Source organism: Bufo gargarizans, chromosome 7, assembly GCF_014858855.1.
Source record: "Bufo gargarizans isolate SCDJY-AF-19 chromosome 7, ASM1485885v1, whole genome shotgun sequence".
Taxonomy (NCBI): domain Eukaryota; kingdom Metazoa; phylum Chordata; class Amphibia; order Anura; family Bufonidae; genus Bufo; species Bufo gargarizans.
This window is the reverse complement of record NC_058086.1, coordinates 37,793,983-38,082,340: the sequence shown is the minus strand read 5'-3', so window position 1 is coordinate 38,082,340 and position 288,358 is coordinate 37,793,983. Positions and strand designations below refer to the sequence as shown.

At 43.8% G+C, this 288,358-nt stretch overlaps 1 protein-coding gene across 1 annotated transcript; it reads right to left on the bottom strand.

Annotated features, from left to right (window-relative positions):
• Nucleotides 1-66,016: 66,016 nt before the first annotated feature.
• On the bottom strand, nucleotides 66,017-203,329 carry ADGRL4 (adhesion G protein-coupled receptor L4). The gene is made up of 16 exons (XM_044302059.1): nucleotides 203,044-203,329; nucleotides 198,381-198,521; nucleotides 143,922-144,074; nucleotides 126,027-126,173; nucleotides 120,149-120,219; nucleotides 116,105-116,284; nucleotides 115,839-116,022; nucleotides 110,543-110,659; nucleotides 103,892-104,094; nucleotides 99,956-100,135; nucleotides 93,753-93,956; nucleotides 80,600-80,820; nucleotides 80,441-80,507; nucleotides 74,943-75,034; nucleotides 72,153-72,321; nucleotides 66,017-67,610 (listed from the first exon to the last, which is right to left on the bottom strand). The coding sequence occupies exons 1-16, from the start codon at nucleotides 203,063-203,065 to the stop codon at nucleotides 67,548-67,550; spliced, it is 2,214 nt and encodes a 737-aa protein (XP_044157994.1). The 5' UTR covers nucleotides 203,066-203,329; the 3' UTR covers nucleotides 66,017-67,547.
• Between the last annotated feature and the right edge of the window lie 85,029 nt (nucleotides 203,330-288,358).

Below are 288,358 nucleotides of genomic sequence, written 5' to 3'. Positions count from 1 at the left end.
ACTATTAGTGAAGTCCTAGTGAAAGTCTATGACAGATAAAAATTGTAACATTGTATCTGTTTGTGCTGAGTTTTGCCACTCCCCCACTAGAAGGTTCTAGTTCAGCAGGAAACTGAATATAAGGAGAACAGTCAGAGCTCCTAGTTGTCTGCAGATAGGGACCAGTGCTTAGAAGAACAGACTGCATGAGAAAGCAGAATAAGACGCTGAGATAGTGATGTTGAGCCACAGACCATGGGTCACCAGCCCTGTGACCAAGGAGCCAGCCGAACTACTGAGCCACAGATCCTGGGTCACCAGTCTTTGGCCAGGGTACCAGCCTTCTGAGGGACAGTTAGCTCAGTCTTTCCTCAGCATAAATCATTAATCTGCCCAGGAGGAGACTGCAGAATCTAGCCCAGTGCCTTGACTGTTTTGTTTTGCACCTAAATTCCTCCAGTAAAGAAGGACATGATTTACTGTAGACCCGACTCTCTGGACTTACTGTATTTCCCATTAGGGTGCACCACATCTTACCATCCTTTCTGGAGAGCAGCAACACGTGGGTGACACCTTGACCATGTCCGGGGGACCCAGCATCGTTTTGGGGCCACCCCAAATCTGGACTCTGCACACGCAGGGAGGAGGGGGGGGGGGGGGGGTTCAATCTGCTACCATATTTTCTCCATTGAGAACCATGTTGAAATTCAATCCTTCTTTATTACAACATGAGCGTGGGGACATCCCCAAACATATAAGGTAGCACGCCAGTATTGTCAAAATTGATGGCCTCATGTGACTTGTAACTTATCTGCTTTAATGTATATTAAGAGTACCTTAATCCTTAAATCACACATATTAAAGGCATTATCACATGATTAATATACAAAAAGAAAATCATATTGTACATGATAATCTCATCTTAGCAATACTAGAACCTGGACCTGACATGGAGCCAGAGATCTCCCCATTCATTGCTTAAAGTGCTCTGCTAGATTTATTTCAAGCTGGCAGATCATAGGCTGTGTCCTTTCTGCTGCATATGTTGCCGTTTGAAGGATGGAACTGAGCATGTGCATCCACCTCAGTGAGGTGGACAGAGCAATTATAAAAAGTGCAAACAAAAGGTGGCACTGTACAGATAGATTTAATTTAATAGCCCGGTGGCTATTCTAAGTTTTTTATATGTAACTATAAGAGTATTCAGAACCAGGTTCTGGTTTGAAAACTGAAGAATATTTTTCATAGGACAGCCCCTTCAAGAGGCTGTCTGGTTTTCCAGACTCCTATTAAGTCATTAAGAGTTATTAGAGTTGGAGGTTCATTATTTGGGACCTCCATCAATAAGCTGAAGAGAGGGTTGCAAACATCTTTCTGTATCTGGAGTTCCCATATCATTCAAGCATTGCATGCATGACCCATTCAATAAAAAGTATGCAATGCTCCATTTGACCAGTGGTGATGCTTTTTTATTAAAGACATTTTGTTAAAAGAGGGGAAAAAAAGTTTGCACACATGAACGAAGCATTGCACAATTCCCATTCATGTCGAAGGACTGTCTATGTAATGTATTGATCAGCAGGGTCTTTCAAAGTAAAATAAGCTTTTTGTAGGTGCTTACGACTATGGAGGGTCTGACAAGGGTAAATCCCCCCCTAATAACTCAGCATTGCTTATCAGAACATTTGAAAATGGGTTTTATGGACTAGACCAGTGATGGGCAAACTGCGGCTCTCCAGCTGTTGTAAAACTACAAATCCCATCATGCTCTGCTGTAGACTGATAGCTGTAGGCAGACTGGGCATACTGGGAGTTATAGTTTTACAACAGCTGGAGAGCCGCAGTTTGCTCATCCCTGGACTAGACAACCATGACCAGGACCATTCATTTACATTGTCGACGTGTAATACTTCACTTTCCCTGTGGAGGTGCTACAGGGAAAAAAACTAACAAACATTTCAAAACATTTTCAATTTGGCGTGACTACAAATTGAGATGGGTTTACCCAAACCAAACCCAGTTTATGCAAGAAGACACTTTCACCATTGGTCATGGTAGACATATATTATCATTATAACTACATACAGTAGATTTGTAGTAAGATTCTGCCACATCACCATAACTGCTGCTCCCTCTGTATGGTCATACTAATTGTTCTATAAATGACAGTAAAAGTTTTATCACTATGTTTGTCTTATATAGAGTGTTTCTATCTAGAGCTCTTCGGGTGAAATATTTGTCCCCGGAAGATATACAATAAAGGTAGTTGGACAGTAGCTTAGTACTGTCAGAAGGTTCCTTTAACAATCTCTTTGAAGTAATATGCTGCGTCAGGATAAACCTAAACTCAGACAGAACACCACACACCTCATCTTGGGCATCACAGAGACAAAGCCTTGGTCATGATGAGGACTTCACAGTTGGAAAAGTCTTAGAATCCCCGATATTTACAAGGGTAGAGTTCTTGAGAGGATGTGATTTGAGACACTTTGATTAAGCTTAGGAAAAAAGTCCTGGAAATAGAGTGAATTTTCTGGCAGCTGAGATTTCCAAATGTAACATGGCTCAAAAGAATAGTTTAGTATCACAAGTAGAAATGATGAATGTGAACAGATAAAGTTTTGTGTTTGCAATGAGATATATTCTGTGCTGTAACATGTAAGAAAACCCAAAAAAACTACAGGAGTATGAAGAACCCCACGGTTTGTGTTGGGCTGACCACCAAAGGAAATTATGAGGGTCCATCGTATATTGACACAGAAGTTTACATGTCCACTTTTAATTGCATTGTATTCTTTGTTGTTATTATTGTAACCACTGGAAAAAAAATGTAAACTATTCTTTAAAGGGGTTGTCTAGGTAGTAAACAATTTCCATTTGGAGAAGACTTTGAAGCGATTTTGAGCAAATTGATTTATTAGAATCAAAATTTAGCCAACAGTTTTCAAAAAATTCTGATTGGGTAGAATGAGAATTTCTTCAAATTCATTTGGGTAGAATTTTTTGAAATAGTGAAAGACAGAGAGAGAGAGAGCTTCTCCTGGCATTTAAAGCACTTTTGTTTTTGGTTGAGTAAATTTTCAACCAAATAGAATTTCTTGACAGATTCAGATGGACCTAAAAAAAATTGGGAAATTCCCTTTATTTCTATTTTATATATTTCTATTTTCTGTTTTTTTCTCTTAAAGTGGTTGTCCATCTAGAAAAAAAAAATGCTTTATATGTTTTTGAAAAAGAAGAGACACAGTTGCCCCGATTCCCTGTCGGTAGACCTGGTCCAACTCCACTTTCAACTTGTGTATTTCCTGGGTCAGTATGTGGCCAGCTCTATGTATGAACAGGGCGCATTTCAGGAGCTAAACCAGCCCCCTCCTCTGTGTTGCCAGAAGTGGAGGTGGGACATGGATCGAGGCTGATATAGAGAGATCAAGGCACTTTTGTTAAGTCAAGTAAATTAGTAAGTAGTGTAGCTTTTATTTCAAGATCATATAAAGATAGTTTATCAAGCTTGACAACTTTTAAGAAACAGACCTTAGCAGAAACTGATTACCTTCAAAGTCTTCTCCAAAATGGAGTTGCCTTTTGAAGGATTTTTGCAGCCTATGATTAAGTCAGAGCCTCTGGTACCTTAGTGAGCCAGTCTCATTGGTTGAAGTGACAAAGCAGTGATGGATTTCATTAGTCTCAATAAGGTACACATAATGATCTCATTCCACTCTGGATGCCAGTGAGTTCATTGGTTAGTATTGGAACTATGGCACAATGGGATCAACAGATGCAAGAAGGTTGCCCATATTTTCATGGACATCTTTCATACCTATTGCCTTGCCCCATATTTCAAAAACATATTGACGTTAGCTGGCTTTCTATAAACTGCCAAAAGAGTTAGTGTTAGCAAGTGCAGATATACATAAGCAAAAAAAAAAAGGAAATCCACATGATCAGCCTAGATAGACATTACCTGTGCCAGAACACAATAAATAATAGTAAATGTGTAGGGCCGTTAAGGACCTGCCAGTTCCCAGCCCTGCTCCAGATCACTTTTTACAAAAGTAGCATTGTAGAAAAAGACAAAAAGTTTCAAATTTGCAAGGCTTGTGCAACAGTTTGCAACTTTTTGATGCCACAGTTGAGGCGCAGTCGGCTTAATAAATTTCCCCCTGGTACAAGACTTGAGGCGGTGGTAAATGTCACAGGGACTCTCTTTTTGGTGTTCTTTAAAGGGGTTTTCTTGGATTCTCATACTTTGAAAAGATGTGCTCATGTGGTTCCTTACCTCATGTACATCTTCCCCATGCTTATTTTTTTTCAATTTGGCTTTCCTAATTCATTTCTCCATGTAACCCAGTCCCTCTGTTTTTTTTCCATCCTGTATGTAGCACTTCCTGTTCCTGTATTCAACCTAAACCCTCTCCCCTATCACTGCCCCTAACAACGCCCCGCTAGTTTATAGCTCCTCCCACCCAAATAGTTACATATACACCCCCCTATCACTGCCCCGCCCATGGACATAACATCACAGGAAATAGAAAAGAGCTGTATGGACATGGTCATGTGACCACAGCCCAGAATGGAAGATAGCAGCAATAAAAGGAAAATAAATATATTGAAAATTTACAGCTACATTTATAAATGATTATCTTAAAGGATGTTATTGCCAATCGGAACACCCCTTTAAAGAAATTTTCTAGGTTTTTCACATTGATGGCCTTTCCCCAGGATAGATCAGTAATATAAGATTGGCAGGGGTTCCCGGGAGCTGTTTGAGGAAGCCACGGTGATTACCAGAGCTTGGGTGAGCACCATGACCTCCTTGCATCTTACCAAGCACAGCGCCATCCATTTGGTAGCTTGGTATAGCAGCTCAGTCTCATTCATTTGAATGGCATTGAGCTGCGCCATGTGACCGATGAACGTGAAGTCACATAGCCTAGGAGCAACTCAAGCAGCGCTGTGACCTCTTCATACACCTGATCATTGGGGTTCTGACTTCTCAGCATAGGCAATCAATATGAAAATCCCAGAAAACCCTTTTAAGTCATGTCCCCACCCCCTCAGGACATGTGCTCAGTTTTGCCTGAAGAGGTCCTTTAAATATTTATCACTGAACAGAGCTTGCCATTATTATTGGATACAGGAATCATCACATATTTGGCATTATGGACAATAGTAGGAATAATATATTCCCGACGAGCTGTGGGTTGCATCCAGTAGATTAGCAGAGGAACGGCATGCGGGCGAGCGGCTACAGCGCATTGTGGCAGCTGAACTTGAAGGCTAAGTCAGGCTAAAATAATGAAGATCGCAGAGCGGACCCACAGGCATGCAGATAATGTCACTCAGGAGCGAGCTCATCCCAATGCTATCTCGAGTCTTAGAAAATAGACCTCGGTGTAGTCATGTCATCCCAGAGAATGCACAAGATAGAAGACTAATCCGCTCGCAATGAGGGGCGAGACGAAAAGCAAATTCTGCTGTGTTTCATTGCTATATTATATCACATAGGGTTGGGGGTCACTAAGACCTCGGATAGAACTTGATGCTGCTGGTCAAAATGCAAACTCAACCCCCCCCACCATGTGCCATTTATATGTTGGTTGCTTCTAGCGGTCTTAGGGCCCCCTTTGGCTCCAGGGCCTGGGAGCGACTGCTGTGGATGCAGCAATTGTCTTCTTTATAGACGGTGCACTGATCTTTTTCAGTACCGCCACTACATTATTTGCAGTGTGCGCTTCTCTAATACTTTACATGTTTATGGAATCCCAAGTATTGTCTGTAAAGATGGCGCCTGCTGCCCCTGCTGCCCTGCAGCCCTTCAGCCCCTACTGCTACACTACTGGAAGTAATAGGCTTTTTGGACTCTTCTTTTGTAGTATTTGGTGTGAGAATCTTTTTATATTTTTCTGACGGTTGTGGGATCTTCATGGTGAGAAAACGCTGGCAGAATAAATAAGATGCAAATAAGATGCCCCCCCCTCCATTCTTCCTGATTGACAAACAAGATGATTATGCAAGAACCTGTGTAGTACCCAAGAGAAGGCACTACCATTTCTTCGCCCTGCTACTGTCTCTAATGGCTAACAATAATGTCATCTATGTATTTATTCCAGGTCCTTTGATCCTGTGCACTGATAGTATTGCTATGAAACTGTTATGTTCATGTATACCAGCAGGTGGCAGTGTATCTGGCTGAGAGATCTTTAGATAGAATGGAACTTCCCATTCTATCATTCTATTCTCCCCCTTTTGGGCAGAAGTTGGCTAGTCCTGCTTCCTACCAAGGGGGAAGGGGGGGGGGGGTTGTAGGAAGCTATAGTCTGTTTAGTCCTTAGTCCAGTCAAGTCTAGAGTTGGAAGCAGAGGAGTCAAGATGGAGCAGTGAGTCTTCCAAAGGAAGCAGCTCATAGAGCACCATGACTCCTTACGGTTTAAGAGAGTATAGAGGGGGTCAACAGTCAAAGGCAACCCACTCCAAGGTACCAGAGCTGTCAGTAAGTTGAGTAAGCCAAAGTCTAGCACAGCAGAGAAAACAAGGTGTCCAAGTTTACCTGCCAGTTTAACCCCAAACCTGCTGGAGCCAAGAGAAAGACCAAATATTGTCTAGATGCAAGTTTATTCAAGTAAAGCTGTTGAACTTTTACTAAGTCTGGACTCTCAATCCACCAACTCTCACTTTCCCTTTTATTGCTACAGAGCCTAACCCTGGGAAATGACAGTATCCCGGTAGGAGCACCGTGACACGCAGATTAACAATGCCGCATCACCAGTCGACAATCCTAGAAGCATTACATGGAGAATGCAAATGGTTACTAATCAGACGGGTCCTCTTTAAGACACTTTTTCCTGTTATTAAGAAATCAAGGTGGCGGCACCTTATGGGCTGTTTGATGACCATTTTGTGAGTTGGTTCATTCAGCGTCAGTCCAGGTGCCCACAACCTGACCTGGTAAATGGGTCTCTTTATTAAGGTGCACAGTTATATGATGTTTTGAGGTTGCTCTCATTTACTTCTATGGGTAGGGCGCTTGGTGATGTCCAGACCAGAGTTCTCCAGCCACCACTTTGTTCTCAATATAGGTGCAGGTCCTAGACTCACATCTATATATGGGGGTATATCCTAGCGATATGCCCCCATTGTCTCAGATGAGAAAACCCCTTTAAATATTGACTGGCAGGTAACATGGTAGTTTAAGGTTGACTGGTATGGAAAGTCTTAAACATCTGCTTATTCCTTAGTCTCCTAAACTTCCAGACCTGTCAGGGACATTTTATAGAACCTCAGTTATGGGAAATATTTCTGTAGAGTTTATCATTAATCCCATTGCTGTGCTTTGCTCACTGCTATTGCCTGCGCTGGAGATTAAGCTGGTATTGCAGCTGGTATCTGGGGGTGATGCAGAAAATGAGTGGATGAGAGAGTGATGAGCGAACCTGAAAAACCTTGAAGTCATATTTGCAGCCAGCAAACACTTACTAGAAGTACACAAATAGTCCCACAACATGGACAGTGATATACCAGAGGGGGATCATTGGCAAAAGTTCCCACAAAAAATATGTATTTTAATCAGGGGCCATTTTTATGCATCTTAAAGGGAAAATCTCAAAAATGTGCCCTGCTGGAGCCTAGAATATTTTTTTTTTCTGCTTGAACATTTGGGCCACAGAATCCTGCTTTGTGCCCGATGAATGCGACGACGGCATGGTGGAAGGTGGAGTGGAGGACAAATGGGAGGAGAGAAGAGAAGGAGAAGAGGCAGGACATGGAGCGCTGGGAGTGTGGCTTTGTGGGTTCTGACAGCATTGCTCCCACTTGGCTCGGTGATGGGAGGCCAGGTGCCTTCTTAAGAGGGTCGTCCCTAGGTGAGTGTTGGGCTTAACGCGACTTATGCGTTGACAGCACAGGCAACACTATTGTCAGCAGCGACACGTTAAAAAAAGCCCACACTGCAAAGCCGAGCGAGCCATCCACCATGCGCCGGATGTGACCGTGCAAGGTGGATGGCTCGCTCCAGATACATTTGCAGTCTGCTTTTTGCCTACTGTGCCCTGCGAGCTCTGCCTGCTTCTCCTCCTTCTCCTCGTTATCTGCTGCTCCGTTTCTCCCTCTGAACTCCCCTCATCTTCCTCTCTTGTGGGCACCCACGTGACGTCCATCGACATGTCAACATCGTCACCTTCACCACCACTGACATTAGAGATCTCGGAGTAGGCAGCACCAGCGGGGACCACCCTCCTTGGGCTGATCTGGGTACTGTCGTCAGACCGCTGGGTGGCAGCCGTTGCTACCTCCTTTTCCTCATCCGATGCCAATATTGGCTGTGAATTGGTAAGGTCTGGGAATGGATTGGAAAATAATTCCTCTGACTTGAGTGGAGGGGCTATGGTGGTGGTGGTCGTCGTGTCTTTGGGGGTGCACGCAGCAGAGAGTGAGGAGGTTGCAGATACTGAGGATGAGGAGGGTGCAGATACTGAGGATGAGGAGGGTGCAGAAGCGGAAAGCCGAGTGAGCCACTCAACCAACTCTGGTGCGTCCTTTGACATAATTGCACGCACCGTCTCCAACTTCCCACTTAGGCTCCGGCCTGGTGCACTTGCCCGACCCGTACCACCCCTGCGGAATGGCCTGCCTCTTCCTTTGCGTGTCATTTTCAAAATGACCCTGTGCCTAAGTCCCTAGAGAAGAGCATTATTTGTGGAAGCTGATATATGGCAGGCCTCAATCAGTTATTAGTTGAAGCTGGTATATTACCCTCAAGCAGTAATTTTGTGGACACAGGTATATGGAAATACCTCTATTACTATTTTGTGGAAGCTGCTATATGGAAGGCCTCACTCAGTATTTTCTGGAAGCATACAAATGCACTATAATATATATCACACCCCTCTGTGTATCACACCTATCGATAGCACAACGTTACCAGTCCTTAAAAGGACTTTTGTGGCCCTATTAGTTAGCGTTTGGTGTCCCTAACAGCCTGTCCCTGCTCCAAACAGCAACCTCTCCCTAAACTGGCAATACACATACGGTAATTTAAAATGGCTGCCAGATCGGGTTCTGTGTTGGGGGGGGTGTCCATGTGCTGAAACCTCTCACCTCTCAATTGGCTGTCCTGTCCCACCTGATGGATGTGTCATGGGTCAAAGTTCGGCGCAATGCAAAAGAATATGATGCGCGCGGACATCGCCATATGTTCGCTTATTCAGAGAAATCGCGAACGTGCAAAGTTCGCCCGTGAACCGACCGCCGGGCGAACTGCAAGGCCATCACTACTGTGGAGACATGAAAAGCAGTCTCTGACAGCTTATTACAGCAAATGTGTAATTAAGGTCTCCATTAAATGATGTTGTGTAAAGACTGAGACATCCTTCACAACTTAATAAACATGTTGGCAAACCGTATAAAGTATAAAAGTGTAAGTATAAAAAGTATGAAATTGCTCTACTTATAAGATTGTGCCATAAAGCAATCTACGGCATTGAGATGCAGAAATTAATTGGTAATTTTATTTAGACTTTTCCTGTAGACAGTGGCGTACATAGAGAAGTGAAGGCCCCATAGCAAGGATCTAACCAGGCCTCCCGCACAGGACAGAAGGGTTTCTGCCTAAACCCCTTTCAAACCCCTTGGGCCATTTTTTCACTGCCTCATTTGCTAAAAGTTTTTCCTTTAGAGGGTAGAGTCCTGACCAAGTTTTTACCTCCAGTAGAAGAGGAGATAATCCGAACTAAGACTGGGCCCCCTCTTGCCCTGGGCCCCATAGCAGTCGCATGGTCTGCCGCTATGGTAGTTACGCTCCTGCCTGTAGGTTGTTTTGCTAACTGACTGGCGTATATGTTTACAAGGGGCAAAGATTGGGGAGGATCGTTCATTCACCCGATCATATGTTGGTGTAAACAGGCCTTAAAGAGCACCTGTCATCAGGACCAATGCTATTAAACCAGACATACTGTCTGGTAGGATTAATCCTGCTGATTAAAATGATACCGGTTTGGTGACAATCGGTGGTGACGTTGCCGAGAAAAATATACTTTTATCCTTTGTGCAAATAAGGGTTTAAGGGTAGTAAAGGGCGGGGCCTAGCCCCTCCTTGAGCCTCAGATGCTCAGCCTTCCAGTGCTGGCCCCGCCCCTTGGTTCACTGAAGTCCTTACTTGCATAAAGAATAAAAGTCAGGGCATAGATTAAATATTTTTGGGACAGCAATATGACATAACTTAGTAGGGTGCAATGCACTACTATAAATCTGTATGTGTAAAATAGCTCCATTACCATTTGTGGTGTGAAGATCCAGATAAAGAGCTTCTTGGTAATCACCATGGAGTTCCGTTGTCATACTTCAAACATACAGGGAGAAACCTCTGTCCAGACCAGGGGTGCACATACAAGAGAGCTCTCTTTACCCTCCGCACGGGTCAGTGAACTGTCAGCTAAACTGCTAGGAACCAGTTGCTGCCTGCAAAATGGGAATGTCGGACCAAGCAGAGGTGATGCCGTATGTTAAAGTGTATTTAAGTAATGTAATAACTGTAGAATTACTAGTGATGCTACAGAATATACTGGCTTATGGGTCTTCTGTGATACACAGACACTCAGTGCTGAGGGACATGACTTCATAGCTTGACCTGGCCAATTGGATTTCTTCCTGTAGAGTCAATTGCCAATCCACCCCTGGTTCTTGACCCATTTCACCTTTCCTTGTAAGCACTGACAGGACTATGGACTTGAGGTTTTGTTCTCCAACCACCAAAAATGTTGGGGCAACCTGAGTTTTCACTCTCTCCCTATGGATCATATAACATTGACCTTTTCGAAACCAGGAAAAGTACCACCAACATCAAATTGGAAGATCCACCTCAACTTGATGTCCATAAGACTCATGTGCTCTAAATGTTGACATTGTGCTATGTGTCGCATGTGAGCAATATTGAATTTATCAAAGGGTGATCTTCTGGCCTTAAAGCCAAGTACACCCAAGCAATCATCCTATTCACTAAAGCTTCAGGAGCCGGGAAATCTCTAATCTCATGTTGACCACTTGTACATCCTAAAGAGATAGTTAACCGACTTACGTCAATGCTGGAACCCAAACATCAGGACCGTTTGCAGTTTGCATATTTTTGAATATATAGTTCAGGTCCAAACCCCCCTCCTAACGTAGATTAACCACATAATTGGTGTGGTTTTCGTCTATCAGCAAAGGAGGATACTGGAAGGAATTTGTTGCTGATCTGATATTCCCCATTGCACACAAGAAACATTTCTGGATTTCTGGATCAAACTAAATTTAGTTTTTTTACGTCTGACGTGGCAAGCCTGTCTGTTCAGGTTAATGATATGCCCCTTGGTGGGTTTTAAGTTCTTGTAGTACATTACAATTGCTTTAAGCACACTGTGTAAACGCCCTCATTAAACTCCTTTACTTCTACTATTCCGTTTTAACCCTACCCGGATATCTCATTTACAGAAGACTATTTATCAGGACCTCATTTCCAAATTCCACTTCATCTAGGCCATAGCATAAGATATAGATAACTTTTTTTTTTTTAAATCTCCCACTGATTTGCAAGAAACTTGAAGATAAAAGGACAGACTTAATAAAACCTTGGAGTTTCTGTGTGTATTTTATGAACATTTTTTTTTCTTTGGGTTTGGGCCGGGGTGGTTTATAAATCTGATTATACTTTTGCTGATTTTTCAAAGAGATAGAGAGCTTAAGTCAATTAGTTGTGACATGGTGATGTCTAGGAGTACTGAAGGAGCCTGGCTGATGTGTTTTGGGTCCGATGAATTCTGACAGTAGGACTTGAAGACCTTGAAACGCACTGACACGATGACAATATTTTCCATGAAGCTGCCGTCTTATTCTACAATCTCCTACAATGTCCATGGCTTAGTTAGAAGAGGGGGGATACAAATAAAGCAATTGATATTTGTATTTTCATTTGGCATTTATTATAACGCCATATGATATTTTTTACATTTCAGTAGTAATGCAAAATAGCAGTAATAGGGGATGGCGATGGCATCAACTAATGTGACTATATCATGAAGGTAAAGTTAATGATTGTTTTACCGGGATGCCACATTTTTCAATCAAAAAATGTCCAAACTTGTGGACCTGGGTGGATGGGGTTAAGGTTGCAAAATACTTTCCATGTCTGCTGTCTCCATGGGTGTGGTTGACATTGGTGCACCTAAAGTGGCTAAAGAGGACTCCATCAATGATAAGCTAGTTCTTACTATGCCTCGATAATAAACACAGTGATGTCACAGTACAGGGGTAATAAACACAGTGATGTCACAGTGTAGAGATAATAAACACAGTGATGTCACAGTACAGAGATAATACACACAGTGATGTCACAGAACAGAGATAATACACACAGTGATGTCACAGTACAGGGATAATAAACACAGTGATGTCACAGTACAGAGATAATACACACAGTGATGTCACAGTACAGGGGTAATAAACACAGTGATGTCACAGTGTAGAGATAATAAACACAGTGATGTCACAGTACAGAGATAATACACACAGTGATGTCACAGTACAGGGATATTAATTACAGTGATGTCACAGTACAGGGATAATACACACAGTAATGTCACAGTACACGGATAATAAATACAGTGATGTCACAGTACAGGGATAATACACACAGCGATGTCACAGTACAGAGATAATAAACACAGTGATGTCACAGTACAGGGATAATAAACACAGTGATGTCACAGTACAGGGATAATAAACACAGTGATGTCACAGTACAGGGATAATAAACACAGTGATGTCACAGTACAGGAATAGCAAACACAGTGATGTCACAGTACAGGAATAGTAAACACAGTGATGTCACAGTACAGGATAATAAACACAGTGATGTCACAGTACAGGGATAATAAACACAGTGATGTCACAGTACAGAGATAATAAACACAGTGATGTCACAGTACAGGGATAATAAACACAGTGATGTCACAGTACAGGAATAATAAACACAGTGATGTCACAGTACAGAGATAATAAACACAGTGATGTCACAGTACACGGATAATAAATACAGTGATGTCACAGCACAGGGATAATAAACACAGTTATGTCACAGTACAGGGATAATAAACACAGTTATGTCACAGTACAGGGATAATAAACACAGTGATGTCACAGTACAGGGATAGTAACAATAGTGATGTCACAGTACAGGGTTAGTAAACACAGTGATGTCACAGTACAGACATAATAAAAGCAGTAATGTCACAGTACAGACATGATAAGAAGCAGTGATGTCACAGTACAGGGATAATAAACACAGTGATGTCACAGTACAGAGATAATAAACACAGTGATGTCACAGTACAGGGATAATAAACACAGTGATGTCACAGTACAGAGATAATAAACACAGTGATGTCACAGTACAGGGATAATACACACAGTGATGTCACAGTACAGGGATAATACACACAGTAATGTCACAGTACAGAGATAATACACACAGTGATGTCACAGTATAGGGATAATAAACACAGTGATGTCACAGTACAGAGATAATAAACACAGTGATGTCACAGTACACGGATAATAAATACAGTGATGTCACAGTACAGGGATAATAAACACAGTGATGTCACAGTACAGGGACAATACACACAGTGATGTCACAGTACAGGGATAATACACACAGCGATGTCACAGTACAGAGATAATAAACACAGTGATGTCACAGTACAGGGATAATATACACAGTGATGTCACAGTACAGGGATAATAAACACAGCGATGTCAGAGTACAGGGATAATAAACACAGTGATGTCACAGTACAGAGATAATAAACACAGTGATGTCACAGTACAGGGATAATACACACAGTGATGTCACAGTACAGGGATAATACACACAGTGATGTCACAGTACAGAGATAATACACACAGTGATGTCACAGTATAGGGATAATAAACACAGTGATGTCACAGTACACAGATAATAAACACAGTGATGTCACAGTACACGGATAATAAATACAGTGATGTCACAGTACAGGGATAATAAACACAGTAATGTCACAGTACAGGGACAATACACACAGTGATGTCACAGTACAGGGATAATACACACAGCGATGTCACAGTACAGAGATAATAAACACAGTGATGTCACAGTACAGGGATAATATACACAGTGATGTCACAGTACAGGGATAATAAACACAGCGATGTCAGAGTACAGGGATAATAAACACAGTGATGTCACAGTACAGGGATAATAAACACAGTGATGTCACAGTACAGGGATAATAAACACAGTGATGTCACAGTACAGGGATAATAAACACAGTGATGTCACAGTACAGGGATAATAAACACAGTGATGTCACAGTACAGAGATAATAAACACAGTGATGTCACAGTACACGGATAATAAATACAGTGATGTCACAGTACAGGGATAATAAACACAGTGATGTCACAGTACAGGGATAATAAACACAGTGATGTCACAGTACAGAGATAATAAACACAGTGATGTCACAGTACAGAGATAATAAACACAGTGATGTCACAGTACACGGATAATAAACACAGTGATGTCACAGTACAGGGATAATAAACACAGTGATGTCACAGTACAGGGATAATAAACACAGTGATGTCACAGTACAGGGATAATAAACACAGTGATGTCACAGTACAGAGATAATACACACAGTGATGTCACAGTACACGGATAATAAACACAGTGATGTCACAGTACAGGGATAATAAACACAGTGATGTCACAGTACAGAGATAATAAACACAGTGATGTCACAGTACAGAGATAATAAATACAGTGATGTCACAGTACAGGCATAATATACTCAGTGATGTCACAGTACAGGGATAACAAACACGGTGATGTCACAGTAATGGGATAATGAACACAGTGATGGGAGGTAGGTAAAAATAAATCAAAAACTGAGATTCCAAAGCGCTCCTAAAGTTGACAAATTCATTAAAACAAAAAAAAGCATTTTGAGAGTGAACCACTCTTTTAATCAGGCACATAAGAAATGAACAAAACCACCAAGACTAATATAGGATTAAAATAGGAAATGACAACACAAGGGTCAACCCATAATAGTATTACAAGCTCCACCCTTGTGTTGTCATTTCCTGTTTTACCCTGCGGAGAAGAGCTGCAACAAGTTAACGTCTAGACTTATTCAGATCTGTACGCTTTCAGTAGAGTTGTGCCGGCTATGCAAACCTTATCTGCTATTTTACGAGCTGGACATCCATTTATGGGTATTCACACTATGTAGCGCTGTGTTACTTTTTCTCAGTAATGACACAGTATGGGGTATCATTGCAGTGAGCCTCCGAGGAACCGATGCAGAGGATAGGAGTGGTAGTGGCCCTGATGAGCCCTGATGAGGTGTTGTGTCACTGTGTACTCCCTCAAGCAGTTGCTCCCTGGGGATCAGTGCAGTGGAAGGTGTTTCGAAGAATCAGGCCAGAAGTGACCATATAAAAGTCTCTCCTTACGTACTGCAGAACATTACTTGTGGTACATCCTGCAATATAAAGTCCAGGTTCTGGCACCAGATGAGGTATGATGGCCAGTTGTGTGGCAACTAAATGGCACTTGTAGGCAATTATGGATATACGTGTCCACTGAGTGATACAGGCTGGAAGTTAGTCTGGCCTGGAAGTTGTTTTAGGTGATTGGTGTCTGAGACGTAGTCCCTCACCTGCAGCAATGTCTGTGAAGCATTGATTTTTCTGATGAACTCTCCTGTCTAGACTTTTGGATACAGTGTTCTTGATTCTGGAATTTTTCCAGAACTGATGGTCTCACAGGAGAACTGAATACGATCCCTTGGAGTAGATGCTCTAGAATGTGCTTCCTATCTCCACACTATCCGGGCTCCAATTCCCCCTCATGGCAGAAAGTAGGACCACCTCACTACTACAAAGAAGGGAGGAACAGGGTAATTAGCCCTGTTCCTGCCAACCATTGCTAACCACACCATGCTCTGCTGGAGCACACAGCCTAATAATGCAAACTATAACAATTTATAATAAAACATTACAGAAATTGAAGACACATCCAGGTCTAGGGCACTGCACCATGAGTTTGGATAACTTGCTCAGCTTTACTGCTGGTGGGTGGGTCCAGGGGTGCACCACCAATGAAGCCAGGTGAGGCAATCGCCTTAGGCAGCACCAGGCAGGGGCAAGAGGGGGGCAGCAGAAGGGCTATGAGCAATGAGCGCTTACATTGTGGCAAAGGGGTGCCGTTTTAGTTTTCGCCTCAGGCAGCAGAAAGGCTAGGTGCACCTCTTGGTGGTTCCTCAGCATTATTTCATCTGATGAAACCAAGAAACCTCAGGTCAACATTGGACCCAATTGCATTTGCTATATTTCAACTCACCAAAGACTCTGGTGACAACACTTTGTATCTTTCTAAGGAAATGGAATATTCATAATCCCTTTATTTGCAAATCTTGTTACATGTATATCTGGCTTCTTTCTTCACCATCAAGATATACATGTGCCCTGCAAAATATGGATTTCAATGCAAAAAATATAACTCTTCATGGAACGATGGAAGTGCAAGCGCTAGGAAAACCAGAAGTCCATCCATCTCTTCTCAGTCACAGGATTTACCCCATATAGATCAATAATATCTATCCATGTAACATATATCTGTGTACGGCTGGCGCCACACAAGGCCATTTGTTGCACTAGATGTAGTCAACTGTGATAGTGATTGCCTTAGGACGTTAGGAAGTTATTGGTGATTGTGATGGATCTAGAAGCAGCTCAACGTGATTGTTCTTTACTTTGAAAAGACTGCACAGCTATTTCCTTCTTGCAGCTTTTTATGTGAATTTTCTTGAAGCAAATTATCAGCTCCGATGAGAAGTACAGTTAGTGGGGAAAATAGATGGAAGCCAAAACTGCATGCAAGGCACATAATGTGAATGACTATGACTTGGGTTGTGCGGGTGGAAATCAGAGATGGACCATTACCTGTACTCTTATATTATCCATAGCCAATGCCAGAATAGTACCAACCACATTTCAAATCAATTGTCCTTGCATCCGGCACCAGTCCACCTTCGAAAGCCATTTTTAGGAAATCCTGAACTGATTGGCGTGGATACAGATATATCTATAGCAAAATTCAAGTAAAGTTATTGAGGAAAATATATTTGGCATAATCCCCTGTCCTATTGGAAGACCCAATAGCATGGACACGGGCATCCCTGTACTGTGACATCACTGTGTATATTATCCCTGTACTGTGACATCACTGTGTTCATTATCTCTACACTGTGACATCACTGTGTTTATTATTGAGGCATAGGAAGAACTAGCTCATCATTGATGGAGTCCTCTTTAGCCACTTTGACATCACTGTGTGCACTATTCCCTGTACTGTGACATCACTGTGTTTATTACCTCTGTACTGTGACATCACTATATTATTATCCCCGTACTGTGACATCACTGTGTTTATTATCTCTGTACTGTGACATCACTGTGTTTATTATCCCTGTACTGTGACATCACTGTGTTTATTATCTCTGTACTGTGACATCACTGTGTTTATTATCTCTGTACTGTGACATCACTGTGTGCACTATTCCCTGTACTGTGACATCACTGTGTTTATTACCTCTGTACTGTGACATCACTATATTATTATCCCTGTACTGTGACATCACTGTGTTTATTATCTCTGTACTGTGACATCACTGTGTTTATTATCTCTGTACTATGTTGTCAGCTCCATTCAGAAATGTCACAATAGGCTTCCACTCTTTTCATATTGTCCGGTGTTCACCTCATTGCTCCTCCTGTGGGTTGTGTCCATGCACCAGTTACAGGCCTCTTAAAGCGTACCTTATCTTTAATGGCTGTGCTATTTTGTACAATCATAACTGTTTGGACTTCCCTAAAGTCTCTTTCAGCCATATTTATTCCCTGTTTCAGCCGCACAGCTAGATGCATTTCTCTCACAAGCAGAGAACATTTTCATTCTGCCAGTACTGTATGCAGGGACCTCACTTGCCTTACTTTCTGCTATGTTTGTTTTCCTCTAGGGATCCCAGAAAGATAGTTCTATCATGCTCAGGATCTCAACTAGCTCTTACTCCCCTCCCCCCCCCCCCCCCATTTCCTATGAGCCATCTTCTGTTGTCCCTGTTAGTAGAGACAGATCTTGTCTGACAACAGGCAGAGGACTGCAACTTACCATAGGTGGAAGTGAGACCCCTAGTGGCCATGACTTTACAGCTATTTTTCAGGTGGATGCAGGCAGTTTTTTTTTTTTTTATGAAGTGATTTAGAAATTTGCTAGTTACACCAATCTCTATTACATGAAATGAAATTGTGTGACAGTACAATGACTCTTTAAAGGATTAGTCCCTGCTAATTGTCCATGACTTAAGCTCATACCCAATTGTCCTTGGCTTCATAAGGGTCCTTCACACTTCACTCTAAGCTTGAGCAATAAGATCCCTGTGGTTTCTGTGTCTGCTATGGTGTGTTCATTTTTACTCCATAAGGTCACGACCCGGCCAGTGTTTTTGACCTCTGGGGTCAATGTCTTGGGGAACCCTCCTGCGAAAGTTTATACTCCCTTTCGAGGGTTATAGGTGAATGGACCACGGTCCCCCTGGTTTAGACCTAAGTCAAATCTTCAGGTGACCAATGGGTTCATGTGTCCGGTTGGCCGCCGTTACAGCAGCTATGTATGTGAATGAAGAACTTGAGACAACACCATGGGTATTTCTAACAGCTACACATGAGGATTGCAACCATGAAAAGTGTAAATATTCTGTAACATGCGAATGTAGTCGACTCAGCCGTGGACTAAACATACAGATTATCACTTCCCCAACATTTGGAAGTAATTAATAATTGTTAGGGCTGGTTCTCCATCTATATTATTAGAGAGACACAAGGGACTGATCCTTCAAGAGAGTCAATTGCTTTATTCACATGCACTTCATGAATGATACAAATAAGCGCAATCCGAGCCTAAGCCCAGTGCCCCAACCATAACCCCAGCCAGACCCCCGAGGGGTCCGCTCATGCCATCAATCACGATGTGAAAGCAACCACTTAGGAGCAGAAAATTCTATGCATTGTCTGCTGTTTATATATTTAGTATGATGCCTGTTGGGAAAGATGTCAGGACTAGCCAGCTTATTTACAGCTTGACATGTGGAACAATCCTTATGATAATGAGAATCTGCTGATTTGGTTCTGCACACCAACATGCTCGACGCCTTCTAATAAACACTGGGAAATAGAAATCATTCCAAGGATCAAAATACGAGAAAACAAGACATGTTTCTCGATGACACCGCAGATTGCCTGGCGCGGATGTCTGAAATGGTGTCAGTCCTACTGCATAACCAGAGCTTACAAATGATGCCGAGCCAGAATAAGGTCACATCTTCACACTAGAAGGGGTGTTGAGCAGGGGCGTAACTATAATTCATAGGACCCCATAGCAAAATAAGATGAGGCCCCCACCACCTAGTGTAAGAAAATGGAAGCAGAAACATAAGTACAGTAGCAACAAATAAAGGTATGTCTAGCCCCATAGCACCGTAGATCAGAAAACTCACCTCATAGCAAAAAGCTAGTGTATTGTTATGCCTCACAAAAAGGTATGCCAATGTTCTAGCACCTGCCGGGGGTCCCCCCAACCTCTGGGTCCCATAGCAATTGCTATGGCTGCTATGGCTATAGCTACGCCCCTTGAGTGGTGGATGAGGATAAGAAACTAAATTAAGAATCTTTTACCTTTTTACCTTTTTACAGTGAAACTGGTCAATTATTTAAATGGAATCTGTCACTGGGAAATTGATCAGGCACAGTTTAGTGCAATGAGGGTGGGTCCAAGCCACTCTGTGCACCCTTGCTCCTCCTGCCTTCTCTGCCAGCCCCCCCTCTTCTTTTTGATCGACAGGGCAGGTGACATGACTATGCAGGGAACTCATCCTGTCAATCAAGGAGTAGGAGAGGCTGGCAGAGGAAGTTGGAGGAGCAAGGGTGCACAGAGTGGCTTGGACCCACCCTCATTGCACTTAAAAGGGTTGTCTTATCTCATTCATTAATGGAATATTGCTAGGATATGCCCTCAATGTCAGACCTCTGGGACCTGCTCGTATCTCAAGAAGAGAACGTATAGCAGCCGCGCAAGTGTGCCCACTGCTCTGTTCACTGCTGTGGGAGTTCTGAAAATAGCAAAGCACCGGCTCAGTTATTTCTGGAAGTCCCATAGCGGTAAATAGAGTGGTGGCCGTGCTTGCAAGGTGTGCTCTGCATTCACCCCTATAGGACTTCCGAAAATAGTCGAGCACGCGCTCTCAACCATTTTTAGAGAGCATGCCACACCGATCGGACATCCTAGCGATATGCCATCAACGTAGGAGAAGAGACAATCCTTTTAAGTGCAACAAGGTTTGGGCCATGCCACTCTGTGCACCCTTGCTCCTCCTAATTCCTCTGCCAGCCCCTCCTACTCCTTGGTTGACAGGACCAGGCCCCTGCATAGTCATCTCACTTGGCCCTGTCAATCAAAAAGAAGAGGAAGGGCCTGGCAGAGCAAACAGGAGGAGCGATATGAGATGAGCCAACCCCTTTAGCTGCTCATTTGCAAATGGATTAAAATGTTGAGTTTTAGAATCAACTTCTCTATGTGAATATTCTATGTAATGTAAGGCACTATACAATGTACGGCGCTGTGCTTGGCATGCTGTGAGGAGGCTGCAGCACTCTCCGGAGCCTCTTCAAACAACTGATCAGCAAGGGTACCCCCACCAATCACATATTGATGAGGTATGAAAATATTTCATGGGACAAGGACAGGATCACTTTATTGATTCATTAAAATGTTGCAGTTTTTCGTACATTGTATCCACTCGTTCCTTACATTTTCACAGGCAGCTTGTGGAGATGTTATAATGACTCACAGGCATAACCACCACAATATAATAGTCCTATATTCTTCCTGCTTGTATTATATATCATTATCTTCAGCGTTATACACCCGCTAAATGCTAATTGAGGTAAGGCGAGCTTGTCACCCAGGTTGCCAGTATTTCTATAAGCAGCTTGGTGGCGAGCCAATGTCTTGTTTTACACGCTAAGCAAAGTGGTCACTAGGTAGAGGAAGGATGCCAATGCCTCCATGTGTCTCTTCTCGCTACTCGCATAGGTTTCCTAAGGCACGACGAGTCAGAGAACCATATGCCGCCTCTCCTGTCCTGCTAAGCCTCCGCCGCCGCCTCTGTCTCTTCTCTTGCTGTCGACGTGGATGTCTTTGGCTCCCGTTCACCTTGAACAGCTCTGCACACAGATAAAAGCCTGAATTTTAATATAACGCAATTAAGTAAACACACCTTTCCCTGCCATTGTCCTGACCACAGCGAAAAAACAGCAAACAATCAGTTTTGGCAGGAGGAGACGAGACAAGGAGACAGGTCAGAGCGGCCTGTGGAAAGTTTGCTTTCAGCAGAGGTTACAGACATGAGTCCCCGAGCATTGATGACCCAGCAGCTCTGATTGATAGGACGCCGAGACAATGAATGGGAAGGCTTGTTGTCTCCGAGAGACGAAGGCTTTTCACGGCGAGGGATAGATTAGGCTCTGTTATTTAGGAGATAGGTGCGCGTTACGCGTTCGCTGTGACTGGTTCATGGCAATGATAAATCTATGGTGATAGTCATTGCAGCAACCTATTTCCAGCGCATGGAAAATTCTGCTCAGCACTGGGTGTAGAGGGGGAGAAAAGACCTAGTATTATACACAGCACATGGTAGGTGAGGGGGGCTCAGATATAGAATTTTCATTAGGGCCCAGGAGCTGTAAAGGGGTTCTCTGGGCTACAGATATAGATCTGGATGGATAGATAGATAGATTATACATGACACATTGTAGGTGTGGGTGGGGGGGACTCAGCTTCAGAATTTGGTCTGGATAAGTCACCAGTATCAGATTGTTGAGGGTCCGACACCCAGTACCCCCGCCGATCAGCTGTTTTGGGCTGTCGTGGCTGCAGGACCTGTACATTGTATGATGCTGAAGGCAGACACCATAGTGGCCACGCAGGCTTCGAGTGAGCTGCATTGTGCTGCCACCAGAAACTACACAGTGGACAGAGACTTTTGCTGCCTCTCCATACACTGTTAATTTCAAGGGCGGCAAAACAGCTGATTGGTGGGGGTGCCAAGTATCAGACCCCCACCAATCTGATATTGGTGACCTATCCTGAGGATATCTGTGGTCTGGAGAACCTCTATCAGTTACACCTCTTTTGCCCAGAAATACCAGTGTGTCTTTCCATTTGCAACACATGGGGCCATGTTGGCATTAACGTGACTGGCGGAATTTTTAACAATGGTCAGGAGGTTGCAAACGCCTTGTTTTCCATAGGGAAACATTGAGTTTGAGTTGCGCCCATGATACAATTTTGCCATGAATTGCGGCCCACCAAAGGCCTCCGAGCAGCCTTAGTTGTGGATCGGTAAAGAGGAGTTATTTCTAGTCCTCAAGCCATACGGGTAGAAAGAGGCAGGGTTTATGAGGATTCGCATTAGAGGGGCTTGTCCCCTATAATTACACATAAAACACCAGTAGAAAAAAGTCTGTAATATACTTACTGTTCCGAAGTTGAGTGGATCGGCCGCTCGGGATCCCGGTCACGTGATGATGTCATATCCTTTACCAGATTTTTATCCTGGACTATGAACGGAGACTTCAATTCCACCATGGGCAGGGCCACAACTATTCCTCTCCCTGGCGCATGCGCAGATGAGGTGGGGCCAGGGGTTTGCACATGCCCCATTGACTCCAGTGTAGCTGGGGTGCAATAACAGGCACAACCCAAAGGCAGGTGTGGCTTTGCGTTTGGAAGAAGGACAGGATCCAAGGCAAGCCCTTTAACATTTGCTTTTGAGGCAATTGAAAGGGGTACTTCAATTTTAGACATTTACAGGATCTATCACAAATATTTGGTAAATGAGGGTCCCACATCTGTCTTCAGAGTGAGGGTCCCTTGACCACTGTACCACCTGGTAATGTGATTGTGTGCATGCATGCCTCTCTGCATTCACTTCCATGTGAGTTGCAAGAACAGCAGAGTATGCGTGTGGGAGTTCTAAAAATGGCAGAGCATGCATGTACCCACTGCATTCACAGCGGCTGTATCAGCTATGGCAGGGATGGGCAAACTGCGGCTCTCCAGCTGTTGTAAAACTACAACTCCCAGTAAGCCTACAGCTAACAGCCTACAGTAGAGCAGGGTGGTAGCTGGAGGGCCGCAGTTTGCCCATCACTGACCTATGGGAATGGACTCTGTCTGGAGATAGCTGCGGGCCCAGACGTGGGAACTGCACCTCTTAGGCATTTAAAGGGGATTGCCACTTGAACAAAATAACTGGCAAACTGATTCTGCCATTGTATTTTATGCTCTGAAGAATGGGCAAATCGGGTGCCTGGGTATTCCCACATATGATGCCGAGCAGGGGCGTAACTAGAAGTGACTGGGCCCCACAGCAAATATTTGTAAGGGCCCCCCTCAGCGCGCTTCGCACCTCCCTCCTCCTGTGTAAACCCCACTCCTTTGGCACAGTGTAGCGGTATACTGTATATTGTGTGGCACAGTATAGAGGTATACTGTATATTGTGTGGCACAGTGTAGAGGTATACTGTATATTGTGTGGCACAGTGTAGAGGTATACTGTATATTGTGTGGCACAGTGTAGAGGTATACTGTATATTGTGTGGCACAGTGTAGAGGTATATTGTATATTGTGTGGCACAGTGTAGAGGTATACTGTATATTGTGTGGCACAGTGTAGAGGTATATTGTGAGGCACAGTGTAGCGGTATACTGTATATTGTGTGGCACAGTGTAGAGGTATATTGTGAGGCACAGTGTAGCGGTATACTGTATATTGTGTGGCACAGTGTTGAGGTATATTGTGAGGCACAGTGTAGCGGTATACTGTATATTGTGTGGCACAGTGTAGCGGTATATTGTGAGGCACAGTGTAGAGGTATACTGTATATTGTGTCGCACAGTGTAGCGGTATACTGTATATTGTGTGGCACAGTGTAGAGGTATACTGTATATTGTGTGGCACAGTAGCAGTATACTGTATATTGTGAGGCACAGTGTAGAGGTATACTGTATATTGTGGGGCACAGTGTAGCGGTATACTGTATATTGTGGGGCACAGTGTAGCAGTATACTGTACATTGTGGGGCACAGTATAGAGGTATACTGTACATTGTGGGGCACAGTGTAGCGGTATACTGTATATTGTGGGGCACAGTGTAGGCTATATGTGCATAACATAAACATACTCCACATGAACACTTACAGTTACTTGGCTCGGCCCTTGGGGATCTCGGACGCCACTTCCACACTTGGCCGGGGGCTCGGCGGAGCTGATGTTGTGTTTTATCCTAATGAGAAAAATTTTATAATAAGGATTTGGAGAAGGGGCAGTGGGATAGCAAAGCAGGGAGAGGCCGGTGCTGCTACTAGGGGGTCATACCATGGGGCAGTAATAAAACCCACCATAATGCCCCCCCCCCCCCAGTAGTAATAATTCTCCTTATAATGTGACAGTGCAAAAAATACACCCTTGTAATACCCCCAGTTGAGCTAATGTCCCCATAGTGCCCCCATAATGTGCCAGTATAAAATACCCCTATATAGTGCCCCCAGTAAATTCCCCCATAGTGTTCCTCTCCCCCCTTCCTGCTAGTGCCCCCCAAAATGTACCAGTATAAAATGCCCCATATATAGTGCCCCAGTAGATGCCCCTCAGTGCCCAGCCTCTGATAGGCTGCCAGCCTAGTGTCCCCCATAATGCCCCCCAATAATGTGCCAGTATCAAGTGCCTCTCCCCCCCCCCACATGTCCCAGTATCATAGTGCCATCTCCCCCCATGTGCCAGTATCAAGTGCCTCTCTCCTTCCCACCCCCCATGTGCCAGTATCAAGTGCCTCTCTCTTCCCCCCATGTGCCAGTATCATAGTGCCATCTCCCCCGCAAAAAAGTGCCAGTATTAAGTGCCTCTCCCCCCATGTGCCAGTATCATAGTGCCAACCCCCCCCCCCACATGCCAGTATCAAGTGCCTCTCTCCTCCCCCCCATGTCCCAGTATCATAGTGCCATCTCCCCCCCCCCACTAAAAAGTGCCAATATCAAGTGCCTCTCTCCCTCCCCCCTCCCCATGTGCCAGTATCAGGTGCCTCCCCCCCCCCATGTGCCAGTATCAAGTGCCAACCCCCCCTCTCCCCTCCAGGTGCCAGTATCAGGTGCCTCCCCCCCCCCCATGTCCCAGTATCATAGTGCCATCTTCCCCCCCACCACCACCACAAAAAAAGTGCCAGTATCAAGTGCCTCTCTCCCTCCCCCCCCCCCATGCCAGTATCAGGTGCCTCTCTCCCCCCCCCCCATGCCAGTATCAGGTGCCAACCCCACTCCCCCCCATGTGCCAGTATCAGGTGCCTTCCGCTCCCCCCATGGCAGTAACAGTGGGTATTAAAAAAAAAATAATAAACACTTCTACTTACCTCCATGTCAGCGATGCGATGCAGCCTCTTCCTGTGTCCCGCCTTGTATTGTGTCCCGCCCTGTATGTCCTTATATGGAGTCAGTGCTTGTATTTCAGAAAAGAGTCTGCTGGGATTCGAACCCACGACCTTCTGCTTCAGAGGCAGAGCAGCTAACCACTAGACCATAGGAGCTGCCTTGATGCTGGCTGAAAAAATATGAGACTTCTACTGTTATAGCTGGCTAAGTGTACATCTATACACATGGCAGCTGCTCATATATAGAGATGTAGCAGAGCTGAATGTGCTGAGACAGCTGTCATATACAGATATAGCAGTATCTCAGATATATCTCTATATGACAGCTGTTCCAGCACACTCAGCTCTGCTATATCTCTATATATGATAGCTGTCATGTGTATAGATGTAGCAGAGCTGGGTGTGTTTAGGCATCTGTCATGTGTATAGATGTAGTAGAGCTGGGTTTGCTGGGGCAACTGTCATATATAGAGATATAGCAGAGCTGAGCGTGCTGGGACAGCTGTCATATAGATATATAGCAGTGCTGGTGTGTTGGGGCAGCTGTCATGTGTATAGATGTAGCAGAGCTGGCTGTGTTTCGGCAGCTGTCATGTGTATAGATGTAGTAGAGCTGGGTGTGTTTGGGCATCTGTCATGTATAGATGTAGTAGAGCTGGGTTTGCTGGGGCAGCTGTCATATATAGAGATATAGCAGAGCTGAGTGTGCTGGTGCAGCTGTCATGTGTATAGATGTAGCAGAGCTGGGTGTGTTTAGGCATCTGTCATGTGTATAGATGTAGTAGAGCTGGGTTTGCTGGGGCAGCTGTCATATATAGAGATATAGCAGCGCTGAGTGTGCTGGGACAGCTGTCATATAGATATATAGCAGTGCTGGTGTGTTGGGGGCAGCTGTCATGTGTATAGATGTAGCAGAGCTGGCTGTGTTTCGGCAGCTGTCATGTGTATAGATGTAGTAGAGCTGGGTTTGCTGGGGCAGCTGTCATATATAGAGATATAGCAGAGCTGAGTGTGCTGGGACAGCTGTCATATAGAGATATAGCAGTGCCTGGTGTGTTGGGGGCAGCTGTCATGTGTATAGATGTAGCAGAGCTGGCTGTGTTTTGGCAGCTGTCATGTGTATAGATGTAGTAGAGCTGGGTTTGCTGGGGCAGCTGTCATATATAGAGATATAGCAGAGCTGAGTGTGCAGGGACAGCTGTCATATACAGATATAGCAGTGCTAGGTGTGTTTGGGCAGCTGTCATGTGTATAGATGTATTTTTATTTTTTTTTTTTAACAGTCAGTTGTAATGCAGCCTTTATGGCTGTGAGGGTAAATGCTTTGCCACTGATTCACTAATAGATTGGAGGTTGTGGGTTCGAATCCCAGACCAGGACACTTTAGCAGACAGTAAAATTAGATCACACTAGCGGCTGCTGTGAAGGGGCCCTGAACACGATATTTAACTAACTTAAAAATAAACTGTCACACACACGCTGCCGGGCCCCCTTGGCAGCCCGGGCCCCGAAGCAGCTGCTTCCCCTGCTTCCCCGGTAGTTACGCCACTGATGCCGAGCCTGCGTTGTCAGGGCATGCTGGCAGCAGTAGTTCGCATCGACAGGAGAGCCACAGGTCGGAGAGCACTTTGTAAACCATTATGTATGGCCATCATATGACCCTATGGCCCTTACATACTGATTGGGTATGCTTCTACATGTAGTTCCCCAGGGATTTCCAAGCTAGCGGACTGTCTGTCATTACCCTCTTCATCTTGAGATGGCAGTTTCCATAAAAACCTACCTGAGCCCATTAAAATACAAGTGCACGAATCCTTCGTCTGCTACGCCGACCCCTTTTTGCAGCTGCCCGGCTATTCCCTGTTTACACGCTTCCTAATTATGGATTTCCCGCGGAGAGATCAGACAAAGGACAAGGCAGATTTACCGTTCCCGGCTCAGTGGGATTTAGCGTTTGTATTCTTTTGAAACAAAAAAAATAAAAAAACATTTTATGTTATCATAAAACTCTTGGAAAAAAGGTTTTCTTGGGTATAAGGTTCATAGATAAAGATTTGACGGATGATATAATGCAGTTGCTGTTCCCCCTGGCCGCCAGTAGATGGCAGTGTGGTGCAATCTATCCCTGATTGATTGGGGGGGGGGGGGGGGGGATATTCAGCAATGCAGTGGAGAGAAAATGTGGATTATCTAAACAATGAAAGGATATGGAGATGGGAGCAGAGTTATTTGGCTGTTTTATTTCTCCCTAATAAAATAAAGGGGTGAAGAAATAAATAACATTAAGAAAAATGAGACTGTTGTTAGGACGGATCAGCTTTTGACATTTATTATAAAAAAGGGTTCTCAATCAGCCCAGACTAGCAGCTTGTTTCCCAGCGGAGGAGGCAGGACCTGACCTTTTATCCATATACAGTACAATGGTAAACCAGGACAAAACATCAGCATGTATACATTCCACCCCATCACATTGTGCTGCACTGCTAAGCATGGAAAATTACTCGCAGGTTGATTTATTGAAGTGTTCTGTATGTTCTCCTGCTATTCAGAGCTGGCTGCTCATTCAGTAGAAAGCAAGCACTTTTTACCCTATGCCTTCCCATTAGGACTCCTGCACACAACCGTATGTATTTTGCGGTCCGCAAAAAAACGGATCCGCCAAAAATACGGATGACATCCATGTGCATTCCGTGTTTTGCGGAACAGAACAGCTGGCCCTTCATAGAACAGTCCTATCCTTGTCCGTAATGCGGACAATAATAGGACATGTTCAATTTTTTTGCAGAACGGAAATACGGACATACAGAAACAGAATGCACCTGGAGTAACTTCCGTTTTTTTTGCGGACCCATTGAAGTGAAAAAAAAAAAACGGAACGAAGACGGAAAGAAAATGCGTTCGTGTGCAAGAGGCCTTATTCATCTTCTTCTACTATCCCCTTTTGCACGTGCTGATTGCATTATTCTGGACTCTTTTAGGCTCCATTCAGACGTCCGTAGAATGGGTCCGCATCCGTTACGCAATTATGCGGAACGGGTGCGGACCCATTCATTCTCTATGGGGCCGGAAGAGATGCGGACAGCACACAGCCCCAATCTTCCGATCCGAAGCTCCATAAAAAAATAGAACATGTCCTATTCTTCTCCGCAATTGCAGGCAAGAATAGGCATTTCTATGGGTGTGCGGATCCGCACTACGGACGTCTGAACGGAGCCTTATGCAGATCTGTATGGTTCACCCACGGTTACCAGGACAGAGGCTTTATGTGGTTTTCTGGTGTAGAAAAAAATAAATAAACATTTTCAAATATACTTTCAGTACAGTTAGGCCCCTCCCACGCGAGCGTGATTTCCGCTCGCATTTCGCCCGCGTGGAATCCGAATCCCATTAATTTCAATGGGGCTGTGTACATGTGCGTTGGTTTTCGCGCATCACTTGTGCGTTGCGTGAAAATCGCAGCATGTTCTAAATTCTGCAATTTTCAAGCAGTCCTGGCCCCATAGAAGTAAATGGAGCTGCGTGAAAATCGCATCCGGAAGCAACTGCGGATGCAATGCGTTTTTTTAACGGATGGTGGCTAAGAAATGTTGTTTGTATACATTCAGTTTTTTATCACACGCGTGCAAAACCATTGCACCTGCGCGAAAAAACTGAACAACTGAACGCGATCGCAGGCAAAACTGAATGACTTTGCCTGCGAAATTGTGCCGTTATCACTGAACGCATCGCAACGCATCCGGACCTAATCCGGACCTAATCCGGACACGCTCGTCTGCAAGGGGCCTTAATAGAGAAATGTTTCCTGCCAGAAGAGAGAGCATTTACAAAGACGTGTGTAATGCTTCATTTCACCTGTGGTGGCGCTGCAGGAGTAAAAAGAAAAGCCTGCTAGGGTTCGCTGAAGATTACAGGTGATTGCTGTAATCTGCTGAATTTAAGAAGTACCGTGTCCTCCAGAGGGCGCCCCTTGTAGTCGCACACGGACTTGGCTGATTTAAAAAATTGTTCTGATAATGAACTATGGGTGAAGAAAGAAACTAAAGCCTCATGCACACATCCGTGGAACACTGTACGGTACTGTACGGTACTACGATAGCATATTAACATGGGTGTTAAAAAAGGATGGGGTCGAGGCCTGAAAAATACACCTATTTGGGTTCAGTATAGCGTTAAGCCTCATGCACACGTCCGTGGAACACAGACCGTGCGATACCGGCCTGGATTTCTTCTGAGAGCAGGAGCGCACGGCGTCATTGGTTGCTATGACGCCACTCGCTTCCTGCTGCCGCCACAGTACAGTAATACACTGGTATGATCTATAGTAGTGTACTGTACTGCGGCGGCAGCAGGAAGCGCACAGCGCTATAGCAACCAATGAGGCAATGCGCTCCTGCACAGTACACTACTATAGATCATACCAGTGTATTACTGTACTGCGGCGGCAGCAGGAAGCGCACAGCGTCATAGCAACCAATGACGCCGTGCGCTCCTGCTCTCAGAAGAAATCCAGGCCGGTATCGCACGGTCTGTGTTCCACGGACGTGTGCATGAGGCTTAACGCTATACTGAACCCAAATAGGTGTATTTTTCAGGCCTCGACCCCATCCTTTTTTAACACCCATGTTAATATGCTATCGTAGTACCGTACAGTACCCTACAGTACACTACAGATACTGCAAATCATGTCCAACAGCACTCAGCTGAATCATGTCCAACAGGGCTCAGATAAATAATACCCTACAGTGCTCAGATAAATAATACCCTACAGTGCTCAGATAAATAATACCCTACAGTGCTCAGATAAATAATACCCTACAGTGCTCAGATAACATACCTTACAGTGCTCAGATAACATACCTTACAGTGCTCAGATAACATACCTTACAGTGCTCAGATAACATACCTTACAGGGCTCAGATAACATACCTTACAGTGCTCAGATAACATACCTTACAGGGCTCAGATAAATAATACCCTACAGTGCTCAGATAAATAATACCCTACAGTGCTCAGATAACATACCTTACAGTGCTCAGATAACATACCTTACAGGGCTCAGATAAATAATACCCTACAGTGCTCAGATAACATACCTTACAGGGCTCAGATAAATAATACCCTACAGTGCTCAGATAAATAATACCCTACAGTGCTCAGATAACATACCTTACAGTGCTCAGATAAATAATACCCTACAGTGCTCAGATAAATAATACCCTACAGTGATAAGATAAATATTACCCTACAGTGCTCAGATAAATAATACCTTACAGTGCTCAGATAAATAATACCCTACAGTGCTCAGATAAATAATACCCTACAGTGATAAGATAAATAATGCCCTACAGTCCTCAGCTAAATACTTTACAGTGCTCATATAAAGTATACCCTACAGTACACAGCTACTGCAATCATATCCAACAGTACTCAAATAAATACTACCTTACAGTGCTTAGATAAATAATGCCCTACAGTGCTCAGATAAATAATACCCTATAATACTCAAATAAATAATACCTTACAGTGCTTAGATAAATAATACCCTACAGTGCTCAGATAAATAATACCCTACAGTGCTCAGATAAATAATACCCTACAGTGCTCAGATAAATAATACCCTACAGTGCTCAGATAAATAATACCCTACAGTGCTCAGATAACATACCTTACAGTGCTCAGATAACATACCTTACAGTGCTCAGATAACATACCTTACAGTGCTCAGATAACATACCTTACAGGGCTCAGATAACATACCTTACAGTGCTCAGATAACATACCTTACAGGGCTCAGATAAATAATACCCTACAGTGCTCAGATAAATAATACCCTACAGTGCTCAGATAACATACCTTACAGTGCTCAGATAACATACCTTACAGGGCTCAGATAAATAATACCCTACAGTGCTCAGATAACATACCTTACAGGGCTCAGATAAATAATACCCTACAGTGCTCAGATAAATAATACCCTACAGTGCTCAGATAACATACCTTACAGTGCTCAGATAAATAATACCCTACAGTGCTCAGATAAATAATACCCTACAGTGATAAGATAAATATTACCCTACAGTGCTCAGATAAATAATACCTTACAGTGCTCAGATAAATAATACCCTACAGTGCTCAGATAAATAATACCCTACAGTGATAAGATAAATAATGCCCTACAGTCCTCAGCTAAATACTTTACAGTGCTCATATAAAGTATACCCTACAGTACACAGCTACTGCAATCATATCCAACAGTACTCAAATAAATACTACCTTACAGTGCTTAGATAAATAATGCCCTACAGTGCTCAGATAAATAATACCCTATAATACTCAAATAAATAATACCTTACAGTGCTTAGATAAATAATACCCTACAGTGCTCAGGTAAATAATACCCTATAATACTCAAATAAATAATGCCTTACAGTGCTCAGATAAATAATACCTTACAGTGCTCAGATAAATAATACCCTATAATACTCAAATAAATACTACCTTACAGTGCTCAGATAAATAATGCCTTACAGTGCTCAGATAAATAATACCCTATAATACTCAAATAAATAATACCTGACTGCTCAGATAAATAATGCCCTACAGTGATGCCGTTATTAGGCTCCTGGCTACCATGGTAACCCATCAGCACCCAGGGATAGCATCACAAGGAGTCAGAAAAGTAACCCCCTCTGTTTGTCAAGCCATTCAGGTTCCGCAGTTGTTATTGGTTGCAGAATTTAAAGGGGTTTGAACCTCCACAGTTTTATGGATTCCGATTTTACGGCGTTCCTTATGTGATAAAACTGACCTGTGCCATACTTACCATACACAGTTTTTCTTGTGTTTTAATACTTTTTGCCTCACCATATTTGGACCCCTATAGCTTTTTTATATTTACATCTATAGAGCTGTGTGGGGGCTCTTTTTTGTGGGGTGATTTGTAGTTTTCAGTGATACCATTTCGGCGTGTTTACTACTTCCTGATTAGCTATTTTTGAGGAGGCAAAGAGATTAAAAAACAGCAAATTGCCCATTTTTTTATTTTTTCATTATGACGTTCACTGTACATAATAAATACATTTATATTTTAATAGTTCAAGTGTTTTGGGATGCAGTGATCCTTGCGATATTTATTTTAATTATTGCTCTTTTTAATTTTTTTATGGTGAAAGTGGGGTGATTTAAATTTTTACATATATATATTTTTTTAATATTTTTAAAACCTTTTTTTCCACTTATATTAAGTCCCATAGACTGCAATGAATAACTATTGGGACATTCAGTACGTTCCTATGGGGCCCTCCCAAAGGTAGCCTCGGATCCTGCAGTGCTTCCAGGGAAAGCCGCCTCAGATGCCGTGGTCACAATTGATTATTGTAGGGGTTAAATGTCTGTGTCTGCTGTGAAAAACAGCAGAACCTGGTGGTTATGGCAACCACTTCCACCATACATGTACAGCGTTGGAATGGGTTAAACCAGGGATGCCCAACCGTCCTCCATCTGTTGTAAAACTACAACTCTCACCATGCCCTGCTGTAGGCTGATAACTGTAGGCTGTCCAAGCATGCTGGGAGTAGTAGTTTTGCAACAGCTGGAGGGCTGCAGGATGGGCATTCCTGGGTTAAGCAGTTAAATTTGGTAACAGGTAACATGCCCCACGCATATCGCTGGAATCATCAGCTTCCTCAGGGGTCTCTTTGGATAAATAATCTTTGAAACCCCTGAGGAATCTGGTGATTCTAGCGATATGCGTGGGGCATGTTACCCGCACACCATGTCTGCCTGGACATTTCTTTGATAGGTATTGTTATCTGATTATTTGATGTCATATGTATCATATGTAGTATATATTTTTTTGTCTTTTTGCAGTATAAATTTGTCTATATTCAGGACCGGGAGTGCACATGGTTGTGCATTGGAATTATTACTTTTGTCCTGCACAAGGACTTTATTGTATACAATGTTTTTCATGTTTTTGTGTGTAGTCCAATAAAATAAGCATTGCTTTTGTGCGGTCTTTCTTTGTTAAGTCGTTCATTTAAATGTTTAATACCATGGCTGGCACTCCAATTATAGCAGAAGTGTGCCCCCAGCCGTCTTTGCAACATGTGTTCTTGCCTGTCAATTGCTGCTAAAAACTGCAAAATTAAAATAACCCTTTAAAGATACACTAGGTATTAGAGTTGATCCTACTGAGTCAAATGACACCTGGATGGTGAAATTCTGGTGTGCCATTCCAAAGATAACAGAGTTTAATTCTATGTGCAAATTACAGCTTCAGATCTCTGAGGGGCGGGCTCTAGCCCCTCAGCTTCCTGTGTTTGCCACGCCCCCTCCCTACCCCTCAAGGTATTGAAGCCTAAACTTGCATATGAAATTAAACTCTGTTTTCTCTGGAACGGTGCGGTGGATTTTTGCCATCAGAGGCATCGTTTTAATCAGCAGATCAACCCCAACAGGCAATATTTTGGGATTAAGAGAGTTGAAACTGCTGACAAGTCCCCTTTAATATGCCTTGTTTCCAATCTGATATGAATATATGCTGTATATGCTATGAACAGATTGCTTGAAACAACACAAGAAACATCCCAAGAACCAAAGCACAAAGTATAAGAATAGACCAAGGTGAAAAAGAAAAGGTGAAATCTAACTCTGTAAGACAAGACACCTGCGCTATAACAGAATCATCTTCACAGGATCCTGCACTCTCCTAAAACAATACATTTTCCAGTTAAAGGTCATACAAATAATTTTTTAGATTTTTTTTTCTCTCAAAAAGGCTGTTTGGATGTGTCACCGGGTACTCAGCCCAGAAAATAATGGCCGGCTAGTACCACATCATTCTATTTTGTGCTTGAAAATGGATGTTAAATTATATGTTATAAGTATAGACACACATTCCCCAAACTGTCGTAGACACATTGCTGGCAAATCACACTTACTCAATGTCCTGCTAGACTTACCATTAATTTCCTTTTTTGTCATAGACGTATTACTGGTTCATCCATTTGCTGCTGAAACACTACGCGACCCGGCAATTCACACATATTAAATGCCATCTCCTGATCAGAGTTGTATCAGTGAAAGAAATACTTAGGACAAGATAATACAAACTTAACTCTGCTATTTCCAGACACTGCGTCACCCAAAAAATGCAGATTTTTTTAAAATCCAAAAATGAACTATTGTTTAAACCCATAAATGGGTTATAGGTCCCATACTGAAATATTACCCCAAATGTTGCATATTTTTTCCCATATACCTGTTTTCAAGGTAGTACTTTCTTTCAACTGTTCTCAGCATAACTGCATCCTGGCAAGATGTTTACAAGCAGAACTTCATGTTTCCATCAGCTTCCTGCTGATTTTACTGAACAAACCCAGCATGCTTTGCTCGAGTTTACTCTGCAGTAGTCATGTTCTGTGAAATGTTACAGAGGAAAGCATGTAGGGTTTGAATGGTAAACCCAGCAGGAAGCTGATATAAAACAGGAAGTTATGTTGGTAAACATCCGGCCAGGATGCAGTGATGTCGAGAAGCGGGAAAGGAAATTGCTGACCTGCTCCCCTCTTCAGGTGAGTTATGCAGAGTAGGCTCTCTGAAACATTACAAAGGAAAGCATGCACGGCTTGGATGGTAAACCCTGCAGGAGGCTGATAAAAACAGAAAGTTCTGCTTGTAAACATCCTTCCAAGATGCAGTGATGCCGAGAACAGGAAAAGGAAATTGCTGACCTGCTCCCCTCTCTAGGTTAGCTATGCAGAGCAAGCGCTCTGAAACATTACAGAGCAAAGCATGCTGGGTTTGGGTGGTAAGCCCAGCAAGAAGCTGATGAAAACAGGAAGTTCTGCTTGTAAACATCCTGCCAGGATGCAGAGATGATGAAAACCTGGAAAGAAAATTGCTGACCTGCTCCCCTCTCCAGGTGAGTTATGCAGAATAGGCCCTCTGAAACATTACAAAGGAAATCATGCACGGTTTGGATGGTAAACCCTGCAGGAGGCTGATGAAAACAGGAAGTTCTGCTTGTAAACATCCTGCCAAGATACAATGATGATGAGAACAGGAAAAAGAAATTGCTGACCTGCTCCCCTCTCTAGGTTAGTTATGCAGAGCAAGCACTCTGAAACATTACAAAGCAAAGCATGCTGGGTTTGGTGGTAAACCCAGCAGGAAGCTGATAAAAACAGGAAGTTCTACTTGTAAACATCCTGCCAGGATACAGTGATGACGAGAATCGGGAAAGGAAATTGCTGACCTGCTTCCTTCTCCAGGTGAGTTATGCAGAGCAAGCAATAAAATATTATGTAAGAGAAGGGCAAAGGGCATCAGTGTTTTAGAAGCAGCCCATGCTGCCACTTTGGTCCCATGGAAAGAGGTCCCTAATGGATCCCATCATGGCTGTAACAAATAGAACAATGTATGGTCTATTTTTCCAAAATAAGCACCACTCTTGTCCACAGGTTGTGCCTGGTACTGCAGCTTAGCTCTATTGCAGTGAACAGGGCTGAGCTGCAATGCTGCACACAGCCCGTGGACAGGTGTGGTGCTGTTTCTGTGAGAATTCAGCCATAAAAAAACTTTTTAAATTTTTACTAGACTCTGAAAACCTTTATGACATATTCAACTTTATTTCAGTTTTTACACAATAGATCAACACAACGGATGTTCAACGGCAATTTGAATTGTTAGAACTTCTTCTTATGATGACAGATGTGATAATGTGAGAAAATGTTAAAAGAAGAGCCTAAAGTTTCAGAACTGGCAAGCTACAGTAGATATGTACAGGTGAAACTCGAAAAATTTGATATTGTGCAAAAGTTCATTTATTTCAGTAGCAACTTAAAATGGGAAACTAATATATAAAATAGACTTATTACATGCAAAGCGGGATATTTCAAGCCTTTATTTGCTATAATTTGGATGATTATGGCTTACAGCTTATGAAAACCCCAAATTCACAATCTCAGAAAATTTGAATATTGTGAAAAGGTTTAATATTCTAGGCTCAAGGTGTCACACTCTAGTCAGCTAAATAATCCATAACACCTGCAAAGGGTTCCTGAGCCTTTAAATTGTCTCTCATTCTGGTTCAGTAGGAATCACAATCATGGGAAAGACTGCTGACCTGATGGTTGTGCAGAAAACAAAAGAAGTTGGATTTTCCCAAAGTGCTGTATCAAAGCACATTAATAGAAAGTTATGTGGAAGGGACAAGTGTGGAAGACAAAGGTGCCCAAGCAGCAGGGATGACCGCAGCCTGGAGAGGATTGTCAGGAAAAGGCCATTCAAAAGTGTTGGGGACTTTCACAAGGAGTGGACTGAGGCTGTAGTTAGTGCATCAAGAGCCACCACACACAGACGGATCCTAGACATGGGCTTCAAATGTCATATTCCTTTTGTCAAGCCTCTCCTGGACAACAAGCAACGTCAGAAGCGTCTTACCTGGGCTAAAGAAAAAAAGAACTGGTCTGTTGTTCAGTGGCCCAAAGTCCTCTTTTCTGATGAGAGCAACTTATGCATCTCATTTGGAAACCAAGGACCCAGAGTCTGGAGGAAGAATGGAGAGGCACACAATGCAAGATGCTTGAAGTCCAGCGTGAAGTTTCCACAGTTTGTGTTGATTTGGGGAGCCATGTCATCTGCTGGTGTTGGTTCACTGTGCTTCATTAAGTCCAGAGTCAACGTAGCCATCTACCAGGAGATTTTGGAGCACTTCATGCTTCCTTCCGCAGACGAGCCTTATGGAGATGGTGACTTCATTTTCCAGCAGGACATGGCACCTGCCCACACTGCCAAAAGTACCAAAACCTGGTTCAATGACCATGGGATCACTGTGCTTGATTGGCTAGCAAACTCATCTGACCTGAACCCCATAGAGAATCTACGGGGGATTGCCAAGAGAAAGATGAGAGACATGAGACCGAACAATGCAGAAGAGCTGAAGGCTGGAAGCATCCTGGTCTTCCATAACACCTCAGCAGTGCCATAGGCTGATGGCATCCATGCCACGCTGCATTGAGGCAGTAATTGATGCAAAATGGGCCCAAACCAAGTACTGAGTACATATGCATGATTATACTTTTCAGAGGTCCTACATTTTTCTATTTAACATCCTTTTTTTATTGATTTCATGTAATATTCAAATTTTCTGAGATTGTGAATTTGGGGTTTTCATAAACTGCAAGCCATAATCATCCAAATTATACCAAATAAAGGCTTGAAATATCTCGCTTTGCCTGTAATGAGTCTCATATATTAGTTTCACCTTTTAAGTTGCATTACTGAAATAAATGAACTTTTGCACGATATTCACATTTTTCTAGTCTCACCTGTATTAATTGCATTTTTAACCCATTCATGATACAGACAATGTTTAATTTTGTATCTGGACATTGTAACTTTCTTTTTATTGGCGATGTAGCCATAGGGGGCCTTTTTTGTGTGTGTGTGTGTGTGGGATGAGCGTCAATTTCTTTAGGGGCCTTCTCAATTTACGCATTTGTGAGCGTGTATTCTTGTTTACTGGTTATATTTTGTGGGAAGTGATCAATTCTAGAAAGATATTCATTATTACAATTAGTTTTTATGATACACATTAATGTATTGTATTAAAGCAGTGATCTCCAGCCTGTGGCTCTCCAGATATTGTAAAACTACGACTCCCATCATGCCCTGATAGCCGCACACCTCCTTGACATCAAAGCCCAGAATGTGCAGGAATATAAATGAATGAAATACCAGTTACACTGAATCTGCTCAGCTCCCAGTGAAGACTGGGTGAAAATTACCTGGGGCACTATAGGCAGAATACTGGGGGCAGTGGAAGGATATAACTGGGGGCAGTGGGGGACATTACTGGGGGCAATGGGGGACTTTACTGGAGTGCAGTATAAGGACATTACAGGGGACAGTGGAAGGACATTACTGGCGGCAGTATAGGGACATTACTGGGAGCAGTGGAAGGACATTACTAGAAGCAGTGGGGAACATTACTGGGAGCATCGAAAGGACATTACTGGAGGCAGTGGAAAGACATTAATGAGGCAGTGGAGGACATTACTGGTGGCAGTATAGGAACATTACTGGGAGCAGTGGAAGGACATTACTAGAAGCAGTGTGGAACATTACTGGGAGCAGTGGAAGGACATTACTGGGGGCAGTGGGAGAACATTAATGCGGCAGAGGAAAGACATTACTGGGGCAGTGAAAGGATATTACTGGGGACAGTATAGAGACATTACTGTGGGAACTATAGGGACATTACTGGTAATGGGGGTATATCACTATTAACAGAGACCGGGGGTGTAACAATCGCGGTCGCAGAGGGTGCGGCTGCAACCGCTGGGAGGTGGGGATGCCCTGATTCAAAGTTTGCCATGGGGCCCATAAAACTCTAGTTACGCCACTAGCTGGCATAGTGAGCTCACATTGTAGCAGGTGAAGCGTCCTTTTACGTTTCATTTATTCATCCCTAACTGCTTTTAAACTGATAGAAATATTTAGCCCTATCAGCCTCTAGTCATCGGAGAAAGGAAATTGTGGTGACATTACACACCACATGTATCTCAGGAGCTCTATGTGAGGGACTCTTTTCTAAGCGGGGGAGGAAAAGGTAACAAGAGCTAACTGCAATGTATCCTGGGAGATGCGGGTGCTTGATGTGCTGCTGTCCACCCCCGAAAAGGGAAGAAAGTTCTCCAGATCATGTGAGTTCAAAAATATGTTTCAAATTTGTCGGACAACCCCTTTTTATGGTGCCATTAGATTATTCACTTAGATCTTGACATAGTAAAGGATTATCACATTCCACTGCGATGATCTTTGTATCCTGAATTGTGGGACATTCGTAAGTCCTGCTGATGAGTTAGATTGTCAATATAGTCCTGCAAAATAACTTTAAAGGGCATCTGTCAGCAGTTTTGTACCTATGACACCGGCTGACCTGTTGCATGTGCGCTTGGCAGCTGAAGGCATCTGTGTTGGTCCCATGTTCATATGTGTCCGCATTGCCGAGAAAAATGATGTTTTAATATATGCAAATTAGTCTCTAGGAGCAATGGGGGCGTTGTCATTACTCCTAGAGGTTCTTCTCTCTCTGCAACTGCCATGCCCCTGCACTTTGATTGACAGAGCCAGGCAGATGTGATGACATTTTTACTGCCTGGTCCTGTCAATCATAGTGTAGAGGGCGTGGCAGTTGCAGAGAGAGCAGAGTCTGTTGGTGTAATGGTAACGCCACAGTTGCTCCTAGAGGATCATTTGCATACATGAAAACTTAATTTTCACAGCAATGAGGGCACATATGAACATGGGTCCAACACAGTTGCCTTCAGCTGCCAAGAGCACATGTAACAGGTCAGCCAATGTCATAGGTACAAAACTGCTGACAGATGCCCTTTAAATACTTTAAAATCTCTCACTTCTTACAGTGCAAATTGATACAAGTAGTATACAGTATTATATATAAGACTATACTCAATACACTATAAAAACAGAAAAGCAATTCCAGCCTTGATGCCCTTGGTAATGCCGTCCTGCAAGGAGAGTAACAAGCGAATTTAAGACAAGAGAATTAAACATGATTAATTTATCAGAACTGGTAGCGAACACCGCGCGCCCTTCCTGCGAAAACAAACAAAATCTCCACTTCTGTCGTTAGTCTCATGATAACCGGTGCTTTAATTGAAAGAATTAATAGCCATGCTAGCAAATTGCCTTTCAGAAGAAAATTGAAGAATTGATAAAGTGGAAAGGGCTTTTGCAATTTGGAGTCAGTGTTTGCTGAAGCAGCAGGGCTGTTTCCTCGCAGCGGGCTCACATTCCGGGGAGTCTTCTACTAACTGCCTGGAACATTCAATGTTTAGCTGACCTCGCGGTGGGCTATTAAGGGCTTCTCGAATAACCGCGGCTCCTTGGCAAAATTTTCCTTACAAATTTTAAGCACGATAAAAAAAATATCAGAAAGTCTTGCTGTGATCTATGTATTATTATTCATATTTCACCCCAAAAAAAGAAATTAGTGAAAAAAAAACTCTTTAACTGATTTCCCACTGCACTCTTTATTTAAAAAATAATAATAATAATGGGTTACAACTAGGGATGAGCGAACTCGAACTGTATAGTTCGGGTTCGTACCGAATTTTGGGGTGTCCGTGACACGGACCCGAACCCGGACATTTTCGTAAAAGTCCGGGTTCGGGTTCGGTGTTCGTCGCTTTCTTGGCGCTTTTGTGACGCTTTCTTGGCGCTTTTTGAAAGGCTGCAAAGCAGCCAATCAACAAGCGTCATACTACTTGCCCCAAGAGGCCATCACAGCCATGCCTACTATTGGCATGGCTGTGATTGGCCAGAGCACCATGTGACCCAGCCTCTATTTAAGCTGGAGTCACATAGCGCCGCCCGTCACTCTGCTCTGATTAGCGTAGGGAGAGGTTGCGGCTGCGACAGTAGGGCGAGATTAGGCAGATTAACTCCTCCAAAGGACTTGATTAACTGATCGATCTGCAGCTGTGGATCATTGAGCTGCTGATCCTCAATTGCTCACTGTTTTTAGGCTGCCCAGACCGTTTGTCAGTCACATTTTTCTGGGGTGATCGGCGGCCATTTTGTGTCTTGTGGTGCGCCAGCACAAGCTGCGACCAAGTGCATTTAACCCTCAATGGTGTGGTTGTTTTTTGGCTAAAGCCTACATCAGGGTGAAGCTGTCACACCAAGTGCATTTAACCAGCAATAGTCTGTTCATTTTTTGGCCATATACAAAATCAGGGGCAAGCTGCGCCTGTCACCAAGTGCATTTAACCCTCAATGGTGTGGTTGTTTTTTGGCTAAAGCCTACATCAGGGTGAAGCTGTCACACCAAGTGCATTTAACCAGCAATAGTCTGTTCATTTTTTGGCCATATACTAAATCAGGGGCAAGCTGCGCCTGTCACCAAGTGCATTTAACCCTCAATGGTGTGGTTGTTTTTTGGCTAAAGCCTACATCAGGGTGAAGCTGTCACACCAAGTGCATTTAACCAGCAATAGTCTGTTCATTTTTTGGCCATATACAAAATCAGGGGCAAGCTGCGCCTGTCACCAAGTGCATTTAACCCTCAATGGTGTGGTTGTTTTTTGGCTAAAGCCTACATCAGGGTGAAGCTGTCACACCAAGTGCATTTAACCAGCAATAGTCTGTTCATTTTTTGGCCATATACAAAATCAGGGGCAAGCTGCGCCTGTCACCAAGTGCATTTAACCCTCAATGGTGTGGTTGTTTTCTGGCTAAAGCCTACATCAGGGTGAAGCTGTCACACCAAGTGCATTTAACCAGCAATAGTCTGTTTATTTTTTGGCCATATACTACATCAGGGGCAAGCTGCGCCCGTCACCAAGTGCATTTAACCCTCAGTAGTGTGGTTGGTCAAGCTGTGACACCAAGTGCATTTAACCAGCAATAGTCTGTTCATTTTTTGGCCATATACTACATCAGGGGCAAGCTGCGCCCGTCACCAAGTGCATTTAACCAGCAATAGTGTGGTTATTTTTTGGCCATATCCCAGTCTAATTCTGTCACTAAATCCATACCGGTCACCCAGCGCCTAAATACTAGGCCTCAAATTTATATCCCGCTAAATCTCTCGTTACCGCTGTCCTGTTGTAGCTGGGAAAGTTATTTAGTGTCCGTCAAAGCACATTTTTTGTTCTGGGTTGAAGTACAATTCCCAATTTAGCAATTTCATAATTTAGTGGTTTCTGCTATATCAGAGCTATTTGAAATCTATCCCTAAAAGGGTATATAATATTCAAGGTGCACATTGGGTCATTCAGAATAACTTCACACACACCCGCTACTGTGTATTTTCAAGTCTAATTCTGTCACTAAACCCATACCTGTCACCCAGCGCCTAAATACTAGGCCTCAAATTTATATCCTGCTAAATCTCTCGTTACCGCTGTACTGTTGTTGCTGGGCAAGATATTTAGTGTCCGTCAAAGCACATTTTTTGTTCTGGGTTGAAATACAATTCCCAATTTAGCAATTTCATAATTTAGTGGTTTCTGCTATATCAGAGCTATTTGAAATCTATCCCTAAAAGGGTATATAATATTCAAGGTGCACATTGGGTCATTCAGAATAACTTCACACACACCCGCTACTGTGTATTTTCAAGTCTAATTCTGTCACTAAACCCATACCTGTCACCCAGCGCCTAAATACTAGGCCTCAAATTTATATCCTGCTAAATCTCTCGTTACCGCTGTACTGTTGTTGCTGGGCAAGATATTTAGTGTCCGTCAAAGCACATTTTTTGTTCTGGGTTGAAATACAATTCCCAATTTAGCAATTTCATAATTTAGTGGTTTCTGCTATATCAGAGCTATTTGAAATCTATCCCTAAAAGGGTATATAATATTCAAGGTGCACATTGGGTCATTCAGAATAACTTCACACACACCCGCTACTGTGTATTTCCAAGTCTAATTCTGTCACTAAACCCATACCTGTCACCCAGCGCCTAAATACTAGGCCTCAAATTTATATCCTGCTAAATCTCTCGTTACCGCTGTACTGTTGTTGCTGGGCAAGATATTTAGTGTCCGTCAAAGCACATTTTTTGTTCTGGGTTGAAATACAATTCCCAATTTAGCAATTTCATAATTTAGTGGTTCCTGCTATATCAGAGCTATTTGAAATCTATCCCAAAAAGGGTATATAATATTCAAGGTGCACATAGGGTCATTCAGAATAACTTCACACACACGCTTCTGTGCATTTCCAAGTCTAATTCTGTCACTAAATCCATACCGGTCACCCAGCGCCTAAATACTAGGCCTCAAATTTATATCCCGCTGAATTTGAATACAATACATTGGGCCAAATAATATATTTGTTGTTGTGGTGAACCATAACAATGAGAAAAACATCTAGTAAGGGACGCGGACGTGGACATGGTCGTGGTGGTGTTAGTGGACCCTCTGGTGCTGGGAGAGGACGTGGCCGTTCTGCCACATCCACACGTCCTAGTGTACCAACTACCTCAGGTCCCAGTAGCCGCCAGAATTTACAGCGATATATGGTGGGGCCCAATGCCGTTCTAAGGATGGTAAGGCCTGAGCAGGTACAGGCATTAGTCAATTGGGTGGCCGACAGTGGATCCAGCACGTTCACATTATCTCCCACCCAGTCTTCTGCAGAAAGCGCACAGATGGCGCCTGAAAACCAACCCCATCAGTCTGTCACATCACCCCCATGCATACCAGGGAAACTGTCTCAGCCTCAAGTTATGCAGCAGTCTCTTATGCTGTTTGAAGACTCCGCTGGCAGGGTTTCCCAAGGGCATCCACCTAGCCCTTCCCCAGCGGTGAAAGACATAGAATGCACTGACGCACAACCACTTATGTTTCCTGATGATGAGGACATGGGAATACCACCTCAGCATGTCTCTGATGATGACGAAACACAGGTGCCAACTGCTGCGTCTTTCTGCAGTGGACAAGCTGACGTTCATAAAAATGAACCAGGCATGGATCCCACAGGACCTGTCCGTCCCTTGTCCAGATTAGACATTAACTACCTCCCCATAACCATATATTATTGGACTCCAGGGCACTTCCTCATTCAATCCTATTTTTATTTTCATTTTACCATTATATTGCAAGGCTACCCAAAGTTGAATGAACCTCTCCTCTGCCTGTGTGCTAGGCCTAAATATATGCCAATGGATTGTTGCAGTGGTGGCTGACGTGAAGCCTCATTCTCTGCTATGACATGCAGACTGATTCTCTGGTGACATGAAGCCAGATTGTCTGTTACGGGACCTCTCTCCTCTGCCTGGGTGCTGGGCCTGAATTTATGACAATGGACTGTTGCAGTGGTGGCTGACGTGAAGCCTGATTCTCTGCTATGACATGCAGACTGATTCTCTGCTGACATGAAGCCAGATCCTCTGTTGCGGGACCTCTCTCCTCTGCCTGGGTGCTGGGCCTAAATTTATGAAAATGGACTGTTGCAGTGGTGGGTGACGTGAAGCCTCATTCTCTGCTATGACATGCAGACTGATTCTCTGCTGACATGAAGCCAGATTGTCTGTTACGGGACCTCTCTCCTCTGCCTGGGTGCTGGGCCTAAATATCTGACAATGGACTGTTGCATTGGTGGCTGACGTGAAGCCTGATTCTCTGCTATGATATGAAGACTGATTCTCTGCTGACATGAAGCCAGATTGTCTGTTACGGGACCTCTCTCCTCTGCCTGTGTGCTAGGCCTAAATATATGCCAATGGATTGTTGCAGTGGTGGCTGACGTGAAGCCTGATTCTCTGCTATGACATGCAGACTAATTCTCTGCTGACATGAAGCCAGATTGTCTGTTACGGGACCTCTCTCCTCTGCCTGGGTGCTGGGCCTAAATTTATGACAATGGACTGTTGCAGTGGTGGCTGACGTGAAGCCTGATTCTCTGCTATGATATGAAGACTGATTCTCTGCTGACATGAAGCCAGATTGTCTGTTACGGGACCTCTCTCCTCTGCCTGGGTGCTGGGCCTAAATTTATGAAAATGGACTCTTACAGTGGTGGGTGACGTGAAGCCTGATTCTCTGCTATGACATGAAGACTGATTCTCTGCTGACATGAAGCCAGATCCTCTGTTGCGGGACCTCTCTCCTCTGCCTGGGTGCTGGGCCTAAATTTATGAAAATGGACTGTTGCAGTGGTGGGTGACGTGAAGCCTCATTCTCTGCTATGACATGCAGACTGATTCTCTGCTGACATGAAGCCAGATTGTCTGTTACGGGACCTCTCTCCTCTGCCTGGGTGCTGGGCCTAAATATCTGACAATGGACTGTTGCATTGGTGGCTGACGTGAAGCCTGATTCTCTGCTATGATATGAAGACTGATTCTCTGCTGACATGAAGCCAGATTGTCTGTTACGGGACCTCTCTCCTCTGCCTGTGTGCTAGGCCTAAATATATGCCAATGGATTGTTGCAGTGGTGGCTGACGTGAAGCCTGATTCTCTGCTATGACATGCAGACTAATTCTCTGCTGACATGAAGCCAGATTGTCTGTTACGGGACCTCTCTCCTCTGCCTGGGTGCTGGGCCTAAATTTATGACAATGGACTGTTGCAGTGGTGGCTGACGTGAAGCCTGATTCTCTGCTATGATATGAAGACTGATTCTCTGCTGACATGAAGCCAGATTGTCTGTTACGGGACCTCTCTCCTCTGCCTGGGTGCTGGGCCTAAATTTATGAAAATGGACTCTTACAGTGGTGGGTGACGTGAAGCCTGATTCTCTGCTATGACATGAAGACTGATTCTCTGCTGACATGAAGCCAGATTGTCTGTTACGGGACCTCTCTCCTCTGCCTGGGTGCCGGGGCCTAAATATCTGAGAATGGACTGTTCCAGTGGTGGGTGACGGGAAGCCAGATTCTCTGCTATGGAACCTCTCTCCAATTGATTTTGGTTAATTTTTATTTATTTAATTTTTATTTTAATTAATTTCCCTATCCACATTTGTTTGCAGGGGATTTACCTACATGTTGCTGCCTTTTGCAGCCCTCTAGCCCTTTCCTGGGCTGTTTTACAGCCGTTTTAGTGCCGAAAAGTTCGGGTCCCCATTGACTTCAATGGGGTTCGGGTTCGGGACGAAGTTCGGATCGGGTTCGGATCCCGAACCCGAACATTTCCGGGATGTTCGGCCGAACTTCTCGAACCCGAACATCCAGGTGTTCGCTCAACTCTAGTTACAACTAAAATTCTCGTCAGCTAATCTGGAAAAATATATAAAAAAAACCACAAAACTCTACAAGAGTCATCAAACTCGTAACAAGTGCATATTTTCTTATTCAAGGGGTTTATGAAACATTTCGGTTTTCTGAGTCAAGCATTTTCAGCGCTCCCGCAGTCTCTGAATTGCAATTGTACGGTGGATTTTGTTAGCTAAATAATATGCTCCGTGGAGTGAAGCATAAGCGTAGAGTCTGCTGGAAAAGTTTTAATAGGAAACTTTTTTTAAAGAGCATCTGTCAGCAGGATCAACCCTATTAAACCAGCCATAATGGCTGGTAGGGTTGATGAGTAAAATGATGGCTCAGTTATGCAGATAACCTGTGCTTTCCCTGAGTAAATTTACTCTTTATAATTATGTGTATTATTAGTGTTGTGCGAATCGAAGCATCTCAAGTGGAATTCAATGCAAATTTCCTTGTGCTTTTTATTTTTTTTCTAAAAGGGCTGCTGCATGTGTTACAAAGTGAAAGTAAGAAGGCTGGGAACACGATATGACCAATAAGGTCATGCAGCCAGCCAATCGGCTGTTAGCCATCTCATTAGGATGTCACAGCCCTAGAAAAGCCTGGACACAGCAGGGACAGTGCAAGGACAGTGCGGGGACGATGCAGGGACAATGCACTGTACGGAGAACACAGGCAGACCGCAGGGACAGTGCAGGTTGAGTGTAATCGCCATGTGCATCTTGTTGAACTGCTGCCACATTCCCAATTATTCTGTTACATTATATATAGAATTACTGTGCTTCAGTATTGAAAGGCGGCCTAATATATCGCTGTCTGCATCTTGTTGAACTGCTGCCACATTCCCAGTAAATTTGTTACTTTAAACATAGAATTACTGTGCCTCAGTATTAAAGGGCAGTCTAATATATCGCTGTGCGCATCTTCTTGAACTTCTGCCACATTCCCAGGTAATCTGTTACTTTAAATATAGAATAAATGTGCCCCAGTATTAAAGGGTGGCCTAATATATCGCTGTGCATATGTTGTTGAACTGCTGCCACATATCCCAAGTAATCTTGGAGGCTCTTGGAGGTAGCTACAGTAAGTCAACTTTTTTTTATGTGAGACCCTTTTAATACATAGCACCTAAAAACAGGACTGGATGCCCATGTGTCATGTCATGACTCATTAAATTCCAACTTGCCTATGCTTGTTTCATAGATGAGGTCCAGTCAGTGGTTATGAATGTTTTTCATTAATTCTTTTTGAAGTTGTGCATAAGTGACCGTAAACCAGTGGTCTTCTTTTTCTGCAGCATTCTCCCATATGGATCTCTAGGGCATCCTGTCGTGGTTTGGGTTAAATGAAGCATGCTCATTAGAGAGTTGCCATGATAATTGGCTTAGCAAAAACGTTGGCTCTTTGAATAACACTATTTCTCTAAGTAACTCAATCCAGATGAAGAGATTACAGGAGAAGATTAAGGTTTTATAGTTGTCACAAATGTAATTCTTCGAACCCTGCCGAGAAAAGACGTGGTGTTAACATTCGAATATGAAAGCAAAATATAATTTCATTGAGAAAATGCAAATCTGTTCAAAATAATATTGGCTGCAGGTACAGATTCCTTAATTTCCATCTCAAAGTTTTCCAGTGCTTTTTTTAAACCAAAACTAAAATTTACACTGTGGAGGGTCTCATAGAAAAATCTAAAATATTCCCACCCTAGCCCAGGAGCTTCCTAAATCTTACAACCCTCACATAAAGTGCACATTCATCCTGTAGAAAACATACTCTATCCTAGAGATGATTACTACCATCAAGGCAGTACAGTTAGCACTGTTGTCAGGGGCCCAAACATAAAAGGACCCAAACTCACCTGTAAGCTGACACCCACCCACTACAGTACCAACCAGTTGCTACTTGGGAGAGACAGTTTGACTTATATTAGTGATCCTTTTAAATAGGTAATGATGGGCAAACCTGGTTCTCAAGATGGTGCCCTGAATTTAAGTGCAGGCCTGAATTAACGTAATCTTCCCCTCCAACTTGTACATACTAAATATATAAGGTGGGTCTAATGGGCTGCATAGAAACTGTAACATTCTGCTTCATTTCAAAATAATTTGGTTGCATTGAGAAGTATAACAGACTTCCACAGGTACCCATAAAATGTATGCAATAAATCCAAGATGGTGGCCTTGTTGCTCATTAGCCAAAAAACTCCTCATGCAAGAAACTATTCCAAAATTTGGCAGCTTGAACATAGCTTCTATATGGTTTGACCAACTTGCCACCTCCAGGGCCTCATAAATAGTCACAACTTACCAACAGAACTGTACACCATTGGCCAAATCAGGATGTGGGCCTGGTGTCGGGGTCCATCAATGGGTCCTGGGTTGTCTGTTTATTAAAGGTGTAGAGATCCTGTCTTTTTTTTTTCAATGAGATCCTTAGGAGTTTTGGCAGGCGGAAGGGTACCAGGCAGGGTCACAAGTAAGAAAAGGAAACTTCACAACTACCCCACCAAATCTCAGCAGAGTCATGTTAGGGTGCTGTAGGCTCCTGGTCATCTGATTGATTCTAGTACCAGACTATTACAGATGTATGTGCACACTCTCTATAGACACCCATATTTAAAGTATAACGTACAAGCGTATATTCACTGTTTGAGGACACTTAGACACAGGCTCGGACTGGCCCACCAGGGAGGTGGAGGATTCCTCGGTAGGCCCTCAGTTTCCTGCGCCTGGAGATAAGACGGAGGAATATTTATTTTTCTTGTTTCTCAGAAGAGATAATTATTGTAGCCACTAGGTAGCAGTATCGCACAGTGATGCAGCCTCCAACTGGTGTAAATTGTACAGGAGGCACCGTAGTATCTTCTAAACTTCCCGGGCTGCTGGCAGTGAAGGAGGAGAGAACATGTCTGGCCATCCTCCTGCCCTCCCTGCTGTCAGAAAATTGTGGTTGCTGGAGAGAAGGATTCCTCTGTGGTGCTTGGCTGATTTCTTGGGTGTGTGACAGTAGTGAGCTGTCAGAGACTGTAAGGGGGAAATAGGGGATTTTTTTATAGTAGACTCAGATCTGTGTATGTGTGCTGCTCAAGATGCCCCCCAATGCCCCCACTCTAAATGCACCCCTAATATTGCGTCTTCTCCAGTTGCCCCCCTAATACCTCTGCTCCAGGATCACCACTATTAGCCTGCCTCAGGTAACCCTAATGCCTCTGCTTTAGGTGCACCCCCATAAATGCGCCAGCTCCAGATGCCTCCACTCTAAATGCACCGCTAATATTGCCTCTTCTCCAGCTACCCCTGCTCCAGGATCTCCACTATTACCCTGCCTCAGGTGACCCTAATGCCTCTGCTTCAGTTATGACCCTCCGTTTGTGCCCTTTGCTCACGTTACTCCTTTAGCACCTTTGCTTGGGGTTTGTTAAAGGTTGTAACCTGCAAAGGGGGTTGGACTTATGACTGAACAATTCTGCACAGTGCGTCACATTCTCCAGTATTGACACGTATGGTTTACATGGCGGTAGTGATGATATTCCGTATTTACAGGCATCACTGCTGCCATGTAAAGACATACTGGTGGTGGAATGGTGGAGGATTTAAAGGAGTTGTCCAGGTTTCCAAGTTATCCTCTCCACACCCTAAGGCATAACTATATGATTAGTGGGGTCCGATTCTGCGACCCCCACTGATCCCAGGAACGGGTCCCCCTTTTTGATGGTGTGGCAGGCCACACATATGCCCTGTTGCTCCATTTATTCTCTTTGGGACCACTGGAAATAGCCAGCTTTGTTCTCTGCCATCTCTAGCGAGCCCATAGAGAACGGATGAAGAGGCACGGCATATGCTCCACCTGCCACTCAATCAAGAAGGGGGATCAGTGGGGGCTCCAGCGTTCAGACCTCCACGGATCACTTAGTTATCCCCGATCCAGTGGATACAGGATAACTAGAAAAGTGGACACAGGCCCTTTAACAGGTGAGCATTTCTATTTTAGTTTGACACATATTTTGGGCCAGATTTATATTTTATTTTTATTTATTTTTATTTTTTACACCCAAAGAAAACCTTTAAGGATAGAGAATGTGAAAAGGTCCAAAAGCTATGACACGACAGGTGATAAGTGTCTGATTGGTGGGGGTCTGACTGCTGGGACCCCCATAATCAAGGGAGCGTGGTCTTAAGACCCTTGTGTACATAGATTGGCGGTAATGGAATGGAATGTCTCAGGACCCCTTTTTTCATGATCAGTGGGTGTTCCAGCAGTCAGACCCCAGCAATCTGATATTTATAACCTATCCTGTAGATGGGCGAGAGGTCATTATGGTAGGACAACCCTTTTACTATAATGTAGATTATGTGTAATCTGAGGAGGTTACGATTTGGTAAATTTCATGCCAGACATCTATGCTTAAAGAGTTTGTCTCACTTCAGTAAATGGCATTTATCATGCAGTTAATACAAGGAACTTACTAATGTATTGTGATTCTCCATATTGCCTCCTTTCCATCACTTTATACACAGCACGTATCCGTGGTTATTACCACCGTGTAATCCAGCAGCGGTGGCCGTGATTACACACTATAGGGAAAGGCTGGAAGTGATCATAGGCCAACACCTTTACCTATAGTGTGCAAGCACGGCCACCGCTGCTGGATTACACAGTGGTAATAACCATGGATAAGTGCTGTGTATAATGTGATGGAAAGGAGGCAATATGGAGAATCACAATACATTAGTAAGTGCCTTGTATTACTTTTCGCTATATGATAAATGCCAATTGCTGAAGTAAGAGGACCCCTTTAAGTGTGCTACACTTAATAGGGTTAGGCATAAATGTCTTGGTGTGTGCATTTCATGTTTTCTATGTGTGATTGGTGTGTGCTATATATGTTCTATGTATCAGTGGTGTATGTGCAGCATGTGACATATGCATCAGTGGCATGTGAGCCACGTATAAGTGTCTTGTTGTGTGCCACGTGTCCAATGAGTGATTGGTGTGCGCTGCATCTGTCTTGTTTCTGACTGACTTAAGTGCAGGATATCCCTATAAGTGTAACTTCTGCCACATGGATGTTTGTGCATTTTGCTGTGACTGTCCGCCATCATACTTCATCTGTAATATTTCTGTTATCACTGTAAGGGCTCATGAACACGACCGTTGGATGTTTTGCAGCCCGCAAATGGTGGATCCGGTATGGGTGTGTGCATTCCACATTATGAGGAACACAACAGCCGGCCTATAATAGAACCGTGCTATCTTTGTCTGTAATGTGGACAATAATACGACATGTTCTATCATTTTGCAGAACGGCCATGCGGACAGACAGACGCAGAATGCACAGGGTGTCATTTATTTATTTTTTATTGCGTCCCCATGGAAGTGAACGGTACAGATATGGAAAAAAAATAAGTTAGTGTGCAGAAGCCCTAAGGTGGGCCCCCAGAATCAGTTACACTGGTGGGCCCTAAGTACCCCAGTCCGACACTGACTACACACAGATATCATGTATGCATTTTGAATATTATACATGTATGCAGCACATACAATTACTACATACATTCATACAGTATATACACACTCTCTCTACATATATTAATACGGAATATGCATACACTCACCACATACAGTATATACTGTATATACACACTCACTTCATACAGTATATACTGTATGCACTCTCTTTACATTCTTTTATATATATACAGTACTCTAACTAGACTCAACACATGCAGTAGATGCACACATTCACTGTATATACACATTCATACAGTATATATGCACTCTCTAATTACATTTATACAGTAGATATACAGGATATACATACACTTACTACATAGATACCGTTTATGCACACACTCACAACATACATTCATACAGCATACATGCACACAGTCTACATACATACAGATACAGAATATACATACGGTTAGCACACAGATACAGTAGATGCACACATTCACTACATACATTCAAACAGTATATACAGTATATATGCACCATCTCTACATACATTAACACATACAGAATATACATACACTCACCACACATATAGAGTGTGTGCACACATTCACTACATACAATCATACAGTATATTTGTACTCTCTCTACATACATTTATATAGAATATACATACAGTATACTCACCAAATATATGTAAACACTCACTACATAGAGTCATACATGATACATGCACTCTCTTTACATGCATTCATACAGAATATAGAAACACTCACCACATATATGTGTATTTTCTCTTCCTACATTCATAGAGAATATACATACAGTCACCACCCATTGTTACAGGCAGTGGGTGTAGAACCATTGCATCAACCAGCAGGTTTTCTTTGGGCTAATCCTAAAGACATTATCCTGGCAGTCCCCTTGTTTTCACCCTTTAACCCCTATACAGTGATCTGGACTTCGCTGCAGGGAAACCACCAGGCAGCTACTTCCTGGAGAGGTCAGTGTGTGGTTGACAGGTGATCCCCGGGGGTCTGAGACACTGGCAAGCACTTAGTCAGTAACAGGCCAAGGCCGGGGCAGGCTGGGTACATGCATACCCAAGAAACAGTCTGAAAGTCAGGGCAGGCAGCTCAGGGTCAAAACAGTAAATAGGCACAGGTCAGGTAGCAGAGGTTCAGAATCCAGGAATCAGGCAGTAGTCAGTACACGAACAGATGAACAGAAAAAATGCATCTTTGCAGGATCCACTAATATAATATACCTATTGCTCAAGCACCCTTCCTTAGGGGAAGGTTTCTTAAGTACCACAGGGTTACTAGCCATTAGCTGAAGAAATTGAGGGTGCAACCTGCTAACTATGGCCAACTCCGTGTGTCCTTGTAAGAAGCAGTCATGTAATGCGTCTAAGTTTCATTATCCTGGTAAACTGTGTTAAAATTTAATGTATATAATGTATAATGCTATTCTAGTAATACAGATAAATGTAAATGCCTGCAGTATTCGTTTGGTCAGTAGATGGCAGCATAGGACCAATTTGCATTGAAGTTTGCCATAGAGAAAGTGTATTAATGTCGTAGTGGCTCTTTAAAACAGCAGTTAAGTGTTGAAGTGACACGCCCCTTATGATGTCAGCCTGCCTCAGTGTGAGCAGGAAGAATGAGGAAGAGGGACTGAAACTATAACGGCTGCCATCTTGACTAGATAGAAAGCAAGTTCTGTGCTGTGTAAGACGTGTGTGGAGATACTAAAGGACATTCCTGTGCAGCCAAGCTGTGTGAACTTCAGTCTAGAGACGGATGGAGTATAAAGAGACCGTGGATTTAGTGAAGCCAAGTTAAAAAGGACTGTGTGCAGCAGCTAACCTGTGGAGCTGACATTGGGCTGAGTGGATTGCCCCAAACAGTAAAGAGACTCACAGTGCTGTCGAGGTACCGGACAGTCACTGTAAAATTCTGGATTATATCCATCTGGTTTTCCCGGCCTGCTGAGGAGGACTTCTTTGTTGCGGATCCTGCGCTGGTTATAAAGGAAAAGGACGACATCGGGCCCCACCGTGCACTTCCACAAACTGTAAGAGGTCCACTTGGACCACTGGGATAAGGGGGGTGCGCACCCGCTTGAAAGTTAGGGTCAGTTAGGGATAGTTCCTGGGACTGCTATTCCTTAGTGTCCGGACACGGACACAGCAAAGGTGGAAATTGTTGTAGTATTTGACTTGAATTGTTCATACTGTTTTATTGTTAACCTGCTTTTATTAATTGATAGTAAATGCAATTTTCTTAATCTTGATTTCTGCGTACACACTATTTTCTGGTTGCGGAGTCATACCACCTGCCTTGCTCTCGGTTCACAAATTGGCGTAGTCGGCAGGATCCGCTTACCAGAATGGACGGCAACGCACCCGTTAGGAGGGATGGTGCTGGAGGAAGAATGCCAGCAGGGGCTGTAATGAGTCAGTTAGCAAAGTTTGATGGCAATAATATGTCTGTGAGTGTGTGGGCAGAGCAGATACGAATGGTACAGCGCATGTACCAGACCGCACCGGAAGTACTAGTAGAGCTAGCCATATTGACGTTACAAGGAGATGCTAAGACTACAGTGATATTGCGGCCATTTGAACAAAAACAGACATTTGAGCAAGTTGTCCAGATTCTAGAAACTATTTATGGAGAAACCGCATTGCTGGGGTCCCTGCAGGCACGGTTCTTCCAGAGGGTACAAAAGGAGAATGAAAGTCTCCCTCAGTATGCAAATGCCCTACAAGAACTGTTCCGAGATATTCAAGGGAAGGAAAGAGGGGGCTCACCAGCCTTCTGTAACCCTGATCGGACACTCCGTGACCAGTTTGTCCTGGGGATCCGTGATGGCAGTTTGACTGTTGCTATGCAGGACTTTATACGACGGGAGACTGATGCTAAATTTCATGACGTACAGGTGGAGGCCATCTCACGTGCCAATAGTATGGTTCAGAAGCCTCAGACCGCAGTTGGAGTTACATTGTCGCAGGGGGCTAGCTCAGGCCCAGAAACAGTGGAAAAAGGGACAGTTAAAGAGATACTTACAGTAATGCAGAAATTGCAAGAGCAAATGGAACACCTACAAACCAATTGTAATGAGAATTCTATGAGAATTGCAGGCCTCCAGAAAACTAGAGATGAAGGGGTGGGCCGTTCACACCAAGAAGGTCAGAATCACCCACAACCCTACTGGAGGGATGAGGATAGGACCTACCGAAGGGGTCCCAATAATGTAGTACAACTCTCAGGAGAGAACGATGGGGCTTACCGAAGGGGCCCAAACCGATGGCCAGAGCGACGGGAAATACACTGCTGGGATTGTGGACGCGTGGGCCACATTGCTGCTAGATGTCCAGAGCAGCGACAAGCTTATGAGAGACCGCCGTTAAACTGAAATCCCCTGCTGCAGTAGGGCGGGCAGTAGGGGAAACTGAGGAGACTATGAGAGGAGAATGCCCTGAAGAGGATCTGATCGCTGCAAGTCCCATCATACAGACGGAATTGGAAGGTATTCCGGTTACCGGGATGATTGACACGGGTTCCCAAGTAACGACCCTGAGTAGAGACTGTTACGAACGGTATTTTCAGCGACATGTGAAATATGATCCCCATACATTCATACGAGTGGTCGCAGCTAATCAGTTACCAGTACCGGTGGTGGGAGTGGCCTGGATGAATGTCAGATTATGTGGCCAAGATCTAGGTAAGAAAGGCATTGTGGTAGTACAGGAGTCACATGAAGTAAAGGTCCCTGTCATCTTGGGGATGAATGTGTTAAAAGAATTGGATCAGATTCTCTTTGAAAAGAAAGGTCACGGTTATTGGAGAGAAACCACTAGCCATCGGCCTACTCAAACGGCCTTCCAGCGGCTGGTCCGAACATGTGGCTTACAGAAAAGTTCAGATGCACAGTGTCCTCTTGCTCGAATTTCGGTCCCTCTGCATACAAAAGTTACGTTGCCACCCAGACGGGAGATGATAGTGTCCATGCCTGTAGGCACCTGTAGGAAACTAGAGGGCATAGCTGTGTTGATAGAACCACTGCCGACAGCCGGAAGAAGTGTTGATCCGCTAGTAGCCCGTTCCTTGGCAGTAGTCCGCAATGGGAGAGTACCCCTCCGATGTGTGAACACTCAGGATCAGAGTGTAGACCTAGCCCCAGGAAGGCTGCTGGCTAACCTCTATGTGACTCCGGAGGAAGTGAGGAAAGCGACCCCGATGCAGTTGAGGCCGGCTGAACGTGGTGAATGGGCCGTAACCGTGTCTATGGGGGAAGGCGAGAACCCCACCCCTAAATGGAATGGCGGTGCAATTCGAGAACAGACGAAGATAGAGACTTCTTTGTGTTCTCTGGAACAGATTCGGAAGGTAGATGAACTGTTATGGGAAAACCGCACAACCTTTGCACGTCATGCTGAAGATTTTGGATGTACGACAGGGATCTACCATGAGATTCCCACAGGAGACACCCCTCCAATCAGAGAGCGCTACCGACAAATTCCTCCACAGATGTATCAGGAGGTGAAAGAACTGTTGACCCAGATGCTGCAGAATGGGATCATTCAAGAAAGCCAAAGTCCCTGGGCAGCTCCAGTGGTACTAGTAAGGAAGAAAGATGGGTCCATTCGGTTTTGCGTAGACTATCGAAAGTTGAATACCTGCACCGTACGAGATTCCTACCCCTTACCTCGGATTGAGGAGTCCCTTTCAGCACTAGGAAGAGCCCGCTACTTCTCCTCACTAGACCTGGCTAGTGGGTATTGGCAGGTGCCAATGGCCGAGAAAGATAAGGAAAAGACAGCCTTTATCTTGCCCATGGGACTATACGAATTTAACCGGATGCCCTTTGGATTGACAAATGCACCTGGAACGTTTCAACGATTGATGGAGAAATGTCTTGGTGACTTCAACTTTGAATTCACTCTCATCTACTTGGATGACATTATAGTGTACTCTGCAACCTTTGAGGACCATCTCCGCCAGTTGGGACAAGTATTTCAACGATTGCGGGAACATGGGCTCAAACTGAAACCCAGTAAATGTCGGTTGTTCCAATCTGAAATTGATTACTTGGGTCATTGTGTATCAGGAGAAGGGGTGAGGCCGTCAAGGGACAAGATAGCGGCTGTTCAAGACTGGCCGACACCGACTACCCTGCGAGAAGTGAGGGCGTTCCTGGGAGTAGCCGGCTACTATCGACGGTTTATTAAGGACTTTGCTAGAGTAGCAGCGCCACTTAATGCTCTCCTACGAGGCACCGCCGGGGGTCCGAAGAACCGGTCCGTGAAATGGGGCCCTGAACAGGAACACGCCTTCCAGGCATTGAAGGATGCTCTTACAACGGCCCCAATCTTGGCGTATGCTGATTACCACTTGCCCTTCCAGCTATATACCGATGCAAGCCTGTATGGTCTCGGAGCGGTGCTCTCTCAGTTCCAGGATGGCCAAGAGCGTGTCATAGTGTATGCCAGCCGATCCTTGCTAGATTCTGAGAGAAACCCTGACAATTATAGTTCATTTAAGTTAGAACTGTTGGCACTGGTATGGGCCATGACTGAGAAATTCTCTGAGTATTTGACCGGAGCTGAAGTCTTAGTACTGACTGACAACAACCCATTGGCTCACCTGGAAAATGCCAAGCTCGGGGCTTTGGAGCAGAGGTGGATAGCCCGAATGTCTAAGTTCAATTACCGCATTAAGTATCGGTCCAAGACGGAGAACCAAAATGCTGATGGACTTTCTAGGGTAACTACCCAGGCCCCCAGCGGAGACGTGGATCATGAGTTGGAGCATGTGGAGATGCCTGACTTCAGCAGATTTTCACAAGCCTTGGTCACTGCTATGCAGTGTGCAGTGGAAGGGACCGAAACGGCTCCTTTCTTTGGCCCCTCACTACAGGAATGGGTGCAAATACAGCAGGCCCATGAGGGGCTGGCGAAAATGATCAAGTGTGTTGAGAAAGGCAAGAAGCCCTGTAAAGAGGAAAGAGAACGACTGACCCGTGAAATGCTATTAGTCCTGAGTCAGTGGGAAAAGTTAGAGATGAAAAATGGAGTGCTATGCCGAAAGGTATATCTGCCTTCTGAAATCGACATTTGTTACCAAATCGTAGTGCCTAGTGAACTGGCTCAATCATTGGCTCTTGAGGCTCATAATAAGAATGGACATTTTGGTCATGAGAAGACCTTTCGTTGGCTACAGCGACTGATTTACTGTCCAGCTCTCCGTCAAATGGTCGAAGAAGTATGTCATAGATGTCGAACTTGTGAGATCCATAAGGCAATAGAACAAAGAGCTCCCCTGCAAACCATAGTGACCCAGGAACCTTTAGAGATCGTCATGATAGACTACCTAATGGTGGGCCCATCCAACAGTGGGCACCAGTACTGCCTCGTAATGGTGGACCACTTCACCAAATTTGCGGTGGTGACCGCCACCAAGGACCAGACCGCTGAGTCAGCAGCTCGAGCCCTATGCCAAGATTTCATCCGAGTGTACGGGTGTCCACAACGCATCCACTCTGACCAAGGGGCTTGCTTTGAGGGACATGTAATGAAAGAAGTTCAACGTATCTACGGGATAAAGAAGTCGCACACGACTCCATACCATCCCCAAGGAAACGGAGCCTGCGAACGATTTAATAGAACTCTGCTACAGATGGTGCGGACTTTGGAGGAGGACAAGAAGTTACAGTGGCCTCAGTTCTTGTCTGAGATGGTGTGGGCCTATAACAATCAGGTCCATTCTACAACGGGATATTCTCCTTATACTCTCCTCTTTGGACGGTCTGGGCGAAGTGTCGGAGAGTTACAGTTAAATGATGTGGATGGGTTCCCTCCAAGAGATCCAGCCTCCTGGGTGCGAGCACACCGGCAGAGACTTGAGACAGTTCATCGATTGGTGCGACAGCGTCTGCAAGAAAATTCTCATCCTGATAAGACCCCGGTGCAAAGGGCACCATTGCAGCCAGGTGACCTGGTGCTGGTACGTGTCAAGAAGCCTCAAGGAAAATTGGAAAGCAGGTGGGAGGCTGTGCCATATCGTGTAGTTGCCCGCAAGTATGCAAATGGGCCTGTGTACGAAGTTCAGAAGGAAGGAACTGATTGTGTCCGAGTACTTCACAGAAATATGTTGCGCCTGTGTCAATCTGAAGAAGCAAATTGTGATGGAACTGATAATGTCAACGAGCTCCCACAGTCCGAGACTGGTGGTGTGGAATGGGCTTACGATGATGAGGATGATTGTTGGCCAATCCCCGCTCCTGAGGATGTTCCACCTGTGACTAGTGTGCCCCCAGCCTGTGCCCCCTCTGGTGCGGAGTCTGCTGGTCCTTCTCAGCCTATGGCTACAGTACCCCAGAGTATACCAGTGGTTCTCAGACGCACCACTAGACCAAATGCTGGCATTCCCCCTGTTCGGTATGCGCAGGACGAGTTTATTTGGCCTGCCATACAACGGTACATTACCACTCTACATATAAGAGTACAGCCCTCTGGATATTCAGTCATTGGCAGGGACTGCCAATCTTAAAGTGGGGGGGAATATGTAAGAAGCAGTCATGTAATGCGTCTAAGTTTCATTATCCTGGTAAACTGTGTTAAAATTTAATGTATATAATGTATAATGCTATTCTAGTAATACAGATAAATGTAAATGCCTGCAGTATTCGTTTGGTCAGTAGATGGCAGCATAGGACCAATTTGCATTGAAGTTTGCCATAGAGAAAGTGTATTAATGTCGTAGTGGCTCTTTAAAACAGCAGTTAAGTGTTGAAGTGACACGCCCCTTATGATGTCAGCCTGCCTCAGTGTGAGCAGGAAGAATGAGGAAGAGGGACTGAAACTATAACGGCTGCCATCTTGACTAGATAGAAAGCAAGTTCTGTGCTGTGTAAGACGTGTGTGGAGATACTAAAGGACATTCCTGTGCAGCCAAGCTGTGTGAACTTCAGTCTAGAGACGGATGGAGTATAAAGAGACCGTGGATTTAGTGAAGCCAAGTTAAAAAGGACTGTGTGCAGCAGCTAACCTGTGGAGCTGACATTGGGCTGAGTGGATTGCCCCAAACAGTAAAGAGACTCACAGTGCTGTCGAGGTACCGGACAGTCACTGTAAAATTCTGGATTATATCCATCTGGTTTTCCGGCCTGCTGAGGAGGACTTCTTTGTTGCGGATCCTGCGCTGGTTATAAAGGAAAAGGACGACATCGGGCCCCACCGTGCACTTCCACAAACTGTAAGAGGTCCACTTGGACCACTGGGATAAGGGGGGTGCGCACCCGCTTGAAAGTTAGGGTCAGTTAGGGATAGTTCCTGGGACTGCTATTCCTTAGTGTCCGCACCGCGAACACGGACACAGCAAAGGTGGAAATTGTTGTAGTATTTGACTTGAATTGTTCATACTGTTTTATTGTTAACCTGCTTTTATTAATTGATAGTAAATGCAATTTTCTTAATATTGACTTCTGCGTACGCACTCTTTTCTGGTTGCGGAGTCATACCACCTGCCTTGCTCTCGGTTCACATCCTTTCTATGTTTTCTTGGGTTTCCACTAGGTTTTTGCTCCAAAAACATACTGCTAGGCTATTGACTTCTAGTGAAATGTATTGAGAAAGGGAAATTAGATTGTGAGCAGTGACAGTCAGTTCGCAGTGTTCGCCAGCGAACACATGCCAGCTGCCATCTTTAGTAAGGTAGACTCACCCGTCCGGCGATGCACAGGTAAGCCCTTACCTGTGCCTGTGCCGGGAGCCGGTCTGAAATCAAATGCAGTCACCGGGAGCAGGCAGTTCCGAGAATAGCCGCTGGGGGCCTTCATCGGGATGTTCTCGGAACTGCCTGCTCCCGGTGACTGCGTTTGATTTCAGACCGGCTCGCGGCACAGGCACAGGCTTACCTGTGCATCGCCGGACGGGTGAGTCTACCTTACTAAAGAGTGCAGCCTGCATGTGTTCGCTGGCAAACACTGCGAACTGACGGTCACTGATTGTGAGCCCTACTGGAAACAGGAACTGAAGTGAATGGCGACCATCTCCGTACAGCGCTGCAGAATACGTTTGCGCTATGTCTATTTTATAGTGTCACTCACTAAATATCTACAGTATTAGACCTGAATGTAATGGACTCCAGCGTCTTTACATTTCAGGCGTTCCAAGACATTTACATAAATAGATGCCAAAGAAAAAAAAAATCGCATTACCTGAATCAGAAAATTACCTCTTAGAGTAATAATCATAAGTCTCCTTCTCCATGGTAGCTTCAGACCCGACGCTACAAGACGACTGCTCCGGTTTATATTTATCTACAAGTGTTATGTCTACACGCATGTTCTAAAATCCTAATTATCACTAAAATATCCAGAAGAAAGGCAGCAGAACGGCAGAGTGACAATGCATTAAATAGAATTTCTCACCACTGCTAAAGACACTGGATACAAACAGCAAAACAAGCTTTGTTCCCAGTCGTACGTCGCTTACAAATTCCACTCACACGTTCCGGGGAAAATAAACAAAAGCCTTAGCAAATCCTTTAATATGTGTGATCTAAAAGCTCATAATGTAGAAAAAACACCAGATTTGTCTATTAGTCATTTATGTCCGTTAATTGAAGGAAACAAACGGCATTATTATCAGGTCGAGATTTTTTATTTTTTTATCTCATTTCATTTCTTAGAAAAACACAGCGGCATCCCCCCCCCCCCCCCCCCCCCCCCCAAGCAATCAGCGCCACCCCTGTCCGGAGGGTGGTGTTTGGAATTGCAACTCAGCTGCAATAAGGTGAATGGAGCCGAGCTGCAATACCAAACACAACCTGTGGACCGGGGTGGCACTGTGGTTAGCGGCTATGGGCAACAAGGCCTGTTTTTGAAAAAGGAGATCCATAGATTTCTCAAGGCTGTGTTTATCATTACTCCTATGATACTGCATTGAAACTGGAGAAAAAACCCAATGGGGGAGAGATACCACCTTTCATTTTTAAGAGCTCTTTTGGAAAGCTGAAAAGTGGAATCTGATTGGTTGCCATCGGCAACTTAGGCTACTTTGTGCGGATCCATCTTGTATCTGCACAGACGGATCCGCACCAATAATGAAAACGCTTGTATCGCACATTGCCGGTGTACTGCAAAACATACACGTATGTGTGAATGGAGCCGTAGCCAGTTTTCCTTTACATAACTTTTGATAAATCTACGCTAAAGCCTCTTGCACACAACCGTATGGCTTTTTCAGTGTTTTGCGGTCTGTTTTTCATGGATTCGTTGTTCCGTTTTTTGTTTCCCTTGTGTTTCCGTTTCTGTTTAGTTTTTCCGTATGGCATATACAGTAATTACATAGAAAAAATTGGGCTGGGCCTACAATTTTCAATAGATGGTTTCGCAAAAACAGAACGGATACGGAAGACATACGGAGTACATTCCGTATGTGTTCAGTTTTTTTTTGCGGACCCATTGACTTGAATGTTGTCATGGAACGTGATTTGCGGGCAAAATTAGGACATGTTCTATCTTTCAACGGAACGGAAAAACGGAAATAAGGAAACGGAATGCATACGGAGTACATTCCGTTTTTTTTGCGGAACCATTGAAATGAATGGTTCCGTATACGGACCATATACGGAACGCAAAAAAACGGACCGAAAACTAAAAAAAAAACTAAAAAATAAAACGGTGCGAACATTTCCTTATAACTGTGTGTTTTTTAGTGCATTATTTAAACTAGGTGCAGAGGGCGTAGCAATTGCAGAGAGAGCGGAGCCTCTAGGTGTAATGGCAACGCCCCCGTTGCTCCGAGAGGCTCATTTGCATATATTAAAACTTCTATTTTTTTCAGCAATACGGTCACATATGAACATGGGACCAGCACAGATGTCTTCAGGTGCCAAGTGCACATGTAAGGCTACTTTCACACTAGCGTTCGGGTTTCCGTTCGTGAGCTCCGTTTGAAGGAGCTCACGAGCGGACCCGAACGCAGCCGTCCAGCCCTGATGCAGTCTGAATGGAGGCGGATCCGCTCAGACTGCATCAGTCTGGCGGCGTTCAGCCTCCGCTCCGCTCGCCTCCGCACGGACAGGCGGACAGCTGAACGCTGCTTGCAGCGTTCGGGTGTCCGTCTGGCCGTTCGGAGGCGTGCGGATCCGTGCGGATCCGTCCAGACTTTCAATGTAAGTCAATGGGGACGGATCCGTTTGAAGATGCCACAATGTGGCTCAATCTTCAAGCGGATCCGTCCCCCATTGACTTTACATTGAAAGTCTGAACGGATCCGTCCCAGGCTATTTTCACACTTAGCTTTTTTTTGCTAATATAATGCAGACGGATCCGTTCTGAACGGAGCCTCCGTCTGCATTATTATGAGCGGATCCGTTCAGAACGGATCCGCCCGAACGCTAGTGTGAAAGTAGCCTAACAGGTCAGCCGGTGTCATAGGGACAAAACTGCTGACAGATGCCCTTTAACTTCTGCGAGGAAGAGACAAAGTTGCAGGGTGAGCTCCTACCGAGAAAGTTGAAGTGCGGCGTAAAATTTGAACTGAAATCCAAACCAAGGAGGTATAAATAAAAAAAACGGAGAGAAGGATATATTCTATATAGAGTGATATTTGGCCGATACCAATGCTAAACACCGGGCGCGATGATGAAAGGGTATGACACCTCTAAATACCAGTTTTCTGACATAAAAATAGCCTTTTGATCTCTTCCATTGATTTGATCGAATTAACATAGATTATTGTTGCATCTCTCAAGGTTGCCTGTCGCTAATGCTTCCTTCACATCTGTCAGACGTGAGACCACCTCATTGAAATTCCAAGAGAGAAAAACAGTCATTTCCATGATGTTGTAAATATCATTAGTATTTGTAGTCCTGTATTTTATGCAGATTTGCTGTTTTTCAGCTGTCAGTACTAGTCATCTATAGGAAAAACTACTGCAAATAATTAAAATATATGGTGATAATTATATTCTTTATGATTTCTTTTGTAAAAAAAAAATAGTAGACAAGGCTGAAGTACGGGTTTTGACATTTTTACACATAAAGAACATGTACAGATCATTCTAGTTATTGGATACATCATGAACATACATAGAATACAACATGGAAGAAGGCAGTAGCTTTTTATTTGCTTTGGTCAATTATTCATCGCATTTTGGGCGGATCGGTCCTGGATCTGCAGAAACAGACCTGTTACAATAATGCAACCGCATGCATCCGTTTGTATTATCCGTAACATAGCCAAGACGGATCCGTCATGAACTCCATTGAAAGTCAATGGGGGACGGATCCGTTTTCTATTGTGCCAGATTGTGTCAGAGAAAACGGATCCGTTCTGACACACAATGTAAGTCAATGGCGACAGATCCGTTTTCTCTGACACAATCTGGCACAATAGAAAACGGATCCGTCCCCCATTGACTTTCAATGGAGTTCATGACGGATCCGTCTTGGCTATGTTACGGATAATACAAACGGATGCATGCGGTTGCATTATTGTAACAGGTCTGTTTCTCCGTTTGGCTCAGTTTCGTCAGACGGACACCAAAATGCTGCAGGCAGCCTCCAGAGCGGAATGGGGACGGATCCGTTTGGCTGCAGGCAGTGTTTTGGTGTCCACCTCCAGAGCCAGAGACTGATCGGAGGCAAACTGATGCATTCTGAGCGGATCCTTTTCCATTCAGAATGTATTAGGGCAAAACTGATCCGTTTTGGACCGCGTGTGAGAGCCCTGAACGGATGTCACAAACGGAAAGCCAAAACGCCAGTGTGAAAGTAATTTATTAATTTCTTTTGGCCTTGGGTATGACACAGAATTGCTTAGGCTACTTTCACACTAGTGTTTTAGTTTTCCAGTATTGAGATGCGTCATAGGGGCTCAATTCCGGAAAAAAAACGCTTCAGTTTTCTCCCCATTCATTGTCAATGGCGATAAAACTGAACAGAACAGAATGCTTTCCATCCTAGGATGCGGAGTAAGACGGACCCGGCATGACTCCCAATGCAAGTCAATGGGGACGGATCCGTTTTCTCTGCCACAATAGAAAACGGATCTGTCCTCCATTGACTTTCAATGGAGTTCATGACGGATTTGTCTTGCCAATGTTAAAGATAATACAAACGGATCTGTTTATAACGGATGCAGATGGTTGTATTACCAGTAACGGAAGAGTTTTTGCTGAACCCTGCCGGATCCAGTAAAAACGTTAGTGTGAAAGTAGCCTTAATTGCATTCATGGGAGAAAACAGACATATTGTGTATAATGGAAGGTAAATTCCACCCATATAGACATGTGGGAAGGTAACGACGGTGATAAGACCTCCACCAGTTACCTTATGGAACCCCTTTCACGCTACCTGGAGATTTACAGCTCTGAAAAAAATACTTGATAAAGAATAAAAGAATATCTTGAATGCTCAAAGGCATATCCCTCTTGAGGGTTTGGTGTGGGTTTTCCAGTAAGGATTTCTCAAAGGAACGCCCATAGTCCCCATCATTATATCAAGAGACAATAGTCAGTCTATAATTCTTTGACAATGTCTATAGTAGATGATTTTATGTGGAGTTTCCCTTTAAATATTGAGATCACCATTGGAAAATCCAATTTTCAGTTTATTACCATCTCCCAATTAAAGTTTGCCACCTCAGCAACGACGTGACTCGTGGCGAGGCACGTAAAGGGGTCCAGCTCACTGCCTTGACTCCCTATAAAATAACTCTTTTCTTAGAACTCCATGGGGTCTTCTCTGATATTTTAATTTATTGTTAATTGTAAATTTAGTCACATTTCATGAAGGAATAACAGAGGGATGGCTCAAAACAGAGCTTTAATAAAAGAGGCTTAAAGGGGTTGTCTCATCACAGACAATGGGGGCATATCTCTAGGATATACCCCCATTGTCTTATAAGTGTGGTTCCCCGTGGTGGGACCCGCATCTATATCAAGAACGGAGCCCCGAAAGATGTTGGACGGCACACTGCTTATGCGCAGCCGCCCTCCATTTATTTTCTATGGGGCCGCTAAAAATTTCCGTCGGGCCAATAGAAGTGAACGGGAGCGGTGGCCGGTCATGCGCGGAGCGATCCCATTCACTTCAATGGGGAGAAAGCTTGGTGGGGGCCACCAAGCTCTCTCCCCATTAAAGTGAATGGGATGGCACCGTGCATGACCGGCCACCGCTCCCGTTCACTTCTATTGGCCCGACGGAAATTTTCAGCGGCCCCATAGAAAATAAATGGAGGGCGGCTGTCCCCTCCTCCAGCCACCACCTTGCAGGGCTATATTCCCGACATAGGTGCGGGTCCTTATGCGAATAATGTGTCCTTAAAGGGGTTATCTAAATGTTAAAAAATGATGACCTACCCTCAGGATTGTTATCTGATCGGTGGGGGTTCAACTGAGCTGTTTAAAGGAACTGAAGCCTCTCCCTTGGCGAGTAACATTCATCGTCCACATGGCTTAGGCACAGCCTGGTCAAAAGAATGGGGCTGAGCTGCAATACCAAGCACAACCACTATGCAATAGTCGGCGCTGTGCTTGGTAAGCTGTGAGGAGGCCATGGCACTCACTGGAGCGCTGCAGCATCTTTAAAAACTTATCGGCGGGGTTGCCGGGAGTCGATCTCAAACTGATGACCTATCTCGAGGATAAGTCATTAGTATTAAACACTGGGGCAACCTCTTTAACTTCTGTAGAGGTGTTGGGCGCATAGTGAAATTAAAAGGGCCACACTTTTTCCAAGGTCTGCAGCTCTAGGCTGCTGTATACTGTTAAGGAGCCCCTATGGCATTATTGACTTGGCGTTGCGCTCGCATTTCCATCTGTCCGAATCCTCACCTCTAGCATTTACTAGGTAACGGTAGCAACCCAAATGGGAGGGGCGGTGAGGCAGCCACCCCACCTCCAGGGAACCTATGCTAAATATGCGTCCTCCCTCTACATCGCTGACTACCGCTGCAGGAGGATGAATGTTAATATACGTTTAATCATAGGCCATGGCCTATGCTATTACGCTTTTTTATTCGGATGCGTTGGCAGCTACAATGTATCCAGTTGCTAGGTTGTCTCATGCTTTCCAAATTGTTGCAAACTCCGACCGGCTGTTCCGTAAACACATTGTACAGATATATTGCTCCGCTATATAACGTATTTCCTAACATATTGCATGTTGTAAAACCAAAGGTCAAACCCGCTGCTCGTTGCTGTCTATTCATGTTACGTATCTTTAAAGGAACAAAGGACGCTTATTAAATAACATAAAATATACTGTACACAATAATGACCAGGGTACGGGTACCTCAGGTCCTGGAGCCTGAGGGGTCTAAAGCCTTCTGATACACATGAGACCAGTATTCAAAATGAGTTGGTGGGCCCCATTACGCAGTTTGCACTGGGGCCAAGGAGATTCAGGTTACGTCTTTGATCTTCAGCAGCCAATAATCATTTTCTAACCCGCCTCCCATCTGATTGGCTCGCACAGTGATGTTTGGAGTTGGGGTACTATTGTGTCTTGTATACTATAATACTATACTTTAATCCTCGTACTAGAGCAAGCATAGAAAATGGAATACAGAGCAGATTGTAGAGCGTAGTAAAGAAATATGCATCCTGTGGCCTTCGGAAGATGAGACAATCACAGCCGTCATGTTAGTGGATGATGTCTCGTTCCATCGTGTAGGAGATCTCTTTACTGAGCTGGCACCAGTATTTACTGTAAACCACTGCCGGTCCATCTGCTTATCTCAGACACATGAAGCAACACGGCACGTTTTTGAATAATCTGTAATATTCTTCTTGTATCTGCAAAGGAAAGTCAACATTTAATTTGTAACAGAGGGCTGCACGCAGGGAAACTATCCAAAGCGAGACACTAAACCATAGGTAAAAAAGAAATACAGCATTGCACATTATATACCCATTGTATAGGTACAGTATGTGGGGCATAAGGAGTAATCATGGACCTCACAGCAAAACTTACAATAGGGCCCCACTCCTCCATGACCACCTACAGCTTGATGGGAACATAAAAACCTAGGATTATTATGACCTTTACTTTACGCCACGTGTCTTTCCCTAATGTACATGAATAATGCACACAGCGATGTCACAGTACAGGGATAATAAACACAGTGATGTCACAGTATAGGGATAATAAACACAGTGATGTCACAGTATAGGGATAATAAACACAGTGATGTCACAGTACAGGGATAATAAACACAGTGATGTCACAGTACAGGGATAATAAACACAGTGATGTCACAGTACAGGAATAGCAAACACAGTGATGTCACAGTACAGGGATAATAAACACAGTGATGTCACAGTACAGGGATAATAAACACAGTGATGTCACAGTACAGAGATAATAAACACAGTGATGTCACAGTACAGAGATAATACACACAGTGATGTCACAGTACAGGGATAATAAACACAGTGATGTCACAGTACAGGGATAATAAACACAGTGATGTCACCGTACAGGATAATAAAAACAGTGATGTCACAGTACAGGGATAATAAACACAGTGATGTCACAGTACAGGGATAATAAACACAGTGATGTCACAGCACAGGGATAATAAACACAGTGATGTCACAGTACAGGGATAATACACACAGTGATGTCACAGCACAGGGATAATAAACACAGTGATGTCACAGTACAGGGATAATAAACACAGTGATGTCACAGTACAGAGATAATAAACACAGTGATGTCACAGTACAGGGATAATAAACACAGTGATGTCACAGTACAGGGATAATAAACACAGTGATGTCACAGTACAGGGATAATAAACACAGTGATGTCACAGTACAGGGATAATAAACATAGTGTTACCACAGTACAGGGGTAATAAACACAGTGATGTCACAGTACAGGGATAATGCACCTAGTGATGTCACAGTACAGGGATAATGCACCTAGTGATGTCACAGTACAGGGATAATGCACCTAGTGATGTCATAGTAGCAGAATAATGCAAAGTGATGATACAGTGCATAGATACCTATCAAATTTACAAAGTACAGGTATAATGCACACTGTGATACCATAGTAGCAGAATACGGTGTACAGTGATGTCACATTACTGTTCTCTTCTCTTTATGCATGTTTCTTTCATTAAAGGGGTTGTCCTCTTTTTCACCCAGGCAGTAATTCTGGTAGGAGCATCAGAGCATTTCATGCTCCAATGCTCTGCCTTGCCCTGTGCTGTATCGTGTAGGGCAACGTCTTTTTCAGCACATCCGGTGACGTAATGAATGTCCGCTAGGTGGAGGCTTCTGCCTAGCAGTGAGCCCGGTGATGTCACCAGCACTATTGGGCAGCGCTAAAACCCACCCATTAGCGGAAGCCTCTGCCTAGCAGTGTAAAACGTATAAACAAACAGCCCTGCGCGATGCAGTGCAGGGGAGGGGAGAGCATCAGAGCATGAAATGCACAAAACTCATATCTGAGGGGCTGCCTGGGTGAAAAAGTGGATATGTCCAGGTTCAGTTCTGGACCCGGCAACCCCCTTAATGCTCATGGATAATGCACAGAGTAATGTAACAGTACAAGGATAAAGCATAGTGGGGGCGACAGCCACTTTGATATTACAGTACAGGAATTATTAAGTTAATGAAGCTACAGCACATAAATAATTTGCACAGAAATGTAACTGAAGGGAAACAATGTGCACAGTGAAGTCACAGTAGTTGAAGCAAGAAATGACAATAAAAGGGTAGTGCACACAGTGATGTCACAGAAATGAGTGATGTCACAGTAGAGGGATAATGCACACAGTGATGTTGCAGTAATGTCTAAGTAAAAAAAATAATACATACAGTGATGTCAAATAGTAAAGAGATAATGCACACAGTGATGTCAAATAGTAAAGAGATAATGCACACAGTGATGTCACACTAAAGAGATAATGCACACAGTGATGTCACACTAAAGAGATAATGCACAGTGATGTCAAAGTAAAGAGATAATGCACACAGTGATGTCACACTAAAGAGATAATGCACACAGTGATGTCACACTAAAGAGATAATGCACACAGTGATGTCAAAGTAAAGAGATAATGTACACAGTGATGTCACACTAAAGAGATAATACACACAGTGATGTCATACTAAAGAGATAATGCACACAGTGATGTCACACTAAAGAGATAATGCACACAGTGATGTCAAAGTAAAGAGATAATGCACACAGTGATGTAAAAGTAAAGAGATAATGCACACAGTGATGTAAAAGTAAAGAGATAATGCACACAGTGATGTCACAGCAATATACATTATGTCTTGTGCATGAGGCCATGAAGTATGAAGACGACATATATGTGGAAATATTAGAGAGCTGAATAGTCAGGTATTTTCTCTTTCGATATCTTGTATCTCACTTAGTTCCTTAGACTCTATCCCCTGTACTTATAGCTGTTATTACCTTATCATTACATGGCTTATACTTCTTGTTTACTGGTCGTTTCCGTATTCGCATTACTGCGCAGTGCCGTCCCCGCTCTGTGTTGGCATTGGGGTTTTATTGAGAACATTGTACAGAGATATTATGTCTACCTTAGATCTTCATAAGCCTCTGATTTCCATACCCATAAGAATGTTTTTGTTTTCTAGTTAATGGGCCCCTTTACCGAGAGATACATAAAGTCGAAATGCTTAAATGCTCCTGCTCCCCAGCCTGCCGGAATTACAGAGTCATTTGTAATGTATGGAAGTATTCCGAGTGCCTCGAAAACTACTTTGCATATGAATGATCTCTCCTACAGTAATTGATATGCAGCTATAACATGGGGCCAAAACAAACAGACAAACAAACAAGTAACATAAGCAATGTTTGCTCATCGTAATGCTATATTACAAATCATATTTACATGGAACGTTCATCTAAAGGTAACTCTGCGCTTATACATTAGGTACAGTAACTACATTTACAGTTCCTTAAAGGGATTGCTGGCCTTTGATTTGACATTTTATTTTTGAAAACCTTTTCTGAAAATAATATGATTAAAGGGTGTTCCCCTGCTGGAACCCCAGTGATCAGCTGTAACCAGTGAATAAACCAGCAGCAAGTGTTCAATTTCCCTGCAGCGCCACCACAGGAGAAATGAATCATTACACGGCGTCCGCTGAAATCAGTCCTCCAGAAGGAGATATTTTTTTTTAGACATTTTATTGCATGGAGAGATTCAACTCTAAATGCTCTAATGTATTTATTTAATTATATTATTAATTTATTATTTAATTTAATTGTATATTATCAGAATCTGTCCAAACCCCACTGTCGCAATGTCAGCAGGCAGCAGATACCGGATGTCAAAAAAACTGCACGCGCCTGATGATGTGAGGTGGAAGGGCACAGAAAATTAAATGGGTTGTTTAGCCTTTTAAAACATGGCTACTTTCTTCCAAAACCAGTGCCACACATGTCCACTGGTTGTGTCTGGTATTGCAGCTTAGCTCCATTCACTTGAAAGGAGATGAACTGGAATATCAGACACAACCCATGGACCGATGTTGTGTTTAAAAAACACACAAACATGTTTTGCTGTTTCTGGACAACCCATTTTAAAATTTTTGATATTTCCATCCCACATTCCAATAGCCATAACTTTTTTATTTTTCCGTTATTTTTTGCGGGACAACATGCCTTTTTAATGCTGCCATTTACTTTACCATGCATTGTCTTGGAAATCAGGGGAAAAAAAACACAATTCTGCAAGGTTTTGGGGGTTTTTACATCACGGCTGTCACTGGGCGCTAAAAATGACATTACTTTCTTATTCTGTGTCTCAATACGATTGTGACAATACCAAAAATGCCATATTCTGACAACCATAACTTTATTATGGCCAGTTCTAAATGTAAGACAGCTTCCAAGCTGTCTCTTACATTTAGACCATTTTCTACGACCGTCCTCTTCCCCGCCCACAATTTTAGACCTGGTCGTGAGCAGGGAAAAGTCGCAGATGCACCTGAAATACGCCTAATTTAGGAGTTTTTCAGATTAGTAAATTATTCCTGCTCTCCCCTGGTATTCAGTCTTTAACCTTTGTACAGGGATTTGGACTTTGCTGCAGGGGAGCAATCAGACCTGGGATAGTCCCAGCATAGTTGGCAGATGACCCATTGGTGTCAATGACTCTGGTCCAACCACTCAGAGCCCTAGGAACAGAAAAGCCAGGATGGCAGATGGCCTGAGGAATAGCTTGGCATCCATGCCCACCTTGCACAGCAGGAATGTGGCGATCAGGGACATTATGCCTAACGTATACCTTATCCCTCATGTCATCTTCTTCAGTAAATTATCATACTTTTTTCCCCACTAACCTTTTTAGACAAAACACAGAGGAAGATGAAGATGAACATTCCCTGGAAGGCATTGGAGATTGTGAAGAGATAAGCAGTGACCATCGACCCATTTACAACATGAAGGACACCAAACATCCATGTGGCACCTAGAAGGAACAGAAGGGCCAGAGCCCCCCTTGCACATGACCTGCATAAGAAAGGTATTTGTTACTACAGGATGTAATCAACCCTAAAGCCAAAGATGTAACGACATACAATATGGTAATTATATGGCTGATACAATGCACACTCTGATGCTACATTACCATCCTCCAAGCTTCTAGCATTTGTCTTCTGTGTATATGGCATACCCTGGTGACTGGCACTGCCATATGACTTCATTCAAAATCTACTGCGAGCAATTCCCAGAAGTAAAAATGTGTCTATAATAATCACGTGACGCATCGCCGAGCATAGAAAAAACTGCTTTTGTTATTGTCTGCCAGGTTATGAATTTTTATATATAGAATAAAAATGTAATTATCTGGGAATGCAAGTATCAATTGTCCCGAGATGGTTTAATAATACAAATCTGTGTGATAACTTTTAGCATACTTTACTTTTACATTTTATTTATTCCACTGAAAGAGGTTCTGAAAACTGAGGCGGAAAGAAGAGAAAATGTGTCAGTGCAAAGAATATTCAACATGACCAATTTTAAAAGCTATGCCAGTAGATTAAAGCAATCTCAACCATTGGGGGGGCCCCATAAGCAAGGTGGAAACAGAGCCCACCCTTTGTTATAGAAATGCCATCATAGCCCGATGGTCAGACTGGAACACAAGAGTCTTAAATGAACCTCTGATGGGCCCAGGCTCTGATTGGAAAATAGGCCTCAAAGGTTTAGAAGAAGACGGCCATTTTGAACTGATTTTTTAGCCAATGACTTCTTACTGGAATACCTCCCAACCTTTGAATGGTAAAAGAGGGATACTACTTCTGAGGCAGTGTAGTAAATTTAATGTAAATCTATTTGCTGGTCAATAAGAGTAGTGTTGATCGCGAATATTCTAATCACAAATTTTTATCTCGAATATCGGCACTTTGAGAATTCACGAAAAATGTTGAATATAGGGCTATATTTTCGTAATCGCAATATTCTAGTTTTTTTTTTTTCATCAGTAACCTCCCTTCTTGCTCGTGGGCCAAGGAATGGCTGCAATATCTTTGTCAGAGCATAGCAACATCCCTAGCAACCAATAGGAAAGTTGCCTACCCCTTTACTATATAAGAACCTCCCCAGCAGCCATTTTCTGCATTTTTTTTTGCAGTTTTGAGAGAGAGAGCAGTGACATTGCTGTGCTCTGTGCTTTCATCTGGATCCTATTCCTTATCTAATTATATTAGATAGTTAGTTAGTTAGCTCATATATATAATACAGATAGTGGGAGATAGTCAGTGTAGGTTAGATAGGGATATAGTGTTGCTGATAGGTTCCAGTGCAGGGTGTTAGGTAGTGTGATAGGGATTACTGTTTCTCTGCTGTCCATACATAAATGCTGCAGACACAGTGCTGTGATGTCACAACAATACTTAGTGCACAATCAGTAATATCTACTCAGACCTGTTAAATTGTGAACTTGCACATATTGCGCAGCATTAGTGTCGATTTGTGCAATTGCAAAAATAATGGGGATTTTGATTTCTAGAATTCATGCATTTAATGCAAATATTATGTGAAAAATTTGTGAAATATCGTGAAAACTAATATTGTCTTTGCTGCTCATCACTAAATAAGAGGGACATTCAAGGACCAAAGGAATTTAGGTTACAAGTAACTACAAAAGAGGGACATGTGTGGGGGTGGGGGGTGCCAAAAGGGTCTATGTCTTATGGTACAATTATAGTTTAGCATGCAGTTACAAGTTGCGCATATGTTCTGCATAGATGGAGGATGGGCCCTCAGAATCATATATTCTGGTGGCTCATGGAACCTCAGTGTGATAATGCATAGAACTTTTGTGCAAACCCAGCTAAGGGCACTACACTTGTTTTCCTCCAGCTAAGGGCACTGGATGCTCTTGGTCAGACAATTTCCTTGTTTTCTACCATTGTGATTTCTAAGAAAGGCATGGACATTTTTACACCTAAAGGTGGGAAGTGCCAACTCAAGTCTATTAGGACTCACCCTGGGCCCAAAACTATAGGCTTTAGAGTAAATCAGGCAATGAACCGGAAATTAGAGTAGGCAAAATACTCTGAAGAGCTGACCAACTAGTGTTTGGAGACCTCCTGACTCTCCCCCAATGGCAAAGGTCAGGGCAAATATGGATCAGGCTATTGGACTGTTTTCAGGGAAGGTTAGCTGCTACCAGAGGTGTCTGGATGCGGCTTTCTCACCTCTCCCCATTTAGAATATCTGCACCTTAGCAGAGCCAAACATTCATGTGTATGGAGGAGGCAGGAAAGACAGCCGTTGGTCAAACAGCTTTGAGAATTTGGCCAACAGCTATATAAAGTGTATCGTCAGTCTTAGTATGCTCTTGCTTTCGAGGAAACCCAATAAACCATTAAACTAGATTTCGCCCCTGGGATGAAAAAGCCTTATGTTACATCTTCAATCTACTGGCACCATGGATTCAAAAAAGCTGATTTCTTAAGTAACAAGGTCTTATGAAAACTAAAGGCAGACCATGATGGAAGATCTACTTTATTTGAAGTTGTACATCTTCCATTTGACTTATCCATGACTATTTTTTAACCAGACATTTTCCTTACAATGTTTTTTTTCCTGAAAGGTGCACTGTAACCTAAAACTTTATCATTTACCTTATGTTTTCGTAACAACTAACTTCTGGCTTCAACATTGCAGTATGACGGAAAACTTTGTATATTATGACTCCAAATGCCATCAGGTTAACCTGAAAATATATCAGTATAATGACACATTAAAATTAATCATTCCACATGTATGCATCATATGTACTTTTTGGTGAAAATAGGAGAAAACGGGTCTATTTCCAATGGTATGGTATGTTAAGAAAAATAATTGCACACCTTTGCGTACAGATACGATCAACACTCCGCCTGACTTGGTATTGCATTGGTACTATCCATGTAATACCACATTTTCTTGGCAGTGGTGGAAATGTGTGTCCAGACAAAAGTTTCCTAATCAGTTGATGGAGTTGGGCAGCTTTTCATTCCCAAAGGGGTTGCCATTTTGAGATCTCAATGAGAGTTTTTTAAATGTCTTCGTGAATGTCTATGATATGTGTACAGGAGACCATCTAGTAAGCCTGAACTCAGTGTCTTATTTTCAAAACATCATGGTCTTCATTTCAGAGGCCAAGGAAATGTAAGAGCATATAATAGTCTTCTTGTACTTGGTATGTTTGTTAACAAAACAAATAAAAAACAAATACTTAAAAAAATGGATTTACATGGACCTCTTACTCCTCTCTAATTTTTAAAGCTCCTTAGGGGCATGGCTGGCATTCAATTGGATGTTGCCCCGTGTAATACATTTTAATGACTGTCTAGTCTTATGATATACTGTTGTAACAACACCAATTGCTAGGATGAAGATAACTAAAGAGAACAAACAACTAACCCTAACTAACTCTTCCTAAATCATTCCTTGCATCTACCCTTGAACACTGGCCCTAACACCACACACTAGTCCACACTGATGTCCATAGGTCTCTCCCTATTGAAACCCTACTTGTCAACACTGGACATAACACAACTTGAACTCATAACAAACTATAAAAACTCAGAACCAAGATCTGGATTAAAATAAATCCAAGAACTAAACTACACAGACATGGAGACACTAAACAAGGAACTAGATACCAGATACAAGTATTTGCTGGTTAACGCACAGAGCTTATGCTATAACCAGCAACCCATTGCTGAAGCCAACAATATTTAAAGAGAGGCTAATCAATCAGCAACTCCTCTTCCAAATGAGCCTGGCTGTAGCAGAGAGGTCAGATGACCCACACTAATAGATAAGCTGTGAGACAGTTGTATAGTAAATGCCCCAATTAAACTAATGTACAGGAGAAGGTGAAACAGTAGTGGAATTTCTACTTATTGTAAGAACTATATAAGACACAAATACCGAAGTCCAGTCAATAAACTTAAAAATGCAGCAGGATCCAGTGCAGCTGTCTTTCCACTGGTTAGGACACCATGACTAGGATAAGAAGTGCATGTTCTGGGTGCACAAGCTATCACAGTAGAGCGTTACCCTCTGCTCTATAGAATTAACCATCATATTTCTTTTACCTCAAATTAGTAGCTATAGTGGCTGCTACAGGGCCCAAACTAATAAGGTGTCCGCTCAGGAGGAGGACTAAAAGATTTTATTGACAGCGTCCCCGCAACAGTATTATACAATGATATTATATACAGTGACAGTATATACGGTGACATGAAATATCATACATTCATGTAGGAAATGGATGGAGATGCTGCTGGGCCTGGTCTGAAAGAGCAATCTTGACTAGTGGGGGAGTGGGGGTTGTATGGGAAGAGTGGGTTGAGGAGGCTTTCAAAAATTTTCAACCCTTTTATTTGCTATCTGGAAGGTCTTTCAGCCGAGAAGAGTTGAATGTTTAGGACAGACTTTGCCTTAAAAAAAAAAAAATATCACTTTCAAACTCTTGAAAAAATTCCAAGTTTTCATACCGCACTTCATTTCCTCATTTACCTCAAAGCTTTGAGGGCCTGCACAATATCAAAAACACTATTCCCTACAGGACTTTGGCATCCTAATATTGTTTTTGTAATCCAATATGGCAGATTTAGAATGGATGGATTTTGGAGCGAGAGGGGATTGTCTTTTTTTTTTACAAATCCCCACATTTTTGTGTCCTGTGTAAATCCAAGCTTCTATAAAACATGAACTGTTTCAGATTAATCTACATCATTCTGAGTTAATGTTTTTAGTTGTAATGTCAGAATTTTTTTTCCCCCGATCATGTTTGTCCATATTGTAATTTGACCTATAAACAAACCTTGTACGCAAAAACAGCCTGAGGAAATATGCTGACAATGTAAATGGGAAGCCAAATCAGATCATGACGATCTGGATTCTGGAACACAGTCAAGCACTGATACGAAACTATGTAATATTATGGAGGAAACGACTTTTGTTGAGACCTCTGGTAGGTCAGGAAAGTTTACGATTAGTTTTTAAGCCAAATGCAACAACTTAGCAGACCTCACGTTGTTCCACAGGAACAATTTTTCTAGATGCGCCAGGTCTGCTAGTCAACGAGTGTCACTTCACGTGAAATAGCCGGCTTCTGTCTGATGCTACAATTTGGGTTAAAAATAACTGTGATGATTGCAGGGTACATTAGATTTTGTGAAACATGAAGATGACAGTGTAATCTTCGGAGATGTCTGATCATCAATGGAAGATGATACAACTAAATATTTCAAATATCAGATTATCAGACTGTTGACATACTTTCTTCTTCAACCTCCTGCTGAGTTTTCCAACGTACAGGCCGACATGTCAAACTTTATTTTGTTCTTTTAAAAGTTCAAGTCTCAGTCATAAACTTTCTCCCTCCCCCCCAGACATGACACATAAAACAGCACACCTGAATTTTTTTTAAAGATTTTTTGGGATCAGTAGATTGATGACCTATACTTAGGAGAGGCCATCTATATCGGATTGTTGAGGGCATGACTTTTGGCACCCCGACGATCAGCTGTTTCAATGGTCTGCAACACTTGGGCAATGTCATTTTTAAATAGGGTTATCTACTTCTACAGTACCTGCATGTTCAAATGAATGGGAAAAATGCTATATCCTGCAAGGTCACGGCAGACAGGCAGGCAGCCCAATGTAATGTAATGTATAAGACCGCCCTGGAGTGGGTGGGATGAATACCCCTGACAAAGCTCGACTGAGCGAAACCCGGGTTGGGTGATTGATCCATTGTATACTGCCTGTATATACTTGTACATTGTGAGTATATTAAAACCATTTTCTACTCCAATCTGTATGACGGTACTTCACTATTGGATGCAATTTTGGTGTTCCATAGAAGCTTGGAAAGGAGAGGAGAGCCTTTGACTGGCCTATTTGCTTCCCCATGTCCGTGATTATCTTGCTGGCTTCGATTGTGGATTTCCTGTGACTTCTGAGGCAGCGCGGTCCAATCAAAAGAAGCCCAATGTAACAATGAGGAGGCCACAGCATTTGCATGAGTGTTCCTTAAAACAGCTGATTAGTGGAGTTGAATTCCTACCAATCTAGTATTGATGACTTATCCCGATCCCAGAAAACCTTTTTGACAAGAGGTCTTCCCATATCTGATCCTTTATATGTTGTCTCAACCCAGTGGGGCACATAGAAGGAAGGAGTTCCTATAAAAAACATCAAAATGGGTCCCCTATATTATTGTCAAGCTTTGGCTCCTTGGACAATAGTGTCAGGCGTTTCTTCCCCCTCCCATCCTTTCCATGACACTTGGGGCAAATCGCCAAATCGTTGCTCATAAGCAAGTTCCTCAGGGGAGGGGAGTCCAGCACAAGTTTCACCCAGTAACAAAGGTTTTAGGATTAGAATTTATTCTTACATAAACTAATAAGATTGGAGTGCCTTTTGGTATCTCAGAATAAGTAAAAGATTAGGATGTGGATCTATTTTGCTTTGTAAACCCATTTTAGCATTTTTGGGTTTATAGATGTAGAAGTGCTGAATTTGTTAGATGCAATAAAGCTGAATAAAAAAAAAAACTGCTAATATCACAGTTCATAAGTGTAGTTTTACCTAGTAGCACAACCCACCAATTATATTGTCTTACATCCAGTATTCATTACGCTCTACTATGGTATGTATGCCATGTGATCCTTTGCACTACCTTGCCCTTACACTTGACCTATTTATTTGCTCTCTAATAAAAATAATTTGTGCAGTACCTTACTGAAGATACAGCAGACATTTTTGGATCTGGAACCGTGTTTTATTGAGAGCTGACCGGTCATATAATCTATTTAGGAGAAAAGGAAAACGAGCACATGGACCTCTGAGTCCAGTTGTCCCACTGGTGGCACATGCTGTTGTTACTACAAGCCTCTACCCCGCTACTATCTCCTAGGAGCCTTTATACTGTCATCAGATATTATTTTGCTCATGTCTTCCACAAATGTGCATATACATATATGTTAAATGCAGTTGTTCATGTAATTAGCCTGGTTACCAGTAGGTGTCAGCAACTCATTGGCAGGTACAAGTTACAGTTTAGTGTATCTGAGCTGGAATGGTCTATTCCAGCTTAGCTCCCCCTCTGTGGAGAAGTGGGCTGGACCCACATCCTGCAGTATGGGTGGAGAAGGAAGTTAGAGTCAGTGTAGCCCACCCCCTCCTAGGGGTAGGGTGTGTGTGTGTGGAGTTCCTCTTCTTAGGGAAGACAGCAAGGGCCTAGTCTCGGCTGAGACTTGGCCATATACCCAGTCTGAGCACCTTCAACTCTGCTGGATGAGGAAAGCAGAAACTACAGACAAACTCCAGAGTTCCAGGAAGAAAGCATCCCCTGAGAATCCATCTGTGAGATAAGTCTAGAGTCCTAGGAGAAACCTATTCCTCCTCAGCTAGTCTGTCCCCACACAGAAGAAGTTACCAGATAAGTGCAGAAGGTAATCCTGCCATAGTTACAGAGCTACCAATTGGACGTTTATCCTGCAAGCTCCACATTTAAAGCAGAAGTACTCATTCCTGACAATCATTGCCAAAACCTGCTGGGACAAAGTGACCAATGCTGTATACTGCTTGGATGCAAGTTACCTCAAGTAAAGCAACATCAATTATTCTGCAAAGTTCCTCTATTACTCCTACTATCACTACACTCAAATTTATTGCAAGTGAGCCAGGAGTCCAGCCGTATCCAGGTAGGAGACACCGTGACACAACTACCACAACACTACAGAGACATTATAGGCCATTACCCCACTCTGGCATTCCTAATCTGGAACGAGTGTTATAACACCTTGGAAGGGCCCTGGGATAGTACCCTGTGCACGCTGCAATTGGCGTCATAAGAATAACAGAATATTATCCACCCGAACCTGGCCACTGCACAGTCTCTCGCCTACGATCCTGTTGTCTGTGTGGTTATGCAGTAGCCCTGAATTTAGAAGGTAGGAAAAACACACTAGCAAATATCTCGCTGAAAGCAATGGGCTACCACACATCTGAGCTCTTCGCAGTATGTTGTTAAACAATCCTCTTAATCTTACTTAAATCAAAAATGCTCCAATAAAACACTGGAGAATATTAATAAAAAAAGGAATGTTGTACTCACGAGAATGATGAGACAGGCCGGTCCAATAAAACTCCATATAAAATTATTCTCTGTGCTCAGCCAACATCTTCAAAATAAATAAAATATCACAGCGTAAATAATTTATCCTGTTGGGAAAATACATCTGACAACCAAGTGCTACAATATAGATATACTTACACTTTATCTGTGCCATAATACTTGTATCCCAAAACAGCCGAAACCCCAACTACTATGGCTGGGCTGCAGTAGCCAAAAATGTAAAAATTTTTATGTAGGAATCCTCGGTTGTAAATGACACCGACCACTATGAGATACAGATGAATCCCTTCGATGCACATCCAAGCAAAGGCAGCAAGGAAGAAGTAATGGAGTAATCCAGCAATGATGGCACAAAGAAGCTATAAATACAAAAAGTTAGGAATTTGAGATTGCACCACCTGCCTTCAGATAACCTAAACTTTTTGACTACCCAACCTGCTTGGCTTGCTCTGTTGATAAAAAACTTTTAATTTATTAGAATCATCAGCATAACCTGAATAATAATGCCAAAATGTGGATAGAAGATATCCCGCTCCTGGTCCTGTAATTGGTCTATTCCAGACGAATATCCACCACACATTTAAAGCAACATAAATGATACATAATATACATGGATGTTAATCCAATATAATATAATATAGTCAAGTTGGCCAACTAAAATATAACAAATATAAAAAAATGCAAAGTAAAAAAATAAAAATAGTGAACCAAAGAATATGCACTTAAATACACACACACACACACACACACATATATATATATATATATATATATATATATATATATATAATGAAGCTTGGTTTGGAATGTCCCAATCTTTCTATGTAGTATTCCAATTTGTGCAATACTTTAATGTATAATAAGTTCCATTAGCACGTCGGGTTATGATGATGACATACCTGATACAGCATTTATGCAAGGTTCCAATGATATTATTATTTGACAGTTCTTTATTGTCACTTTGCTGTATGGCTGAATGCTCATAACCATCTAAGTAGTTGTCTAAAAGGCAACAGTGTTTTTTCAGTGGTAAGTCTTATGTGCAAATTGTCACGAATACAGGGGAGGGGAGGGACACAGAACTAGGCCTCAAGGCAAGGAAGAGGGAAAAGGTCACCACTTAGGAAGCCCCTAAACCTGGCCCTGACTCCTGTCAGTATGTATAGTCCCTGAAGGTGGGAAAATACATATGCCGGAACCTAGACCCTAGGAGTCCTGAGATGCCCTAGGTAGTGGCAGGGAATAAGACAACTGGTTCCTTCCCAGGTGAACGAACCAGCGTCAACCTGAGGGCTAGTAACAACAAGCACAGGGGAACAACCAAATACAAAGAGCAGTACAACTTATCTTATAGAAAATGGATGAGCAGGAACACAGGTAAGGTCCACACACCAACTCTTTCAAATCCGAACAGAGAATATCAACTGCATGGTATGAAGTGTGCGAACAAACTAAGTAGGGAAGCAGTAATGACCACGGGCTGCACCTGACAAGAGATGTGGTCATTGCCAAACCACAACACTGAGAATCAAGAGATTTTCAGTTAACCTCACGTGCAGTCAGTCTCTACGATCTTTTAACCTTCACGGTACCTTCTAACCGCAGAAGGTACCGTGACTCAGATTCTCTGTATGTCACAATACAGCTACACAGTTGCGCTTCACCATGTTTAATATCCAGACAAGTAAAGCAGTCGAGGAGGGTTTCTGGTACGGCAGGTTCCCCCCCTGACAGAGGCAAAGCAGACTAGAGCAGGCCATAGATATGGTGAATATTGGCTAAAAACTGCCAATTTCAGCAGGATATGTAAATATCCTGATTCTTCACTGATGTTAGATGTCAGGGGAAAGAAGGGTTAGACATGCAGATGGTGTCAAAAAAGCAGATGGTGTCTGGCAGTGACCTATTCTCATCTCCTTACTAAGAGCACCTGCGTGCTTGGCCAAGCTGAGCGTCAAGTCTATGGGGCGGTGGGTTGGAATAGCTGTCGGCAGACCAGTTGTATTGATGGTGTATGGCCACCTTAAGACACTACAGTAAAGAGGTGAGAAGGAGATAAAATGGACTCCTCTAGGGAAATACGATCTTTGCTGTGGAACCCTTTAATCTTCTGACACTGCACCGTGTCTCTCTATCCAGGCACATAGGTGGATATCTCACATTGATGGTTCACAAGCTAATCCACTTGTGCTCCATCTGGAGAGAATACAGTTGAGAACCATCGCTGCTTACAACCGAGTATTGCGTCTCTCAGAAATTTTATCCGTTACATATTCATGACAGATTTCAAACGCTCCAAGAGACTCAAACTGTAATGCAATCATTGCTACACTGGTTTTCTAGCTCTTTGTGTACGATTGTATTTCAAAAATTGAAAGGGGAATAAGGGGCCGAAGTTTCATAAAAGTTACATGATAAGCAGGTAATCCTGCAGATCCGCACAGCAGAACCCTAATGTCTAAATCCTGCCGCTTTTGTCTAATAAATGGGCCATAACATAAAAATAAAAAAAATTTAAAATATTTGAAAAACGTATACTGTATTCCTGGCTCAGACTGGCCTACAAGGGTACAGGTGAATCCCCTGAGCTAGGTGAGCCCCTAGTCTCCCACCCCCTGCACAAGTGGCACATAACACAGTAGAGTTACTGCACTACATACATATATTCAATGTACAGCACATCCACCAGCCTATGTTCATGTAAAAAAACTTGATAGATTATTAAATAAACTCCCCAGTTTATTATTATAGACACGATCAGAACTGAGATGACTTCTAGGTATAGAGGGAAGATAGCCAGTGTCCTCTTCTTCCCAGGACCTACCTTCTCAAAATTGCTGCAGGGACCCCCATATTCAATCATCTGGTAGCATCTTGCTGCTGTGTGAGCAGGTAATATCTGAATGTATCGGTATGGTGGGCCCCAAAATTTATTTTACTGCTGTATCCTCTCTTGAACTGGTGAAGTGCTATAGTCCTCACCCAGGGGGGCTTAGAAGGGCAGAAGGGCTAATGTCGCTCTCCCTACAGCTACCGTATTGTGGCTGTAATGATGTACCTAATAGAGTAGGAACCTACCTAAAGGGCTTGTCTGGGTTTTTTCATACTGATGACCTATCCTGTACCATAGACATACAGCAGAGAGCAGGAAAAGATAAGGGAGACGGCAAGTGCGCATAGCGCTCGCTATCTCCTCAAACAGCTGGGGGTGCCGGCTGTTGGAAACCCGCTGATTTGATGCTGATGACCTATCCTGAGGTCATCAATATGAAAAAGCATGGACAACCTCTTTAAAAGAGGTCATCATGCAGTGGCAATGTACAAAGACAGGTGCTGCACTTTTTCTGGTTGGGTTTTTCCAGTTTTGACTATTGGGCTGTGACTGCTCTCCAAACGTGGTAGTGCACTCCCATGGGTTGTGGTTGTCGTTTGGTGGTTGGTGGTGGTTTGGGAGATCTTGCTGGGGGATCTTATGTAGAGACCTAGCCTAAAAAGTGGAGGTGCCATTGCCTCTTCAAATAGTTGATTGTCAGGGGTGCCAGAAGTAAGACCCCCATGATCTGATATTAATGGTGTATCCTAAGAATAAATCATTGATACGTAGGACGGGTTCACACTGGCATTATGGAATTCCATTATAGGTTTTATAACAGAGTGATAACGGAATATAATGGAATTCTAGGACGGAATACAAAACAAAAGCCTATAAGAGGAACCGTTATGTGTCCTCATCGACATGTATTAGGACAGAGCAAAATGGAATGCCTCTTAAAGAAACCAAAACCTATAAAAGAATTCCAACACCAGTGCGAACCTGCCCTGATAGGGTTTCTCCTGGCTTGTCAGAAAAATCTGGAGTGTTCTCATTGTGTAGAGCAGGGGTAGGCAACCTCCGGCTCCCAGCTGTTGTGAAACTACAACTCCCAGTATGCATACTTGCTCTGCTCTTCTAAGAACTCTCATAGAAATAAATGGAGCATGCTGGGAATTGTAGTTTCACAACAGCTGGGAGCCGGAGGTTGCCTACCCCTGGTGTAGAGGAAAGGTAGTTTCTTCAGTACTTTACCCACGCATGTTGGGGCCGCTACTTCTGCATGAAGGCCAACTGTGGACTCTTCCACCCCGGTCCCAACTAGACTATATGCAGCTGAATAGGATGGCTTAGGACTCTAGACCTGCATGGAAGAGACTGCAGCACTGGCAGCCCAACAGACAAAAAAAATAAAAATAAAATATCTTTCCTCCACAGGTTCAGGTTTTTATACAATCCTTTAAATCACCCCAACCCTTTTAATCTCTATGTAGCCAGCTCTCCCTACTGGTGGGTAGAGGCAGTAAGAACTCCATCATATAACGTGATGGGAAGCAGGAGGTTTAGAGCGCTATGCATTTATATGTTCAAGTTCTGGTATAATTATTAGCTATTGTCTGCACTGAACATGCGGGTGCCTATTATAAGATTATGCCGAAGAAGAATATGCCTATTATTCTGTATTATTAGGACTGAAGCCATCCTACCACGTGATGCGTTTCAGTTAACATTAGACCCAGACTGTTTGGGTGCGCTCAAAGTTTAATTACTGCATTGAAAAAGAACATTAATAGTTCTTATATTTCTCCGGAGATAAGTGCCGAAACGGGAGAACGGATTCAGTCCCACCATAGGTGTAAGAAAACAGGATCATGGTAAGTGAAAAGAGGTATGACAAACTAGCGGTTATGTAATCCTTTTCCCCCCGAGGAGAATGAAAATAAAACAAGATAGATGATGCTGTTAGCTATTAAGACTTGTTCAGTCATCGAGATCTCACACTAAGCAAGAAAATAAAAGAAAATGTTTGGAACAAAAAAAAAAAAGCCGCAGACTGTCTAAAACAAGTTATAGTTTTTTTTTTTCCACGTTAAGACAGAAAATGACTCCACAGGTTACATCTAAACAATCGAAAATAATACATTTCCAAATGAAACTATCAGACACTTTTACGAGATCACCTTCTGTCCACCTTTCAGGTAACTATCCACCTTTCAACACAAAGGTCCAACATTCTGCACTAATTCAGTTCCTAATGTGGCTTTATAGCAGCCAGAGCTTAGTCTTTTCTGATACAAAGCTCCAAATCCTCTTCATAAACATTGTGTTAAATGAAAAACATTTGTACTGCCCGTCGCAGACTCTAGAGGAGCTTACTGCATAATATTTTACTATTAAGCTCAATGTATGCACTCTGAGCTTTTAAGCTCCCCCTAGTGGTGGCTACAGACAGTCAGGATACTATTACTACTGTTTGGAGGGGAGTTAGAGTTCTCTGGTAGAATACCAAAGCTCCGACCCCTATAAAGATTTTGAATGTGTCAATTCTTGAAATTAAAAGGCAAAAGGGTGTAAACGCATTTTAAAACGTTATTTTTTTTCAACAATAACTTTATAAATTGACTTCATTATGAGTGACTTTTTTGGAGACAATTTATAGATATATTGCATTGCACATATACTAATTTCTCAAACTAATTGTGTTATTGAAGAGCTCTCTTAAACGAGAAGTGTTCCTTTCAACTCTCCAAAGGACAGATGATAAATGTATGATCATGGGACCCTTGGGACCCCCATTGACTAGAATGAGAGCCTGATCACACTGCCACTTCACGCACCTATCTCCATCAGTCCTATAACCTGGAGCGGCAGGGTACATGTATGTTTGACACTCTATTGTAATGCCTCCAGAACCCTGTTCTAGTGATTGGTGGTGATCTCAGTAGTCAGACCTCCTCAGTCAGGTCATAAATGTTTGGTGGTGGCATAACTTTACAACCCTACATCACGTACCTTGCCAATCGTTGCCCTTCAAACACTAACAGGTCCCTGTTGGTCTCTACTTTCTTCTCCTAGCTCGACATGCAGAAAATGCCTGGAGATACCTGCACACTCTGCTTTTGACCAGAGATTGGCATCTTCTGCCAGCTTTTGTCTGTCCAGCTGGGACCAGGAAGTGGAAACCAACAGGAATCAAAAGGGCAGCAGCAATTCATGCTGTTTCTGTGGAGTGACATGGTGGATCACATCATCTGTTTCAGCAGGTCTAAAAAAAAAACGACATCCCATCATTCACAGACTACTGCCCCTTTACGTTGTCCATAAGGAACTTGTAACCAGAAACATGTCCTCAGACCCAAGACATTATTATCATGCCTATGTTTGCACATCTTTTCTGAAGGAACATCATAGATGAGTACATGGGTCAACTGGATCTGGAGTTTTTTTGGGCATTTTATGGCACTTACCTAAGTTTACAAGAGTTAATGTACATAGATAAGTCGAGTAGATAAGTCACCTCTTATAAACCTCCATTTTGAGGTGACCTTAGTCTTAGTCTTCTATTTTTTAGGAATGTTTTTCTCCAAATGCCTTTTACGTTTATATTTTCAACTTGTTATACCAATTGTCACCACCAACATCTACAAACATCTCCCACTGAATGCAACAGTGCCACCACTTCCATTTCACCTTCGCCTCCACATGACTCTTTGAAACATAATAACATCTGAACAAAGCACCCACCAGAAACAGCAGACAACACGTTTTTCTCGGTGGTAATAAATGTATAACTTTTCCTATCTGCAGAAGAAAGGCTGTACAATCCCTTTAAAGGTGTCAACCTTGACTTCCTATTCAACACTCGATTTTATTAATCCTGGTAATTTTTCTTCCAGGTAACTTTTTTTTGCTTCCCTCTGAAAAACAAAATCCAGCAGAACATTCACAAAGGATGTTTGTTCCCCTTCTGAAAACCCTATAAATATGAACAGAAGTTTTCAAAGTGACTAAGTTTTAAAGTGGCATCTGCTACAGAACATAACTCTAAACATAATGCCGCTCATGCAAGCTTCCATAGAAATGTAAGAAATAAGCAGGATATAGAATAGCTCATTGAGGCTCCCCCCGGGGAGAATAAACATTAGTTACCGCTGTCTTGTGCCTCCTGAATATTACCACCTCCCAATATTTAAACAATAAAACAAAAGCAATTATTCCTGTGCTCGTCGCTCCCTGATTCTTCAGTGTCACACTGCGGAATTGATTTCCCCTGGCATATCTATGCAAGATCTTCTTTAAATACATATACTGTACAAACGTGGGGAAATGTTATTGCTTTCTGGAATGCGCCTTAAGTCAGCAAGACAGGATTCCAAAAATATTTCACAATGATAATCTGACGACGAGGGAATTGGAAAATAGGAAGTTAGGCTTCTGCTTCAGGGTAAGTCGTTGTGAGAGTTTTGAGCTATTTCCATAGGGTAACGGGTTGTCCGACCGGTTAAAACGTTTAAAAAAAGGGATGGGATTGCTTTATAAAAAAAAAAAAAGCAAGAGAGCTCCCCCACTGCTCCCATTCTGAAGTTTCCCGGGTCCCCTGTGGGTCTACACATTCTGGTCCTTATTGACACAGGAAATGGGATTGCTCAGCCGATCATTGGTCGCAGTGGTGACCTTTCAGTGGTGTCATATTTCCGTGTCAAGAGGGATCAGGAAGGGACATCAGGAAGAGATCAGCAGGTACAGTAGTGCTAGAGATCATTACTGTAATAAGGTAAGCACTTATTATGTTTTGCTTACTTTTAGGTCATTCTGCCCCTTTTTCTAAAATTTTTACTGGCCGAGTAGGCTACTTTCACACTGGCGTTTCTAGGTCCGCCTGTGAGATCCCTTTCAAGGTCAGCCCCAATGCATTCTGAATGGAAAAGGATCCGCTCAGAATGCATCACTTTGCCTCCGTTCAGCCTCCATTCCGCTCTGGAGGCGGACACCAAAACACTGCTTGCAGCGTTTTGTTGTCCGTCTGACAAAACTGAGCCAAACGGATCTGTCCTGACTTACAATGTAAGTCAATGGGGACGGATCCGTTTTTACTGACACAATATGGTGCAATTGAGAACAGTTTTTTTTTATTTTGTTCATGGTAATGCAAACGGATCTGTTCTGAACAGATACAAGCGTTTGCATTATAGGTGCGGATCCGTCTGTGCAGATACCAGACCGATCTGCACCTAAACGCAGGTGTGAAAGTAGCCTAACACTTTTAATGTTATCCTGGCAATAACAGCATGGTGTGAGCCCCACGCTGTGCACCCCTGCAGGGATGTGAGCACTGAATCAAGGTTTGCTACAGCCGCTGCAGCAGCGGGTAGATACCATCTGCTGAAGTTGCATCGTACCCTGTTCAATGACCCTTGGGCGATTTTTCCACTGCCTCATTTGCTAAAAGTTGTTCCTTTAGAGGATAGAGTCCTGACCAAGTTTTCAACTCCTGCCATGGGCCCCATATAGTACTTGACGATCACTTTCTAACAAAGCTAGAACCAGCCCTGTACCTCACATAGATCCAGAGATCTCCCCATTCATTGCTCAGGTTGACCTGCTAGATTTTTATCAAACTGGCAGGTCAGGGGCATGACCTTTCTACTGCAACCCTTTCCCTATCACAACTCAGGAGTAGTGTTGATCGTGTTGATCGAGCGAGTGCTCGGGAGCTCTGGTCGAACACATCAGGATGCTCGGGTGATCTACCGAGCACCCGAGTATAATGAAAGTCAATGGGAGAACCTGAGCATTAAACCAGGCACCCCCTGCTCTGAAGAGGGGAGGGTGTCTGGTTCATAGTAAAAGGTCAGAAAATGATGGAAACACCACTGAAATGGTTCGGGAACAGCATGGGGAGGATGTCTGGATGCATCTTGGACTCCCAGGTCACTGCTGCAGCAGATCCCTCCCTCTCTGTACTGTTGTCCTCGCTCGGCTTTCCACCTTCCCAGGTTGGGTCAGTGACTTCATCGTTCACCACCTCCTCTTCCACTTTCACACTCTGCTGATCCTCCTGACTTGTTGACCTAACCACAACCTCAGGGATTGACAACTGTGTCTCATCCTCTTCATCAACCTCTTGAGACAGTAATTGCCGTTGAGTTATTGGCAACTGTGTCTCATCATCATCCACCTCATTAAACAGTAATTGCCATTCCCCACCCTCATCTTCTTGTGACTGTGGATGCTCAAGGGTTTGGGAATCAGGGCACAAGATCTGCCCCTCTTCAATTGTGCTTGGTGAGAGGGCCAAATCAAGGAATGGCGCTGAAAAGAGCTCCTCGGAATATCCGAGTGTGGAATCACTTGTTTGCCCAGACTCTCCATGGTGGGAGGAAGGAGGATCAGGGTGAGGATTGGGTTACATTTTAGAAGTGCACACGTTAGACTGCAGATGTGGCGCTGGTAATGTCACTGTAATGTGGCATTGGTAATGTCACTGTAATGACACTGCATGTCAGATATTTTTTGGATGCGCACACTTTACACATGAGATGTGTCGCAGCTAATAATACTGTCCACAGCGGACACCGTCTACGGAAAAAGTACACTGGATGTCAGATATTTTTGGGATGCGCACACTTTACACTGGAGATGTGGCGCAGCTAATCTCACTGTCCGCAGCGGACACCGTCTATTGAAAAAGGGTCTCTGTTGAAAAAGGGTCTCTGAAAAGTTTTGGCGGTAATAATATTTTTAAATCACTCCCTAGACTGCCTGTCCCTTCCTCAGCACAGCTCTCTCTGACTAAGAATGAGACGAACATGCATCATCGAGTGCTATATAGAACTCGATGACACGTTCTGGCCAGACAATAACTCTAATGCCATCAGCCAACATGGCTACGGCATTACAGTGAGGGTAGTACTTACCTGCACGTTTATTGGCTGCGTAGCACATGCTCAAGCACATGCGGTATTCGGCCGAGTACCACCATGTGCCGAGCATTGAGATGCTCAAGCCGAACAGGTGTTCGGCCGAGCATGCTTGATCATCACTACTCAGGAGGCATTTTATTGATTGAAATGAGTGTGTGTCCACCTTAGCGAGGTGCACAGAGAAATAAGAAGTAGAACAAACAGCAGGTGGTGCTATACAGATACATTTTAGTGAATAACTCAGTAACTATACTAAGCATTTAATTACATGCAATTACAAAAGTATTTAGATCCACTTGCGAGGTTGAACAGTGAAGGATATTTTTCATGGGTTAACTCCCTTTAAGCAAATCACTAGAGACAGGTGGCCAGACAATATGTGTGGGAGGAGAGGGAGTCTCCCTCCTTGCTAATGTACCACCAAAGATGTCTACAGATGGAACAGCTGCAGCAAGGTGTGATGTTCTGCAGATGCAACAGCTGCAGAGATGACCAGCAATGACGAGTGTGACTAATATGCCAGGTGAGAGTTATGTCCCCTGAGAGACGAGACAGCATGGTTACTAAGACCAGGCCAAAGAGGAGCCAATGCTCCAGCCCCTGGCAACACCGAAGCAGTGGGAGAAGTAATGCCTTCAGCTAAGATACTTCACACCCCCTGGGGACTGCTACAGTGTATAAGGATTGTAATACATGGACTGTAATTAATTAAAGGGAAAGTACCAATACTCTTATTGTGCCCTGCCGCTACATATATGTTTCCTCACTAAGAGACTGCAACCAGTAAGCATACTGTGCCTATAATAGACTGTTATCACCAAGTGTGCATTGTCCTTATACTGAGTGACTGCAACCAGCAGGCGTGTTGCCTATGTGAGTGTGTTGTATTGCAGTCTTTGAGAAGTACCTTGCCCTCCTTGTATAAAGTGCTGAGATAATTATTTGTGCTTCCTCCTGCCATATTTCAGTACCGTCCAAAGAAAAGTTGCGCCCCCACCCTCTGTTTTTGCACACATACAATATGCAGCAAGTCTACCTTAGTAGTTAGGGTCCGCAAGACGCAATATATTATCTGTAAAAAAACATCTAGTTTTCAGAGTCCCTGTGCTAGGCATAATAAAGGCATGAAATATTGTCGAGGTTAGCATACCTGAAATGGGTCATAGGGGAGTCGGGGTAAGGCAGGGGGGCAGCAAGCATTAGCATGAAGCATTTAGTGCAGGGGAGAAGCTGTAAATAATATCACAACATAAAAACCTGAAATTAAAGTAATTTGGGAAATGAATTACAGCAATATCTCTTTACCAAAGATGCTTAGTAGATTAGAATGGCAGATGATTAATTGGCTGGAATTATATTGTAATAGTCTAGTGTCTCTCCCAACTGGTCCTTTAATGTTTTCTAAATTACATATTTATGTTCTTTTCCAATTGTTGTAGCTTTAAATTAAAGAGTATCTAATATTGAATACAGCATAATAACCTGCATTATATATTACATGCATTACAAATGATATACAGTATATATTGTGCATTGTCTATACAGGATACAAAGTATCATTATTATTATTATTATTAATAATATTATTACTAGCTGAAGCACCCGGCTTCGCACGGATATATTTCATCTATTTCATTTAATATTTGTGTGTGTCGTTAAAAGATATCCCCCATAACAGTGACCTCTACAGCCCCCCCCCCCCCCCACAGTGCCCTGTCTCTTTAAAATGGGACCTCCACAGCAGCCCACCCCCTTAACTTTGACCTTCACAGCAGCCTGCTCCTTTAACAGTGAGTTACACAGCATCCCACCCCTTTAACAATGACCATAGGTTATAGTCCCCTTAACGGTGACCTCCACCATTTCCGGCCCCCTTAATAGATACCTCCACAGTGACTGCCCCTTTAACAGTGACTGCCACAGCACCCCACTCCCTTAACAGTAACCTCATAATAACCCGCTGCCTTAACCGTGACCTCACTCACAGCAGCCTGCCCCCTAACAGTTACATCCACAGTGCCCTCCCCTTTACCAGTGACCTCCATAGGCGCCTCCGTTTATTAGTGACCTCCACAGTACCCCGTCTCCTTAACAGTGATTTCCACAACACCTCACCCCCTTAATCGTGACCTCTACAGTACCCCGCCCCTTAACATTGACCTCCATAGCGGACCAACCCCTTAACTGTGACCTCCACAGCACTCCGCTCCCTTAATAGTGTCACCCACAGTGCCCTGCCCCTTTTAGGATCCATTCACACATCAGAGGAACACATTTTAGTGTCATTACTGTCTAAGGCCTCTTTCACACTTGCGTTGTCCGGATCCGGCGTGTACTCCACTTGCCGGAATTACACGCCGGATCCGGAAAAACGCAAGTGTACTGAAAGCATTTGAATACGGATCCGTCTTCAAAATGCTTTCAGTGTTACTTTGGCACCCAGGACGCTATTAAAGTCCTGGTTGCCATAGTAGTAGCGGGGAGCGGGGGAGCAGTATACTTACCGCCCGTGTGGCTCCCGGGGTGCTCCAGAGTGACGTCAGAGCGCCCCATGCCCATGGATGATGTGCCATGTGATCACGTGATCCATGCGCTTGGGGCGCCCTGACGTCACTCTGGAGCGCCCCGGGAGCCGCACGGACGGTAAGTATACTGCTCCCCCGCTCCCCACTACACTTTACCATGGCTGCCAGGACTTTAGCGTCCTGGCAGCCATGGTAACCATTCAGAAAAAGCTAAACGTTGGATCCGGCAATGCGCCGAAACGACGTTTAGCTTAAGGCCGGATCCGGATCAATGCCTTTCAATGGGCATTCATTCCGGATCCGGCCTTGCGGCAAGTCTTCAGGATTTTGGGCCAGAGCAAAAAGCGCAGCATGCTGCGGTATTTTCTCCGGCCAAAAAACGTTCCGGTCCGGAACTGAAGACATCCTGATGCATCCTGAACGGATTTCACTCCATTCAGAATGCATTAGGATAAAACTGATCAGGATTCTTCCGGCATAGAGCCCCGACGACGGAACTCTATGCCGGAAGAAAAGAACGCAGGTGTGAAAGAGCCCTAAGGGTGAGAAGGGGCGTATGGCAAAAAGCAATAAACAAGATCAACTTGGTTTATTTTACCATCCTTGTTTTTTGGAAGAGAGTTTTGCTTCTGTTCACCCCAACCTCTGTAGAAAGGTTGATCATTATGTTGGTTTTCTTCATGGTCAGTTCTCAAGCTCAGCCCTCTGTATGGACCATTGCTGTCACAATGGGCTGTACCTATAATCTATCTATCTATCTATCTATCTATCTATCTATCTATCTATCTATCTATCTATCATCTCTAGCTCCCTTTAAACTCACCCAGGCTCCGAGCCCCCATTCTAGTGATCATGGGGGGCTCAGTGGTCATACATTTATCACCAATCATAAGAACTCTTTAAAAACAAAAAATTGTGGGTTAACCCCTTTAAATAATGACCCCGATACTCCCCATTTATGTTTATACATTAGCATCACATATTCGCATGAATCACTGCCACTCATCCGCAGTCTCACGCGCCACATGTACCTTATTTTTCGTCATATTTATACCAATGATAAATAGCAGCTCGGCTAGAAATAATGCGCAGCAGAGGTTTTTGTGAATTGTCGTCCTGGTGCTCTGGATTTCACTGAAGAAGAAGAAGGTAAAAATACACAGGGAGAGACAGATCAGGGAGATGATGATCCCAAGCTGGGTGATCCGCGTGAGGACGCTGTGATGGATGGACACCTGGAGGAGACAAACACACAAAATGAATGCCATGAGACTAAAACGCGCCGTGCTGAAATATGTAATTAATGCCGCCATACCGCTGCTTCAGGGACTGCTGACAATTATTATGCTCTATGGGTCTGTATCCTATGACCTAATAAAGTGGTCTCGTACCCTACTATAACAGTTGTGAACTACAACTCCCAGCAAGTGATGACAGCTTGTGTAGCATTTCCTGATATGTACTATGTGGCATACAGTATATCTCCCATATATTGTGTGGCATATGTTTTACTGTATTGAATAGTGTGGTACTATGCATTTCCGGTGTGCCAATGCATGCCAGCTTGATATATGCCAATAGGCCACTGTCTTGGCATATGTAAGGTCAGTGGAGCCCTATGAATATATGTTTGATGTATGCAGCACGTACTCCAAACAGGGAAATATATATGAACCTGTCAAAGTGAAAACTGCCTTTATGTCTTATATCAACCAATCAGAGCACAGCTTTCATTTCGTAGTCTGCTCTTGGAAAATGACAGCTGCGTTGTGATTGGTTACTATGGGCAACAACTATAGCTTTTCTCTTAGCTAGTGCAACCGTATCTGTTGCCCACAGCAACCAATCAGAGCTCAGCTTTTATTTTTTCAGACCAGTGTAAGAAATGAAAGCAGAGTTTTGATTGGTTGTAATGGGCAACAAGGGCAGCCTGGCTATTAGGCAGTTTTGAATTATGAGTGGCAGAAGATGCGCTAAATTCCTCACACTGTATGACAGATTGAATGCATCTTGATAGATAGGTTAGACAATTTGGGGGAGACTTCTCAAAGCTTGCATGAAGGAAGACTGGCTTGTTTGTCCATAGCAACCAATCAGATTCCATCTTACATTTTTCAGCGCTCCTTTGGAAAATGAAAGGTGGAATCTGATTGGTTGCTATGGGCACCTAAGCCAGTTTTCCTTTACACCAGTTTTGATCTATCTCCACCAATAATAACAGTATTCTTCCTTACGCCACTTTTTGGTTGCCTAATATTTATTTTCTAAATTTTGGATGTAATTTGGAGCATTTTAAAGGGGCTGTCCACCAATCATCCACTGCTTCCATTCCCATTTTCGGGTTCAAGAAGTTAGCCAATCACTGGCTAAGGTCGGCCATAGCATCACAACCACTGATTGGCTGAGAAGGTATCTCCTGCCATTTCCAGTATGCCGAACCAAAACCAGGAAGTGGATACCAGTGAGGATCCAGTAAGAGTAGGAACGGCAATGGTTATTATACATTTTTTTTATACCATTTTACTCTTAAAATAATTTTACCCTTCTGTTTAACCCCTTTAAGACTCCTCTAAACCACGCCTCCTTGGATACTGCCTAGTGAGGCGTATTCAATGTCTAAACAAATAATAAGTCTAGCGCTGGGCACGCACCACAGTTTTTTGGGTGTAAAATGAGCCAGAATTCTGTCGATTTGTGTTCAAACATATCGGGAATACACACCAAGATTGGAGTTACACGGTGATCTCGGCCGCGACACCCATCACGTGATCACTGTATAGCACTGAAGCTAATGAAATGAATGGGGTGGCAGTGAGACTCACAAGTTAACGTAATCCAAGAATCGCCAAAAAATGTAACACTTTTCTTTAAAAAAAATTGTGGTTTTGGGGTCACAGCAACTTGCGGGTAAAACTCTGAAACCTCATTCAGTTCAATAACGACACCGCAATCTTGGGTTGTGTGATGGGTGTCGCAGGCAAGATCGCTGTGTAGCCCCAACCTTAGGGTGGGTTCATATCACATTTTATGCCTCTGTTTGACGTATATGTTACAAAAAAAAAGATACAAAAAAACGGAGCACACCACATTCTCGATTCCTGCACAGTCCGGTAAGAAAACGTATATTTTTTGTTTACAATGGTACTCTATGGTGAACGGATGCCACTGTACAGCATCAGTCTGAGGAATCCATTTAACGTATACGTTTTTTCTATACGTTAAAGGGATTGGAAAAACACTGACGACTCCTCATCTCAAATTAGATTGTACACCTGATAAGCACTTAACGTTTAATTGTCATTTTAGCTAAAAGGGGGTTGTGTCATGAGGCATATTCTACATTTTTCATACCAGCATCTAGATCTGAATACTTTTGGAATTGCATGTAATAAAAAATGTGGTATAGCCACTGCGCTATTCAATAAAATGTATCTGTATAGCGCCACCTGCTGTTTGTTCTTTTCCTCACTGAGCTGGTCGAGCATCCTCAGTTTAAATCTTCAACTCTCACCAGCCATATGTTCTGTTAGAAGCTGTGGCTATTACAGGGAGAGAGCTGCAGCAGAAAGGACACTCTCCCTGAGCTACCAGGCCGAAGATAATCTAGCAGAGCAATTGGAGCATTGAATTTAGAGTTCTACTGATCCATGTGAGGTACAGGGCTGGTTCTAGCTTTGTTAGAAAGAGATTGTCATGTATTATATGATGTCTCGTTTTCATTTTTAACATCAACCATGCCATAACCCCATTAAAGGGACATATCCCCTTCTTCCCCCACTCAGCTCCCCTGGTAGGATATGAGCTGAATTGAGCAGGGCAATGGCTTTTTCTGGAGATCCAGTGACGTACCAGGCTCTCCATGGGTAAGCTAGACGGAGGCTTCCGCCTAGCAGGGAGCCCGGTGACGTCACCAGCACTAATGGGTGGGCTTTAGCACTGCCCTAATGATGCCACCGGGAACTCTGCTAGGCGGAAGTCTCTGCTAGGCGAAAATCTTGCCCTGCATGATACCGCGCAAGGCAAGGGAGAGCATCGGTGCATGAGATCCTCCGATGCTCATGGAGGAAGAAGGGGATATGTCCGGGTTCAGCTCTGAACCCGGACAACCCTTTTAAAGAGTCTTCTTATCTCTAAAGCTCTGGGCATTTCTAACCACAGTCTTCAGTTCTACTGAGCGCTGAAGACTCCTGTGTGTAACAAGTCAGATAGGCAGGGCTGGGCAGTGATAGATAGAGGATATGTACATATTTAGGGACTAGGGTAGTGACGAGAGGCAGGTCGGAAGCTTCTGTATGTTACACACTGGAGTCTTCAGCGCTCAGTAAAATATTGAAGACAGAAAGACTAAAGACAGACTCTCCCTAACAATGCTGTTAGAGGTTTACTAAGAAGATTCTTTATACCCTGTTTTCTAGTACAAAGAAACATCTTTACCTAATAAAGTACATTATAAAAATGTACAAAAACTGTGCCTACACTATACTAAAAATAAGTACAAATGACAGTTACCCTGCAGTGTCAATAAGCCAATAAGATAAAGGGTTTCATCAAAAGGGGCACAGATCCTTCCTCAGGATCACCTTTGCAAAATAACAAGCCGAACTGGATGGACAGATGTCTTTTTTCAGCCTTACAAACTATTGTTACTATGTTACTTTAAGATCACACTGCAAAATAAAGACGCAGTAAGCAAAAGCAGAGATGGATTTAAAACGCATTGAAGTCACCGAGTCTCCTCAAATCCATTTCTATTAAGCATAAAATAATCTCGGCAGACACCGATGAGAAAATAATATGAAGTCTGTGATTGGGTTTTACTTGATCGATAATTAGAGAACATAGAGAATCATTATTTATTCAAAGCTTGGTATATAGAATCAGGGAAGGAGCGGGCGTCAGCGCTTCGCAAATGGTGAAATATATTCTCCATCATTCTCGGCTTAAATGATATATCTCCAATTAGCCTCAGATATATCTCCTATTATCCTGCATATCCTGTAAGTCAGGATCGCGACAGTGTCACGGGGGTGGGGATTCTTCCGCACTTACTGTCCATCATCCCATTGATACCACTTTGAGAATCTCCACCATTTCAGCTATTTTCATGGAAATCAAGGGAGCTGAGATATGGGGAACTGTTTGATGGGGTCCTCCCCCTGTGAAGACAACCCCATTAAAAAAAGGAGCGCCATAATGACTAGCTGTGATCAGTAAGGGATGATATAAATGGAAATTATTACATGCTGGCCGGTCAAGACAATGGTCAAGAGATGAGCGAATCGAATCCCACGAAGTGGAATTCGATCCGAATTTCAGGATAAATTCTATTTGCCTCGAAGCCGAATTTCCTCATGCTTCATGTAAGGCCTCTTTCACACAACCGTTTTATTTTTTTCGTTTACAGGCCATTTTTTGCGTTCTGTATACGGTCATTAATTTCAATAGTTCCGCAAAAAAAAAAAAAAAAACGCGATGTACTCCGTATGCATTTCGTTTCCATATTTCAGTTTTTCCATTCCATTTAAAGATAGAACAAGTCCTATTATTGCTCGCAAATCACGTTCCGTTGCTCCATTCAAGTTAATGGGTCCGCCAAAAAAACGGAACACATACGGAAATGCATCCGCATGTCTTTCGTATCCGTTCCGTTTTTGCTGAACCATCTATTGAAAATGTTATGCCCAGCCCAATTTTTTCTATGTCATTACTGTATACTGTATATGCCATATGGAAAAACGGAACGGAAAAACGGAACAGAAACGGAAACACAATGGAAACAAAACGGAGCAACAGATCCGTGAAAACGGACTGCAAATCACTGAAAAAGCCATACGGTCGTGTGAAAGAGGACTAAGCGAATCGATTTAACCTGAAATAGTGTAAAAAACAAAAAAAAACATTCTTACCTCCTCCATTTGCTCGCAACGAGCCGCCAGCTTGATTGAAGATCTTGGCCAAAATCCCGCCAGGTGGCATGATGACGTAATCTCGCTCCACGCCAGATTTTGCGCCAGATCTTCAAGCAAGCCCGTCACGAGCAAATGGGGGCGGTAAGTTTGATTTACATTTTTTAAATGTTAATTTTACACTGTTTTTACACTCAGATGCTGCGATTATATATGAACGCGGCATCTAAGGGGTACAACGGCGGGGGGTGGCGCAATCTCAGCTCCCTGTCATTGCACCCACTACTTACAAAAAAATGTGCTTCGTGATGAAGTAATTCATCACAAAGCAAATTTTTTTTAAAGTTCGGCGAATCGGCCAAATCGAACTTTTGAAAAGATTCGCTAATCTCTTCTCGTCAACACCATGGCTGGTAAATTCAGGGTATGTAAACCCCACCCCAGTGTACGCCCCCAAACCAGCCTAAGATCACCTGATTATTGGGACAGCCCAAATTTGCAGGGACAGTCTCTGAAAATTAGGGACAGTCCCTGCAAATTTTTGACTTTTGGCAACTATATAATGGTGGCCGATGTAATATACTGATGGGTCGGAATCGCCAAAGCAAGATGTTTTTCTTGGTCAATGACTGTTGGGTCCCTTGTTGGGATACCCCCTTCTGTAATATCCACGTGCCCTAATAGGGCATACAGAATAGTCTGTCTTCAAGACCTATAATTAGGGAATAAGAAGTGCATAGCGAAAGGGGGAGTAGAGGCTCATAGAAAATAATGAAAAAGTGCTTCCTCCCCGGTTTCGGTTCTCAGGACCGTAAACCACAATGCAATGACAGGGTGCCATGAATGTGACTGCAGTACCTGCACAGTCCATGGACAAAAGTGATGCTGTATGTTATAAAAAACAGACCCTTTGCTCCAATCTCATAAATCCTTGTTCATCTACTTAATATTACTGGTACTGTCTCTTTAAGAAACCATTTTTTAAAGGGATCCTGTCATGTAAGTGGTGCAGGAAGCGTGTTATAGAGCAGAAGAAGCTGAGCAGATTGCTATCTAGTTTTGTGGGAAAAGATTGTCTAACTTATTGCCTTGTCTGTATAACTGTGGATAGAGAAATAGCTGTCAATCACTGCTTAGACCCGCCCACCGTATAGAAATAGAAGAAATCTAATGCAGGTTATACTGAATCTTTTCCCATACATTGATATATAAGTCAGCTCAGCTCCTCCTGCTCAATGACCTGCTGCTGACAGGTTGGAACTGTTTTCCCAATGTGACTGGTTCCCTTTAACGACATTTACGTAATATGCAGGTTGGCAAATCCTCACCTGTTTATGATTTGGTGATGACATCAGAATAGCGAAATGAGTAAGATGGTTACATTTGCACGATGTGTGGGTAACATTGGAATATTCCGTCTCGCACCCGTCCGTAGACCACTCTCCCAGCAATGATTCAGGTGCATATTTCCAAAATGCACATTTTGCAGTTTCTGCATCCAGAGAAGGCTGAAAAAGTAAAGGTTTTGTATGTTGATAGATCAGAATAGTTCTAGACATTTCCCTAAAAAAAAACGTTGCAGATTCATGGAATCGTTTTGTGCACACAGCCTGTACATTCATTCTATACTACTCCTTATCTCCGTATGGCTATACTGCCGTGAGAGCTGAGATTCCGTAAAAAATTGGCTTAAGAAGACTTAGGTGCCTAAAGAGTTTTAAAGTAAGTAACAATCACCAAAGCCGTGAACAAATGAGCGAGCTCCCAACATGGCGATCGGCCACTGTCCATCCGATACAAAGAGAGGTGATGGTAGCAAGACACATCTTACTCTGATGATGTTTTCATTGCAGCTAAACTCTTTGCTACATAGCACTAGGCATTTTCTAGCTTCCTGGCCCATCCTAAAAGTCTTAAGCGCGCAATACGAATGTACAGTTACTTCAGACTTCAGGAACGCGGCCAGGTACCAGGTATCACTAACTAACTACATTACAATGAATTTAAGGAGAAAGAACTACTTAAACACCTTGCTATACATGGCGTCATATGGCGTCTCCATATGGCACTATATTACGCATGAGTGAATATCTCTGTTAAACAGCTGCTGCAATATAACTTCCTATGAATATATTTTTCTGTCCATATGTGCCGCCATAATATCTGATAGATGTGAATCTGACATCCGGCATCCCCGACTATCAGTCCTTCTGCTGTTACTGCTGTAGCCTTGGCACTGGAGGTTGGCGCTAGGACTGCACAGCTCCGTCTTTTTCTGTAAGGGAGCTGGTTACTGCAGCACTGCTCCCATTCCCATCCAGCACTACGGAATGATCTGCGGGGCTGCAGGGTGTCAAATCCCCACAGATCAGATATTTCCAGGGTACTGGAAACCCCCTTTAATGTTGCATTGGTCCCCAGCTGGTTGCACAAGTTGCCCAAATGGTGTGTCTGCCCTACCATTCAGATTTGCCATTCAGTAACCTGGGAAAGCTGGGTGCCCTCAGTGATCACCAATATCTGTGCTATATTAACAATCATAGTGGTTGTCACCCAGCTTTTCCAGACTCCTAAAAAATGAAAATCTGACCAGCTGCAAGGCAATACACCCATTTTAAAGATTAGAATATAAAGGGGAAGATTTGCCACTCAGTAGCCTGGCAAACCTGGATGACAACCGCAGTGAAAGCTGTTGCTTTTTGACTCATTGGTTGTCGGCGACAATGAATAGTTATGCTGTAACAGCTGGCGCACAGCTTTCCCAGAAGCAACTGAATAGATTTGGTTAATAATTTGACAGATGAAAAAAATAAAAATAACATAAATTCTGATAATTATTTGGATGTTTCAATTCCATAAAAAAATATAAAAAAATCTCTGTTTTCTAAATAAATAATAATTAGAAAGTTTTTCCAGACTCGGAAAATAAAGTTCTGCGCCACATCTGTCAGTGCGCTGTGTCTGGTATTGCGCACTTATACAGGGCTAAACCCATAGACAAGAGTGGCGCTGGTACTGGGCACAAAGCGGAATAGGGGCAATTGCTGTAGGATGGTACTGCATTATGACGCCATCTAGTGTCTCCTATCTAGTCCTGCACTGTACCATATTCGTTTGTAGGAATACTGCAACAATGTATCCCTTTCATACTTCCAGAATTTAAAACTCTTCAATCAAGTTGCCATAGTAACTGTCCAACAAAAGATAAGACATATCAATTACAACGATAACTAGAATCGTGTTTACTGGAAGAGGAATTAGAGAGTTTTAGCAAAGCGGGCAGACAACTGTCTAACAGGAAGACAAATATACATCTCTGCGCATTCCTGGTCCTGGAATAAATACGTGCTTAATTCTCGTAGCCGATTGTGGCCGAATACAGACGACGGGCTTGTTTTCATTTTACTAATCATTAAAGACAATTCTAATGTAGCCGCCTTGGCTTTGTAATTTAGAGCGCTGTACTGTACGGCTCTTTATAATAGTCTGCGAGGCGGATATAATTATCGGATTGTGAAGAAAGTCTGTAATTATATACATTGAGTATACAAGTTCTTCCAGGAGTAATTCAATAGGGATTATTTACCTATCCAGAGATATGAAGATTTACAAGGCCCAGGTTCTTTCTTGTGGGATGGGTTACATTTACTTTCTTTTAATATTTATCACCACTGACCAGATACCAAAAGCTGATTGAACTCATACATCCCCCAGGAGGGCTGGACCAGTGCCAGGACGGGTGCCAACAAGCTATCAGGGTCATTAGATATAGGCCTGGGGCAACAAATGAAATTTTTGCCCCAAGTGATGGAAAGCCCTACTGTAGCTCCTACCCTAGAAAATTAGCCTAAGGAGTTTTCAAGTAAGAATTTAGTTTAAGAATGCTGCTTAGTTGCCAACAGTTCCGAATTTGCCAAGACAGTCTCGGGAAATGGGTGGGCTTATGTAAGCCTCACCTAAAGGTGGGCGGTCCATGGTGGGTTTGGGGCTTACATGTCCCAAATTTACCGACTACAATTTTGGTAAGTAGAAATAGGTAAATTGATTCTAAAGAAATCAAATTTGACCAAACTTTTTGAAAAATTTGAAGTTTTGGCGATTCGATTCAGGCACATTCCTCAAAGCATCAGCCATTGTTCAAATCAGAAGACAGGAAAGATAAATCAAGAAGTTCCCATCACGCCAGCTGTTGTATGTGTATATATCTGCTGCTAAAAATCCAACATTTTTCAGACCATTAAAAAAAAAGTGTTACTAAACAGGTTATCTGTTATCACCAGCAGCCGTGTGTTTACCCATAGCCATATATGTCGCTGTCACTTTAAGATGACATGCTGTTTTGGCGGTAAAGAGCTTGAAATGAGTTGCCCAATGTTCTAGGAGACCTTCGAGTGCCATATACAATTTTTCATGGAAGTTGGAACACTCTCGATTTGGGTCAAATTGCTGACCCATTTGGCCTAATCGAACATGAATAAAATTTCAAGAAATGTGCTCATCGCTATTTTGAAGTATGATACTGGTCAGAAGGAAATAAAAACTAAAAGAGTCAATGCTTCGCCTCCTCCGATCAACTGTTGGTGCTGTTCCGACGCTGCTCTGGTCCCTGCTGCCCTTTACTTCCTGGTCCTGGCTCAAATGCCAGGAATATCCTGCTCAGCCAATCACTGGCCGTAACGGTGATCCGGCTCAATCAGTGATTGGCTGAGAGCTTCTCTTGGCATTTCTGGCATTTCGAACCAATACTGGGAAGTGAAGAGTAGCAGGGATTGGATCAGTGTCAGAAAAGCAGCGACAAGGAATCGTCGGAGGTGAGTAACGATTATTTTTTAACCTCTTTTGACCAGTATTCTTAAAAAAATATACTTACTGGTAAACCACTTTTAAAAATTTACCTATTTCGTCTCCTGACACAAAGGGGTATGAGTACATTTTATGTCTCAGTCATGTGTATGGTCAGCTACGGTGATGATTGGAAAACCATTGCCTACAACGTCACCAAGTGCTGCATATTCCAAAGTGGTTTGCCTCTGATTGGCCGGGTGTAATTCAGCTGCTGTTTAGTGCTGAGACTTCCTGCTATGGGAGAGGAAGAGAGAGCTGCCTTGCTCATTCCCCAGACACAGAGCTACTTAGATGATAACTGGTAAAACTGGTTGCTATTTTACCAGGATACAAAATAACAACCAATTTAAAGTCTTCCATCCTGTAAACCACAATACGGTATATTGCTGTCTATTAAGAAGATGCATAAATGTACCCACCTCTAAATGTTTTAGAACAAACAGGATTTTTTCTAGTTGGTAAAGTGTCGGAGGATTAGAGCTGATCGCTGCTGCAATTACTGGCGAATTTACGATCTCACTTGTCTCTAAAGTGTTGTAATTGTCTGTTACTGCCTTGTTTTCAGGTGATGCAAGGAGAGATCCAATACTGTCATACCGAAGAAACACGATGCTTACTGTACCTGGTGTCAACACAAAACATAGAATTGTGTCAGTCTGCAGATCAAAAGCTTGCATAATTTTGTAGTGTTGTGGATTTTTATTGTTTTGACTGAAATAGACATTTCATTTATATACGCACACAGCATTATAGAAAGAATACATTTTGTGTATAACATACGGATGTGTCAATCGCTAACCCTACAGACGCACAGCAGCGCCGCTCATCACAAAATAATTAGGACAGTGAACTATGTTAATTGCCAGAGGTCATCATTAGAGATGAGCGAACTAATGAAAAATTTGAATCATCAGCTTTGCTGAATTTTAGAAAAATATTTGCTTTGTAACGAATTACTTTGTCATGAAGCGCATTTCTTTGTAAGTAGTGGGTGCAATGACAGGGAGTGACAATTGCGCCGCTTCCCGTCATTGTACCCCCACATGCTGCATTTATACACAATCTAATATAAATAAAAAAGTGTAAAATAAAAAAAATACTAAAATTATTCCAATCCATTTGATCGCGACGCTGTCATCTTGCTTGAAGATCTGGCGCAAAATCTTGCAGGGCCCGTGATGACTTCATCATGCCGGCTGGCGTGGTGATGTCATAGGTCCCTGTGCATCGGATTTCGGCTTATTCAAGCAAGATGGCGGTGGCCGGCCCATCTGTTTTACGCTATTTCAGGCTAAATTAATTCACTACCGCTAAGCGCAAGGAAATTCAGCTTTGCGGTGAATCGAATTTATCCGAAAATTAAGATCAAAGTCTAATTCGTGGACTTTGATTCGCTGAACACTAGTCATGATGATTGATACATTCCTCTTATTAGCAAGAGTTCTTCACCTGTGAGAGGCTGTCCCCACAAGTGAAGAAGCCGAAATTGGTAGAGCCAGACATCTCGCCTAGACCTTAGGAATTTTGGTTAAAGTTGATTTTGAGCTTCTGCGCATGTGCCGCTACACTTGCAAAGGCTTTGAGCAGCGGCAGAGGGCCCAGATTGTTGGGCCTCATCAGTCAGGGGGCAGGTTGATGCTTCTTGACCTGTAGGGACGACCCCTCACAGGTGAAGAACTCTTGATAAGAAGACAAATCCATTCAGCATAACTAATCTGGATGAATGTAGATGATTTTTTGGGGACTGGGATCCAAACATGAGTTTTCATTAATGGAATTAATAATAAGCAAGCGACAGAAGATGACTCTGGATTGTGCTTACTACTGTCATACAAAACATTTCTTTATAAGTATTGGTTTCTAGTCTACAGCTCCATGCACATGGCATAGTCCTATGTAGCAGGCTGCGGGCAGGCCACGAAGCCATAGGCACATACTGTGGCCCTGTATGGTGCTCTGCAGAGCTCCAGAGTATAGAGTTCTCCCCTATTCAAAGGAAGCGCGTCACCAGGAAACTTACTGATCGACCAGACACATTGTCTTGTAGGGCTAGCTCTTCTGAATGTAATCATAAGTTTCACTCAGGGTACTTTCACACTAGCGTTTTTATTTTCCGGTATTGAGTTCCGTCACAGGAGCTCAATACCGGAAAAAAACTGTTTTATCCTAATGCATTCTAAATGGGGAGCAATCCGTTCGGGGTGCGTCAGTTCAGTCCCTCTTACGTTTTTTGGGCGGAGAAAATATCGCAGCATGCTGCAGTTTTCTCTCCGGTCAATAATACTGATCACTTGCTGGATCTGGCATTAAATTTACATTGAAGTGTATTAGTGCCGGATCCGGCATTAAGTATTCTGGCAAAACTGATCCGGCATTCCGGTCTGCGCATTCGCAGAACTTTAAAAATGTAAAACAAATGAATACCGGATTCATTTTTCCGGATTTTCGGCAAATGCCATCAGTTTGCATCCGGATTTCCGGATTCGGCAGGCAGTTCCCGTGACGGAACTGCCTGCCGGAATCCTCTGCCGCAAATGTGAAAGTGCCCTTAGTAATCTGTTGCTCTATTCTGGAGAAAAATATGCAAAGAACCAGTAAAGTTCCCTGAGGGCGGGCCCAAACCGCTCTGTGCACCCTTGCTCCTCCTTCTTCCTCTGCCAGCCCCTCATTCTCCTTGATTGACAGGGTCAGGCTCTGCATAGTCATAAAGGAGGGGATGGGCTGGTAGACGAAGCTGGAAGAACAAGGGTGCACAGAGTGGTTTGGTTCCGCCCTCAGTGCACTTAACTGTTCATTTGCATGTGCATCAAAGGTACCTTTTCCCCAGAATGAAGGAACGGATCGCTAAGTGAAAACATCATTACATTCAGTGCAGGCTAGCCCTGCAAGGATCTATATAAGCGCTGTACACAGAGAATTTGCCATAGTCTTGCCTGCCACAGTAACACCAGAATCCTCACTACTTTCCGTCCTCTGTTGTCAATTATCTAAAATTTTATATAAAGCCAAATGAACAGGAAAGCTGAGGCCCAGTGATCCTGTGGTTTAAGAAACCAGCCCGTCCTGTCACAACGCGGCTATGCCCTCCACTATTGAATCAGGCCTCTTAAATATTGCATTCTTCGATAATTTAGTAATTATTCAAATGCAGATAAAGGAATTTGTCCTGCTAGGTCCTATCTGTTCCCTGTTGTGAAATGGATGTGATTGCAGGTGTCTAGGGCCGACAAATAATTATTCTTTTTGTCCGATGTGTTTATTTTGCTCTTTCTTCTACCTTCACAAACACCCTAAAAGTAAATACATGTCTATTCCCCCTAAATACACGGTAGATGGTTGTTTGCCTAATTGCACCTAGATTAATACTAGAGGGGGCGATTTGACAAATGCTGTCAGGTCTAGCATTGCATTGTGCTCATTTATTCAGCTAATACTATTTTAATGAGCTGTGGCACATTTCTTTGATTAAATCGTTCTTTAAAGTCATTTGCTCTGGCTATTAAGGACTGAGCTAGCAGTGTTATTCACCTCCATTGTCATTGGTATTCAGAGCCAGGATCCCGGTGTCTGAATTACTAAAGAAAACAATGTACTGTATACAGGTGTCTGCATGTTGTATGTATTCCAGATAGATAGAGAATAGATAGAATATAGATAGTTAGGTAGGTAGATAGATATATAGATAGATAATGGATATATAGATATTAGATAGATAGATAAATAGATAGATCTTAGAAGATAGATAATAGATAGATAGATAGATAGATAGATAGATAGATAGATAGATAGATAGATAATAGATAGATAATAGATAAATCTTAGAAGATAGATAATAGATAGATAGATAGATAGATAGATAATAGATAGATAGATAGATAATATATAGAATATAAATAGGTAGGTAGATAGAGGGATAGATAATGGATATACAGATATTAGATAGATAGATAATTAATAGATAGATCTTAGAATATAGATGGATAGATAATTAATAGATAGATAGACAGATAATAGGTATGAGACGGATAAATAGATATTAGATAGAAAGACAATATTTATATATCTTTGAAAATACTAAAAACAGAATAATAATAATTTCAACATTCATAAATAATGTGTCTCAGGCCTCATGCACACGACCGTTTTTCGGGTCCACATCCAAGCCGCAGTTTTTGCGGCTCGGGTGCGGACCCATTCACTTCAATGGGGCCGCAAAAGATGCGGACAGCACTCCGTGTGCTGTCCGCATCCGTTGCTCCGTTCCGAGGCCCCGCAAAAAAAAAATATAGCAGGTCCTATTCTTCTCCGTTTTGCAGACAAGAATAGGCATGTCTACAATGGGCCCCCTGTTCCATTTCCGCAAATTGCGGAAGGCACACGGGCGGATTCTGTTTCTTGTGGAACCGCGGTTTGTGGACCGCCCTAAAAACGGAACGGTCATGTGCATGAGGCCTAAGACTGAGAAGATTGGGATTATTGTTGAACCACCAATCATTTCACCGTTAAGCAGCATTACTACATTACTTTATCATAAGCCAGGGTTTGCGCTCAAACCAACCAGCCTTATACTTCATAAGAAAATAACGTAAAAAGGACAGGTTACTTTCTCCCACAAGATCAACATACTCCTTTTCTGATACTGTCATCCCATCATCCCGATGGCTGACGTCTGTACTCACTTCATGACACCATTGCTGTCTCATGTAACCCTAATTCTTCTTAATGTAGGTTAATGCCCTTGGTGAGAGTGAATAGGTTACTGCCCCCCACAAGATCAGCACACTGCTCCCCTGCTACCGTCATCGCTCCCCACATCTGATGGAGTGTTTTTTCTCCCTCAACTTCATGACCCCCCTTTTAATTTATGGATTCCTATCCCCGGTAACAGAATCATATCATTGGTCAATGACTCCCACAAGATCAGCATCTTTATCCCCTGCTGCTTTTAGCATTTCTCTAACCTGTCGTGTTCTATACACCTACTTTCTTATGGATCTTTTTGGACTATTTTTGCCTAGTTGTAGCTAGACTTTCCAAGATTCGGTTCGCTGGCACCCATCACTCAGGGCACATGTCCAGCCAGTTTTTCAGCTATGTCCCTGACCCTGAATTAATCTGTCAATGCCTGGGCACACTGGGGGACTCCAGTGCATTTATGATGGACTAGGAAATGATTGAGACCCATTGAGAAAGCCATCCTGTATATACTGGATTTCCAGCTCCTTCGTGTGCAGTACTGTAAGCAGGGGGTTGGTTCTTTAACATAATATTATTGGATGTTATGCCATGTATTGTCATATCTTGTATTGCAACTAGTATAGCCATATATGGATGGCACAGCCAAGGGTTAATAATCCTGGCCCAGCCCTTGCAGGTTGCTAGGTGGTGGCTGGTTCCAACCCTAGCTCTAGGGAGTGTATAGTGAGAGTTCAAAATCGAAGTAAGCTGTACTCCCTCTTCTCAGGCCTAAGAAAGCTACATAGATCTCAGTAAGATTTACAGAAAGAGAGGAGGAAGGAGAGAAAAGGAGAACTTAGAATCTGCATGGCCAAGGATAGGAGTCAGCAAGGTAACCTGCTACTATGGACATTCAGACCTTACTGCTGTGAAGGACACCCTTAAAACACCCTTCACACCTGGAGACATCTTGGCCAGATGTGCCTTCAAAAGCCACCATTGCCAGAGCACTTCTGCCCACTATAGATTCTACTGAGAGAGACTTTAGCAAGATAGGGTACAAAGAGAGTCATATCTCCAATCCTTGCCTTAATCCATGTACTTCTATCTGGGAGAGAATTGCACCATGAACAGATGTTACTTTGCTTTGCTATAGTTGGATGTACAGTGCTACAACTCCATTTTTGCACTTAAAGGGAACCTGTCATGTGGATATTTGATTATAATCTAACTGATTATATACAATCATTAACTACTAAAAAGTGCCTTAGATGTATTCACTTACTGGTGTGACAGATGGTTACCTCATAATGTACACACAAAGATGCCACATGCTAATGAGCTGATTTGAGTCCAGCGTGATGTCATTGAGTCCAGCGTATATTTAATTCAGAGCTATAGCCACTCCTCTGCTCACCTGCTCCTGATTCATATGGAAAATAACTGTCAATCAGCAGCAGGTGGGCGGGGAGAGTCAGGAGCTCATGAATATTCAGGACTCATCATTATGAGCTGGAGCTTTTCAATACAAGATGTTGGCAGATTGACTGGGTCAATTAAAGAAAGTGACCCAGCATTTTGCTAAGAGAATCAGTCACTTATTTATGTTGTCCTTAGTTAGGACACCATAAAACTGGGGACAGGTTCCCTTTAAGTAAAGATAAACCTTTATTCTTCTGGTTCTCTGACACCATAATCTGGCAATTGCACTATACACACCCTGCCTTGCACCCATTCAAATACCTAACATCAAGGGCACCCTGGGTACTACCAGGCAAGATCCCAGACTCTGGGTGTGACTCAAGGAAAGAAAGTGTGCCCCCTCCTTTCACTGGGAGGAAAAGAAAGTGTGCCCTAGGGAGCAACGGTGTGAGGAAAGCCACTGTGATTGACTATGACAGCCGGAACCACCACCACTCCTATCCTCCGCTCCGGCTTCTCATGGACTCTCTGCACATGCAGCCATGATGACGGCACTACGGAATATAAATTCCTCCAGTACGATACTTTAGTTATTAATCTACAGCCTATAAGAAGTTACGGCACAATATAATTAAAAGCAGGGACCGCTATCCAAACTCTGCTCGTTTAATTTCTAATGAAGAAACGTAAAGTTTAATTACATTTAAATATGCAGTACACAACAGCGTCATAAACAATTATATATATTAATGATGGTTCCCCTTTAATTACGGCCCCGTTAATGTGCCCGTTATTTCTCTGCTCGGCTCAATTTGCATACAAATATTTAGATCATTAGCCTTTTTCATTGCAAATGGAATATATGAAGCTTTCAGAAGACTTGTTTAACCCGCTAAAAACCTGCAGCAGATTGTTCTAACCTTTTCCCGTCCTACACACACAAAAAAAAAAGCGTCAAGCTTGCTGCTTACCATTAGGTGGCAAAGCTTCTTTTTTCTTCGGAGAAATCTTGATGTAATCTCCTTCCATGAGAGCATGCGGGTGAATATGTTTCATGTGGTTAGAGTCAAAGGTAAACAGTTTGAGGGCTGCGGAAGACAGTAGAGGAATTATGCGTTACTGCGCCGCGCGGCTTTTGATGGAAATAATTATGGTAAATATATATACGGCACTCGAAATAGGTACAAGAGGGAACAGTCTTCGAGCAGCAAATGTTTACAATTCTTGCAAGACAAAGATGAGAAAACAGTCGAAACAATGGAATGTTTTCAAGGGTAATGTAACGGAATATATTAGGCTTGTTGTTTAAGGGAAACTATGTTTCCCACTGGTTTGATGCTGCCTTTAGGCCTCATACATAGAGGCTGTATGGAGGCACCCACACCTATGCACTGCAGAGCTATAGGCAAACCATGTGGTGCTCTATATGGCTCTATACAGGGGCTTAACTATCATAGCGGCAGAACATGTGACTGCTTTGGGGCCCAGGGCAAGCAGTTGGGATCATCTCTTCTTCTACTGGAGGTGAAAACTTGGTCAGGACTCTATCCTCTAAAGCAGGCATGCTCAACCTGCGGCCCTCCAGCTGTTGCAAAACTACAACTCCCATAATTCTCTGACAGCCTACAGCTTTCATCCTACAGAAGGGCATCGTGGGAGTTGTAGTTTTACAACAGCTGGAGGGCCGCAGGTTGAGCATCCCTGCTCTGAGGAAACAACTTTTAGCAAATGAGGCAGTGGAAAAAATGGCCCAAGGGTCATTGAAATAAGTTTAGGCAGGAACCCTTCAGTCCTGTGTGGGGGGCCCGGTTTGATCCTTGCTATGGGGCCCTTACTTCTCTATGTACGCCACATGCTCTATATGAAGTTTTAGCTCTATAATACGGCATACGATATAGCATGCAAGCAGAGACGATCCCTCTGTAGGCCCCCAGATGATATTAGAGACATACAGATGTATAATGAAACGTCTAAGGGTGCCATATTGCAGCTCTATACAACTTGGAATAGCGTAGGGAGCTGTAAGCTATTATGCACGTGGCCTTAAAGGGAGTGTCTCACCAGGAAATTCACTGATAAACCAGACATGGTGCCTTGTAGGGCCAGTTCAAGCTGCATGTAATAATATATTTCACTTAGGGATCCGTTGCCTTATTCTGGAGAAAAAGTACCTATAATCCATATGCAAAACAGTTAAAGTGTAACTGTCATATTTTAAATTTTTTATTTGCTAGTTTATTAGAGCTAGGTATATATACCTTAGTCTGTCAATGATTGTCAAAAGATCTGTAATTACCTCATAATAATAGCTTTCATTAATGTCCTCTGTCCCTTTCCACTGCTCCCTTAAAAGACCGTTGATAGAGCTTGTCTGTCTTCCCTTTAGTATAAACAGAAGACAGAGGGGCGGTCCTTCACACTGCATGCCGGCATTAGGCTTCAGAGTGAGGAGGCGTGTCTCTCAGTAATCCAATCTGATTGGCTGGCAGGGAGCTGCAGGCTACAGCAAGTGTGTATAGGAAGTGAGGCAAAGCAGTTTTGGCCTCAGAGAACTGGCAGAACAGCCATCTTGAGAAGATCCTCATAATGAAGGGGTTAAAAAAGTCATAACTAAAGGGAAAAACTCAAGGAAAAGAGTGGTATGTGAAGAAACTAAAGATATTGAATAATGCATAATGGTGCGGTAACATATGCTAAAGTATATTTTTTGATGAAAACATGACAGGTCCAAATCCCTCTGTGCACCCTTGTTCCTCCCACGTCCCCTCCCTCTCCTTGTAGATTGACAGGGCCAGGTTCCTGCATAGTCATTTCTCCTCTCCCTGTCAATCAAGAAGGAGCCCATGTTGGTAAAACTGACCCTGTCCACCAAGCAAGAGAGGGAGGCCCTGAGAGGAGGAAGACAGGAGCTATGGTGCACCGAGCTGCTCAGGCCCGCCCTTCATGCACTTGAGAGCTAATTTGCATAGGAATTAAAAGATGATTTTTCTCAAGGTCCTGCCAGCTAAAGGGTGTAATATGGAGAGGCAGCCCTGCCAGGCATTGTGCATAGTTTAAAGGGGTTCTCTGGGCTTTTAATATTGATGACCTATCCTCGGTATAGGTCATCAATTTTAAACTGACGGGGGTTCGACACCCGGCACCCCTGCCGATCAGCTGTATGAAGGGAAGGCGCATATAGTGCGCGCGTAGACATAGCAGCAGGAAGAGAGAAGGGAGACGACACGGGTGTACTGCGCGTGCCTTCCTTTCCTACAGCCGATCGGTGGGGTTGGCGGGTGTCGGCCCTCCGCCGATCTGATACTGATAACCTATCCTGAGGATACTGTAGGTCAGGGATCAGTAACATTCGATACTCCAGCTATTGTGAAGCTACAACTCCCAGCATGCTCCTTTCACTTCTGTGGGAGTTCAGAGACCAGCCAAGCAAGGGTGCATGATGGGAGATGTAGTTTCACAACAACTGTGGTGCCGGAGGTTGCTGACCCCTGCTGTAGGTCATCAAAATTAAAAGCCCCTTTTAAAAATGAATCTGATGCTGCTCGACTCCCTTTAATCAAGCATTTAAAAAATAAATAAAAATAAAAAATAAAATTATTAACCCTTGTGTCCCTGTTTTTTTGTATTTTTAGATGTCTTTTTTTTTTTGCTTCCAATTACCTTCATATTACCCAGGATCTCTTCCCAGCCCAGGAACACTGATTTGCAGTAAATAGCAGCTAAGACTTTAAGTGGAGTTTAAGCCCTCGCAGCGTCCACCTTGTTTTTGTACGTTGCCATGGTAACCTGGCGCTGTAACTTTCGGCTATATTCCTTACCCTATCGATAACCCTTTGCTAACCCCTGTTTTCCCATAACCAGAGATTATGATCCAATCTGTAGTTATGGTGATAGGCTCGAGGGAGAACAAAGTCATAAACTTTGCCCATATTGGACAGCTACCCGATATTACCCGGTGAGCCGCTCTGTAAGCCTGCTATTTTTACAGATTACCGGCTAATATAAAATTGTCGTCATTTGGAAAATCTCCCTGCTTGGACTCTTTATATTAAAAAATCCTCTCAAGTGTATTTCTTTATTCACTTGATAATTCCCCAAGTCGGCAAAGCAAATTATTTCTGTGCCGCTTTCTATTCTCCACATCTGAAGCCTCAAAATGACCCCGGTCCTGGATGATGATGCTGATGGTGGAAAGTGGAGACTTCTAAAAGAGGTCCCGAGAAGACACAGTGCAGGCAGAGCTTGTACCTGAGCCTGCTTTCATAAGAACGCCCGGGTGTGGTCAGATCATAATGGAGCTATCGGGCATTGTCATCTTCTTTACACTGTTAGGGAATTTTCCGGGTTCATCCATTCGGATGTCTCGTTTCTAAGCTACGGATGAAGCCACCAGCCTTTATGGTAGGACAGGACACCCACAAAAAAATTGATATTTTCATTCTGTATATGGGGCAATGGTGAACATTTGGTCAGAACTCACTTTTGGGGTCATTTATTAACAACCCTGCGCTGCTGCTTGATGCGCCTAAGTTACGTAGAGGCGCCATTTTCTACGGCAAAAACAAGCGTTGAAATGATGAATGAGACACGCCCTCTTCCTAGCCCTCGCAACACCCCATTTTTCCGCCTCCTCGGAAAAGTAGCGTAAGTGGGTAATAGTGGGAAAAATTCCCTTTCCGAGCAAATCTGCGAAAAAAGTACGACAAAAAGTGGTGTACCTCAGATCATAAATGACCTCCTTTGTGTGCTGTTCATTTCCAGAACCCCTTCAGGTGGCCACAGACCAGAGGTCATTCATGAGGTATTGTCACGACTATGGTTTGGTCGTGACTCTTTGTGTCGCATGCAGTTGTCAGCGGTCTGCTCTTTGTTGTCTACCGCAGGTGAGGGCAGTTAGTATGTTGTCTCACATGTGGTTGCCGCTGGCAACATGATGTTGTTGGCAGTGTAGCAGCCTGTGTCCTTAATGTTTGTGTGGACATCAGTACTCGTGCACGGGTTCCAGTCAGCGTGTCTGTGGCAGGTAGGTGTAGTACTGGTTTAACTCACCTGCCATATCCATATGCTGTATATGTTTCCCCTCTCCTTGCTCCTTGGCCAGTGAGACTCCTGTTCGTCCATGTCTAGGAGGAACAGGTCGTCTTACCCTGCTCCTAGTCCAGGGATTTCCTGAGGGCTAGTAGGGACCCTAGGTTCCAGAGTTTGAGCCCTCCTACCATCTGGGTTGGCTCATATGGTTAGGAGACAGGGTCAGAATTAGGGACGCGCTAGGAGGTGACCTGCTCCCTGGTCCTGGCCTAGCAGCTACCCTTATCCTATTGACATCGCACGGTTGAGGGTTTCCCCCATTCTCATCCGTGACAGGTATAGACAATGGCAGGGTCTTTTTCTACTACCAGTCAATGGGTTATTTAGATGGTAAGGATAGTGAGGTTTCTCAGTGTAAACCTTATCATCATCCTTATTGATAGGGATCATGGCAAGGTATTAATAACTTTACAGACAGACAGATAAAACAAAAAGACGTTAAAAGGCTAAAGGGTATGTAAGAAATAAAAAAGAAAGAAAGAAAGAAAGTAAGGATAGATGATAGGTAGATAGATGTATAGATAGATAGATAGATAGTACAAGAAGACAGAGAAAGGCTATGTGAGAGAGAAAGAAAGAAAGAAAGAAAGAAAGGAAGAAAGAAAAGCAAAAAGTACAAGAAGACAGAAAAAGACTAATAGGTATGTGATAGAAAGAAAGAAAGACAAATAGTACAAGACGACAGAGAAAGGCTAATAGATATGTGATAGATAGAAAGAAAGAAAGAATTGAGATTGGCAGATAGACAGATACAGTAGACAGATAGATAGATAGATAGATAGATAGATAGATAGATAGATGGATAGATATATTAGAAAAATGGCAGCACCAGACAAAAAAAGGATAACATTTGGCAGAGGTACAAGCCTAATGCAGAACAGCAGCACACTCAAATAATGAAAAAAGAAGAAAACGTTTTTTTGACCCAGGTGGACACGACATTTTGGCTCAAACACTAGAGCTTAGGGCTTGAGGAAGGCTCTAGTGTTTGAGTCAAAACATCTCGTCCACCCGGGTGAATAAACGTTTTCTTCTTTTTTCATTATTTGAGTGTGCTGCTGTTCTGCTTTTTTTTTCTAGATAGATAGATAGATAATGGAATAAGGCATAGAAATATTGATAGATTTGTGAGAAAAAGATGAAGAAGGAATGTCTGATAGAGAAGAAGCATTCCCTCACCCATGTCACTGGCATCCACGTCTAGCTGGGTTGTCTTCTGGAAGTTCTGGGACATATCTAGCGCCAGCTGCTCGGTTGTGTGCAGAAGTTTGGTTATGCTTTTTCTTCTGCTTTCTTCAGTCAACTTCTTCCAAACTGTAATTTTATCCTTTTCAACAAAGTTGTTCACGGTGTTCACAAAAGTCTAAGGATGGGAATAAAGAAAGACCTTATTACAGCGCAGCCATTTACCATTCAAAGGCGGGTGTCAGGCCGGGATCACTTACGGTAATGGTGGTATTAGTGAGCGTCTCTTTGTTTGGGGCTGTCTTATTGAAGGTGCTTAGCAGCGGAGAAGAAGCAGCGAGCACTTCAATGTAGGAAATCACATCCACTGGCAGGAGCTCTCTCGTCGTACTCTTCTGAATTTCTTTTAGAAGAGCTATTGGCTCTTTGATGGTGTTCACCTAAATTAGAGACGGAGAGATGAGAGGGGGCCGGTTTGTCGCCATTCACATTGTCTTGGTATTTTTTAGATTGCACAATGAATGAAGCAAGTCTTGAAATTATTGGTGCATTAACCTGAATATCACTTGGGTTATGTAATAACATATTCATTACATAAGAGCAACTCAGCAACGAGACAAGCTGCAGATGGAGGTTGATACTTCTTTCATGGTAATGGTCTCCATTCTTTTATCAATCCACTGCCCTGATATTGCAGCGGTGTAATAGTGGAAGCACAGGGCCTAGGTAAGGTTCCCAAAGCTGGACTCTGAGAAAACCTCCTGAAGGCGTTAACCCATGACTAATGCAAAAAAATATATCAGACATCATATAGTACATGACAACCTCTTTCTAACAAAGCTAGAACCAGCCCTGTACCTCACATGGACCCAGAGATCTCCACAGTCATTGCTCCAATTGCTCTGCTAGATTTATTGCAGCTCAGGGAGTGTGTCTTTTCTTAGGGTGTGTGACCTTTCTGCTGCAGCTCTCTTCTTATCACAGCTCTGGGGGAGAGTCCTTTCTGCTGCAGCTCTCTTCTTATCACAGCTCTGGGGGAGAGTCCTTTCTGCTGCAGCTCTCTTCTTATCACAGCTCTGGGGGAGAGTCCTTTCTGCTGCAGCTCTCTTCTTATCACAGCTCTGGGGGAGAGTCCTTTCTGCTGCAGCTCTCTTCTTATCACAGCTCTGGGGGAGAGTCCTTTCTGCTGCAGCTCTCTTCTTATTACAGCTCTGGGGGAGAGTCCTTTCTGCTGCAGCTCTCTTCTTATCACAGCTCTGGGGGAGAGTCCTTTCTGCTGCAGCTCTCTTCTTATCACAGCCCTGGGGAAGAGTCATTTCTGCTGCAGCTCTCTTCTTATCACAGCCCTGGGGGAGAGTCCTTTCTGCTGCACCTCTCTTCTTATCACAGCCCTGGGGGAGAGTCCTTTCTGCTGCACCTCTCTTCTTATCATAGCCCTGGGGGAGAGTCCTTTCTGCTGCAGCTCTCTGCTTATCATAGCCCTGGGGGAGAGTCCTTTCTGCTGCAGCTCTCTTCTTATCACAGCCCTAGGGGAGAGTCCTTTCTGCTGCAGCTCTCTTCTTATCACAGCCCTGGGGGAGAGTCCATTCTGCTGCAGATCTCTTCTCATCACAGCCCTGGGGGAGAGTCCTTTCTGCTGCAGCTCTCTTCTTATCACAGCCCTGGGGGAGAGTCCTTTCTGCTGCAGCTCTCTTCTTATCACAGCCCTGGGGGAGTGTTCTTTCTGCTGCAGTTCTCTGCCTGTAACTGCCACAGCTTCTAACAGTAGATAGGGCTGGTAGCAGTTAATGGATGAGCATGTGCGACCAATTCAGCAATTTCAGTTGGCGCTTTATTGAATAACTTAGTGGCTATACAAAACTTTCTATTTCATGGATTAACAAATTCAGATCCTCCCCGTTTAAGATATAACAGACAATACACATATATTTCAATACATTACAGTTCAAAAAGCATGATAAATAGAAATTAAAGACCCTTGTGGGACAAAAAAAAATATGAAAAAAAATTCAGACACAAAAAAAGACATATTTTAGGTATCTGCATAGTCATAATAATTTGCAAAATTTATATTTTATATTTAACACATTCTGATATTATAAAAGAAAAAAATAATATCAATATTTAAAGAGGTTGTTTGGGAGTTTGAGAAAGGGGTTGTCCAAGTTAAAGGGATTTTGCGGGAGTGCAATATTGATGACCTATAATAAAAATAGGTCATCAATATCTGATTAGTGGTGGTCCGACTCCAGCAACCCCTGTGATCAGCTCCCTTGAGCGCCCGTTCATTGGTCACATGGTCTATGTGCAGTTCAGTCCCATTCACATGAATGGATCTGGCTTGCAATACCAAGCACAGCCACTAGATAATGTATGGTGCTGTGGTTTGTATGCTGTGAGGAGGCCTCAGCGCTCACCTGAGTTCCGCTGCCTCTTCCAACAGCTAAACAGTGTGGGTTGTGGGGAGTCGGACCCCCACCAATCAGAAATTGATGACAAATTCTGAGGACGGGTCATTAATTATATTGTACTCCCGGAAAACCCTTTTAAATTAATATTTTCCCAGGAGCAGGGCAAAAAGTAACTCACAATTACTTACCACTTTCTTCAATGCTGCTTCCAGCCCCGCGCTCGGATCCTGCAGCCCTAACATCGTCTTCCTGGCTGCAGTAGTGATGTTCCATGCACACCTTGTCACCAGTGCAGCCGGTCACTGGTTTAGCAGTATAGGGGACTGCTGAGGACAGTGATTGGCTGTAGAGGTGACATGATGTGTACAGGATGTCATAAATACAAAAATAAACTATACCTGTTAAACCCTCAACGCAACAGCTCTCCTGCTGTGGTCATGCAGCCAACATACATCAAACACATGACTGCTGCTGCCAATCACTGGTCTCATCAGCAATTCTTGCAGTACTGATTGGCAGCAGTGGTCCCATGAATGATATGCTGTACATTAAACCAGCCGGGTATTTATTTGGTATTGTATTGTATTTTTTTTTTAATACTATTTCTTACACAAGTTTCTTAACATCCTGGACACAAAATTGTATAAAATTGAGAGAAGATGCCTGCATCCATAAGGGGTTAATAATAAAGCTATACTCAATTTGCTACACAATGGAGGATTTTTTAATGAGGGGATTTTTTTAAAGTCATTTTTGCATTGAGTTTGCGTTGGCGAAAGTTGCACCAAATTTTTTAAATGGAGCACATCGGTTTGATCTGATGCATGTTCAACCTTAAAACTTTTGCTTAGAAAGTCCTAATCCACCCTCTGCTGTAGAAAGTTTGCAGCGATAAATCTTGAGTTAAACTAATTTACATAGCTAACCACACCCACTTAACAAAAAGTGGAGAGAAAGGTGCAAACGGTACACAACAAGACTTGTGCCAAAACTTGCAACTTTATTACAGCCCCACAATGTCTCTGTCAGTACACAGGGAAAACCTAACTTTCTTAATCATTCCCGTTGTTGTTCCTCTTTCCCCAGTACAGTTTCCGATGGTCATCTGGTCCAGTTTAAATTGGTGGGTTTGACCACCCTTCATTTGAAATAGGTGTCTGGACAGCTATTGTCTCAAAAAGGGTTATCAGCTTTGAGGCTTCCATATTTGTTAGAAGGATTAGGCAGATCCCAGTTGTGATCGCAGTGATCAGCTGTAATCTGTGGGGGAAATCACTAGCAAGTGTTCACTTTCCCTGCAGCACCACCGCAGGAGAAATGAAGCATTACAAGTGTCTATATCAGGGTTCCTCAACTCCAGTCCTCAGGGACCACCTGCCGGTCATGTGTTCAGGATTTCCTTAGTATTGAGCAGGTGATATAATTCGTGTCAGTGCATCAGGACTTACCACAGGTCTTTATTCTGTGGGATATTCTCAAATCATGGCCGGTAGGTGGACCCTGAGGACTGGAGTTGAGGAACACTGGTCGATATAACACACGGATGTACTAAGTCCTCCAGGGCCAGAAATGCTCTTTGTAGCCATTCTCTGCTTTGGATAATAGGGTGCAGAAAATTAGGGATCCTCTCCTCATTTATGTATATGTGTTATTAGTGTAGACAACAACCTCCAGCATTCCAGCTGTTCTGAAACTACTATTCCCAGAATCCTCCTTTCACTTTTATGGGAGTTACAAGAACAGCTGAGCAAGTGTGCGTGCTGGGAGTTGTAGTTTTGCAGCAGGTTGCTGATCCCTGGTGTTGATAGATCAGAGACATGTATGACATCATCATATATAGAGATTAGAAGACAAGCTGGAGCATGAGAAGAAAATGTCCTCAGACGTACTTACCTTGCTAATTGTTTGATTAATGTTTGTGGAGATGCACTGATCATCCAGATGACACTTAATCTTGACATTTTCTATAAGAAAAAAAAAACATGGAAGAATAACCCATGAATACAGAATTCAGTAATGGTGTATAATTAAGTACTATGGATTTCACAGCTTTTACATTAATGCATGTGAAAATGAACAAAGGCAAAATACCTAATGGAATGGAATTAGAAAAGACTTTCAAGATGTAGCATGCTTTACATTGTTATTTAAATCTAAGGCATATATTATCTAGTTTCTGATGCATTAAACTTGTGTTAATTGGTGCATTAAAGAGTGTACGATAATTCACTTGTTTGCCACTAGGTGGTGCTTTAGAGTGCTGGATTCTAATGTGCTTTTTGCTTGCTGATGTTGCCTTTACAGCACACCAAGTGGTTGTGTGTGGTATTACAAGATGCATCATTTTTGAAAGCATTGAATTCGACATTTGTTTTCTTAGATTAATTTAAGTTAACTAATCTATGAGTGGTCGCCCTCAAAATAATTTAGTCATGGACTCGAAAGAGCTTTTTTACAGACCACTATTAATAGCTTGGCTTACCAATGGAAAAAAAAAATGGTGGCAACAACAAAAATAGGGAGGCGAGGTTGGTAAATCCTGTGGGCAGTGATTAATTTAGATTTGGTTTGTTTGCCCTAGAATATGTCTTTAATTTCATCACCTTGATGGCACATCACTAGGATATGCCATAAATGTCAGCTGCGGGTCCCCCTTTTGGACCCCTTATCACCAGAACAGGGATCACGGAATTGAAGAAGAGCATACCATCACACATGTACAGCAATCTCTCCGTTTACTGCCATGGGACTTCTGAAAATCGTTAAGTGAGCACAATCCCAACCCATCCATTTGCAGTAACCCAGTGGTTCACTGCTAAAGTATCAAATGGTTCACTGCTAAAGAGTTAATGCTCTAATGTAGTTTGGTTTCTTGCTAAGAGAGTTACTGTATGGTAAATATGCATTTTCAGCGGCACAAATGATTCATGTGGCTGTATTATATGCACTTTATAATCTCAAAAAGGCAATATATGGGAAATACATAGTTAAATGGCAACCTTAAAAGTCTCTGCCAGCATGATCAACCCTATTAAAACCATCGTGCTGATTAAAATGATACCTTTCTTTTGTCTGTCCCCTACAATAAATCATTATATATTATTTTTTATTTATTATATTATAGCCTTTTATTACAGAGAGAATTTTTTTTATTTAAGTCCGTCCTGGGACTTGAACATAGCATATCTATATACAAGGCTGTGCACTTAGCACTCAGCTATAGCCTTTCCACAAAGAGAATAAGAATGTTTTTTTCTATGCTAAGAAGGATAACACATAATATGGTGTCTTTATAATCATATATTGCGCCTGTGAATAAAGCAGTGATATGTATATTAGCTTTCTCAGGATATTTCAAATGTGTTTAAGCCAGGGGTGTTGCTAGTGCCCTAGAACATCAGGGGCACGAGCCCAAGGCATACAGTTGCAAGAAAAAGTATGTGAACCCTTTGGAATGATATGGATTTCTGCACAAATTGGTCATAAAATGTGATCTGATCTTCATCTAAGTCACAACAATAGACAATCACAGTCTGCTTAAACTAATAACACACAAAGAGTTAAATGTCACCATGTTTTTATTGAACACACCATGTAAACATTCACAGTGCAGGTGGAAAAAGTATGTGAACCCTTGGATTTAATAACTGGTTGAACCTCCTTTGGCAGCAATAACTTCAGCCAAACGTTTCCTGCAGTTGCAGATCAGACGTGCACAACGGTCAGGAGTAATTCTTCACCATTCCTCTTTACAGAACTGTTTCAGTTCAGCAATAGTCTTGGGATGTCTGGTGTGAATCGCTTTCTTGAGGTCATGCCACAGCATCTCAATCGGGTTGAGGTCAGGACTCTGACTGGGCCGCTCCAGAAGACGTATTTTCTTCTGTTTAAGCCATTCTGTTGTTGATTTACTTTTATGCTTTGGGTCATTGTCCTGTTGCAACACCCATCTTCTGTTGAGCTTCAGCTGGTGGACAGATGGCCTTAGGTACTCCTGCAAAATGTCTTGATAAATTTGGGAATTCATTTTTCCTTCGATGATAGCAATCTGTCCAGGCCCTGACGCAGCAAAGCAGCCCCAAACCATGATGCCCCCACCACCATACTTCACAGTTGGGATGAGGTTTTGATGTTGGTGTGCTGTGCCTCTTTTTCTCCACACATAATGTTGTGTGTTTCTTCCAAACAACTCAACTTTAGTTTCATCTGTCCACTGAATATTTTGCCAGTACTGCTGAGGAACATCCAGGTGCTCTTGTACAAACTGTAAACATAGAGCAATGTTTTTTTTGGACAGCAGTGGCTTACTCTGTGGTATCCTCCCATGAAATACATTCTTGTTTAGTGTTTTACGTATCGTAGATTCGCTAACAGGGATGTTAGCATATGCCAGAGACTTTTGTAAGTCTTTAGCTGACACTCTAGGATTCTTCTTCACCTCATTGAGCAGTCTGCGCTGTGCTCTTGCAGTCATCTTTACAGGACGGCCGCTCCTAGGGAGAGTAGCAGCAGTGCTGGACTTTCTCCATTTATAGACAATTTGTCTTACCGTGGACTGATGAACAGCAAGGCTTTTGGAGATACTTTTATAACCCTTTCCAGCATTATGCAAGTCAACAATTCTTAATTGTAGGTCTTCTGAGAGCTCTTTTGTGCGAGGCATCATTCACATCAGGCAATGCTTCTTGTGAAAAGCAAACCCAGAACTGGTGTGTGTTTTTTATAGGGCAGGGCAGCTGTAACCAACACCTCCAATCTCATCTCATTGATTGGACCCCAGTTGGCTGACACCTCACTCCAATTAGCTCTTGGAGATGTCATTATTCTAGGGGTTCACATACTTTTCCACCTGCACTGTGAATGTTTACATGGTGTGTTCAATAAAAACATGGTAACATTTAACTCTTTGTGTGTTATTAGGTTAAGCAGACTGTGATTGTCTATTGTTGTGACTTAGATGATGATCAGATCACATTTTATGACCAATTTGTGCAGAAATCCATATCATTCTAAAGGGTTCACATACTTTTTCTTGCAACTGTATGTCTACCCCTCCCCTTAAAACTGAGCTCCTCCACCCACAGTCTATATGCACTCTTCTCCACCCACAGTATACAGTATATATATGCATTGCTCATCCACCCACAGTATACAGTATATGCACAGCTCATCCACTAACAGTATACAGTATATATATGCACAGCTCCTCCACCCACAGTATACAGTATATATACACAGCTCCTAGAAGCGGTTTATGGTGTAACACACTGATGGGCCCAACAGACATGGATGAAAGTGGACCTAAATGTAGCTTCCCTGCATTACTTGCACTTCTCTGTGCTGCTTCACACTGGCACTGGTTGCTTCTGGGCTAAAAGAGGCAGTTCACACCCTTTTTACTGCTACCAGCACTGGTGAGGACAGGACACAGCAGCTCTGTAATCTGCTTGTCCTGTCTGGTATGCGGTGCTCAGCTGCTAGGCCTGGTCAGACTCATACTGAGCCACCAGTGCGGGGCTGCTGGCTCCTTTCCCTACACTTTAGACTGGCATTAAATAGAGCTGCTAGTTATATGTTTATTGTGCCTCATCCTAAACTCATAGGGAGCTGCCCACACTGGTGTCTCACTGCAGAGCCATGGAGAAAGTGCTGGCCAGAGGTTGGGGGCCAAATGCTTGTAATTCGGGGTCTAAGCACTGAATCTCGGTGCCTAGTGACGCCTCTGTTTTAAGCTATAGTACATAGTGTATGTATGTATATAAGTAGATGCTAGGACACAGCTCTGTCCTCAGCATGCTGATGTCTAGCCCCGTCAATCAAGGGGAGGGGGGAGTGTACAGACCACAGAGGGTGTTACAAAGCAGTGCTCAAATGACTCAGCCCCACCTCTTGGTGCTTGAACTTGCTCATTTGCATATGAATAAAACACAGAAATCTGTGCAATTTAGGCCGAATGCACACGCCCGTGAGCGGTCCGTGGTAACACGGGCTGGATTCCTGCTGAGAGTATAGATCATACCAATGTATTACTGTACTGTGGCGGCAGTGATGCCGTGCGCTCCTGCTCTCGTGAAACACGGCCGTGTGCATTCGGCCTTAGGATACAGACAGAGCCTCTTAAGTTGCCAGATAGTGGGCTGGTCCCACTTTTTTCTGGCTAAGGACTTGTTGGCAAGTAAGCCAAAAGAGAAGACATGCATATAGTTGCTGCTGTGTAATCCAGTCAAGATGAAGCTAAATTAAGAATTCTTTACCAGGGAAATTTAAAGCTGCCAGAAATGCAACTGTGCTAAGGAATAACCTCTAAATCAGAGAAGTACTGTATTTTCTACAGTGCGTGGATAAGAAAGTCAATAAAGGCTTTGGACTTTACAGTTTATGGCTTTGGACTTTACTGCATGGGGTTTGGGTTATAAAGCTTCTGGTCCCCGCAACACCACTGACCAACTGATCTAGGACTGCACCCCGCCATTGGGTACTGCAGAAATATGGTGGAAGGAATTGCATGCTTTCGTCCAACTGGGAATATTGCATTATGTATTTAGTCTTGGAGGGGATCATCGTACTGCCTACCCCCATAACATCTGTTGTGTGATATGCTTGAGAACTGTACCTACTATTTATATTTGTACTGTTCCACCCACCATCTCCAAGTAAACTGTTGTTTGCCTGGACATTATCATTTCACCATCCGCCAGCCCTTTCACTGTCCTCCTGCCTTGCACCCCTGCTACGTATCCACCCACCATCAAGGGTACCCCAGCTACCAGCAGGCAGGAGCTCCCAAAGCCTAGGGAGAGCCCCATTGGGGAAGAAAGCGTGCAGCCCTTCAGCCACTGCAATAGTGGCCTAGGGAAGAGTTGGGGTAGGACTCACCACCGTGAGGATTACAACCACCCTCATCGGCACCACTGCCACTCTCATCACCTCTGTCCTGCCAGCGTGCCTCTTCCCTGAGGACTGCACTTGCTGCACATTCACCACTATGAGAGGTCTGAAAATAAATGAGCTAGCGCTTCACTATTTTTGGAAGTCCCATTGTGGTGGAATGAGGGTGGCCCCATTACGGAGATAGGAGTTTGTCCCAGAGGCGTGACCCAGACCTATCTGACACTTATGGCATATCCTTTGGCAAATTTCCCATATGGGACAACCTCTTTAAGATATAAAAGCGCCTCTGTCAAGTTCCCCAAAACATTTTGCCTTATGAATCTGAAATAAAATAATTGTGGCATGCTTGACCTAATGCTAGTGGTATTCTCCCCTAAATACATTACTTCAAGTGGAGAATATTTTTTGTAATTCAATGCTATACGGAAGCCCCATAAAGTGGTACGTGGAGCTACAGAAACTCCCGTGTGCCTCTCCACATGCTTCATGCATATGACTCTCCAGGATCAACCAATCTCACAGCAACCTGCAAGATAAGACAACTAAAATGTAGCGTCTACGATCTCAATATTAGGCTAAAAGAAAAGTAGAACTTCTAGCTCAACTTGGCCTGTAACACAACTTTCCTTAAAAAAAAAAATGTCAAAAATATTTGAATTCAGTCCATGTCAGCTTCTTTTACTTTTTGATATAATTTTTTCTCCCTACTATGGACACAATTAAAACTATTTCGAGAAGTGCAATAATACCTCTTTGTTACCTATTATACTTTCTAAATGTAATTATCTTGAATACAACCTGCAGGAAAATACTTCCTTTTGTAAAGCTGATGTAGTAATTAAAGGACACAAAAAGATAGATTCGTATTTCCAGCACTTACCTTGACAGTAAGTCCCATCATTTGCTTTAAAGTACATGCTTCCTGAGGACGAGTGATAACCTTTCAGACATGTGCAATTGTACCCTCCAGCGGTATTTTCGCACCGAGCGTGGTCGCCACACTTGTTACCGCTGCATTCATCTATATCTGCAAATACCATGTCAAATCGGAGTTTAATGACATATTTACAGACTATACGCCCCACAAACTCCCCGTGTAAGTCCATGCAGTAAAGACCCAGAATTACAATTTTATAAAATTACCATAAATTTTTAAAAAAGCATCATCCACAAGGTAATTTCGCCTTTCTCCCTCTCCCTCAATGAGGCATAGATTAGAAATAAAAAAATACGAAACAATTAAACGTTTCCCGCATCACAATATTCTGTTTCAAGAGGATAAGGAGGAGAATGAAACATTTTTTAGATATCTCTGAATTCAGCTGCTGACACCTATATACTTCCTTCATAAATTACCTGAAAAGATGTCTCTACTTACTCATGTTTGTAATTAAAATAGGAAAATCCATAACTTAGGCTAAGTAGGAAGTTTTTCTTACGAGTTGTCACATCGGGTTATTGGTGCATAATTGTAGACCGAGCTGGATGATAAATCGCAAACAAATAGACGCTCACGTAAAATATGGAGATGGATGGGTTTAATAATGAGAGGAAAAATGGCTGAGGTTTATTGGAGCTGCCAGGATACATCATGACAATATGTCTGGAGGAGAAGTGGATCTGGAGCGATATACAGTAAAGGGCTGGAAGGTAGGAAATGTTATAAGTACTCCACACGCATTTCTTCCATTATGTTAATTACTAAGGTCTCTTTCACACGGGCATCGGGTGTGAGGGCCGGACAAAATGCGGGTGCATTGCGGGTGCAAAGCATTTTAATACATTTTGCACGTGCTTGAGAAAAATCGGCATGTTTGGTACCCAGACCCGAACCCGGACTTCTTCACAGAAGTTCGGGTTTGGGATCGGTGTTGTGTAGATTTTATTATTTTCCCTTATAACATGGTTATAAGGGAAAATAATAGCATTCTGAATACAGCATAGAAAATTAGGGATGGAGGGGTTAAAAAATAAAAATTAAGCTCACCTCATCCACCAGCTCGTCTTCTTTCTTCTTCTTTGAGGACCTAGGAGAAAAGGACCTTTAGTGACATCGCTGCGCTCATCACATGGTCCATCACGACGTCACCAAAGGTCCTTTTCTCCCAGGTCCTCCAAGAAGAAGAAAGAAGACAAGCCGGGGTGCGCGAACAAGTGGATGAGGTGAGTTTAATTATTATTATTTATTTTTTTAACCCCTCCAACCCTAATTTACTTAGCATTCTGTATTAAGAATGCTATTATTTTCCCTTATAACCATAAAGATCGGGTCCCCATCCCGATCGTCTCCTAGCAACCATGCGTGAAAATCGCACCGCATCTGCACTTGCTTGCGGATGCTTGTGATTTTCAAGCAGCTCCATTCACTTCTATGGGGCCTGCGTTACATGAAAAACACACAATATGGAGCATGCTACGATTTTCACGCAAAGCAGAAGTGATGAGTGAAAATCACTGCTCATGTGCACAGCCCCATTGAAGTGAATGGGTCCGGATTCAGTGCGGGTGCAATGTGTTCACCTCACGCATTGCACCTGCGCAGAATTCTCGCCCGTGTGAAAGGGGCCCAAGGCTCTCCATGCAATTTACATAGCTTTGGCCGACAGATTTTTATTCCTGATCCCAAACCATACACATGCATGCTTGACTGAGTGTGCAAGTTGTCTAAATGGGGAGATAGATGCTGTTGCAATACCTCAGGTATGTACAAATGTTTTTTTATTTAATATATTGTATTGTAATGTAATGTGCATCCAGCATAGCTGTGCATGGGTGGTACAGCCAGGGTTAACAATCCTGGCTCAGCCCTTGTAGGATGTTAGGTGTGGACTGGCTCTACCCCTAGCTCTAGGAAGTTCTGCCTGGGCTGCAGTACCAAGAACAGCCACTATCCAATGAATAGCGCTGTTCTTGGTATGCTGTGCACTAGAGCACTGAGGTCTCTTCAAACAGCCAACCAGCGAAAGTGCTCTGGGTCAGAACCCCACCGATCAGATATCCTATGAAAATGTCATCATTATTTTACTCCTGGAAAGCCCCGTTAACCCTTTCCCAACATCCACCATATATGTACGGTGGATGTCAGGCTTTAAAGATGGCTCCCACTCAGAAGCTGATCATGCAACATAGCCCCCAAGTTTCAGCTTTTTTACACAACAAAGTCTGTGACTGGAGATAACGCCGATCACAGACATTTAACCCTTTAAATGCTGATATTTATTGTGACCACATCATCTGAGGAGTCTTTTCCCCAGAGTGTTGTGAGATTGAAGGAGCAGTTCAGCTGCAATAGCAGCCTTGGGCCTTCTGAAGGATCCAAGGCCTGCCACAGTTCCTATGGCACACAGGCAGGGCCTCAAAGGGACCTAGTGAATCTCCCATAGGCTACAATGGTAATTCATTGCAGTCTATAGGAGAGGTGATCAGATAACTGTATGTTAAAGTCCTCTAGGGGGACTTTTCAAAAGTGAAGAAAAAAGTTTAAAAACATTTTTGAAAAATATAAAAAAAATATATAAAAATCTAAATCTCTCTTTAACCATATTAAAAGTTAAAATAATAAAAAATATATAATTGGAATTGCCACATCCTAAAATGCCCAACCTCTTAAAAGTATTAATACCATATAGTGAACCCTGTAATAAAATAAAAAAAATCTAAGTTGTCAATTCACAATTTTTTCATCACTTCACCTCCCCCCAAAAATGTAATAGAAAGTGATCAAGATGGTATAAATAAAAACTACAGATTGCCTGGTAAGAAATGAGCCCTTACAGTACTCCGTAGACGTAAATATGAAAAGTTATGGGGGTTAGAATATGGTGATGCAAAGAAATGTTTATTTAGTATTAAAACTAAAAGTTAAAAAACTATAAAAATGTTATATCACTGTGAATATACTGACCCAGGGAATAAAGGTAACATTAATTTTGTCATATAGGAAAACGGTAAAAACGAAGACTATAAAACTGTGGCAGAATGGCATTTTTTTCTAATTCTACCCCATTTGGAAATTACCACTACATTGTATGTAATATTAAATGATGCCTTTAGAAAGTGCAACTTGTCCTGCAAAACACAAGCCCGCATATGGCTGCTTGAACGGAAAAAAATAAAAACAAGTTATGCTGTCAGGAAAGGGTTAAGACTCCGTTTCATTACTAGAGTGGGAGGGGCAGACAAGAGTAACCGTCTTCAATGTTCTACCCATTAAAAAATAGGAAACCTAACATTTCATAATTTTTTACCACTGAAGTCAATAGAGAAATGGAGCCAAAGAGTACAAAGCTATTACCATCCATTTCATGAAAAACTGAAATTAGACATTAGTGTGAAGAGAGCCTTAGGCTTGTGACGTACTATTACCGTGCTATTCGAGAACATGTTGTATTATCACAATGTACTTTATGCTTTTAGAAAGAAAAAAATCGAAAAACTTTCGGAAAAAAAGGGGTTTGAAAGTGGTCTGACAGAAAGTATTCTCACAATATTCCAACCTTGACCTCGTCAGGTACAATGCGATTCTTTTCTTATATTTACTAGAAATACACGGTGTAAAATTAAACAAGGAATATTTTTAGATTTCTCTAAAGGAATGTCAATAATTTGGGGGCTTCCTTTAACAGGAAGTTCTCTATACAATGTGTCATAGGGAATTACAATGAATCGAGCCGTGCAGTTAAACCCCCATTAACACTGACTGTTTATTCATATTTTTCAGCTCTGCTCCGTTAAAACGCCCGAGTAGCAAAAATAACAGTCTGCATCATTTCAGATTTTTGATGGACTGAAGCGTGCTCTCTGTACTTATTTGTTCCAATCCTATAGTAGAAATGGTAAAATATTCACATTCTGACATAGCAGAGCTGAATTGGTCACTGAATTGCTAACATTTCTATGTCAAATAGATTTTATATAAAACTTGTAGCAACTAATCAGTTTGACATTGGGTTAGTCTTAAGGGCGTTTTCCCGGTTTTCACAGTTTAAACCCTATAACGGGATCTGGCCTTCGCTGCTGGGACTCACCAGGCCATTACCTCTTGGAATAGTCCTGATGTAGTTGGCAGCTGAACCATGTGAGTCAGAGAAACTGATGCAAAGCACCAATGGGTCAGACAATACACGTAGTTGGCAAAAAGGCAGAGGACAGGGCAGGCAGAGTTTGTGCAATTCCTTGAAAATAATTCGAGGTCAAGGCAGGTGGAAAAGGATGAGAACAGTAGACAGGCCAAGGTCAGGGCAGGCAGAGGAATATCAGAGTCGGTTAACCGACAAAAGCTCGGTACATGGGCAGAAAATCAGAAGAGCACACCTTTATTGGTTAAACTAGTAAGCTAGGAACCTAAGCTCAGTCAAGGAGTGAGAGGGCAGTGCAGCATCTATAGCAGAAGCTGATAAACAAATAAGAAGCAGCCATGCAGCTGCACGCAGTGCAAGGATCGGGGGAGAGGTGGTGATTAGGGATGAGCGAACTCGAACTGTATAGTTCGGGTTCGTACCGAATTTTGGGGTGTCCGTGACACGGACCCGAACCCGGACATTTTCGTAAAAGTCCGGGTTCGGGTTCGGTGTTCGTCGCTTTCTTGGCGCTTTTGTGACGCTTTCTTGGCGCTTTTTGAAAGGCTGCAAAGCAGCCAATCAACAAGCGTCATACTACTTGCCCCAAGAGGCCATCACAGCCATGCCTACTATTGGCATGGCTGTGATTGGCCAGAGCACCATGTGACCCAGCCTCTATTTAAGCTGGAGTCACATAGCGCCGCCCGTCACTCTGCTCTGATTAGCGTAGGGAGAGGTTGCGGCTGCGACAGTAGGGCGAGATTAGGCAGATTAACTCCTCCAAAGGACTTGATTAACTGATCGATCTGCAGCTGTGGATCATTGAGCTGCTGATCCTCAATTGCTCACTGTTTTTAGGCTGCACAGACCGTTTGTCAGTCTCATTTTTCTGGGGTGATCGGCGGCCATTTTGTGTCTTGTGGTGCGCCAGCACAAGCTGCGACCAAGTGCATTTAACCCTCAATGGTGTGGTTGTTTTTTGGCTAAAGCCTACATCAGGGTGAAGCTGTCACACCAAGTGCATTTAACCAGCAATAGTCTGTTCATTTTTTGGCCATATACAAAATCAGGGGCAAGCTGCGCCTGTCACCAAGTGCATTTAACCCTCAATGGTGTGGTTGTTTTTTGGCTAAAGCCTACATCAGGGTGAAGCTGTGACACCAAGTGCATTTAACCAGCAATAGTCTGTTCATTTTTTGGCCATATACAAAATCAGGGGCAAGCTGCGCCTGTCACCAAGTGCATTTAACCCTCAATGGTGTGGTTGTTTTTTGGCTAAAGCCTACATCAGGGTGAAGCTGTCACACCAAGTGCATTTAACCAGCAATAGTCTGTTCATTTTTTGGCCATATACAAAATCAGGGGCAAGCTGCGCCTGTCACCAAGTGCATTTAACCCTCAATGGTGTGGTTGTTTTTTGGCTAAAGCCTACATCAGGGTGAAGCTGTCACACCAAGTGCATTTAACCAGCAATAGTCTGTTTATTTTTTGGCCATATCCCAGTCTAATTCTGTCACTAAATCCATACCGGTCACCCAGCGCCTAAATACTAGGCCTCAAATTTATATCCAGCTAAATCTGTCCCTAGTGCTGTAGCTGGGCGAGTTATTTAGTGTCCGTTCAAGCACATTTCTTGTTCTGGGTTGAAATACAATTCCCAATTTAGCAATTTCATAATTTAGTGGTTCCTGCTATATCAGAGCTATTTGAAATCTATCCCAAAAAGGGTATATAATATTGAAGGTGCACATTGGGTCATTCAGAATAACTTCACACACACCCGCTACTGTGTATTTCCAAGTCTAATTCTGTCACTAAACCCATACCTGTCACCCAGCGCCTAAATACTAGGCCTCAAATTTAAATCCCTCTAAATCTCTCGTTACCGCTGTACTGTTGTTGCTGGGCAAGATATTTAGTGTCCGTCAAAGCACATTTTTTGTTCTGGGTTGAAGTACAATTCCCAATTTAGCAATTTCATAATTTAGTGGTTCCTGCTATATCAGAGCTATTTGGAATCTATCCCTAAAAGGGTATATAATATTGAAGGTGCACATTGGGTCATTCAGAATAACTTCACACACACCCGCTACTGTGTATTTCCAAGTCTAATTCTGTCACTAAACCCATACCTGTCACCCAGCGCCTAAATACTAGGCCTCAAATTTAAATCCCTCTAAATCTCTCGTTACCGCTGTACTGTTGTTGCTGGGCAAGATATTTAGTGTCCGTCAAAGCACATTTTTTGTTCTGGGTTGAAGTACAATTCCCAATTTAGCAATTTCATAATTTAGTGGTTTCTGCTATATCAGAGCTATTTGAAATCTATCCCTAAAAGGGTATATAATATTGAAGGTGCACATTGGGTCATTCAGAATAACTTCACACACACGCTTCTGTGCATTTCCAAGTCTAATTCTGTCACTAAATCCATACCGGTGACCCAGCGCCTAAATACTAGGCCTCAAATTTAAATCCCTCTAAATCTCTCGTTACCCACCGCTGTACTGTTGTTGCTGGGCAAGATATTTAGTGTCCGTCAAAGCACATTTTTTGTTCTGGGTTGAAGTACAATTCCCAATTTAGCAATTTCATAATTTAGTGGTTTCTGCTATATCAGAGCTATTTGAAATCTATCCCTAAAAGGGTATATAATATTGAAGGTGCACATAGGGTCATTCAGAATAACTTCACACACACGCTTCTGTGCATTTCCAAGTCTAATTCTGTCACTAAATCCATACCGGTGACCCAGCGCCTAAATACTAGGCCTCAAATTTAAATCCCTCTAAATCTCTCGTTACCGCTGTCCTGTTGTAGCTGGGAAAGTTATTTAGTGCCCGTCAAAGCACATTTTTTGTTCTGGGTTGAAGTACAATTCCCAATTTAGCAATTTCATAATTTAGTGGTTCCTGCTATATCAGAGCTATTTGAAATCTATCCCAAAAAGGGTATATAATATTCAAGGTGCACATTGGGTCATTCAGAATAACTTCACACACACGCTTCTGTGCATTTCCAAGTCTAATTCTGTCACTAAATCCATACCGGTCACCCAGCGCCTAAATACTAGGCCTCAAATTTATATCCCGCTGAATTTGAATACAATACATTGGGCCAAATAATATATTTGTTGTTGTGGTGAACCATAACAATGAGAAAAACATCTAGTAAGGGACGCGGACGTGGACATGGTCGTGGTGGTGTTAGTGGACCCTCTGGTGCTGGGAGAGGACGTGGCCGTTCTGCCACATCCACACGTCCTAGTGTACCAACTACCTCAGGTCCCAGTAGCCGCCAGAATTTACAGCGATATATGGTGGGGCCCAATGCCGTTCTAAGGATGGTAAGGCCTGAGCAGGTACAGGCATTAGTCAATTGGGTGGCCGACAGTGGATCCAGCACGTTCACATTATCTCCCACCCAGTCTTCTGCAGAAAGCGCACAGATGGCGCCTGAAAACCAACCCCATCAGTCTGTCACATCACCCCCATGCATACCAGGGAAACTGTCTCAGCCTCAAGTTATGCAGCAGTCTCTTATGCTGTTTGAAGACTCCGCTGGCAGGGTTTCCCAAGGGCATCCACCTAGCCCTTCCCCAGCGGTGAAAGACATAGAATGCACTGACGCACAACCACTTATGTTTCCTGATGATGAGGACATGGGAATACCACCTCAGCATGTCTCTGATGATGACGAAACACAGGTGCCAACTGCTGCGTCTTTCTGCAGTGTGCAGACTGAACAGGAGGTCAGGGATCAAGACTGGGTGGAAGACGATGCAGGGGACGATGAGGTCCTAGACCCCACATGGAATGAAGGTCGTGCCACTGACTTTCACAGTTCGGAGGAAGAGGCAGTGGTGAGACCGAGCCAACAGCGTAGCAAAAGAGGGAGCAGTGGGCAAAAGCAGAACACCCGCCGCCAAGAGACTCCGCCTGCTACTGACCGCCGCCATCTGGGACCGAGCACCCCAAAGGCAGCTTCAAGGAGTTCCCTGGCATGGCACTTCTTCAAACAATGTGCTGACGACAAGACCCGAGTGGTTTGCACGCTGTGCCATCAGAGCCTGAAGCGAGGCATTAACGTTCTGAACCTGAGCACAACCTGCATGACCAGGCACCTGCATGCAAAGCATGAACTGCAGTGGAGTAAACACCTTAAAACCAAGGAAGTCACTCAGGCTCCCCCTGCTACCTCTTCTGCTGCTGCCGCCTCGGCCTATTCTGCTGCTGCCGCCTCGGCCTCTTCCTCCGCCTCTGGAGGAACGTTGGCACCTGCCGCCCAGCAAACAGGGGATGTACCACCAACACCACCACCACCACCTCCGTCACCAAGCGTCTCAACCATGTCACACGCCAGCGTTCAGCTCTCCATCTCACAAACATTTGATAGAAAGCGTAAATTCCCACCTAGCCACCCTCGATCCCTGGCCCTGAATGCCAGCATTTCTAAACTACTGGCCTATGAAATGCTGTCATTTAGGCTGGTGGACACAGACAGCTTCAAACAGCTCATGTCGCTTGCTGTCCCACAGTATGTTGTTCCCAGCCGGCACTACTTCTCCAAGAGAGCCGTGCCTTCCCTGCACAACCAAGTATCCGATAAAATCAAGTGTGCACTGCGCAACGCCATCTGTAGCAAGGTCCACCTAACCACAGATACGTGGACCAGTAAGCACGGCCAGGGACGCTATATCTCCCTAACTGCACACTGGGTAAATGTAGTGGCAGCTGGGCCCCAGGCGGAGAGCTGTTTGGCGCACGTCCTGCCGCCGCCAAGGATCGCAGGGCAACATTCTTTGCCTCCTGTTGCCACCTCCTCCTTCTCGGCTTCCTCCTCCTCTTCTTCCACCTGCTCATCCAGTCAGCCACACACCTTCACCACCAACTTCAGCACAGCCCGGGGTAAACGTCAGCAGGCCATTCTGAAACTCATATGTTTGGGGGACAGGCCCCACACCGCACAGGAGTTGTGGCGGGGTATTGAACAACAGACCGACGAGTGGTTGCTGCCGGTGAGCCTCAAGCCCGGCCTGGTGGTGTGTGATAATGGGCGAAATCTCGTTGCAGCTCTGGGACTAGCCAATTTGACGCACATCCCTTGCTTGGCGCATGTGCTGAATTTGGTGGTGCAGAAGTTCATTCACAACTACCCCGACATGTCAGAGCTGCTGCATAAAGTGCGGGCCGTCTGTTCGCGCTTCCGGCGTTCACATCCTGCCGCTGCTCGCCTGTCTGCGCTACAGCGTAACTTCGGCCTTCCCGCTCACCGCCTCATATGCGACGTGCCCACCAGGTGGAACTCCACCTTGCACATGCTGGACAGACTGTGCGAGCAGCAGCAGGCCATAGTGGAGTTTCAGCTGCAGCACGCACGGGTCAGTCGCACTACAGAACAGCACCACTTCACCACCAATGACTGGGCCTCCATGCGAGACCTGTGTGCCCTGTTGCGCTGTTTCGAGTACTCCACCAACATGGCCAGTGGCGATGACACCGTTATCAGCGTTACAATACCACTTCTATGTCTCCTTGAGAAAACACTTAGGGCGATGATGGAACAGGAGGTGGCCCAGGAGGAGGAGGAGGAGGATGAGGAAGAGGGGTCATTTTTAGCACTTTCAGGCCAGTCTCTTCGAAGTGACTCAGAGGGAGGTTTTTTGCAACAGCAGAGGCCAGGTACAAATGTGGCCAGCCAGGGCCCACTACTGGAGGACGAGGAGGACGAGGATGAGGAGGAGGTGGAGGAGGATGAGGATGAAGCATGGTCACAGCGGGGTGGCACCCAACGCAGCTCGGGTCCATCACTGGTGCGTGGCTGGGGGGAAAGGCAGGACGATGACGATACGCCTCCCACAGAGGACAGCTTGTCCTTACCCCTGGGCAGCCTGGCACACATGAGCGACTACATGCTGCAGTGCCTGCGCAACGACAGCAGAGTTGCCCACATTTTAACCTGTGCGGACTACTGGGTTGCCACCCTGCTGGATCCACGCTACAAAGACAATGTGCCCACCTTACTTCCTGCACTGGAGCGTGATAGGAAGATGCGCGAGTACAAGCGCACGTTGGTAGACGCGCTACTGAGAGCATTCCCAAATGTCACAGGGGAACAAGTGGAAGCCCAAGGCCAAGGCAAAGGAGGAGCAAGAGGTCGCCAAGGCAGCTGTGTCACGGCCAGCTCCTCTGAGGGCAGGGTTAGCATGGCAGAGATGTGGAAAACTTTTGTCAACACGCCACAGCTAACTGCACCACCACCTGATACGCAACGTGTTAGCAGGAGGCAACATTTCACTAACATGGTGGAACAGTACGTGTGCACACCCCTCCACGTACTGACTGATGGTTCGGCCCCATTCAACTTCTGGGTCTCTAAATTGTCCACGTGGCCAGAGCTAGCCTTTTATGCCTTGGAGGTGCTGGCCTGCCCGGCAGCCAGCGTTTTGTCTGAACGTGTATTCAGCACGGCAGGGGGCGTCATTACAGACAAACGCAGCCGCCTGTCTACAGCCAATGTGGACAAGCTGACGTTCATAAAAATGAACCAGGCATGGATCCCACAGGACCTGTCCGTCCCTTGTCCAGATTAGACATTAACTACCTCCCCATAACCATATATTATTGGACTCCAGGGCACTTCCTCATTCAATCCTATTTTTATTTTCATTTTACCATTATATTGCGATGCTACCCAAAGTTGAATGAACCTCTCCTCTGCCTGTGTGCTAGGCCTAAATATATGCCAATGGACTGTTGCAGTGGTGGCTGACATGAAGCCTGATTCTCTGCTATGACATGCAGACTAATTCTCTGCTGACATGAAGCCAGATTGTCTGTTACGGGACCTCTCTCCTCTGCCTGGGTGCTGGGCCTAAATTTATGACAATGGACTGTTGCAGTGGTGGCTGACGTGAAGCCTGATTCTCTGCTATGACATGCAGACTGATTCTCTGCTGTCATGAAGCCAGATTGTCTGTTACGGGACCTTTCTCCTCTACCTGGGTTCTGGGCCTAAATTTATGAAAATTGACTCTTACAGTGGTGGGTGACGTGAAGCCTGATTCTCTGCTATGATATGAAGACTGATTCTCTGCTGACATGAAGCCAGATTGTCTGTTACGGGACCTTTCTCCTCTGCCTGGGTTCTGGGCCTAAATTTATGAAAATTGACTCTTACAGTGGTGGGTGACGTGAAGCCTGATTCTCTGCTATGATATGAAGACTGATTCTCTGCTGACATGAAGCCAGATTGTCTGTTACGGGACCTTTCTCCTCTGCCTGGGTTCTGGGCCTAAATTTATGAAAATTGACTCTTACAGTGGTGGGTGACGTGAAGCCTGATTCTCTGCTATGATATGAAGACTGATTCTCTGCTGACATGAAGCCAGATTCTCTGTTACGGGACCTCTCTCCTCTGCCTGGGTGCTGGGCCTAAATTTATGACAATGGACTGTTGCAGTGGTGGCTGACGTGAAGCCTGATTCTCTGCTATGACATGCAGACTGATTCTCTGCTGACATGAAGCCAGATTCTCTGTTACGGGACCTCTCTCCTCTGCCTGTGTGTGTGCTGGGCCTAAATATATGCCAATGGACTGTTGCAGTGGTGGCTGACGTGAAGCCTCATTCTCTGCTATGACATGCAGACTAATTCTCTGCTGACATGAAGACAGATTCTCTGTTACGGGACCTCTCTCCTCTGCCTGGGTGCCGGGGCCTAAATATCTGAGAATGGACTGTTCCAGTGGTGGGTGACGGGAAGCCAGATTCTCTGCTATGGAACCTCTCTCCAATTGATTTTGGTTAATTTTTATTTATTTAATTTTTATTTTAATTCATTTCCCTATCCACATTTGTTTGCAGGGGATTTACCTACATGTTGCTGCCTTTTGCAGCCCTCTAGCTCTTTCCTGGGCTGTTTTACAGCCTTTTTAGTGCCGAAAAGTTCGGGTCCCCATTGACTTCAATGGGGTTCGGGTTCGGGACGAAGTTCGGATCGGGTTCGGATCCCGAACCCGAACATTTCCGGGATGTTCGGCCGAACTTCTCGAACCCGAACATCCAGGTGTTCGCTCAACTCTAGTGGTGATTAGTGATGAGTGAAGTATTCAAAAATTCGATTTGGCTGCTTTGCCGAATTTTACAAAAAAATTAGCTTTGTCACAAAGTGCATTTCTTTGTAAGTAGTGGGTGCAATGACAGGGAACGGAGATTGTGCTACCTCCCCATCTTTGTACCCGTCAGATGCCTCGTTCATAGCTGATCTGACATTGATATTACAGTGTAACATTAATTTTTTTTTTTATAAAATCATACTCATCTCATCCATTTGATGACAAAAAGCTGCCATCTTGATTAAAGATCTAGTGCGAAATCATGTGCAGCCCCTCAGGATGTCATCACATCGTCCGGCATGGTGACGTCATACGTCACTGCGCACAGGATTTTGTGTGAGATCTTCAATCAAGATGGCAGCTCTTAGAGCTCAAACGCATGAGGTAAATATCATTTTCTTATATTTTTTACCACCATTCAGGGAAAATCGATTCGCAACCAGAGAAAATTCGGCTTCGCGGCAAATCCAAGTATTCATGAATTTCGAATTGAATTCCAGTTCGTCCGGATTATTTTGCTCAGCACTGATGGTGATGACAAAAATGGTAGTAGTAGTTCAATGAATAATGTCCCTAATATAAGTAGATGATCAGGCACAGACACTTGTGTAATTTTTTCTTGCCCATATCTCCATGTTTTTTAAAAACTCCAAAATATCAAAGTTTTTGCATTGTACCCACAATAGGATAACACTTTCTGTCACTTTTCAGCCTATGTTGTGGGCAAGGTCAGTGGTCAGCACCTTATCCTACAAGGGTAGGATTACAAAGAAAGTCACATGGAGACAAGAATCACAGGATCACACCATACACAAGATGGTTGTCCTATAATAATGTATAGAAAAGAGAATAAAAACGATACGTAAAAGAGAACATGAAAGTAGATTAGAATAAAAGAATGTGCTTCAGTACAGATTTTTTCATATATAAGAAATGACCAAGTGACGTTTTCTTTGTTATAGAGATGAGCAAATTTTAAAATACAAATTTTGTAAAAATTTGAATTGCAACTGAATCCAAATTTTTGGTCATTTGATTTGGGCAAATTTTGGGTATATGCCCATTGCCTGACAGGTCCCAGCGGAGCTCTGAAAGTGGTGGAAGGCGCACTACGCACGTGCAGCCGCCCTCCATTCATTTTCTATGGGGCCGTCGGAAATAGCCGACCACTCAGCTATTTTCGTCAGGCCCATAGAAGTGAATAGGAGCGGTGGCCGGTCATTCGCGGTGCTCTCCTATTCACTTCTATGGGGAGAGCGCTTGGTGGTGGCCGGACTGGAGTCCTCAACCCACCTCTGGGACCTGCACCTACACTGAGAACTGATCGAGGAAGGTGGTGGCTGGAGGACCCCTTTTTTTCTGGGGTCCGGCCACTGCCAAGCGCTCTCCCCATACAAGTGAATGGGCTTGCGTGGCCAACCGCTCCCATTCATTTCTATGGGGCCGACGGAAATAGCCGAGCAGCGCTCTGCTATTTTCGTCAGCCTCATACAAATGAATGGAGGCCGGCTGCGCATGCGCAGTGCGCCCTCCATAACTTTCTGGGCTCCGTTCTCAGTGTAGGTGGGGTGTGTAGGTGGGACCCATACCTATCAGACAACGGGGGCATATCCTAGAGATATGCCCCCATTGTCTGAGATGTGAAAACCACTTTAAAATTTGTGAACAACCGATTCATCCTAATCGAACCCGACTCAAATGTTGAGTGATTTTATCTTCTCTAGTGATAACATTAAAATTAATGTTCACTGCGCCGAGCGACATACTCAGCACAGCTGCACTGGAACAATCTTCTGAAGAGCGACTGCCGCAATATGTTGTCATTCCACTCTTATAGCATTGGTCTTAGCTGAGGAAAATTGCATGACGGCAAAGAGAGCGAAACGTGCTGTGCATTCCCCTCGTCGATGAAGTATTGATTTCGCCTTGTGAGAATGAAGTGCACTCTGCAATCAGATATTGAAGTCACTCTGAGCTCATAAGAAAGCAGACGGCCCGAGAAGTTAATGAAGATATTTATGGGTGGAGGGATGAAGAATAGTCCTGGTAATACCAGCCTTGGGGAGATGTAATGGGCTCTACGGCGTGTCAACGTGGGGATCAGCTTTGTAGAGTTCTCCAGCAATCTGTTCCCTCGTGTTGAGTTCTCTCCTCTAGTAATGTGCTCCCTCATTTCCCATTTCATTTTTTTAATGTGTCAGTATTATACTTTATCCCTGGACACGTCCGCTTTCTCGGCCAACTCATTTCTGGCCTGTCCTGAGGAGCGTGAACTATTGTGCAGCCACCGAATTGGATCTAAACAGTTTTCTCCATTGAGAAACAATAAAATGATTTGCAAAGTATTGTTATCGATTTTTCTGCCACCATCTAGAAGTTCTAAAGTTCTGTGTGGTATTAACCTCCTTCACCGTCTACAGAAGAGGCATTTTCAGAACTTTGTTGCTTTTTTATTCTGGGGATTTAGAGTCACCTGAGAGCCCAGAGAGCAAAAGGGAGACGTCTATGCAGGATGGGACTTAGGGGTACAACATCAGGTATGCCCATGAAGGTGATATATACATCAGAATAATGTTAGGGTGAACTCATCAATTTTGGAAGGACCAGCTGACCCATCTGATGTCTGTGGGGCCCTCCAAACTCTCCCAATGACAGACGTCGGAGAAGAGAAGGATTGAGCATGTACAATTTCAACATGACTGATCCTTTTGCTCTTGAAGAGATACGTGTTGGCACAAGTGGCAGTGATTCTCCTCATTCTGAACACTTGCACGGTTGACCGAGTATGCATGTGTATCGGAGAGGTTGGGAAGCACCTTTCTGACAGCGATCATAAATGTAAGGCCAGGACAACGCTGCTGAAAGGGATGTCACAGATGGACTAACATGTTTTATCATCTTTCTCATATCTATCTATTATCTATCTATCTATCTTAGGCCCCATGCACACGGCCGTGTTTCACCGCGGCCTGGATCCCTCCTGAGAGCAGGAGCGCACGGCGTCACTGGTTGCTATGATGCCGTGCGCTCCCTGCTGCCGCCGCAATACAGTAATACACTGGTATGATCTATACCAGTGTATTACTGTACTGTGCCGGCAGCAGGGAGCGCACGGCGTCATAGCAACCAGTGACGCCGTGCGCTCCTGCTCTCAGGAGGGATCCAGGCCGCGGTTCCACGGCCCGCACACGGCTGTGAAACACGGCCGTGTGCATGGGGCCTAAGGCTCATTCATTAGGCAATTGCATCTTTTATGCAGACCAAAAAATCATTGATTGTCGGCGACATATCGTGCCGTCTAATCACGCTCTGCTGCTGGCAAACAATGATTTAGTATGGAAACAAGCGATGGTATTAGCGATCACTCCTCCCCATACTGTGGAGGAGATCTCTGCATGTAATAGCAATGGTCTCCTTCACTGACAAGCAGTCGATTGTCGGGAAGGAACGCTGCTCACCTGCTAGTCTAATACAGTCCTATCAGTCTGTCTATCTACGTATTTATCAGTCTGTCTATCTACTGCATTTATCTGTTAATTACCTACTTGCTGCACTTTTCTTTTGCATTCACCCCTCATGTTCTACACCCCCTGGTCCCTCCCCTAATCCTGTCAATGTAATGTCCCCATGGACAGATTTACATCATAATTATATAATGTGATAGTTTACTTGCTTTGCAGAACTAGATGCGTTTGTAGTTGTGTGTTTCGCGGCTCGTGTCTTGCACTATGCAGTGCTATAGAAAGATACACGTGCATAATTATTTGTGAACGTTCAGCTCTGTTACATCTGTAGCCCCCGGTTCAAAATTCCTATTCAATACTTTGTTTCATAACAAAAAAAACTATAAATAAAAAATACCAGTAACAATAATCTCACTGCTGAGGTATTTGGGATGCAGAATGTTTCCAGTACCAGTCAATTACACCACGCAACAAAAAAAACACTTTTTGTCTCCTACTGGGCAAAAACCATTTGTCCTATACTAAATCAAGTGTGCGGATTACAAATTTGAAGTCAGAATTGTTGTAACACGTCACAAAATGTTGCTATGCCTAAATGTATTCAACACTTGGAAAGCATTGAATAATTTTGAACAGAACGAGTTTTACTCCAACAATTGCCTGATCTACATCAAAGTTTGCGTAGAGATGTTCCACTTCTTATATAGGGTCTCCATATGCTAATCACTGGCAAGGATATTGCATATCTATAGTTTGGAATCCCGCACTTTGCTATTTTACAAATTGTATATTTGTAAAACCCAATAAAAATTATTGAAAAGAGAAAATGTAATGGAATAACAAAATTTCTAAAAGTCTTGTTTTTCAGTTTAAAAGTCTTACTTCTGCAAGGCCCAGTACTGCTAAAAGTGCTTCAGGCATCTGCTTTTGCGTTTGTGAACGGTCATATTTTCCCGTTGCAAAAACCAGCAGTAGTCCCCCATCATGTTGGGATTCCAGCGGCCTTGATACCTGTTCTCCATTGTAGAAATGTCTTTATGGAACCGCTCTCCATGTTCGTCACTTACTTGTTCCAAATTGGGTAGGAAAAAGTCAAGATGGGAATCTAAGAAATGCACTTTCAATGACATTTGGCAGCCAAGTCGTTCATATGCTGTAAGCAGGTTGTCTACTAATTCCGCATAGTTTGCAGCTCGTCTGTTCCCAAGGAAGTTCTGCACTACGAGCACAAATGCAACCCAAGCTGCAAGACGCACTCGCTTTGTCAGATTGTTGCACTGATCATAAGTAGTGTATTGGCCACATACATCTTAAGTTTCAAAACTGATAGCACTATAACAGATCACTTTATCAAAAGCTGTCCAGCTTGCCTTATATACTTACTGCTGACATCAGTGCGTCCGGACAGGTCTGGACATTTCCATTGGAATATCTCCAATATAATGTATTAATATTATAACTGAACAGGCTTTGCATGTATAACTTAAAATCTAGACGTGTCAGGCAAATTCCGAGTTCATATTTGGAATCAGCGAGCTCATCTTAGTATATAAATCTATTTTTTTTCTCTCGGTAGCAAAATCATTGTTACGCGGTGTTATTTAGAAAGTTCTTGGTTTTATAAAACATGAAGGTTGGTCTTTTCCTCTTGATGTGAAAACTGTTAATATTGAATTGACGTGCCAACACTCAGAGGAGCAGATCTTAATGCATTAGCAAAATATAACATATCATGTAATAAGAATACCATCTGTCCTCCAGATGTGCTGGAAGTTCTCACTTCAAAGTCTTCAATTGTAAAATATTAAAACCCCTAGCAATATACAATGGTGTCACTTGCTAACGCGTTTCATGTGTAAACTTGCCGCAACACTGATGCAAAAAAAGTATTGAATTTATGAAAAACCTGGAAAGACGCTGCTCGGAATATCAATGTCTCTAGGCTGGCACAACAGAAGTGTTGTACGGTCTGATGTATTGCTCCCTTTATGCTCGTTTGTTCCCCGGGTTGGACCATAAAATTGAATTGGATAATATTAATAATAGTATTAATTAAGATTAATAATTGATCAGGTGGAATATGGATTACGAAGGACAAATGTGTAGGAGACTTTTGAAAAATACATAGCCGCTTACCTCGGCAGAACGTTCCATCATTGGTCATAAAACTCTCCGCACCGCTGCTGGAAGTGAAGCCTGGTAGACACATGCAGTAGTAGCTGCCCACCGTGTTGGTGCAATTTGCATGATCTCCGCAGATGTAGGTGGCATTTTGACATTCGTTGTCATCTAAAATATAAAATGATACATTTTAAAAAATATATTTTTACATACATTTTAAGCAAATTTTTTTTTTAAAATGTGTCCAGTTAGGACTGGATCAAGACACGGAGTTCAATTGTACAGTCATATTACGGATGTGTCCTTAAAAGGGTTGTCTCATCTCAGACAATGGGGACATATTGCTAGGATATGCCCCCATTGTCTTATAGGTGCAGGTCCCATCACTGGGACTCGTACCTATAGCGGGAACGGAGTCCAGCAAAATGGTGGCTTGAGGACTCCAGTCTGGCCACCACCAATCGCTCTCTCCATAGAAGTGAATGGTAGCGCAAAGTGCATGAGTGGCCACCGTTCCCATCCACTTCTATGGGCCCGACGGAAATAACCGAGACAGTGTTAAGCTATTTTTAGTGGCCCCATAGAAAATGGAAGGAGGGAGGCTGCGCATGTGCAGTGCGCCCTCCACCACCTTCGGGGCTCCATTCTCGATATAGGTGCAGGTCCCAGCGGTGGGACCCGCACCTATCAGTCAATGGAGGCATATCCTAGCAATATGCCTCCATTGTCTGAGGTGATGCAACCACTTTAAAGGAGTTGGCCAATCTTAGACAATGATAGCCATATTGCTAGGCTATGCCGCTAATGTCAGATAAGTGTGGGTGCCACCTCTGGGATCTTCTCCTATCTCCAGAATGGAACCCCCAAAGTGAATAGAGATCAGCCGCACATGTCCAGCATGTTCTCTATTCACTGCTATGAGAGTGACGAAAAATTTCCAGAAGTCCCATAGCAGTGAAGGGAGAGGTGGCAGCGCTTGAGCAGTGTGGTCTCCATTCACCACTTTGGAACTTCCAAAAACAGCCAAGCATGCTCGCTAAGTTTTTTTCAGAACTCCTAAAGTGATGAATTGTGAGGCATGCTCACCTTCACTCGAAGAACCTCGTTCTGGAGATACCAGTGGGTCCCAACGGTGGGACCCATGCTTAGATGACATTGATGGCATATCCAAGCGATATGCTGTCAATGTCTGAGATGGCCCAGCCCCATTAAGTACCTTTCTTCTTGTCTCAACACTTAAAAAAACGAACTTGCCAATACTCTGTCAGGACTTGTTTATGCTATATGCCAGGGCATATGGTATATGCCAGGGCATATGGTATATGCCAGGGCTGGCCAACCTGCGGCTCTCCAGCTGTTGTAAAACTACAACTCTCACCATGCCCAGCTGTAGGCTGATAGCTGTAGGTAGACTGGGCATGCTGGGAGTTGTAGTTTAGCAACAGCTGGAGAGCCACAGGTTGGCCATCCCTGGTATATGCCTTTTGATGCTGTATAGAGTTCCTAGGGCTCCATTTCCTGCCATATAGTGGCTCTATATGGCATTATTTTACAGACAATACTCCTATAACATGACACTGGATGGAGCATGCTACAAATTTTTGACCAGAGTATGCCTCAGGCATCTGCTTTTGTACAATATGGTTCCATACAGGCATTATATTACAGTTTGGTTCTACTCTTGTACAGAGCCATAATATCTCGTGAACCTGACCCCTATGTATTTCTATGCAGAGGTATAACTTGAAGCTCCTGGGTCCAATGTAAAGTCTTTTACAGGTCCTCTGACCTACTATGTGTAATTTATTGTACTAGTGTCTGGTTATGTGGCAGTAGGACTCCTCTTTGTTATATTTGTATCTGGGATATCTAAGTGACAGCCAATTTATCTGCCATTATGGCTTGTTATTCATAATTGGAACCAAGTTTTCCATGATTTCTGAAAAGCAAATCGGATAACTTGTACTGGAAATATAATAGATGCCATCTTGGGTATAAAGGTGTCACGGCTGGCGGTGGGGAAAACCCCCAGCCGTGCGGTGCCAGGAGATGGTAGGGTTACCCCTTGGCCGGGACCACAGAGTTAGGGAGCAGGTCACCTCCTATTGCATCCCTAACGCTGACCCTGTCTCCTATCTGTATGAGCCGACCTTGGTGGTAGGAGGACTCATACGCCGGAACCTTAAAGTCCCTACGAGCCCTCAAGTCGGCCCTGTACTAGGGGACAGAGTGAGACGACCTGCTCCTCCTAGGCACGGGGGAGCAGGAGTCTCAACGGCCAAGCAACACAGGGGAAACATCAACAGACATATGGAAATGACAGGTAAGTGAGACTAGTCCTGCACTTACCTGCCACAGACACACAAACCTGGAACCCATGAACAAGTGCTGATGTCCACAGCAACATAAAGGACACAGCACACACCAGACATACAAGGGAAACCAGGAAACCATAAGCTGCACTAACAAGATAACCCCACACACACCTAGATAACACCAAGAAACATAGAAATTCCCAACACAGGTTTTATGACCAGAAGGATGGTCCTCACCAGGCAGATGGAGGAGACAGGAGGCTGCTCCAGCCAGCATGGCTGAGAGCAACCTACTGAGCCCAGCCAGGGACTGAGGCTTTATAGGCCAAGAGGCCCCACCCAACGATCAACCACACCCAGTGACATCACACACACTGGGAAGGAAGTTAACCCTTCCAGCACACAGAAGGGAAAACACACATATAAGGGGAAGTGCACATAATACATAACCTCGTGCACCACAAAACGACAAAGGGAGTGCACATAAAACACGTTGCCAAGGGCAACCGCACGCACACTTGTTGTCCGCGGCAACCGCACCTGAGGCAAACAACTAAGTGCCCCAGCTGCGGTTGACGAACTCCCAAACCGCGGGCAACAGCATGCGGCACCCAAGGAGTCACGACCATGACCAGGGGTCGTGACAAAAGGGTACCATCAGAGCAAAACATCTACTACTTCTGTCAGGGGCTCAGGACTAATCTGTTAAAAAAAGGAAGCCAATATCAACCATAGAAAAGCACAAGCTGCAGTTGTCCACCAAATAGATGGCTCATAAGGACGTACCCCCAATTTTTCGAGCACAGTACGTTTTCTGTTCCTCTTGGGAGGGGCATTAGGAATACATCAAATGTATGATATTGGTAGGGCAACAAACCAGGTGTCTGACAAAGAAAACAGTACTCTCCTCATCCTCTAATACCACCTAGACTACTAGATACCATTTACTCCTAAACTTTAGATGATTGTGGTTGTTAAAATTTATCTAAAAAGTATATGGGGCCCACTAATTTCTGGTTGTTACAAAAAATGGGTACATCAATTCTATAATTCAGAAATGTTACTCACATTTTCCAAAAAGTTCTGGTTAAAAAAAAACTGGTTGTGTTGTGAGATGAGGGGGAGTGAGAGAGAGAGAGAGAGAGAGAGAGAAAGACTTTTCCAGGCAGTTGAGGCACTGCAGTCAAATTTATTTGGACTCAAATCGAAACGGCTGTCCGATTTGGCCAAATCAGACCAGAATCATATTTTAAGAAATTTGTTTATCTCTAGTTGTCACCCATTTTCCTACAACAAGATATGACTAAATAAGGTTTAACTCCTAGACTAGAGTTAAAGGGGTTGTCCAAGACTCTGAAATTGATGTCCTATCCTAAGTAAAGGCAATCAAAATTTGATTGGAGGGGGTCAAACACCCGGGACCCCTGCTGATCAGCTGTTTTAAGAGGCCACAGCACTCCAGTGAGCCCCGTGACCTCCTTGCAGCTTACCAAGCACAGAGTCATCCATTGGGTAGTGGCTGCTCTTGGTATTGCAGCTCAGCCGCATTCAATGGGACTGAGCTGCGCCTAGGACACAAAGCCGTGGCGCTAAACAGAGCTCCACAACCTCTTGAAACAGCTAATTGGCAGGGGTGCTGGGAGTTGGTCCCCCACCAATTATCCTAAGGATAGGTCATCAGTTTTAAACTCTCTGACAACCATCAGTTTGCTGCCCTAATGCTGTATCTAAGTACTCTGGTCAAGGCACAGTGACTTGTCGGCGATCGAAGGCACCCACCATAACCCCCGACTTAACCGTTAATGCAAGTCACAGTAAGGACTTCTGCCAAGCTAAACAAGCAAAGATAATGCTAACACTGCACATCGCATTCCTCCATATTAAAGTAATCTTTTTATAATTCCTTTTCTGTATAAAACGACGATCAATTTCAATAGTGTCAAATTCAGCTAGCGGGAAGTGAAGATCTCTGCAGACACAAAAAGTCACGACAAGCACATAAAAAGTACTTTAATGAGCACTGTCGCTCATTGCGGCACATATGTTTTGCTCACATGCACCAATAACTTTTAAATTATATTATTTTAATGCAATAAAACTAAATAACAATGACCATATGTCACTTGTGCTGTCACCATATGCCCACAAATTTCTCAGAACCTGCGTAGAAGGGGAATATCTGAAAATTAATTCTTGACATAAAACCGAATTTTATGACTTCTGCGACTGTAATATGCATTTCTCTACAGTCATAGTGGAATTATAATATTCATATTATGTTGTGGATTCAAACAGAACAATGATTAAAACAATGAAACGATAAATTAAAATGTGCAGTGCCGGGGCGCGGAAGACAGACATCTTAATGTGACAACAGATCTGGTTTCTGTAACAGAAAAATCCCACATTGATTCTAAAGCAAAGAAAAAAAAGCTCCGGTGGCTAAAAAAAAAATAATGCAGATTTCGTCTAGACTTACAGATGTGTCCGCCCTTAACTTTCGGCAAATTTAATTAAAAACTCAAATTTTTCACTATTCAAATTTAATATATTATTGCCACATGCTAGCAAAACCCTCAACAGGCTGCAATTCAGAGTCCAACCACTTGATGGCCACATATGGACACATATTGCATAAACATCTCCTGATGGAGTATTGCGGAATCTTGTTATTTTATTTTTTCAAAGCGTGTCATCTCATGTCACCCATCTTAAAATATGTCAACCCAAGGTCTGTAGATGGTACAGTTGAAATAAATAAATTATTTTAACTAATTTAAAATATGATTAAAAAAAAATTCTACATTTTCTCTGCATGCACTAGTTTTTGGAAATAAGGACCTAACAGTGACTTGCATGGAATAGAAGGATCCTCACAGCAAATATCTGAGAATAGGTATGTGGTTATGAAGCCAGGACAGAAGGGTTGGGTGACATGCTTCCGCCCTCCCCACTCTTTCTTTGACCCTTGGACCAAAGCCCCCATTTTTATTCTCAAGTTCTTGCCACCATGGGTGAGGCCAATTAAGGCTTTCCTCCCTCTTTCCAAGGACTTGGTCTGGCTATAGTATAAAGTTCTTACTTCTTCACACCTTCATAACTTGGAGACACACTTTGATATAGTATGGGCCTACACATTTCTATGAATGCCATGTTCTGAATCCAGTTTTCCTGGCACTAAGGTGGCCATACAAATTAGATAGAGGTAGGTTGATGGTGGAACAATCTTTCAATGATCGATTGCCATTTCAACAATCATTCCATTGTAGTGCCAAAGCCCCTTCATTCACCTGATTGCCCGGTTTATAGGAGTTAGCTCCCTCTCACTGATCAGATATTGATGATCGATCACCAGGTAAACAATCATTTTGCCAATGCAACCATAAACATTTTATTCCACATTGGCCATTACAGTCACTCAAACTGGTCATGCAGAACATTCTTGAGAGCCTTCCTTTATGGGTCAATGTTTGCCATACATTGTTAAATTTCAACAAAAAAAGTTGTCCATCAGATGAAATTCAACAGCGAATGACTCCTTTTGCCAACTGTTGACACGTGAAAGAATGCTTTCAGAAAGATAGTTCATCCTTCGACATTGGACATATTGGCCAGTTTGAACGATTTCAAGGCCCTATATGGACTTATATATATGTATGGCTGTCTCATCAGAATGATTACTCACCAGGTAATCATTTGTTTAAGGGTTATTCAGCCATTAAACTACTTATGTGTAATGCTTATGGACATCTTTAGATCTAAGATGGTACCTGTTCAGTTCAAATACATTTTGTGCAACATAAAGGTAAATGTAATAAATATATTCATATTATATTAAGGCCACATACATACAATACATAGCCTCTGTCATATATTTACATATCTCATACATATCTATTGGTTGCCATAGCTATGGATTGTAATTTGTTCACGCTGTCCAGGACTTCTTAATTAACCTTGTTGATTTGTTATTCTAATGACATCTTTTCTTGAGATACAATCAAGTATAATTGGAAGACAAACAAACAGAGTATAATGGGAGTGAATATCACACTAATTATGAACGTGCTGACAAAAGTCGCAAATGACGTGGTTGACGACATCAACTCTAGTAAATGAAAGGGATATAATACCCATCCACAATAGTCATTAGACCACAAAAAAAGACTTCTATTTTTTCCCTTTGAGAGAAAATAAGATGTTGGGTAATTGAAAGTCATTTCATATCAAGAGAATATATTTTCTATGACCCTAAAGGGGAAAAACAGCTGAAAATAATCTTCATATGGATATGTCAACATGAGCTTGAGCAGAAAATCTAGGGCCTGTGGGAATTCATGATGCTGGATAACATTGAAGGATCCTTGGGGGTGGTGCTTAGAAGAACAGCCAATAACATCTTGCACATATAGAATAGATCTATTAACTAATTACAAAAGATAAAGCCAGAGAACCTTTGGGGGTCATTTATTAAGTCTGGCATTTTAGACACCGGTCTTAATAACCTCTATAGCTGATGGTGGATCCACCAAAGTTATGAAAAAGCGCCGGCCTCTACATAACTTCAACGTATCCAGTGCCAGTCTAAATGTAAGCCAGCATCTTTGCTGTCTTACATTTAGACCATTTTCTATGCCTAAAACAAGCGTAGAAGATGGTAAATGAGATGGGCCGGCCGCCCCGTCCCCTTCTCCGCCCACGCCACACCCACTTTTTATACCTGGCGTGAGCGGGAAAAAGTTGCAGCACAACTTTGCTTTGCACCACAATCTACGCTAGAAATACGCCTAATACAGGCATATTTCTGGATAGTAGACCCTCTTTGTGTCTTAGTAAGTCTGTTGCAGGGGGGTCCCTAAGATTCAATATATAGACATAAAAGGGGTGTACCAACTCTTGATTAGTGATGAGCAGCAGGGGCAATATTCAAATTCGCAATATTTTGTGAATATTTTGTAGAATATTCATCATATATTCGCAAATTCGAGAATTCGCTATTGTTTTCTCAATTGCGAAAATCGGCAATGTAATATTCGCGTATAGCACGCGCAATACAGGCGTGGGTCACTTTTGCTACATTTTCCAAGCTGCTAGAAGTTTCCTGAGACTGGAGAAAATGGTTGGCATGGCAGAACATTAAAAATGGCTTTATATGCAGATAGAGTGCTCCAATGTATTCACGATTGCGCTAATCGGCAATTAACGATATGCATATTTTGGCGCAATACGAGAAAATTCACATTTTAGCAGGTCTGACTACATATTACTGATTGATGCATTATCGTGACATCACAGCACTATGTCTGTAGCATGTATGTATGGACAGCAGAGAAACAGTAATCCCTATCACACTACCTAACACCCTGCACTGCGACAGCTCCACTATATCAGGATATAACCTACACTGACTATCTCCCACTAACTATCTGTATTATATATATATAAGCTATCTAACTATCTATCTAATGTAGTGTGGAAAGCACAGAGCACAGCATTGACACTGCCGTCTCTCTCAGAACTTTAAAAAACTTGCTGGGGAGGTTCTTATATAGTAAGGGGTAGGCAACTTTCCTATTGGTTGCTAGGGATGTTGCTAAGCTCAGACAAAGACATTGCAGCCTTCTCATTGGCCCACAAGCAAGAAGCAGGGAGGGATCATGGGTTCAGATGAAAAAAAATCTAGAATATTCAGAAATATGAAGATATATCAGTATATTCTAAATATTCGCGAATTCTCGAAGTGCCGATATTTGCTATTCGAATATTCGCGCCCAACTCTTGATGGTCTATCTTTTGTCGATATCCTTAGACCATCAATTACTGATTTGTCAAGTTTGACACAACCTCTGCACAACTATCAATTTTAAAAGAAGATGTGATGCCATGACATGAAGCAGAACCCCCCTCTGTATACTTTATCACTATAATATTCCTCCAGATATCACATCTAAGATGCTTGTACTGTATGTTTTCCGTGGGAAAGCACAGAAACTGAAGCCGAGACTGAATTGTCATCTCCATAACAAAGCCACAAAATGGAAACACCAGTTACAAACCAGTTTCTCTGCCCAGATCACAGGATTACAGACATAAAAGTTTTCATGCTCAAAGGGAATATTAAATCTCAGACCAAGAAAAAACATCTGTGAGTACAAAATTCTGACTGTACATGATATGCTCATATCAGGATTCACATAAGGCCTTGGATACATGTCCTTCTATTAATATATAAAAACCAAGAAATCTTACAAAGTCATCAAAGTGTTAATAACCACTGTATGTCCTTTCTTTCTTTCTTTCTTTCTTTCTTTCGATTAAGCGCTAGGCAGGGATTATTTGGGACTCAATGATATGATGAGGTTCCCCATCCGATATAACAGAACCAGAAGTCAGCACACTCTGGCATGCTCTTCTAACTGAGACAATTCTCTTTAGGCCTCATGCACACGACCTTTTTTTTTTCCCGCTTCCATTCCGCCAATTTTAGCATTTCAGGTGCGGACCCATTCATTTCTATGGAGCCGTTGAAAATGCGGCTAGTACACCGTTTGCCATCCGCGTCCGTGATCCGTGGTTCCAGTCTGTCAAAAAAATATAACCTGTCCTATTATTTCAGCGGAAAACGGTTCGCGGACTCATTCAAGTCAATGGGACCGCAAAACAATGTGGAGGCACACAAGATTTTCATCCAGGTCCGCGCGTCCGTTTTATTCCTATCATTTGCTTGGCAAACCTGTCTTAGACTTTTTTTTACTTTCCTTTATGTCTGGTGGTCCTCCAAAAATAAAGGAAGACACACAGAAACAAAAACCGAAACGGATCACGGAACAACGGAACCCCAATTTGCAGAACGGAACACAACAACGGTCGTGTGCATGAGGCCTTAAGGGTACTTTCACACTAGCGTTATTCTCTTCCGGGCGCTGAGTTCCATCCTAGGGGCTCAATACCGGAAAAGAACTGATCAGATTTATCCTAATGCATTTTGAATGGAGAGCGATCCGTTCAGGATGCATCAGGATGTCTTCGGTTCAGTCTTTTTGCTATTTCAGGATGGAGATAATACCGCAGCATGCTATGGTTTTATCTCTGTCCAAAATTCTGGAACACTTACCGGCATTTTTTCCCATTGACATGCATTAATGCCGGATCCATCCTCGAGTGTTCCGGCAAAACGGATCCGGCATTGCGATCTTCACAAGCTCAGATCGCAAAAAATGTGAAAAAAATAAATGATGATACTGGAGAAACTGATCCGGCATTTCAATGCATTTGTCATTTGGATCAGGATCCTGATCCGTCTGACAAATGCCATCATTTGGCATGCGTTTTGCCGGATCCGGCAGGCAGTTCCGGCGACGGAACTGCCTGCCAGAATCCTCTGCCGCAAGTGTGAAAGCAGCCTAAGATGAAGACCAAACGCATTGGAGGAAGTTTTGAAAGTTACTATAGATGGATATTCTTTTCCTAATGAGTTCTGAGATTCATGATTAGCGTGGCTCCTCTGAAGTCATTAACATTTTTGTTGCCACTGCAGAAATCAGCAACTACAGAACATCTGTGAGCCTTTTATGTGGATTATATATCACACATGTCAAATGGCATTTTAGCTGCTTTGTACTCGTGTCCATAAATAAGGTGCATTTCAGATTCTGCTTTGTTTGAAGGTTTGACTACAGAAAACAATTCTGATCCCAACAAAAATCGGCGTGATGAAGAATTAGCTTTATGTCAAATTTTCGGCTGCTTACTAAATGCCCTAAAAAGTAACTGATGTAGCACTTATTTTTAGTAAATCAATAATACAAACAAATCGAAAAAATAGTTAAATTCTATATCTTTTAGAGATTATTAGATAGCGATTATCTAGCGGTGTTAAGGTGCCACTGGTGACCCGAAAGAACGTGCATAATGCTCATTCGTTGGGTAATTGGATCATTTGTGTAAGCACCTAAATCTACATTTGCCGGCAGGTGTCTAATCACACTCAGCTGCCGGCAAACAACGAGTCTGTATAGGGAAGAGAGGTGGCATTAGTGATCGCTCCCCCCCATGCAGCGGTCTCCTCCACTGACAGGCAGGTACTGTTCCTTCCCAACGATGGCCTGCTGAACTGTCCCATCTAAAAGGACCTTAATTCTCAGTTCACTGCTGGCAGAGGGATCAGGTTACAGCTGCAACACATAGAACAGATTTAAATTGTTCATAAACAGCCAAGATGTCAGCCACAGAGCCCCATAACAATGACAGGATATCAAGGGTATTATTGGACACAATGTCCCCACCACATGAGTTCCAGCCCCTATTAGTGTCTACCTTAAAGGAGATGTCCCATTAAAAATATTCTACAGTTTTCACAGAATTCAGCACCTGGATCTGAATTATTTTGTAATTGCCTGTAATTCAAAATTTAGCATAGACACTAAGTTATTTAAAAAAAAAATCTATCCATATAGCGCCATCTGCTGTTTGTTTTTTTCTTATTTATTTGTCCTGCTCAGTTTTATCCTTCAGCTGCCTCCTGAGCTGTGATAGGCAGAGCATCCACACGCCCCCTGAGCTGTGATAGGCAGAGCATGGGCACGCCCCCTGAGCTGCAGCAGAAAAGACACTCCCCTTGAGCCGTCAACTTCATATAAATCTAGTAAAGCAATGACTGTGGAGATCTCTGGATCCATGTGAGGTACAGGGCTGGTTCTAGCTTTGTTAGAAATTGATTGTCATGTACTATGTGATTTTCATTTTTTACATTAGTCATAGGATAACTCATTTAATGCCCCTCCCATGAGTGCTAGCATTAGTGCTGCCATGAATACCCCCCATCATCTTAGAGCCCCCTTTAGAACCATCCATATTGTCCTTCAAAAAGCATCAGTTACAATTCCCCAAAAAGGTTATTTATAGAACCCCTCCATGAATATGGAGTCCATGCCACAATCTGTCATTGCTCATCCTTCACATGCTCTTTAGTTCCTTGTATACTGTATGTAGCCACCAGAAGGTGACCACTTGTTTGCTTCTTCTCTAATCTCTATGCAAGAGAGAGGGCTGTTACATTATTTTTGTGCCCAATGTGTTAAGATTTCTCAGAGTGCACTGCCCTTAATGGTGTCCTTCTTGGTGGTCTGGGGTATGCGTGCCCATTAGATTCTGTACCCCCCACAACCTGGCTGGGAACCAAATCTAGATATCAAGCCCTAGAGAATGAGTGGGTGGCAACTTGTGAAAATGACGAAGAACAGACCAGTTCTCTGATTCCTGACCCTAGCATGGCCTACTGCCTCAGAGGGCAAGTTCGACAACAAAAGAAAAAGCATCTTAATAAAAAAAATAAAAAATACAAAAAACGTTCTGAGATTGACAGCTACTGCTTAATAGGTTGCGTTTATGACGATGTAAGCTGTCCCATTCAGGGGTGCACCCACAGGTAGGAAGGGGGGTGGCCAACAGGTCTGGACTTCCTCCTATTTTATTTATTTTTTATTATTTCCATCCCAGTGCTGCCAGCACTCAGGCACCGCCTACCCGATATTACTGCGCTGCTGCTGCCTCCTTCTTTTTCCACGCTACAGGACTCAGGAGCAAGGTAACAACAGGGAGTCAGGGGCGCCATATTTTAACATGTGCAGGTAGCCATTAGTACTCTGCTTTTTCTTATTGTATTGAGCGCAAGAGTATAACCTCGGGGCATCTCTATATATATATATATATATATATTTATACTGTATAGTCCAAAAAATAGAGCAGCACTCAGGATAATGTGGAAAATTGTGGTTTATTCACCCATTAGTGATGCAACATTTCGGCTCCAACATGAAGCCTTTCCGCTTGAGAAAGGCTTTATGTTGGAGCTGAAACGTTGCATCACTAATGGGTGAATAAACCACTATTTTCCACATTATCCTGGAGTGCTGCTCTATTTTTTGGACTGGATTTTTGGGTAAGCTTGCCCTTTTCAGCTTGCACCCACAGTATTTTTATAGGTTGGTGCTGCCTTACTTTTTATAATAGATATATATAACAGTTGCAAGAAAAAGTATGTGAACCCTTTGGAGTGATATGGATTTCTGCACAAATTGGTCATAAAATGTGATCTGATCTTCATCTAAGTCACAACAATAGACAATCACAGTCTGTTTAAACTAATAACACACAAAGAATTAAATGTTACCATGTTTTTATTGAACACACCATGTAAACAATCACAGTGCAGGTGGAAAAAGTATGTGAACCCCTAGACTAATGACATCTCTGAGAGCTAATTGGAGTGAGGTGTCAGCCAACTGGAGTCCAATCAATGAGATGAGATTGGAGGTGTTGGTTACAGCTGCCCTATAAAAAACACACACCAGTTCTGGGTTTGCGTTTCACAAGAAGCATTGCCTGATGTGAATGATGCCTCGCACAAAAGAGCTCTCGGAAGACCTAGACTAAGAATTGTTGACTTGCATAATGCTGGAAAGGGTTATAAAAGTATCCCTAAAAGCCTTGCTGTTCATCAGTCCACGGTAAGACAAATTGTCTGTAAATGGAGAAAGTTCAGCACTGCTGCTACGCTCCCTAGGAGTAGCCGTCCTTTAAAGATGACTGCAAGAGCACAGCACAGACTGCTCAATGAGGTGAAGAAGAATCCTAGAGTGTCAGCTAAAGACTTACAAAAGTCTCTGGCATATGCTGACATCCCTGTTAGCGAATCTACGATACGTAAAACACTAAACAAGAATGGATTTCATGGGAGGATACCACAGAGGAAGCCACTGCTGTCCAAAAAAAAAAAAAAACATTGCTGCACGTTTACAGTTTGCACAAGAGCACCTGGATGTTCCACAGCAGTACTGGCAAAATATTCTGTGGACAGATGAAACCAAAGTTGAGTTGTTTGGAAGAAACACACAACACTATATGTGGAGAAAAAGAGGCACGGCACACCAACATCAAAACCTCATCCCAACTGTGAAGTATGGTGGAGAGGGCATCATGGTTTGGGGCTGCTTTGCTGCGTCAGGGCCTGGACGGATAGCTATCATCGAATGAAAAATTTATTCCCAAGTTTATCAAGACATTTTGCAGGAGAAGTTAAGGCCATCTGTCCACCAGCTGAAGCTCAACAGAGGATTGGTGTTGCAACAGGACAACGACGCAAAGCATAGAAGTAAATCAACAACAGAATGGCTTAAACAGAAGAAAATACGCCTTCTGGAGTGGCCCAGTCAGAGTCCTGACCTCAACCCGATTGAGATGCTGTGGCAGGACCTCAAGAAAGCGATTCACACCAGACATCCCAAGAATATTGCTGAACTGAAACAGTTCTGTAAAGAGGAACGGTCAAGAGTTACTCCTGACCGTTGTGCGCGTCTGATCTGAAACTACAGGAAACGTTTGGTTGAAGTCATTGCTGCCAAAGGAGGTTCAACCAGTTATTAAATCCAAGGGTTCACATACTTTTTCCACCTGCACTGTGAATGTTTACATGGTGTGTTCAATAAAAACATGGTAACATTTAATTATTTGTGTGTTATTAGTTAAGCAGACTGTGATTGTCTATTGTTGTAACTTAGATGAAGATCAGATCACATTTTATGACCAATTTGTGCAGAAATCCATTTTATTCCAAGGGGTTCACATACTTTTTCTTGCAACTGTATGTACAGCTGGGATAAGTTATACATCTTCTTGTCTCCTGTCAGGAGATGCCCAGGTTAGGCTTCTTTCACACTGGCCTTAAGCTTGTCCAGCAGGCTTTTCCGGTAGGGGAACAGCCTGCCAGATCCATACTAAAGTTTGCACAAGTGTGCTGCTGGAAGTCCGTCCCAGCCCCATTCACTATAATATGGAGGGGCCGGAGATGTGGTCACAGCATGGCAAACATGAGGTCACTTGGAACCTCACCATGAACAAGCATTCTCAAGTTGTATTACTAGAGCAACGCGTTTCGTGTCGTTTACGGCTAGACACTTCATCAGGTTCAGATTACAATCTTGTTGCCTGTGTAGAGCAGGGTTATTATAATCCTTCTCTATACCGGAAACAAGATTGTAATCTGAACCTATTGAGGTGTCTAGCCATAAAACACGAAACGCGTTGTTCTTAATCCTGCTGCAAGTGTCCCCCTTTAGACATCATGATGACGGTATAGTTATATCACGTCAGCTGTATGTTGGGAGTGGCCTATTATTTGTAGGAGAAGCTTATAATAATGGGTGTCGCCTTCCTCAGTCAAAATTCCTGAGTGCTCCCCTGGTCACATTGACTTCAATGGGACGGCTCGATACTATACACTTGAATGGCAATGAGCCTTCCCATTGAAGCACCTTCTCAGTGCTGTGTTGTCAACTGCTGGCAGGTAGATAATGAAGGGAAGGCTGTGCTAGCACGGAGTGCTGCCTTCCTTTCAACCAACTGGGTTCGACATCCGACAGCCCCACCGATCTGATATTGATAACCTATCCTGAGGATAGGTCCTCAATATTAAAATCCCGGAAACCCCTTTAATCAGATTAGCCAATGTATGAGTTTGCTCATTATTTGGCTTATTGGCGGGGTGGCTAGATGGGTCATGATTGGCCAAACAAATGTTCTTATAAACGTCCATTCCTGATTATAGGCCCTGTTTAATCTTGACCACCCAGATGAGCGACTGATTAAGATTTCTGATTGTATGACCTGATTATAAGCCAAAAATGACCCACGTACTGATTTCTTGTAAAGCCGCCGTCAGTCTAGCGCTAACACAAACAACTATTACTCCTCGGGAATCGTATCCCACGTGTGATTCCATAAATTTTACAAGTAAATTAATTACTCTACATCTGACACCTCATAAACCATAATCTGATTATGAGAGTAAACACCACTTTACTGGTGATTTATAGAGAACGAGGAGAAGTCAAATCTAATTGACATCATCTGGATTCTGGAGAACTGTTTGCCGATTGATATTTAACATTAACCCATTACAGGAGGGGTAACATCTCGAAGATCCTATTTCAACTTGTTCCCTATGAACAGTTATAAATATTTGCAATTACTTTTTTTTTTTTCTTCTGCCTAATTTACAAAATATTCCTCTGGTTGCATGTCTTCTTCTCTGTACATGTCACGTTTCCACTCAATAAAGAGGTTTCTAGGAGTACAATACTGATGACCTCTCCTCATGATAAGTGACTAAAGCTGACCTGACAGCATCCAATATTCTCATGCAGTTCCTTCTTTATTCAAAACATAATTTGCTGTGACAGGAAATACAGTGTTTCAACCCTTGGGCATGACAAAGACCCAAAGGATTCGAAACGTTGCATGTCCAGTTGGATTATGTTTTGAATAAAGAAGAAGCTACGTGAGAATATTGAATTCTGTCAGCCTTATTCACATGTTGCTGTTCCGGGAGTGGAATTGTGTCATGGAAGGTGTACAGAAAACTAGATCCGACTGACTGGATCCAAAACTAAGGAACCAAAGGGAGAGCCCTGCAACAGACCTGGCTCTCTCCCTAACTGCTCAGCCTATGCAAAAATCTCAATGGTAGATGATCGCATATCCTCATTCCTCGACTGTATAACACCTGAACACCCTATAATAGTGAGGGGACACGACCACCGGCTCCCTACACTTGATACGGAGGGAGTCAGGGTCACCTGGGATCCAGCAAACAGGAAAACACAAATGAATGAACAAAACTTATCTGTAGAAGACTCAGTAGTAGCATCCAGCATGCACACACTCCAGGAAGTTGTATAAACTGCAAAGTGATGCAGTATGGGAAGGGATTTAAAGGGATGCAATCAGTGCAACTACATGACAGCTGAGAGAGGCTAACGAGATGAGAAAACGAAAGCAAAACAAAAGGAACCTCAAGGAGGAGGTACTGAAGAACGTCTGTCAGAGCTTCTCAGATGTCTGGTGGTGACAAATTGCTTGGATTTTTGAGTTTGCAGCATTCAGCAATGAGTATACTACATGAGGAGGGTACTGTTTGATACTATTATTTTGTGTCTGACCTCAGGATAGGTCATCAATACAATATTTGACTAGTGGGTGGTCAACATCCGGCAACCACACCGATGAGCTGTTTGAGGAGGCTGCAGAGCTGCGGAGAGTGACGCGGCCTCCTCACAGCACACCAAGCACAGTGCCCCACATTGAATTGTGGCTGTGCTTGGTATTGCAGCTCAGGTCTTTTCACTTGAATAGGACTAAACTGAACATAGGCCATGTGACCCATGAATGTGATGTCACTGGCTTCTTCAAACGGCTGATTGGCGGGGGCATCAGAAGTAGGGCCCTCCACCAATTAGATATTGAAGACCTATTCTGAGGATAGGTCATCAGTATTTTGCTCCCAGAAAAAAACCTTTAAGGCCACAGCCACAACCCGGCAACTGTGCACACTATCATGCATATCATGCATATGTTGGCTTTGTGCCGGCCAGGTCATCAGGAGCACACATCACCTGAGCATGCACTGAGGTCTTGCTCTCTCCTCTGCAGTAGAATGACTAGGACTGCTCCTGGCCATGTAGTTTTTCTAAACTACATTTTTCTAGACTACATTCACACTACAGCCATCACACAGTCTTTTTCAGGACCATTGCAGTCTATGGTTCTATTCACATGGGCTTTTTTTAAAATGGGCCATGAATAACAGATGTGAAAAAAAAAGCACATGTTCTATTTGGTCGTTGAGGTGGTCACACATGCTGGTCACACATGCTCAGTTCCATCTTTTTACTTCCATGAGACAGATCTTTTAGAACGAAAGAATTTGTTTAAAAATAATGTTAATTGTTTTGTTTGCATTGTTATTTTGTTTAATTGTAAGCTTAATTCTATAATTATGTAATAAATATTTAATCGGTGTATCCTGCGTGATCACCATCATGTACGTGTAGGTGCGGGTGTGGGAAGGGGACCTCACAGTCAGCAGTACCAGTATTATGCAGATCTCTGTGCCTGCCATTGCAGTTGAGGTGGTTTGTTGTGCTGATTGTTGGTGTGACCATAAACGTAACATTTTGGAAAGCCCCTTTAAAAAGGATCTCCAGCAAAGTTTTTTTTGGACACCTTATTGTAACTCAGCAATGATATTCTAGCAGTGTAGTTAGTTCCATCCATGCCCCATTGCATCTATACATTTGAACTACATCATCATCTATCATATCTCTCCTGGCAGCTTCCAGACACTTCTCATCCCCATCAAGCTCCTTGTTTCATTTGCTGCCATCTTTTTTCACAAGTCCGGCGAGGCACAGGTAAGCCCTTACATGTGCCTGCGCGTAAGCCGGTCCGAAAACAAGTGCGGTCAGCGGGAGCAGGCAGTTCCGAGAACAGCCACCGGGGGCCTTCATCGGGCTGTTCTCACAACTGCCTGCTCCCGGTGACCGCATTTTTTTTCAGACCGGCTCGTGGCACAGGCACAGGTAAAGACTTACCTGTGCCTCGCCAGACTTGTGAAAAAAGATGGCAGCCCGCATATGTTCACGGGTGAACAATGCGAACTGGCCATCACTGTTTGTAAGTCCCTCCGTGTACAGATTTAGTCAGCGTTATCGTGACTTCCGGCGTGCCAGGAGGGTCGCTGTAACACAATTTGTTATATTACATTAATGCGATTTTGTTGTGTTAATTAGGGATGAGCAAATTTCCTATTTTGACGTTTGACTTCGGGTCCGGGTTGTGGTATAATCTGAATTGCGTTATGGATTCCGTTACCACGGACCATAACGCAATTCCATGACGGAATGCATAACGGAACCCGGATCGATCCGTTATGCAGCCCATAGACTTCTATCATGACAGAATGATTAACGGAATGCCTCTAAAGGCATTACGTTACGCATTCCATCATGGAATTGCGTTATGGTCCGTGGTAACGGAATCTATAACACAATTCACATTATACCACAACCCGAACCCTAGTCTTAATGCATTAATCCAAATTAATGTATCGTTGGCTGCATCTGTATAGAGTGCTGTTGAAGATATTATCTAAGGGAGCATATAGTGACACAGTGGGTTTCTATATGGGATTCCATACGATCATTAGATGCAGAATTATGGAACTCCACTGACTCGCACTGGCTGTCTATATTATCTGGGAATGCTGTATGCAGAATCTCCAGTGTATCCTATGAGATGCAGATTCAGACTGCTCTGCCCTGCCACCTGCTTGTAAGAGCTGATAGAGAAAAAACAATCACAATCATGAGGTCGGGGACCCAGGCTGAATCTGTATTACATAGGAATACACAAAGACGAAGCAGTGTGAGTTAGGCTACTTTCACACTCGCGTTTGGTGCGGATCCGTCATGGATCTGCACAGACGGATCCGTTCAGATAATACAAACGCATGCATCCGTTCAGAACGGATCTGTTTGTATTATCTTTAACATGGCCAAGACGGATCCGTCTTGAACACCATTGAAAGTCAACAGAGGACTGATCCGTTTTCTATGGTGCCAGATTGTGTCATAGAAAACGGATCTGTCCCTATTGACTTACATTGTGTGTCAGGATGGATCCGTTTGGCTCCGTTTCGTCAGACGGAGACCAAAATGCTGCAAGCAGCGGAATGGAAACGGAAACTGATGCATTCTGAGCAGATCCTTTTCCATTCAGAATGCATTAGGGCAAAACTGATCCGTTTTGGATCGCGTGTGAGAGCCCTGAACGGATATCGCAAACGGAAAGCCAAAACACCAGTGTGAAAGTAGCCTCAGGTGACCCAGGTTCTGTCAATGATCTATCACTTACTTCTCTAAAAAAAAAACGGCCATTAAAATGGCTGAATTTTCCTTTTTTTAAAGAAAATCCCAGCCCCTGTCAGGGCTGAACTGGCCATAAACGTTACAGGGAAACTTCTTAGTGGGCCGATGCCCAGGGGGTCACCTTAGCCCTCCTCTCGGCTGGCCAATGTGTGATATTTTGTGCTGTTGGCAGTATTTAGTGATGCACTGTGGTATTTGGCTCTGTTGGGGCAGTATAATGTCCTGTAATATGGTATTGCCGGCCCTGCCTTCCATCCATTTGGACCCGATTACAAAAAAGGGCCACCTATATTTTATTTTTCCAGGGCCACGTTAAGTTTCCAGTCCGTCCCTGTAGTACCATATGTATAAATAATGCCCCCGTAGTGCCCCTAGTATGATTAATGCCCCCATTAGTGCCCGACAAGTATTATTAATTAGTGTGATGAATGCCCACACACTCTGTCTCTAAAAAGTTAGAGGCATGGAAATGTAGGCTACATTCGAGGAGGAACCAAGATGGCGGTCAACGCATAAATGGCGCGTCAAATAAAATACATACTGTATACACATGACATACGCACGCAAGAGTCCTGCATCATTACGGCACTGTTGTATATAGGCATTTCTTGTTATTTTTTGCTGGAGTGCTTCTTTATGTTCAAGTTTAAAGGGATAGTCTATAAAACCATATGCAACCACGTCTGAAAAGTGACACGTGGCCATGTACAGTGCATTTTTCCTACGGTTGCACTTTCTCTGTTACAACCTGCAGTAGAACTATTTTCGCGTAACCACATTCTGTATCCAGAAGAAAACTACAACTTCTTACAAGGAGCAGACTTCCTCCAACATAAAATTAATTTGCCTTAAAGAGGGGCATAAATAATTTTTTTTAAACAGATCTGCAGTTTTAATATGTGGAGTTGCAGAGATTTATTGAGTGGCAGGACTGTCTGGCCGGGTATTTATTATCCAACTTACTGTTTTATGATACTTTGTCTAAGCTCAACGAGTTAGCTTAAAAATCACAATGGGAGGAAGGCATGCATAATTAATGAGGTATTTACAGGAAACTTGTATTCGCTCTTAGTCAGGCGGGTAAATCTTTCCGCTGTTATTCTACAGCTGAATTAAAAGACAAGAAACGCACGGGCTCCGTGCTTCAATATGCAAACACTAAATAAGGACATGAAAGGAGACGATAATTAAAGGAAAGTCCAAATAAACTACCCGCTAAATATACTAATTAAAGGGCAAGTAAACTTCAAGTATAAATTGCCTAATTTAGGCTCAGTTTACATCTGCAGCTGAGCTTCCGGTAAAAAAAAAAGGGCGAAATACCGTTGTCTGCAGCAATACTTTGTCCGGCAGAGTGCTGGCATTCATGCTCGAACCCTGATTTGACCCCATTATGGTGAATGAGTTCCACTGGGTGCTGGTGGTATTTGGCAATGCCTGTGCCGGCAATGCAAGCATTCTGTTCCCATGCCAATACAGAATACCAGAATTTGGTTACGGATCTGAATTCACTGATGTTTTGTCTATGTAGAGATGTAGCAGAGCTGGGAGCGCCTCAAAGTCATTGGTCACATAGAATATGCCATCAATGTCAGATAGGTGTTGGCCCCACCTCTGTGGCCTGCACCTACCTCCAGAAAGGGTCCCCGAAGTGAACGAGAGAACATTGCGCATGCGCGGCTTGCGCTCCATTCATTTCTATGAGAGTTCTGAAAAGAGACGAGCGGCTGTTTTTGGAAGTCCCAAAGAAACGAATGGGTAGCGCACCATGCAAGCGCGGACACAGCTCTATTCAATTCTATAGGACTACACCCGGGTACAGGGGCATATCACCAGCAGGGAGACCGGCAGGGAGGCAGAGGTGGAACGGTGGGGAAATAAATGCTATAAATAAAAGTAATGCTTATTTTAAGAATTGAGCGAATCGACTTCGGATGAAACATAAAACTTAGTTTGAATACTGTATGGAGCTCCGTACAGTATTAGAAGTATTGGCTCCGATGAGCCGAAGTTATTACTTTGCAAAGTCTCGACTTTGCGTAATGACTTCATAAATTGATTTCTACTGTAAAAAAACTTTTCCCGATCTCGGATTCGGTTCCACAGTACCACTTGGAACCGAACCCGATTTCGGAAAATGTTTTTTTTACTGTAGAAATTATTTTATGAAGTCATTACGCAGAGTCTCGTGAGACTTCGCAAAGTAATAACTTTAGCTCATCGCAGCCGATACATTCTAACACTGTACGGAGCGCTCGCTCCGTACAGTATTCAAACAAAGTTTTATGCGAATCGACTTGGGATGTTTCATCCCAAGTCGATTCGCTCATCCCTACTTATTTTATTGTTTTATCTAATTTTTCTCCTGTTTAGGCAACTTTTTGACCAACTTGGACAACCCCTTTAAGTGGACAGGTTTACAGGCGGTTTAATTTCTCGCCATCTATAATTATTCAGTCATTGCCGTAATCAAAATCACATGCAGCGCCAAAAGCCGACTGAAATAAGCAAAGCTCCGTGCCAATCTTGTGGACCACGGCGGTCACTCAGTAGTTAAAATAGCTCTACAAAAAGTCTCCATGTATGACAAGTGGTTTGGTGTTTTTTTTTTAAATCTCCATCCTGAGGATGCGTATGCGTCTAGGGCAGTGCCAAGATATACAGAGGGCTAAGCCTACGTTCCAAGGCACTTGCCCCTGGTGTTGTGAGAATTTTTGCGCCACTTGTGAATTGGACTTTTTTAACACACTGCATTGGTCAAAATTAACCATTTGTTTCCAAAAGTTGAGGGTCTGACATTTTGGCGCAGAGTCTGTCTGCATTCCATGTGTGTGAATGGGGATTCCTATGGGAAATTGCAGCCCTCTACTTATTCCAGTGGATATTGCATGGAAAAAAACAAAAGACTAGACCCTTGAGTAGATCTGCAACATCTCACATTGCACACCTGCGGCACAAATCTGTGCACATAACCCTCCGATTTTTCCCACGTATCTTGTAGTAAAATATGTGTCAGATTTACATATTGCATTATTGCGTATTGGTTTTCTTTTCTGTAGTCCTAGCTATGGCTTTAGAGTCCGATCTGCGCCCTGCTACATGGGTGTAGTGTGCACGCTCTTCCTGCATGCTCAGCGTGACGAAGCAGGGAACACGTTACTTGTGATTCTATCTGGATCATTCTATTATGGTTAAAGAACAATCTAATTGCACTCTGAGAACCTTTCCTGACGGATATAAAACCGCCCCACCCAGTTATACCATGAAAATGCTTCAGTCATCGACCACAATAGCGTGAAAGGGAATATTCTGCAAGAAAGAGACTAAACAAGTTCAGGGCCACAACCCTACGGAGGCGCTGAGTTGACTTCCATTCAATAGAACACAGCCTATAAATGTTTGGTGTACACTGACTTTACAGCCTGCGGGCAGCACATCCATAGACGGAGCTGTAGAGAAGCAAGTGCAGGAAAACACATACAAACCCACTTAAAGCTACTGTACCTTTCCAAAGATGGTGACCCCCCCCCCCCCACCATGGGATATTATATAGAGCCTTAATAATACATGTGTGCATTCCGCAATTAACTCTGACTGTACCAAATATGGAATTAGGGTGCAGAATCCTGGGTGCAAGATCCAACAAAGCCTGGGCGCCCCCTTTAATATTGACAGGTAATGCACATAATGGTACCCTTGCTTAAAGGGGTTATCCAACCCCTATAATGCCCCCTCTGGGCCCCTCACACAGGTTGTACTTACCTTGCTCCCCGCGTCGCTTCTGATGCCCAGAGGGCACCTCCCTGTCGTGCGGATCAAAACATCTGGCGACGGGGGGTGATTGCCATTAGCAGGCCGCAACGGGGATGAGCCTCCCTAGAATCGCCCGCGACGGGGAGATGCAGCAGCGGCCGTGCAGGCATCAGAAGCTACACGGGTGCCGGAGAGCAAGGTACAGTAAGTACAACCTGTGTGAGGGGCCCATGCATTAAAGGGGGCTTTATAGGGTTTAGAAAACGCCTTTACCCTAAGTTCACACCTGAGCGTTTTACAGCGCGTTCCTACGCGCTGTAAAACGCTCAACATGGAGAAACCAATGATTCCCTATGGGAATGGTTCTCACTTGGGCGTTTTACAGCGCGTACGATCGCGCTGTAAAACGCCCGACGCTCAAACAAGTTCTTGAGCTTTTTTGGGGCGTTTTGTCACGCGTTCCCGTACATAGATATTCGGGAACGCGCGACAATGTGTGTTCGCCTGTCTCTGTATGCGCGATTGTAAACGTCGGTACAATCGCGCATACAGAGCGCTAGTTTCAGAACGCTTAGGTGTGAACCCAGGGTTAAGGTTCACATTATAAAGTGATTAGGAGCAGCACTGCAGTAACCAGCAACGGTCACTATGAAAGTGAGCCTTCAAATAGCGGATCGGCAGGGGTGCCGAGAGTTAGACCTTTGCTGATTTGACACTAATGACCTTTCCTAAGGGTAGGTCATCAATAATAAACGAAAAACCCCTTTAGGCCTCTTGCACACGAACGTTGTGTGCCGGTGGCCGTATTGCGGTTCGCATACGGCGGGTACGCAATACACAGGCACTGGCCCCTGTGCACTCCCCTTCAAGAATTATTTGAATAGGCCTGCAATCACGGAGATGCGGAACGGAAGCACGGATCGGAATTCCGCGGAAGCACTATGGCGTGCTTCCGTGGTGTTCTGTCCATGCCTCTGCACTGCAACTGTTCTATTTTTTTGTGGTCCGGACAGAAGTTGAATGGGTCTCGATCCGTCCCGGCCGCCGCACAGACGTTGCGGTCCCCAGTGCACGGAACGGATGCACAACGTTCCTGTGCCGGAGGCCTTAGGGAGAGTCCACTTCTCTGTTTCATTTTCTGTTCTTATGATCTGTAAGAAGAACAGGAAAAAAAAACAAGATCCTGTGAAAAAAAGGATCCTGTGCATCAGTTATGCACATTTGGCTTCCGTTTGAGCCGTTTCCACCTGAGATCTGTTTATTTTAGACGGAAAAAAACTCCTGCGTGCAGTACATTTTTTTTCATCTAAAAAACTGATCTCAGAAATAAAAAGGCTCAAACAGATGCCCAATGTGAAACAGGATCCATCTTTTTTACATGATCCTGTAGAAAAACGGATCCTGTGCATGAGGGCTCATGCACACGGCCGGTGCCCTTTTTGCAGTCTGCAATACTCAAAACACGGATACCAGCCATGTGTGTTCCGCATTTTGTGGAATGTAACGTCCTGTCCTCTATAGAACTGTCCTATCCTTGTCTGTAAAACGGACAAGAATAGGACATGTTCTATTTTTTGTGGGGCCGCCGAACAGACATACGCGGTGCGCTGCCTGCACCTCTTCCATTGAAGTGAAAGGGTCCGCGTTCGACCTTTAAAAAAGCGAATCGGATGCGGACAAAAAATACGTCTGTGTGCATGAGCCCAAACAGATGCCCAGGATCCGTTTTTTTTTTTACAGGATTCTGTTTTTTTCCCCCTGTTCATCTGACGGATCAGAGATGCGAACTCTCCCTTAGGACTCTTGCACACGGCCATTGTGTCCAAAATGCACGGGCACCATCTGTGCGGCGGCCACGATGGATCCAGACCCAATCAACTTGAATGGGTCCGTGATCCGTACGCACCATAAAAAAATAGAACAAGTTCAATTTTTTTGCGGTGCTGAAGCCCAGAAAGAAACACCACGCTGTTTGCGGGCCGCAATACGGGCCACGGCCGCCAACGGCTGTGTGCATGAGGCCTTGATGGATGATCCTAATGGCAGTGTAATTCTATTTAATAAAAAGTTGGAGTGCTTCTTTAAATGATAAATTAATTAGTACGTGTAAGGCCGTTTTTTTCTTCCGTTTACGGGACGTTTTTTGCGTTCCGTATACGGAACCATTTATTTCAATGGTTCCGCAAAAAAAACGGAATGTACTCTGTATGAATTCCGTTTCCGTATTTCCGTTGAAAGATAGAACATGTCCTACTATTGCCCACAAATCACGTTCCGTGGCCCCATTGAAGTCAATGGGTCTGCAAAAAAATACGGAACACATGCAGAAATGCATCCGTATGTCTTCCGTAACCGTTCCATTTTTGCGGAACCATCTATTGAAAATGTTATGCCCAGCCCAATTTTTTCTACTGTATATGCCATACGGAAAAACGGAAACAAAAAACGGAAACAAAAGATCCGTGAAATACAGACTGCAAAACACTTGAAAAAGCCATACGGTCGTGTGAAAGAGGCCTAATTCTAATGAAATAATACTTCTGTTGCCTGAAGAGACCACTAGCGAGAATTTATAATAGATTTTTATTTATTTTTTGGCAGGCTCTGTTCACACTAATGCCATTTATAATTCAATTTCCGCCGTTTCTGATGGTGTTAATTGTGTACAGGTGAAACGCGAAAAATTAGAATATCGTGGAAAAGTTAATTTATTTCAGTAATGCAACTTAAAATTAGAATATTGTGAAAAGGTTCGATATTGTAGGTTCAAAGTGTCAGACTCTAGTCAGCTAATTAATCCGTATCCTCTAAGCCAGGCATGTCCAAACTGCGGCCCTCCAGCTGTTCCAAAACTACAACTCCCAGCATGCCTGGATAGCTTACAGCTATTAGGGCATGCTAGGAGTTGTAGTTTTGCAACAGCTGGAGGGCCGCAGTTTGGACATGCCTGCTCTAAGCAAAGGGGACCTGAGATTGTGACTTTGGGGTTTTCATAAGCTGTAAGCCATAATCATCCAAATTATAACAAATAAAGGCTTGAAATATCTCGCTTTGCCTGTAATGAGTCTCATATGTTAGTTTCACCTTTTAGGTTGCATTACTGAAATTAATGAACTGTGCACGATATTATAATTTTTCGAGTTTCACCTGTAGCTTGTAGGAAACCAGAGAGCTATAGTTTAAATCAGGGCTGGCCAACCTGAGGCTCTCCAGCTGTTGCAAAACTACAACTCCCAGCATGCCCAGACTGCCTACAAGTATCAGCCTACAGCAAAGCATGGTGGGAGTTGTAGTTTTACAACTGCTGGAGAGCCACAGGTTGGCCAGCCCTGGTTTAAATCTATGTCTCCGGTCACATTCACAAATTTAGTATTCTGTCAGAATTTTTCATCAGTAATTATAAGCCAAGACCAGAAATGGGTTCAAAACACAAAAGAGGCAAAAATCTTTCCAAGCTCCAACCATTATAAATATATAAAGAAATAGGATCTAAAGAAATTAAAAAATCAACGCAGAATTTTTAAACTAAGACGACCGTTGACAAAATTGATCGATACAGAAAAGGGTCAGGTGTAAAAGGCAAAGTAAATAAAAATAAAGCCCCCAAATGACTATAAACACAGAATTATAGAGAATGATGTGTAAGATTTCTTGCTGGGTCGCCTACGCAGTACGTACATCAATACGGTTCAGCAGGAGCGGGAAGACATTTCTTGTTCCATTATTTGTAGACATTTCTTCTTTTTCCTTCCAAACAGATGTTTTTTTTTTGTTTTTTTTATCTCCAGTACATAAAATGCGTCTCTTATTTTGTAGTCACCGCAGAGCCGTGGAAACAATTATGTCTTGTTACAGGAAAAGAAAATCTGCATCTGAAAAGTACCAACGCTCGTACCTTCCTCTCCGGAGCTTAAATGAGCGAAAAATGCTTGGCGTTAAAAAGGATATCCTTCGCTTCCTATGAAGAGGTAGAGTTTCACTCCCAAAGTTTGATGAAAAGAAAACATTATTTTGGCTTGGAGGGACTAATTGCTATTACCAACTTTGACCTAAATGGAAACTACTACATAAACTACCAATGGCAAACACTTGCCAATTTATGGACAAAACAAAGGCTTAGTAAAACATTTTTTGATAAATTTGAAGATATAAAAATTGAGATTCCTTAGTGGATGATAAATTTTGATGCTAATTGAAAATGTGATTACACAATTGCAAGCATTTGGAGACTTCTCAGGACTCTTCCTCAGGCATGGACACAGTATCTGAAGATTCAAATAATTATACACAGCAGTACATAGGGATGGTGAGGTGGATGAGACTAGTGATGCAAAGCAGGTCAATATAGGTGGATTTACACGGGACGATTCTGCAGCCAATTGTCGGGAAGGAATTGGGTTAGGGTTCCTTCCTGACAGTCAGCTGCTCGCTCAGTGAAGGAGACCACAGCATTTACATGGAGGGATCTCCTTCACTGTATGAGACCAGGGGATCGTCCTCACACAGAATTATGGTTTCATGGGTGATCGGTGGCACATTTACATGGACAGATTGTTGGGAACGACTGTTCGCAGGAAGGAATATCTGGATGATTATTGGCTCGTGTAAATGCAGCTTATGAGTAGAGGAGTAAACAAACAGCTGTAGCAGTAAATAGTTCTAGCGGTTACAGATAAGGAGTGAGAATGTTGTATTGTCTCCTAATAATCAGTCCATGAATTTGAAGAACCCAGAAGATCTGAATCTTCATCCATCTCCCTAGGCCAGTGACGTTATGTTCATTGGTCAAATGTAGCGTCCACTGAAGCGAAGCATCCGAAGTGGAATTCGGTCTGAATTTTAGGAAAAATTTGATTCTAAACGAGAATTTTCTTGCACTTCGTGGTAACAAATAATTTTTCCTAAGATGGCGGCTGGAGTTGTCTTAGGCCTCTTTCACACTTGCGTTGTCCGGATTTGTAATTCCATTTGCCGGAATTACACGCCGGATCCGGAAAAACGCAAGTGAACTGAAAGCATTTGAAGACTGATCCATCTTCAAAATGCGTTCAGTGTTACTATGGCAGCCAGGACGCTATTAAAGTCCTGGTTGCCATAGTAGTAGTGGGGAGCGGGGGAGTAGTATACTTACCGTCCGTGCGGCTACCGGGGCGCTCCAGAATGACGTCAGAGCGCCCCATGCGCATGGATGACGTGTCCATGCGATCACGCCATCCATGCGCGTGGGGCGCCCTGACGTCACTCTGGAGCGCCCCGGGAGCCGCACGGACGGTAAGTATACTGCTCCCCCCCACTACACTTTACCATGGCTGCCCAGACTTTAGCGTCCTGGCAGCCATGGTAACCATTCAGAAAAAGCTAAACGTCGTATCCGGCAATGCGCCAAAACTACGTTTAGCTTAAGGCCGGATCCGGATCAATGCCTTTCAATGGGCATTTATTCCGGATCCGGCCTTGTGGCAAGTGTTCAGGATTTTGGGCCGGAGCAAAAAGTATTTTCTCCGGCCAAAAAACATTCCGTTCCGGAACTGAAGACATCCTGATGCATCCTGAACGGATTTCTCTCCATTCAGAATGCATTAGGATAAAACTGATCAGGATTCTTCCGGCATAGAGCCTCGACGACGGAAGAAAAGGACACAAGTGTGAAAGAGCCCTAAGAAAGGAAAAAAAAAATCACTTACCTTATCCACTTCATTGTGCTGAGGCTCCACTCTTGATTGAAAAAGACCTGCCGAAGGACCTGCGCTGGGCGTGATGATGTCACCGCTCGATTATGCGGTGATGTCATCACGCTCAGCGCAGGTCTTTTTCAATCAAGATAGGAGCAGACTGGTTCTGCACGAACAAGTAGATGAAGTGAGTATTTTTTTTTATCCCATATTGCACTAGTTTAATACCGGATTTAACGGCCGTTAGGCAGTTGCACTTCTGTCTAAGCGGCTGTTAAAAATGATCCCATTGATAGGATGAAAAGGGGTTTAACATATAGGGGGTGTAACAAATCAAATTTCTTGTCAAACATTGCAAAGTTGCAGAATCAAATTTTTTAAAACTGCTTATCTGTATTGACATGGCCTAGGCACAGCTCAGGACTAGAGTTGAGCGAACACCTGGATGTTCGGGTTCGAGAAGTTCGGCCGAACATCCCGGAAATGTTCGGGTTCGGGATCCGAACCCGATCCGAACTTCGTCCCGAACCCGAACCCCATTGAAGTCAATGGGGACCCGAACTTTTCGGCACTAAAACGGCTGTAAAACAGCCCAGGAAAGGGCTAGAGGGCTGCAAAAGGCAGCAACATGTAGGTAAATCCCCTGCAAACAAATGTGGATAGGGAAATTAATTAAAATAAAAATTAAATAAATAAAAATTAACCAAAATCAATTGGAGAGAGGTTCCATAGCAGAGAATCTGGCTTCCCGTCACCCACCACTGGAACAGTCCATTCTCAGATATTTAGGCCCCGGCACCCAGGCAGAGGAGAGAGGTCCCGTAACAGACAATCTGGCTTTATGTCAGCAGAGAATCAGTCTGCATGTCATAGCAGAGAATGAGGCTTCACGTCACCCACCACTGCAACAGTCCATTTTCATAAATTTAGGCCCAGCACCCAGGCAGAGGAGAGAGGTCCCGTAACAGAGGATCTGGCTTCATGTCAGCAGAGAATCAGTCTGCATGTCATAGCAGAGAATCAGGCTTCACGTCAGCCACCACTGCAACAGTCCATTGTCATAAATTTAGGCCCAGCACCCAGGCAGAGGAGAGAGGTCCCGTAACAGACAATCTGGCTTCATGTCAGCAGAGAATTAGTCTGCATGTCATAGCAGAGAATCAGGCTTCACGTCAGCCACCACTGCAACAATCCATTGGCATATATTTAGGCCTAGCACACAGGCAGAGGAGAGAGGTCCCGTAACAGACAATCTGGCTTCATGTCAGCAGAGAATCAGTCTTCATATCATAGCAGAGAATCAGGCTTCACGTCAGCCACCAATGCAACAGTCCATTGTCAGATATTTAGGCCCAGCACCCAGGCAGAGGAGAGAGGTCCCGTAACAGACAATCTGGCTTCATGTCAGCAGAGAATCAGTCTGCATGTCATAGCAGAGAATGAGGCTTCACGTCACCCACCACTGCAACAGTCCATTTTCATAAATTTAGGCCCAGCACCCAGGCAGAGGAGAGAGGTCCCGCAACAGAGGATCTGGCTTCATGTCAGCAGAGAATCAGTCTGCATGTCATAGCAGAGAATCAGGCTTCACGTCAGCCACCACTGCAACAGTCCATTGTCATAAATTCAGGCCCAGCACCCAGGCAGAGGAGAGAGGTCCCGTAACAGACAATCTGGCTTCATGTCACCAGAGAATCAGTCTGCATGTCATAGCAGAGAATGAGGCTTCACGTCAGCCACCACTGCAACAATCCATTGGCATATATTTAGGCCTAGCACACAGGCAGAGGAGAGGTTCATTCAACTTTGGGTAGCCTTGCAATATAATGGTAAAATGAAAATAAAAATAGGATTGAATGAGGAAGTGCCCTGGAGTCCAATAATATATGGTTATGGGGAGGTAGTTAATGTCTAATCTGGACAAGGGACGGACAGGTCCTGTGGGATCCATGCCTGGTTCATTTTTATGAACGTCAGCTTGTCCACATTGGCTGTAGACAGGCGGCTGCGTTTGTCTGTAATGACGCCCCCTGCCGTGCTGAATACACGTTCAGACAAAACGCTGGCTGCCGGGCAGGCCAGCACCTCCAAGGCATAAAAGGCTAGCTCTGGCCACGTGGACAATTTAGAGACCCAGAAGTTGAATGGGGCCGAACCATCAGTCAGTACGTGGAGGGGTGTGCACACGTACTGTTCCACCATGTTAGTGAAATGTTGCCTCCTGCTAACACGTTGCGTATCAGGTGGTGGTGCAGTTAGCTGTGGCGTGTTGACAAAAGTTTTCCACATCTCTGCCATGCTAACCCTGCCCTCAGAGGAGCTGGCCGTGACACAGCTGCCTTGGCGACCTCTTGCTCCTCCTCTGCCTTGGCCTTGGGCTTCCACTTGTTCCCCTGTGACATTTGGGAATGCTCTCAGTAGCGCGTCTACCAACGTGCGCTTGTACTCGCGCATCTTCCTATCACGCTCCAGTGCAGGAAGTAAGGTGGGCACATTGTCTTTGTAGCGTGGATCCAGCAGGGTGGCAACCCAGTAGTCCGCACAGGTTAAAATGTGGGCAACTCTGCTGTCGTTGCGCAGGCACTGCAGCATGTAGTCGCTCATGTGTGCCAGGCTGCCCAGGGGTAAGGACAAGCTGTCCTCTGTGGGAGGCGTATCGTCATCGTCCTGCCTTTCCCCCCAGCCACGCACCAGTGATGGACCCGAGCTGCGTTGGGTGCCACCCCGCTGTGACCATGCTTCATCCTCATCCTCCTCCACCTCCTCCTCATCCTCGTCCTCCTCGTCCTCCAGTAGTGGGCCCTGGCTGGCCACATTTGTACCTGGCCTCTGCTGTTGCCAAAAACCTCCCTCTGAGTCACTTCGAAGAGACTGGCCTGAAAGTGCTAAAAATGACCCCTCTTCCTCCTCCTCCTCCTCCTCCTCCTGGGCCACCTCCTCTTCCATCATCGCCCTAAGTGTTTTCTCAAGGAGACATAGAAGTGGTATTGTAACGCTGATAACGGTGTCATCGCCACTGGCCATGTTGGTGGAGTACTCGAAACAGCGCAACAGGGCACACAGGTCTCGCATGGAGGCCCAGTCATTGGTGGTGAAGTGGTGCTGTTCTGTAGTGCGACTGACCCGTGCGTGCTGCAGCTGAAACTCCACTATGGCCTGCTGCTGCTCGCACAGTCTGTCCAGCATGTGCAAGGTGGAGTTCCACCTGGTGGGCACGTCGCATATGAGGCGGTGAGCGGGAAGGCCGAAGTTACGCTGTAGCGCAGACAGGCGAGCAGCGGCAGGATGTGAACGCCGGAAGCGCGAACAGACGGCCCGCACTTTATGCAGCAGCTCTGACATGTCGGGGTAGTTGTGAATGAACTTCTGCACCACCAAATTCAGCACATGCGCCAAGCAAGGGATGTGCGTCAAATTGGCTAGTCCCAGAGCTGCAACGAGATTTCGCCCATTATCACACACCACCAGGCCGGGCTTGAGGCTCACCGGCAGCAACCACTCGTCGGTCTGTTGTTCAATACCCCGCCACAACTCCTGTGCGGTGTGGGGCCTGTCCCCCAAACATATGAGTTTCAGAATGGCCTGCTGACGTTTACCCCGGGCTGTGCTGAAGTTGGTGGTGAAGGTGTGTGGCTGACTGGATGAGCAGGTGGAAGAAGAGGAGGAGGAAGCCGAGAAGGAGGAGGTGGCAACAGGAGGCAAAGAATGTTGCCCTGCGATCCTTGGCGGCGGAAGGACGTGCGCCAAACAGCTCTCCGCCTGGGGCCCAGCTGCCACTACATTTACCCAGTGTGCAGTTAGGGAGATATAGCGTCCCTGGCCGTGCTTACTGGTCCACGTATCTGTGGTTAGGTGGACCTTGCTACAGATGGCGTTGCGCAGTGCACACTTGATTTTATCGGATACTTGGTTGTGCAGGGAAGGCACGGCTCTCTTGGAGAAGTAGTGCCGGCTGGGAACAACATACTGTGGGACAGCAAGCGACATGAGCTGTTTGAAGCTGTCTGTGTCCACCAGCCTAAATGACAGCATTTCATAGGCCAGTAGTTTAGAAATGCTGGCATTCAGGGCCAGGGATCGAGGGTGGCTAGGTGGGAATTTACGCTTTCTATCAAATGTTTGTGAGATGGAGAGCTGAACGCTGGCGTGTGACATGGTTGAGACGCTTGGTGACGGAGGTGGTGGTGGTGGTGTTGGTGGTACATCCCCTGTTTGCTGGGCGGCAGGTGCCAACGTTCCTCCAGAGGCGGAGGAAGAGGCCGAGGCGGCAGCAGCAGAATAGGCCGAGGCGGCAGCAGCAGAAGAGGTAGCAGGGGGAGCCTGAGTGACTTCCTTGGTTTTAAGGTGTTTACTCCACTGCAGTTCATGCTTTGCATGCAGGTGCCTGGTCATGCAGGTTGTGCTCAGGTTCAGAACGTTAATGCCTCGCTTCAGGCTCTGATGGCACAGCGTGCAAACCACTCGGGTCTTGTCGTCAGCACATTGTTTGAAGAAGTGCCATGCCAGGGAACTCCTTGAAGCTGCCTTTGGGGTGCTCGGTCCCAGATGGCGGCGGTCAGTAGCAGGCGGAGTCTCTTGGCGGCGGGTGTTCTGCTTTTGCCCACTGCTCCCTCTTTTGCTACGCTGTTGGCTCGGTCTCACCACTGCCTCTTCCTCCGAACTGTGAAAGTCAGTGGCACGACCTTCATTCCATGTGGGGTCTAGGACCTCATCGTCCCCTGCATCGTCTTCCACCCAGTCTTGATCCCTGACCTCCTGTTCAGTCTGCACACTGCAGAAAGACGCAGCAGTTGGCACCTGTGTTTCGTCATCATCAGAGACATGCTGAGGTGGTATTCCCATGTCCTCATCATCAGGAAACATAAGTGGTTGTGCGTCAGTGCATTCTATGTCTTTCACCGCTGGGGAAGGGCTAGGTGGATGCCCTTGGGAAACCCTGCCAGCGGAGTCTTCAAACAGCATAAGAGACTGCTGCATAACTTGAGGCTGAGACAGTTTCCCTGGTATGCATGGGAGTGATGTGACAGACTGATGGGGTTGGTTTTCAGGCGCCATCTGTGCGCTTTCTGCAGAAGACTGGGTGGGAGATAATGTGAACGTGCTGGATCCACTGTCGGCCACCCAATTGACTAATGCCTGTACCTGCTCAGGCCTTACCATCCTTAGAACGGCATTGGGCCCCACCATATATCGCTGTAAATTCTGGCGGCTACTGGGACCTGAGGTAGTTGGTACACTAGGACGTGTGGATGTGGCAGAACGGCCACGTCCTCTCCCAGCACCAGAGGGTCCACTAACACCACCACGACCATGTCCACGTCCGCGTCCCTTACTAGATGTTTTTCTCATTGTTATGGTTCACCACAACAACAAATATATTATTTGGCCCAATGTATTGTATTCAAATTCAGCGGGATATAAATTTGAGGCCTAGTATTTAGGCGCTGGGTGACCGGTATGGATTTAGTGACAGAATTAGACTTGGAAATGCACAGAAGCGTGTGTGTGAAGTTATTCTGAATGACCCTATGTGCACCTTGAATATTATATACCCTTTTTGGGATAGATTTCAAATAGCTCTGATATAGCAGGAACCACTAAATTATGAAATTGCTAAATTGGGAATTGTATTTCAACCCAGAACAAAAAATGTGCTTTGACGGACACTAAATATCTTGCCCAGCAACAACAGTACAGCGGTAACGAGAGATTTAGCAGGATATAAATTTGAGGCCTAGTATTTAGGCGCTGGGTGACAGGTATGGGTTTAGTGACAGAATTAGACTTGGAAATACACAGTAGCGGGTGTGTGTGAAGTTATTCTGAATGACCCAATGTGCACCTTGAATATTATATACCCTTTTAGGGATAGATTTCAAATAGCTCTGATATAGCAGAAACCACTAAATTATGAAATTGCTAAATTGGGAATTGTATTTCAACCCAGAACAAAAAATGTGCTTTGACGGACACTAAATATCTTGCCCAGCAACAACAGTACAGCGGTAACGAGAGATTTAGCAGGATATAAATTTGAGGCCTAGTATTTAGGCGCTGGGTGACAGGTATGGGTTTAGTGACAGAATTAGACTTGAAAATACACAGTAGCGGGTGTGTGTGAAGTTATTCTGAATGACCCAATGTGCACCTTGAATATTATATACCCTTTTAGGGATAGATTTCAAATAGCTCTGATATAGCAGAAACCACTAAATTATGAAATTGCTAAATTGGGAATTGTACTTCAACCCAGAACAAAAAATGTGCTTTGACGGACACTAAATATCTTTCCAAGCAACAACAGTACAGCGGTAACGAGAGATTTAGCAGGATATAAATTTGAGGCCTAGTATTTAGGCGCTGGGTGACAGGTATGGGTTTAGTGACAGAATTAGACTTGGAAATACACAGTAGCGGGTGTGTGTGAAGTTATTCTGAATGACCCAATGTGCACCTTGAATATTATATACCCTTTTAGGGATAGATTTCAAATAGCTCTAATATAGCAGAAACCACTAAATTATGAAATTGCTAAATTGGGAATTGTACTTCAACCCAGAACAAAAAATGTGCTTTGACGGACACTAAATAACTTTCCCAGCTACAACAGGACAGCGGTAACGAGAGATTTAGCAGGATATAAATTTGAGGCCTAGTATTTAGGCGCTGGGTGACAGGTATGGGTTTAGTGACAGAATTAGACTTGAAAATACACAGTAGCGGGTGTGTGTGAAGTTATTCTGAATGACCCAATGTGCACCTTGAATATTATATACCCTTTTAGGGATAGATTTCAAATAGCTCTGATATAGCAGAAACCACTAAATTATGAAATTGCTAAATTGGGAATTGTACTTCAACCCAGAACAAAAAATGTGCTTTGACGGACACTAAATAACTTTCCCAGCTACAACAGGACAGCGGTAACGAGAGATTTAGCGGGATATAAATTTGAGGCCTAGTATTTAGGCGCTGGGTGACCGGTATGGATTTAGTGACAGAATTAGACTGGGATATGGCCAAAAAATAACCACACTATTGCTGGTTAAATGCACTTGGTGACGGGCGCAGCTTGCCCCTGATGTAGTATATGGCCAAAAAATGAACAGACTATTGCTGGTTAAATGCACTTGGTGTCACAGCTTGACCAACCACACTACTGAGGGTTAAATGCACTTGGTGACGGGCGCAGCTTGCCCCTGATGTAGTATATGGCCAAAAAATAAACAGACTATTGCTGGTTAAATGCACTTGGTGTGACAGCTTCACCCTGATGTAGGCTTTAGCCAGAAAACAACCACACCATTGAGGGTTAAATGCACTTGGTGACAGGCGCAGCTTGCCCCTGATTTTGTATATGGCCAAAAAATGAACAGACTATTGCTGGTTAAATGCACTTGGTGTGACAGCTTCACCCTGATGTAGGCTTTAGCCAAAAAACAACCACACCATTGAGGGTTAAATGCACTTGGTGACAGGCGCAGCTTGCCCCTGATTTTGTATATGGCCAAAAAATGAACAGACTATTGCTGGTTAAATGCACTTGGTGTGACAGCTTCACCCTGATGTAGGCTTTAGCCAAAAAACAACCACACCATTGAGGGTTAAATGCACTTGGTCGCAGCTTGTGCTGGCGCACCACAAGACACAAAATGGCCGCCGATCACCCCAGAAAAATGTGACTGACAAACGGTCTGGGCAGCCTAAAAACAGTGAGCAATTGAGGATCAGCAGCTCAATGATCCACAGCTGCAGATCGATCAGTTAATCAAGTCCTTTGGAGGAGTTAATCTGCCTAATCTCGCCCTACTGTCGCAGCCGCAACCTCTCCCTACGCTAATCAGAGCAGAGTGACGGGCGGCGCTATGTGACTCCAGCTTAAATAGAGGCTGGGTCACATGGTGCTCTGGCCAATCACAGCCATGCCAATAGTAGGCATGGCTGTGATGGCCTCTTGGGGCAAGTAGTATGACGCTTGTTGATTGGCTGCTTTGCAGCCTTTCAAAAAGCGCCAAGAAAGCGTCACAAAAGCGCCAAGAAAGCGACGAACACCGAACCCGAACCCGGACTTTTACGAAAATGTCCGGGTTCGGGTCCGTGTCACGGACACCCCAAAATTCGGTACGAACCCGAACTATACAGTTCGAGTTCGCTCATCCCTACTCAGGACCATTCAAGTGAATGAGGCTGAGCTGCAATACCAAGTACAGCCACTATCCAATGGTCTTGTTAAAGGGGTTGTCTCACTTCAGTAAGTTGCATTTATCCTGTAGAGAAGGTTAATACAAGGCACTTACTAATGTATTGTTATTATCCATATTGCTTCCTTTGCTGGCTGGATTCATTTTTCCATCATATTATACACTGCTCGTTTCCATGGTTACAGACCACCCTGAAATCCATCAGTGGTGGTCGTGCTTGCACACTATAGGAAAAAGCGTCAGCCTGTCCGGTGGTCGGGATCATGGGAGCGCACATAGGCTGGTGCTTTTTCCTATATTGTGCAAGCACGACCACCACTGATGGATTGCAGGGTGGTCTGTAACCATGGAAACGAGCAGTGTATAATGTGATGGAAAAATAAATCCGGCCAGCAAAGGAAGCAATATGGACAATAACAATATATTAGTACGTGGCTTGTATTAATGTTCTCTGCATGATAAATGCCACTGAGACAACCCCTTTAAGCTTCAAGTGGGCTGCAGCGCTCACCGGAGCTCCGGGGTCTCTAAAAACAACTGCTCAGCAATATTCGAATTGGCGATATTTCGCGAATATTCATCATATATTCGAGAATTCGAGATCTCCAGTCTTAATTTTTTGATTGTGAAAAACAGCAATCAGAAAATTTGGCCTGGAAAAAAATTTGCGATACAAAAATTAGCGATTTACTAAAGTCAAAGATACTGCAGCCTTCTTATTGGCCCACAAGCAAGAAGCAGTGAGGAATCATGGGTACTGATGAAAAAAAATCTAGAATATTCCCGAATACGAAATGCCAATATTCGCGATAAAAATTAGCAATTTCGAATATTCGCAATCAACACTACTGATCGGCAGGGGTGCCGGGTGTCGGACCCACCACTATCAGATATTGATGACCTATCTTGATGGTGATAACCACCCACAAAACTCCTTGAATGTGAATTTTGTTAAGCTGGAGAGTCCCTTTAAGTCTTCAACAAGACACCGAGCAAGGAATCTTATAACGATCAATGCATCAATTGAGAAATCTTTTTTTTTTTTTTTTTTTTTTTTGTGCTTATTGCGCTTTGTGCTTCTAACGCAGAGAGTGGTGTGTGAGTAATGGTTGCCATCACCGAGGCAAATTAACCATTCCTCAAAACAAGGGGTGTCTGAGCAGAATGCGAAACTGACAGGTTTCCTTAACTAGTGCATTAAGAGAACGCGTCGTGAAAATCCTGACGCTAGTAATGAGTTTTTAATTGCAGCACCAGAACACATTCCATCATTACATAAGGAACAGAGATTATTCAGACTTCCTGTACGGGAGGATAGAAAATTGTTGCTTTGCTCCCGAGCAATTGATTACAGCAAAGATTTGCAAGGAAAGAAAAACATTGCTTTAAACGACTTTGTCGCCATTTAAATCCTGCTAGATACACGGTCAGATATTTCAATTAATGTGCCCGGAATCTATTTCTTATCACTGTCGACACACAAACTATATACGTTTAATTTTCAAATCGCAATCTTTAAATTAAATCTCGAAACCTGGCAAAAAAAATTCAGGTAAGAAACCAATTCCTTGTTCTTCCCCTCCCCTGCTCGGAGGCTGAGGAGAAGCTTATTTTCTGTATAGAGAAGGTAATGTGTGGTGAGATTCTAATCATGCCACAAATGAGATCTTTTTCCAGGCAGAGGTTTCAAATATCCATTTCTTTTAATGTACCTTAGACGAAAAGGAAGAAGGGGGAAAATGAAGCTGGTTTAAATAGATTTAGTCACGGATCGTGAACTTCAAGAGTGAGCTCGGTGAGTTTTGTGAATTAATTAGGAGACGTAAAGGGAATTGAGTGTCACGAGGTGATCATTAAATAGAGACTGACCGCCGGATTTTACGATGTTTAGAAGGAAAGATATTTCCAGAGTTAAATAGACGGATATTCTCCCGTGCTTTATGTCCGTGGTCTCCAACCTCATGGTCTAGAGTAGTGTTTCCCAACCAGTGTGCCTCCAGTTGTTGCAAAACTACAACTCCCAGCATTCCTGGACAGTCTTTGGCTGTGCGGGCATGCTGGGAGTTGTAGTTTTGCAACAGCTGGAGGCACACTGGCTGGGAAACACTGGTTTAGAGCGCTAGAGCTGTTGCAAAACTACAACTCCCACCATGCCCTGACAGCCACAGATTGTAAGGGCATAATGAAAGTAGTAGTTTTGCAACAGCTGGAGGGTCACAGTCTGGGGAACATTGGTCTAGAGCAGGCATGCTCAACCTGTGGCCCTCCAGCGGTTGCAAAACTACAACTCCCAGCATGCCCAAACAGCCTACAGCTATAAGCCTACAGCAGGGCATGGTGGGAGTTGTAGTCTTACAACAGCTGGAGGGCCGCAGGTTGAGCATGCCTGGTCTTCTAGAGTAATTAAAGGGTCAATGCTAACATGATAGAGGTATTATATATTGAGGTGGTCAATGTCAAAACCTCCAGTGGTTCAGGGCAGTGAAGGGGTTCATGAAAGTTTCTGTGAGTCTAGGTCAGGGAAGGGGTTCTTTCTCACACACATCAATGTTAATATAGGGCAGTGAAACATTAATGTCACTATCCCCAGTGACCCAAGGAGCTCCAGTAATGTGTTAATGTCAGCATCCCTAGTGAGTAGTAAAGGGTTAATATCAGCACCCTAAAGCAATAACAAATTAATGTCAACATCCTTAATGGTTTAGTGCATTAAAGGTTTAATGTCAACATCCCAAATGATCTATGGCAGTAAGGGGTTAGGGGTTAGCTTCCTGGTGGTCTAGGACAATAAGGATTTAATGTTAGCACCCCTGGTGGTCTAATGTATTAAAGGGCCCCATTTAACTCTCTGGGAATGCTGAAGTCTAGAACAGTGATTGGCTTCTCTGGCGGTCTCATAGAGTAAAGTAGAGTGGCAGCAGGCATCTGTGACCCTCACTTCTTTCACTCTGGGAACTCATGGACCTCTTGCTTGTGATCGGTAGAGATCCTCACTGATCAGATACTTATCGCCTAATTTGTGAATAGGTGATGGTAAGTTCTTATGGTGGTAACCACATAATATTTACCATCCTTGGTGGTCTAGAACAGTGAAGGGATCATATCTGCATTCTAAGTGTTCTAGTGTGATGAATCATACCTAGAACCTAGTGTTACTCATCTCTCCAGCTGCTGTGTTCAGTTAGTGCTACGTTATTTGCAGGTATTCGAGCGTCTTACCATCCGGTGGTAACCCTACGCGTCTTCGATTGCAAGTGAGCACAGAATAGTCATAATCTCTTAAAGGGAGCTGTCAGCAGGAAATTCACTGATAAACCAGGCACAATGTCTTGTAGGGCTTGCTCAGCTAAATGGAATGATACCTTTCACGTAGAGATCTTAGAAGCAGTTAGGTGCACTAAGGGCGGGCCCAAACCCATGCTCCTCCTACTTCTTCCCCAGCCCCTTCCTTTTCTTTTCAGATTGACAGTGCCAGGTTCCTGCATAGTCATCTCAGCTTGTGCTGCCAATCAAGAAGAAGGAGAATAATGCGCTGGCAGAGGAGGCAGGAAGAGCAAGGGTGCACAGAGTGGAGCCCTCGGTGCAAATAAGAGCTTCTAATTTGCACATGGATAAAATGTTCTGAACAAAGCAACGGATCGCAACGTTAAAGCTAACACAAGGCAAATGTTTCAACCGGACAGTTTTTATGAATAAGGCACAATCACTCTTTGCTGTCACTGAATGGCGACAGTGATGAGCTGAGTATTTAAAGTTTCGATTTGTCTGCTTCGCCGAATTTTACAAAAAACTTTTAGAAAAAAAATCCGCTTTGTGACAAATTACTTCATCACTAAGTAGTGGGTGCAATGACAGGGAGCGGTGATTGTAACCCTCAGATGACACATTCATACACGATCGCGACATCTGATATTAATAACAGAGTGTAAAAATATAAATAAATAATACTTACCTGATCCATTTGCTCGCGACGGGCCACCACCACCGTCTTGCTGGAAAGTCTGGTGCAGCATCTTGCACGGCCTGTTATTAATATCAATATGCCGCAATCGTATATGAACGTGGCATCTGAGGGTTACGATCGCCGCTCCCTGTCATTGCACCCACTACTTACAAAGAAATGCGCTTCGTGATGAAGTAATTTGTCACAAAGCAGATTTTTTGGTAAAAGTTTTTTGTAAAATTCGGCTAAGCAGCCAAATCAAATTTTTTAATACTTCGCTCATCACTAACTGATGGCAGAGTGATTGTGCCTTATTCATCAAAACTGTCGAGTAGAAACTTTTGTCTTGTGCTAACTTTAACGTTGCGATTTATTGCTTCGTTCAATACTAGTTTTTTTAGATTATTTCAGGTTAAATCAATTCGCTACTGCGAAGCACGAGGAAATTTGGCTTTACAGCGAATTGAATTTATCCTGAAGTCACTTCGATTCGCTCATCACTACAGACAGTATTAGTCCCGGACTGGGGTGCCTAGGGCCCACTAGTAAAATTTTTGGGGGAGCCCACCATACGGATACATTCAAATATTACCTGCTCACACGGCAGTAAAATGCTACCAGATGATTGAATATGGAGGTCCCTGCAGGTAATTCGAGAAGGTAGGTCCTGGAGAGAAGAGGGGAGAAGGGAGAAGAGGACACTGGCTATCTTTCCTCTATACCTAGAAGTCTTCTCAGCTCTGATCATGTCTTTAATCAGGTTTATTATATGAACATAGGCTGGTGGATGTGTTGTACATTGAATATATGAATGTAGTGCGGTAAGTCCACTTGTTCAGGGGGTGAAAGAGTAGGGGCCCACCTTGCTCAGGGGCCCACTGGGGAATTAGCTCTACCTCGGGGGGCCAGTCCGAGCCGGACAGTATTGTTTATATCCAGAGGATGAAACCTATTCCGATGAAGTCCAGAAGGTATGGATGCATCTGTGGTACTAGCACAGGACAGGTTCTCAGACTTCACTAATATGAAGCAAAATAGTAAAGAATTCAAAACAATAGAAAAAATAGTAAACTATTAACATGTAAAGTAAGATCTACAAGAACTGTCCTGTGGAAGGATTCCTCTTGAATTCTGATATTTTAATTACTTCCATAGATTGAGATAGAATTCAAAAAAGTGCAGTAACTACCGTAAAAAGATGTAGAACTTCAGGAAGAGCGCTGCTGTCAGCGAAATAAGGAGAACATGCAAGTAGCATCAAATACCCGGCTGATGGCAGCGGCCCTGCTACCGTGTTTTCTAAGTTTAGTGTCTATCTCCTCCTCAGGGAAAACTTTCCACTAACAATGCCAGACGCTCATGGAAAAATCTCTTCCAGATTCAAACACGTCTCTGTAACTTGTCAAAACTTTCTATTCCCGGAGATTCGCCTCAGTGCAGCTGCTGCATCACAATATTAAGTTAAAAAAAATAAAAAATACAAAATAAAACCTCTACAAACAATACGCAGACCTTGGCGCACATTGACATTTACATCGTGAGAAGCAAAACCGGCAGTAGAGGCGGGAATAATGTGTCAATAGGATCCAGGAAAAAGAGCCTCAACCAATACCATCTGTATGCATGGTCTGCAAAAATTCCCCAAATTTTTGGGGATGGATCAAAATTAGGTCCATTTAGTATTATGTTGGTAAGAATTTTTTTTTTTTTAGGTGGGTGGAAGTGCACCTATTGAAGTATGTGTGCACAGCAAGAGTGCAAAATCTGGGCCGGTGGGCCGGGAAAGTGTAACAGAAGGGGAGGGAGGATGGTAGGAATGTCTCCTCCTTTACTTTCTGAGAATTTCATTAAAGTCGCCAGTTTCTCAAAGTACAAATGCATTACATTACTGTGAGAAGCTGGCCCATCTCACAATAGGCTGCAATTCACATTGCAGCCACTGGGTGCTCAGATTTAGGCACTTACAGCATAAACAACTCCTAAGGGTGGGTTCGCACTAGCGTTAGGGATTCCGTAATGGCTTTCGAATGTAACGGAAAATAACGGAATCCATAAGACGGAAGGATGGATCCGTTCTTCTGCCTATAGACTTGTATTAAGACGGAATGCAAAACGGAAGCCTTTAGAAGGCATTCCGTTTGCTTTCCGTCCTAATAGAAGTCTATGGGAATCAAAATGGATCCGTCTGGGTCCCGTTATGCAAGACGGAAAACAAAGTCCTGCCGACAGGACTTTGCTTTCCGTCTTGCATAACGGGACCCAGGCGGATGCGTTATGCTTTCCCATAGACTTCTATTAGGACGTGAAGCAAACAGAATGCCTTTTAAAGGCTTCCGTTTTGCATTCTGTCTGGGTATTCCATTATTTTCCGTTATAACCATTTATAATGGAAAGCCATAATGGAATCCCTAACGCTAGTGTGAACCCATCCTAACATAGTATTGGAAAAACTGACTCAGAATGTTGACCCAAGAGAAAAGGTAAAGAGGGATGTGTCTGTACTGATCCCATGAATCTAACATCTTGGATGTTGCAGGTCATCGTCAGGACTAGTGGAAGGAGAGAGAAGTCAGAGTTGAGAGGAATCACTCTGGAGAGCCATAGTGCTATTCATGGTCGCTCTTGTCAATCAGTCTCGGCAATCGTAAACAAGAGGCTGGAGGACGCCTGCGAGATATGCCTAGGCACATTGTGGTTGGGTAGCCTCCTAGAGAGTGCCCCAGTTGGTTGGGTCAGCCATCGTGTGAACCATATGGAGAATTAGTGGTGTTGCTTATAGTTTTGTAGACTGAGCTTCACACAAAGCTTGGTGCTTTGCAACTATTCAACTGTTCAAATGCGAATTTCTATCGAGTGTGCGTGTAACCACCAAGCGATGGGCACCACTTAAAGTGAAGTGCAAATAAAGATAAACAGCCGTTAGTACGTTGCCTTTTTATGGTGCGTCGCGAGTTCCAATTGTGAAGTGGGTACTGTTCACATATACAGGTGCGTTTGTTCAAATGGACCACGCTGCTCCAGTGCTTACCAGTTAAAGTGACATGAACCATCAAGTGTGCTGTGCCTATCGTTATTCTTATTATTCTCATTAGTCTTCCGATCTGGGGATCCAATGGATGTTTTTGAATAGGTCTTTACTGAGAAAGCCTTACAGGAGTTATCGAGCCTTAACTCATGTTGGTGATTTTGAACTGTGCACCACCACCCATTTACCGGTTGTTTTTAATCAGCGGGATTACATAGCTGTACTTTGCCCATATTGTAGAGTGAAAGCCCAGGAGAGGCATGCAGCTTATAGCTGGGTCCTACTTTGCCCATAATGTAGGCTGTTAGCCCAGGAGAGGCATATGTTATTGTAGGCCCCGTCTGTTGGAAGCCACCTTGTCGCCGGTAGATGGGTCCGACATATTTTTGATCAATAATATGCTCAAAGAGCTTCTATTTTTTCTAACAGTAAGTATTGCAACCAAGCAGTTTATTTTGCATTCATTGTTTGCTTATATATTTGTGCATTTGATAGAGCAGTGTGCTGTTACTTGTAGTTCTATTGCACTGTTGTGGGGGAGACCTACTGCTGACACTCTGTGATACTGGGGATCTGCTGCTGACGCACCATATTGGGCTATACGGTATTAAGGATCACTTTATTAGGGGACACTGTATCGGACTTATATCAGTTATGGGGGATACTTTGTTAGGGGACACTTTACATTGAGCCAGCAGGCAGTCACCTGGGGAGGCATGTACAGGCAGATCAGGCACATTAGAAGAGGAAAGCCTGCACCCCCCATGTCTCCCTCCAGCACCAGCCCACCGCATTTTCCGACTATGGAGGAACAGGAGAACTCGATGGGTCAGCGTGGTAGGTAAGCACAGTCCTCAGTCCAGTGAAGTCAGGCTACATTCGGACTATAAGACACACACTGCCATTTTCTCCTCAATTTTTGTGCGTCTTATGATCTGAAAATATTTTTTAGATAGTAAGTTTACATATGTGAGCGTGCATTTATGGAATTTAGTTAAAGTTCATATGTGAGTGTTCATGTACTGTTTATAGTGAGTATGAGTGTGTGAGTGTACATGTACTATATATAGTGAAAATGAGTGTGTGTATGTACTGTATATAGTCAGTGTGCATGTGTGAATGTGCATATACTGTATATAGTGAGTATGAGTGTCTGTGTGCATGTACTGTATATAGTGTGTGTGCATGTACTGTATGTAGTGAGTATGAGTGTCTGTGTGTGCATGTACTGTATGCAGTGAGTGTGCATATACTGTATATAGTGAGTATGAGTGTCTGTGTGCATGTACTGTATGCAGTGAGTATGAGTGTCTGTGTGTGCATGTTCTGTATATAGTCAGTGTGCATGTGTGAGTGTGCATATACTGTATACAGTGAGTATGAGTGTGTGCATGTACTGTATGCAGTGAGTATGAGTGTCTGTGTGTGCATGTACTGTAGGCAGTGAGTATGAGTGTCTGTGTGTGCATGTACTGTATGCAGTGAGTGTGCATATACTGTATATAGTGAGTATGAGTGTCTGTGTGCATGTACTGTATATAGTGAGTATGAGTGTCTGTGTGTGCATGTTCTGTATATAGTCAGTGTGCATGTGTGAGTGTGCATATACTGTATACAGTGAGTATGAGTGTGTGCATGTACTGTATGCAGTGAGTATGAGTGTCTGTGTGTGAATGTACTGTATATAGTCAGTGTACATGTGTGAGTGTGCACTTACTACATAAAGTGGGTGATATGGCCATCAATATCACAATCCCGGATCACCCCTTTAAATTTATTTTCAGCAATAAACAGATACACAGCGGCCATATGGCTCCAGGATATCCCTTACACCATAACATCCTGCACATGTTCTACATAACGTGTTTTCCATGTTTTCCATATGATTACGTACATGTTTGTGCCGTGGCATAAGGACATGAATAAAATATAAGTTCAGCCGCTGCTATGTAGATGTGTCAGTGATAAATGGTTTAAGCATGGAGAGATTAATCACACGTGACTGGAACATTGGGATCACAGCCGATAAAAGGAAGCCAAATTCACAAAGAATTTACCTTCCATTCAGAAATATTTCACAAATTCGAATTAAATGAAAAAGTGCCTTAACCTGCGCATTAGAATAAACCCGTCATGTACAACAATTATTAATATGTATTACATAGAAGTATGGAAAATAGGAAGTGAGGGGAGGAGTGTTATGGTAAAATATATCATGAATAATTCTTAAAGAAATCAATGCATAAACATATATATATGTACACCCCCACCCCCAATTTCCTGGTCTGAAATCACAAGGCTTGGGTGTAAGGACGTATGTCATTAACTACTGTGTTTTCTTTTCCTTGTCCACGGATATTATTGTTTTACCCTAGACTGTAATGGAAACAATAGGAAACTGATAAGCTACAGTATAGACTAAAGTGGTCACGTTTCCATAGAGAGCTGAAGAAATACTGCCATATAGGGCTGAAGATATACTGCCATATAGGGCTGAAGATATACTGCCATACAGGGCTGAAGAAATACTGCCATATAGGGCTGAAGATATACTGCCATACAGGGCTGAAGATATACTGCCATATAGGGCTGAAGATATACTGCCATACAGGGCTGAAGAAATACTGCCATATAGGGCTGAAGATATACTGCCATACAGGGCTGAAGAAATACTGCCAAACAGAACTGAATAAATACTGCCAAACAGAACTGAATAAATACTACCATACAGGGCTGAAGAAATACTGCCAGAAAATGCTGAAATACAGAGACACGGTGCTGACAAAATACTGTCATAGAGAGCTGACAAAATACTGCATACTGGGCTGAAGAAATACTGCCATAAAGGGCTGATGAAATACTGACATACAGAGCTGAAGAAATACTGCCATACAGGGCTGAAGAAATACTGCCATAAAGGGCTGATGAAATACTGACATACAGAGCTGAAGAAATACTGCCATACAGGGCTGAAGAAATACTGCCATAAAGGGCTGATGAAATACTGACATGCAGAGCTGAAGAAATACTGACATGCAGAGCTGAAGAAATACTGCCATACAGAGCTGAAGATATACTGCCATAAAGGGCTGAAAATACTACCATACGGGACTGAAGAAATACTGCCATACAGAGCTGACAAAATACTGCCATACAGAGCTGACAAAATACTGCCATACAGGGATGAAGATATACTGCCATAAAGGGCTGATGAAATACTGCCATACAGAGCTGAAGATATACTGCCATAAAGGGCTGAAAATACTACCATACGGGACTGAAGAAATACTGCCATACAGAGCTGACAAAATACTGCCATACAGGGATGAAGATATACTGCCATAAAGGGCTGATGAAATACTGCCATACAGGGATGAAGATATACTGCCATAAAGGGCTGATGAAATACTGGCATATAGGGCTGAAGATACTTACCATACAGGACTGAAGAAATGCTGTTATACTGGGTTGAAGAAACACTGCCATACAGTATTTACTATATAGTGCTGAAGAAATACTGCCATTCAGTGCACAAGATACATTGGGCCCTATGGATATGTTTTGTCTTAACTCATATCTATCTATCTATTATCCATCTACATATATATGTATCTATTATCTATCTATCTACGTATCTATTTAAGCACACAGCAGCTCTCACCTTAACCGAACATTTCTGTTTCTGTCGAAGATTTTATGCCGCAATAAAGCTACAACTTTTTTCCACCATTTCTTGAGCTGGATTTTCCTATATTTTCGTATCTATGTATCTATCTACTGTAGCTATCTAATATCTATCTATTTATCTATCTAATATCTGACTATCTAATATCTATCTTTCTATCTAATATGCATCTACATATATATTTATATATCTATCTCATATCTATATCAGCAGATGGCGGATGCTCCGTAGCGGGAGGTATTTGCTCTTTTACAGTATATTACCTTGCAGGTTTAATAACAGTTACATTGTTCAGTTCACTGATCATTTCTGCTCCATGTCTAAGTATGAGATTATATGAGCTCATCAATCTCCAATATGAGCCAGAGACACCGGGTCCCCAGTGAAATTTCCTCCCCATGAGGGAAACATCTAGTTATATGAGTCACCGGTGTAACCCCATGAGGGGTTAATCTGAACGGTTAGCTTTATTGTGGAAGCCAGAGGTTGATATATATTCTAATATATTCACACTGAGGACCCCTGTGATCTCTTCGCAGGACCCGGACTCGGCTTTGGCGCAGTCACTTGTATATGTATGTGACAACTGGGACTTGTACGCAGACTTATTATATTATCAATTGCTGTCTATGTCACATTGTTATCGCTTCTCATTTATTAGCCCGCATTGTGTATTTGTAGGGTCATCTATTGTTATTTAGTACCGGTATACATGGCGCTTAATAATACACAAGATATACCTTCCTTGTAAAATGTAACCAGTTCATGACTTCATCTTGTGCCCTTTTCACTGTGAGTAACGGCTTAATTTTTAGCCTGGGCTCATGAATTTTGTATATTTATTTAGCGGATGTGATGAAGCCTCCTAAAGGTAGGAACATAGGAAATATCGCTATTTCTTTATGGCCAGATTAAATGAAGAAACAGTTAAAGAAAGATTCCTCCTGGTAGTTACTTTGTAGCGCTTTGTATATTATAATATTATAAATATTTATTATGGGCTGAGACGATGAGTTCAGCTACGCACCGTTGCGCTACTTTACAAGATGCCAATAAGAATGCATTGAGTCTCGAAATTTCACGGACTCAATATACAGTGAAACCTCTTTCAGATGACTACTGGAAAGTGGTCTTCAAGTGGGGTGGGATTCTCAATGAAGATGAGCCATATGGTCAGGGGTGCACCTAGCCTTTCTGCTGCCTGAGGCGAAAACTGAAATGGCGCCCCTCTATCCCTTATGCCAATTTCTTAACCTAACCCCTTCCCTTCAGTCCATGGCCCTTCAGCAGCCCCTGCCTAGTGCTGTCTGAGGCGACCGCCTCACCTGGCCTCATTGGTGGTGCACCCCTGCATATGGTAGAACTGCTTTTATTACTGGTAATCTGTTCTTGATAAGGGGGAGGTCTTCCCAAACAAAGAGGTTGTCTTTTGGAAAGGTTTTACTGTACTTCCAATGGGTAGGTGGCCTAACCTGCCCTGTGATGCACCCCTCCTCCTAAAGGGAGTCTGTCAGCAGTTTTGACCATGCTAAAATGTAGATGGCAATAGGTAGGGGCTGTGGAAGAGTAGGACAAACATAATATTTGTGGAACTTTTCTCATCAGAAGTTGTGTTAATATAAAGTTTTATTCTGCCAGATTCTGTTCTTGCAAGTGCCCAGGAGGCGGTGCTTAACTGTAAAGTGCCCTCTGCTCTCTGTCTTGAGCTGTTCCACAGCCCCACCCTGCTGCTCTGAGTGACAGCTGTAGCATCCAATCAGAAGACCGCTACAGCTGTCACTTAGAGCAGAGGGCAGGGGCTCGGAAGCAGCTATATGCAGATAGAACTTCACAGCAAGAGTAGCTTCACACAGAGTTGTTTTTTTTTTCTTGAAGAAGGTTTTGAGGCGAAATCCAGAAGTATATATACGGAGTATTGTGCGCAGTACTGGAGACCATATCTCCAGAAGGATATTGATACTTTGGAGAGAGTTCAGAGAAGAGCTACTAAACTGGTACATGGATCGCAGGATAAAACTTACCAGGAAAGATTAAAGGACCTTAACATGTAGCTTGGAAGAAAGACGAGACAGAGGGGAGATGAGAGAAACTGCTAAATACATAAAGGGAATCAACAAGGTAAAAGAGGAGAAGATTTAAAAGAAGAAAAACTTCTACAAGAGGACATCGTTTTAAATTAGAGGGGCAAAGGTTTAAAAGTAATATAAGGAAGTATTACTTTACTGAGAGAGTAGTGGATGCATGGAATAGCCTTTCTGCAGAAGTGGAAGCGGCAAATACAGTGGAGGAGTTTAAGCATGCATGGGATAGGCATAAGGCCATCCTTCATATAAGATAGGACCAGGGGCTATCCATAGTATTCAGTATATTGGGCAGACTAGATGGGCCAAATGGTTCTTATCTGCCGACACATTCTATGTTTCTATGTAAGTAGATTTAGCAGGAAGTAGACGTGTAAGGCCCCTTTCACACGGGCGAGAATTCTGTGCGGGTGCAATGCGTGAGGTGAACGCGTTGCACCCGCACTGAATCTGGACCCTTTCACTTCAATGGGGCTGTGCACATGAGGGGTGATTTTCACGCATCACTCGCAGCGTGCTCCATATTGTGTGTTTTTCCCGCAATGCAGGCCCCATAGAAGTGAATGGGGCTGCGTGAAAATCACAAGCATCCGCAAGCAAGGGCAGATGCGGTGCGATTTTCACGCATGGTTGCTAGGAGACGATCGGGATAGGGAGACGATCGGGATGGGGAGCAAACTGGTGAAATCCAATGTGAAAAGAACTGACATCCAGCAGATTTAAAGGGCATCTGTCAGCAGTTTTGTACCTATGACACTGGCTGACCTGTTACATGTGCTCTTGGCAGCTGAAGGCATCTGTGTTGTTCGCATGTTCATATTGCTGAGAAAAATTATGTTTTAATATATGTAATTGAGCCTCTAGGTGCAACGGAGGCGTTACCATTACTCCTAGAGGCTTTGCATTCTCTGCAACTGCCGCGTCCTCTGTAATTTGATTGACAGGGCCAGGTGTGATGACGTTTTCACTGCCTCATAGTGCAGAGGGCGCACCATTGCACAGAGAGCGGAGCCCCTAGGTGTAATGGTAACGCCCCCGTTGCTCCTGGAGGCTCATTTGCATATATTAAAGCATCATTTTTTCTAGGTGTGTAGCTATAGTGGAAGCAGGAGAAGCAGAAATCGTTAAAAAATTTGCTGTGGGGCCCAGTCAGTTCTGGTTATGCCACTGACGAGCATATATGAAGATTGGACCAACACAGATGCCTTCAGCTGCCAAGTGCACATGTAACAGGTCAGACAGTGTCATAGGGACAAAACTGCTGACAGATGCTCTTTAAAAATCTGCACCGCAGGTCAATTTATGTGCAGATTTCTTTTTGCAGTGTGTGGATGAAATTTGTTAAAATCTAAGCAACTCTGGACAGATTCTCCTCAATGTATATACATTACAGTACATATGAATATATCTAGGGGTGCAGCCCAGAATCTTCAGGATTCTGCATGCAGATTTGGACGCCAAAACCAGGAGTGAATAAAAAAAAAAAAAAGAGACGTTGTATCTGTACTTTTGCTCTTTTTATGATGCCCTCATGATTTTGGCTTCCAAAACTGCATGCAGAAGAAACCTGACCGTGCGGTCCTACTCCATAATTCACCTGAGGTCACCAGGACCCTCCTACCATGCGACAATTCTTTTCGACTAAAGATGTGTTTTTTGTAGCGTTGGTTCGAGAAAGAAATTTATATTCAGGACTTGCATTTTGAAGCCTAGTGCACGGTCACACCGTGGCAGGAAGAAGCAAACTGACATTTTTCTCCTTCTCCTACGAAAAAGAAATGAAATTATTTGTTTGCCTTTTGTTTCCTCCTTTCTCTGTTACTTTGGGTTTGGAAGATTCTATTGTGTAATCGTCTTTTTTTGATCATGGCTGACATCGCCACTGATTCTGTCACCACTGTCGTTCCCGAGGCTAACCTGACATGTCTACTATTGCTCGTGTCAACCTTAGGTTGCTTCTCCCTCCTTCTTCTCCTTTCAAGAAGCAGACATGGATTCTTTATTTTTTTGTCTATAATTATCAGAATTTCTTTTCCAGAAGAAGAAAAAAAAACTACGACATGGTTTGACAGTGGAATAGGAAACCACTAGAGAGGGAAGCAACGAAAGCCTCTGGAAGCAATGTTCTTAGACTTACAGTGTTTAGTAAGAGACGCTTACTCGCAACCAAAGTCAACAAGTGAAAATAAAGGCTGAAGAAAGATTTTCAATAGGGGACAGGATTTTAGCTTGGATGGAAATTAAAATAAAAACATTCAAAGGGGTAAAAACAATCTAAAGTCTAAGCATAAAAGGCACTTTTTCGTGATATTTTTAGGCTATGTTCACACTGCCCTTTTTGAGCAGATTTTGGTGCATATTCCTCAGCTGAAATTCACACACAGAATCAGCCTCCGTTTCTTTCAATGGGAACTCCGTGCTCCGTGCACACCCCTTAATACTCGTGGTGCATCTGTGCAGGTTCGTGAACCAAAGAGGAAATCTATACCAACCAAGGAAAACCTAGGCCAGTTTCCTGTGTAGATTATAACAAATATGGCGAGCTGGGACAGCCGGCCCTGCACTGCCCGCTCCCCGCCCACTTTTTGGATATCCAGGCCCCCAAAAAGTTGTAAAATGTTTGAACTTCGCAACCTATTGACTGCAGTTTTTTGGCTCACAGGGGATAATAAATGTCCCCCATGGTTTCTAAAAGCCAATTCACACAACATTTTTCTTTAAAAGGGGTAAATCCGAGACATCCAAACCAGAATCTAAGGACACAAATCTGAGGGTCAGCTTTAGATTTCTACAATGGATTCTGCGCCAAATACAGAACAGATTTTTAAAACGTGTATTTTTACTGCCTGAATACACCCTTCGGCCTCTTGCACACAACCGTTTTTTTTTTATTTCATGTACCGGCCGTTTTTTGCGTTCCATGTACGGTCAGTATACGGAACCATTCATTTCAACGGTTCCGCAAAAAAAAATGGAATGTACTCCGTATGCATTCCGTTTCCGTAGTTCCTTTTTTCCGTTCCGTTAAAAGATAGAACATGTCCTATTAATGCCCCCAAATCACGATCCGGGGCTCCATTCAAATCAATGGTTCCGCAAAAAAAAAAGATGCATCCGTATGTCTTCCGTATCCGTTCTGTTTTTGCGGAACCATCTATTGAAAATGTTATGCCCAGCCCAATTTTTTCTATGTAATTACTGTATACTGTATATGCCATACGGAAAAACGGAATGGAAGAACGGAACCGAAATGGAAACACAACGGAAACAAAAAACGGAAAAACTGATCCTGTAAAAACGGCCCGCAAAAAACACTGAAAAAGCCTTACGGTCGTGTGAAAGAGGGCTTCGGTGCACTAGTGGTGCTCTTTGGCACTGGTGCTGTCCATCTCCATATGTAACGTACTATGACTTGGCTTCATACAAATTGCAAGTTGTATTGGGCTGTAATATGGCAATCTATAAGATCATGCTATATCCATATGTCTCTGATTCTAGGCAAAGTCATATTTAAAAATCCCCCCAAAAAGTCATACAAGTTCCATCGAACATTATATTTCCTAAACACATTGCTTCTAAGCGCGAATTTCTCTATAATCCCGTGCCTTATGGAAAGATGATACAATAATACACGGAATGGCTGCTTCTCTATAGTACCAAGCTACAGGCCGAAAGCTAAATACAAAATTCATCTGGTTTCCTATTATCAGAGAGCAGTGCATTGTGAGACTTCTGTAGAAGTTGTAGGAAACGGTAAGGCAACTTTAGTATTTATCAGTAGAATTCTCCACTGCCAACCCCCATGTATCTACTAGGCCTTAGTATTGCCCTAAGGTTAGAAGACAATGCCACCTAATGGCTGTAGACCGCTATGACATCCTAATTAACTGACTTGTATTGATGAGGGGCAAGAACCCAGAAACAGTGTTGTCCACAGATGGATGCCTCTGGTTTGGTTGGTAGGAGCTCATTTGCATATATATTTTTCCCATGGAGCATTGCCTCAGTAAGTCTCCATGCACCTCTGTGTCTCTTCAATGAAAAACGGCAGCTGGATCTAAAGCATCCCATTCAGTCATCCCTGTTCTTTACTGACGAGGGACAAGAACCCTGAAATAGTGCTGTCTACAGATAGGTGTCTGTGCTTTGGCTGGGATGAGCTAATTAGCACAGGTTCCAGATACCAAAACCAGAAAACCGCTTTAAAGGGGTTGTCTCCTCAAGTCATATGTGATTTTAGGGCACACAGACATCAAAGAAGGAGCCATGGGGTAGGTCCTGTCCATGCATTATCTAATGGGCCATTTATTTGAATGGTGGGCGTTTAATGCTCCATTTGACTCTCTAAGGGCTAGAGGCGCTGGTTCGGCTGGTCATCAGAATAACTTTATTAGGAATTGTCTTCAAGCAGGGGCGGACTGGGAACATAATGTGGCCCTGGACAAAAATACTAAATGTGGCCATAGTTTTGTAGTAGGGTCCAAATTGATGGAAGGCAGGGCCAGCAATACCATATTGTGGAACATTATACCGCCCCAACAGAGCCAAATACCACAGTCAATCACAAAATACTGCCAGCAGCACAAAATACATCCCCAAAAACATCCACTGGCCGGCCGTGAGGAGGGTTCAGGTGCCCTGCTGGGCATCGGCCCACCGGAAAATTTCCCTTTAAGGTCTATGGCTAATCCACCCCTGTCTTCAAGAGGCAACCCCTTTAATTTTCCAAATTATCACTGCGCATAGAAAAGGAAGCAGCCTGACCAAACCGTATGGTTCTATGGAAATGTTTCCTGTGATACTAACAGTAACATGGCCCGGTTACTCATCATCCTGTAAGAACTCCATGACCTCCGTCGGTCAATACGTCAATCTACAGGATAGATACAGTTCTAGTGAGACACAGTTCTACACCACTAACCAAACTTAATCATTTGACCTCGATATACTGAGGAAACACGCTTGCTCCCATGAGTTAATCAGTTTCTCCATCACCAGTTTCTTGGAGGAATTGGAAAAAAATAAAGTGCTCTTACCTTCGCAGAAATTAATTCCGTTCCCTGTATATCCGCTAGCGCAGTAGCAGCCGAGTCTCCCCTTCTCCGTCTTACATTCAGCATGTTCATGGCACGTCAGCTGACATTGCTGACCGCTGTCCAGCAAAATAAATGTACACACTGCAAAAATGGGGGAAATAAATGAAAAAATCACATCATGTAATGTTATATAAAATGAACTTACACGAGAGAAAAGATTAATAAAGTGCTCAGGGTGTCAGATGGAAGTTCAGCGTGGAATATATTGCATGTGTGTACATTAACCTTGTGGGGGAACAAAAATCAAATAAAGCATTTGGAAAATTCTTTCACACTATTCAAACAGTTGCCAGGAGATGAAATCAGCTTGACAGAAAATTAGAAAATAAAAAAAACAAAAAAAAACTAATAATTAAATCATAATTTTGAAAGAATTAATAAATAAATAATAAGTGTTATTATTGTAAGTTCAGTATATTTAATTGGATTTGAATGCATGCCATCCGAAGGCTACTTTCACATCTGCGGCTTTGCTGGATTCGGCAGATATAATAATACATTGGGGCTCATCCGTGAACGGATCCGGTTGTATTATCTCTAAAATAGGCGTCTCTAAAACCATTGTAAGTCAATGGGTGACCGATCCATTTTCTTTTGTGTCCGACGGATCCGTCTTGCTCTGCATCTGATGCCGGACAGAAAAAAACAGCTTGCAGCCGTTTTCTATCCGGTATGGGAATGCAACCAAATGGAACGGAATGCATGATGGTGCACTCCGTTCAGTCTAATTAATTCATTATCTATTTATCTATCTATTTAATTGCAAAGAAGACAGCAGCACAGTTGGACAGTATAGAGATGGGTGAAAATCCTCAGGGAGGTAGGTATTTTTTCCACTGATAGATCAAAAAAACTAAAAGTGAGGCAGCACTCCAAATATGGGGAAAGGGTGTCCCTTTCACAATGTTTGGAGTGCTGCCTCACTTTTTGTTTTTTAGATCTATCTATCTATTAGTGATGAGCAGCATAGCCAATATTTGTTTTCGCCATATTTCGCTCATTTCTGGCCTAATATTCTCCATAAATTCGCAAATTCTAGAATTCGAGATCTCCAGTCATTATTTTCTTGATTGCAAAAATCGCCAATGTAATATGCACGTATTGCGCGCACAATACAGGCGTGGGTCACTTTTGCTACATTTTTTAAGCTGCTAGAAGTTTCCTGAGACTGGAGAAAATGGTTGGCACCAACTTTCGTGACTGTGAGGAAGAACTCCTGATCACTGTAAGTCATTTTAAATTACATAACTAGTCCTATCACAGCACAGAAAAACAGACAGCAAATTATTTATTTGACTATGGCCTCATGCACACGACAGTATTTATTCACGGTCCGCAAAAACGGGGTCCGTAGGTCCGTGATCCGTGACCGTTTTTTCGTCCGTGGGTCTTCCTTGATTTCTGGAGGATCCACGGACATAAAAAAAAAGTCGTTTTGGTGTCTGCCTGGCCGTGCGGAGCCAAAGGGATCCGTCCTGAATTACAATGCAAGTCAATGGGGACGGATCCGTTTGACGTTGACACAATATGGTGCAATTTCAAACGGATCCGTCCCCATTGACTTTCAATGTAAAGTCAGGAGTCCCTTTTATACCATCGGATCAGAGTTTTCTCCAATCCGATGGTATATTTTAACTTGAAGCGTCCCCATCACCATGGGAACGCCTCTATGTTAGAATATACTGTCAGATATGAGTTACATTGTGAAAACTCATATCCGACAGTATATTCTAACACAGAGGCGTTCCCATGGTGATGGGGACGCTTCTAGTTAGAATATACTACAAACTGTGTACATGACTGCCCCCTGCTGCCTGGCAGCACCCGATCTCTTACAGGGGGCCGTGATCAGCACAATTAACCCCTCAGGTGCCGCACCTGAAGGGGTTAATTGTACTATCATATCCCCCTGTAAGAGATCAGGGCTGCCAGGCAGCAGGGGGCAGACCCCCCCTCCCCAGTTTGAATATCATTGGTGGCCAGTGCGCCCCCCGGTAATAATTCGTTGGTGGCACAGTATGCGCCCCCATGGGCCCCCCCTCCCTCTATAGCATTAACAACATTGGTGGCCAGTGTGCGGCCTCCCATCTCCCCCCCCCCCCGATCATTGGTGGCAGCGGAGTTCCGATCGGAGTCCCAGTTTAATCGCTGGGGCTCCGATCGGTAACCATGGCAACCAGGACACTACTGCAGTCCTGGTTGCCATGGTTACTTAGCAATTGTACAATAGTAGAAGCATCATACTTACCTGCTGGCTGCTGCGATGTCTGTGTCCGGCCGGGAGCTCCTCCTACTGGTAAGTGACAGTTCATTTAGCAATGTGCCGCACAGACCTGTCACTTACCAGTAGGTGGAGCTCCCAGCCGGACACAGACATCGCAGCAGCCAAGCAGGTAAGTATGATGCTTCTACTATTGTACTATTGCTAAGTAACCATGGCAACCAGGACTGCAGTAGCGTCCTGGTTGCCATGGTTACCGATCGGAGCCCCAGCGATTAAACTGGGACTCCGATCGGAACTCCGCTGCCACCAATGATGGGGGGGGGAGAGGGGAGGCCGCACACTGGCCACCAATGTAGTTAATGCTATAGAGGGAGGGGGGGCGATGGGGGGCGCACACTGTGCCACCAACGAATTATTACAATAGAGGGAGGAAGGGGGGGGCCGGGGGGGGGGGGCGCACACTGTGCCACCAACGAATTATTACAATAGAGGGAGGAAAGGGGGGACGGGGGGGGGGCGCACACTGTGCCACCAACAAATTATTACAATAGAGGAAGGGGGGGCCGGGGGGAGCACACTGTGCCACCAAAGATTTATTACAATAGAGGGAGGAAGGGGGGCGGCACTGGCCACCAATGAAATTTAAACTGGGGAGAGAGGGGGTCTGCCCCCTGCTGCCTGGCAGCCCCGAATCTCTTATAGGGGGCTATGATACGCACAATTAACCCCTTCAGGTGCGGCCAGGCAGCAGGGGGCAGTCTTGTACACAGTTTGTAGTGTATTCTAACTAGAAGCGTCCCCATCACCATGGGAACGCCTCTGTGTTAGAATATACTGTCAGATATGAGTTTTCACAAAGTGAAAACTTAGATCTGAAAAAGCTTTTATGCAAACGGATCTTCGGATCCGTCTGTATGAAAGTAACCTACGGCCACGGATCACGGACACGGATGCCAATCTTGTGGGCATCCGTGTTTTTTCACGGACCTATTGACTTGAATGGGTCCGTGAACCGTTGTCCGTCAAAAAAATAGGACAGGTCATATTTTTTTGACGGACAGGATACACGGATCACGGATGCAGCTGCAAAACGGTGCATTTCCGATTTTTCCATGGACCCATTGAAAGTCAATGAGTCCGCGAAAAAAAACTGAAAACGGCACAACGGCCACGGATGCACACAACGGTCGTGTGCATGAGGCCTAATCCCTATCACAGCACAGTAATCCCTATAACACTACCTAACACCCTGCACTGGAACCTATCAGCTACACTATATCAGGATATAACCTACACTGACTATCTCCCACTAACTATCTGTATTATATATGAGCTAACTAACTAACTAACTAACTAACTAACTATCTAATGTAATGACACAGCAAACCACAGAGCACAGCAATGACACTGCTCTCTCTCTCAGAACTGTAAAAAACTGCAGAAAATGGCTGCTGTGGAGGTTCTTATATAGTAAGGGGTAGGCAACTTTCCTATTGGTTGCTAGGGATGTTGTTAAGCTCAGACAAAGATATTGCAGCCTTCTCATTGGCCCACAAGCAAGAAGCAGTGAGGGTACTGATGAAAAAAAATCTAGAATATTCGCGATTATGAAGATATAGCACTATATTCTACATCTTCGCAAATTCTCGAAGTGCCGATATTCACAAATGTACATATATATATATAAAGATATAAATATGCAAAAACATCTACAAAATACGGTATAAAAAATGTACATATACATTATATAAAGTACAAATATAATAAAATATAAACAATTTGTAATATAAAAAAGGAAACAAAAAATAATTTACCTAAACAAAAATAAAATAAAATAAAGAAATAAAGAAAATAAAGAAAACTTTCAAAAGCATGAATAAAATGAAAAAATAAAATGTTAAAAATTAATAATAAAAAAAGGAAATAAACTTTTGCCAATTTTGCTCTAAAGTCGTACACAATATTCTTCTAAGCTATTACCGATATGGTATCTGCCGGCCTTTTACAAATAAACTACAGGTTATAGATGCTCTGCTTTAACTAAGTTACAAAACATAGCATTACAAAAATGAAAGGCAAACAAAAGAAAAATAGTAAAAAAGATATTTGTCATATTATACATTTCCTTGCAGTATATTATGTTGTATTCTGTTATTAGTTGCCATAAATAAATAAAAAATACAATAAAAAACTGTTGTTCTGACAGGGATAAGTAAGACACTGTACATACAATGTGGACAGAAAGTAGCTTTCTAACTTTACAAAAAAGTGACATCAAACTTCAAGACTTATAGTAGAAAACAGGCTAAGTTGAAGGCCTTAGTGATATAAGGAGGCAGGTACAAGGTGATAAACAATGCCCAATTCTAAATTTCTTACCTATTAGATAGAGCAGTTTCATTTGAGGTGGTCGATCAGGACTCCAGCGTTGAGACAGTTGACACAAGTGGCTCTGGAGCTCTCGGCCCTGTGACGCAGTCAATTTCCTCTTCAGATTTTCCTGTTTCTTTGTTTGCTCAGGAATTCTACTTCCTACACTTTCATCAGCTCTGTAAGGAGTTCACTTATAAACCTTGTATAACTTACAGAACTTCTACAGAAGTGGCTTCCGTTTGGCTGCTGCAACTTCGCTTTAGAGTCAAAAAGTTTTTCTTCATTTTTTCATTTTCTTGTTGATGTTTTTATTTTATATTGTACATTTTTTATTTTATACTCTCTTAATGGCAAAAGATTTTATAGTTCCAGGGAGGAGGCAGGATTGATGATGTCACTCCTTTGTCCTAAAGATCTTGAGAAAGATTTACTTAAAATACCGAAACTGTTGTGTCTATGACAGGACGGAAAACATTGCTCGGAGAGCCATTAACGCTTCCTGGAACATGACGGAGGCGAACAAATTGTACTCTTGGATGGTGGGGAATCTCCTGATATTAGAGGTCGATTTCCGTATGTCGTAGCTTTCACATCTCGTTCCAGGTTATATGATATGTGGGAAGGATTTTTTGATGAAATCTGTTTTTATGTGCATCATTCATGTCACCTCAGCAGTCAATCACTCCTGTGACACTTGCATCCATGGCATATGATTTCTGAGGTAAGTAATTGGCAGCAGCGGTCATGTTAATGATGCATGTGATGTCATCGCTTCAGAATCACAGGGGACTGGCAGAGCAGCGGTGCTGAAATGGGAGTGGAATTAAAAGGACACGTTCTATCTCTTTGTGGAACGCACATAGGGATACGGCAAGCGAAAGGATCATTCATGTGCTTTCCGCATCCGTATGTCCGTTCTGCAAAAAGAATATTTCTTTGCAAAATGTGGGGCCATGGACCCGGGTCAGCAAAAAATAAAAATAAAAATACAGCACATGGACCACATCTGTATTTTGAAGATTCAAAATTTGCGGAGCGCAAAACGGACATGTCTTGTCTTAGAGAGGACTCTTCAGGGTCCTGGACTTTCTCAGACAGCTGAAAACTCAACCTGCTCTTTGTAAATTCATACTTTTACAATATCAAGGGTTTAAGGCTCAGGACTATCTGCCTTACATTTATGCCGTGTGGTCCATCATAATTCATTTTGAGACTGTTGGGACTGTTTTTGTCTCATTCCAGAGTAACAGGATTTATGGACCAGTGGGTGCTGTATCAATTGGGTATTATGGGGGCCATAAAATTTGGAACTTATCCTCAGGATAGGTAATCAATATCCGATTGGTAGGGTTGTAACTCCCTGCACCCTCGCAGATCAGCTTTTGGAAGGGGCCTCCGGAAAGCACTGTGTCCTTTTCTTTGGGCGATGACATCACCTCCATCGGTCACCTAGACTTTCTGCAGCTCATTTCCATTCAAGTGAATGGGACTCAACTGCAATACCAAACACAGCTGCTATACAATGTAGAAATTTGTGCACTGCCAATGAGGCGAGGAGATTGCCTTGGGCGGCGCCAAGTAGGGACAAGTGAGGGGCAGCAGAAAGACCTTGGGCAATGAGTGCTTTCATTGTGAAAACATTCATCTCTGCATATTCAACTGTATTGTTATATTAACCAGTATGTTTTGTAGCACCATATGTAATGTTTTCCAAGTATGCCTTTAACAGTAAGGCTGGGGGGAAGGGGTTAGGTTGAGGATTTGGGATGGGGGATGGGGGTGTCATTTCAGTTTTCGCCCTAGGCAGCAGAAAGGCTAGATGCACCCCTGGCTGGAGACCTATCTAACAGATAATCAATGGGGTTTCTGGTAGTCGAACCCTACCGATCAGGCATTGATGACCTATCCTCAGCGTAGGTCATCAATTTTTAAGTCCCAGAAAACCCCTTTAATGACATTTTATTGTACATATATTTATATATTAGAATTTACCCTACAGCGCTTTATGACATCTTCCAAGTAACTTCATTTTTTTCCCTTTTACTGTGAATTTTTTTTCTGTTGGTTTTATTAATAAAGTTGTCCCTTGTCTTCTATTTTATTATTTGAACATTTTGAAGCTCGACAGAGATCTTCTTGTTAAAACTTCCTCACGGCTGAAGCTGCAGAGGGAGCAGATAGCATGAAAGGCCCAACTGTTATCACAAGTGATAGCATGAAAGAGACAACACCAGATACATTACTGACACCCTCAGAGGGATCCGCATGAATACACGCAACTTTATTCAGAACCATGCCGTTAAATATAACCCGTGCATAAAAGACCTACCCATAGAGACGTTCCCAGATGTGGCGGACATGATGATGGATTTCCGACGATCTCTAATCTAATGCTGCCTCTAATCTATTCGTGAGATGTCTCGCAAGGTGACAGGCGCTCTCGTATTTGTTGCACTTCATCTCTTTAATGGACAATGTTACATTTTGTCAAGTTGCTAAAGAGATATTCCAATTTTAGGAACAAAAAAAGTTATTCTTTGTAATGAAAAGTTGTATCATTTTCCAATATCCGTTTTTGCATTAATTTGTTCGTTTCGTTTGAACATCCAAGCCTTATTTTAATCCTGCACACCTTGCACACGGCTGTGGTTTTGAGTGCCAAACGCCATGTGAGAGCATGCAATACTGCAGTAACGCCATTAATTATACAGTACCCATGTTATTGAACACATCATATATTACTGCAAGATACTGTTTATTGATAGAGTCCATTCACACATCCGCAATTTTGTTCCGTATTTTACGGAACGGAATTGCGGACCCATTCATTTCTATGGGGCAGCACAATGTGCTACCCAGGAACGGAATTGCGGACCCGCACTTCCGGGTCCGCAATTCCGTTCCCTAAAAAATAGAACATGTGCTATTCTTGTCCGCAATCGTGGACAAGAATAGGCATATTCTATTAGTGCTGGCAATGTGCGGTCCGCAAAATGCAGAACACACATTGCCGCTGTCCGTGTTTTGCGAATCTGCAGATCTGTGGATCCGCAAAACACACACGGATGTGTGAATAGACCCTTAGGTCTGCAGTTCATGCTCACCATCATCCTGCTTTCACTTGCCGGTGTGGACACCGCAGCACTTACCATGCCATCCAGCATCTTGGTCACTGGTGTTGCGGCATCCATCATCTTGCCTAGTGTGCCTTTAGGGCTTCTGTCTGGCCTTTTAAAGGGTTAGTGCGCATGTTCACTAAACCTTCCCCAGACAGTGTATTTAAGGCACCTTCTCCAGACAGAAGGTGCTTGTGCTTTAAGGTTCCATGTCGGCAGAAAAGGTGTTTGGAAGACTTAGTGCTTCAGCGATTCTCTTGTGTTAGTCCTGCGTTATCCAGTCTGTGTTCCCATCTGTGCTCCTGACACATTATTTTTGAGAGCAAGGAGGATGAAATTGTGGTATCTTTCACATGGTGGTTTTTCTCCATAAGGCCGGCACACAGAACCACAGCCATGTGAAAGATATGCAGGATTAAAATAAGCCTTAGGTGTTGAAACGCAAACATAGGTAGCAGGGCTCTATTGTAGTACATGAGGGGGCATCCCCCGGATCCTATGGGAAAATATTACTGGCCAGCATTCCAAATCACAATGTGTGTATAAACAGGGGCAGGCATTTTGCCACCATTAAGGCGTAGTTTTTGGAGGCTTGTTCCCAACAAGACACAGTTTTTTCCCCAAAAATACTATGGGGGTCATTTACTATCCAGAAATATGCTTATAGTAGGTGCATTTATGGCGCAGAATGTGGCACAAAGCTTATTTGTGCCACAATCTGCGACTTTTCCCTGCTCACACCAGGTCTAAAAAAATGGGCGTGGTGTGGGCGGGTAAGGGGACGTGGTCTGAAGTCCCGTGTCTAGTGTTGAGCGAACTTCTGTTTTAAGTTTGGCGTCTAAAGTTCGGCTTCCGGTTAGCGGAGAATCCCGACATGGATTCCGAATACCGTTGTGGTCCGTGGTAGCGGAATCAATAATGGCCGATTATTGATTCCGCTACCACGGACCACAACGGAATTCGGAATCCATATCGGGATTCTCCGCTAACCGGAAGCCGAACTTTAGACGCAGAACTTAAAACAGAAGTTCGCTCAACACTACCCGTGTCATTAATGTTTTTCTACACCTGGCTTACATTTAGATTGGCTTTGGATGCATCCAAGTTCTGTAGAGACCAGCTCCTCTTTATAACACACTGGTCTTGATAAATGAGTAAAATAGTGTTTTAACACCAACTGACTCCAATAAGGCACGATTTTAGTTTTTTTATTATTAAAAAGCATTTCACATACGATGCTGCAGTGTTTTTTTAGACACACTTGTTAATACCGTTAACCGTGTGTTAACCCATTGCTGTGCATGTCAGTGTCCCTCTGACATTATTTGCTGTTGCTGTCATTGCATTGCAGAGCTTAAAAGAAAGGGGAGAAGAGGAACTGCAGACAGATGAGTGTATCTTTTACCAACTGGGCACTGGTTCAAACCACTGGGGTTGTCTTCTCCTAGGTCGAACAACCAAGTTATACTTTTTTAATCCACTCCTATTGGATCAAAAAACCTGAACCTGTGGCCTCAAAGGGTTGTCCACTTTAGACCACTATCTTTTTTGTTAGGCTAGGTTCCTATCACTGTTTAGTTTTCTGAAGAACTTTTTCTCTTATCTAAATTAATAGATCTCAGATGGAAATGGCCTGAAATGGATGTCAAATAAGCACAATGGATGGTCAAAAGAAAGGATCAGTTTTATTTTTTTGATGGATCAGAAGAAAGTAAAACTAAATGGTGATATGAACCTACCCTAAGAAGTGTTCTTTGATGATAAGTTGATCATCTTGCCGCTGGAACCCACCCTGCGATCAAATGCAATGAATAAGCTCTGATAAACTTGACCAACCAATGTCAGGCAGTTGATGATAAAGCAAGTAGTTTTGCCTCTCTATAATAATTTCTTAGTCAGAGAACCCATAAAATAAGTACAATTTCGGGCACCAATACATAGGAAAGAACCAATCTATGTCAAGTGCAGAGACAAGCAATCAGAGAAATTAGGTGAAGTATGACATAAAAATATTAAACTTGGGGTTATTCCGAAAAAAAGGCCTAGGGGTAATCTAATAACAATGTACAAATATCTCAATGGACATTCCAGAATGAAACCTTTCCAATGATCTTTGTATACTTAGGTCTGTAACTATCCCAAGGAGACACTCCAACCTTTACGTAAGAGAAGGCTTCCATATCATCTCAGTTGGAGATTCTTTACTTTAACAGCAGTAATACTTTAAATTCTAGATGCTGTTCTTGAAAGAAATAATATTACGAGTACTACATTTTAAAATCTTGCCAACTATAAATGGACTACCATATGTTACTATCAATTTGGAGTGTGAGAGCAAATATTTAATTTCCCTGTAGCGCCACCACAGTTCACATCAAAATCAATTGACAATTCATGTAATGATGGACCTGCTGGTTCCTCCAAAGTAAGATATGACTATTGTATCCTCTTTTAGCTCTGGCTAACAGATGAGGGTCATAAACAGCCCTTTCCCTTCCAGTACCCCAGACTATCCTAATACAGTTTATAAGCCAGATAAACCTTTTAAAATTAAAAGTGTCAATCTACCTTGTGACTAGGGAGGCTCAACATGTATCACTCTTACAAAAGAGAAAGAAATTCATTCTTATGGGAGCTGTCACTATGGCGTTTCTCACATTTTTAATACTTCATTGGAAAGCACAAGAATTATAAAATGTGGATGTTACAATATTTCTTCCTGACAATCATTCAACAGTTTTGCTTTATTTGTGTTCAGACAATGCGAAGTGACATAAAAACCGAGAGGTAACGTATATGAGGTTTAACAAAGGGGTTGGAAATTCAGAAGCTGAAATCAAAGTCACAACAATGTTCTACAAACCAATCCAACACATTGAGGTGCTCTGCTATCTCTAAAACTACCTTTTGGTGTCAAAATCTCATTAAAGAAACACTCCAACCGATACATGCACAATGTGCTATGTTTAGCGTAGAGTCTTAGGGGTGATGCTTGACACAGGAATCTGTCCTTTTCGCTATTTGAATCCTTGTTTCATGCTCTGCCCCTGCAGGCCCTGTACTAGGCATAACACAGTGCCTGGGTTTTGCCCAGTCTCTGCCTTGCTGCAATTGTTCTGGAAGGAGGAATAGTCACTATTTGAAACTAATTGATGAAATGGATGTCCATTCAGTCAAAGTGATTGCCGCTTGTTTTAATTGGACCAATTTCAAACAGAGGGCAATTGGCTCTTATCTGCTTGGATTATCATTTTGCATGAACTCTGTCAGTGCTGACTTTCTTCTTAAACTATTATATTGCATGTGCTATACCAGCCCTGACTTCCTGCTTGATCTAGTCTGAATTCTTTATTCTGATTTTGCTGATAAAAAAGTGCTTCTACCTACATCATATATTACCCCTGAACTTCAAATTAGAGGCGCTGAACTTCATTAGTGGCAACCCAGACAATCCACTAAGTAGGCCTCATGCCTGGAGGGTATATCATCTTTGCCCAGGGCAAGGGCATATACATGATAGAAGGAGCCCATGTGACTAGTATGGAGCCCTTGGAGAGGAGCTAATTTATTCTGGTTGGCTCCATTACCAGTGCTATAGGGTGGTGAGAATCTATACAGATCTTACAGAACTGCAATGATAACAAATGGGTGGGGAATCTCTCAAACAAGGTATACGGGGGAAACACCAGACCCTTCATTCCCAGGGGGCAACACTCAGAAAAAAAATCCCATCTAAGCCATTGAAAACTTAAGAGAGGGCCTCAAAGCAAGAGGGTCCCCACTCTTGAAAGGGCCTCAAGCAGGGTCCCCACTCTTCCATGTATAATGCTGACACAGGTATATGGGTAGCATCCAGACTTAGCTATATAATTCCAAATTTTTTGCTCTCCTATTTATTCAAGAAAAGGCGGAAGTCTCATTTTTCCGTAAGATATACAATGTGAGAGCCACATGTAAGTAATACATCTTGTGCAGTCATGCCATGGGGTATCCTGTGGGTGTTTCAACAGTTTTTTCTAATTGTTGAAAGTCTATATTTTATTTTGCAATATAAAAGAATAAAATGAACCAAACCCTCATATATATCCCCAGCTCTCATACACCCAACTGCAGGGTGCCTGAGCCTACTAGAAGAAGCTGTAAATATCTTTTACAATGTACTTTTCCATTGTCATTTGGATTTAAGTTCCAATCCTTGTTATGATTTCATTTCATAGTTCACTTTTATTATTTTGGCATTTCTAGAAAGAAATTGTGAGTGGTGTCTGGGATGCGGATTCCTCGTTATAAATGTCAACGTCTGAGTTCAGACAATGGTAATAATGCACTTGAAGAAAAAAAGTAATTTCTGCAAACTAAAGTTAAAGACTAGTAGTTTTTAAAGTATACTTTGTTGTAATGTCAGTTTCTAAAGATTGTCCTACCATTAACAAAGTTTTTTGGTAAAATATATGACTGCAGCGCTATCTGTCAAAGGTATCAGAGGAAGCTACAGATGTGTCCACCCTTACCTTTTCGCAAATTTTGATGGCTACTCCAATTTTATATGATACAAATTTGATAACTTTTCCCATCACGTTAGCAAAACCCTTGACAGGCTGCAACTCACATGACAACAACAGGGTGGCTACTTGTAGAACACCTCTCCTGGTGTTCCTCCTATCTCTCTGGTTGCTCTTTCAGTGTATCATTCGCTGGCTCCACTTCCTTACCTCTCCCCCTCGCTGTTGGAGTTCCTCAGGGTTCAGTCCTAGGCCCTCTCCTCTTCTCCCTGTACACAGCACCAATTGGACAGACCATCAGCAGATTTGGTTTCCAGTACCATCTCTATGCTGATGAAACACAACTATACACTTCATCCCCTGACATCACACCAGTGACTCTCTCTCTGCCGTCTCTAACATTATGTCTTCTCTCTATCTGAAACTAAATCTTTCAAAAACAGAACTTCTTGTGTTCTCTCCATCTACTAACCTACCTAAACCTGATGTCTGCCTCTCGGTGTGCAACACCGTCATCACTCCTAGGCAGCACGCCCGCTGTCTTGGGGTGACCTTTGACACCCTGTATTCAATCTCTCTCCCGCTCATGTCGCCTGCACCTCAAAAACATCTCTAGTATCCGCCCCTTTCTCACTATGGAAACAACAAAAACTCTCATTGTTGCCCTGAACCACTCCCACCTTGATTACTACAACTCACTATTAATTGGCCTCCCCCTCACCAGACTCTTCTCTCTCCAATCTATTCTTAATGCATCAGCCAGGGTCACCTATCTGTCCAACCGCTACTCTGATGCCTCCGCCCTGTGTCAGTCATTGCACTGGCTACCCATACACTAAAGAATCCAATTCAAACTGCTCGTCCTCCACAGTGCTGCACCACCCTCTTCCCGCATCTCTGTCTGCCACCCTACCCGTGCTCTCCATTCAGCCAATGACTTACGACTGACTTCCACAGAAATCCGAACCTCTCTCTCCCGGCTCCAAGATTTCTCTCAAGCTGCACCGGTTTTCTGGAATGCCCTACCCTAAGAAATCAGGCTTAATCACAACATGTACAGTTTTAAGCGTTCACTAAAAACACATCTTTTCAGGGTGTCCTATCACCTTCCTTGATCTAACCTCCCATAGCCCATTTATTATTCCCTGAAGCTGAGCCTCCACTGCACCCAGAAGCACTTTGCATATTGGCTGCTGACCGGCTCATGTGGCTTTATATCTACTCCCCTATTCTCCCAAGATGGCTGGACTATCGTACATAGCAAGCACTTCTACCTTTTGTGTCACCCCTATCCCCTTATAGATTGTAAGCTCTTGTAAGCAGGGCCCTCATTCCTCTTGTTGTAATAATCGACTTGTCTGTTGCTATGTTATTTATGATTGTTTGTACATGAACCCCTGAATTGTAAGGCGCTGCAGAATATGGCGGTGCTATATAAATAAAGATTATTAAAAAAGATTATTATAAACAACTCCCAACATTTCCCAAAGCTAGTTATCTTGTGCCTCATGCCAAGAGGAAATGCAAAGAAGGATCCATGTACATATATATAATACAGAGGGTGGTACTCTTGGGCAATGAAAATAACGGTGGCCATACTGGAAAAGACTCATCTGGATCCAAGAGAAGGCACAGAATTAACACCTCAAGGTCTGTAGATAGGAGAAGATGGGGAAGAAACAGATCTTAGGCAACAAGCTAAAGGGAACCACAGGCAACAATGACTCAAAAGGGGCTTAAGGCATTCCCAATTCTGCCCAAACCTAACGTGAAATAGAGTACTGGAATTCAAAATTCTCCTTTGTGTTATGTTTAAAGGACAAGATGGGACCTTCTGGTCCTAAAGCACCTTTACACACTTTTTAAATGAAGAGCTGAGAGCCTTGGTTGATCATATTAGTAGGAACTTCACTCTATGTCTGTGGGACTGGTGGACTCATGGCTGTTTCCATCAAACTTATAGACATTAAATGCAGCATCGTCCATGGTTGACCACCACTCCATTTAAACTATCCTTCACTAAGGTCGTGTAGTGAAGAGGAATTTGGGATTTGGTGTCTAGTGATTGGTGGGGGTCACAATGGCGGGCCCAACAGTTAGAGATCAGCAAATCAAATCCCACAAATTCAATCTGAATTTCAGGATAAATTCGATTTGTCTCAAAGCCGAATTTCCTCGTGCTTCGTGTTAGCAAATCGATTTAACCTGAAATAGTGCCGCAGGCTACGTGGCTGTACGCTATGTATGAGAGCGTGCAGCGCTATACGCTTGTCTGTTATGTTTTGTTTCTAAATACCACTCACCGCTTCTGATGACTAAAATGCATAATACTGCAACTAAGAAACGCGTTGAGCAGAAAAGGGTAAGATACCTTGAGTGATGTAGAAACTAATATCCTAAAGATACAAATCAAAACTACATTGTAGCCAGCCTGTATGAGTAGTTGCACCTAGGGTAGCAGTTCAGGGCTCAGTGATAGCATCTAACCCTGCTAATTTGTAGTGTGCTGGGGCACTGTGTGTGGGGGTCTAGTTACATATACGGTCGCTAGATATACACCCCACTGCCCTGCAGACACACAATTTGCTCCCTGTATGTGTACACAGTCCTAGTATCTGGTCTGAGTGCATGACACCAGTCTAAGACCTAGTGCTAATGTGATCTAGGACGGCTCATAGTTTTATTATCTATGTACGTGAGTCGAATTGCCCACATTTTAATGTCATAATAAAAGTTATATTTTAGCGACAGTCATTTCAATAGTTAAACAACGATTTCTATGTATTCCCCATGATTAGGGTAGATACAATAAGTAGAGCAATAGTATACAGGGCACTGAGAGAGGAGCGAGAAGGAGTTAAATGACAGCCATAGGTGGAGCAGTATAGTATATGGATCGTAGGGTCAGAGTAGCGTTGGTATGGGTAATAAATTATAGGTACATTGGTGGTCAATGGATTATAGATCATAGGTACATTGGTGGTCAGTGGATTATAGATTATAGGTGCATTGGTGGTCAGTGGGTTCATACATTAGACATGTGGAATGGTGGTGTGCAGGATGGTGTGAGTGTGCCATTGCCCTGCTAGGGTTTAAGGAGGAGCGGCGGTTTGGCGCGCTGCGCGGGACGTCTGATGTCACCATGAGCGGGCGCATGCGCATTGGTATTCTGCGGCACAGTAAGAGAACTGGCACGCTAGGTGTAAATCTTAGTAGTGAGGAACCGATTGCCCTTAATACCCTCCAATCAGACAAATCAATCACTATCAAACCGTCTGACAAAGGGGGCGCAATAGTCTTAATGGATACCACAGCCTATATCCAAGAAATTCAAAGGCAACTGTCGGATACAACCACCTATGAACAGGTCCAACACAATCCTACCTTTCAATTAAAAAGCGATATCACCACTTTCCTTAATCATCACCTTCAAATAGGAACCACCTACACCTTTCTACTCAATGAAAAACCCATCCTCCCAGTTTTTTACACACTACCAAAAATCCACAAAAATCTAACTCACCCAACCAGGAAGACCTATCGTAGCCTCCACAGATTCACTGCTTTCATCATTATCCATATTTCTCTAAAAAATATTACCCCCCCTGGTTAATCAAACATGCTCCTTCCTCCTAGATACTTCTCATTTCTTATCCATCATCTCACACCTACAAAGTATACCTCTCAAAAGCATGCTTGTGACACTTGATGTCAACAGTCTGTATACCTCTATCTCACACGCAGAAGGGATACAGGCCACCAAAACACTACTACTCACCTCTGAATTATCCCCATCAGCCCAGACATTCTGTATACAACTATTACAATTTATACTACAACACAACTTTTTCATGTTTGAGGATAATTTCTATATCCACCTTCATGGCCAAAGTCGAGAATGACTGGATTTACCCTAATACTCTATTTCAAACAAATTCCATAACATCACATTAATGCAATAGACCAGGATCTACAATTTACTTCTCATACCAATCCACACTCCATAAGCTTTTTGGACACAATAGTCATCAAAACACCACATGGGACTCTAACCACCGACCTACATAGAAAACCTACTAACTGGCCCTTCTTCAATTTACAAGCTACCATCCACATACCACAAAAATATCACTACCTCGTTCACAATTTCAAAGAGTTTCCCTAATACTCAAAGATCCCATTCTCCGAAAGAAGAAGAGATGTCACAAAAATTCAAAGAGAGGGGCTACCCAATTTCCTTACTCAAAAGAGAACTATCTCTTCCTCCAAGCACATCACCCGCAACCAATGTCCCTCCGCCCTCTCCTCGTCTTCCACTGATAGTTACCTACCACCCCTTAATACCAAAATGTCAATCCATAATACAAAAACACTGGCCTATCCTTAAACAATCAGATCCGGACATTGCAGAATTCTAAAACCCAATTAGAATGTGCTACAAAAGATCTCAAAACATCAAGGATAAACTAGTACAGGCAGACATTGGCCCTCTCAGACCCACCCTGAAACAGACAACATTGGCACCCAGAAAAACAGGGACTTATCCGTGCCTCAACTGTGAACAGTGCACTCATGTCATCAAAGGCAACTGAATTACTCATCCTCCAGAATCACTGATAAAAATTTACCACCCAAAAGGTTTTTATACATGCGCCTCCTCCTACGTGGTCTACCTAATCAGATGTCCATGCGGCCTCGCATATGTGGGTGAAACCACCCAATGTGTGCGAGACTGCCTTACTAAACAGTAACACAAATCAGATATCCGTTGCCAAAAAACAGAACAACCCATCCCACACCATTTCATCTTTGCCAAACACCAAATCAGCCAACTTAAATTTCAACTTCTGGAACAAGACAAGACTCCCACAAGACTAGGAGGTAACAGGAGTGCACGCTTGAAACAACGGGAAGCGTACTGGATTTTTGAGCTGAATACTCTCGCTCCCCGAGGACTAAATAGAGATTTTGATTTTCGCATTCCATGATTCCTCCTGCTTTGGGCACTATATGTATTGCACTACACGTTCACCTATGTAATTAATAATACAAAAAAATTATATTCTTGGTCACTAACTCCTTTTTTACCTTTATTTCCCTACAGACGAAGTGACCCTACTCAGCCAGGTAGTATATACTCAAATAGCAGTGACATTAGAATATCATATGTACAATATATCATAGCTATATCTAATGTAGGATCTATATCCACTAACCTCTTTATTACCTGGACTATTCCATTTCATTGAGTTCATTTATGATTTTTTTTATTATTATTTTTCCAATATTATTGTTATTTTTTTATTATTTTCCTATCCTTCTTTTTATTTATTATTTCTATTTTTCACTCTTCCATTTATTCTCATTGTCTTTCCTATCAATTCTTTGTCCTCCTTATCACCATTTTTCTTCAATTCTTATTTAATTATCCCCTTTGCACCCCCTTGCCATCCTCTCTCGATCCAGCAGCGATATACACCTAGCGTGCCAGTTCCCTTACTGTGCCGCAGAATACCAATGCGCATGCGCCCGCCCGTGGTGACGTCAGACGTCCCGCGCAGCACGCCAAACCACCGCTCCTCCTTAAACCCTAGCAGAACAGTGGCGCGCTGATGCCATCCTGCACACCACCATTCCACATGTCTAAGGTATGTACCCACTGACCACCAATGCACCTATAATCTATAATCCACTGACCTCCAATGTACCTATAATCTATAATCCATTGACCACCAATGTACCTATAATTTATTACCCATACCAACGCTACTCTGACCCTACGCTCCATATACTATACTGCTCCACCTATGGCTGTAATTTAACTATCTCCTTCTCGTTCCTCTCTCAGTGCCCTTTTATACTATTGCTCTACTTATTGTATCTACCCTATGGGGAATACATAGAAATCTGCTTCCCCGAGAATTAATTCATTGAGTATACATATACGAGCTGGGACTATACTTATCCATGGTTGTACTGTTGTCTATCTCATCTCTACAGGAATCCTTATCGTCTCCAGTATCTTATTTCAAGATGATATCCGGTCCGCCATCCTGGGATATCCTATTTGTATAATGATATACAGTACAGACCAAAAGTTTGGACACACCTTCTCATTCAAAGAGTTTTCTTTATTTTCATGACTATGAAAATTGTAGATTCACACTGAAGGCATCAAAACTATGAATTAACACATATGGAATTATATACATAACAAAAAAGTGTGAAACAACAGAAAATATGTCATATTCTAGGTTCTTCAAAGTAGCCACCTTTTGCTTTGATTACTGCTTTGCACACTCTTGGCATTCTCTTGATGAGCTTCAAGAGGTAGTCACCTGAAATATGTATATGCTCCTATCATTGCATTATCCCTATGCAACCATAATGCTCCTTCCTATATATGATTATGTTATTCCCTCCGCTATGGCATCGTGTAATACTTTACACTATCTTTTATTGCTAACACATCATGAATGTATCTCTCAAAAAGTTTTTCTCTCTTTTTTCTTATGAAATGTACTCTTGTCTATGTCTATATTAGTGTAGCAAGAAGACCGACACTTCGCACGGATTTCAATCAGTAAGTGAATTTATTGGTCACATTATATCATAGTGACGCCAACCTACTGACACGTGCACCGCAACTCTATAAAAGCAGTGCCGACCTGTTATCAATTGGAATATATCTATATCAGGTCAAGAACAAGGTCTAGGTTGGACCAAAACATTGGCCAGTGACCTAATATTATTTTTTATGGATGGATTACAAAAAATGTAAAAAAAAAATTATAAGAAGTTTCGTGGTTCCGTGGTTTATTCTGAAATTTACGAAGATTTGATGTACCACTGAGCGCCACCCTTACCTTGGAGGTGTGCCGTTCACCTCTTTCTCCTAAACTGCTCTGCTAGTGTATGACCGCCATGATAGATTAGCTTGAGGTAAGTCATCTTTTCCCTATACTTTGGGAAATGTTCTCCTTTATTACTGTAGGTGGAAATACATCGAAATGGACAAAAAGGATACAACCATAAATCTGAAAACCTTTATGTTTTATAGTGAGACCTATAGTGTGACAATTGTACTTTTCTGTAGACATAAACAGTAATCATGTAGCCAATTATTTGAGAGATATAGTCGCTGTCTATAGATATGAAGGCTTCCCTCTGCATCAGATAGACCCCCTGATGTTGGGTTAGATGCTATCTACAAACCTTTATTACGAGGTTGGACATTTATTTTTAATGCTGCAAGGGTCTCTGATTGGACAACTCCATTAATACTGAATCCTATAATGTTGGAAAATATTGGGGGGGGGGGGGTGCTCATCAGATGCTCTAGGTCCTTGGTAAATGGCCAACTTGCTCCTTCCCCATTGAAAGCCCATGTGTTTTTGAAAAACATCAAAGCTTGAATCCAGACCTTGAGTTGCCCCTTCTGCACCATGGACTGATAATTCATAATTGCAGACAGTCTCGTTATCCGCAGGTGCAGATCATCAAGCTATAAAATTACAGTGTAAACAAAGAAAACATGAATTTTCCATCAGAGGGAAAAAAATAAAAATAATTCCTCCACGGGTGGGATATCACAGAAGTTTCTGCAGATGCTTCTCATAGTCTAATTATATGCACCTTTCTCTTAACTGTAACTCCTGATATGCATACAACCAATTAACAATTGTAATGTAATTTATTCTCATCTCACCCACACATGTAAGCGACATTCGTACATTGATCACTGACTTAAATGTAACAAATCAGTGTCTGCGCATTGCCAATTTAGGATTCTCATGAATGTGTGGTAAATTCCATAAGAGATAATTAGCAAGAAATATTTATGTGGTAATTAATCTGGGCATGTGATATTCATGAAGTGTATGCGTGTGTGTATGTACTGATAACATAAATACAGATGTAGCAGAGCTGAATATTTTATTCGACTTAGCCTTGTAACGAAGGTAGAGGAACAGTTCTGGTAAAACGGAGACACTGGGCTACATCTCGTGCAGGGTTTGAGGGGATGGGGCATGATGGAGCATTTCGAAGAGAAGTCCCCTGTGTTTTACCCTACCCTATAGGCTCTGCACTAGATACAATATAGAATGTATCAATTTTTCATAAACTGAAATTTACTTTGTAAATAATATGACTCATCGAAGAGTCTCTATATTTCCTACTAAAATACAACATTTTGTTCTGCTACATCTGTAAATTGACAATATTTTTTATGATATCAATAAATAATAATTTTGCCAAGGAGATGGAGCTTCATTGGGTGGTGCTCTCTGCATTGAGCTGCTTTGCAAGCCATGCGTTCTGGTCCTGGTTGGATACTATAAGGCTGGGTTCGGACCTGAGCGTACTGAACGTACGCTCTGTATGCGCGATAGTACGGGCGTTTGCAATCGCGCATACAGAGACAAGCGAACGCCCATTGTCGCGCGTTCCCGCTGAAGTCTATGTATGGGAAAGCGTCACAAGACCCCCCAAAGAAGCTCCTGTACTTCTTGGGGCGTCAGGCGTTTTACAGCGCGATCGTACGCGCTGTAAAACGCTCAGGTGAGAACCATGCCCATAGGGAATCATTGGTTCTTGCCTGTCGAGCGTTTTACAGTGCGTAGGAACGCGCTGTAAAATGCTCAGGTCTGAACCCAGCCTAACTGTCACTGAGAGCAGAGGGGAGAGACTGTGAAATAGCTCAATGCAAAGAGCAGAGAAAAGTGCCTACCTGGGCACTTGCAGGAGTAGAATCTTGCAGAATCAAAGTTCATATTCACACTACTTCTGATGATAAATGCTCCACAAAAGGAATGCTTGCGTTTTCAAGCTCATACCTGGTGATGTCAGCAGTTTAACATGATCAAGACTGCTGACAGACTCCCTTTAAGCTGGTCTTTAGATTCTGAAAGGGTAGTCTGACCACCTAGTGTGCAGGGTGGTATCCGGAACAGCCAATGTTAGTGAAAGGAAGGAAAGCGCATACTGAATTTCCACCTGCCAGGTCCCTTGTTCTCAAAAGGAGGTAAGTTGCCATCAGAACTACTGTCTTTGGCACAGGTGTATTTCATTCTAAGTGAAAGTTTATGGAGAGATCAAAGTCATAACTAAGGCCTCTTTCACACTTGCGTTGTCCGGATCCGGCATGTACTCCACTTGCCGGAATTACACGCCGGATCCGGAAAAACGCAAGTGTACTGAAAGCATTTGAAGACGGATCCGTCTTCAAAATGCTTTCAGTGTTACTATGGCACCCAGGACGCTATTGAAGTCCTGGTTGCCATAGTAGGAGCGGGGAGCGGGGGAGCGGTATACTTACAGTCCGTGCGGCTCCCGGGGCGCTCCAGAATGACGTCAGAGCGCCCAATGCGCATGGATGACGTGCCATGCGATCACGTCATCCATGTGCGTGGGGCTCCCTGACGTCACTCTGGAGCGCCCCGGGAGCCGCACGGATGGTAAGTATGCTGCTCCCCGCTCCCCACTACACTTTACCATGGCTGCCAGGACTTTAGCGTCCCGGCAGCCATGGTAACCATTGAGAAAAAGCTAAACGTCGCATCCGGCAATGCGCCGAAACAACGTTTAGCTTAAGGCGGATCCGGATCAGTGCCTTTCAATGGGCATTCATTCCGGATACGGCCTTGCGGCAAGTGTTCCGGATTTTTGGCCGGAGCAAAGCTATTTGCTGCGGCCAAAAAACGTTCCGTTCCGGAACGGAAGACATCCTGATGCATCCTGAAGGACGGACTGTCCATTCAGAATGCATTAGGATAATCCTGATCAGTATTCTTCCAGCATAGAGCCCCGACGACGGAAGTCTATGCCGGAAGACTATAACGCAGGTGTGAAAGAGCCCTAAGTGCGTTTCCAGCTTTAGGGTACTTTCAGATGAGCGTTTTTCTTTTCCGGCATAGAGTTCCGTCACAGGGGCTCTATACCGGAAAAGAACTGATCAGGCATATCCCCATGCATTCTCAATGGAGAGTAATCCGTTCAGGATGCATCAGGATGCCTTCAGTTCAGTCGTTTTGACTGATCAGGCAAAAGAGAAAACCGCAGCATGCTACAGTTTAATCGCCGGCGAAAAAAAGACTTGCCTGAATGCCGGATCCTGCATTTTTCCCCATAGGAATGTATTAGTGCCGGCATTAGGATCCGGCATTCAAAATACATAAAAATGTGAAAAAAGATACAAGACGGATCCGTCTGTCCGCATGACAAGAGGAGAGACAATTCCGTTCTTGCAATGCATTTGTAAGACGGATCCGTCTCACAAATGCTTTCAGTCACATCCAGATCGGCGGATCCGACGGGAAGTTCCGACGACGGAACTGCTTGCCGGATCACACTGCCGCAAGTGTGGAAATAGCCTTAAATGTGCTTCTTGGCATCTGTCATTAACCAATCTCCCCTCAAATAATTAGAAGACTCTGCAGATGTTTTCTCAGTCTCTACAGTAAAGCAGAAACAATAACTGCAGAAACAAGGACACTTTTATGTATTTTACGATTTTCTTTTCTGAATAATTACATAAATATAACAAAGGTATAAAAAAAATCATGTATTTTCCATTGATATTTTCTCCTTTGATCATAGACGATGAGCAGAGCTATGAGGGAAGCTTCTAAATAGGATCTAATTAAACCTCTGTAATACAAGCCCATGGGTTCATTGCTTTTAGGAGCTCCGATTCCTTTGGTAATACACAAGAAATGTAATGAATAGTTTGGCATAGATAGATTGGCATTGACAGCGACAGATTGATGGAAATACTGACATTAAGGGACAGATTGGATGACATTTAGCTAATGTAACATTACTCATCTGCCAGAAGACAGCAGAACTGTTCACAAGCTTCAAGAGGTGAAATGTCACATTTTTATAATTTACTAACAGAAAGACCCGGCTTTGCACGTGTATATTTCATCTATTTCATGTTATGTTTCCATGTGTTGTAAAAAGATATCAACAGTTTCCCCCATAACAATGACCTCTACAGTACCCGCCCCTTTAACAATGACCTTCACAGTGCCCGTCCCTTTAACATTGACCTCCACAGTGCCCGCCCCTTTAACAGTGACCTCCACAGTGACCCCCCCTTTAACAATGACTGCATCTTTAACAGTGACCTGCACAGTGCCTATCCCTTTAACAGTGACCTCCACAGTGCCCGCCCCTTTAACAGTGACCTCCACAGTGCCCTCCTCTTTAACAGTGACCTCCACAGTGCCCAGTCCTTTAACAGTGACATCAACAGTGCCCGCCCCTTTAACATTGACCACCCCTTTGACAGTGACCTTCATAGTGTCTGCCCCTTTAACAGTGACCTTCACAGTGCTTGCCCCATTTAACAGTGACTTCCACAGTGCCTGCCCCTTTAACAGTGACCTCCACAGTGCCTGCCCCTTTAACAGTGACCTTCATAGTGGCTGCCACTTTAACAGTGACCTCCACAGTACCTCCCCCTTTAACAGTAACTTTCAGAGTGCCCATCCCTTTAACAGCGACATCCACATTGCCCGTCGCTTTAACAGTGACCGCCCCTTTAACTGTGACCTCCACAGTGGCCGCCTCTTTAACACTGACTTTCACATTGCCCGCCCCTTTAAGAGTAACCTCTACAGTGCCCGCCCCTTTAACAGTTACCTCTACAGTGCTCACCCCTTAAGCAGTGCCCACCCCTTTAACAGTGATCTTCATAGTGGCCGCCGCTTTAGCAGTGATCTCCACAGTGCCCGCCCCTTTAACAGTGACCTCCACTGTGCCTGCCCCTTTAACAGTGATCTCCACAGTGGCCGCCCCTTTTGCAGTGACCGCCCCTTTAACAGTGCTGTGCTGTGTTCATACATGATCACGGCATCTGAGAGTAAAAGTATTGTAAACTTAACAGAAAAAATATGTAATCATACTTATCGCCTCCATTTGCTCTCGACGGACCAGCCATCGACATCTTGCTTAAAGATCTAGCGCAGCCAGAGATGACATCACCACCACGCCAACTGGTGTGGTGACATCATACGCTACAACTCCTGGGATTTCGTCAGAAATCTACAATCAAGATCTCCAAACATATGGAGGAGGTAAGTTGTTTTTTGCACTATTTTAGGTTAAATCGATTTGCTACCACAAAAGAAATTTGGTTTCGCGGCGAATCAAGTTTATCCTGAAATTTTCAGATTGAATTCCACTTCGTTGGATTCGATTCGCTCAACTCTAGTTAATGCCGTACCCCACTTCACTTTAGTTTTATTTCTTATCTCACTTTCTATTGTATCAGCACATTAAATGTTACCTTTAGGTGATCAAGGGAAGCAGCTGGCCTTTTCTTCTAAGCAACTCTACATTCATAAGGGTTAATCGCTCCGGCCTCTCTGTTCAAGTGTATGATAACGGCAAGTAGAATTTTAGAATTTCCTTTATACTTACTGCATTATTTGCTAAATGCAATTACCCTCTTCTCTATTTACTGCTTACTTATTGAAGCTCTTGCCATTTTCTGTCCTTTTGCGGGTTTATTATGATCTTATCCATCCATCCACCACGTCAATCAGTCATTTTAAGACACTGAAAATCAACCTCTTAATGTGGTTGTTCTCTTTCCGGAGAAGTCTGTCATATGTTTTGCTCTACTCATCAGTAATAACATCTGTAATATGAAAAGAATGTAGACAACAAGATGATACTAGGACTCCACAGATGTGCACGTCAGAAGATAACATTGGTTAAAGGGGTTGTCCCAAGATATGAACTCATCTCCTATCAATAGTATTGGGGATAGGTATCTGGGGGTCCCAGCGATCCATCCCCCGAATGGGAACCAGTGAATGCCTTTTTGAATGGAGCAGTGGTCAAGCCAGCTGCTTTGTGGGACTGACGGAGATAGATAAGCACTGCACTACATCCGGCAGTCCTACAGAGAATGAAAGGAGAGCAGCCCAGGCCAGTCCTACTGGACTCTCGGCAACCCTGCTTTTTTGATTGGTGGGGGTCCCAGTGGAGGCGCTCACACTGAACAGTATTCTATCACGGTCTATGGGACAAGAGTCCATTTGATAGCATGTCCCTAAGTGGACTAAACATTAGTGTAAAAATTAAAAATAAATAAATAACTAAAAACACACAAATATAAAACATTCAAATCACCCTATTCCTTTTTCAAATTGTACATATAAAAAAAAAAATATATATATAAAAAAAATACACATTACAGGCATTGTCATGTCCGAAAATGGGCAAATTATTAAAGTATAAAAATATTTTTCCTATGGAGTAATGGAAAAAAGCTGTATTTGCAATTTTTTAATCACCTTGGGCCCCCCAATTTTTTTTTGAACAAAAGGTGATCAAAAACTCATACATTCCCTCAAAATGGTACCAATAAAATCTTCAGTTTTCTGCACACACGCACACAAAAACTCTCATATAGGTCTGTAGGAGGAAATATTTTAAAAACGTATGGGAGATGACGTATTGTATTGTTAGAAGATGACAATGCAAAGAAAATTTACATTTATTTCAGTTATTTTTTTCAAGATGTAAAACAATAGAATCTTTATAAATTTGGTGTTATGACTATCATGAAATTTTTGGTCGTAAAATAAAAAATAAAAAAACCTTAGTGGAACTGTGGTTGTTTTTAGTGTTGATCAAGCACCGTAGTGCTCGGGTGCTGGGACCGAACACATCCGAGTATAATGGAAGTCAATGGGAGAACCCGAGCATTAAACCAGGTACCCCCTGCTCTGAAGATAATAAAATGTCAGAAATTTATGGGAACACCACCAAAATGGTTTTGTAACAGCATGGGGAGGATGTCTGGATGTATCTTGGACTCGCAGGTCGCTGCTGGGAACGATGTTGTCCGAGTAGTACGCCACTTTTACAGACTGACAATAATACGCACAAAACTAAAATAAAAATAAATTTTAGAGGAAAAATTGTTAGTAAACATTCTTTCCTGTATATAAAGTGCAAGTGCTGCCAAAAATTACAAGGAAGAGGCACTCCGATACAACCTGTATATCACATAAAGGAGGGCCTCATTCACATTGTGGTACAATTGTTCATGTAGTGGGACTCCTACACTCATAAAGCCTATGCACTAAGTGAAAGGGCTGCCAAAAATTACTAGGAGCCGGCACTCCAATACACCCTTTGTGACACATAAAGGAGGACATCATACACATCCTTGAAATATTATGATTGATGGCCCTCTGGTGGCCCTCAAAAACATTTGGAGCAAGGGCCTGCTGATCTGACCATCTAAAATATTATGAGCGAGAGTCTGCTGCCGCTTTGGTGACTCTAGATAACCTGGGGCAGATCGCACATCCCCGTGATGGCGACGATCCATTCGGATGTCTGACCTATCAACTTTCGATGTTATTGTCAGCGCAAACCTTGTTGACTACTGGTAACAGGGAATCAGGGTTCGATTCCGGAGATGGAGCCTAAGAAACAGCTACAGCTACCACATCCAAGCAAGACAACATGCGTGCAAATTACCTTTTAAGCATAATTAGGTGAGGGCCAGCAGGTGATCTGACCCAGTAAAATATTTTAGGTGCGGGCCTGCAAGTGAGCTGACCCAGTAAAAGATTTTAGGTGCGGGCCTGCTGGTGAGCTGACCCTGTAAAAAATTATATGTGAGGGCCTTCAGGTGAGCTGACCTTGTAAAAGATTTGAGTTGCGGGCCTGTTGGTGAGCTGACCCTGTAAAAGATTTGAGGTGCGGGCCTGCTGGTAAGCTGACCCTGTAAAAGATTTGAGGTGCAGGCCTGCTGGTGAGCTAACCCTGTCAAAGATTTTATGTGCGGGCCTGCTGGTTATCTGACTCAGCAAAAGATTGTAGGTGAAGGCCTGCTGGTAAGCTGACCCTGTAAAAGATTTGAGGTGCGGGCCTGCAAGTGAGCTGACCCTCTAAAAAATTAAATACGAGGGCCTTAAATTGAGCTGACCCTGTAAAAGATTTCAGTTGCAGGCCTGCTGGTGAGCTTACCCTGTAAAAGATTTGAGGTGCAGGCTTGCTGGTGAGCTGACACAGTAAAAGATTGTAGTTGAAGGCCTGCTGGTGAGTTGACCCTGTAAAATATTTGAGGTGCGGGCCTGCTGGTGAGCTGACCCAGTAAAAGATTGTAAGTGAAGGCCTGCTGGTGAGCTGACCCTCTAAAAAATTATATGCGAGGACCTACAGCTGAGCTGACCCTCTAAAAAATTATATGCGAGGCCTGCAGCTGAGCTGACCCTCTAAAAAATTATATGCGAGGGCCTTCAGCTGAGCTGACCCTCCCAAAATTTATATGAGAGGGACTGCAGCTGAGCTGACCCTCTAAAAAATTAAATGCGAGGGCCTGTAGGTGAGCTGACCCTGTAAAACATTATATTTGAAGGTCATATATACAAGGGCATTATATGTGATGAATAAGCATATTGATATGATGGAAGATGAGGAGGAGGATAAGAAAAGGAAGATTCAACCATATACCCTTGTTTGTGGTGGAAGGGGTTCATGGCAATGCAGTGTATTCAGTACATTATAAACAACACCTTTATGTTCAGCCACTTTCCTCTGGGGGAGTCGAGAAGTCATGGTCAATCTAGGCCTTGTTCATTTTTATGAGTCAACCTGTCAGCATTTTCAGTTGACAAGCGGATACGCTTATCCGTTATAATGCCACCAGCAGCACTAAATACACGCTCAGACAAAACGCTGGGGGCAGGGCAGGCCAGCACCTCCAAGGCGTAAAGCTCCAGTTCGTGCCACGAGTCCAACTTGGACATCCAGTAGTTGTAAGGCACTGAGGGATTAGTGAGGACGCTGACGCAGGTCTGCTATGTACTCCTTCACCATCTTCCAAAAATGTTCTCTCCTTGTGACAGTAGGCCGCGCATCAGGGTGAGGGTGCTGGCGGGGTGTCATGAAACTGTCCCAGGCTAAGGAGAGTGTTGCCCTGCCTCTGTTGGAACTGCTGTGTGTTCCCCTCGTCTCCCCTTCTCGGTTGGCCACGGAACTACGGACTCTGCCGCCAGCGTTGTCAGATGGAATTTTTTTAGCAATTTTTCAACAAGGATCTTCTGGTCCTCTCCATCAGAGGAATGAGATATGAGAAGTTCTCTTTGTAGCGGGGGTCGAGAAGGGTGAACAACCAGTAATCCTTGTTGTCTAAAATGCGTATAATGCTCAGGTCGCGGGAAAGGAAGCCTAACATGAAGTCAGCCATGTGTTCCAGAGTACCAACAGGCAAGACTTCGCTGTCGTCATAAGGAGGATCACTCCTAATCTCCTCTTCTGCCCACCCATGCTAAACAGATGGAATTAAACTTCCATGGATATTAGCCACTGTAACGAAGGTAACCGTCTCCTGCTCCTCCTCTTCATCATCCAATTTGCACTGAGGAGACGAACTGAGGGTGGTCTGGTTATCACCGAGAGTAATGTCTTCCCTCATTTCCACCTCTTCCACATGCAATGCGTCGTCCTTAATTGTGAGCAGCAAGCCTTTGAGTAGATACAGAAGTGGGATGGTTACGCTGATAATAGTGTTATCACCACTCACCCTCTGTTTTGATTCCTCAAAGTTTCTTAAAACCTCATAGAGGTCAGAGATCCATGCCCACTCCTCGCTTGTGAAGAGCAGAAGCTGACTGGAAAGGTGACGACCATGTTGCAGCTGGTATTCCACTACTGCCCTCTGCTGCTCACAAAGCCTGGCCAACATGTGGAATGTGGAGTTCCAGCGTGTGCTCATGTCGCACAACAGTCAGTGAGCTGGCAGCTGCAGCGTTGACAGACCGTCTGAAACTGTTGGTGACTTGCGGAAAAGTGTACACACGCGGCGCACCTTCACCACTAGCTCAGGAAAATTGGGGTAGGTTTTGAGAAACCACTGAACCACAAGGTTAAAGACGTTGAAGAAAAGTGAATTTGCCAGCACGTAACATAGGGAAAGAGGAGGTAGTGGTGTGAGCCGCAGACACAGATTGTGGAACCAGTAGACAGGAGATGTGGCGCGGATAATAACTGTCCGCAGCGGACACCATCTACGGAAAAAGTGCACTGGATGTCCCTGATATTTTTGGGATGCGTACAATTTACATAGGAGATGTGGTGCGAATAATTTACCTGTCCGCAGCGGCCTACTACACGGTTTTTAGCGCAGGATGCGCAAAAAATATATATTGCTGCTGTCACACACAATAGTCCTTAAAAGGAATTTTGGGTCTCTAAAAAGTTTTTTGTCAAAAAATCTTCCTATTACACTCTCTACACTGTCTGTCCCTTCATATGCACAGCACTCCCTAATACTAAGCAATTTAGCGCAGGTTGCGCTACAAACATATATTGCTGCTGTCACACACAATAGTCCTTACAAGGATTTTTGTGTCTCTGAAACTCCCTACACTCTCTGTTCCTTCCTTTCCTCAGCTCTCCCTGACTTAGAATAAGCTGAACACTCGTCATCGGATGCTATATAGCACCCGATGACGTGTTCCCCAATCACTGTAATGCCAGTAGCCAACATGGCTATGGCATTACAGTACAGGGAAGTACTTATTGGCTGCGAAACGTGAGGGGAGGAGACTCGAGCATTGCACATGCGGTAGTCGGCCGATCATAGCGACGCTCAAGCCAAACTGGTATTCGGCCGAGCATGCTCGATCATCACTAGTTGTTTTTCAATTGCACTACCCTTTTTTCCCACTTTCCAACACAAGATATGATAAATTCAGTGGTGCAATTAAAAAATACTACTTGTCCCTCAAAAATAGGGCCTTTTATGGCTATATGAACGAAGAATTACAACTTGTGGCTTTTGGAATCTAGAAAGGAACAAATGAAAACACAAATACAAAAATTTGGACGGTTGCTTAAGGCGTTAATACACAATCACCCTGGAACTTATTTGTACTGTATCAGTGCAAAGTCTAATTGTAAACAAAGTAACACACAGTGGATACATTTTTGATACATTGTAACCCACCATGTCAGGTACAATAATAGAAACTTCATGGATTTACATCAGCAAGTTTAAAGTTTCTCATGAGAAGTTTCTTCACCCGGAAGAAGTGACTTCATCCTCCACTTGAGCTGTCATTAACCTCAGTGAGCACAGTCTTCCTTTCAAGAATAGCTTTTTGCACCCATCCTTTTAATAGCAATTTGCCATTGTTCATGTCAGTTATTGTACAGTCCTGACAATGGGTATGCATGGAATACATTTCTGTCATTCTCTTTGTGGAAAGAGCTGATCTGAACTATTGTTCCGATAACTTTATTTCCGAGGGAACAATTTAGAAATGTTACATTTTATAGGTTCTCTAAACCACAGCCTTTGTCTTCTAAAACTCAGTAACTGTAACCTCAAGGTTGATGAGTGGCTTTTTACTTCTCTCTGTTCTTGTACAAGGTGATTGCAAATAAGTGTCAGATATCTAATAAAGGCTCTTATCAAAGGGGGAATAGTAGATCAGAAAAAACAAGCTGCTTTCTATACCAGAAACAGCGTCACTCCTGCCAGCTAGTTTGTATGAAAGTAGTGGTGCTTCTGAAATGTTTGTCTGATCTCGCTCACCCCCTCCAATCTTCTGAAATTCATACAAAAGGAGGAGAAATCCCAATGAGCTGTTATATGTACTGGGCGCCTCCACTGTTATCAACATTTCACTGTTTCATTTTACATAAAGCATTGGCTAGTTTTGCAAATACTTTGCTTTACTTATTTTGCACAAATTTCTACATGATTATGTGATATTTTCTACTCCTCTGAGATCTAAAGCTAAGAGTGCAGCCACACGGACAGGTTTCCTGATGCAGTTTTGGAAGCCAAAACCAGGAGTAAATTCTAAAAAGAGAAGTTGTATCTGTCCTTTATACTTTCTTGCCTTTTATGATCCTCTCCTGATTTTGGCTTCCAAAACTGAATGCAGAAACCTGACCGTGTCGCCGTACCCTAATGATGCATGAAGGAAATCATGGATGTCCGCATGTGTAAGTGCATCGGTGGATGTACAGTCCTGATCAAAAGTTTAAGACCATTTGAAAAATGGCAAAAAATCATATTTTACATTGTTGGATCTTAACAAGGTTCCAAGTAGAGCTTCAACATGAAATGGGAGTGAGACAAAACATTTTTTGAGCATTCAATTAATTGAAAATAACGATTGAACTGAAACAGGCTGTTTTTCAGCTGATCCACAGTTTAGGACCACATGCCTTTAAAAGAACAAATCTGTGCAAAGATGTGGATTCATTGTCTTTTTATGTCAGGTAGTCACACGTTGTGATGGCAAAGGCAAAAAAACTCTCCCTTTTTGAACGTGGTCGGGTTGTTGAACTGCATAAGCAGGGTCTCTCACAGCGCGCCATCGCTGCTGAGGTGGGACGCAGTAAGACAGTCATTTGGAACTTCTTAAATGATCCTGAGGGTTATGGAACAAAAAAGTGAAGTGGAAGACCCCAAAAAATGTCATCAGCACTGAGCCGGAGGATCCAATTGGCTGTCTGTCAAGACACTGGACGATCCTCAACCCAAATTAAGGCCCTTACTGGTGCTGACTGCAGCCCCATAACCATCAGACAGCATCTGAGACCGAAGGGCTTCAAAAGCAAAAAACGTCTTTAAAGACCTCGTCTCCTTGAACGCCACAGAACTGCTCGTTTGGACTTTGCAAGAGAGCACCAAACATGGGACAATCAAAGGTGGAAGAAAGTTTTATTCTCTAAAAATTTTACCTTGATGGTCCTGATGGTTTCCAACGTTACTGGCACGACAAGCAGATCCCACCTGAGATGTTTTCTACGCGCCACAGTGGAGAGGGCGCCATAATGGTCTGGGGTGCTTTTTCCTTCAGTGGAACAATGGAGCTTCAGGAAGTGCAGGGGCGTCAAACGGCCGCTGGCTATGTCCAGATGTTGCAGAGAGCATTCCTCATGACTGAGGGCCCTCGTCTGTGTGGTAACGACTGGGTTTTTCAACAGGACAATGCTACAGTACACAATGCCCGCAGGACAAGGGACTTCTTCCAGGAGAATAACTGTGTGTTGTGTTGAGCAATAACCTTCCTATGTACACAGGCATGCGCACGGGGTGTGTCAGGGTGTCGTCCGCCATCTTTACACAGACCGGGAGGAGCTAAGCTAGCGAGAGTCACTTGCAGCATCCAGTCTCCGCCTTCAGCCCCTGGGGTGAGTGATGCTACAGAAAGGGTCAGCAGCATGGGCACCCGGCAAACTTTCTAGTTGTAGTGTGAGAGGGAGCCCGGAGCAGGTGTGTCCCCAGCAGGTAAGTGAGCGGCGTGCACCCCTCTGCCTGCAATGAGTTGGAGCTGAAGCGGAGCTGAGTGGGAGCGGGTTCACCTTGCAGCCAGGCTGTTCTTATAGTCCGGAGGGTAGTCATGTGGATATGGCGACTTGCTTTGCTGAAGTGGGTGACCCCGACCCTCTGATAAAGTGGCAGCGATAGAGAGACTTTGTGGGGATCTGCACCCCCTGATAGAGGGGCATTGTGGGGACCTGCAGCCCATGATAGAGGGGCATTGTGGGGACCTGCACCCCATGATAGAGGGGCATTGTGGGGACCTGCACCCCATGATAGAGGGGCATTGTAGGGACCTGCAGCCCATGATAGAGGGGCATTGTGGGGACCTGCACCCCATGATAGAGGGGCATTGTGGGGACCTGCACCCCATGATAGAGGGGCATTGTGGGGACCTGCACCCCAGGATAGAGGGGCATTGTGGGGACCTGCACCCCAGGATAGAGGGGCATTGTGTGGACCTGCACCCCATGATAGAGGGGCATTGTGGGGACCTGCACCCCATGATAGAGGGGCATTGTGGGGACCTGCACCCCAGGATAGAGGGGCATTGTAGGGACCTGCACCCCATGATAGAGGGGCATTGTGGGGACCTGCACCCCATGATAGAGGGGCATTGTGGGGACCTGCACCGATCTGCACCCCCTGATAGAGGGGCATTGTGGGGACCTGCAGCCCATGATAGAGGGGCATTGTGGGGACCTACACCCCATGATAGAGGGGCATTGTGGGGACCTGCACCCCATGATAGAGGGGCATTGTGGGGACCTGCACCCCAGGATAGAGGGGCATTGTAGGGACCTGCACCCCATGATAGAGGGACATTGTGGCGATCTGCACCCCATGATGGAGGGGTATTGTGGGGACCTGCACCCCATGATAGAGGGGCATTGTGGGGACCTGCACCCCATGATAGAGGGGCATTGTGGGGACCTGCACCCAGGATAGAGGGGCATTGTAGGGACCTGCACCCCATGATAGAGGGACATTGATTGTGGGGACCTGCACCCCATGATGGAGGGGCATTGTGGGGACCTGCACCCCATGATAGAGGAGCATTGTGGGGACCTGCACACCATGATAGAGGGGCATTGTGTGAACCCACATATACAGTCATGGCCAAAAGTTTTGAGAATGACACAAATATTCGTTTTCACAAAGATTGATGCTAAACTGCTTTTAGATCTTTGTTTCAGTTGTTTCTGTGATGTAGTGAAATATAATTACTCGCACTTCATACGTTTCAAAGGCTTTTATCGACAATTACATGAAATTTATGCAAAGAGTCAGTATTTGCAGTGTTGGCCCTTCTTTTTCAGGACCTCTGCAATTCGACTGGGCATGCTCTCAATCCACTTCTGGGCCAATTCCTGACCCATTCTTTCATAATCACTTCTTGGAGTTTGTCAGAATTAGTGGGTTTTTGTTTGTCCACCCGCCTCTTGAGGATTGACCACAAGTTCTCAATGGGATTAAGATCTGGGGAGTTTCCAGGCCATGGACCCAAAATGTCAACGTTTTGGTCCCCGAGCCACTTAGTTATCACTTTTGCCTTTTGCCTTTTGGCACGGTGTTCCATTGTGCTGGAAAATGCATTGTTCTTCACCAAACTGTTGTTGGATTGTTGGAAGAAGTTGCTGTTGGCGGGTGTTTTGGTACCATTCTTTATTCATGGCTGTGTTTTTGGGCAAAATTGTGAGTGAGCCCACTCCCTTCGATGAGAAGCAACCCCACACATGAATGGTCTCAGGATGCTTACTGTTGGCATGACACAGGACTGATGGTAGCGCTCACCTTTTCTACTCCGGACAAGCCTTTTTCCTGATGCCCGAAACAATCGGAAAGAGGTTTCATCGTAGAATATGACTTTGCCCCAGTCCTCAGCAGTCCAATCACCATATTTTCTGCAGAAGATCAATCTGTCCCTGGTGTTTTTTTGGGATAAAAGTGGCTTCTTTGCTGCCCTTCTTGACACCAGGCCATCCTCCAAAAGTCTTCGCCTCACTGTGCGTGCAGATGCGCTCACACGTGCCTGCTGCCATTCCTGAGCAAGCTCTGCACTGGTGGCACTCCGATCCCACAGCTGAATCCTCTTTAGGAGATGATCCTGGCGCTTGCTGGACTTTCTTGGACTGCCCTGAAGCCTTCTTAACAAGAATTGAACCTCTTTCCTTGAAGTTCTTGATGATGCTATAAATTGTTGATTGAGGGGCAATCTTAGTAGCCACAATATCCTTGCCTGTGAAGCCATTTTTATGCAACGCAATGATGGCTGCACGCGTTTCTTTGCAGGTCACCATGGTTAACAGTGGAAGAACAATGATTTCAAGCATCACCCTCCTTTTAACAGGTCAAGTCTGCCATTTTAACCCAATCAGTCTGACATAATGATCTCTAGCCTTGTGCTTGTCAACATTCTCACCTGAGTTAACAAGACGATTGCTGAAATGATCTCAGCAGGTCCTTCAATGACAGCAATGAAATGCAGTGGAAAGTTTTTTTGGGGATTAAGTTAATTTTCATGGCAAAGAAGGACTATGCAATTCATCTGATCACTCTTCATAACATTCTGGAGTATATGCAAATTGCTATTATAAAAACTTAATCAGCAACTTTTCCAATTTCCAATATTTATGCAATTCTCAAAACTTTTGGCCACGACTATATATATATATATATATATATATATACACACACACAGCCCCCATGTGTGTTTGTGCTTTAGGGTGCACACCCTAATGCAATAGGCTGCGCACGCCTATGCCTATTTAGCTGTGCATTTTTTTTCTGTGTTTGTGTATGTGTGGGTGTGTTTGTCTTCAGCTCCTGCTCACTCCTCCCCCTTCCTCTCTCCATAGACTTGCATTGACATGTGCAATATGATCCTCCTGCAGAGATGATCCATCCTAGATGGGAGAAAAAAAAATTTAAGTGAAAAGCAATTAGTGTTTGGGGGTGGTGGAGATTTCTCATTGGTAAAACATATTAAAATGTTTCTGTGGTCACAGTATATCACTTACACTATAAATCACTTACACTATAGATTTATACAAAGTTTTATTAAAAGTTACTGATCATTTAAGGCCTACCCTGCCTGCAAGAGATAATAGTGCAAGGAGAACAATTCCTGGGTCTCCTGTACTTGAACATATTACACTTGTATTGTCAGCATTATTAGGTATGCAATCCTGATTATTATTATTATTATAGGCCCCTAATATGTACATTCCTGCATGTCTGGCCATACGATACCATATTAATGTACAGTACATGATGTGCAGAAACATCTGTTCATGTATGCACAGTATTGTGGAGCAAAATCTCTGTAGGTCCCTGAGATATCAATTCTGTTATCTCCAGTCAGGGAATAATAATATCCCATCATTTTATCTCCTCGTTTGACGTATACTAGTGAGTGGGCTACATTTTATTAATATTTTGCAAGTAAAATCCTCGCAGCTGGAAAAGTATTGACTATCACCACAGCGATCTCTGACAATGCAATGGCATCTGGAACCCCAACTGCTGCCCATCTGTTCGTCCCTACCTGCTGCTTCCTACAAAGCAGAATCTGCTAACAATGAATGCCGGATTTCTATGCAATATTAGTTTTCACTGGATTGTCCACATTACAATTCACTTTAAATCTGGACACAAAGAAGGAAAAAAGAATAAAAAAGTTAAGCTAATATTTTCATAATGCAAAAGTGATGATGTGCCGTCCCTGCTATCGGCATGTGCAATCTGAGCAGCTGTTTTCTTTTATACCTGTATTAGTGAATTCAATTTAGTTTGTTTGCCAAAGAATCTCTCATAGAAAAAGATATTATATATGAGCAAGAGTCAACGGCTTTTATAGTTCTTATAGTTACCTATAGGTTTTATCTATACAAAAAGTATTACTGTATATATATATATATATATATATATAATAAACTATCTATCATCTATTATCTCTCTATCTATCTATCTGTACTTTCACACTAGCGTTTTTCTTTTCCGGTATTGAGTTCCGTCACAGGGGCTCAATACCGGAAAATAACTGATCAGTTTTATCCTAATGCATTCTGAATGGAGAGCAATCCGTTCAGGATGCATCAGTTCAGTCCCTCTTACGTTTTTTGGCCGGAGAAAATACCGCAGCATGCCGCAGTTTTATTTCCGGACAAAAATCCTTTACACTTGCCGGAAGGCATTCATTTCCATTGAAATTCATTAATGCCGGTCTGTGCATGTGCAGATCTTTAAAAATGAGAAAAAAATAAATACCGGTTCTGTTTTTCTGGATGACAATCGGAAAGACGGATCCGGTGGTGCAATGCATTTGTGAGATGGATCCGTCTCACAAATGCATCCGTTTGCGTCCGGATTGCCGGATCGGCGACGGAACTGCCTGCCGGAATCCTCTGCCGCAAGTGTGAAAGTACCCTAACTCTCTAGCTATCTATCATCTCATTTATCTATCTAAAGGTGTATCTGTTTATCATCTCATTTATCTATCTAAAGGTGTATCTGTTTATCATCTCATTTATCCATTTATCTTTCTGTCTATCTATCAATTATTATTATTTACAATGAGAAGTTAAATATTCCTTATAAAAAGGCCATGGTCCTCCACATATCATTAAAGAGGCTCTCTACTTTCAACAATCCCTACTTGTTAGCAATGTCCTTTGGAAACTAGCTGATCAGAAAGTGTCCCCCCGCTGAGACCCTCAGTGCTCAGCTGTAACCTGAGAGTAATTGTTTTGTTTACCTGTAGTACTTAAGTATTTGTCACCGCCAGATCTCCTAGAAGTTCTGACAGATGTTCTTCAGTACCTTCTGCATGATGTTCTTTTCTTTTGGTTTCGCTTTGACATCTCTTCTCCCTCTCCGAGCTGTCATCTATTAGCAGTGATTGTGTTAAAGGGGATATTAATTATTGATATTTATGCAAATCTCAATAATTAATATTCATAAATAGGCGTAGTCGTCTTGTGATGACTCTGCCTATTTATGCCTCAATGAACAACAAATCGCTACTGATTGCCCTACGCTAATCACTAAACTAGCTGCACGCGCCTTACTGACTACCACTAGTAATCACACATTACACAATAGGGATAAATGACACGGTATTTATTAATAATACATTAGTAATACAATGTCAACAATACTAACTCTATTGCGGCGATACTTTACAACCAAAAAGGTATTAGGTTTATAACTATATATATCTATAACAAGGGGATAGATATATATTGTTATAACCGCACACTACAATATAAATACACACACTAATACAATATACTAACACGGTTCTGACTACACTACACAGTACATTCCCAAATTCCACCCACAATCTAACTACACAATACACACATACAGGTATAACAGCCCTCCCGCCTGGATCTATACTATCCCTATGGGGTAATAGGGGTGAGGTACCTGGGGGATGTCACGACAGGGCTGCCACAAAATAAGGGTTAAGCACAACAAGGGTAACAGGGGTAGCAATATTCCAGGGTAGCGGGGAATAAGAGGGATCCTGGGGGAGACACAGGGGGTGGGGGCTCAGGACCGGGGAAGGTAAGGGTAGCCCAAGGTTATGGGGGGGGAAACAGGGGCTATAGGGGAACACAGAGGGTTAGGGGTTAACCAGGGGAATGCAGGATCAGGGGGGTATCAGGGGGGTATATAGATCAGCAGGGGGGTATATAGGTAGCAGCAGGGGGGTATATAGATCAGCAGGGGGGTATAGATCAGGGGGGTATATAGATCAGCAGGGGGGTATATAGATCAGCAGCCGGGGGGGTATATAGATCAGCAGCAGGGGGGTATATTTCAGGGGGTTAATGATTCTTAATGCTCGTTGTCCAGGGGGGCTCGTCCGTCCAGGGGGGCTCGTCAGTCCAGGGGATGATCGCTTGGTGGTGTACTTACCTGACTGCTGAGCGGGGCGCCGCCGGTCTATTTAAACTTGGCGGCGCCCGCTCGCAGTCTTCCTATTCGCGCCGTGCGCATGCGCACCGCCGGCCTCAATACGTGGGCCGGCGCGGTGATATGACGTCACCGCGCCGGCCCGAGGATCTCGGAGCGCGCTTCCAGGGGGGGGATCCTTTGATCCTCCCGCCTGTGAAGCGGACGCTTACCTCCGGCGCTGTAATTACAGCGCCGGAGGTCAGCCACTCGCAGGGGCATGGGAACTCTTTGTTCCCATGTCTCTGTTAGGAGCATCATCTCCGGCGTGGCCGGAGATGGTGACAAAGGGCAGAGGATCTATTGATCCTCTGTCCTTTGTAGAGGCCGACGCTGGACATGATTGTCCAACTGTCGGTCTCCTCCCAGCAAGCGGCATGATTCCGGCCATATATGCCTATAGATGCGTGGGGCACATCCATAGGCATATAGGAACGGACATTACACATGGGGGCATGTTATATATCTTAAAGGGGCATAAAGGGGGCACATATCAAGGGGGCAATAACAAGGGGGCACACATATATATATATATATATTAAAGGGGCAATAACAAGGGGGCACACATATATATATATAACAAGGGGGCACACATATATATATATATATATATATATATATATTAAAGGGGCATAAAGGGGGCACATATATATATATATATATTAAAGGGGCATAAAGGGGGCACACATATAACTTCCATCAATACGTATACACAGAGATGCATGTCGCCAAGGGGGCCTACATACATCTCTGTGCATATCCACAGATCCCACCTGGAGGAGCCCATATACAAGGGCTAATATATATGTATATATGTCACGGCATATATACATATATATTCAAATATGACACTTCCCTCAACAATCCCCCTGTTGTCGGGAATACGACAATAAACATTTTGGGGGAAGGGTTGGGATGCACTTGCCTCTTCAATCGTACCCTTGGTGACTGTTCTGGGAGGACTAAAGTAATCTGACTCTTAGGTACCTAGACATCACCCATCGTGCTCCATCCTGCCTCTCATTAAAACGTCTCCATCCCCCGAGTACCCCATGTTCTTCTCCTTAGATAACTTTCTTGGTATCCTATGATCTTCAGGTGTCGGCCACTCCCAACGTAGTCTATTCCTGACTCCGGAAGGGCTTCACCCTTGCAGTCTTTAGATCACTCCATTCAGCGACCGTATTCTCTCTCTTTGCCAGTGTTGTTCTTCTGGCGTCCGTTACCCCCAATGTTAGTGCCGGTAAATGTAGCACCTCCTTATGGGGTACGGACGGCCGTAGGCTGACCTTTTAATGACTTTTATTTTAATTGAAGACTCAGTTGTTGGAGAGGTTCTCTCCGGGACAGATACATAGGTTTTTACAAGGCAGGTCAGATTTTCTGGTGAGAGGTGATGTCATAGTACCTAAATTTTACCTGCGGGAAGGAACCCCGCACTACCATCATTCAGTCCAACCCTTACAAAAAGTCACCATTGTCGATATTGAAGCGGCAAATACCTTAGTGATGAGGGGCCTGACCCTAGGGAATCTACTCTACCCCACTCACACAAACATGTCATATCCCTCCCAATACAGTCCAATTCAATTCAGTGTGTACCCATAGAGACTCATGCCACCTGGCCTTACTCTCTATACCTCCCAAGACACTGGTAGTTAACAGACCCTTGTGTCCTTGGGGAAATGACTATAGGATGCAAGTGTGCGTCCAGCCATATTGTAGTATGGCTGTCGCCCATCTGCACCTAGAGTGTCCATGGGTACATGAGGAACTCACATGCAAATAATCAATGTAAATCTATACACAATATGATGAGGTCACAGGGTGGTCTATGATTATACCCCGAATCCTCCTACGAAAATCTACTACAATATGTGTATGCATACACACAATGTTATGCGGTCACAGGATGGCTTTTGGATTTTCATCCCGACCTTCATAGGAAACCGTATGTCCATGCGATCTCTGGCTTCAGGACTTTGTTGGAGCTAAGTCCTGAGCCTCCTGCGATTAACTTCGTGAAGTTCTGTCCGGTTCTGGTTTAGCTGGTCTGCAAGTCTCTTGACCCTCCTGTAGATTAGACACAGTCCCGTGTACATGACTATTACCAGAACCAGAAGAACTATCACCGGATGAATCAATAGGTTGAAGAAGGATGTTGCCTTTGGACTGTAGCCGAACAGACTTTCCCACCAGGAGATCTTGGAGTCTTTGTCCAACGCGGTTGTGTCTTGTCGTGCGTCAGTTGGATGGTGGCCTGTTTCTCTGTTTCTCGAAGATTCTTAAGTATTTTGTCTTCTTGGCTGAAGTCCAGCAGGAGATGTTTGAGTTCTACCCCAAAGCCAAGAGGAATTTTCTGGAGTCTCACGGGTACGTCGGGGCGGATGTCGAGTCTTTTCTCCGGGGTGATTGGTGTTCTTCCTTGTATCTCTGCGACATCTAAACCTAGGACGGGGCTAAGGGTGCAATACGCTCCAGGGAGGAGTACTCCTCTCTCAGTGCAGTTAGTTCCATAGATTGTATAAGACATGTTTTGCCTTTGGTACCAGCACCAATACCCCTGTCCCAAGTATTTAAGGGAAGAGGGTATTGGGCTGGCCTTCATCTCACAGGACCCCTCGGTGCTCCAACATTGGTGTCTTAACACCCGATCCTGACTACCTTGACAGAGGATAGCATCCCCTTTCTTCCAACATCCCTCTGTGTCTAACAGATAAGGATGGCCTTTCTCATAGGTTAGAACGCCCGCGGGGAGCTGTGGATGAAGCACCGTCTGGTTATTTATGACAACCCCTAAGTTAATTGCACTGTAACCTTGTCTAAGATGGCCAGATACAGGAGCCAATGATGAAGCAGTGCAAGTGAGATTCCTACAGCCGTGCCACTGTACTACCCACCAGTTGGTGTGATTAGCTGCAAAAGGAGATATAAGAGGACTTACACGTTGGCGGAGGTTAAATGGAAAGTGGCCGCCGTACAACGATGATACAATATGTTTAAGGTTGCCTGAGAGTTCACTCTGGACTTGCGTACACGCCAGAGCGAGCTGAGCTCTATCCTGTTCTTCCAAGAGACCCACGACTAACCTTCTAAACTTCTCTCGTAAAGCAGAAGATAGAGAGGTAGTGGCATCTATGTGCGAATGCTGCAAACCCTCTAAGACGTGGTTTACATCAAGCTGGGTCTCGAATCCTTCTCCGGCGTGTCGCGCAACATCCCCAAGTTTACCTCTCAGGACTTCCATGTCCATAGTGTTCAGGGCGCCCACTCCCAATGCACCTCCGCCTAGTCCCATGGCTATCAGATCTCTTCTTCCCCTTTGATTCCTGTGTATGAGATCATCCTTTCTTACCTCTTGCCCCGCCTCTATCCAACCTCTTATCATGTCAATTTGGTTCCTCACAAACTCCCCACATCTGTGATCCCATTGGTCGACTCAGAAGTCATCTACGGAAATTCTCCAAGTAAATAGGACGAATTTTGTCCCCGTGATGATCTTCCATGGGGATGACAGTTGAGGAGCTATAGGATCTGCCAATTGATGGATAGGGGCGTTGCAAGAGTCTAAATGCATTTTTACAGGTTGGAGACCTGTTGCTTCATAGGGGATCCTCACCACGGTTACACAAACTTGCCCTCTACCTTTGAACGGATACCATTGGTCACTTTCTCCAACCTGTAGCACTAGTTTTCCTACGGGTTTGGATTTAGACAGATAGACCCATTGTGTAAAGGTCCAGCACCCTTCATCTACTGCCTCGCAAAAAGGCCATCTAAACGAACCATCTATATTGATGTCAAAGTTAATATCCCTGCTACTGGGGTCTTTCCAATCGGAAGACACATACCTACCCCGGTATTCCTCATTCATAGGGGTACCGTCCATCCATACATCCACTGTAGGGGTATCCACTCCATTGCACACCAAATCCCATCTCCAGGGATTAGTGTCCAAGGTTACCATCTGGGTATCTTGTTCCCAGTGGGCATAGGTGATGAAATAATATCCAGTCACCTCCTGAACACAATTGTCTCTCATGATGGTGATCATAAAAGACCGTATGGATGGAGATCCCTTTAACTGAGCATACCTGAGATCCTTGGCATCTGTCCGTACTTTTAAAATGGTGGCTCGGTAAAAGCCTTCCAGTTTTACCGGACCACTCTGGTCATTCCATAGGACCTGGCCAGAGTTACTGCAGTTTAACTTTGGCATCATTATACTGGTTCGTATGTAATCTGTGGACACATGTCCCTGAACATAACTGGATTCCCTAGTGATAATCATCTGGGAATCTCTTAACATACAATAAGCTTTTAGGGTGCCCTTTACCGGAATGGGTCTGTCAAAATATGTCCTTACCCTCAGCCCATCTTGGCTATCCCTCCTTATGAAGGTAGCCTTAAGGATATACCAGCCACTATATTCTGCACCCGTGACATCCTCAGGACTCAGAACCCCCTCCTTGGTACACAACACTGTGGTAGTGTTGGTTTCCACTTGTTTGTAAGGATGCAAGTGAGGGTCCCTAGACACCCATCTTGAGGATCTCATAGGGGTAGGGTCAGAGTCCCGAAAATGTCTGAATTCTTTGAGGCAGAGGGCATGTAAATCATGTTGTATGGCAGACACATTCTCCACAGGGGTATAATGTTGAATTACACCTTGGGCAAAACTCTCCCTCTGGAAACCATACAGATACCACTGTCCTGGTATAAAGGAAAAGTTCTCGTATGGTTTCAAGATTTTGCCCTCCAAACATTCCACCATTAAAAGGCCGGGTTTATTAACTCCCAGGCCCTCCCCCGAAGAGGTTGAGCCCGCCATCATCATGCTTACCACCAGTGCCACAAGTTGGGGATATGCCATGTTCAGAGGATCTCTATATCTTTTCAGGCTAGTCGTAGCCTTGGTGAGTCTCCCTCCTGTGATCTGTTAATTCAATGTGTGTGTAATTAGTTTCATGGATCCACCCTCGACCCACCAATACACCCCCCCCCCCCCCCTGGTCACCCAACTCTGTGAGGGTTCATGTTATTGAGTTGGGGAGGCTCGGGTGGCCTTGGCCTGGTCGATATGGATCCACAAAACTCCCTGCCGCCTACGTGACTTTTTCTTGGTCGTCATCGGCCTTTGCACCTTTAGCATGGTGTCACCCATTACTTCAAGGACCTGATAGGGTCCTTCCCAGTCTGCATCCCAGGGGCCGGCCCGACGGAAGATTTTCACCATCACCAGCTCTCCTACAGAGGGCATTGGTGTTTCCCCCTGTAGATACGGTCTGTGTAGCCGTATTGCTGCATGAGGCAATAACTCCTTCAGGTTTAGTTGTACCTGTTGGAGAAACAGGTCTCTGGCGATGGCGTTCTTCACTGGTTCTGACACCAGGGGTTCATTGGGCAGGCATAAGGGCATTTTGCGTCCGGTCATTAGTTCGAACGGGGTGATACCGGTACTGGTTGCCTCGGTAGCTCGGATTCCCATTAGCACGGCTGGCAGAGAGGTTACCCATGTGGAACCTTTCTCCAGTAGTGCTTTAGAAAGTCGTGTTTTTATGGTCCGGTTCATCCGCTCCACGATGCCCGCTGACTGAGGGTGGTAAGGCACATGAAACCTTTGCTTTATGTCTAAAAGACCACAAAGCGCTTTCATTACCTTACCCGTGAAATGGGTCCCTCTGTCTGACTCTATCAATCTGGGGATCCCCCATCGTGACAGAACCTGTTCCCAGAGAACACGGGCAGTGGTTGTAGCCGAATCGTTAACCGTGGGGATGGCTTCTACCCATTTAGAGAAAACATCCACTACCACCAGTGCGTAACGATAGTTACGACTTCCTGTTGGTAAAGGTCCTATAAAATCTATTTGTAGTGCGGACCATGGACCATCTGCAGGAGGGACTCGCTGCAACACCGGCTTCAGGGCTGACGCCCTTGGGTTAACCTGAGCACATACCAGGCACTGTTGTGTTACTTCCTCTACTGTGTTGGACATTCCCGGCCAGTATAATTTGTCTCTCAGGAGAGACAAGAGTTTATCCCGGCCCAGGTGTCCAAACAGTTGGTGGTTCAATCGGGTCAGTTCTGCTTGCAGATGCTGTGGAACCACGGGAAGAGGAAGTTGTTGTGTACCGGTATCATAACACAGGATCCCTTGCTGTCTTGACCAGGGATGCTGAGGAGATGTGAGGTGTGTCATTAGAAGAGGGTCTTTTGCTTGTTCCTCCTCAAATGACACCGGGCCTTTACTCAGGTTGGTACGAACTGCAATGTGGTAGGCTGGTAGCGCCTCAGTGTCTGTTTCCTGAAGGATCCCAGATACTGCCGCTAGTTTGGCCAATTCATCCGCCTTGTTGTTACCTAGCGTCAAAGGCTCATCCCCTTTCTGATGCGCAGGGATTTTTATGATGGCTGCTTCCGCCGGGTGTGCCATGCCCCATTCCCAAAGTTCTTTCAGGACCGACAAATGAGCCAGAGGTTTGTTTTGGCTATCCACAAATCCTCGTCTTTTCCATGTGTCCAGGTGCAGGGTGAGAGAACGAACTACATATGAACTGTCGCTATATATAATTCGTTTCCCTGGGGGTTGAAGAAGCAAGGCTTTCTTGACTGCCTCCAGTTCCGCCCGCTGTGCCGACATGTGACCTGGTTCTGGGTACCTGTGGTCTCATCCAGCACAGCAAAACCTGTGACATATGTCCCATCCATGAAAAATCGAGAGCCATCAACAAAGATGACTCTGTTTTCTGGATGTTTATCGGTCCTGAAAATTTGTGGCGCGTTGATGTGCGCTGGTTGGCCACAGTCATGTTCGGTGCCAGTTAGGTTCAGTAACTGGGACAGAACATACTTGGCTTTGTGGTTCATCTGTAGACTCCGGCCACTGAGATCCATAATCCACCTCCCAAATCTCTGTTGGGAGACTCCAGGGAGTGTATCACGGAGCAGGAGGGCCAATGGAGAGTGTGGAGTCTGCAAAGTGAGGGGCCTGAAGCCTACAATATGCTCAGTGGTTTTGACGGCATAGTGTATGGCTGCCAGTTGTTTGGCACACTCATCGAACCCTCGTTCAACAGGCGAAAGTAACCTGGAGAAGTATCCCAGCGGTCTAGTGTCATACCCTATCTGCTGTAGGAGGACCGCTGAGATAGACTCCGTCCCTGCATGCGCCTGTATGGCTATTTCCCCTTCAGGATGGGGGGTAGCCAATACAGGGGCAGAGGAGAGGTCCCTTTTCAAAGTAGAAAAGGCCTCTTCCTGTGCATCAGACCAACCTTTGATTGAAGGGTCTTCTCCTCTGAGGAGTTCATAGAGGGGTTTTGCTTTGGCAGCAAAATCCTCTATGAACTCCCTCATGAAATTAGCAACTCCCAGGAATTTTCTTAAATCCTGTAGAGTGCCCGGCCTAGGTAACTTTACCATGGCTTCCACTCTGGCTGCCACGATCCCTTTGGCTCCAAAAGAAATTTGGACTCCAAGAAAAGTCACCTCCGTTCTGGCCAAATTTGCCTTGTGGGGACTCAGCTTGAGTCCCGACTTGGCCAGGAGTCCCAATAGCTCTTTTAACAGAACCAAGTGTTCTTCTATGGTTTCTGTTTGTAAGAGCAGGTCATCCACGTATTGCAGAAGGCATCCTGGCCGTGAAAACGGCCGCCAATGCCTGGTGAAAATACGTGGGACTACTGTGGAATCCCTGGGGGAGTACACCGAACATGTACTGTTTGTCCCCTACTGTAAAGGCAAATTTGTACCTACAGTTTTCAGTGAGTTCAATAGAGAAGAACCCATTGGCAACATCTATGGTTGAGAATATGCGACTTTTGCCGCTTATTCTGGCCATGATGTCGGGAGTCTGTGCCACCACTGGAGCGGACATTGGGGTGTACTTGTTGAGGACCCGGAGATCTATGGTGAGCCTCCATGCATTGGTGTCCTTTTTCTTTACTGGCCAGAGGGCATTGTTGCATTTAGAATTGCCCTCTATGACCACCCCCTTAGTTTTCAATTCTTGGACAGTGTCCAAAATTGAATGGATGGCTTCTGGCGGAAAGCGGTATTGGCGTTGAGGTGGAGGGTCGGGACCTTGTATGTCCACCTGAACTCCAATCAGTCTGCCACAATCGTTTTTTCCCTGGGCCCACAGGTCGGGGTACTCATACACAATAGGCTCAAGATCTGGATTATGCGAGATCTCAGGCCATTTGTGTTCAAGTACTTCAGTAGAGTCATCTACTGTTGGCAATGGTGGTCCCAGAAACTGGCGTTGGATGACAAACACCTTGGATTGTCTGGGACCTTTCCATACAATACTATTTGCCAGATCTAGGATCCACCCATTTTGTGTCATTACGTCGGTTCCAATAATGTTGTCAGAACCGGGGTAATACCACATGGGGATCCTAAGGGTTGTGTGAGTGGTAATCTGGACAATTACTTCTTCTATTCTGTGGGCCTTCACCCCCCCTTGTTGGTGATCAAATCCGATCACCACACACTGAGGGCTGTTGGGATGTAAATCATGTTTGACATTGGTAATGGAAATTTCCGCACCAGTGTCAAGCATGATTTCGGCGTCCTGATTTTTGATTTTGGCTTTTATGTGGGGTCTCCCTGAAGAATCCAGTATGATAGGACATACTGGCGCCAGTTCTTTAGGGATCCCTGATCTTCAATCAATTTCTACCAGACTCCCAGTAGGTACCTGTGAGGTACATACTGCCACTTGTGGGTTCTTGTTATGGACCCTTAGTGTGGATTCCAGGGATTCCACACTCCTTACCGAACGCGCAGGGTCATTCACAACAGCCACACGTTTTGGTGTCTGGACCTGTGAATGTCCCAGATATTCCCCCACTGGTTTGGCATAATTAGGTTTCATCTTGAAACCGTTATTATTGCCCGTTCTCTCAGGATTTGTCCGGTTATTACGTGACCATTGTGGACAATTCCTCTTTATGTGCCCGTATTGTAAACATAGGAAGCATCGAATGCTTCCTATCCTTTCCAATGGCGGGGCCGTGGGGCGAATAGTTGAATTACCCTTTGTGTGCTGTACCCGATCATCTTGAGATATATCAGGTACAGGCGCACGCTCCGTCACTTTGACGAATTTCCTTTTGAGCAGTGTATCCTGTCTGCACTGCTCAATAATCATAGCAGCATCCGTGAGGGATGGTTCCCTGGCTGCGCTCAACCGGATTGCAGTATCAAGGTATGGGAATTTCTCCACAAACATACGTATCATACCCTGTGGAATTCCGACACCGTGATCCTTTGTAACCCTTCTATACATGGCTTCAAACCGACTACACATAGACAAAGGTTCGTCATGTATAGTGGGTTTGAACTTGGACAGGATATCTGGAGTGACGTCCCAATGGCCTGTTGCCAGTCTCATGAGTATGGAGAGACGTTCCTCCTTGTCATAAAACTGTCCATTCATGGGTTGTGTCCTCCCCGTTACCTCATACCTTTGGTTTAGGTGTGTAGGTAACCATAACTTGAATAACTCCATGCGATATTCGTGAGCCACTGAATACTTGTTACAGTGACCCTCGAAGATATCACATGAAGTAAACGGATCTACAATGGGATCATATTTTGGGATCTCCTTGCAGATCCGTAACAGGAAGTTTATCCTTTCCATACTGGAATGGTTAGGATAAAAATCTTCCTGTCTTTCCGGACGCGTTGGCGGATTGGAAGTGGTAAATGGCCAACCACTTTCCTCTCTCCAATCGTTGTCCTGTTCCTGGAATCGGTTGCTACCCCTATTCTCCCTGGGTGTTTGGGTAAAAGGTAGCGTCCGTTCCACCTGTCCCCTGGTGTCTACTGCCTCGGGTGTTTGATCCGTGGAAGATATTGGCGCTGTCGCCGCTGTCTCCCCATGTGCCGTTCCCGAAACACAAACCTGTTTCGTGGGCAACATGCTATTAGTACCAGGCCGTGACAGATTCGAGATGACCTGCTGCAAATCCGCAATGGTTTGCGTTTTTGCAGCTAGGTCCTCTCGAAGTTGAACAATCATGCTATCCATAGATACCGTATTGTTCCTGAACTGATTTATCTCAGTGTACAGTCTGAGTAGGGATGAGCGAACTCGAACTGTATAGTTCGGGTTCGTACCGAATTTTGGGGTGTCCGTGACACGGACCCGAACCCGGACATTTTCGTAAAAGTCCGGGTTCGGGTTCGGTGTTCGTCGCTTTCTTGGCGCTTTTGTGACGCTTTCTTGGCGCTTTTTGAAAGGCTGCAAAGCAGCCAATCAACAAGCGTCATACTACTTGCCCCAAGAGGCCATCACAGCCATGCCTACTATTGGCATGGCTGTGATTGGCCAGAGCACCATGTGACCCAGCCTCTATTTAAGCTGGAGTCACATAGCGCCGCCCGTCACTCTGCTCTGATTAGCGTAGGGAGAGGTTGCGGCTGCGACAGTAGGGCGAGATTAGGCAGATTAACTCCTCCAAAGGACTTGATTAACTGATCGATCTGCAGCTGTGGATCATTGAGCTGCTGATCCTCAATTGCTCACTGTTTTTAGGCTGCCCAGACCGTTTGTCAGTCACATTTTTCTGGGGTGATCGGCGGCCATTTTGTGTCTTGTGGTGCGCCAGCACAAGCTGCGACCAAGTGCATTTAACCCTCAATGGTGTGGTTGTTTTTTGGCTAAAGCCTACATCAGGGTGAAGCTGTCACACCAAGTGCATTTAACCAGCAATAGTCTGTTCATTTTTTGGCCATATACAAAATCAGGGGCAAGCTGCGCCTGTCACCAAGTGCATTTAACCCTCAATGGTGTGGTTGTTTTTTGGCTAAAGCCTACATCAGGGTGAAGCTGTCACACCAAGTGCATTTAACCAGCAATAGTCTGTTCATTTTTTGGCCATATACAAAATCAGGGGCAAGCTGCGCCTGTCACCAAGTGCATTTAACCCTCAATGGTGTGGTTGTTTTTTGGCTAAAGCCTACATCAGGGTGAAGCTGTCACACCAAGTGCATTTAACCAGCAATAGTCTGTTCATTTTTTGGCCATATACAAAATCAGGGGCAAGCTGCGCCTGTCACCAAGTGCATTTAACCCTCAATGGTGTGGTTGTTTTTTGGCTAAAGCCTACATCAGGGTGAAGCTGTCACACCAAGTGCATTTAACCAGCAATAGTCTGTTCATTTTTTGGCCATATACAAAATCAGGGGCAAGCTGCGCCTGTCACCAAGTGCATTTAACCCTCAATGGTGTGGTTGTTTTCTGGCTAAAGCCTACATCAGGGTGAAGCTGTCACACCAAGTGCATTTAACCAGCAATAGTCTGTTTATTTTTTGGCCATATACTACATCAGGGGCAAGCTGCGCCCGTCACCAAGTGCATTTAACCCTCAGTAGTGTGGTTGGTCAAGCTGTGACACCAAGTGCATTTAACCAGCAATAGTCTGTTCATTTTTTGGCCATATACTACATCAGGGGCAAGCTGCGCCCGTCACCAAGTGCATTTAACCAGCAATAGTGTGGTTATTTTTTGGCCATATCCCAGTCTAATTCTGTCACTAAATCCATACCGGTCACCCAGCGCCTAAATACTAGGCCTCAAATTTATATCCCGCTAAATCTCTCGTTACCGCTGTCCTGTTGTAGCTGGGAAAGTTATTTAGTGTCCGTCAAAGCACATTTTTTGTTCTGGGTTGAAGTACAATTCCCAATTTAGCAATTTCATAATTTAGTGGTTTCTGCTATATCAGAGCTATTTGAAATCTATCCCTAAAAGGGTATATAATATTCAAGGTGCACATTGGGTCATTCAGAATAACTTCACACACACCCGCTACTGTGTATTTCCAAGTCTAATTCTGTCACTAAACCCATACCTGTCACCCAGCGCCTAAATACTAGGCCTCAAATTTATATCCTGCTAAATCTCTCGTTACCGCTGTACTGTTGTTGCTTGGAAAGATATTTAGTGTCCGTCAAAGCACATTTTTTGTTCTGGGTTGAAGTACAATTCCCAATTTAGCAATTTCATAATTTAGTGGTTTCTGCTATATCAGAGCTATTTGAAATCTATCCCTAAAAGGGTATATAATATTCAAGGTGCACATTGGGTCATTCAGAATAACTTCACACACACCCGCTACTGTGTATTTTCAAGTCTAATTCTGTCACTAAACCCATACCTGTCACCCAGCGCCTAAATACTAGGCCTCAAATTTATATCCTGCTAAATCTCTCGTTACCGCTGTCCTGTTGTAGCTGGGAAAGTTATTTAGTGTCCGTCAAAGCACATTTTTTCTTCTGGGTTGAAATACAATTCCCAATTTAGCAATTTCATAATTTAGTGGTTTCTGCTATATCAGAGCTATTTGAAATCTATCCCTAAAAGGGTAGATCATATTGAAGGTGCACATAGGGTCATTCAGAATAACTTCACACACACCCGCTACTGTGTATTTCCAAGTCTAATTCTGTCACTAAACCCATACCTGTCACCCAGCGCCTAAATACTAGGCCTCAAATTTATATCCCGCTAAATCTCTCGTTACCGCTGTCCTGTTGTAGCTGGGAAAGTTATTTAGTGTCCGTCAAAGCACATTTTTTGTTCTGGGTTGAAGTACAATTCCCAATTTAGCAATTTCATAATTTAGTGGTTTCTGCTATATCAGAGCTATTTGAAATCTATCCCTAAAAGGGTATATAATATTCAAGGTGCACATTGGGTCATTCAGAATAACTTCACACACACCCGCTACTGTGTATTTCCAAGTCTAATTCTGTCACTAAACCCATACCTGTCACCCAGCGCCTAAATACTAGGCCTCAAATTTATATCCTGCTAAATCTCTCGTTACCGCTGTACTGTTGTTGCTTGGAAAGATATTTAGTGTCCGTCAAAGCACATTTTTTGTTCTGGGTTGAAGTACAATTCCCAATTTAGCAATTTCATAATTTAGTGGTTTCTGCTATATCAGAGCTATTTGAAATCTATCCCTAAAAGGGTATATAATATTCAAGGTGCACATTGGGTCATTCAGAATAACTTCACACACACCCGCTACTGTGTATTTCCAAGTCTAATTCTGTCACTAAACCCATACCTGTCACCCAGCGCCTAAATACTAGGCCTCAAATTTATATCCCGCTAAATCTCTCGTTACCGCTGTACTGTTGTTGCTTGGAAAGATATTTAGTGTCCGTCAAAGCACATTTTTTGTTCTGGGTTGAAGTACAATTCCCAATTTAGCAATTTCATAATTTAGTGGTTTCTGCTATATCAGAGCTATTTGAAATCTATCCCTAAAAGGGTATATAATATTCAAGGTGCACATAGGGTCATTCAGAATAACTTCACACACACGCTTCTGTGCATTTCCAAGTCTAATTCTGTCACTAAATCCATACCGGTCACCCAGCGCCTAAATACTAGGCCTCAAATTTATATCCAGCTAAATCTGTCCCTAGTGCTGTAGCTGGGCGAGTTATTTAGTGTCCGTTCAAGCACATTTCTTGTTCTGGGTTGAAATACAATTCCCAATTTAGCAATTTCATAATTTAGTGGTTTCTGCTATATCAGAGCTATTTGAAATCTATCCCTAAAAGGGTATATAATATTCAAGGTGCACATAGGGTCATTCAGAATAACTTCACACACCCGCTACTGTGCATTTCCAAATCTAATTCTGTCACTAAACCCATACCTGTCACCCAGCGCCTAAATACTAGGCCTCAAATTTATATCCCGCTAAATCTCTCGTTACCGCTGTCCTGTTGTGGCTGGGAAAGTTATTTAGTGTCCGTCAAAGCACATTTTTTGTTCTGGGTTGAAATACAATTCCCAATTTAGCAATTTCATAATTTAGTCGTTTCTGCTATATCAGAGCTATTTGAAATCTATCCCTAAAAGGGTAGATCATATTGAAGGTGCACATAGGGTCATTCAGAATAACTTCACACACACGCTTCTGTGCATTTCCAAGTCTAATTCTGTCACTAAATCCATACCGGTCACCCAGCGCCTAAATACTAGGCCTCAAATTTATATCCCGCTGAATTTGAATACAATACATTGGGCCAAATAATATATTTGTTGTTGTGGTGAACCATAACAATGAGAAAAACATCTAGTAAGGGACGCGGACGTGGACATGGTCGTGGTGGTGTTAGTGGACCCTCTGGTGCTGGGAGAGGACGTGGCCGTTCTGCCACATCCACACGTCCTAGTGTACCAACTACCTCAGGTCCCAGTAGCCGCCAGAATTTACAGCGATATATGGTGGGGCCCAATGCCGTTCTAAGGATGGTAAGGCCTGAGCAGGTACAGGCATTAGTCAATTGGGTGGCCGACAGTGGATCCAGCACGTTCACATTATCTCCCACCCAGTCTTCTGCAGAAAGCGCACAGATGGCGCCTGAAAACCAACCCCATCAGTCTGTCACATCACCCCCATGCATACCAGGGAAACTGTCTCAGCCTCAAGTTATGCAGCAGTCTCTTATGCTGTTTGAAGACTCCGCTGGCAGGGTTTCCCAAGGGCATCCACCTAGCCCTTCCCCAGCGGTGAAAGACATAGAATGCACTGACGCACAACCACTTATGTTTCCTGATGATGAGGACATGGGAATACCACCTCAGCATGTCTCTGATGATGACGAAACACAGGTGCCAACTGCTGCGTCTTTCTGCAGTGTGCAGACTGAACAGGAGGTCAGGGATCAAGACTGGGTGGAAGACGATGCAGGGGACGATGAGGTCCTAGACCCCACATGGAATGAAGGTCGTGCCACTGACTTTCACAGTTCGGAGGAAGAGGCAGTGGTGAGACCGAGCCAACAGCGTAGCAAAAGAGGGAGCAGTGGGCAAAAGCAGAACACCCGCCGCCAAGAGACTCCGCCTGCTACTGACCGCCGCCATCTGGGACCGAGCACCCCAAAGGCAGCTTCAAGGAGTTCCCTGGCATGGCACTTCTTCAAACAATGTGCTGACGACAAGACCCGAGTGGTTTGCACGCTGTGCCATCAGAGCCTGAAGCGAGGCATTAACGTTCTGAACCTGAGCACAACCTGCATGACCAGGCACCTGCATGCAAAGCATGAACTGCAGTGGAGTAAACACCTTAAAACCAAGGAAGTCACTCAGGCTCCCCCTGCTACCTCTTCTGCTGCTGCCGCCTCGGCCTATTCTGCTGCTGCCGCCTCGGCCTCTTCCTCCGCCTCTGGAGGAACGTTGGCACCTGCCGCCCAGCAAACAGGGGATGTACCACCAACACCACCACCACCACCTCCGTCACCAAGCGTCTCAACCATGTCACACGCCAGCGTTCAGCTCTCCATCTCACAAACATTTGATAGAAAGCGTAAATTCCCACCTAGCCACCCTCGATCCCTGGCCCTGAATGCCAGCATTTCTAAACTACTGGCCTATGAAATGCTGTCATTTAGGCTGGTGGACACAGACAGCTTCAAACAGCTCATGTCGCTTGCTGTCCCACAGTATGTTGTTCCCAGCCGGCACTACTTCTCCAAGAGAGCCGTGCCTTCCCTGCACAACCAAGTATCCGATAAAATCAAGTGTGCACTGCGCAACGCCATCTGTGGCAAGGTCCACCTAACCACAGATACGTGGACCAGTAAGCACGGCCAGGGACGCTATATCTCCCTAACTGCACACTGGGTAAATGTAGTGGCAGCTGGGCCCCAGGCGGAGAGCTGTTTGGCGCACGTCCTTCCGCCGCCAAGGATCGCAGGGCAACATTCTTTGCCTCCTGTTGCCACCTCCTCCTTCTCGGCTTCCTCCTCCTCTTCTTCCACCTGCTCATCCAGTCAGCCACACACCTTCACCACCAACTTCAGCACAGCCCGGGGTAAACGTCAGCAGGCCATTCTGAAACTCATATGTTTGGGGGACAGGCCCCACACCGCACAGGAGTTGTGGCGGGGTATAGAACAACAGACCGACGAGTGGTTGCTGCCGGTGAGCCTCAAGCCCGGCCTGGTGGTGTGTGATAATGGGCGAAATCTCGTTGCAGCTCTGGGACTAGCCAATTTGACGCACATCCCTTGCTTGGCGCATGTGCTGAATTTGGTGGTGCAGAAGTTCATTCACAACTACCCCGACATGTCAGAGCTGCTGCATAAAGTGCGGGCCGTCTGTTCGCGCTTCCGGCGTTCACATCCTGCTGCTGCTCGCCTGTCTGCGCTACAGCGTAACTTCGGCCTTCCCGCTCACCGCCTCATATGCGACGTGCCCACCAGGTGGAACTCCACCTTGCACATGCTGGACAGACTGTGCGAGCAGCAGCAGGCCATAGTGGAGTTTCAGCTGCAGCACGCACGGGTCAGTCGCACTACAGAACAGCACCACTTCACCACCAATGACTGGGCCTCCATGCGAGACCTGTGTGCCCTGTTGCGCTGTTTCGAGTACTCCACCAACATGGCCAGTGGCGATGACACCGTTATCAGCGTTACAATACCACTTCTATGTCTCCTTGAGAAAACACTTAGGGCGATGATGGAAGAGGAGGTGGCCCAGGAGGAGGAGGAGGAGGAGGAGGAAGAGGGGTCATTTTTAGCACTTTCAGGCCAGTCTCTTCGAAGTGACTCAGAGGGAGGTTTTTGGCAACAGCAGAGGCCAGGTACAAATGTGGCCAGCCAGGGCCCACTACTGGAGGACGAGGAGGACGAGGATGAGGAGGAGGTGGAGGAGGATGAGGATGAAGCATGGTCACAGCGGGGTGGCACCCAACGCAGCTCGGGTCCATCACTGGTGCGTGGCTGGGGGGAAAGGCAGGACGATGACGATACGCCTCCCACAGAGGACAGCTTGTCCTTACCCCTGGGCAGCCTGGCACACATGAGCGACTACATGCTGCAGTGCCTGCGCAACGACAGCAGAGTTGCCCACATTTTAACCTGTGCGGACTACTGGGTTGCCACCCTGCTGGATCCACGCTACAAAGACAATGTGCCCACCTTACTTCCTGCACTGGAGCGTGATAGGAAGATGCGCGAGTACAAGCGCACGTTGGTAGACGCGCTACTGATGAGCATTCCCAAATGTCACAGGGGAACAAGTGGAAGCCCAAGGCCAAGGCAGAGGAGGAGCAAGAGGTCGCCAAGGCAGCTGTGTCACGGCCAGCTCCTCTGAGGGCAGGGTTAGCATGGCAGAGATGTGGAAAACTTTTGTCAACACGCCACAGCTAACTGCACCACCACCTGATACGCAACGTGTTAGCAGGAGGCAACATTTCACTAACATGGTGGAACAGTACGTGTGCACACCCCTCCACGTACTGACTGATGGTTCGGCCCCATTCAACTTCTGGGTCTCTAAATTGTCCACGTGGCCAGAGCTAGCCTTTTATGCCTTGGAGGTGCTGGCCTGCCCGGCAGCCAGCGTTTTGTCTGAACGTGTATTCAGCACGGCAGGGGGCGTCATTACAGACAAACGCAGCCGCCTGTCTACAGCCAATGTGGACAAGCTGACGTTCATAAAAATGAACCAGGCATGGATCCCACAGGACCTGTCCGTCCCTTGTCCAGATTAGACATTAACTACCTCCCCATAACCATATATTATTGGACTCCAGGGCACTTCCTCATTCAATCCTATTTTTATTTTCATTTTACCATTATATTGCAAGGCTACCCAAAGTTGAATGAACCTCTCCTCTGCCTGTGTGCTAGGCCTAAATATATGCCAATGGATTGTTGCAGTGGTGGCTGACGTGAAGCCTCATTCTCTGCTATGACATGCAGACTGATTCTCTGGTGACATGAAGCCAGATTGTCTGTTACGGGACCTCTCTCCTCTGCCTGGGTGCTGGGCCTGAATTTATGACAATGGACTGTTGCAGTGGTGGGTGACGTGAAGCCTGATTCTCTGCTATGACATGCAGACTGATTCTCTGGTGACATGAAGCCAGATCCTCTGTTACGGGACCTCTCTCCTCTGCCTGGGTGCTGGGCCTAAATTTATGAAAATGGACTGTTGCAGTGGTGGGTGACGTGAAGCCTCATTCTCTGCTATGACATGCAGACTGATTCTCTGCTGACATGAAGCCAGATCGTCTGTTACGGGACCTCTCTCCTCTGCCTGGGTGCTGGGCCTAAATTTATGAAAATGGACTCTTACAGTGGTGGGTGACGTGAAGCCTGATTCTCTGCTATGACATGAAGACTGATTCTCTGCTGACATGAAGCCAGATCCTCTGTTACGGGACCTCTCTCCTCTGCCTGGGTGCTGGGCCTAAATATCTGACAATGGACTGTTGCATTGGTGGCTGACGTGAAGCCTGATTCTCTGCTATGATATGAAGACTGATTCTCTGCTGACATGAAGCCAGATTGTCTGTTACGGGACCTCTCTCCTCTGCCTGTGTGCTAGGCCTAAATATATGCCAATGGATTGTTGCAGTGGTGGCTGACGTGAAGCCTGATTCTCTGCTATGACATGCAGACTGATTCTCTGGTGACATGAAGCCAGATCCTCTGTTACGGGACCTCTCTCCTCTGCCTGGGTGCTGGGCCTAAATTTATGAAAATGGACTGTTGCAGTGGTGGGTGACGTGAAGCCTGATTCTCTGCTATGACATGCAGACTGATTCTCTGGTGACATGAAGCCAGATCCTCTGTTACGGGACCTCTCTCCTCTGCCTGGGTGCTGGGCCTAAATATCTGACAATGGACTGTTGCATTGGTGGCTGACGTGAAGCCTGATTCTCTGCTATGACATGCAGACTAATTCTCTGCTGACATGAAGCCAGATTGTCTGTTACGGGACCTCTCTCCTCTGCCTGGGTGCTGGGCCTAAATTTATGAAAATGGACTGTTGCAGTGGTGGGTGACGTGAAGCCTGATTCTCTGCTATGACATGAAGACTGATTCTCTCCTGACATGAAGCCAGATTGTCTGTTACGGGACCTCTCTCCTCTGCCTGGGTGCTGGGCCTAAATTTATGAAAATGGACTGTTACAGTGGTGGGTGACGTGAAGCCTGATTCTCTGCTATGATATGAAGACTGATTCTCTGCTGACATGAAGCCAGATTGTCTGTTACGGGACCTCTCTCCTCTGCCTGGGTGCTGGGCCTAAATTTATGAAAATGGACTCTTACAGTGGTGGGTGACGTGAAGCCTGATTCTCTGCTATGACATGAAGACTGATTCTCTGCTGACATGAAGCCAGATCCTCTGTTACGGGACCTCTCTCCTCTGCCTGGGTGCTGGGCCTAAATATCTGACAATGGACTGTTGCATTGGTGGCTGACGTGAAGCCTGATTCTCTGCTATGATATGAAGACTGATTCTCTGCTGACATGAAGCCAGATTGTCTGTTACGGGACCTCTCTCCTCTGCCTGTGTGCTAGGCCTAAATATATGCCAATGGATTGTTGCAGTGGTGGCTGACGTGAAGCCTGATTCTCTGCTATGACATGCAGACTGATTCTCTGGTGACATGAAGCCAGATCCTCTGTTACGGGACCTCTCTCCTCTGCCTGGGTGCTGGGCCTAAATTTATGAAAATGGACTGTTGCAGTGGTGGGTGACGTGAAGCCTGATTCTCTGCTATGACATGCAGACTGATTCTCTGGTGACATGAAGCCAGATCCTCTGTTACGGGACCTCTCTCCTCTGCCTGGGTGCTGGGCCTAAATTTATGAAAATGGACTGTTGCAGTGGTGGGTGACGTGAAGCCTCATTCTCTGCTATGACATGCAGACTGATTCTCTGCTGACATGAAGCCAGATTGTCTGTTACGGGACCTCTCTCCTCTGCCTGGGTGCTGGGCCTGAATTTATGACAATGGACTGTTGCAGTGGTGGCTGACGTGAAGCCTGATTCTCTGCTATGATATGAAGACTGATTCTCTGCTGACATGAAGCCAGATTGTCTGTTACGGGACCTCTCTCCTCTGCCTGGGTGCTGGGCCTAAATTTATGAAAATGGACTATTACAGTGGTGGGTGACGTGAAGCCTGATTCTCTGCTATGACATGAAGACTGATTCTCTGCTGACATGAAGCCAGATTGTCTGTTACGGGACCTCTCTCCTCTGCCTGGGTGCCGGGGCCTAAATATCTGAGAATGGACTGTTCCAGTGGTGGGTGACGGGAAGCCAGATTCTCTGCTATGGAACCTCTCTCCAATTGATTTTGGTTAATTTTTATTTATTTAATTTTTATTTTAATTAATTTCCCTATCCACATTTGTTTGCAGGGGATTTACCTACATGTTGCTGCCTTTTGCAGCCCTCTAGCCCTTTCCTGGGCTGTTTTACAGCCGTTTTAGTGCCGAAAAGTTCGGGTCCCCATTGACTTCAATGGGGTTCGGGTTCGGGACGAAGTTCGGATCGGGTTCGGATCCCGAACCCGAACATTTCCGGGATGTTCGGCCGAACTTCTCGAACCCGAACATCCAGGTGTTCGCTCAACTCTAAGTCTGAGCAGTTCCTTGTCCATGTCAGAGTAGAAACTCTCCTTGTCCGAGAGTCTAGACTCTAACACGCAAATCTCCCTGCCCCTCTCGGCTGTACACTGGGACTTCTCTTGTAGTTGTGTTTGTAATGTGTGTAACTGTTTAATGTTCTCAACACAACAATTGCAGTGAAAGTTTGCCATGTTGGAAACTTCTTCTGCCTTTGTTGTGCTGTTAAGCGTTTCTAGATGTTCTGGCTTCCAAATGATATCCTCAAAGGTATGAACCAATTTGGCTAGCATTTGGAGTCGTTTTTTTGTTTTTTTGAACACACTACGATTAATGCACAGTTTATCGTGAGCGTATGCCTGGTCCAATAAAGTGGACCATAGCAGCTCAGTGGATTTGTAAGTGGTGGGGATGATGGGGTTGTATGTGCTATGTTTGCTGAGGTGTTGCAGTGTGGTGAAGTTCATACTCACTTTTTGACGAGAGGCCATCTTCATTGGTGTCGTTGATACTGTGTTGCTGCGTGGAGGAGGTCCTTCAATATTCGGAACGCCTTCTCCCGTTCAGCTAGACGACTTCTGTTTCAACGATGATGGTTCTCTCTTCAGTGGTGTTGTGATGACTTCTCTCCAGTTAGCGTGTAAGGGAATCAGAAAATATTAGTACACAAAGATCAGGAAAGATTTTAGATTCTCTGCTGTAGAGTTTGCTCTGTGTCCGGTTCTGATCGAGAAAAACCCGCTCTACCTGTCCGAACTTGCAGGCTATGGACGCTCAGATCCACTGACCGCGTCCTTCCCACCTGATTAGTTCACAGCGTAAGCGGTTTTTTCCGTTCCAAAACCAACCACAGATACAAACTCACAGCAGTGGGCCTGGCTCGCCAATGTTAAAGGGGATATTAATTATTGATATTTATGCAAATCTCAATAATTAATATTCATAAATAGGCGTAGTCGTCTTGTGATGACTCTGCCTATTTATGCCTTAATGAACAACAAATCGCTACTGATTGCCCTACGCTAATCACTAAACTAGCTGCACGCGCCTTACTGACTACCACTAGTAATCACACATTACACAATAGGGATAAATGACACGGTATTTATTAATAATACATTAGTAATACAATGTCAACAATACTAACTCTATTGCGGCGATACTTTACAACCAAAAAGGTATTAGGTTTATAACTATATATATCTATAACAAGGGGATAGATATATATTGTTATAACCGCACACTACAATATAAATACACACACTAATACAATATACTAACACGGTTCTGACTACACTACACAGTACATTCCCAAATTCCACCCACAATCTAACTACACAATACACACATACAGGTATAACAGCCCTCCCGCCTGGATCTATACTATCCCTATGGGGTAATAGGGGTGAGGTACCTGGGGGATGTCACGACAGGGCTGCCACAAAATAAGGGTTAAGCACAACAAGGGTAACAGGGGTAGCAATATTCCAGGGTAGCGGGGAATAAGAGGGATCCTGGGGGAGACACAGGGGGTGGGGGCTCAGGACCGGGGAAGGTAAGGGTAGCCCAAGGTTATGGGGGGGGAAACAGGGGCTATAGGGGAACACAGAGGGTTAGGGGTTAACCAGGGGAATGCAGGATCAGGGGGGTATCAGGGGGGTATATAGATCAGCAGGGGGGTATATAGGTAGCAGCAGGGGGGTATATAGATCAGCAGGGGGGTATATAGATCAGGGGGGTATATAGATCAGCAGCCGGGGGGGTATATAGATCAGCAGCAGGGGGGTATATTTCAGGGGGTTAATGATTCTTAATGCTCGTTGTCCAGGGGGGCTCGTCCGTCCAGGGGGGCTCGTCAGTCCAGGGGATGATCGCTTGGTGGTGTACTTACCTGACTGCTGAGCGGGGCGCCGCCGGTCTATTTAAACTTGGCGGCGCCCGCTCGCAGTCTTCCTATTCGCGCCGTGCGCATGCGCACCGCCGGCCTCAATACGTGGGCCGGCGCGGTGATATGACGTCACCGCGCCGGCCCGAGGATCTCGGAGCGCGCTTCCAGGGGGGGGATCCTTTGATCCTCCCGCCTGTGAAGCGGACGCTTACCTCCGGCGCTGTAATTACAGCGCCGGAGGTCAGCCACTCGCAGGGGCATGGGAACTCTTTGTTCCCATGTCTCTGTTAGGAGCATCATCTCCGGCGTGGCCGGAGATGGTGACAAAGGGCAGAGGATCTATTGATCCTCTGTCCTTTGTAGAGGCCGACGCTGGACATGATTGTCCAACTGTCGGTCTCCTCCCAGCAAGCGGCATGATTCCGGCCATATATGCCTATAGATGCGTGGGGCACATCCATAGGCATATAGGAACGGACATTACACATGGGGGCATGTTATATATCTTAAAGGGGCATAAAGGGGGCACATATCAAGGGGGCAATAACAAGGGGGCACACATATATATATATATATATATATATTAAAGGGGCAATAACAAGGGGGCACACATATATATATATAACAAGGGGGCACACATATATATATATATATATATATATATATTAAAGGGGCATAAAGGGGGCACATATATATATATATATTAAAGGGGCATAAAGGGGGCACACATATAACTTCCATCAATACGTATACACAGAGATGCATGTCGCCAAGGGGGCCTACATACATCTCTGTGCATATCCACAGATCCCACCTGGAGGAGCCCATATACAAGGGCTAATATATATGTATATATGTCACGGCATATATACATATATATTCAAATATGACACTTCCCTCAACAGATTGCCTCCCTTTATATCCCCTCCCATACTGCCTCACTTTGCAGTTTATACAACTTTCTGGATGGTGCTCATTGCTAGATGTTGCTACTTCTGGCTCTTCAGTTAAGTCTGTTTCTTTATTTGTGTTTTCCTGTTGGCTTGATCCTAGGTGACCCTGACTCCCTCCTTATTAAGTGCAGGGAGCCGGTGGTAGTATCCCCTCACTATTATAGGGGTTTCAGGTGTCACTCAGTCTAGGTACATGGACATGCAACTTTCTATCACAGAGATCATGCATGGGCTGAGCAGTCAGGGAGAGCTATAGGGCTTTAATAGAGCTCACCCTTTTGTTCCTTAGTTTTGGGATCAAGTCAGTTGGATCTTTATTTGTTACTTCTTGTTTTCTGCAACACCATCCGTGACAGTATTACACAGTGTCCATATAAACCAGTGGTCTATCTGTGTAATGCAGGACAGGGGAGGTCCTCCAGACTGAGAGGTGCTCTTTGTAGCAGTTCTCTAACCAAGAAATGAGGATCCGGAACAGAGGACCCCCCCCCCCTATCTATTAGCTCATAATTACCTTAATATGAAGATTTTATGGATTAACATTACCTTCCTAAGTCTTGTGATAAGTACTAGGACAACTCCAGATGTCGTGCCCCCCCCCCCATCCTTTAGTTAATTCAGAGACCAGTATGTATCAGCGGGTGCATTATTTTTACAGGCAGGAATATATTTTTGCTGTCTGCGAGGAAATGTTTGTTGGCAGCCATGCCCTGAATACGGAAGAATATATTTGAGGAAGGGCGAGAACACCATGCACTCTGTTAGAGATACTGAGAGACATTGCTGCTTGTAGAGGAAACTACTGCAATTAGCCCAGGAACAGATCATTGTCTCAGTGGAAAACAGAACTACTCATATGTGTTTATCTGGCTGCAGCGGCCTGTAGAGTATAGCATTGTGCCGCTCTACGAGGAGGAGGCTGCACATGATTATTATTGTGCTTCCTTACCTTCCTTCTTAGATTAACGTTCAGCAAAATAAAAAATAAAAAAGGAAGAAATTCAACCTTAAAGGAAAACTTCTGTTGAAAGAAAATGCTAATCTGTACTATAGCGTTTATAGTCCGTGGAGGACATTTACTAAGGATGTGGCGCCAGAATTATGGCGTTCAAGAGGGGCCTGTATCAGGGGCGTACACAGAAATCATTGGGCCCCATAGCAAAAATTTAAATTGGGCCCCCATGCCTGTTCCTAGTCCCTCCCACTGTGCGCCCTGGCTCCTCACTACCCTCCCTAACTTCTCCCCTGCCCCACCTTGTGCAGCAGTATTTTGTACATCATGGCAGTACTTACGCTGGAACCCAACAGACTCATTATAGTGAATAGGATCTGGTAGGTTCTGGCGGTGTTCAGCATATATTGACAAGAATCTGGGGCATTACATGATGTAATACCACCCAACTTTCCTGCTGTCCAGCATGGCACATGCACATGAGAAAAGACGTGAGAGAAGTTTGATGAAGCGAGTGCCCCCTTCTCCCATCCTCTGTGTCATACAGGACAGCTGGGAGACACTGACATTACTTGCTATCCTGCATGACATGTGCAGAGACATGAGTCTCTGGGAAAGCTGAGTGACCCCCTCCCCCCTGCCTTTCCATGTTATTAATATCTGCATTTATACCTTGCAGGAAATCTGAGTGACATTACATGATGTAACAGCACCCAGCTTGTCTGCTGTCCTGCATGGCACATGTGGAGAGACATGGGAATAGTCTGAGAAAGCTGAGTAACACAACTCCCACCTACCCTCATATCCTCCCATGCCACTGCACTTGTGCCATGCAGGACATCAGGAAAGCTGAGTCACATTACATAATGTAGTGACAACCAGCTTTCCTCCTGTTCTGAATGGCATATGTGCCGAGGAATAGCCTTGGAAAGCTGAGTGCACACCCCCCCCCCCCCCCACATACACCTCTGCACTGTCCTCACCTACAAGTCGTCACTTACTTCATTACTGGCGAGGTTGTGACAATCCAGAGGAATCAGGCATGATGGAGCTAACAGGCGGGAGGCGGAGCTAGGAGGAGGGAGGCAGAGCTGGGAGGCGGAGCTAGGAGGCAGTGCTAGCAGACGGGAGACAGTTAGAAAGATAGAAAGGGGCGGGGACTCTCCTCCACTGCGGGCCCCCCTTCCTCACGGGCCCCATAGCAGCTGCGTGGTCTGCCTATATGGTAGGTACGCCACTGGCCTGGATGTATTTCTGGAGGGTAATAATATTACAGGCTATAGCTACTAGAGAGGGGTCGTTGATCCAGGGAGGTATTCTGATGCCTGATTGGAGTAGGAAGGAATTTTTTCCCCCTAAAATGAGGAAAATTGGCTTCTACCTCACGATTTTTTTTTTTTGCCTTCCTCTTTATCTACGTTGCAGGATGACAGGCCGAACTGGATGGACGAATGTCTTTTATCAGCCTTACAAACTATGTTACTATGGGGAACTCCGGACTGTCCCTCGACATCAGCTATGAATTTTTAACATCCAATCCTTATTCTCTGCTCGGGAATAAGCTACCACCGGAGGTATTGCTGACTTTCTCCTGTCTCCCCATTCAACCAAGTGCTTATATATGGAGGAATCGGGAAAGAAAGCTGTCGGCTCACAGCTAATGAAGGAGTATGGGCACCTTAACATCTCTGTCTATACTGTACACAGAGGTATGAGATTTTTATGAAGGAGCCTTACAACACGGATCCATAATTCAGTCTTGCACAAGAGCTGTAAATAAAAGTCCACTAGATTGCAAAACTATATCAGTGCCCCATAGCATGTTAATAATATATATAGCATGCTAGTAGTAATCAACATACAGTGTATTAATGGTATATGTATTATCTACTGTGTTACTAGCATACCTTCAAGCACATAGTTACATAAAAAATGCACACATACCTGGAAACATACTGCAACTCTCGAAGATGAATGCCTGTCTTCTTACTGTTTGCTCTGCTACAGAAAATAAATTATCCTGATTTGACAATCTAAGTAGCATTGCATAGTTTTAATAACTACTCACACCTCTGATATGTGAGTGCTTGGATGTTAATAAAACACCTCATATTTACACTCGCGTGACAATGACAAGGTTACATTGCCACAGGAGAACAAACCATATATTTAATTTCATAAAAAAGAACAATAAATGTAATACGGTGTGATGTCTATAGGTAGATAAACCACTATGTGGTGATGATCCTCCCAGTATTTGTTGAGTTGGTCTGTGGCAGTGATTCCCAACCAGTGTCCACTCGCATCCCATTCTATTTCTCTAAATGTTGGCAAAACTAGAAAATTTTGCCTTCATTGCGTATGGGTAATTTTACTATATCAGTACATTTGGTGGCCTAGTAAAGTAAGGGGGTTCATTCCAATATCCTTGGTATAGAGGAGTAAGGGGGGGGCTAATTTTAATATCCTTGGCAGTATAGTGCAATTAGAGGGTTCAATTCAATATCATAGGTGGTATAGGACAGTGAGGGGTTTAATTCCAGTATCCTCTGTAGTCTAGGGCAGTAGGATAATTAATTCCAATAATCCTGGTGGTCAGTGGCAAAGTTAATGCCAGCATCCCTAGTTGTCTAAGGCAGTTAAAACATTATGTCTAGTATCCCTGGTGGTCTAGGGCAGTGATTACATTTATTTCAGTATTCCTGATGGTCTAGGACAGGAATCCTCAAACTGCGGCCCTCCAGCTGTTGTAAAACTACAACTCCCACAATGCCCTGCAGTAGGCTGATACCTGTAGGCTGTTCGGGCATGCTGGGAGTTGGAGGGCCGCAGTTGGAGGATGCCTGGTCTAGGACAATGAGGAAATGTATTCCAGTATACTTGATGGCATAGGGAAGTGATTAAATTATTTCCAGTATCCCTGGGTGTGTAAAGCAGTGAGGAAATGAATATCAGTATCTGGTGGTCTAGGGCAGCAAAGAAGTTATTTCCATTATTCCAATATCCATATCACTGTCATGGGAAGTGGGTTAATGTCAAAATTTGCACAATATTATACTTTGCTAATAAAATGTACACTTATGTGAATGATATTAACTGCTCTCCTTTTATAAGTTGTCAATATTGGGTATAGTGTTGAGGTGGCTCTACTGACTGATATATGGCAGTCTCAGTCTTTGCTTCAGGCAACAGGATCAGGTTAAATGGAAGGAAATAGGGCTAATTACTGTATGTTTTCTAGTAATTCCTCCAAGTTCAGCCCACTTCATTGACTTGCACCACAAGTGCAAAAGAGTGCTTCTTCAGGGAGGAAAAAAATGCCAAACTTCAAAAAAGCTAAATTTAGCCAACTAAGAGAGGCCATAGGCCCAACTAACTGGGACAAAGTCCTCAAAAATAAAAAAAATACAGCCACAAAATGGGATATATTTAAAAGCATCCTAAAATCTAATTGTGAGAGGTACATACCTTATGGGAATAAAAGGTTAAGGAACAAGAAAAAAACAATGTGGATAAATAGAACTGTAAAGAAAGTAATAAATAACAAGAAGAAAGCATTTAAATCACTAAAACAGGAAGGTAGCGAGGAAGCACTGAAAAACTATAAGGAAAAAAATTTTATATCTAAAAAAAAAATAATTAAAGCAGCCAAACTAGAGACCGAGAGATTAAATTCCGAAGAGAGCAAAACTATCCCTAAAATGTTTTTCAATTATATAAATGGTAAAAACGTGTAAAAATAAATAAATAAAAGCAGACAAACTAGAGACCGAGAGATTAAATTCCAAAGTGAGCAAAACTAACCCTAAAATGTCTTTCAATTATATAAATGGTAAAACGTATAAATCTGAAGGTGTCGGCCATCTACAGAGTGATGAGGGGGGAGTTGCAGAGAGTAATGAGGAGAAAGTAAAGGTATTAAATATTTTTTTCTCCACTGTATTCACTGAGGAAAATAAACTGTCAGATGAAATGCAGAATGTAAAAATAAATTCCCCATTAAAAGTGCCCTGTCTAAACCCAGGAAGAAGTACAGTGGCGTCTTAAAAAGATTAAAATAGATAAATCGCCAGGACCAGATGGCATACACCCCGTATCCTGAGAGAAATAACTAATGTCATAGCCAGACCCTTATTTCTGATATTTAAGGATTCTATTCTGACAGGAAGTGTTCCACAGGATTGCCGCATAGCAATAGGGTCCAAAAACAGACCCCGGAAACTATAGGCCGGTAAGTTTAACATCTGTCATGGGTAAACTGTTTGAAGATTTTCTAAGAGATGCTATCTTGGAGTACCTCAATGAAAATAAGCAAATAACGCCATATCAGCATGGCTTCATGAAGGATTGGTCATGTCAAACAAATTTAATCAGTTTCTATGAGGAGGTAAGTTCTAGACTTCACAGCGGTGAATCAATGGATATGTCGTATATCTGGACTTCTCCAAAGCATTTGACACTGTACCACATAAAAGGTTAGTATATAAAATGAGAATGCTTGGACTGGGAGAAAACGTCTGTATGTGGGTAAGTAACTGGCTCAGTGAGAGAAAACAGAGGGTGGTTATTAATGGTACACACTCAGATTGGGTCACTGTCACTAGTGGGGTACCTCAGGGGTCAGTATTGGGCCCTATTCTCTTCACTATATTTATTAATGATCTTGTTGAAGGCTTGCACAGTAAAATATACATTTTTGCAGATAACATTAAACTGTGTAAAGTAATTAACATGGAAAAGGACAGTATACTGTATATATATATACTACAGAGGACAGTAAACTATATATATATATATATATATATATATACTACAGAGGACAGTACAGACCAAAAGTTTGGACACACCTTCTCATGCAAAGAGTTTTCTTTATTTTCATGACTATGAAAATTGTAGATTCACACTGAAGGCATCAAAACTATGAATTAACACATGTGGAATTATATACATAACAAAAAAGTGTGAAACTTCTGAAAATATGTCATATTCTAGGTTCTTCAAAGTAGCCACCTTTTGCTTTGATTACTGCTTTGCACACTCTTGGCATTCTCTTGATGAGCTTCAAGAGGTAGTCAAGTCACCTGAAATGGTCTTCCAACAGTCTTGAAGGAGTTCCCAGAGATGCTTAGCACTTGTTGGCCCTTTTTCCTTCACTCTGCGGTCCAGCTCACCCCAAACGATCTCGATTGGGTTCAGGTCCGGTGACTGTGGAGGCCAGGTCATCTGGCGCAGCACCCCATCACTCTCCTTCATGGTCAAATAGCCCTTACACAGCCTGGAAGTGTGTTTGGGGTCATTGTCCTGTTGAAAAATAAAGGATGGTCCAACTAAACGCAAACCGGATGGAATAGCATGCCGCTGCAAGATGCTGTGGTAGCCATGCTGGTTCAGTATGCCTTCAATTTCGACTAAATCCCCAACAGTGTCACCAGCAAAGCACCCCCACACCATCACACCTCCTCCTCCATGCTTCACGGTGGGAACCAGGCATGTAGAGTCCATCCGTTCACCTTTTCTGCGTCGCACAAAGACACAGTGGTTGGAAACAAAGATCTCAAATTTGAACTTATCAGACCAAAGCACAAATTTCCACTGGTCTAATGGAGATTGGAGGCGTGGGCAGAGAAGTGGCAGATGAAGTTTAACACTGACAAATGTAAGGTTATGCACATGGAAAGGAATAATACAAGTCACCCGTACATACTAAATGGTGAAACACTGGGTAACACTGACATGGAAAAGGACCTAGGAATTTTAGTGAACAACAAACTAAGCTGTAGAAACCAGTGTCAGGCATCTGCTGCCAAGGACAAAAAGATAATGGGTTGCATCAAAAGGGGCATAGATGCCGTGATGAGAACATAGTCCTACCACTTTACAAATCAGTAGTCAGACCACACATGGAGTACTGGGTACAGTTCTGGGCTCCTGAGAACAAGGCAGACATAGCAGAGCTGGAGAGGGTTCAGAGGAGGGCAACTAAAGTAATAACTGGAATGGGGAAACTACAGGACCCTGAAAGATTATCAAATTTAGGGTTATTCACTTTAGAAAAAAGACGATATGTATAAATATATCAGGGATCAGTACAGAGAACTCTCCCATCATCTATTTATCCCCAGGACTGTGACTGTGACGAGGTGATATCCTCTGCATCTGGAGGAAAGAAGGTTTGTACACAAACATAGAAGAGGATTCTTTACGGTAAGAGCAGTGAGACTATGGAACTCTCTGCCTGAGGAGGTGGTGATGGTGAGTTCAGGGCCAGTTTTATACAAAAGGTGGCCCTGGGCAAAATCAAAAGAGAGGGCCCACATCTTAAAAATAATGTACTAAAAACACAGTCCGACATCCGACACCCCCGCCGATCAGCTGTTTGAGGAGACGGCGCGTGCTGTTTACTGCTGCTGGCCCATAGACCTACAGCAGCAGAGCAGGAAAAGAGAAGGGATACGGCACGTGCGCACACCGTCTCCTCAAACAGCTGATCATTGGGAGTACCGGGTGTCAGACCCCCACCGATCTAATATTGATGACCTATCCTAAGGATAGGTCATCAATATGAAAAAACCCAGAGAACCTCTTGAAGCTACCCCCAATACTGTGCCTCTTCTGCAACCCCCCATGTCTACAAACACTATACTATACTATATACCCAGACTGCCCTCATTAGTAATGGTGCCCCCATTAGTGATAATACTCCCCAAGAAAGCCCCCTTTAGTAGCAATGCCCTCCATATTGCGTCAAATAATAATAACGCCCCTACAATACTCTAGAAGTAATAATATAACCATAATGCTCCCAGTGGCTCTAATGTCCCCCTGTAGTGCCCCCCACTAGTTGCAATACAGGGAGTGCAGAATTATTAGGCAAGTTGTATTTTTGAGGATTAATTTTATTATTGAACAACAACCATGTTCTCAATGAACCCAGAAAACTCATTAATATCAAAGCTGAATATTTTTGGAAGTAGTTTTTAGTTTGTTTTTAGTTTTAGCTATTTTAGGGGGATATCTGTGTGTGCAGGTGACTATTACTGTACATAATTATTAGGCAACTTAACAAAAAACAAATATATACCCATTTCAATTATTTATTTTTACCAGTGAAACCAATATAATAGCTCAACATTCACAAATATACATTTCTGACATTCAAAAACAAAACAAAAACAAATCAGTGACCAATATAGCCACCTTTCTTTGCAAGGACACTCAAAAGCCTGCCATCCATGGATTCTGTCAGTGTTTTGATCTGTTCACCATCAACATTGCGTGCAGCAGCAACCACAGCCTCCCAGACACTGTTCAGAGAGGTGTACTGTTTTCCCTCCTTGTAAATCTCACATTTGATGATGGACCACAGGTTCTCAATGGGGTTCAGATCAGGTGAACAAGGAGGCCATGTCATTAGATTTTCTTCTTTTATACCCTTTCTTGCCAGCCACGTTGTGGAGTACTTGGACGCGTGTGATGGAGCATTGTCCTGCATGAAAATCATGTTTTTCTTACCTTGCAGACTTCTTCCTGTACCACTGCTTGAAGAAGGTGTCTTCCAGAAACTGGCAGTAGGACTGGGAGTTGAGCTTGACTCCATCCTCAACCCAAAAAGGCCCCACAAGCTCATCTTTGATGATACCAGCCCAAACCAGTACTCCACCTCCACCTTGCTGGCGTCTGAGTCGGACTGGAGCTCTCTGCCCTTTACCAATCCAGCCATCTGGCCCATCAAGACTCACTCTCATTTCATCAGTCCATAAAACCTTAGAAAAATCAGTCTTGAGATATTTCTTGGCCCAGTCTTGACGTTTCAGCTTGTGTGTCTTGTTCAGTGGTGGTCGTCTTTCAGCCTTTCTTACCTTGGCCATGTCTCTGAGTATTGCACACCTTGTGCTTTTGGGCACTCCAGTGATGTTGCAGCTCTGAAATATGGCCAAACTGGTGGCAAGTGGCATCTTGGCAGCTGCACGCTTGACTTTTCTCAGTTCATGGGCAGTTATTTTGCGCCTTGGTTTTTCCACACGCTTCTTGTGACCCTGTTGACTATTTTGAATAAAAAGCTTGATTGTTCGATGATCACGCTTCAGAAGCTTTGCAATTTTAAGAGTGCTGCATCCCTCTGCAAGATATCTCACTATTTTTGACTTTTCTGAGCCTGTCAAGTCCTTCTTTTGACCCATTTTGCCAAAGGAAAGGAAGTTGCCTAATAATTATGCACACCTGATATAGGGTGTTGATGTCATTAGACCACACTCCTTCTCATTACAGAGATGCACATCACCTAATATGCTTAATTGGTAGTAGGCTTTCGAGCCTATACAGCTTGGAGTAAGACAACATGCATAAAGAGGATGATGTGGTCAAAATACTCATTTGCCTAATAATTCTGCACGTAGTGTATATAATGCTTCCCCCCATAGTGCCAATATATATAAATGTTCCACCGTAGTGCCAGTATGTATATAATTCTACTCCATTCCTCCCCAGTAGTGCCTAGTATATATAATGATCTCCTTCCCCCTTCCCTGGTGCCCCCAGCAGTGTGGACATTTATTATATATAACAAAAAAACTGCCTCCCTCCCGTCCCCCCGCCGCTGTCTGCGATGGTTTACTTGTGGCTTGTGTTGCTGCGTCCTGATGCATGCGGTCCCCATGACATCACCACTCCTGCTCTGGGTCTCATGTGATGACATCATCACGCGAGACCCAGAGCAGGAGGTTGAAGTGATGTCATTTCGGCTTCTTGCTCTGTTCTTACACCTCACAGGCTTGAGGCCTAGCGGCCTGAGGCATGTTAAGTTGGACTACCATGAGTGTGCCCCCCTTTACGGGTTGCGAAATGGCACCCTAATCGGATGACTACCCTCTCCTATCCATGGTCCCGGCCCTAATTCAGAACACATTACTGCAGGAGGTATAACAGGAGAGGACTATAACTCCCAGCATGTCTAAGCCATTATTATTTAATATCAGAGCACATTACAAGAGGCGGTATATACCCATTACAAGAGGAGGTATAAGAGAAGACTACAACTCCCAGCATGTCCAAGCAGTTATTATGTAATATCAGAGTAAAAGAGTATAAGAGGTGGTATACAACTCCCAGCATATCCAGGCTGTTTTAATATACCCTGATATTATATAATAATGGCCTGGACATGCTGAGAGTTGTAGTCCTCTCCTCATGTAATGTACTCTGATATTACATAACAGAAGGTATAAGAGGAGAGGACTACAACAACCAGCATTTCACTGGCACTTACATTGGATCCATACTTCTTCACATGCATGGCTGGTCTTCTTCTTCATTACTTTACTGCACTTCTGAGCTCCGCCTCCTGTTCTGGTCACATGATGGTGAGGTCATCGCAGGTCCTTCATCCCCTCTTCTTTGCTGAGCTCCGCTTCCTGTATCTGACATTATCGCAGGTCCTGTCAGCACTGTGGTAATGATTTATATGTGAGGGAGGGGACCTCACACTGCATTATAAAGTGCAGCTTTTCAGATTGCCACCCGTTTGCTTCCTCGGACATTTAGCTGAACAGCAGCACTGAAGCAGGGGGCCCTGGGCAATTGCCCAGTTTGCCCCCCCTCCCCTTACGCCGGCCTTGGGTGAGTTCACTAAAAGAGTTCAAGAGGGGCCTGGATGTATTTCTGGAGTGTAAGTTTTTTGCCTTCCTCTGGATCAACTTGCAGGATAACAGGCCGAACTGGATGGACGGATGTCTTTTTTCGGCCTTATGTACTATGTTACTATGTAAGGGGAAGATAATATGGCATACTGTAGATTTTAAATGTAGGGTTAGAGCGCAGTTCACATTTACTTAATATTTTATTTCTATATGGGGCAGATAACAAGGCAAATTAGATTTAAAAAATGTAAAAGTAAAAATAAGAATGTAGTTCAGGCAATAGAAAAAAGTCACTGCACTATATAAGAATGGTGTGTTGACAGCTGAAAAATAGAATTTAATTTATTATTTCCAAATATTTTATTTTTTAATTATTTTTTTTTTCTATATTATGAAATTACTGGGATTATCATTGCAAGATACACTGCAAATTGAAAAGTAGTTCTGAATTCTTGAGTGCTTCCTTTTGTTTTACCCTCTGATTCAGCTGTAAGTTAGAGATGAATGAATCGATTCTAAACACATCAGATTCATTACGAATTTTACAAAAATGTGTCTGTCAAAAGAATCCAGAGTTTTGACAATTTACTTAGAATGAATGGTACAAAAACATACGCCCTGCACCATTTTACTGTGAAAATTGTCAGGGAAAATGACAGGAAGGATGAACATGTAGGATTATATCACCTAGAAAACGAGAGGTATCTTGCCTTGATTGGCTCAGAGACTGACAGCTTGATCAGCCAATCAGGGGGAGGTATGCAGACAGGTGCTCCCTGCTCAGAAGGAAGAAACACTATTCTGTGTGCACCTAGAGATGTAAAAGGATTTGTTGAGACTATGTCTGACAAATAACAATTGCAGAAACATAAACCATTACTGCAATAATGTCATTAGTAGTGTAGTAAGTAGTGTTGAGCATGAATATTCGAATTGCGAATATTAATCGCGATTATCGGCACTTCGAGAATTCTCGAATATTTAGAATATAGTGATATATATTCATATTCTCGAATATTCCATTTTTTTTTCATCTGAACCCATGATCCCTCCCTGCTTCTTGCTTGTGGGCCAATGAGAAGGCTGCAATGTCTTTGTCTGAGCTTAGCAACATCCCTAGCAACCAATAGGAAAGTTGTTTACCCCTTACTATATAAGAACCTCCCCAGCAGCCATTTTCTACAGTTTTTTAAAGTTCTGAGAGAGAGAGAGAGAGAGAGAGAGCAGTGTCATTGCTGTGCTCTGTGCTTTCCACTAATTACATTAGATAGAAAGTCAGTGTAGGTTATTTCCTGATATAGTGTAGCTGTTGCAGTGCAGGGTGGTAGGTTGGGTAGGTTCTGCTGTCTATACATACATGCTACAGACACAGTGCTGTGATGTCACAACAATACTTAGTGCACCAATCAGTAATATGTAGTCAGACTGCTAAAATGTGAAGTTTCACGCATTGAGCCAAAATATTCGCTTCAATAGTACTGATTAGCACTATATCTGCATATAAAGCCATTTTTAATGTCCTGCTGTGCCAACCATTTTCTCCAGTCTCAGCAGCTTGGAAAATGTATTACGTGCACATACGCGAATATTACATTATCGATTTTCGCAATCAAGAAAATAATATAATAATATGATGAATATTCTACAAAATATCGCAAATTCGAATATTGCTCCTGCCGCTCATCACTAGTCATTAGTATATCAATTTTAGGGAAGGTAATATATATTAATTTTAGGGAAGGTATTATATTACTTAAGGACACTGTGTATGGACACAAATGCATTTTACTGCAAAAACGGCATAACTACCCTGAAAAATTGTTAATACCAGTGTGCAGTGTGTTTGTAGAAGGGGACAGACATTTAATTGTGCCTCTGTCGTTGAATTACAGAAAAAAATATGTGTAATTTTGGTAGTAACATTTAGTAATCTGTGTACCAAACCAGTAACTTTACATTTATATAGGCCTCATAATCTCATAATAAAATGTCTGGTAAATTAAAGAATACAAAATGAAAGACCTAGGCTTCATCCTACGTGAGTCATAATGTGGTTACTAATGCAAAAATCTGTAGCAGCATCCGCCATCCAGCCAGTAGTAATAGGCCACAGCTCTACCTGTCTTCTGATGAAGAAGATAAGAATGTGGACTGGATGTCCCACTCCTCTCAGTCACAGCAGGATGATGTCAAAGTTCACCTCTGAATCTGACACCATACCTTGGAGCCATGGGTCAAAGCATCCTTCCTCTTTGTGGCTCCACAAAAGCCTTTAACTTGCATCATGTCTGTCTTTACTGACCCTTCCTAGTGAGATGCCTTCTTTTCTCCTCCCTATAGCTGTTGAGGACCCACATTGACAAAGCCCTAAAGAGGAGGAAGTGTTGGATGAGGATAAGGTGCTACCACTGGAGGAGGAGGAGAATTCTATGGTGGAGGAGGACTTGGTTGATGCTGATGATGACACTAGCCATGATGACCAAGCATCCTAGGGAAGGGGGTGGATCTGGAAATAACTAGGTCCACAGTCACGCTGACAAAGATGTCAAGCAGTATACTCGCTTGCTTACATACTTACGCGCATATTATTACCTTCAAACAATCTCATGATTGCTGGATAGCCATGCAGTTAGACCCTTGCTCTCAAAGCAAACTGGAAGAATTTTTTTCCTGTTGCTAAAAAAGAGTAGAAATTGCTTCAGGATGCCATGTCTATGCAGGTTTCCCCAGCTGTTAATGAGCAGACTCCTGGCGAGGAGGGCCCTCTCCACCTGCTGTGACCCACCTCATACCATCTCCACTACCTAAAGCAGTTGAAGTCACAGCAGCCAGTTCAGTCTCGTGATGGAGCAGTTTTTTCATGTACCATACCAAGACTGACGCAAATCAACAAATGGAGAAATACAACCGGGTACAGTCTTATCTGGACTGTGGCCTTTCTCAGGCATCTACCATGTTCCTTGACCTCATGGACTTCTGGGCATGCAGAATGGAACAGTAGCCAGAACTGGCACAGTTTGCTTTCTATACTGTCTTGTTAAGCCTCCAGTATAATCTCAGAGAGAGATTTCAGCATGGTAGGTGCCGTAATCATACCTGAATGGACAAACTTGTCCTCTGCAAGTGAAGAAAACATCACTTTTGTCAAAATTAACGAGGTGTGAATCCATGGGATTTTTCACACACCTCTGGCTGAAGCTGATGAATAGATCTACCATTGCTAATGTCTATTTATTGCACATGACTGCTACTGTCTGTTTGCTTACCATCATGATATGTTCCAAATGGCTGCTGCTGCTACCGCTACAGCACCTACTCCCCACTGCTAATCTCATAATATCACTGTTAGGGATGAGCGAATCGACTTCTTCGGATGAAACAGCCGAATTTTATTCACATAAAACTTTATTTGAATACTGTACGGAGCGATCATAATAACTTGAGAAATTCATTTCTACTGCAAAAAAACATTCACCGAACTTGGGTTCAGTTCCAAGTGGTACCTTGGAACCAAATCAGAGTTCAGTAAATGTTTTTTTTACAGTAGAAATAAAGTGTTTTTAGACACATTGCTTGTTAATAACGTCAACCCTCCATTTACCCATAACTATGTATGTCAATGTCAAACTGGCATTATTTGCTATTGCTATCACTGTGTTCAAGAACTAAAAGGGGAAGGGGGAGAGAGAAAGAGCAAAAATGTGTAAAAGAAAAGAGGGAATGACAAGATAGTTGAATCCTAGGATACCTTAGAATGTTAAATACCAATTGTCAGGCCAATAAGAGTACATTTGAATCAATTTGATCACAGATGTAATTTTTTGAGAAATTTGATGGATTAGACAAACATAATTTCAAGAAGTCTGCTTATCTCTACTGTAAGTATAGTTCTTCCCCTTCTAAATATAAGGGTACTTTCACACATTTTTTTTCCGGCATAGAGTTATGTCCTGGGAGCTCTATACTTGAAAATAACTGATCAGTTTCATCCCCATGCATTCTCAATGGAGAGCAATCCGTTCAGGATGCATCAGGATGTCTTCAGGTCAGTCTTTTTGACTGATCAGGCCATTAGGGCTCTTTCACACCTGCGTTCTTTTCTTCCGGCATAGAGTTCCGTCGTCGGGGCTCTATGCCGGAAGAATCCTGATCAGGATTATCCTAATGCATTCTGAATGGAGTGAAATCCGTTCAGGATGCATCAGGATGTCTTCAGTTCCGGAACGGAACGTTTTTTGGCCGGAGAAAATACCGCAGCATGCTGCGCTTTTTGCTCCGGCCAAAAACCCTGAAGACTTGCCGCAAGGCCGGATCCGGAATTAATGCCCATTGAAAGGCATTGATCCGGATCCAGCCTTAAGCTAAACGTCGTTTCAGCGCATTGCCGGATCCGACGTTTAGCTTTTTCTGAATGGTTACCTTGGCTGCCAGGACGCTAAAGTCCTGGCAGCCATGGTAAAGTGTAGTGGGGAGCGGGGGAGCAGTATACTTACCGTCCGTGCGGCTCCCGGGGCGCTCCAGAGTGATGTCAGGGCGCCCCAAGCGCATGGATCACGTGATCGCATGGCACGTCATCCATGCGCCTGGGGCGCTCTGACGTAATTCTGGAGCGCCCCGGGAGCCGCACGGACTGTAAGTATACCGCTCCCCCGCACCCCACTCCTACTATGGCAACCAGGACTTTAATAGCGTCCTGGCTGCCATAGTAACACTGAAAGCATTTTGAAGATGGATCCGTCTTCAAATGCTTTCAGTACACTTGCGTTTTTCCGGATCCGGCGTGTAATTCCGGCAAGTGGAGTACACGCCGGATCCGGACAACGCAAGTGTGAAAGAGGCCTAAAACCGCAGCATGCTACGGTTTTATCTCCGGCCCAAAAAACTGAAGACTTGCCTGAATGCCATAGGAATGTATTAGTGCCGGATCTGGCATTCAAAATACTGGAACGCCAGACCCGTGCTTCCGGTCTGCGCATGTGCAGACTGAAAAAAAAGGTTAACAGAATAAATGCCGGATCCGTTTTTCCGGATGCCACCGGAAAGACGGATTCGGCATTTCAATGCATTTCTCTGACTGATCAGGCATTTTTAAGATCCTGATCAGTCTTACAAATGCCATCAGTTGGCATGCGTTTTGTCGGATCCGGCAGGCAGTTCCGGCGACTACAACAAAATAGTAGGACATTTTAGCTGGTCTATGTAGAAAGTTGCAGGCAGTGGTATATTTCCAGCAGAAAGCTGGCCAGATCCCATTATAGTGAATGGGAATCCGGTGGTGTCAGGTTATACCAGCTATGGTTAAATCTAGCAGCTTGTAATAACCGTTGAAAATGGTCATTCTCTTGACTTATCATTCTCCCAAAAATCATTCACACTAGGAAATTGACTGTAATAACCTTGAATAATTAAATTCCCAATATAATAACATCGGTGATTTTGCAGTAATTCTAGCAATTTTTTTTCCCTACATTGCCCTGTGAAAATTTAGCATTTTTCATGTGCCAGTCCAATCTCCATTAAAACCTTGCACAAAACCGTCTTTATGTTTCTCAGACTGAATTATGAATGCTTTCACACAGGAGCAACATATGTTACGTCTTTATTTCAGCAGGTAGTATTAGGATAAAATGCAGATATTAAGTATTATTTATGCCTCAGCCAGTTTTCCCAGGGTAAAGAATCCTTCTAACGTGATATCATTTCTTTTTGTAATCACCTTAAAAATTATAAACGCTCCAGTGCCAAGCAGCTTGATGTTCTGCAGCCTTGGCTCAGGCCCATAAACAAAGCTGTTTGGAGACCTCTTTATTAGTCTTTAATTTATTTTCGTCAATTGCTTATTTTTCCCCCTATTCCAATAGGAAGTCCTGTTCATTAGTGAAGCCAAGTGTTCGTTAAAATAGCTTGAAATTTTTTTCCTTCCTTGGAAATTGGCATTTGTAATTTAAGGGCACATAAAGCTAAGATTTATTAAATGAATTATTTTCTTAAAAACAAGTTTAGCTGTGATTAATGGGGATCAGCAGTTTTTGTGTTGTCCTGAAATACCTTTGAAGAATGAATGAATAGTAGGCTCAGAAGAGGAGTGTCACGCTTCAGTGTGGGAGGGAAACACCACACCGAGCATGAGAGGGAAGGGGGGAACAGGGAATCAGGCCTGAGAACTAGGGAAGGAAGAAGGACACCGCCTAGTAAACCCCTAACCAAAATCCTGACTACTGTTAGTGCTGTTACTGCCACTGCTGTTGCCTCCCTCACTCTGTTTCAGGGCCGCTATTGTGATTCATCATGCTGTTGCTACCCTCACCAGTTTGTCTGTTCCAGGGCCACTTATTGTCGCTCATCATGCTGTTGCCACCCTCACCAGTCTGTTACGAGGCCACTAGTGTCCCTGTTTGGCCGTGTTGACATCACCATTTATTTTCTGTTCTTCTGATCCATCAGAAGAACAGAAAAATAGCAAAAAAAGGGACCTGTTGTTTGAGCACCCAGAAGGCCTATGTCAGGCTAGTTTCACACTTGCGGCAGGACGGATCCGACAGGCTGCTCACCATGTCGGATCCGTCCTGCGGCTATTTCGCCGTGCCGTCGGACCGCCGCTCCGTCCTCATTGACTATAATGGGGACGGGGGCGGAGCTCCGGCGCAGCACGGCGGTGCACGGAGAAAGGGCGCCGGACTAAAATTACTGCATGTCAGGCTTTTTAGTCCAGCGGGCTTTCTCCGTGCACAGTCCGTGCATAGCGGCCCTCACACAGTCAGTATTTTGCTTCTGGATTTGATCATGATTTGGAAGCCAAAAGCAGAAGTGGGTCCAAAACACAGGAGACTTGCAGATATTTCCATCACATGTTATCTGTTTTGCACCCATTCCTGTTTTTGCCTTACCAATACTGATCAACTACTGATGCAAAAAACGGACCAAATACAGAACATTAAAGTCCTTTATGTAGGATTTCTTTCCCACCTGAATGAAGCCAATTTCAGAGGCAAATGGCCAAAACTAATTTCTATCACGTGCTTTCTCTGTTTTGGACCCACTCCTTTTTTTTGCCTTAGCAATAACGATCAATTGCTGAACAAATACTGATGGTGGGAAGGCAGATGCTCAAACTACAGGATCTGCTTTTTTGGCCTATTCTGATGGATCAGAAAAACAGAAAAATAAACAGTAGTGTTAACACAGTGTGGTGATGTGTACGGTATAAGTGCTGGAAGGTGTGTCTATCCCACCCAGATACTTTAGCTATGTGACATAAATAAAATCAGCAAAGCGTAGTTTGCTGCGACTGTTTTGTTTACATTTTGTTCTGGGCTGGATTTCAATTGGACTGGTGGATAGGTTTGGTAGTAGGATCTGCCAGTCCACACCCTTCCAGTCCGGGTATTGTCTTCTACCTGAGGTCATCACAGGTGAGGCCTGCTGTAATTAAGGAGGGATAAAACCAACCATCTGTGTGTCAGTCTGAGAAGAGAGAAGTCTTGGAAACAGAGGCCTACAGAGGCTCTGGATGGTCTCAGCCAGGGGGGCTGAGGGGCCTTGAGGCTACGTGTAACCAGATCTCTTCTAGGTCTGGACTTGTGTCTGATGAGCAGACCTGCTAAGGCTTGGAGCCTGAGACCCTGTCTATAAGCTGTGATTAGTGGTGAGTCAGGGAAAACTACTGTGTATAAGTTAGAGCCCAGAAGGGCAGGTGTTTGTTTTGCCGTTTGGTGTGTGCTGGTGTCAAAATAAATGACCATTTTGGCCTTTAAATTCATTGTCTGGCAAGATGTCTGTGATTGCGACCTCCTGAGAGAGAGCGATCCCTTACAACAGCCTTACTACTGACACCCTCCCCACTGTTATGGGGCCACTCCTTGAATTTTGGGCCTCTGCACGGTTAAGTCCACGCTGATAAATTAGACCTGATGCTAACATTGACCTGTAAGGTGGAGTTATTTGGTCAGTTATTTCCATCACTTATTGTGAAGAAAATTCAGGAGCCAATCCTACTCTCTGATTAGATATCATGAATAGATTTGCAACTGTTCTGTGGGTTTGACCTGCACCTGCTTTGGGCTGACAATTACTGACCAAATAAGTGAAGTGTAAACTAAGCCTAATAGTGATGCACATTCATAGTACATCTAATAGAATGGATTCAAACGCACATGTTTGCATGGATTAAAAGAACCTTTTTTTTTCTCAACTACTTTATTTCCGCTGTCTCCATATCCTTATTTTGGTCCACTAAAGAGTAATTGGGACACCTGCAGGACCGTGCAGCAAATTTAAAAAATGTTTTGCTTTACTTAAAGTGCTGTATACTTTTTTTGTTTGTTTGTTTGTTTGACTTGCACAGTAACTGTTTCACTACCAGAAAGAACTAGCTATGGATGTTTTTGCACTGCACAGTGCATAGATTCTACTTAATGTTTAACTGCAGGTCGGGATGGAGCTGATTTAACGCTTCATAATTAATTAATTCAGATTGAAACAAATTGTTTTGAAAAATTCAAGGGAGAGGGGAGTAAGATACCACCAAACACCTCTCATGAGCACAAAAAGTATGTTGAAATCTCAATCCTTTGATCCCCCGACATAAAATGGTAGGCTGGTCCCTCCAAGTTTGTTGGATTTAGCCAACATTAATCTGATGTGTATGCTCAACGTTAGGCCCATTATCTGTGAGCATAAGATACTTTCAGTTTTAATGAACAGTCGACACATATGCAAGGTCAACACTGCAAACCATAAAAGAATCCCCTTCATTCTTGGGATTAGACTACATTCACGTTACCGTATTGTTTTGCGGATCTGCAAACCGGCCCATGTGTGTTTCGCAATTTGCGGACAAGAATAGGACATGCTCTATATTTTTGTCGGGCCGCGGAACGGAACTACAGATGCAGAAAGCACATGGTGTGCTATCCGCATCTTTTGCGGCCCCATTGAAATGAATGGGTCCGCACCCGTTCTGCAAAATTGTGGAACGGATGCGGACTCATCCATACAGTTGTGTAAATGAGCCTTTAGGCTGTCAAGATCAAGAACTAATTCTTGACACTTTTATAGGATATCTGCTTCACTATAACCAGGAAAATCCGTATATATTCACTGCCTAAGAAAGTCTCATGAAATGTACCCTACCTTATAAACCTGTGATTTTCAAAATCTAATGCATAACAATGAAAAATATATATATATTTTTTTTCCATCAACAAGTTTAAAGAAAGAAAACAAACAAAAAACAAACAGAAGTAGGCCCTCTGGACGAAAAGTTTAAATTAATAACATGAAATGCAATTCACCAGACTCTGTACCTGGATCAAGATGAGGATCTCCACCGGTGTCATAGAAAAGGAGATAAAAATAATAGTCCTGTCTGGACGCTGATGAATATTAATATGTTTTGTATTAGAAAAACAGGATTTCATGTGTGACTATATTTTATTGAGACAATCTGCCACCGTCACAGGCTTGTTTTGAGCTGACGTGCCTTACAAGACCAAGGGGAAGTTTCTTCTTTATGAAAGAACATTTTGTGACATGCACTATATGCTGGATATGAGTGAAGCAGCAGCTCTTAGAGCAAGAAAATCACTTTGTAATTTCAAACATGCTGCCACAAGTCTGGGAATGCATTGGTCATTTTATTTTTGTGCAGTTTTTACATTGGGCTTAAAGGGAGTCTGTTACAAAGAAATTCACTGATAAACCAGGCACAATGCCTTGTTGGGCTAGCTCAGCTGAATGTAATAATACCTTTCACTTAGCAATCTGTTACTTTATTAAGTGAAGCTTCATTAAGTGAACCAAGGGAGGACCCAAGGCATTCTTTGCACCCTTGCTCCTCTGCCTTCCTGTGCCAGTCACTCCCTCTCCTTCCTGATTATTAAGGTATGACGGCAGTGGGTGTGGAACCACTTTGTCAACCAATAGATTTGGCTTTTTTGCTACTCCTAAAGGTGTTTTTCAGGCAGTCCCCTGGTATTCATCCTTTGACCCCGTACTGGCATCTGAACTTTGCTGCAGGGGAACCACCAGGCCGCTACCTCCTGGAGTAGTCTCTGTATGACTGACAGCTGACCCATAAGGTTCAGAAGACATTGGTGCTGGGTACCAAGGAGTCAGGCAAAATCCTAGTCAAGGGCAATCTGAGGTCATGACAGGCAGAGAAAATGCAATAAGGCAAACAGCTTGTGGACAGGGTGGGCATCAAAGAGTCAATACAGAGGTTAGATCAGGCAGTGGAGGGTCACAATCCAAGAAACAGACAGAAAGTCAGTGCATGGGATGACAACAAATACAGCACACCTTTGCAGGATACTAACAGGCTTGGAACCTATTGCTCAGGCACCCTCCCAAAGGAAGGTGCTTAAAGTACCCTAAGGATATCCAGCCATAGGCTGGGGCAGATTAGGGTGTACTCACTGGCAGTTTAAGAGCCACAAGGAGTGTGTGGGAGAAAGAGAGGCCTTGCAGGCAAGCATGCTGTAGCCTGCGTGAATAGACAGAGAAACCCCAATGGAGGACAGGAGTCTGTGCCGCAGGGATACAGAAACCGGTGAACAAAACAGTGACGACAGTGGGCCACTCTTGTAACACAAGACCATGCAAGATGGCCATGCAAGAACAAGGCAATGTCAATCGTGAAGGAAAAGGAGGGGAAGGCAGGTAGCAGGAAAAACAAATGACTCAGATATAGTAATTGTAATTGCATTCAATGTACACAAAAAAAGGGTTGAAATATAGAGAAATTGAATGCCAACATTCCCTTTCCACTCAGGAGCTGATATCAATAATATTAATTCATATATGACTAGAGTTGCCATTTAGAAAATATATGATTGTTTCTTGTGAGTTTTTTTTTTTTTTTTTCAAGATCTTTGCTCTAGTATTTAAACTTACTAACAACTACAGCCAAAACGAATACACTAGCGGTCTATGGGGGCTGTATTTGATTCAGGAATACCCATGAGAGTATCCCTGTCTCCTTCTCCACCCCTCAGGACCTGCTGAGATACCGCAGCTATACAGAGGGACAAACGCCCTTGGAACAACTAACTGCAACTGGTATGATATAACAGTTGCCCCCCAAAAAATCTAATTGAGGCAGTGGTGCGATATACCTAGAATATAATTTCTATATAGTGCATTTGTATTGTGCAGCATTTGCGTGCGGTTCTGCTGAGATACCGCAGCTATACAGATGGACAAAAGCCATTGGGACAACTAATTGCAACTGGTGTGATATAACAGTTGCCCCCAAAAAATCAGATTGAGGCAGGGGTGTGATATACCTATAATATAATTTCTATGTAGTGCATTTGTATAGTGCAGCATTTGTGTGCGGTTCTGCTGAGATACCGCATCTATACAGTGGTACAAACGTCATTGGAACTACTAAATGCAACTAGTGTGATATACCAGTTGCCCATCCCCCAAAAAAATGATTAAGGGGTTCTATATACCTGCTTCCCAAAATACTGCTCTTCTCTAGGGACTTTGGCACAGGGTCATTTTGAAAATGACAGGCAGAGGAAGAGGCAGGCCGTTCTGCAGGGGTGGTAGGGGTTAGGCAGGTGCACCAGGCCGGAGCCTAAGTGGAAAGTTGGAGAAGGTGCATGCAATTACATCAAAAGACGCACCAGAGTTGGTTGAGTGGCTCACTCAGCCTCCAATTCTGCACCCTCCTCATCCTCTGTATCAGTACCCTCCTCACTCTCTGCTGTGTGCACCCCCAAAGACACCACTACCACCATAGCCCCTCCACTCGAGTCAGAGGAATTATTTTCCCATCAATTTCCAGACCTTACCGATGCGCAGCCATTCTTGGCATCGGATGAGAAAGAGAAGGTAGCAACGGCTGCCATCCAGCGGTCTGACGACAGTACACAGATCAGCCCAAGGAGGGTGGTCCCCGCTGTTGCTGCCTACTATGAGATCTCTAATGTCAGTGTTGGTGAAGATGACGATGATGGACGTCAATGGACGTCATGTGGGTGCCCACAAGAGAGGAAGAGGAAGGAGGTTCAGAGGGAGAGACAGAGCAGCAGAGAGGGGGGAGAAGGAAGAGAAGCAGGCAGAGCTCGCAGTGCACAGGAGGCAAAAAGCAGACTGCAATTGTATCTTGAGCGAGCCATTCACCATGCACGGTCACATCTTGTGCTCCCAGGACGCTGGCACTCCGCAGTGTGTGCTTTAATTGTGTTGCCATCTGCAGCCTGTGCTGTCGACGCATAAGTCGCAGTAAGCCCAACACTCACCTAGGGACGACCGCCTTAAGAAGGCACCTGGCCTCCCATTACTGAGCCCAGTGGGAGCAACGCCGTCAGAACCCACAAAGACACACTCCTGGTGCTCCACGTCCTGCCTCTTCTCCTTCCCCTTCTCCTCCCATTTGTCCTCTACTCCACCTTCCACCGTGCCGTTATCGCGTTTATCTGGCAAAAGGCAGGCTTCCGTGGCCCAAATGTTCTAGCGTAAAAAAATTATGACGCTGGATAATCCTCTTGCCCAATGGCTGACTGCTGGCTTGTCGGAACTGCTAGCCCGCCAACTACTGCCATATAAATTTGTGGACTCGGAGGCCTTTAGAAAATTTGTGGCCATTGGCACACCACAATGGAAGGTCCCTGAAAGGAAATATTTATCCCAGAAGGGCATCCCTGAGCTATATGGCCACGTTCAGCGGCAAGTTAATATATCTCTGGCACACAGTGTTGGTGCAAAGATACATCTGACCACAGACACGTGGTATAGCAAACATGGGTAGGGAAGGTACATAACTTTTACTGCCCACTGGGTGAACCTTCTGACGGCCATCAAGCATGTAACCTGTGGCACCCGTGTGGATTTGGTGTTACTGGATTGCATGCAGGCCTGTCTCTTCTTCTCCTCCTCCTACTCCATCCTCCGTCTCCTCCTCGGCTGACTTCTCCTTTTCCACTGCTACCGCTTATTCTGCTGCACCCCCGAAGCTCCCCAGAACCTATTTGACATACCAGGTGAGACGTTACCATGCTGTGCTGCGACTGTTGTGCCTGGAAGCCAAGAGCCACACCGGTCCTGCACTGCTTTTAGCTCTGCGGTCACAGGCCGATCAGTGGCTAACCCCCGCTAAATTTGACAGTTGGTAAAGTGGTGTGCGACAAAGGTGCCAATCTGCTGATCATGCTAAAACAGGGCAAAATGACACACGTGCTGTGCATGGCACACGCCCTGAACTTAGTCATGCAGTGATCCTTTGCCAAATACCCCTGGGTTCAGGACGTCTTGCGGCAGGAAAATCTCTGGCCATTTTAGAAGATCTTACATAGCCATGGCTTGCCCTGCTGACGTTCTGAGACAACACCACTTGCCCATCAGACGTCTTATTTGGGACTGCCCGACGCGCTGGAACTCTGCCTTCTCCAGAAGAAACATGCCTTTAACGACTACCTGTACGAACTCTGCGGCAGGACAGGTTCTGGGGAGATAGTTTTTTTTTCACCGCTGCAGTGGCTGCTCATGCACGACGCATGCAGACTTCTTTGGCCATTTGATGAGATCACCAAATCGGTCAGTCGCAGCCAGGGCACCATCGGTCACTTCGTACCTTATGCCTTCTTTCTGGAGCGTGCATTGCATCGTGTCATTGATCAAGCCGTCGAGGAGCAGGAAGATGAGGAAGTCTCAATGCTGAATGAATTCCCAGACAAGTCAGCAGGAGTCTGAAGAGGAGTCAGAGGAGGATGGTGCCTGGGGAGAGGATGAGGAGGAGAAGCAAGAAGAGAAGGCTTTAAACTTTTCTGGGATCCCTGGTGTTGTCCATGGATGGGGGAGGAGACAGAGGACGATATTCTCCTGGGGGATGAGCAGGAGCTGGGCCGCTCCACCGCTTACAATTTAGTGCAATGGAGGGCCTTCATGCTCCAGTGTTTGAAGAGGGACCCCAGTATAAAAAGCATAAAGGGCAAGGACCAGTACTGGGTGGCAATGTACTTAGACCATCAGTATAAACACAAAACGGTGGACATGTTACCAGCATCACAGACGGCTGTCAGAATGCAGCATTTCCAGGCCTTGCTGCGAGAGATGCTGTTGTGGGCGCTGGCAGAGGAATTTCCACCAACAGAGAAACTGTTGCGAGTACTAATCGTACAGAGCATGCAAGAAGAGGGCGGTTTAAAGATGTGTTGGTTACTTCAGATATGGGATCATTATTGCAGCCAACCCATCGTCAGCCGCCCTCCGGATCCAGCCTCAGGGAATGCCTAAACCGACAGGTGTCCGACTACATCGTGTTATCGGGTTAACGTGGACGCTCTGAGAAGTGAGGAACCCCTTGACTACTGGGTGTGCAGGCTTGACCTGTAGCCAGAGCTGGCACAATTTGCCATGGAACTCTTGGCTTGCCCCTCGTCGAGTGTCCTGTCCGAAAAGACGTTCAGAGCAGCTTTGGTGAACGTGAATGATAAGCGCACTCGCCTAGCTCACGACAGTGTGGACTACCTCACATTTCTAAAAATGAATGAGGCATGGATCTCGGGGGAATTCAACACCTGTGACGACCACGTTTAATTGAATTTCCTCATGACAGCCCACAAATATCCGCCACCACCCAGAACAAATAATGGTCCTTGTCTTAGGTAAATACACCGGTGAATGCCTAATGTTTGGGACCTCGGAGGAATTCAACACCTGTGACGACCACGTGTTATCGAATTTCAACTATTATCTTTTTTTTTTCTTCAAGATTTCTTTAGCCATGTTTTTAATCCAATTTTATATTTTTAGTTCTTTTAAACATATGTATTTGACATCTATTTGTACTGGCCTGCAGTAAAATTGATATCCAATGACCGTCTAATATACCTCCAGCCACATAATTACTTGTTCTTTTCTGTCCGGTGAATTCCTAATGTTTGGGGCCTGTACTACACTGGCCCACAGTAACATTGATATTGAATGGCCGTCTAATATACCTTCAGCCACATAATCACTTGATCATTTATGTACATTGAATGCATAATTTTTGGGACCTGTAATCTAACTGGCCAACAGTAAAATTGTTATACGGTGACCGCCTAATATACCTCTAGCCACATTATCAATTGTTCTTTTCTGTCCGGTGAATGCCTAATGTTTGGGGTCTATACTACACTGGCCTGCACTAAAATTGATATTAAATGGCTGTCTAATATACCTTCAGCCACATAATCACTTGATCATTTATGTACATTGAATACATAATTTTTGGTGCCTGTAATCTAACTGGCCAACAGTAAAATTATATTATACGGATGACCGCCTAATATACCTCCAGCCACATTATCAATTGTGCTTTTCTGTACAGGTGAATGAATAATTTTTGGAGCCTGTAGTCCACTGGTTATCAATATCAGATCGGCGGGCTTTCAACACCTGGCACCCCTGCCGATCATCTGTATGGGGAGATGGTGCACACAGTGCACACATGCCATCTCGCTTATCTCTTTCTGTTCGCTGTTCTATGTCTTTGAAACAGGAGCAGTGGACAGGAAGAGTGAAGGGAGATGGCACATGCGCACTGTGAGCCCTGTCTCCTGATATTGATGACCTATCCTGAGGACAACACCATTAATTATTAATGGGACAGCAGATTAACTAGATAAAATGCGCTTAAATGTTATACCTGCTGTTGAGACTAAGTCTGATGCACAGTAAGTCTATGTATAACAGAATAGATTAAGAATGAATGACACAGCGGTGGAACAAGTGGTGTAACTGTGCACAGGCACAGAGGTTGCTTGTTGTAAAGGGGGAGTATTAATCACCAATATTATGCGAATATCGATAATTAATATTCATAAATAGGAGGAGCCGTCTAGTGAAGACTCCGCCTATTTATATAATAAATACACAATACTTTCGCTATGCTTTACACTAATCACTAATACTAGCTGCATGCGCCTTACTAACTCGCTACCGCTAACAAGTACACGCTACACAAAGGGTACAAATATAACGGTATTTATTTAACACACTAAGCACGCAATACACTAACAATACACAGCACTACACATATACAATACTCAAACTACGCTACACGTTCCCAATTCCACCCATAAACTAACTAGACAATTCACACATACAAGTAATATTATCCCACCCGTCTATCTACTCACTGTCCCTACGGGGTTACAAGAGGGTATAGATTCAGCACTGCAAGGGTTATTTGCCAGTGAGTGCTGAGGTTAATACCAGCAGGAGAGCTGGGGTTCTGGCAGGGAAGGGGTTAATGGATTAGGGACATCAGGGGCACAGAATCAGGGCCACCAGGGTCCTGGCAGGGAAGGGTTAAACACTCAGGGGTATGAGACCAGCAGGAGAGCTGGGGTGGCAGGGAAGAGGTTAAACAGTAGGGTTAATCAGGGGTAACAAGGGGCAGCATGGGGTCTGGGATACAAAGGGTTATATCGTTGGTGGGATAGTGGTAGGGAAATGAGGGGGTGAATATGGCTGGCACTGCAAGGGAGGTACAATGCCATGCCAGCGTATACTCAGCCATCTCCAGGGCCAAATGGGCCTCTCTTCCTTCAGGCAGCAGTCCTCATGTGTCTCTGAATCCAGTCTGGTTGCAAGGAGAGGCCTGTTCCTTTGTCCTGGACTGATATATAAGTCACTCTCACCCCCCCCCCTTTCCAGGGGTGTGACATCATCGTGTGCGTGTGACGGAATGCATGCACTCAGATTGCAGCAGCCAACTGGCTGGCCCCCTGAGGCTAGCAGCACCACACGCCCAGCCATGTCCCAAACACAAGGTGGGGCCGAATAGTAAATAGGCTGATAAACTTAACAAAGTGCCTCAACCTTTGAAGTCACCAGCCACCTGGAGACATATCCACCCCCTGCAGACGCCTGGGATAAACCTGGGGGCATACATGGGCAGTTATAGGCCCATATATATATATATATATATATATATATACACAATACACACACCTGGGGGAGAGCCATGGCAGATACACATATATGTCACATATATAAGGGGCATAATGTATTCTAAGGGGGATTATAGATGGGGACGCAGTCATATATATATTATAAGGGGCACGGTCTAAAGGAGGCACATATTTCCCACAGGGGCCACCATGAGCCCCTGGGGGCCACCATGAGCCCCTGGGGATCACCATGGGCAGACGTGCGCAGATGCTGGGCACATCTGCGCACATCGTCCCATGATGCTGTGGTTAATGTATGCACATATATACCATACATGCCCGCACGTGTTTGCAGGCATGCATGGATATATATGCATACGTCTCAACCCTTCCTCAACACTTGTGAGGAGCAAATCCCTCTAATTTCTATCAAGGCTGTAGAAATAGGTCATATTTTATATTTTTTTTCCATTTTTTTTAGTTATGACCAATCAGTTATCACCAGCAACATGGCACAGTGGTTAATACTAAAGATGAGTGAAGTTTTGAAAAGTTTGATTCGGCCAATTCACTGAACTTTGACAAGAAATTTGATTTATTACAAATCATCTGCAGAACATCTTCATAACATCTACAGAAAGCAGATGAAAGGACAGGTGTAGAGGAAGTCCAGTAGAGATAACTGTCTAAAAAGAC

Excerpts from the sequence above, each read along its gene's own strand:
- ADGRL4 (XM_044302059.1), bottom strand. The coding sequence starts at position 203,065 with ATGAAACTGCTCTATCTAATAG. Across the intron at positions 104,095-110,542 it reads AGAAGCTTTGCCACCTAATG|GTACAGTAAGCATCGTGTTT; the intron begins GTAAGCAGCAAG and ends TGTTGACACCAG. Across the intron at positions 75,035-80,440 it reads CGGCCTGTCTCATCATTCTC|GTTAACCTGATGGCATTTGG; the intron begins GTGAGTACAACA and ends ATATATTTTCAG.